A 288358-nucleotide genomic window follows, 5' to 3' on the forward strand; every position below is an offset into this window, starting at 1 on the left:
AAGGCTGTTTATATGAAATTAGCCAGCATACAAGATGAGACCCAAAGCTGTGAATATGAGGTATTGGATAAGAAGGGAGAGGTCAACAGAAGGTAATGTCCTTCATCTTTTCTTTCCTAGCATAAATTCAAAACAGATGCAGTACAAGGTTGTTTTTTCCTTAATGTGGTTGCGCCCCCAGGCCCCCAAGCCCTGTGAAGTAAATAACTTCACACTGACACATAATTTTGGTTTAAGGTAATGGGCAAAATTTAGGCCACAACTTTACTGATTACAGAAAAGTGAGTGGTATTGTCTTAGGCATTGGCAACAGACTATAACTGACTCCTGCCTCTCTGGCTGGTAAACACCAAACGAGAGAGCAACATTGATGGAAATCAACCGAAGCTCATCCTGTGGTCTTGGCATGGCCCTAGCCCAGGGGTAGGCAACGTCCGGGGGCCGGATGCAGCCCATTCGCCTTCTCAATCCGGCCCGCGGACGGTCAGGGAATCAGTGTGTTTTTACATGAGTAGAATGTGTCCTCTTATTTAAAATGCATCTCTGGGTTATTTGTGGGGCCTGCCTGGTGTTTTTACATGAGTAGAATGTGTGCTTTTATTTAAAATGCATCTCTGGGTTATTTGTGGGGCATAGGAATTTGTTCATTTTTTCTTCCAAAATATAGTCCAGCCCATCAGATGGTCTGAGGGACGGTGGACCAGCCCATGGCTGAAAAAGGTTGCTGGCCCCTGCCCTAGCCCCTCAAGTGGACTTTGGACGAGATCCAGGACCCCCAGATTCCTTTACCAGAATACACTTATAAATGGAGGGGCAGGTGACCTCCTCTCCCACACACTTCAATAAGCCAGTGCCTAACCAACACACCTTACAAAGTTGTGACGATTGCTAAGGGGGTAGGCGAAAACGAAGTAGCCACTGCCAATTTGCCAAATGGAAAAATTCCTACCTGGCCCCTGTTCCAAAACAGGTGACCAACCAATATCCAAAGCAAGGCCACAGCAGCAACACCTACAAATAGGGATGGGAGGGCGGGTATTCAGCAGCGCGAAGCAAGTGCCTCATTCACATCGCGCTGCCATTTTTATAGGCCCCCACCAATCACGCCACCTGTGTTGACTGGCTCAAACAGCCTGGCGTGATTGTGGGGCCGACCGACAAGGCCTGGGCCACACCCAGCACCTTCAACTTGGGGGGGGGGGTGTCTTAGAGGCCTGTGAACAACCAGGACCCTCATTAAAGAGGATCTCATTTATCCATTGGATCGTCCAGTGGCTCATCTGAAGTGACGCACTGGCCGCAACTCATTTGACCATAAGTAATATGGCCATAAAACAAGCACAAATGGAGTAGATAACCACGTTGTGCATATTCATTCTCATATTACTTTTGGCTACAGTAAAGTTTCAACAATGAACATTTCTTCTGAATATGCAAACCCCACCTCCATTACAACCAACACTGTGGATTGTGTTAGCTCCCTGTGAAAAAGAAGGCACCTTTCACCATATGTGGTGGACATGTAAGGCAGTAAAAGAATTTTGGGAAATGATATATAATGAATTGGGGGGGGGGAGTTAAAATAACGTTTTCTTTTAAAAACAAACAAACGAAGCTTTTCTTTTAGGAATTTTAGGTGCCGAAATCCCAATGGAGCAGAAAAGACTATTTATATATGCGACCACTGCTCCTCGGATGTTAATCACCCAGAGATGGAAAGAAGATAAAGTCTCTATACCAGATAAGAACAGCAGATTAAGTTGATGGATTATGCCAAATTGGCAAAAATGACCGGAAGAACCTAAATAAATAAATAAATTTGTATACCACGCTTCATCCATAGATCCCATTATGCTTCTGCAGAGCAGTTGATGGGAATTGCAAGTCTGGAGAGCACTGTTGTTCTCAGTCCTGCTATCAGTGGCAGACTGACCAATCTACATGGTTACTTCACCGCCATGGCTCTTGACTGGCTCCTCTCCACCCTGCTGCAGAACACCAGAGGTGTCGAGTCTGGGCGGAAAATACAGGAAGGTTAAGGTCTGTGGAAGGTCAGAAGAGAGCAGTCCTGCTATCACCATCATCTTAGCAATACCCTTGGTGCCTTACATATGGCAGAACATGGAGGCCAGTGGGGTTCAAGGATATGCATGTTTTAAGTCAATATATACAGTACTGTAATTTGGTGGTTCTGACCTGATCAAGCTTTTCCCCTATCAGCCCACCTCTTGCACTGAGAGCCCACTTATGTCTAAACTGCTTATGCGTTGCAGTTTTTTTAAATAAAAAATTATTATTATTATTATGTGTGTGTAAAATTTTGCATAGAATTTTGCATGCATAGAAGATTTACATGTATATAATGCATATGAAGGATTCAAGCTGCATGCATAACTTTAGAAGTATTAACATACGTATTATTGCCAATTATATGCATTGTTATATACATTTGTCTATGTGCTTCTACTTTGGGAAACGTCAAGTAAGTATGCTTATAACAATGTGTATTACCGTATTTTCGCCCTATAGGACGCACCGGCCCATAGGACGCACCTAGATTGGGGGGGGGATAAAGGAAAAAATAAATGAAAAAAAATTATTCTCCCCCCCAAGCTTTTGCAGAGAGCTGCGCAAAGCCCGCTCTGGGAGCATACGGGGCCTTAAACAATGTCAGGGGACAGCAGGAAGGCGCGCTGCGCCTCCCCGCTGTCCCCGAGCTTGCGGGGATGGCGGCGGGAAGAAGTGTGCTTCTCCCCGCTGCCAGCCTTGAAACAATGTCGGGGATACAGCGGAAAGGTGCACTGCGCCTCCCCGCTGTCCCCCGAGCTTGCGGGGCTGGCGGTGGGGCTCTCATGAAGCCTGGAGAGTGAGAGGGGTCGGTGCGCACCCTCTCCAGGCTTCAGCGAAAGCCTGCATTTGCCCCATAGGACACACACACATTTCCCCTTCATTTTTGGAGGGGAAAAAGTGTGTCCTATAGGGCGAAAAATACGGTATATACCTAATACATATTATAAACATATTAAAATGGTTTGGATTTTTGGTAGAAACGGTGGGCGGGAAACCTCATTTCTCTTCAAGTTCAAGGAGCAAGAAAAAATTGCATGGATAAGCTCAACATCAAGATTGTTCAGAAAATTCTATCTCTAATTATCAGCATGGGAAACAGTTCCCTGTATGTCAAGAGCCATGGATTGCAGTAGGAGACTTGTCTATGCATGCAGCTCTTAATCAAAACTCCAATGTAGTCATCATTTTCTGGTATGAGATCTAACCTTTTAGAGAAAAAGTTGTAATTCCATGATTATTACATGCAAAAAGTAGGCAACAAGATGTCACAGCATGGAACAAAGGAACATTGTGACATTGTTGGCAGGTTCTTGGGAGAAATGTATAATCTCCTGTTTTTGTTATTATTTTCAAATCCTCTATAAATCAGAAATCCTCTATAAATCAGGAAAAAAACTGGTGATCTATGAGTATTTCCACCTTAATAAACAGCTTCCTGTGTTCTGTGTACTTCCTGTTTCAACAGTTTTAGGCTGAATTGTCTATTATTATTTTTCTGTGTGGATTTAATTGGGTCATGCTGCTATCAAAAAGTGGGTCACTTTCTCCTATACAGAATCTGTTTTGTGCCTGCCCATTTATAGTTCAGTGGCTCTATTGTTTATTGGCCAAACTCTATTGTTTGTTGGCACTGTCCTCTAGCTTAGCCAAGAGGCACTGATGTCCCCAAAGAGCAGTATATATGGATTGTCACATATTGAGAAAAGGGTATGTTTCAAACAAGCCCAAGACTTGTGCATGTTATAGGACAACCATGAAACATGGACAAATCAGAATTTGCTTCAGGCTGACCCCACAATACCCGCTCTCTTTCAGTATAACACAATGCGTCATCTGAAACAATGCCTCCCTAGATTGCCAGGACCACTGGCAATGAGCTCAGTTTTAGGTATATCTTAATGTGACTTTGGCTTTGCTGTAACTCCCAGAACTTCCAGACATGCTCAGCCAAACCACAAAATTGGTAATAAGCAACTTAGTCCTTTCCATGGGGAACCAGTGTGCCTCTTCTTTCTGCAAAATACTTGCCTTTTTAGGTAATGAAGACAGAAGGACAGAGGAACAACTATTATTATTTGGAATACAACTAAATAATACAACAGCAGGTTCCAGCCATGCTCAGTCCTGCACCAAACTCCCATCCAGTTCTTGTTTATGTAACAAATCTGTATTTTTAGAGGGCTGCTGGAGGCTGGCTTAAAACCACAAATAACAATAAACCACAGAGACTCAGCTGCTGTTTGGTGCCCTTTAACTCAGGGCAAGGTACACCATCATCTTTGTCCCAGCTCCTGCCAACTTAGCAGTTTGAAAGCATAGTGGCGCTAGTAGATAAATAGGTACTGCTGCAGTGGGAAGGTAAATGGTGTAACCATGTCATCACGGTATTCTGAGCGCCAGAAGCAGTTTAGTTATGCTGGCTACAGGACCTAGAAAAGCTGTCTGCGGACAAATGCTGGCTCCCTTGGCCTGAAAGCAGAGATGATTACCACACCCAATACTCAAATTCAACTGGACCTTACCATCCAGGGGTCCATCCATCATCTACTATTTAACATCTGTACTCCATAACAAAGTATTTGTATCTAACTGAAAGGATATCTGGTAATCAAATGGATTCTTCCCACTGTGTCTGCTCTCTTCTGACCTTCCACAGACCTTAACTTTCCTGTATTTTCCACCCAGACTCAACACCTCTGGTGTTCTGTAGCTGAGTCGAGAGGAGCCAGTCAAGAGCCATGGCAGTGAAGTAACCATGTAGATTGGTCAGTCTGCCACAGAGTCTTAGGACAAATATTTATCACAAGGATGGGGAACTCCAGATGTTGCTGGGATACAGCATCCATTATCCCTCACCATTTGATATGCTGGCTGGAGCGGACAAGAGTTAGGGTACAACAACATCTGGAGGTTTATGGAAATGTCATGTTCCACAGAAGCTTTAGAAAAAGAGAAAGGTTTCCATATTGATAGAGGCTACCATTAACCCAAAATTCAGGTTATATATCTATTTGCTTAACATCTTACTATGGGAAATCATTTTAATAGTACTTTAAGTCAACAACGTTATCATGCTTTTATGGACTGTTTGATTGACATAAGCAGCAACTCTAGCTTGAAACTGAACCCACTTTTTCAAAAGCAGTATAAATCATCAGCTTTTACAACTTCTTGATTACCTCCTAATGTTCGCAGAAAACAAAGATAAAAACTAAACAAAAATCACCCTCTGATGAAAGCCTGCTGAGCACTCGAAAGAAACTTTTATTAAACAATATCTAGTTAGCAACACCCTATTGGGCCATCAGTGAAGAGTGGTGATTATGGAGTGCTTTTCTGCATAAACAGAATGCATTTCATAAACTGTTGATGAAGGCTCTCTGGTGTATCATATATCTACCAACTTGCTCCCAGTAACAGAGGGAAATTTGATGCAGTTTGTTGCACTTTTAGGACATGCAGTAGCATATAAGAAAAACCCTGCTGGATCAGACCAAAGGCCAGCAGCAGACTTTGGTAATAGGACAAAATTTGGTGCCCCCGCAACTTTGAGTAGGTACTCATATAAATAGTAGTAGTAGTATGATGCACCCCCTCGATTCGGCACCCTTTGTGGGGGAACCACCCACACCAACCTAAATTTGGCAATGCCAAAAACCCATCTAGTTTTTACAGCAGCCAAACAGATGCCTATGCAAGGAGGACCTGAGTGCAGAACTCTTCCCACTTGCTGTCCAGCAACTGATATTCAGAAGCCTTCATAATGGATATGCCACTCAGGGTAGAGAATTGCACAAGAGAGATCTTCCTTGGGCAAGTGTCTGAGCCACCAGCAGTCCTCTCTATAGAGGGCTATCAAAGGACATCCCTCTAGTTAAAGGCGTTCTCTTTTTGAAAGTTTGTCTGGTTTGAGGATAAAGAAGGAAGAGCAAAGGCATTGAAGTTGCCCATCCACAATTAGAACCTGGGCAGCAAACTCATCAGGCACACAGACCAACAGGTCACACCTTTCTTTCCTCAGTATGGCGAGATGTATTTTTATTTAAATTACAATAAATGTAGAAATTATCTCTAAACTTGCATCTCCTTACATAAAATAGCATGTCATATATTATGCAAATCACTGTCATCTTGCATTATGCATTTGCTCTTTGAGAGGGCAAGTGGCAACCCTACAGATAATTAAAGCACATATTACATTTGCCACGGGAATGCCACCTAAAACCACCTCCTTTTGGTGACTGATCCACACCTCCATAACTTACGAAAGTTGTCACCATGTGAAGCATGTCCAGTGTGTGCGTGCGTGTGCGCATCCGCATGTCTTCAACAATTGCCTGGAACATGGAACAGGTAAGTGGAGATTCACAATGTGAACTAGATGGTGAGAACTTCCATCTGGTACAGCAAGGAGAAGGTCAGTCATCCTAGAGAGGCTGTTTTCCTCACCATTAAATCACAAGGAAAGCCCTGGAGGATCAAACCATAGATCTATATCATCCTGCTTCCCACAGTGGTCAACCAGCCACCTTTGGAAAGCCCAGAAGCAGGTTGTGACAGCAATACCTGCTTTAGTTCCCATAAAATGATACAAGCTCCCTCTGATCCTAGAGGTAGCATAAAGCCATCATGAGTAATAGCCTCAATAATTTGGCTCACCCCCTTTTGTAGGTATGCACTGTATGAAGAAGTGCTTCCTTTTGCCTTTTAGTTCTGGATCTCCCACCATTCAATTTCACTGGATGACCCTCAGGTCTTACAATATGAGGGGCAGGGGACTTCTCTCTCTCCACTTTCTCTGCACCAGCCTTCCCCAATTTGGTGTGCTCCAAATGTTTTGAAATACAACCAGGAGTGACTCACCCAGTGGGGCAGATCCACAGGTTGCAATTTATAAAATTATTTAACCCATATCTGCTTCGTAATACCATTTTTTAAAAAGTCAGTTGCACAACTCACATGAAACACAAAATCCATACCATAGAAATCAACACTTGGTCCTTAGAATACTATCCAACGGGTCCTAGACATAGAATCATAGAATCATAGAGTTGGGAGAGACCACAAGGGCCATCGAGTCCAACATGTTTGCTCCAAATCATATCCTACTGAGTTCAGGAAGACTTATTCTAGTTCTTAGGACTGCAGCTTCAATTCTTACTAATATTCCTCCACTGACTTCTGTGCTACTTTGGCATGATTCATGACTCCGCACAACACCAGCCATATAATTTAGCAAAGAAATATGTTGGTGGATGAGATGAGAATGGACAGAGTCCAACTTGGGCCTGCAGTGGTAAGCAGAATGTAAAAGCCTGATGTCCTTGGCTGATGTGGGAAGGCACAGTACAGAATAAATGCTTGAAAAAGCAGATCTATCCAAGGAGAAGGTGTCATTGCCCCCAAAGCTATTGTTTCTGGGTTAGATATTGATTTAAAGGACAGCTGATAATCCAGCACCAGAATTTCGTGGTTACTGAAATTACAAATGATGCAATATCCCCATAAAAGCTGGAAGCTGCAGTGAATTCAGAAAGGTCACCTTATTTTTATAGAAATACAATATTTATTGTATGGTAATACCACCTGTCATTCTGAAGCCCATATTTCTTCATTCTCATGTGCTGGATCCATGCCTAGTTTTTGTTTCTATTGGAGTGGCAAAAATATCAGATTTCCATCAGAAGCATCTGAAGGGGGAAGGCAAGTTACTCTAGGCTTGAAGTTAGCAGGACACACAGGAACAGCAGGAGAATGTGAGTTTCGGCCTATTTGATCAGTCCCATAAATTGATTCTGTACCTTGTCACTGAACTGACCAGTGCCCTGCAGTATTTGCTTAAAGGAAATCACTCTACTTGAGATGGGAAGAAGAGGCAGGGAGTTATTTTTGTTGGAGAATTAACTGCATACCATGAGTGATCCAGGGTTCAGGAAGGACTCTGAACAAGCACTGGTCTGTTTGACAATGATAGCTCCCATGCTTCAGCCCTCCACTGTTTCTGAGGCATCGGTATTTTACAACAGAACTTTTGCATAACATAGTGCTATATTATTTAGCAATGCCACTGTCTTTATATAATATTTACTCTCAAGCACATCCTGCTCAACAAAGTCCCTTTCCGATGTGAATTAAACTTGCCTGTTTTCAGGTCCTGCCTACAGAAAAAAACTGGACTGCAACATTGTTTTCGAGAGGCGAGTGAGCAAAACAAACGTAATTCCAGAGCAAAGAGCTTGTGTGGAATCAATAAGAGCAGAGATTGGAACATGCTGTTTTGCTATTACTATTAATATTGATTGGATTTCCCACCCAACCTTCACCATAAGATTCCAGGGTGGTTTACACAACGGTAAAATTAATATGAGTCAAAACAGTTTACAACCAAAAGATTAGGGTGGGATAAATATACCAGGTGTCAAAGCCAGGGTAAAGAGGCGTGTCTTCAGCATATGGCAAAAGCTATATGATGAAGGTGCCATTGGCACTTATGTGAAGAGGGAATTTTATAGTTTAGCTGATGCCTTCTCTTGGACTTCCACCCCCACCCCCCAAATGTCTGAGAATGGCCAGAGATCCCGGAAGTTGCAGTCCAACAATGTATGGAAAGATACAAATTCTCCATGCCTGAACAAGAGAGGCCAACAAAGAGCTTCTACCACCACAATCCTTGGCAAAGTTGGCACAATGCACAGTGCCAAATTTGACCTCCCAATGCTGAAACAGTGCTATCGTCCTCCACAGTGCATCCCATGCCTATTTACATGTTTAGAAGAATGGAATCCTAACCCACTCATCTGGGAGTAAACCCCGCTGAATTCAATAGGACTGATTAAACATTCTATATCTATCTATCTATATCTATCTATCTATCTATCATCTGTCTGTCTGTCTATTTGCCACCCATTTGACATGGTTGCCCCATCCACTCTGGGCAGCTCCCAACAAAATATTCAAAACATCAAACATTAAAAACTTCCCTCTACAGGTCTGCCTTCAGATGTCTTCTTAGGATTGCTTTGATTATGTCCATTGGGTCTATCATCATAGTTAGGGTTTAGACTGCTGCCCTATATATTAGTTGTCCTCTGTGGCAGCTTAGAACTTTGAACAACTTGCTTGCCTTCCCTGTCAGTTGATCCTATTTGAAACCTGATAGTTTAGTCACTCCAATAGAAACAAAGGCTAGATACACCCATTTACTCCCATTTACTCTACCTCTCATGCGCTCCCACCACTGGTTTGGGAAGTTGTGCACATGCAACATGACCCGCAACCCATATCCATCCTGTATCCTTCCTTTTGTTTCTTATGGAACACTGTGTTTTGATGTGTTTCCCCCCCACACACACACACAAACCAGCTTCAATCCGAATTGAGTAAAAGAACATCCTAGTTGCGTTTTTAGACGGTAATGTGTACACATCCAAAGTCTAGGCACAGATGCAGTACGTGAGGTTGAAGAAATGGGGGCCTCAAAAATAACAGAAGACATCGCCACACAGCAGTTTCATGTGCTGACTTCCTCAGCAACCTGTTAGCAAGAGGCTTCTATATGTCTCAGCAAGACTCTGCAACTATGTATGGAGATTTTAGCAGGGGGTCAAAAAAACACCTCCCGTTCTTCTTGCTTGCTTGCTTGCAATAACAGGGGGCTTTCAAGAAACTGGTAGGCCATAATTTGATGGTGGTGGGATGTTTTCAGCTTGGTGGGTCACGAAGTGTGCAGGCCTTTGTCTGAGGGATTGTTATAAATGTGCCCAGCAAGCTAGCTTAGAGCGTAAGAACATAAGAAGAGTCTTACGGATCAAGCCATTGGGCCCATTGGTCCAGCAGCATCCTGTTTTCACAGTGGCCAATCAGATGTTCCAATGGGAAGCTTGCAAGAAGGAGCCAAACACAAAAGCAGTCTCCTCTCCTGCAGATTCCAGCAGCTGGTATGCAGAAGAATTACTGCCTCAAGCTTCTTCTCAATGGTCTCTTTCGCCTGAAATTTCCTGCTTTCCCCAGGTCAGCCTTTGATCCATCTCAAGTAACCGTTAGCTTTTACCATTTGTTAGACTAGCTGCTGCTATTAACTAAGAAGACATGCTTTACTGATTTGTATTGGGAGAATCTAATTAGACATTATTGTGTCTGCATTGATTTTAGCTAAAGTAGTGGAGCTCAGTCCCTCTCTCTTTTAATCAGAGCCTAATCTAAACAAATGAATGCATCATTACTTCAGGTGTCTTTGAGAAACAAACTAATTTTGTTTGTTTTATTTATTAAAAAAAACCAAACCACCACCGTTTAGCATTTAGCACTTGAACCTTAGTGCATAGCAGCACTTTTCAAAGGGTGTGCGTTTCTTATAGATTACTAGAAAGCAATTGCGTAATTCAGAATTATATAGGCTGTGATTCATATACCCACAAGCATATGAGTTCCAGCTGGAAAAAAGCCCTGCATTTAGGGCTTTAAACACTGATATGAGCACCTTGAATTCAGCCTGCAAACAACCAGGCAATCCATGCAGCTGTTTTAGAACAGAGACTACTATCATCATCATCATCATCATCATCATCTCTCTCTCTCTCTCTCTCTCTCTCTCTCTCTCTCTTTCTTTCTTTCTTTCTTCATATTGATTTTATATGCTGCCCTATACCCGCAGGTCTCAGGGTGGTTTACAGAATAAAATCAAAATATAAAACCACAAAATCCATAATCAAAATAAAAACAACAACAACCCAATACCCCCCCCCAATTTTTATTTTTTTTAAGGCATGTCAATCAAATCAATCAAAGCTTGGTTAAAAAGGAACATTTTTGCCTGGCACCTAAAGGTGTATAATGAAGGCACCAGGTGAACTTCCACAAATGGGGAGCCACTGCAGATAAGGCCCGTTCTCGTGTTGCCACCCTCTGGATCTGCACAGCTCTGGCTATGTGAAGTTTCCAAAAACTTTGCTTCACAATAGATGAAAAACCCTTCCGTTTTCGGAAGTGCCTTAGTAAAGTCCCTCAATTTCTCATCCAAGGCCTTGTCACTAAAAGGAAGTCTGCAAAAGCCCTCAAATATGACTGTCACAGAGAGTTGGGAAATTTAGGGTTAAGTTACAGAAAGCACCTAAATATTTAAATCCTATCGTAAGTAATCTGTGGATAAAGCTTACTGAGAATATATAAAGGAGTGTCACCTAAGCTTTAGCTCAGACAGGAGCTTTGTCAGACAAACTCAGGGATTTCACAGCTGCTTTATGCTCAAGCCTGAGGCACCGTCACTAAAATGTGCCCTGTAGGCTGACTCAAGGACTACATCATTTACTGGAGCCTTAAGAATCAGCCTTTAGGGGCTTTTGCACAGCTCTTCACTGTGATTATTACTTTCCAAGATGAAAGGTGCTCAAATCTGTCAATTTTGGTTTTTCTCGGTTTCTCATTTTTTTCAGTCATAAGTTCACTTTTGCACATTTCCACATTGGTGTGATTAAAACTTCCTCACGAGAATTCATTTGCAAATTTATCCCGATATGCACATTTTTGTGTGTGCAACTTGGCCTAATGTGCACATTTTAGCAAAGCATGCTTCTCTAACATAATATATAGGAATGTTGTTCTCGCTAACGTATGCTTTTTTGTTCACACTACATTCATTTTTGTACACATTACGTGGTAGAAGAACTGCATTGCAAAATTCAGAGAAGCTCACATTTGGTTCGCATGCTATTTGGAAAGTGTGGAGTAGCTGGGAATATCTTTAAATATGAACTGGGTCGAATTTCTCTCCCACCCCATCCGGAATTTGGATAAAAAGGAGGTGTACACTTTAGATTTGTGTGTGTGTGATTTGATTTGCTGTTCTCTCTCATGAATGTGTTGGCATACAGGAAGAGAGAGAAAAGTGAAGTGCACAAAATTTGGCTCACCTCTAGCACAAATCAAACTTCATTTATGAAGCCAGTGTAATTCCTTGGGCTCTTAAACAATGGCATGTGCTTGTTTGGTTTGCTTCCCTTTAGCCCTGGTGGGCCCTGTCTGAATGTTCATTTCAGTTGCCTTCATATTAAGCACTGGCATGATGGCAGCCTCTTTAAATAAATGCTGGCCCTGCTTTTCCACCTGACTGGAGCTTAAATATTCAATGACCTCTTGCGAGCACATCCAGCTCTTCAGACACACAAATCCTATTAAAATGAAACAGAATTTATGTATGTGCTTCACACAGACTTCTTTGCAAAATATTCACTCTGCATCTCTCTCTCTCTCTCTCTCTCTCTCTCTGTGTGTGTGTGTGTGTGTGTGTGTGTCAAAGCTTACAACTTGCAATCCTAAGCACACACACACAATCAGGAGAAAGTCCTACTGAATGTATTGGAACTCGCTTCCAAGTAAGCAGGTACAGTGGTACCTCAGGTTAAGTACTTAATTCGTTCCGGAGGTCCGTTCTTAACCTGAAACTGTTCTTAACCTGAAGCACCACTTTAACTAATGGGGCCTCCTGTTGCTGCCACGCTGCCGGAGCCTGATTTCTGTTCTTATCCTGAAGCAAAGTTATTAACCTGAAGCACTATTTCTGGGTTAGCAGAGTGTGTAACCTGAAGCATATGTCACCTGAAGCGTATGTAACCCGAGGTACCACTGTACAGAATTGTGCTGAGCTACTTCTAGCATCTTATTGTTCAGAAAGCTGAATGCAGCTGAGCTTTTTGCCAGGATTTGTAATAAATAGTGCTGAATTAGTAACTTCCAGAAAAGGGGGGGGAGAGAATCTCCTTTAAAGCACTCCATCCTTTCTGTGAACTCCTTGCTTAATAACACAGTCTCCGTCCCCTCTTATAAGCATTTTCATTTCTTGCTGTTCTTCTTTCTCCTGACACTCCCATTCCCTCCCATCTTCTATTCTCTCCCCATTGTTAAAATGTATGTTGGCTGTAAGGGCCAAACTGGCATGATATGGGAGGTGTGGTCGTCAAAATTCTTTGTGTTTGTAAAACAATAACAGCTGACCTCTCCCGCTTCCCACTCCAACAAAGCATACCTTCCAACATTTCTCTGAAGAAAATAGGGACATCCTATTCCATAATGGTGATGGTGGTGATGATGGTGATGATGATGATGATTTTATTTTATTTTATTTTTTATACCCCACCCATCTGTCTGGGTTGCCCCAGCTACTCTGGGCAGCTTCCAACATATATAAAAATATTTTTAAAAAACATAAAAAAAACTTTCCGCATACAGGGCTGCCTTCAGATATCTTCCAAAGGTTATATAGTTACTTATCTCCTTGGCTGATAATTCACATAACTCCATACTCCCCAGCATTTCTCAGATAAAAATCAGGATATCCTAAGAAAAAGTGGGACATTCCAGCATCAAATTAGAAACTCTTACAGCTTCTGTAAAAAAATATGCATTTTAAAAAGGGGGGGTTGTTTTAATTTTATTTCTTTAACAACATTTATATGCCACTTGATTTGTTGTAAACCTCTAAGTGGTTTACTAGAAATGTTTAAATTATCAGTAAAAAGCATCACTTGTTGTTTTTTTCCCCTGTGATAAACAGTGTGCAGATTGTGCAGATAGTGAGAAGAAGCTCTGACGAGGTTAAATGCTTTCTGGCATAATTATATTTATTGAAAAGAATGGCTAGCACAATTTCCTCGGTGCAGAATATGGACCATTTCACGTGAACTCCCAGAACATAACACCTGCGCAAGGTCCCTTCTTCGTCCTGCCATCAGTCACTTACAAGGCACAAAGGCTGCAACTTCAAAGGTCGATACTCCCACCTTGTGGCTGATGCAGGTAAAGTATATGTTAATAAAAGTCCTGAAATGAGCAATATCACTGCAAGCCACAGATTTCTATTGTTTACTATTAGGATTGCATGAAAAGCAAGAGCTGGGGTACTATAGCAGTCAAGAGCATCAGTTATGAGCTATAAAGTCTCTTTGTTCAAGAAAGCTCTCCTAATGTGTGATCTAGTCACCCATGGAATATTGTTTGCATATATGTAAATATGGCTTTATTGCTTTTAGAGCTTTTAAGAAGTGATTTTATTGGATTTTTTATTTTTTAGTGCTTTATACTATTTTTACTGTGACGTGGGTGGCGCTGTGGGTTAAACCACAGAGCCTAGGGCTTGCCGATCAGAAGGTCGGTGGTTCGAATCTCTGCGACAGGGTGAGCTCCAGGTAGCTTGGTCCCTGCACCTGCCAACCTAGCAGTTCAAAACCACGTCAAAGTGCGAGTAGATAAATAGGTACCGCTCCAGGGGAAAGGTAAACGGCGTTTCCGTGCGCTGCTCTGGTTCGCCACAAGCGGCTTAGTCATGCTAGCCACATGACCCGGAAGCTGTATGCTGGCTCCCTCGGCCAGTAAAGCGAAATGAGCACCGCAACCCCAGAGTTGTCCGCGACTGGACCTAATGGTCAGGGGTCCCTTTACCTTTTTATACTATTTTTATTTTGTACACCCCACTGATGGCCTAGGACTGTAAAGCAGTCTTTATATCTGTTAAATAAATGCAAATGTAAAGTATCTTCTTCTATCTCACCTTAGCCCTAAACTCACTTAGGCAAGACTCATTCAGTTTACCATGCCCTCCGACATTTCTCCAATGAAAATAGGGACATCCTAAGGAAAAGTGGGACATTCCAGGATCAAATCAGAAACCAGGGCAGCTTCTCTAAATCAGGGACGTCCCTGGAAAATGGGACACTTGGAGGGTCTGATAGCAGTGTAAGTCACAGCTTGGTTTGCTATGTTACTTAAGGGCATTTATAGGATTCTTTCTGAGTTCAGTTGTTGAAGAATTTCTGCATAAAATATCACTGGGAAGCAAACCCTTGATTTATCTCCAGAGCACTTTCAGAGCGCAGCGGTGTCTCGTCCTGCCAGTGTGGCCTAGCTATCTTAGAATATATGAATCTCTGTCAAACTAATGAATAAGTATCATGTAAGCACCTGAGTTGGAGAGCCTTTTTTCTACTTAAAGTGTTTTCATATTTTAAAATAAAAGGAAGCATTTGAAGACTTGAAAATGAAGACATACATATGACCGGATCCTCCTGCATGTCTGCAGGAACTGAATTCTTGAGGAACGTATAGAAGTCTACTTGCTATCTCAGCTGGCAGAATATTGTTAACCATAACTTACCGTATTTTTTGCTCTATAAGACTCACTTTTTCCCTCCTAAAAAGTAAGGGGGAATGTGTGCGCGTCTTATGGAGCGAATGCAGGCTGTGCAGCTATCCCAGGAGCCAGAACAGCAAGAGGGATTGCTGCTTTCGCTGCGCAGCGATCCTTCTTGTTGTTCTGGCTTCTGAGATTCAGAATATTTTTTTCTTGTTTTCCTCCTCCAAAAACGAGGTGCGTCTTGTGGTCTGGTGCGCCTTATAGAGCGAAAAATACGGTACATAGTGTATTGGCAAGGCAGCTAGAGCAATGGCTCACCTTTTCAAAAGGGGATGGGAGAATGCAATGCTCATGTTCAATACCACGATGAAGGTCAACCAGACTTGGGTGTTGAGCACGCTGCTTCATGGAAGTGAGTCGTGGGCAACTTACAACAGTCAGGAGTGACGCCTCAATGCCTTCAACATCAGGAGGATTTTGGGCAGTGCCGGATTTACGTATCAACTAAACAAGCTATAGCTTAAGGCCCCACTCTCTTGGGGGCCCCCAAAAATTTAAAGGGGAAAAAACTGGATGTGCATTTCCAAAATATAAGATAAAAAACAAATAAGATAAAACCTATATACAGTGACAGTGTTTTGTGTTGTGTAGGCTCCTATGATTTAAGTAACGGGCACTACCTGCTCCCTAAAATATCACTGGTTTGCTCATTTCTATTTATACGATGCCTATATTCTGCATGTGCAAATGGCTTTAGATACCTTTTAGGTCCATAAATTACCACATAGCATATATTCAACAACAAAAAAAGCGACAATTTGTTGTTGACAAAGGACAGCTGGACATAGAAAGGGCCCCATCAAACCTAAATCTGGCCCTGATTTGGGGTTTTACATGGCAGGACAGAATTTAAAACAAAGATGTGCTCTCCGAAGCCCACATTCCTAGCATGTTTGCACTGCTGCCTCAGCAACTTCTGTGCTGGCTTGGTCATGTCCAAACCTTGGTCGAAAAAGAGCTCTGCCTTGGGCCCAGGGAATATTTGCCACCTCCAATAAGACTGAGGTGATTAGCATCCTGCTGACCTCAGTCCTCCTCAAAGGCATCTGAACAGGGGCTCTCACTTTTGCAAGAGCCCCATAGCAAACGCTCGCAGCATCCCTAGGATAAAAAGCACCTAGAGGGCAGACTACAGGAATAAGGGCAGTGGGTCCAGCACCCAATTGGCCTGCAAAAGAACAACTCGCCCTGGTTTCACCTGCCTGAAGGGCCTGCTGTCTTCACATGCAGCTTAGGCCTATGGAAGGTTGAAGGCAAGAGAAAAAGAGCTCCACTTTGAGCTGCCAGTCTCTTGTCTGCTAAGAGAACACAGATGAAGGACCCGTTATTAGGATTAGTCCCAGAGCCCAGATAACATGCTGAGACATACACAATGACCCAATTACAACACCAAGACCGAATAATTTCAGTACACGTCATGCCTGGAGAATTACACTGTTACCATTTTACACTGAGAGTAGAATTGCACACTTGTTAATTAGCATTCCTACTCTTCTTTTTCACATATGCAATTATAACGTATTTTGTACTCGGGTTGAAAGATGCATGCATGGTGTGATATGGGAATGGCCCATGCCAGTCTAATTTTTGTCACAGTGTTTGCATAGCAGGCACAGGAAGGAGGGCCAGCTGCCTGAAGACACAACTGTGGAAAATGCTGAACTGGTTGAATTTTTTTTGCCTGCCATTCAGCTGTTAAAGACATCACCTCTCTAGAAGAAAATGAAAATGTGACCGCCCTTTTTTGTTACTGTCCTTCAACTACAGAAGGTCAATGGGTAATGCACACTATATACACCTTAGGCTTGCTTTCTTTTTTAAGGAAGGTTTAAAATCTAGCCTTGGTGGAATGTCTCTGTTTATACAGAATCATAGAACTGTAAAGTTGGAAGGGATCCTCTGAGCATCATCATTCTAGCCCAACTCCCTGCAATACAGGAATCTTTTGCTCAACATCAGGCTCAAACGCACAGACCCTGAGATTAAGAGTCTCATGCTCTACCGACTGAGCTAGGCAAATTGAACATGGAGAACAAAATGGTCATGGGAGAAGGAGGAAAAAGAAATCATGTTGTGGGGAGTACAGAAAGAACCTACAGACTTTGGACTAGCAACAGCAGCTCCTCCTCTCCCAACCTGGTGCTTTTCAGATGCTATGGACTAGAACTCGTGTCAGTCCCAGGCAGCATATCTGGAGGGAGAGCACCAGATTGCCAAATGTTGTTCTACAACATTGCCTTCTCAGGTGTGATTATAGTTCAGCAGATATTAATGCTAGAGTCTGTGTATCACATAGCAGGAACAGAAACCAGCTCTTCCACTGACTTAACCTTGCAGGTTAAGTGCCACCTAGTGGCTCATCTCTAACTGATGTCACATCTATTTAGGACCGTTGAACACAATCTTTATCTATATAAGGACATGGTTTCTAAATGTAAGGGATAAAACCATAGCTATTTTGAGGTAGGCAGGTATTCAAACCATCAACTTTATTTTAATCGCATATACCAAATATATGTGGATCCCTAGTTGTGACAGCAGATGTCACAGAACATGTGCTTTATTCATTCAGATAGGATAGTTCCTCCTGGCTCCTCCTTTATGTCTGTGTGCCACTTAAAATGCTGAGAAACTGAGATGGGACAATCTTTTGATGGAACTGTACCAGCTCCAGATTTTTTTTTTTTTTTGTTTAAGGTGTTGGAGATTAGGTGTTTCAAAGCATGATGCCACAAGAATCTTTTTTTCAAATCTGCAACCATTTCCCACACCAACATTTCCCACCTGATGCTCTCCTGATCCATGGTTGCATTAGCTGGAGCAGATGGGAGTTGTAGTCCAAAATATCTGGAGAACATCGGGTTGAGGAAGGTTGTCCCACACAGACACATGGAGCAGTAGCACTTACCGTACTTTACGTTATAGGTAAAATCATAACTTTGCGGTTTGTGCCCAGAGAGAAACCAACAATAAAATCAAAGATCCCCTACAAATAATAGTCATTCCAAATCAAACTGTTCTTAAAAGCACTCAGGTTAAATTTTCAGGGATTTGTTTGATTGTTTTATATCCCAATCCTTCATAAATTGCTCTGCACACATTTTCCTAAACGTGGATAAATGTCATCCAGGTTCACACTGAGGACTGGGAAAGAGGAAATTGTAGCTCTTTGAGGGGAATAGGGGTCTCCTAACAAAACCCGGAACCCTTAACAAACTACAGCTCCCAGAAATCTTTAAGGGAACCCATGACATCACATGTGCAGTGTGAATGTAGACAGTGGGCCTCTGAGATTTCCCAAATCAAACCGAGGACACATTTATTAAGGTGAAAAGGAAAACGACATTAGTTCCTAGAGATGGTTGGACCAATATTGTAATCACATGCAATATTAAGCACGGATCTTTCCCAAATGCTAAACTAGAGTGTGTGTGTGTGTGTGTGTGTGTGTGTGTGTGTGTGTGTTGGTGTATGTTGACAGATGTACAGAAAAATACAGAGCGATGATAAATATGCAGTCCACATTGCAAGCTCAGTGTAATTGCTATGGTGGCACTGCAAAGAAGCTCTTCCACCTGAGGACAGATCACTCAGTTCTTCCTTTACTGGCAAAGAAAAGATCAACATGGCTTATTTCAGTATTAGTGCAATAAACACTATATCCTAAGGAAACTGGCTGGGCTACCATTGGATAACAGGTGTGCTGCCATTTATACAGTCCCTTGGCAGGGGTACATATGCTATGCCTATCTCAACTTCCATTTCAGATAGCTTCTGCCCTGTGTCACCTTGAGCTCAAGAAGGTGGTACTTAGTTTCAACAGCTGGATCTTGTTTCCACTCCACCAAGAGCAACTTCTAGGAAGTACAGAATTTGCTTCCTAGTTTTAAAAAATAACCATTTATATCCTACTTGAGGAACAAACCTATTGACATGTTGTGTACATCATATATTTAACACACAGAGAGAGAGTTGTTCTTCAAAACAGTAGTAATATCCTGAAGAAGGAAGTGATAAATAATGGGGATTTCCTCGGCCTCTTTTAAACAAGAGCTTCCATGGCTGTCTTCTTAATAAGTTTCAGGTGCAGCTGATCCCTGGAATCTGCCAGAGGAAGTGAAAGCTTTTAAGATGCCTGCAGATAAAACACGCCAGGGCAGGAGAACAGATGTGCTTCTTTCTTGTGGTTGCATTGCGAGATGCCGTAAACATAAAGTGCAAGGAAAAGATGAAGCATCATTCATTGAATCCGTATGACCTCCCACGGTCACACCCTTCAAGTTTGGTTGAAACATTGCCATCCTATTTGGTGATCCAGTCAACATAGAATCAGAAGTATGCATTTGATTCATCAAACTTGGTTTGGTTTGCTTGATTATTAGTGCAACTGACAAAATCTGTAGGCTTGGGGTGGCATTCAACTACCGCATCCCAGAATAGGATGCTGGATTAGATTGGCCTGACAAGGGAAGTAATAGTGCCACTGTATTCTGCTCTGGTCAGACCTCACCTGGAGTACTGTGTCCAGTTCTGGGCACCACAGTTCAAGAAGGACACTGACAAACTGGAACGTGTCCAGAGGAGGGCAACCAAAATGGTCAAAGGCCTGGAAACGATGCCTTATGAGGAATGGCTAAGGGAGCTGGGCATGTTTAGCCTGGAGAAGAGGAGGTTAAGGGGTGATATGATAGCCATGTTCAAATATATAAAAGGATGTCACATAGAGGAGGGAGAAAGGTTGTTTTCTGCTGCTCCAGAGAAGCGGACACGGAGCAATGGATCCAAATTACAAGAAAGAAGATTCCACCTAAACATTAGGAAGAACTTCCTGACAGTAAGAGCTGTTCGACAGTGGAATTTGCTGCCAAGGAGTGTGGTGGAGTCTCCTTCTTTGGAGGTCTTTAAGCAGACGCTTGACAACCATATGTCAGGAGTGCTCTGATGGTGTTTCCTGCTTGGCAGGGGGTTGGACTCGATGGCCCTTGTGGTCTATTCCAACTCTATGATTCTATGATTCTATGACCCAGCAGAGCTCTTCTTATGTTCTTAATAATGCAATCTGTATTGATCTGTGGTCCCTGCAGCTGTTCCCAGTTACCAGTCTAGCTGCCGCATCCTGGATTAGTTGTAGTTCCTGAGTCACCTTCAAAGGTAACACCACGTAGAGTGCATTGCACTAGTCCAGGCATGGCCAAACTTGACCCTCCAGCTGTTTTGGAACTACAACTCCCATCATCCCTAACTAACAGGACCAGTGGTCAGGGATGATGGGAACTGTAGTCCCAAAACAACTGGAGGGCCAAATCTGGCCATGCCTGCAGGAGTCCAAGCGGGAGATAACCAGGGCATGTACCACTCTGGTGGGCCAAAACTAACAAAATGGATTTCAATACAGTCAAATGTAAGGTTCTACACACAGGCAGAAAGAATCAGCTGCACAAATATAGAATGGGGGGACCCCTGGATTATCAGTAGTATATGTGAAAATGATCTAGGGGTCTTAGTAGACCACAAGCTAAACATGAGTCAACAGCAGAAAAAAAAGTGCTAATGCTATTCTAGCCTGCATAAACAGAAGTACAGTGGTACCTCGGGTTACATACACTTCAGGTTACATACGCTTCAGGTTACAGACTCCGCTAATCCAGAAATAGTACCTCGGGTTAAGAACTTTGCTTCAGGATGAGAATAGAAATCGTGTAGCGGTGGCACAGTGGCAGCGGGAGGCCCCATTAGCTAAAGTGGTGCTTCGGGTTAAGATCAGTTTCAGGTTAAGAACAGACCTCCAGAATGAATTAAGTTCTTAACCCGAGGTACCACTGTATAGTGTCCCAATCAAGAAAAATAATGGTGCTGCTCTATTCTGCCTTGGTCAGAATACACCAGGAGTACTGTGCCCAGTTCTGGGCACCACAATTTAAGAAAGATATTGAGAAGCAACAACGTGTGTAGAGGAGGGCGACCAATATAATTAACGACCTGAGAACCAAGCCTTATGAGGAACGATTGAGGGAACTGGGTATGCTTGGCCTGGTAAAGAGGAGACTGACAGAAGATATGATCGCCATCTTCCAATATCTAAAAGGCTATCCTATGAAAGATGGAGCAAGCTTGTTTTCTCCTGCTCCAGAGGCTACGTCCCAAACCAATGAATTCAAGTTACAAGAAAGGAAATTTTGGCTAAACATCAGATGTTAAGAGCTGTTTGACAGTGGAACAAGAGGTGATGGACTCTCATTCCCTGAAGAGGTTGGATGGCCAACTGTCATGTATGATCTAGCTGAGATTTCTGCATTGCAGAGGATTGGACTATATGATCTTTGGGGTCCCTTCTAACTCTACAATTCTATGATTCATGATGTACAGGCTCCAGGATCAGACGTACCATGCCTCGGAATACCAGTTGCCGGAAACACAAGCGAGAGAGTGCAGTTGCATTCATGTCCAGCTTGTGGGCGACCCAGAGACATCTGGTTAGCTATTGTGAGAACAGGATGCTAGGCTATGTGGGCCTTTGGTCTGATCCATCAGGACTCTTCTTATGTTCATGCATCCATATGGTGAGCAGGAAGTTTGTGAGGGAAGCCAGAAATATATCCAGTTACAAAGGATGAACCCTAGGAAATGGATATAACAATAAACATATGTTCAAGGTACACCATCAGTATCTATGAGAAACTTCAACAGATATCAGACTGCTATACAAAAGACTTGGCCCCAGGAATACATTGTTTAATATCTGTTCTATTGTGCATTTCTTGTGGCACATTAAAGGCAAGAAACACAGGGACTTAGGTGGTCTCCCACTGGCCATATTCAGACCTTCAGCAAGGTTCCTGTATCATGGGCCTTCAGCCCATACCTTTAAAATACATAAAACAATTGTCAGAATGGTTTCTCCACTTCACCACTTGGTTTCTTTATGGATTTGAACAACTTCTGATTGCTCAGTTGGGTGCTGATCATTGTAAGCACCTTAAAATCATTGTAATCATGAGTTGGTAGATTAAATCAGGAGTTTATCTGAGGTGGCACTAAGCTTAATATGTCTTTCTCAAACATAATGGTAGAAGTCTGCTTAAGCCTATGAACTTGTCAACAATAGTTGCCTCTTCAAATATATAACGTTACAGAAAGCTTATTATGGAACCACTCAGATACGCCTTACAAGGTATAGGTGTATGCAACTGAAATAGAGTAGACCCATTAAATTCAATGCATCTACTCTGAGTAGGACTAACATTGGTTATAACCATTTGTATAATGAGGGAAGAAAAGTGAGTGTAATGGTTATTATAGACTTGGGCTGTTCTTGTTTTCTAAATAAGATATTGCATCCTTGGGTGTTGTTTTGTGCATCCTTGGAGTTCCCCCAAGCCTGCTGCCACCTCCCTCTTGTTTCTAAGTGTCCCCATTGTGGCCCCTACCCTATCAGCACTACAACTCACATTCACTACAAGAGGGAGCAATATTGCAGATGAAGGCTGAGGCTTAGAAAGTACGTCTTGCCTAAAAAAACTAGTAAACAAGTCTGTGGCTAGCGTAAGACTTTCTGCCTCACACTCTTAGCCACTATAGACTGTATAGCATAAGACATTCACTCTGGATAGCTTTAATTTAATGTTTATGCTGTTTTTACAATGTGGTATTACCAGCATGAGCCTTCAAGAAAGGGTTAAAAACCTGACTTTCATAGATTCTGATGCTGAAGGTTTGGCAAGGAGTCAAACGCAGAGATACATATTAGATGGAAGGGAAACTGTCTTCAGCAATTGGGCTTCTGAGTTTGACATTTCACTTTACAGCCACCAGATAGCAGAAGAACCGTTGACTTGATCTGAATTCTGGATGGAGCAGGAAAAGTTTGATTCTAATGCAAAGTGAAACAAAACATATCCCAGACATTCCTGAGTGACCTGCATGCCAATATTCTGCTGTGCTTGGAAATACAGTGGTGGGAACCTTGAACATGGTTTAGGTCACTGTGTTAATCATAGGAGCACTTCACTTTACTACTTCATAATCCCCACGTTGCTGTGTCATTGCCATGTAACACATCATATGTTTACAGTAGGGAAGGAATTCCATTCTCTTTGAATATGGATTGAAATGCAAGTTCAAAAGAACTCATCAATTATCCTTCTGCATCCATCCTGGAATGAGCTTTGTGTCCTGATGACTGATACATAAAATGACACATTTACTGGATCTTTCACCTGTGTTTGTTTTTAGTTCAGGGTTGGGGGAGGTTTTTTCAGCTCAACAGCCACATTTCCTTGTGATTGGCTTGCCTGCCTTTTCCACTAATTGGTTCTAGTCCTGCCCTCTAGAGCAGCAAAGAACAAGACTGTTCTCTCTTCTGTGTGTCACAGCCCTTCATATGTTTGGTCCTCATCCAGACTATCATTCAGACACTGTGTGCAGCTGAAGAGGCAGAGGGGAGTTCCTTACCAACCATTTGTCAAAGAGAAATAAGTGCTTTGCCTAATACAAGCACACCTGAGTTCTCTCCCTAAATCACACCCCACCTATGTGTGAACTGTCCTGCATCAGTTTTGTATTAGATAGTCCTATGTGGCAATGGCATTGTGATGGACCTACAGTATATTGGGGGGGGGGGGGTTGCTGAAGCTTGAACTGTTAGGGGAGGCCCTTCACAACCAGCAACGAGGTCTGGGTAACCACTCTTCACTTCTTCAATGGGGTTGTTCCATGACAGATATTGTTATGTACTGAAGTTCTCACCCTGGGCCAGCAGGGAGATACTGTAGATAGTTGTGTAAATCAGGGATCAAAAGTGACGTTCAGTGATTGGATAGTTTTAGAAAATTGTTACAGTTACGTTGTACTGGAGCTCTATATAAGCAGGCTGACTGAACCCTTCAGTTCAGTTCTGTCCTGGCCTGTGAATAAACAAGAGCTGTTGAAGAATCTCTGTGTCGTCTGATATGTTCACCCACAACTTAACAGATATCACCACAAATTTTCTGTGAATTTGTATTTTTGTGAACTCGTCGTCATTCCTCTAGGGTCTTGACCTCTGTTAAAAAGGGGAGGGATAAATTAGCCACAGCAGAGCAGCCAAATTACTGCAACACTCCACCTTTACAACATCAGTGCTACTGACAAATGCTACTGACAGTATTTTTGTTGTTGAAATAAATACATTATATGCTTTCGTAGATTTTCACGGGTATAGGAATGCAGGTTTTGGTGTCTTCGGGTGTCTTCCCGTGTAAGAGTCGGGGTGTCTGTGCGACGTTTCGACGAGGTCTCACTCGTCATCTTCAGGCTGGTGCTTTCGGCTTCTTGTTACTGGAACAGAGCAGAGTCTGGTGTTTGAGTTCCTATAAATACTGTTGAGGGGTGTGGTGTATAGCCTCCAACGTTCTGGGTAGAGAGGAAGTTCCTAGATTAGTGTGCCTTTTCTTCTTTTGTTCCTTAATTACTTGAGGGATATCTTGGGTGATTTCATGAGTGATATTCTGAATATCACTGGGTGGGTCATTAATTACTTGAGGGATATCTTGGGTGATTTCATGAGTGATATTCTGAATATCACTGGGTGGATCATTAAGTGTAGATTAGTTGCTAAAGCTCTCGTGTCTTGACCTCTTGAGCTTGTGAAGAGTTTTTCTGAGAAGATGGCTGTGCTGCATTTAGTTGTGCTCTGGCTTGGCTTCGTGTATAGGGGCGAGCTATGGTTTTGTGCCTTGTGCCAGCCAGATCTGTGTAGGGATTGCAGGGGGGTGCAGCATCCGGAGGTGCCACTATAGTTTGGTTGCTGGATGGAGTCTGTAATATGTCTGTGGAGAGGGTCTGGGTTTGGGTCTGGTGTGGTTGATTGGTGACGGCGTTCTGTGTGCCTCTGGTTCTGGTGTCGGTTTTTGTGGGGAGGGCTAATTTCCAGATGTCTGGCAGGCGGGACGTGTCGTCACGCTTGTTCATGTTGTGAGGGTGTTTCTCTATCTCGATGGCTTCCATGATTATTCTCTTGTGGTGATGTTCCATGTTAAAGAGCAATTTGGAATCTGCAAAATTAATTTCGTGTCCTGTTTCTTTCATGTGTTGGAAAAGAGAGGAAGTTTTTTCTTCTTTTTTGACGGCATTCTTGTGTTCTGCGATACGTGCATTTATTCGTCTGTTTGTTTGTCCAAACAAACAAACAAACAGACGAATAAATGCACGTATCGCAGAACACAAGAATGCCGTCAAAAAAGAAGAAAAAACTTCCTCTCTTTTCCAACACATGAAAGAAACAGGACACGAAATTAATTTTGCAGATTCCAAATTGCTCTTTAACATGGAACATCACCACAAGAGAATAATCATGGAAGCCATCGAGATAGAGAAACACCCTCACAACATGAACAAGCGTGACGACACGTCCCGCCTGCCAGACATCTGGAAATTAGCCCTCCCCACAAAAACCGACACCAGAACCAGAGGCACACAGAACGCCGTCACCAATCAACCACACCAGACCCAAACCCAGACCCTCTCCACAGACATATTACAGACTCCATCCAGCAACCAAACTATAGTGGCACCTCCGGATGCTGCACCCCCCTGCAATCCCTACACAGATCTGGCTGGCACAAGGCACAAAACCATAGCTCGCCCCTATACACGAAGCCAAGCCAGAGCACAACTAAATGCAGCACAGCCATCTTCTCAGAAAAACTCTTCACAAGCTCAAGAGGTCAAGACACGAGAGCTTTAGCAACTAATCTACACTTAATGATCCACCCAGTGATATTCAGAATATCACTCATGAAATCACCCAAGATATCCCTCAAGTAATTAATGACCCACCCAGTGATATTCAGAATATCACTCATGAAATCACCCAAGATATCCCTCAAGTAATTAAGGAACAAAAGAAGAAAAGGCACACTAATCTAGGAACTTCCTCTCTACCCAGAACGTTGGAGGCTATACACCACACCCCTCAACAGTATTTATAGGAACTCAAACACCAGACTCTGCTCTGTTCCAGTAACAAGAAGCCGAAAGCACCAGCCTGAAGATGACGAGTGAGACCTCGTCGAAACGTCGCACAGACACCCCGACTCTTACACGGGAAGACACCCGAAGACACCAAAACCAAATACATTATATATATATATATATATATATATATATATATATATATATATATGCAGGTTTTGGTGTCTTCGGGTGTCTTCCCGTGTAAGAGTCGGGGTGTCTGTGCGACGTTTCGACGAGGTCTCACTCGTCATCTTCAGGCTGGTGCTTTCGGCTTCTTGTTACTGGAACAGAGCAGAGTCTGGTGTTTGAGTTCCTATAAATACTGTTGAGGGGTGTGGTGTATAGCCTCCAACGTTCTGGGCAGAGAGGAAGTTCCTAGATTAGTGTGCCTTTTCTTCTTTTGTTCCTTAATTACTTGAGGGATATCTTGAGTGATTTCATGAGTGATATTCTGAATACCACTGGGTGGGTCATTAAGTGTAGATTAGATTGCTAAAGCTCTCGTGTCTTGACCTCTTGAGCTTGTGAAGAGTTTTTCTGAGAAGATGGCTGTGCTGCATTTAGTTGTGCTCTGGCTTGGCTTCGTGTATAGGGGCGAGCTATGGTTTTGTGCCTTGTGCCAGCCAGATCTGTGTAGGGATTGCAGGGGGGTGCAGCATCCGGAGGTGCCACTATAGTTTGGTTGCTGGATGGAGTCTGTAATATGTCTGTGGAGAGGGTCTGGGTTTGGGTCTGGTGTGGTTGATTGGTGACGGCGTTCTGTGTGCCTCTGGTTCTGGTGTCGGTTTTTGTGGGGAGGGCTAATTTCCAGATGTCTGGCAGGCGGGACGTGTCGTCACGCTTGTTCATGTTGTGAGGGTGTTTCTCTATCTCGATGGCTTCCATGATTATTCTCTTGTGGTGATGTTCCATGTTAAAGAGCAATTTGGAATCTGCAAAATTAATTTCGTGTCCTGTTTCTTTCATGTGTTGGAAAAGAGAGGAAGTTTTTTCTTCTTTTTTGACGGCATTCTTGTGTTCTGCGATACGTGCATTTATTCGTCTGTTTGTTTGTCCAATGTACGTGGCTGGGCAGACTTTGCAGGGTATTTCATAGACCCCTTGGTTTTCCAGCTGGATTTTGTCTTTTGGGTTTCTGAGGATATTGGCTATTTTTTGGTTGGTGCAGAAGGCTGTTTTGATATTGTGTTTATGGAGGATTTTGCTGATTTTGTCTGTAGTGCCCTTGATATAAGGAAGGAGGGCCATGCCATTGTTTTCTTCTGTGTCTTGGTTTTTGGGGGGTGTTTCTTTTTGGATTAGCTTCGTAACCCTGTTTTTCTGGTATCCATTGGCGATTAACACATTTGAGAGATTCTGTAACTCAGTTGTCAAGTGGTCCTCACAACATGAACAAGCGTGACGACACGTCCCGCCTGCCAGACATCTGGAAATTAGCCCTCCCCACAAAAACCGACACCAGAACCAGAGGCACACAGAACGCCGTCACCAATCAACCACACCAGACCCAAACCCAGACCCTCTCCACAGACATATTACAGACTCCATCCAGCAACCAAACTATAGTGGCACCTCCGGATGCTGCACCCCCCTGCAATCCCTACACAGATCTGGCTGGCACAAGGCACAAAACCATAGCTCGCCCCTATACACGAAGCCAAGCCAGAGCACAACTAAATGCAGCACAGCCATCTTCTCAGAAAAACTCTTCACAAGCTCAAGAGGTCAAGACACGAGAGCTTTAGCAATCTAATCTACACTTAATGACCCACCCAGTGATATTCAGAATATCACTCATGAAATCACCCAAGATATCCCTCAAGTAATTAATGACCCACCCAGTGATATTCAGAATATCACTCATGAAATCACCCAAGATATCCCTCAAGTAATTAAGGAACAAAAGAAGAAAAGGCACACTAATCTAGGAACTTCCTCTCTACCCAGAACGTTGGAGGCTATACACCACACCCCTCAACAGTATTTATAGGAACTCAAACACCAGACTCTGCTCTGTTCCAGTAACAAGAAGCCGAAAGCACCAGCCTGAAGATGACGAGTGAGACCTCGTCGAAACGTCGCACAGACACCCCGACTCTTACACGGGAAGACACCCGAAGACACCAAAACCTGCATATGTATATGTATATGTATATGTATATGTATATGTATATGTATATGTATATGTATAAAATCAATTTCAGTCAGACTAGACCCCCAAAATTTAAGCAATGTGGATTAAAGTCATCTCTGGAGCCCCTCCAGGATTAGGGACCCTGAAGCTTAAACTTCATTAGTTTCATAGTAGCTCTGGCCCTGATTGCAACTGATATGCCACATATTATGAAGGAAGCATCCCAGTGGCTTCAGATTGGATGCTTATGCAGTTCAGTGATGAAGCATGTTGCTGTTGGCACTGCAGCAGCTACAAAAAAACTCAGGGAGAACATTTGTTATATTTTCCCTTCCCGTTTAACACACAAATGTAGCTCTCCCTTACTTCAAAGACAAAAAGAACACTTCTAAGGCTTACCCAAGTGCAGCATGACACAGGGGCCATGAAACAGAAAGTCTGAAACCTTGTTATGGTGTGGGTGGGAGATTACAGCAGCAGTAGCTGAACAGTTACACTGTCCAGTCCCGGAAATGAGGAAATGACGTTTAATCAGATGCAGATGGCAAGCAAATGCACCGTTTCCAACTATAAAGCACACGATTCTTCTCTTCCCCTGGAAACATGTATGCTGGCGCTGCAGAACTTCTCTTGCAAAAGTTCCAGGGAGGGGGGAATTGCAATGTGGGTGACCGTTGCCAACAGCGTAGGTCCAAATTAAGAAGCAGTGAACTGTGTTCCCAGGATCGAAAGTATAGCACAGCTTATTCTACGTTGGGAGCGGGGAACCTCAACCTCCCCAAACAACTTTATGCTTACCATGGGAAGTCAGCTGTGTCCTTCTGATCCAGATTGTAGAGATCATTGTTTATTTATTCCACACAATTTATACACTGCTTGACTGAATGCTCAGTACAATGATGTACCGTATTTTTTGCTCTATAAGACTCACCTTTTCCCTCCTAAAAAGTAAGGGAAAATGTGTGTGCGTCTTATGGAGCGAATGCAGGCTGTGCAGCTATCCCAGAAGCCAGAACAGCAAGAGGGATTGCTGCTTTCACTGCGCAGCGATCCCTCTTGCTGTTCTGGGTTCTGAGATTCAGAATATTTTTTTTCTAGTTTTCCTCCTCCAAAAACTTGTGGTCTGGTGCGTCTTATAGAGCGAAAAATATGGTAATTGATAACATGCTATTTTATAGATTCTGCCCCAGCAAAGAACTCTGTGTAAAATGTATACTACAAGTCTCATTTTTCCACAAGCCTTGGAGAGAACCTGTAGCTTTGGGTCAAAATGTCTGGTGGTTTTTCTATTCTTGTGCACTTAAGAAAACACTCCAATAATCTGCCGCAAAAGGTTTGGGCCTTGAACCAGAAATGCTGGTATAACAGAAACACTCATAAGTATTCATACAATGAGACTCAGATGCTCCAGAAGGCAGGACTGGAACTAAATGGGTGGAAATGACAAGGAAGCAGATTTCAGCTGAACGGTAAGAGTTGTTTGCCAGTGGAACAGGCTACCTTTAGGTGAGGGTTTGCCTTCCTCTTAGCACATTTCTCCCTTTTCGTCCTGAGTTCAAGCATCTTCAAAGTCCATGACACCTTTGGTAAAGGCTGTTCTCCAATTGGAGCACTCGCAGGCCAGTGTTTCCCAATTGTTGGTGTTTATGCTACATTTTTTAAAGATTTTCCTTGAGAGAGTCTTTAAACCTCTTTTGCTGGCCACCAGCATTATGCTTTCCATTTTTAAGTTCAGAATAGAGTAGTTGCTTTGGAAGAAGAAAATCAGGCATCTGTACAACATGACCAGTCCAACGAAGTTGATGTTGGAGGATCATTGCTTCAACACTGGTGATCTTTGCTTCTTCCAGTACACTGGCATTAGTTCACCTGTCTTCCCAAGTGATATGTAAAATTTTCGGAGACACTATTGGTGGAATCTTTCAAGAAGTTGGAGATGGTGTTTATAAGTGGTCCATGTTTCACAAGCATGCAGTAAGGTTGGTAGTACAATAGCTTTGTAAACAAGCATTTTGGTTTCCCTGCGAATGTCCCGGTCCTCAAACACTCTGCAGAGTTCTGATGTGTTGACCTTGATATGACAGGTAGATTTTACTTCTAGCATTCATGTGTTGCATTTGTACTCTCAAAGCAACATGCAGAATATTAAATAAAAATAAAAATCACAAGGAAACAAATGATCAAAACAGGTAATAAAGGCAACGTGGAAGCATATAATTCATCAAAGTGATCAGTGGAACTGTCTCTCTCAGTGGCTGTGGACTCTCTGTAGTTGGAGGTTTTTAAAGCAGAGGTTGGATGGCTATCTGTCATGCTTTAGCTGAGATTTCTGCATTGCAGGGGGTTGGACTAGAAGACCCTTGGGTCCCTTCCAACTCTATAATTCTGATTCTGTGATAATTACATCATACAGATGACTTTAGAAAGAAAGTTTGCTTTGGATCAAAATCCCATGTGGAATGGTCAAACCGAAGGGAGATCCAAAGGGTAAATGTTACAACTGCAAAGCCCCCAGTGTTGACCCCCTCCTTACTATTGTAACCAGACTAGAAGGAAGGTACATCAAAAATCCCAAAAGGTAACTCAGATTAATGTCTGGTGAGATCCCCAAGTCTTCTTAATATACACTTAAATCAATAGGTTCTACTTCTAACTAGCCTCATGCATGTTTGTGTGTCTGTGTCCTCGATGTATGTGTGTTCTCTATATGCATATGTTGGAGCTCCTTGGGTGCTCAGTGTCTGAAAACAATCAATAAGTAGGAGAAAGTGTGTTAACACAGATGCTTTGTTAGGCAGATTTATGGGAGAAAACAACTTTCTCATAGATACTCAAGACACAAAGGGAAAGGAAGTGGAGGAAGCTGATGAAATCAGATCCATCGTAGCTTTGATATCTCATTCAAAAACAGAACTGGCTCAGTTTCAGAGGCAGGACCTTATGATTCCATGTTTCCTGCTTCACTGGAATCATTGACAAAGGACAATGACTATCTATTCCTTAGAAGCAGGGGGTGGAGCAGAGAGCCATACATGGGCCATCAAGCCAATAAGAAAACAGAAAAGAAGCAGAGCGACTAAGCCCAGTAATTTCAACAAACCATGCTGGATTCTAAATGCAGGCAGCTGCTTTTCATTCATCCACCCATTTTAATTGCTTCAAAATCTACCTATTTCTTAGCATGCCAGGGGCTGTGTCGATGCCATTAAAAAATACTTTCTAGATCATCACACACACTTAGTTGTGTTGAGTTCAGTAAATCTGCACTCCACAGGTGTCTAGAAAAGCTTTAACTCAACAAATGTGGTAATGCTGTATTGTCTTATTTATGCAAATTGATTCTCGCTGGAGTTAAAGATCTGACTGGGACAAACCTTGCTATGTTGAGCTCGTATTTTGCACAATTTGTATACGGTGTCTGTGTGACAATGTGTGGTTTGCTATGCCTAATAAAGGATTTTTAAAAAATGTCAAAAGGTTAATGCAGCTTCTCGACCCTCTGCTATCAAGGTGTTTTGAACTGTAACTTCTACCAATCCCAGATAACTGTAGTTGTAGCCTAAAATACCTACAGTAGAAGGAACTAGGTTGGGGCAAGGCTGGGTGAATGGTTTCTCCTCGAGGATTAAAAAAACAACAACTGACTTCATGCAAACTTTATGGTAAGAAGCATAAATGAGCACTTGCCTGCATAGGGTATATGTGCAGTGCTTTGAGATAAAGGACAGATTGGATTTGAGTCAACGGCTGGAATGCCAGTGGAGAAAAGGCAGAGGGGTTGGAGAGCAGTCTTCTGCCAGATGCCAATGAGAAGGTAGTGATGAAGGGGAAATCCCAGGGAGAACCAGGACCACAAGAATTGGTCATGGTAGAAGACAGTCTTCAGCAGCCTAAAACACAGGTGAAGGGAAGGTGCAGGAGCAAGACATAATAATATTTAATGCTGTATTGTTTTTCACTTGATTGGAAGCCGCCCAGAGTGGCTGGGGAAACTCAGCCAGATGGATGGGGTATAAATAAAATATTAATTATTATTATTATTATTATTATTATTATTATTATTATTATTATTATTATTATCAGACTGATTGGTAAGCAGCAGTGAGGAGTGTCTTTGTCACAGTCCGGGTTACAGGCAGTCAGAGTCCCGGCTTGGTATGTCGGGACCAGGGTAGAGGATAGGAAGCAGGAAGCAGCAGTCTAGGATCAGCAGTCCAGGAGTCAGGAAGCCAAGAGTCCAAGGGTCGGGAAAACAGTGGTCAGGAAGCCAAGTGTCCAAGAGTCAGGATACCAGGAATCAGGAAGCCGAAGCACAGCTAGATGGGTAGTGTGTTGCTGTGGCAAAGAGCCATCGGGAAATGCTGGCCTTATATACTCCTCCTGGCCCTTGTCAGCAGGTGCTATGAGTCTTCTGTCAAGCTTCACCTGTGCAGCCACCGCGCCTTGCCCTTCCAGGCCAAACTCAGGAAGGCCCCAGTCCTGTGAGGCCCTACCAATCACAAGGCCTAGCTCCTGCACATACTCCTGACAGTCTGCAGCATATTGCAAGATGTGATGAGCCTCAAATGAAGAGCAAAGGATATTCCAGCTCCAGGTCTCCAAAGAAGGGTTGGAGACCCTTCACTCTATTCATCTGATTAGGAACCACTGTCTCCTTTAAAGTACTCAAAGCCCACCATGCTACTCAGCATAAAAGAGGGCTATTTCACTCATGTCCTGCTTTAAATGTAAATTAAAAAGACCAAATATTAGGCACAAATGCCTAGACTTTCTGGAGAATTATTTAGCCTCATTTATGTCATCCCTCTCCTGCCAACCTAGCAGTTCGAAAGCACGTCAAAGTGCAAGTAGATAAATAGGTACCGCTCCGGCAGGAAGGTAAATGGTGTTTCCGTGCACTGCTCTGGTTCGCCAGAAGCGGCTGGCCACATGACCCAGAAGCTGTATGCCGGCTCCCTCGGCCAATAAAGCGAGATGAGCGCCACAACCCCAGCGTCAGTCACGACTTTACCTTTACCTTTATGTCATCCCTACTAGGTACGAATCTGAATGCTTGTTTGCATTGATTCACCAATTTACTCTATTTGTCCCATTCATTTGCCTTTTTCTTTTAGTTAGATGTTCATGAAAATGCCATGAACTTACCATAGACTGAAAAGCTTTCACAACTGCATTCATTTACTCAATACATATCTATTACAATATGCAAACTTCAACATGGAAATAATAATGTAAATGTAAATCTACTGCCAAAAATGGAACCAACACCACCAGGATCATTTGGGAGGATACAGAATAGTTCATAACATAAAGTGTTAAGCCCAAGTTCAGACCTTCCCCCAGAGCTGCCATTCAATTTGCATTGATGAGCAATGTGGGACTCTTCAATCCTCCAGACACTGAATATCAATGGTGAACTAGACTCTGCATAAACACCTGATTCTGTTGATGAACCAGTCCTTCAAGTGGAGTTTCTTATTCATGCTCAGTGTTAGGTGCATACTAAGAGGGAATGAACTTGCACTGTTACTCCATCACACAAATAGAACAGGTGAACAGGGGCAGGTGTAGCAAACATGGCACCCTCCAAATGACTGCAACTCCCATCAGCCCTTGTCATCATGGCCAATGGTCAGGGAGGGCAGAAGTTGTAGTCTACCACCATCTGGAAGGTGTTGCATTGGCTGGTCCAAAGGTACAAGCAAACTTGTGGGAATTAAGCAGGCCTAGGTCTGGTCAACGTCTGAATGGGAAACTACCTGAGAACAATATGTGTTCCATTATGACAGAAAAGAAATGCAATTAACAATGCGTAGCTTCCAACTTTTGATGGATAGAAGAAATTCATGGTCAATTTTTATTACCAGTTTCTTGGTGTATGCAGTCAAAGATCTTCTGAAACATTATCTTCTAAGTGTACACTTCCCGGTGGATTTTTGCATATATTCATTTCATTAAAGACAAAAATGCTTGTACATATTTAGTGTCCTTTAACACTCTAGTTTAAACATGCTGAGTTCTCAAGCAAAACAGAAAGTGGTGTGCCATCAAAACTAGCTTGGTGACTAAACTCCAGTATTAGCGACAGCTTCAGAACATATCACCAACTGATGAAGCCAAAGATAAAACATGACCTGAGCAGCTTAAATAAGTAAAGCATGACAACATGAGGATGGATCCTGAATTAGATTGTGTCACATCCACTGCAAGTAGCTTCACCTTCTTATGTGGTTAAGAGATTCACCAAGCATCCCAAAAGCAGAAACCAAACATCCAAATGAGCAAATCCTGCTTCTTCTTCTTCTTTTGACAGCTTTTTCTTCATATTGTATGTGGCTTAGAGCCATTTCTGTGAGGACATACAATGGCTTCTCTTTAAAAGAGAAGATCCTCGCAGAGAATTTCTTTCCCTTTTGGCCCTCCACAGGAGGGGCCAATCACACCCATGTTTAGCTTGTTTGTGTTATCAAACCATCTGTAAAAACAGCACAAAGTTCAGAAAAGGACTCTGGGGCTCGGTCACTTGGAGACATTTCCTGTGCAACACATTTCCTTTGGGTAACAGCAAGCATAACATGGGATACAGTTTGTTTACCTATTGTGACTCCCCGTGAGGTTATAGCAGCCTTCCCCACACTGATGCCCTCCAGATGTTGTTGGAGTACAATTCCCATCATCACTGGCCATTGCTTGTGCTGATGGGAGTTGTAGACCAACAATTGGAAGGCATCCCATAGCAAAAGGTTGAGTTTTAGTAACTGAAGCTGAACACCTCAGGAAAGGTACTGGGTATTCTTACTTGTTTGGTGCAGCAGTCAGTCACCATGGAGGGCAGGGACTATCCTAAGAACAACTTCATCAGCTCAAGCCTTGGGTCTCAGTGATAATACTGTAGATAGAAGCTCTCCACACATTCTGCTGATGTGTGAACTTGGAATCACCTTAGCAATACCAACTTTCTTGCTTTTTTTAAAGATTTCATGAAGGTATGCAAAATACTGCAACAAACAAGAAATAATGCCATGTTCTATCACTCAGATAGCATCAAAGCATATGGTTATGTCACTGGGGGAAGTCTTCAGATGTCCATACTTCATGCATTGGGAAATTGAGAGAGTTATGGAGATCCTTTGAAGTTGTGCAAGAAATAAAGTCCCACCGTGCAGCCTGGAAATGCTCTGGGCTTTGTAGTCCATTATAGACTCTCATATTGTGCATTGTTCTTTCGGCAGTTTTTAGATTCCAGATGTTCTCCTATCACAACGGTATTTGCAGACCTTACAGCACCAACAACTTTCTCAGAGAATTCTTGGGCAAAGCTCAGCTCTTTTCCAGGATTACGCTCCTCCCATCTCTGAGTGCCTCTCCCACTTCAGGGTTGATGGTGCTGTGCACATGTGGCTAATCATATCACACAGTGAGCAATTTACAATGATACACCAAAAGCCAACTGAGACTAAGGGTATGTTCACATCGCCACTTACTCAACATCCAGCACGCTCCTCTGCTCGTTTTTAAAGCAGGCATAGGCAACCTTGGCCCTCCAGATGTTTTGAGACTACAATTCCCATCATGTTAGCTAGGGATTCCCAGGTCCTGTTAGCTAGGGATGATGGGAGTTGTAGTCCCAAAACATCTGGAGGGCCGAGGTTGCCTACGTTTTAAAGCTACATTCAAACAACATTAACCACATTCCATATAGATCCTGTAGTTTATTGAAAATAGAAACATTTTCTTTTTCTTAAGCCAGCATCAATCCGACCAGAAAACTGAATGTGGCGTAAGTGGTAAAGTGAACATTTGAGACAGCCGTCACGTGTGTACATGAGTTTGAATGCCCAGATGACAACTTCATAAATAGAAATTCAGGGTGTGGTGTGTGCAGTGGAACCAAAAGGGTCATGCCGTTGGGTGAAGACATCCCCACCCCCTCTCTGGTGAACAACAGCATGTACATGCAGCTTGAAATGCAGTGGAGGGAAATGTGAACATACCCTAAATTTGAAGATATGACAGTGGCATAACATAAACACTAATCATGGTCTAGTTTTCTTCCTGTGGTTTCTAGAACCACCTGTAGTGTAGTTCAGCTTAGCTTAGTCATTGCCCACAGGCTTTCGGGTAAACTCTGTGTCCATGGATAGAGGCAGGGGGATATGTACATGCCCTTCCCCCAATGCGCTTGAACTTCTTGTAGATGCATTAAATAGAATATAGCAAAAAGTCTAGGCCAGGCATAGGCAAACTCAGCCCTCCATATGTTTTGAGACTACAATTCCCATCATCCCCGACCACTGGTCCTGTTAGCTAGGGATGATGGGAGTTGTAGTCCCAAAACATCTGGAGGGCCGAGTTTGCCTATTGCCATGGCAACTTTCAACCCTTCCATGGGCTAATTTCATTCAATCTAGATTGACTATTGGCAAAGAACTGCAAATGGTCAAAAGGGAATTTGTAGTGAAAGTCAATCCAAGCTGAGTTCCACATGGTGAGGGCACATACATAACCACTTCATTGTGAGGCGATGCAGTTGTGAGCCTGTATGGACCTGTATGTTTGCTGCAGCCATTATAGACTAAAGTGGCTGTAAAGATGAGGCCATAACTCACTCTGACTTAGAATGTACAAGGAGGGGCTTTCTTTGGTAAGACTGCCATTAAAGAAGTGCAAAATAAGACGGCCTGCCACTGTGCAACCCATATATAACCAGCTCAGCTTCTCCACTGTCTTCTTAAGGTGAGCTCTCTTAAATTGCTTAACAAAACAAAACCTTTCAGTACTGGCAAAAAAATAAATAAGGAAATAAAACTGCTCCTATTCCCTCCTCTGACACTCCCCCAAGGGTTTTTATTCATACCCAAAAAGCATGGGATTTATGGCTGACACAAAGGAGTTTTTTCTTCCAAATGAATTTCATTTTTATTATTCTGCCTCTGTTTTCTTCTCCCTGTCAGGCTATTGCTCAACTAAATCTTCATTTTATTACCTAGGGAAGTTGTGCTCTATGGGGGTCTATCTGCTCCAATATCGAAAGAGAATCTTTCCCACCCCCCTCTCTCTGTTTTGAAAACTCATTCATCACAATGGAGACGGCTCCATAACGAATCCTTCAAGCAGCTATCACCACAGTCATTAAATGTGCAACACAAGCCTTAAAAGGCAGGTTTGGATGCACTTTGATGCTTTGCTATAATCGTTTTATTGGGCCTGCAATGGGTGTCCAGATAGCTATCATGGGGATCTCTTCTGGTTGATGCACTGCTACCATAAAACTGGCATTTAGTTTCTATGAAATAAAAGCATTTGGGAAATTTAGGCAGCATGTCAGGCCATCAGGAATGCCGTACAGTAAGGAAGGATACACTATTGTATTTTTCAGCAGAAATATGTCTGGTGCTATTTAGGCACATGACAAAACAATGTCCCTAGAATCCTTCCCCAATGTAATTTCACATGTAGCATGAAGCATCATCTATAGTGTGAGAGACACCCGAGCTTGTCATATGCATGTCCTTACATTCTGAGGTCAGCCAAGAAGAAGTGTGAGAGATAGCATTCCTGGGTCTTTCAAAGAGTGGGAAATCTGGAGACTGGGTTTTCCCTACTTTCCCAGGAGAAAGCATAAATATTAAGCCAGCCTATTTGAGAGACAGAAACAGACATCTGGAGTTTAAGAAGAGCACCGCTGCTTCACATGTTGGCATGAAATAGAGCAGCCTTCCCCAACCGGGTGCAATCCAGATGTTTTGGAACCACAACTCCCATCAACCCCAGCTAGCGCAACCATGCTGGCTGAGGCGGATGGGAGCCGTAGTCCAAAACATATGGAGGGCACCAAGTTGGGGGAGGCTGCATCAGAGATTTAGATGCTTCTGTTTGTTGTCATAGTTGTCAACATCACCACCGGCATTGGCTTGGTATCAGCAAATGACAAGTGTCAACAGAACTGTGTCACCAGGGAATGGCGTCTACTGTTCTTTGGGAGTTCTTTGGGAGAAGACATGTGGTTTAAAGCTGTACTGGATGTGCTATAAATGTGTGGTGTGGACCCACCAAAAGGAGATGGTAGGAAGTTTGTTGTCCTAAGCAACTGGTTTCCAAAGGCAAACGGGCACAGTTTTATATTAAGAGAAGCATAATGTTGTTGCAGAGGGAGAAGCACCTTGAGAAGCTTCTATTTTCCTTTTCTTTTGAAGGGCAAAAAGGATGCATTGATGTTCCTTTCTGAAAACATTTCAAAAGTCTGCAATAAGGAAACAAAACTTCATTTCATTAAGTAAATTCCAGAAGTAACATTCACATCTATGGATCATAGTGATGTAATAAGTTAGTTAACCACACAAACTATTATGTTTAAAACAAGAAATCCACATCTTTTTTCATATGATCCTTGCTTTGTGATAGAAGCAAATGTTCAAACATAAAACTAAATACTCTTTTAGTAAGTAATTAAATCCAGCAAGCCAAATTAAATTATGTAGTAAATGCAATATTGCCAAATAACTGTTCTTCTAGTATCTTTAACATGGAGGGTTTAAAAAACAACAACTTGATTTCAAAACTTAAGATGAACATTAATTCAGTTTTCATTTTCTTAAGCTTTTAAGAAGAAAAAATGACTCAAAAAACTTGAGTGCTTTGAAACCACAAGCAGATACAACTTGTATACATGATTCACAAATACATTTTGGCTTTGAAGGTTTTCGGGCTGCAAATTCTGCAAACACTTTCCACATGCCTGCTAAATCAAACTCAGTTGCCTAAAAAGAAAAAAGAAAAACACATGGGGACTTAGAGGGGACTTAGAACTCAGAATGAATAATTTCCGCAAACACATTTCATGTTCCAAAATTTCATCTGGTTACACAAGCCTAACAGACTGTGGCTGGTATGCACATTTCATCGCAACCAAGTTACAAAAAGGACCAGCAACACTTTGCGTAATTTTGGGGGGCACTAATGTTTTGCATAAACATCAAAATGTTTCCATAAGTTCTGGAAATGTATCTTACGCGATGTTTAGGAAATCATTGATGAACAAGACATTATGGGAGCTAAGCTATTGCTTTCCATTGTATTTCTCCTTGGCAATAAGAAAACATGAATTCAGGTTCTCACCCATCTATGAACTCTGCAAGATATGAGCTTTAGGCTGCAACAGTCCCACTGAAATTATTTATTAATCACTATTATTTATATCCTGCCTATCAGGATCCAAATCCTTCCAAGGCAGCTTAGAAAAAAATTAAACTACATTAAACACACACCCCAATTTATTATCAGCATTAAAAAGTCATCAGCATGCTTTCCAGCAGGATACTTAATATGTGTCTTATTTTTATTTCTTTAAAAAATTGCCTACTCCCTCTTTGGAGGAGAGGAGTGATGATTTGGTCGCATCCTGTTTGGGAGGATATGAGCTGTTTACCTTTCCTTCTCACCTTTACTATTTTATAATAGATTGCTACTTATTTTAATAAGCTGACCAGTTTGATCACTAGGAGATTTAGTTTTGTCCTGCCATTACCTTCTATGTAATATTTTGTGTGTTCTCAGCTGCACGTCTGCTTTGTATCTCTTTTTGGCGGGTGAAACGTAGAAGAAACAGGAAAGGCCAGTCAAATTATGGATGTTTTAAGAGGTCAGCGTTATGCCTTTCAAGGCATGTGGAGGAATTTTAAGTATATAAACTCATTTCATGTTCTGTTATGGGTAACTAAAACAGAAAGGAACATGACATGACCTCTTAGTCTTGCAGTCAGTGACACTCTGGAATGAGAAAGAAGACAAAATTGTGGATAATATCACTGTGTCCATAATCCCAGTCTTGGCTGCTGGCTCAGTCTTAGTAGTTTTGCAGGAGCTAGCATATACCTAAGGAAGGGAGAGAAATTTGTTCACTCTTCCCAAAACCAACATGTTAATGAAAATTGGTTGGACTCGATGGCCCTTGTGGTCTCTTCCAACTCTATGATTCTATGAGTAAGACCCATTCAACTGTGTAAATAGCTAGGTTGGTTAGAACATCGTGCTTAGTGCTTTTTTTCAGGGGGTACTCAAGGATCTGCAATAGCAGCACTTTTGTTGTTGTTGTTCTTGAAAAGTGTGGCACTTACTGTAACAACTTCATGGTGAGTACCAGCACCTATTTTTCTAGGAGAGAAAGCACCAATCATGCTGAAAATGCCACGGTTGCAGGTTCAGTCTCCATAAGGGACAGCTGCATATTCCTGCACTGCAGGGGATTGGACTAGATGATCCTTGGTGTCTCTTCCAACTCTATAATTCTATGGTGTTAGCTTTCCTCTGAGTAGATTGCACTGTCAAAGACTGTGTTCTTTCATCAAGCCTTTTAGCTCTGCATGCTTTCTTAACACGAAAACCAGACATTTTTGCTGTTTACTCCCTCTTTGATCCACAGCAATGCTGATCTGTGGGGCTGAATAGCGACTTTAATTACGAACTATAAATAAATCTTTAGAAAGCCATACGAAAATGCAATATAATCTTAATTGCCACTGCAGATACTAATAACTGCCTTCCAGGAGAGAATATATATCATCTTCAGCAGAGCGCACTGTAACTGGTAGTTATGGAGCAAAATGAGATAGCCTGATGTATTGGAGAGCTAAATGAGCATTTCCTCTTACTGAGTGCTTGCCGCTGCTCTCTGAAATGAAGCATTTACTGAAAAAGAAGCAGACGAAGGAAGCTAGAGACCTAACATTATGCAGCAAGAGACTGGCAGTCTCATACTGATCAGGTGTTCCAGGTCACTTCTTATTGTACCTTCCTAACCTGAGTTCACAAAACATGTGTAGGAAAAACACAGTAAATGGCCTCCTTTCCCTCTACAAAAGTACATGTAACTGCATGTTAAACACAAGGAGAACCCTCTGTATGTTCAGGGAAGGCGTAGCTTCAATGCTGGGTGATAGGAGACAGTGACTGGAAAAGGAACCCTAAGTGGATGCAACAGCTCATGGTTTACATGCAGGCTTCCCAGGTGGGGTGGGCCTTGTATTCTCTTCATGGGGAAGTCCACAACCACATTTCTTAATTTGCTGAGGTTAATCTGGTGCATGTGAAAAGTTGCCAAGAGGCGGTACAGTGGTACCTCGGGTTAAGAACTTAATTCGTTATGGAGGTCAGTTCTTAACCTGAAACTGTTCTTAACCTGAGGTACCACTTTAGCTAATGGGGTCTCCCACTGCTGTCGCGCCACCGCTGCGCAATTTCTGTTCTCATCCTGAAGCAAAGTTCTTAACCCGAGGTACTACTTCCGGTTAACGGCGTCTGTAACCTGAAGCGTTTGTAACTTGAAGTGTCTGTAACCTGAGGTACCACTGTATCTGTGACATCAAGGTAGGCTTGCCACAGACTCAGGATCTCATTGCCCTGAAATCCCAGGCCAGTGGTCAATGTCTCCAGGCTGTCATTCAGACATATGGACTGATGGTTTCTTCTTGAGATGTAGCTTGTGAAGACATTGTTGGAGTCTTGCGGGGGGCAGGGAAAAAGCCAGCCCTGGAAAATGTGAGCTCAGGAGAGTGGGGTGGTCCATCATGCACCCACTACCAAGCAAGAGGCACCGTCACAGTTTGAGGACACATTGCAGCAGAGGAAAGCAGTGAAGAAGGGTGCAAAGTAGAGCTGGGGTGGGGTGTGTTCTAGGTTGAGAGCATGGCCAAGGAGAATCCCAAGAACCCTAGAAAGGCCTGAAGGGTTGCACTTGGCTGCTGTGCCTGACATTCCCCACCTCTGCCTTACCATAAAATATAAATTGCCAGTGTGGTATAGTGGTTAAGAGTGGTAGTCTTGTAATCTGGTGAACTGGGATCGATTCCCCACTCCTCCACATGCAGCTGCTGGGTGACCTTGGGCTAGTCACACTTCTCTGAAGTCTCTCAGCCTCACTCACCTCACAGAGTGTTTGTTGTGGGAGAGGAAGGGAAAGGAGAATGTTAGCCGCTTTGAGACTCCTTCGGATAGTGATAAAGTGGGATATCAAATCCAAACTCCTCCTCCTCCTCCTCCTCTTTATTCTTTATTCTAGGCGATAAATTGAATTTTTGTACACACACACACAATTGTTGTAGAATAGCGTCTTAGAGCACTTCCTTCCATGTTCTGGGTCATTTTTAACAAAAGGAGCATTTGCATCCTGCATTTCAGGAAAAGGAGTGGCTGGCTTTCGGCACTAACTTTCAGCAACTGCTAGGACTTGCTTCTTGGTCACAGTTGCCACAGAGAAATGTTGAATGCCTCCTCCACAGTTCTTCCAAGTGTATAGAATCCGTCTGTCTTATATTTCCTGCAGCCAAATAAGAAAGACGTGGATTCCCTGAAAGATATTGCTAGCATGTGAATCATTATATGAATCATGTGATAAATTCAAAGCCAGCCAAGGCACATCCTAAATGAAAACTGTAGTTTATTTAGTTTTCGTTAGCATGACTGTGCTGTGTCTGATGGGAGGGAACGAGATTAGAATTTCTTGTTCTTTATGTATTTGGAAATATTTATAAGCTGTTCTTCATGTAAATCAGGTGTGGGAAACCTTTGTCCCTCCAGAGTTGCTGAGCAACAACTCCCATCAACCACAGCTAGCAATGAATGCTGGGAGCTGTAGCTCAGCAACACCTGGAGGGGCAAAGGTTCCCCACGCCTGATCTGAATAATACCAGAGCTGTTGCGTGTCAAGGTCCCCAGGGCCACCCCAATAACTCACACATCACACAGAATTTTTTGTTTAAGGTTTTTGGCATAATTTTGGCCACAGCTTTATTAAAATACAAATTTGTGAGTGGTTGCTTAGGCATTGGTTGCGACTATCTGCCCCCACCATGGGGGACAGACTGACATTCCGCACGATGTGAAAGTCAGAATAGGGGAATACACTTGGGGGTAGAGACGGAGCAGGGAACCTGCCCTCACCCCAAATGCAACCAGGAGCTCATTGCTATGGCCCGAGCCCCCTTGACAGAGTGGACAAGCAATAGTTAGCCCCCAATTCCTTTAACGGAATTCCTTGCAGCAGCAGCAGCAGCATTAGAGGGGCAGGCACAGCCAATCCATGCCCCTCAACCAACCAAACCATAAACCAATGCCTAACTGCAACCTTACAAGTTGTGACGATTTGTTACGCAGTAGGCAAAAACCAAATGGCCCCAGTCAATCAGCCAGATGGACAAAATTCCTACCGGGCCCCTGCCCCAAGAGCAGACAACCCCATGACAGGCATAGCAAGGTCAAAGCGAACAACCCTAATTCTAGGGAGGGGGGATGGGCAATCCGATGCACGGTCAAAAAGAGGAAGCCCTAGCCTCATGCAATGAGTTTTAGCATTTCTGGCTGTCAATCAACAAATGGCAACATTAACTTCTTCCCAACAACAAGGGAAGCCCCAATCGCATCAGTGGCCAACGATCAATTAGCCCGCCCCCAACTTTGGAGTGTCCTGGCGGCCCCCACCGCAACACGTGCTCTCCATGAAGGAGAACACGCTTTCACAAAATGAAATAGGATGAAATACGCATTAAAGCCAATTTGATCAAATCATATTGCTTTTTATTATAAATAGCATAATAATGCCACATACTTAAACCAAAAGACCTGCTTTCAAAAACCATAGTAAGTTTGGCAGATTCCAGAAAACTGAAAATCTACCTGTAGATAGCTGACTCATTGCTATGCTTGTTTCTGTGCCCTTATTTTCTCTAACAATTATCTGTTTAAATCCTAACCGGTATTTTATTATATGTCTTTCTTATGCTGGTCTGTGACAGTAATAAAGTTAAGAGGAAGAAGACTCGTTGCTAGATTGAATGTGGGTGTACAAGCACCACCAATCATCATTGCTGTCAAAGGCAATTTTTTAAATATATCACTTTCTCCACAAGTAAATCTGTGCTCAAAGCAGTTCACACAAAAATCTAAGTCTAAATACAGGAACACGATAACAAAACACAAGACAATCTTAATGTTTAGGGAAGCTTTTAATATTTGATTAATTGTTGTATTTAATATTTTGTTGGAAGCCACCCAGAGTGGCTGAGGAAACCCAGCCAGATGGGCGGGGTATAAACAAATTCTTCTTCTTCTTCTTCTTCTTCTTCTTCTTCTTCTTCTTCTTCTTCTTCTTCTCTCTGCCACTAGAGAGGTCTGGGTGTCTGGCTGACTTATGAACAGCCATGTACAGGTTTGGCAGGAACACTGAGGTTTGGCAGGCCACCCATCCCATTTGGGCTTCCATTCATGGTTTCCATGGCAGCTGACCCATGTCTCCCTACATTCTGGTTTCCCTCTTGACTAACCTCAGTTCTGCCTTTGCTGACCAAGCAACTGGGACATGGTTGGATTGAATCCTTCTCCTATTGAACCATGAGGGTGGTCTTCTACATGACCACTGGTTGACCATCATTGGAATCGTGGCAGGAAACATCCTGCTGCATCCCTGCATGGCTCACTATTCTGGCTTTCTCTCTTTGCAATTGGGTTCAACAGATGGTGAGTAACTCTACCGTCTCTCTGCATCAGTTTTGAATGGAACATTTAAGCATGTCAGACTGGCTGTGCATCTCTCATCGTGTTTTGGACCATTGCTTTTCCAACCACGAGGCGTTTACGGAGCACTAACTCACACAGAATGCAAGGGGTGTACTTTTCTTAGGGAAAGGCTCTTACCAGTTCCACATGCTAAAGTCAACACTGGAGATGTTAGCAATGAAAAGTGCTGCCAGTTATCAAGGCTGATCCTGATACATTCTGGTGCCCTTCTCCCAAGCCAAGGTACCTTAGTACCTAAGGCTAGTCAAATTATTTTGGTACCTTAGTGGAAAATCCTCACAGGTGCTTCTCTTCAGCGGACAGTAAAAATATACAGATATTAAATTCCTAACAATTTCCTTCCCTTTCATGATACCCGAAATAGCTGCCTGCAGTGGCCACCTCATTCTGCAGAATGAAAAAGGAAAGGAAAGAGGAAGAATGCCTGCTTCAGTTAGCAGAAAACAGGGGAAACACTAGGTTATTGTCTGTGACAACATTAGTGGAGAACAGTGCAGTTTGCTTGCCTTTGTGAACTTCTTTTTTCTCATTTTCATGTCCTTGGTGGCTGTCCCAGCACTTGAGGAATTGAGTCTCTCCCACCACCACCAATGCTTACAAAGACCCTTAGTTCCTTCTTGTCATTCCTTATTTCATTTTTGTCCTTGGTGCCTTCTTGTACTACAATAACGGAGCAAAGTAGTGGTTCAACCTTACCTGCCTATTTTCTGATAACTAATATTAGCACACTTAACAACCACTCCAAAGAAACTTGAATGCAGCAATTCAAGTTTCTGCTAAGCCGCCTACATGCATGTATTTGGAAAATTGTAGGTGACCTCTCAAGTCAGCTCTCATCTCACCGCGAGTCATACGTATTGGCAAAGCCTGAATGTTGAAGGTTAGACTACCAGAGCGAGTGGAGGGACCTAATGCTTTTTCCTACAATGTGAAGAGCAGAAGTGTGCCGTGCTAATAAGCTTTGTAGATCACATTTTTCCCCATAATTTTATTTTCCAAAGGTACACAATATTCAGTTAGCAATAACAATACAAAATAATAACCAAACAAAAACAAATCCTACACTCATGTGGCTTCCCTCCCCCAATACTCGTCATCTCTTAATCTTTAGATTTATAACATTGCATCTTTTGGTCATCCTTAATATCCTTAATATATTACTTTTTCTAGTTCTGCTTTACAAATTTAGTCTATACATATCAACATATTATCCTTAGAACAGTGGTTTTTCATGTAATCCTCAAAGCATTGCCATTCTGACCTTAAATTCTGATTAGTCTGATGCCTTCCCTGACCCTCCATGGCTTTTTTCACAGTGAAAAGGCCTCAGATGTTGGAACCTTTAGGATGCTAAAGGAGTTCCTTTCTAGGACCTTCTTCATGCAGTGCAGATGCTCTGCCATTGAGTTACAGCCCTTCCCTAATGTCTGCCCTAAGTTCTCCCACCATTTGCCTTCATTGAATGGATAGCTACTTGGGAGCCAACTCCTAGGGTCTGAGCTCCCTTCACCCCCCCCAATAATATATTTGAGGGGGCCAGCAACCCCCCAAGTTGATAGGCACTGGTGCATGTGTGCCATGTCTTGTGATCAGTTATGTGTAGCGGGGCTTACCTGGGTCCCCCCCAATATTATGTTCAAGTTAGCACCCCTAGATAGCTCATTCTATGATTCCAGGCTCTGGTATTTCTAGAAGAGGGAGAGAAACCTCTCCCTGTCCACTATGCATATTTCTATAAGCCAAAAAATCTATTTTTATTGTGGTTTGTCAATTTGGGGTCAGGGGGAACACACACGATGTTTACTTTGGCTCTACAATTCTACGATACTTCATATCAATGTCATCAAGCCACAAATATTCACAAGCTGAATGCACAGTGTCAGGGAACTGACATCAGAGGGAAAGGAGGTGGTAGGGCTCCCAGAGACTGGGAGAGACTCAACAGCCAAAGCAGGGACCAGCAGGGGGAGCACGGGGTCTCTGGAGGGGAATCTCAGTAATACTGAGAGAGACGCAGCAACGCAGGCAGGAAGCAGGGGAGAGAAAGGGGTGAGAGACACTTCTAGCGAAAATAGTGGGGAGGTGTCAGAAGCAACTGCAGGGAGACCCATGCTTCGTCGGAAGCTGTCACGTCGTGAGTCCAGGAGACGTGTTTCCGTTAAGGAACTTCTTTGTTGGAGGCGTTTCCGCAAACAGCCACTGTCGGACTCCACCAGTGACTAGAGCAGACATGTCTGATGAGCTCTGTCACACACAGAGGCTTGTGGAGCCGCACAAACTCTGAAGGGGCACACTTTTAAGCACAAGCAGCTAATCAACCCCCTGATAGCAGTCCGACAGTCTTTGTACGCTGCCTGTGCAGGAGAAAGCATCATGAGCGACCCAGCAGGAGCCGGAGCCGGAGGAGCGGATCCAAGCTTGGAGGAAAGATACCGAGCATTGGAGGTCCAACTTGCGCTGCAGACGGCGAGGCTGGAGGAGAGGAGGGCGCAGGATGCTGACAAGAAGGGGAGAACCACTCAGTTCCCCAGAAAGGTACCAGGATTGGTGCAGAAGTTTGGGGGGGACCCCAAGGACTATCATGCCTTTAGGACAGAGATGCAATATGCCCTGAATGTGCAGTTTGATGAGTTCCCTGATGAGGAATCGCGAGTTGCTTTCGTAATTGGGCATCTTGAGAAGGGCGCGCGTGATTGGGTTCGGCCCCTGATGGCAACGCACAACGATATCCTAAAGGACACTATGAAATTCTTTCGTGCAATGGATATCATGTTTTCCAGCGATATTGAGGAAGGGTTGGTGCGCAGACAGCTGATGGCTTGCAAGCAGGGAAGCAGATCTGTCCGTGAGTACTGGACTGAATTTACCATGCTGATTCACAGATTGGGGTGGGATTTATCGGCAGCACCCATTCAGATGCTGTTTGAAGAAGGTCTTTCTTCGGCTGTGAAAGACGAGCTGTCCAGGAGCCCCAGGGCTGTGTCGATGGATCAGCTGACCAAGTCTGCGCTGACCATTGGAGCGCGCCAGGAGGCAAGAGCCTTGGAGAGGTGGGAAGGGAGAGGGGAACGTTGGAAGGAGTTACGCATTCCAGACATTCCTGAGCCAGCTTTCCCGCCGGCAGAGCCGATGGAAATCGGAACAGCCCGCGCGCGCGCAGTTTCAAAGCCCAGTGAGGGGGCGAAGAAGGAGGGAAAGGGAGCCCGGAAATGCTATCTCTGCCAACAGCCAGGCCACTTTGCCAGAGTCTGCCCCCAGAGGAAGGAATGGCAAGGGATGGTGGGCGCAGTGGAGGGAGGAGAGCAGGGAGAAACGGAGCAAGTAAAAGCCAACGCCTGGTTGCCGTCAGGGCACTGCAACCAGGCTCAAGAGCAGTGAAAGTGCCCGTACCAGAAGCTCCTCGACCTGCCCTAGTGATTGAAGTGTCGCTAGAGCTGCAAAATGGACACCCCCTACAAATAAAGGCGCTGTTGGATTCCGGCAGCTCTTGCAATTTTATGAGCAAGGAGTTTGCTGCTGAACATCAGATACAGACTATCCCTTTAAGCAACCCCCTGCAGGTGACCACAATCGATGGCAGGGAGCTGTTGGGAGGAGGAGTCAGCTTGCAGACCGTCCCAATGATAATGAAGGTGGCAAGGCACACAGAACTGATAGCGTTTAATGTGGCCACCTTGGGAGGCGCTCCCATTATTTTGGGAATGAGCTGGCTAGCCCTACATGATCCGCTGGTGGGCTGGCATCAAAGAGTGGTTTCCTTCGGTTCAGCACATTGCTTAGAACACTGCAGGGGGGAAAGGGGTTCAGCAGGGGCCCAAGCCACCCTGGCAGGGACTGAAGTAATGGAGAAAGGGAAGGTGCCACCACAGTATGCTGATTTCAACGATGTGTTCAGCGAGAAGGAAGCTGATCAACTACCCCCGCATAGGCCCTTTGATTGCCAGATTAATCTACTCCCTGGAGCCCAGCTTCCTGTAGGCAAGCTGTATGCCATGTCAGACAGGGAGATGCAGGAGTTGAGAGCGTTCATTGACAAGAACCTGAAGAGAGGCTTCATCAGGGAGTCTAAGGCAGCGGGGGGTAGCCCAGTGTTTTTTGTGGATAAAAAAAACACGGACAAGCCGAGGCTGGTATGTGACTTTCGACAGTTAAATGCAGTGACTGAGCCTGCGGCTTTTCCCATGCCCAGGATTGATGATATTTTGACCAGGGTGCGAAAAGGAAAGATTTTTACAAAGCTGGACCTGAGGGGGGCGTACAACCTGATACGTATAAGGAAAGGGGATGAATGGAAGACCACCATGTTCACCCCTTTGGGGGCATTTGAATATCTCGTGATGCCTTTTGGATTACAAACAGGCTCCGCGTGTTTTCAAAGTTTTATGAACCACGTGCTGGGGCCTTTGCTCTACAAGAATTGCGTGGCCTTCCTAGATGACGTGTTGGTGTATTCGGAGAACGAGGAGCAACATGTGAGAGACGTCAGGGAAGTGTTGAGCAGGCTGCAAGCCAACCGACTGTGGGTGAAACTGGAGAAGTGTCAGTTTCATACCAAGGAGGTGGAATTCCTGGGGTACCGCTTGTCCGATAAGGGGTTGGCTATGGACCCCAGCAAGGTTCAAGCGGTGCTGGAATGGAAAACACCCAAGACCAAGAAGGATGTGCAGAGGTTCCTAGGGTTTGGAAACTTTTATCGTAAGTTCATCCGGAACTTCGCCCACCTGACGGCGCCCATCACGGACTGTCTCAGCGGCAAAAAGAAGTTTGTTTGGACGGGGGAGGCGGAGAGAGCGTTTGATGAACTGAAAAAGGCCTTCGCCTCTGACGAACAACTTCTACATGTGGATTTACAAAAAAAGCTGAGGGTCGAAACAGACGCGTCGGACAGAGCCATAGGGGCGGTGCTTCTTCTGCAGCCGGGGAAGGAGGGGTCAGAGTGGCGACCGTGTGCCTTCTTTTCGCGAAAGCTGAACAAATCTGAGAGGAACTACACGGTGTACGACCGGGAACTTCTTGCCATTTATGAGGCCTTCCGGAGATGGAGGCATCTACTAATTGGTGCACAACAGAAGGTGCAAGTGTGCACGGACCATAAGAATCTAGAGTATTGGAGAACTGCGCGAGTGCTCAACCAACGGCAGTTGAGATGGGCCCAGGAGTTCTCCAAATTTAACTTTGAGATTTGTTACGTACCAGGCCCGGAGAACGTTAGGGCTGACGCTCTCTCACGCAAACCTGAATATTTGGAGGGAGAGGGTGCACCCGAGGAGACCCATTTCATTCCCGAGGACCGCTGGGTGTGTGGGGCGGCATTGGTGGGGCAAAGGGAGCTGGTAGAGGGAACGGTGCAGGATGAATACGCCCAGGACAAACTCAGGAGTCTCAGGAGGGAGGGAGACAAACCCGGGGGTTTTGAGGAGAGAAATGGGGCATTGTACTACAAGGGAGCGTTATACATACCTGAAGGGGAATTGAGGGAAAAGGTACTCAAGCAACTGCACGATAACCCCACAGCCGGGCATTTTGGGCAACACAAAACCATGTGGCTGGTCACCAGGGAATTCTGGTGGCCCAAGGTCAGGGAAGATGTGCGGGAATATGTGAGAGGGTGTGACAGATGCCAACGAGCCAAAGGGGAGAGGCGGGCACCGGCAGGTTTATTAGAACCACTACCCACGCCGGAGAGGCCATGGGAGGCAGTGGCAATAGATTTCATGACTGATCTGCCCAGGTCCAAAGGGAAAACAGCCATCATGGTGGTGGTAGACCTGTTAACCAAGATGGCCCACTTTATAGCCTGCTCACATGCGGTCACAGCAGAAGAAACCGCCAAATTGTTTGTGGAAAATGTGTTTAGGTTGCATGGCGCCCCCTTGAGGGTGGTTTCGGACCGAGGGAAACAATTTACTTCCAGGTTCTGGAGGAGACTCATGAGCTTATTGCATGTAGAGGTCAATTTCTCTACTGCCCGTCATCCCGAAACCAATGGGCAGGCGGAAAGAGCCAATGGTGTCCTCCAGCAATATTTGAGGTGTTATGTTAATGACAGAGAGAATGATTGGGTGGAGAAGCTGGCGTTGGCAGAATTTGCCTACAACAATGCAGAGAACGTGTCCACGGGGATGAGCCCCTTTTTGGCCAATCACGGGTGTCATCCCCGAGCCTTCCCAGGGGGGGAGGGGGAGAACTGGAGCGTTCCAGCCGCAGAACAGTTCGTTGAAGAAATGGAAGCTATCCACCGCCAACTTCAACTTAATTTAAACCGGGCGAAGGAGGAATATAAGAGGCAGGCAGACAAAACCAGAAGGGAAGGGGAAAGCATTAGGGTGGGGGACCAGGTGTGGCTGTCCACCCAAGGGTTACCGTTTAAAGGAGGTTGTAAGAAGTTAAGACCCAGAAGACTGGGTCCATTTGAAGTCACGCAACAGGTCAACCCAGTGGCTTTCAGACTCCGGTTACCGAACCACATGAAGTTGCACCCAGTGTTCCACAGATCGTTGCTGTCACCGTATATAGGGGACAGAGAGGGGAGGGTCAATAGGGGACCAGCGATGGAGGAAAAAGAACAAAGCTACCATGTAGCGGAGATTCTCGATTCCAGGTGGAAGGGAGAGCAAGTAGAGTACTTGGTAAGGTGGGAAGGGGAACCGGAGTCGGAAAACACCTGGGTCAGGGCAGAGGATGTAGATGACGAGGTTCTGATTGAAGCCTTTCATCAGAGATTCCCTCGTAAACCCCAGCCAGTGGCGAGGTTCCGGAGGGAATACTTCGCCACCACCGACGAAGAAGAAGAGTTGGAGGGGTTCGCTGATTCCGAGGTGGAGGAGGATTCAGCGAGTCGGAACGAAGACCGATGGAGGGAGATGTTCGAGACGTCTGAAGATGAAGAGGATTCGTTTCGGGGTTTCAGCTCCTCACCGCCCAGAGGAGAGGGAGGGGGCGGGGGGGAAGGGGGCCCTGGAGGGGAGGTGGATGTCAGGGAACTGACATCAGAGGGAAAGGAGGTGGTAGGGCTCCCAGAGACTGGGAGAGACTCAACAGCCAAAGCAGGGACCAGCAGGGGGAGCACGGGGTCTCTGGAGGGGAATCTCAGTAATACTGAGAGAGACGCAGCAACGCAGGCAGGAAGCAGGGGAGAGAAAGGGGTGAGAGACACTTCTAGCGAAAATAGTGGGGAGGTGTCAGAAGCAACTGCAGGGAGACCCATGCTTCGTCGGAAGCTGTCACGTCGTGAGTCCAGGAGACGTGTTTCCGTTAAGGAACTTCTTTGTTGGAGGCGTTTCCGCAAACAGCCACTGTCGGACTCCACCAGTGACTAGAGCAGACATGTCTGATGAGCTCTGTCACACACAGAGGCTTGTGGAGCCGCACAAACTCTGAAGGGGCACACTTTTAAGCACAAGCAGCTAATCAACCCCCTGATACACAGTCTAGGTTTAGGGTTAATGAATAGCTAACCATAATTCCTAAAACAGTTTTTTTTAAAAAAAATCCTTAAAAAAAAACAACATCAATGCTACGTACTGATTTTTAAACCAAATATTCCATGTATATTAACAATGGGCAATTTCCCCCAGTCTTGGAATGATCTGGCAGCCCTGAATGAATATGGATGGACGTAAGAGCATTCATTTCTCTGTACCTTCTGGCAGGGTATTGCAATTTAGTCTTAAATAGTTGCAGATTCCTGAAAATTGCCTCTTTTAGAGCACTGACATAGAGAAAGTAGGTTCAACATGTTCTCACAAAATCCAAGACCGAAATAGCAGCTACATTTTAACTAGTGCTTGCAGTCATTAGCAGCCGTTTTTTATTACCCTCAAAGGAGCAGAGGAAAATTCCATGAACTTCCGATTATTCGCCAAAATCCTGGCTCCAGCTCAGGAGGGTGTGGGTGAAGAGAGTCATTACTAATCCCAATATCTCCAAATATTTGAGATAAGTCTGGTTTGAGCTGCATGCTTTTGCAGCACTGCAAAAAGATGTGCTCTTAGCTCCTACTGTTTTGCAAACAATAATACAATGAGATCAAAAGCTGAACTGCAAAAGAGGCACTTTGAAAGGAAAGTGATTAGAGAAAGGACTGTATAGAGAAAGTTTGGGTGGGGGGGAGAGAATTGCAAACTAGATAGCTAACATTGTGAAGCAAACATTTAAAAATGGCCAGAACATGATAACAGCTTAGGAGTTTAATGCTAGCAGAATATATGGAGAATTTCCAAGAGGAAGGGTTTAAAGGACCCTGAAAAGGAATCTAAAATCTGTATACTGAGTTGAGTCAAGTTTTGGTTTTTGCTTTTGTCCACACTGCAAAACATGTCAGAATAAGAGCAACTATCTCTACTGACTTCAGGGTTTGGGGGGCCCTAAGCTGAGACACAGGTGGCGCTGTGGTCTAAACCACAGAGCCTAGGGCTTGCTGATCAGAAGGTTCAAATCCCCACAACAGGGTGAGCTCCCATTGTTCAGTCCCTGCTCCTGCCAACCTAGCAGTTCAAAAGCATGTCAAAGTGCAAGTAGATAAATAGGTACCGCTCCGGCAGGAAGGTAAACGGCGTTTCCATGCACTGCTCTGGTTTGCCAGAAATGGCTTAGTCATGCTGGCCAAATGACCCGGAAGCTGTATGCTGGCTCCCTCGGCCAGTAAAGCGAGATGAGCGCCGCAACCCCAGAGTCGTCCACGACTGGACCTAATGGTCAGGGGTACCTTTACTTTTACCTTTAAGGTGAAAGAAGTTGCAAACTGAGAACTCTCTGAAGCTGTATCTGATCTCCTTGAACAACCTGTGCAAAGTGGAAACAGCACTCTGAAGGCAGTGGGCCCACTGCGGGTTTTGGGGTCCTGGCACATGCCCAACCCTGTCATCCTCTAGAGCCAGCCCTGGCAACTGTGGGTAATGCTGGATAAGATCTGGGTTTCAAACACTATATTCTCAAGTTGGTTCTTCAAATGGCTCTGGGCAATGTATTGTTAAGCCCAAGGATAGCACTGCCCTGTTTAATTACTTTTAGATGAGAGAGATCTGGAGACTTAGGGTGTCTTTGTTATATTTAGGTTTCTTACATTCAAAGCTGGAGAAAGTTAATAAATCATATATCCTTAAATCTCCCAAAGCAGCAGGAGCTAAGGCAGCAGTTATGACTTGCCCTGCCTGTCCCCCTTCCCCAGACATGTAAGCAACCCCTTCCCCCAACCTGCTATAACTGATCAGGCATGGAAGCTGTAGAGAAGGGCTGCCTGAGACTTACTGCACTGCTTCGTTCCCTGCCCCTTTCTCTGTTCTAGGTCCATTATTTAATGTATTTTCTAACATCAATGAATTTACCAATGTGGTTACAGCAAAGTGTAGACATTCTCTCTTACCATCGAGAGCCCTAAATCTCTGTGCCAACCCCCCTTTTTTTCCTGCTGCCCCCAAAGGCAAAACATTTGGCAAGCTAAAGCTTGCAATTCCTAGGCATCCCAGTGCTGTATTGATGGGAGCATTGAGCACCACCATCCAAACACATTTCCCCATGCAGAGTAAATTACTCCACACTGGCACAAATATCTCGAAAGGGTGCCAGCAAAATCCTTTGTGGTCAGTTTTTGAGGCAAATGGATATTCCCCCTCCCAGGCTCTTGCTATCGCCAGTCCCCTGAAATGTATCTTTGTTCCAGTCGATAACTTCTCGTTTGTCTCAAATGTCAGTTTATCATGATTCTAACATACCCCATTTAAATCGGGTGGGGAAGGGTTGTGTTCACCCAGTCCTATTCCCTTGATGAGCTTTGGCTTCTCTTCACTTTTGTCCTTTGGCTGAATAGAATTGTTGTATGCTTGTGTGTGATTCCTGATGCTTGGCAAATGATCTCTGGCTACATTTCCATCATAATCATCTAAAAATTCCAATCACATTCTCAGTGAAGTGGTCTTTGCCAAGGTCTCCCATCATGCGTCGCAGCAGGCATCTCCATATGCACCAAAATCACAGGACTCCTCTCATCTACTCGGAAAAGGGTACCTCTTTCTTTCTCCTGCTGCTCCTGAACTGATTCCCAGGCCAATCTAACTCATACCCTAAAACCAACTGTAGATCTAAGGCAGCCTTCTCAAAAACTGGTGTGTCCCCCAGATGTTTCAGCTACAACTCCCATCAGCTCCTACCAGCATAGTCAGGAATGATGGAGGTTGTAGTTCCAAACCTCTGACATGTGGCAGGATGAGGAAGGCCAATCTAAAGCCTTGAACAATTCCTTGCCCCAGGGTATGCTGTGCCCGACTAGCAGGCCAGGTCCATTCTGTCCAAGCAACTGCAAGTAAACTCATTCTCTCTCCATTGTCCCAGTCCCTATAGGGGCAAGGGTCTCTGCTGAGGAAGATAGGCTTTGGGTCTCATTATTCTTGCAAAATTCATGATTACACGAAGGCGAGATACCAGCTCAGAACTGCGCCACTGAAATCAATTGACTTAGGTTATTTAAGTCCATTCATTTCAGAGGGTTTGCTCTGAGTATGACTGGCATTGAATATCACCCTAGGCACCTGCCAGTATACATGAGTTTTAGGGAACTGATCCCACCCACTAAAATACTCATAGGAAACAACTGGATTTAAAAAAAAACACAACTCTATATGGTCTCTTTCTTCAGCCAGGTCTGCAGTTTGTAGCTCAGAACTTGTGGCTCTCCAGATGTTGCTAGACTATAATCCCCATTGTCCCTGACCACTGGGCATCCTAGCCAGAGCTGTTGGGTGCGAATCCAACAACATATGGAGGGCCACAAGTCACCCATTTCTGCTCAGCTGGTCCCTTCTTCCATGCCATTCCCTTAACGAGTGGGCTGCTAATCATTTATCTCTTCCTGTAATTTGATTTCCTAGCAGCTTCCATTTCTTGGGATTCTTCCACCACCTTTGCATTCCCACCACTGTTGGCAGTCTCCTGATTAGATACTGGCTGTAATATTCCACAGCCCAAGCCTATCAGTTGCTGATCCGCCTCCCGGAATTCCTCGGCCAGGCACAACTGGAATCTCTCTAGCTAGATGTTCACCCTTCTCTTTAACCCCCCCCCCTGTTCTCCTTCACTTTTATTTTAGGTTCTTCCTCAAATGCCTTACTTGCTTGGTTTCTCAAGGATGCTCAGATTTATGTTGACTGCTGTGATTCACTCCATCCTGCTGCACACACCTGCTCAGTTACTTTCCAAGGTTCCAGAGCTATGTGATCCACAATCCCCAGTGGTAAGAAGGGCTACGCTGCTTGTTTTGAATTATTTACAGATACAGTATACAAGCAGTACATATTGGAAGTGCATAAACAGACTATCCATGTGCCAGATTTCCAGGCAAAGATTCTGAAAAAGGCAGCTGTGTTGATCCATAAGGGACTCCACCCCCACCCCCAAATCCACAGTTGGCCCATATATTTATTAGGTCCAACAAAATGTCACACAATAGTGAGCAAGTTTTTGAGTTCTCCAGACTTCTTCCTCACATCTAGCCTCAGGAGTAGATCTGGACAGTTCAGAAGCCTGCTTGCTGTTTTGGTTGGTTCCTTAATCCCAAGGCACTTCATCTGAAGGCAAATCACACCTCTCTGCCCATCTCTCTGCCAAGAGACCCCAGTGTGTTTTTCATTCTAGGCTGTGCAGGGACTCCCAGCTGTCAAAGAACACTGAAGCAATACTATGGCAAAATCAGAATGACAAACTGATACAGAAGTGGATCAAACATTGCTGGTCACTGAACAATTCAGAATATATGGGCTGTCATGGGGGGGGGGGAATAGTCACCCAACAGGAAACTAGAATTTTCATTAATGATATAGCACTTTACTTGGTCCTACTATAGCTCTCTGAGAACTGTCTCTGTTATTCCCAATTTACAGCTAGGGTAACTGAGGCTGAAAGATAGCAGCTTGACTGCAGATTTAAAACTGTACAGTATGTGACAAGGCCTGTAGAGCAATTTATGCTAACATGAATGATCCAAATAAGCAGTAGGTGTTAATCTTAAATACAAATTGCATGAGAGAATTTGCAGTCTCCACCACTGCCACCGCCTGTATATACAGAACAGAAACATTTTTAAAGAGTGATGTAAGTGGAGGAAAAATTAGACCCACAAAGGGCGGCTTCAGCGTGGAAGTGTCTTGAAATCTGAATTTGACACACACACTTCTTAATAGGGACCTCTGCAGTCTTGCAAAGAAGAGAGTATTATTTAGGACCGCGGATTGGGAAGAAAGGTGGGGGTGGAGGGAGAGAGAAGAGGTTGTTCCCAAAACCTGCCTTCTCACTGTCAGCATTTGGTAGAAGCTGGCTGGTAGCTAGAGACACCCATTAATTATAAGCATACAGATGTCCCTTTAAGGTTTGCTTCGCAGCCTGCCGACTTCAGCCTAAACACGAGCTGTTAAAGATCTGACTTTATTTGTACATGTCTCTGAGCTCCGGGATCCAGCCACGTGGGGGTTTCAAAGGCTCAGAGCCCACTTGGAAGAGGAGAGGGAGGGGGGCTGGAGAGAGGGGGGTGCAATTCATCTTGATGTGTAGGGGGAAAGAAACTTAAAGGGCTTGAACAACAAACAGGAAATGCCTAGCTGGGCTGCTGCTGCTGCTGCTAATGCAGAAGGGACCAGAAGCAAAAGCGGCAGCGGCAGCAGCAGCAACAGGACTGTGAAGTTAACAGCCGAACAAGAGAACCCCTGTTGCTAACAAGCTTGCCTCGTTTCTTTCTTATTTTTCCACTGCACGGGTTCCTTTTGCAATTGCAACCATGGGCTCCTGTCCCAGCGGCAGCATTCCAGGTGTCGCTGTCCCCTGCTTGGTACTGACAGGTGAGAACATCTTTCTCTTCTTTCCGAAGGCTTCGCATCTGCCAAACTCTCCTTCTGCTTTGGGATTTCCCCAGAATTGAGCAATTCGTCATTTCCACTTCTTCCAGTCTGTCTGCTTTTCAGCCAATTCCACACACACCCCATCCCGAGTTTTAAGTCAACTTTACAACCAGCGATTCAGTGATTTTGGATGACAGAAGCCTTAAAACTAAACAGAAAGGTGCAAAGAAAGAGGAAAGTGGGAAATAAGAAATCATAGAACTAGGCAAGCAAGGAAAGGGTGACCGGGTTGAAATGTACTGTTGTGCAAGCTTGGTTTTCACTTTTGCAAATCATTTTGGACAGTGAAGCAAATTGCGCCCCCTTAACTGCACAGGAGATAAGGGAGCTGATTTACTCTTACTTAGCATAACACTGCCAGTGAAACATGTGGTGTTTCCATTTCAGGATTCCCTGTTCTCGAGGATTTCTTAGAGCACCATAGACTCAGGGGAGTTCAGCTTTTCCTGACACAAACCATTTTCTGTTTTGGGGTGGTGGAATGGGAGGAAATGGAAATGGGGGTGGGAGAGGAAATGAACACAATTGCAATTGCTCGATGCTTTGTGGGTCTCGGAGGGATGGTTTTGCTGAAGTATGTGGGCGAAGCAAAAAAAAAAAATAGTGGGGAGGGGAACATCACATTGACAAAGGCTGAGAGTAGCCAGGAAATCTTATAGTAATCACCCCAAGGGGAAATGAAAATATTATTTTCTGTTGCTTGTGTCTTTTGTAATGTTTGGTTCTAGTTTGTAACTCACTTTCGACAGGCTGGTTTTATTTATTTTTAATGAGACAACTTTGGGATGAGTGGTTTAAATTTTCAACTTTTTGTCTTTGCTTTGGGGGTTGTTCTTCGGCAATGTGCACTGCAGTTGCAGCAATGCCTGATTATAGTGATCCCAGCTTACCAAGCAATGGCAGCACAAGTCATATGATTGTAACATCCAAAAATTATAGCATGGTACTATTCTCCTTCCTATACACAGTGGTGGCGATGTTTAAGGATGTTTTTCATACAGATAATGAACTGTTTTGTTACTCCGTTTCTGGATTTCTTTTTCAACAAGCTCTGCAAAACCTTCGAGCCACTAGTAGTTGAATAATTTACTGTTGAATTTACTCTGAGCTCTCTGAGCTGAACATCTAAATACAAAGGTAGGCCACTTGGTTGAAAGGAAGTATTGGACCTGTACAGCAGCATATAGTCAGTGCATAGATTGTTGGTCATTAGGTACCATCCAAGCTCCTGGAAGATAGCAGAGAGTAAACACAGGGTGGAATATTCCATTATTGCTTTAGGTGGTTGGTTATTTTCCTCTTCAGTATACAGTGGTACCTCGGATTAAGTACTTAATTCGTTCTGGAGGTCTGTTCTTAACCTGAAACTGTTCTTAACCTGAAGTAACACTTTAGCTAATGGGGCCTCCTGCTGCTGCCGCACAGCCGGAGCACGATTTCTGTTCTCATCCTGAAGCAAAGTTCTTAACCTGAGGTAATATTTCGGGGTTAGTGGAGTCTGTAACCTGAAGCGTATGTAACCTGAAGTGTATGTAACCCAAGGTACCACTGTAGTATCCATTTATGTCATTGTTGAAGACAGGATGGAAGTTAGAATTTCTAAGAATTGTGAACGTCTAAGAAGTGTGGGCTGCCACATGTCACGCCCTTCTCATCACTTGATTCGCCAGTTCTTGATAACTTGCAAGCTGGATGTCTAAACTGTTTACCAGATAATGTTTAACATAATGTGAATACAGAAATTTAGGCTGGTGTCGTGTCTCATTCATACACGCAAGAAGCCGCAGGCTTCAACTGATGAACAAAAGTATGAATTGACCTTCAGGTTAATTTTTTGCTTGTTTGTTTTCTCTCCCCCCCCCCCAACTGATGCTTTGCCTGGGTTCAGTTTTTACGTTCCTTACATGCAGAACCAAAACTGATGTAGCTTAAACATACTGAGTAAGAGATGGATATAGGGTAAAGGAAGTATAGAGCAAGATACCCTTGTTGATTATACTGAAAGACAAAATCTGATAAAAGCCAGCTCTTATCAGACCATCAGCTCAACAGCAACATCATAGCCATTGCCAACATCTAACTGAACAAGAGTTGAAGCTAAGATTACAGATCTAAGAATGCTTCATAGAAAGCTGGTCAAATATGTCTAAGGATTGAGCTATAGGCCTGATAGGGTCACTGACTTCCAATTTTCCTTCCCCTTTTTGAAAACCAAACAGAATACAAAAGTTAAGGATTTGCAGGATAATTCTGCACACTTGCCATGGTAGTTTCTGAACTGATGCTAAGCAAAATATAAACATGAACTTTAAAGATTTTCAAATGTGACTGAACAGGAAAGGGTACACAGCAGACATAAATGAAACTTTTTTCTTAAGGCCAAATTCTGATCCCAAATACAGAAGCCCCATTGTGTCTTTTATTAAGCCAAAATTATAGTCCAGTGGAAATCAGCTATTTGGCATTTTCGAGGATTTTATTTAAAGTTCTCCAAATCTTTCTTTTTAACGTAGGCTCATCGACTTGGTATCTTTCTCAGAATATTTATTTCCCTTTTCCCTGTGCATGTGAAGAACTGAGCTACAGGTGATGAAAATCTGTGTTTTTCTGTACTGAAATAGCATATTGTTGCAGAGGTTGCATGCCACCCCCAACCTTTGCTGAGCAGTAGCGAGATTCCAGGGGGTTCCAGACATTTACCCAGGGCCACGTTTCCATTGGGAATTCAGGCCTGTCAGAAATGGTAGTGTTTTAAGATGTATGATTTATTTTACACCTATATACACCTGGGTCTAGGTGGAGGAAGAGAATTCACAGCATTATCTCTCAAGAGGGGCTTGTTCCCCATAGCAGCATAGCATTGGGGTCCAAGGCATTTTTCACACCATTACTGTGCCTCTAACCCAGCCTGGTAAGATGGTTCTGCCCCACATGCCCTCTGCCTCCAGTTCTCCCTCCCAAGAACCTTTGCTAAGTGGGCCCTCCCATTCTCCAAACCTGTTTCAAAAGGGACACATTTTTCCTGTTTAGCACCACACACACCCGGTAATGGCAACCCCCATTTTGCACAGACTCAGACTCGGGGTTATTTCTTCAATGTGTTGATGACTCACCATTGTTTCATCACCATCATAATTTATTACTTGTACCCCACCCATCAGAATGGGTTGTCCTAACCACTTCCAACAGAATACAAAAAACACACGATACATCAGACATTAAAAGCTTCCCAATACAGGGCTGCCTTCAGATGTCTACGGAAGGTTGCATAAATGATTATCTCTTTTGACATCTGATAGGGCATTCCACAGGGCGGGCGCCACAACCGAGAAGGCCCTCTGCCTGGTTTCTTGTAACTTCACTTCTCGCAATGAGAGGCCTTCATAACTGGGTCTCTGAGCTGAACAATGGGGGTGGAGATGCTCCTTCAGGTATACAGGGCATAAACCTTTAAAGGTCAGCACCAACACTTTGAATTGTGCTCAGAAACATACTGGGAGCCAATGTAGGTCCTTTAGAACTGTTATTATATGGTCCCAGCAGCCTCTCCCAGTCACCTGTCTGGCAGCTTGCATTCATCTAGTCTGGCCAGGCTAGTTTGTAGGAGAATTGCTGAAGCCTGTATATTCCCTTCAATATCCCAAGTTTTAGCTAAATTCTGACATTCATTAATTTATAACATTCACTGACTTCCTAGAATTATGAGCGCCTTTGCACCCCCAGACTTGTTTTAAGAAGTATAGGTAGCTGAACTGCAGAAAATGTTACAAATTTCTACCGTAAGACCATCTGTTTCTCAACAATCTCCTTTCCTATCTTATTTGCTACTTATCAAGTATTTTCTATTCCTATACTGTATAACAAAAGAATAGTCTAATAATTTGTTGCTATTTCTCCCTCCAGCAATTGTTTCCAAGTTTGGGTTTCAATTGAGATAATATCATGATGTATCTACATAATAATGGCAATAGTATTTCATATTAAGCCTCAGTACTATTATTGTTTTGAAAACACGATCCTCTACTTCTGCCTTTAAAAGCTGTTTTTTTTATAAAAAAAAGTAAGCTAAATGACAAAAATGGCTTTTGAAATGGCTGACGTTACAGCTGTAAAATAATGCCATCAATTTAAATATTTGTCAGAGTAGGAGTTATAATAAAAAGTGGTGAACAAAGGGGCTGCCATATGCTGCAATGGAATAGCTTCACTGTTTATTACCTGTTTTTAAAAAGAAAAGATGTTAAGGCACATCATTTTCTATTCAAATGTTCTTAGAACTGAAAAAACAATGACTTGCAATGAAACCAATTACCAATATATTTTGAGACTGTTGTTTTCAACTGAGTCCTCTTTTGCATAGCTGGTTTTCCTAATAAATAAACCAAAGTTATTGCAAAAGTATTTCCTAATCATTTTCTGAACATTGCACAAGGGTCAACTGAACATCTTCAACTGAAGACTGCATAACCCACTTCTTATTAAAAAAACAACCACAATTTTCTGGGTTACAAAGTAGATCAGAAACCTAATCTATTACCTTGAACAGGAGGGCTAGTCCTGCAAAAAGTTTTACTTATTTAGTTAGTTTTTATCGCAGATTGTTGACTGCACCATTCTAAGAGTTAGAATGAAGTCACTTGCAGACTACCTGTTTACTGGGCACTGATCCTGATTTGTTTGCACAAAGTTTGTGGGGAGGTTATATGATGTCGCCTCAACTACCTGTCTTCCCACACTTTCCCATGCATTCATTGCTGCAAATGTCTGTTTTTAATTTTTTAAAACAGGGTCTGTTGTGCAAGAGCCCAAATCTATTTTAAATGCACAACCTGAATTTGTGGTTATGCGTGGAATCCCACTAGCAAAAAGCAAGCCAGGAAGCACACTGAGATTCACATAGAGCTACAGTTTTTGCTTTCAGAGTAATTTATATAGGCAATTTATAGCACAGGATGCTTAAGATTGGCTGTTTCTATTGCCTTTATATGGCAAGCAAGGCACTATGCAGAAACAGTGGCTCTGTCTCGGTGGTTCAGCAGGTTTCCTACTAATGTCATCTCTTCCCACAAGCAGGATCTGAGCACACTAGAAAGATGGTGCAAAGCATAGGGTTGCTGTGCATATAACATACATTTAAAGCACATGGCTTCTGCCCCCTACCAAATTGTAGTTTGTTAAGGGTGCTGCGAATTGTAGCTCTGTGGTGGGTAAACTACAATTCCCACAATTCTGTGGGGGAAGCAATGTGCTTTAAATGCATGGTATGTATGCAGCCAGTTTTTCCAGACCAGCGGTTAACAGATCATTTAAATATGGCAAACAGGATACTGGAAACCAGTTTTGAGTTTTTTATGGATTTTCCATAGAAAGGATGAGGGGGAATATGGTCTAACAGTCTGATGCTATCAAAGTAACGTGGACGCTGTGAAAAACGTGCATGCATGAGCAGCAGCAATCCCTTATTAAATACGTGTCTTTAAGCATCCAGCGGCACTTAAGCCAGAGTATTACCAGCTCCATTTAAATGTTTTGTTGTTCGGGGGCTGTTAAAGCAAGAGATCAGGAGCTGGGAATGTACAATAGTTCCAAAACATAACTGTCAACGTTTCCCTTTTTTTAAAGGAAATTCCCTTATTCCGAATAGGATTCCTCGCAAGAAAATGGAAAAGTTGACAGCTATGGTTTAAGAACCAGCTATGCCAGGAGAAGTGCCGAACAGCTGAAAAACACCTTATTTTAATCATATTTTTGGGAAGGGGGGGCACAGCCCGCTTCTCCTGTGCATATTTGCGCACAAGCAATTCTAACTGAATAGGACTTACTCCCAGGAATGTATGCACTGCAGAAACAAAGTATTTCTGGAAATTATGTGGCAAGAATAAACTCCACTGCATGTAACGGTATCTACTCGCCTTGTGGGCGAGCAAAAACTCGCAGTGTCACGCAGCTCGAGCGCATTTCCTAGAAGAGGCTATTCCCTCTTAAACTTTTTAAACCAGCAACTTGCGCGGCGGAGGGCAAACGACGCGCATGCACTGTATAGCACAAAGTCAGCGAGCCGCTCCCAACTCTGCTGCGACCGCGATTCCCGGGCAGAGCCGGCCGGCCGCTCCGCGCATGCGCCGCGGGGCGCGGCTGGCGGAACGTCCGGCCTCCTTGCCAGCCGGCGGCTTCCCTCTGCCGGATGACGCGACGCGAGGAGCACGGCGCAGGCGCTCCTAAGGCGGCGGGAGCGCAGTGACGCCAACGCGCGTACTCGGAGGGAGGGGAGGAGGAAAAGCCGCCGACTCTTGGCCTATCAGGACCCGGCGGGTGCGCAGGCGCAGGGGAGAAGCGGCCGGAGCGCGGCTGTTGGGCCACCGATGCTGAAGTGATGGGTCGCTGAGGGGAGTTTTCTCTCACACGCCGCATCGGGAGGCCTCGCCCTCGGCAGCCCAGTCATGAATAGCTGACCCCCCCCCCTCATCCTTTTCACTCACTGAGAGGAACCAGGCCTCTGAGGCGGCGGCCTGGCGTGTTCCGCTCTTCCCGGGGCTTGAGCGGCGGGTGCGGCAGGGCCGCCCGCCTGCCTGCCCCCTGAGGCGCCGGCAGGATGAAGCTGGTGCGGAAGGACATCGAGAAGGACAACGCCGGGCAGGTGACGCTCATCCCCGAGGAGGCCGAGGACATGTGGCACGCCTACAACCTGCTTCAGGTCGGGGACAGCCTGCGGGCCTCCACCATCCGCAAGGTGCAGACGGAGTCGGCCACGGGCAGCGTGGGCAGCAACCGGGTGCGCACCACCCTGACGCTGTGCGTGGAGACCATCGACTTCGACTCGCAGGCGTGCCAGCTGCGCGTCAAGGGCACCAACATCCAGGAGAACGAGTACGTCAAGATGGGCGCCTACCACACCATCGAGCTGGAGCCCAACCGCCAGTTCACGCTGGCCAAGAAGCAGTGGGACAGCGTGGTCCTCGACAGGATCGAGCAGGCCTGCGACCCGGCCTGGAGCGCCGACGTGGCGGCCGTGGTGATGCAGGAAGGGCTGGCGCACGTCTGCCTGGTGACGCCCAGCATGACCCTGACTCGGGCCAAGGTGGAGGTGAACATCCCTCGGAAGCGGAAGGGCAGCTGCGCGCAGCACGACCGGGCGCTGGAGAGGTTCTACGAGCAGGTGGCGCAGGCCATCCAGCGCCACATCAACTTCGACGTGGTCAAGTGCGTGCTGGTGGCCAGCCCGGGCTTCGTGAGGGAGCAGTTCTGCGATTACATGTTCCAGCAGGCTGTGAAGACGGACAACAAGCTGTTGCTGGAGAACCGCTCCAAGTTTTTGCAGGTAAAGCTCAAGACAGCGTGCTCCGTTTAAGTTCAAGGGAGGGGTGATCGTTATTCGATAGTGGAATGGATTATATATATATATGGGCGGGTGTGCAAACATGGTTTGCCAGAACATGCAAAATATCATCACGTGTCTACATAGAACTAGGTGAATGCATCTAAGACAGTCACACACAAAAATGTTCACAGTACATTAATGGCCATCCTATAATATTCACTTGTTTTAAGTAATGGTAATAATAATAATAATAATAATAATAATAATAATAATAATAATAATAATTTATTTATACCCCGCCCATCTGGCTGAGTTTCCCCACTCACTCTGGGCGGCTCCCAATCAAGTGTTAAAAACAGTACAGCATTAAATAGTAAAAACTTCCCTAAGCAGGGCTGCCTTCAGATGTCTTAAAGATAGGATCCAAATCCTTTCACAAATGCTTATTCAGCCAACTTGGGCATCCTTTCACAAATGCTTATTCAGCCAACTTGGGCATCCCAAGTTCAATGCTGTGGGTTGGATGTGGATGCAGGCTTATCTGGGAGTAAGTACCATTGATTTAATGGGGCTCACTTCTGAACAGACATGCATTGGATTGGGCAATTATTTAAAGTAGACCTGTCAAGATAAATGTGACTTAATGTCCTTTGAAGACTTTCTTCCCATCCACTTGGGATAAGTATCTGTAAGACTGATGCTTTGAATCCCTTCCTCTGAAGGCTTCAGCCCTAAGCATGGTTACTTTTAGGTAAGTTGACTGGCTTTTGTGGAACTTATTTATGAAAAAAGCATGTTTAATATGGCTGATATACATCAGTTTCAGATGCCAGTCTAATACAATCTCATCTTGTTACTTTGGTTGCAGTCCTGTGTCCCTTTACCTGGGGATAAACACCATTAACCTTACTGAGACTTACTTTCTCAGTTGACATGTGTAAGATTGCACTGATAATCACTTCTCCAGACCTTTTCCTTTTTTGATGCCAGTTCCCTTGGAACTTGTATTTAGTGTACATTGGTTGAAATAACCAGAAAACTAGTTTGTGCCTAAAGCCCTGTCATGAATGATGTAAGGAGACCCACTCTTCAACATTTATTTGATACATAAATCTGTAATATTTATGCATGCTAATATAAGTTGCATTGCATTATTAGATTGCTCAGATTTATTAATTTCTGCTATGCAGTATTGTAATTGGTAAACTTAATATCTTTCAAACTGTATGCATGATCCTCTGGAAATTAATGTACTTGTAGGCTTACATGACAGAGCTGAAACTTTTGGTATAAGAAGTAATAAGATTAAAACAGCTTTAAAGCATGGCTGAATAAATACTGCTCAACAAAAAGAACAAAATCTTGTGGGTTGTATGTAAATCCATCAGAAGTATTATTTAACTTTACATGTAGCTTTTGGAAAGGAGAGGTGCAAGCATGCTTATAATGCCAATGAAACCTTCCCAAAATTTAAGATTCTTTAACTATATATGTGAAAGGAGAGTGACAGTATTAAATACCAGTTTTTTATTCTATATTTTAAAAATGCCTGCATGAGCATGAAATGTTTGAGCTTTTTGAGGCAAATTCTCATTCTAATGAAACTGTGTCCTATTGTGCTACTTGCACTTAATATGGAGGATGTGATTAAGAACTCTTCCTAGCGGGCCATAAAGTTTGTGAAGTAGTGTATGATCCTACATATGTTTACACAAAAGTTATCCTAGTCAATTAGACTTAAAACTAGTATGCTTAACATGGCAATCCTTTTGATGGTTGTAAAAAGTGAAATGCTCTGCAACAGTGTTGGAGAACCTGCCACCTTCCAGATATTTTTGAACTACCAGCATTGCCAGTGGTTAGCTTGTGATGGGAGTTGTAGTCTGGCAACATCTGAAGGGCTATGCATTCTCAACCCTTACTCTATGTGGTATGTGCATCACTGAAATTTGTTCAAAAAACCTTATTTGTAGGAAGTCACCAGTAGCACTGTTGTTTTTAACGTATCTAGCAAAACGAAGCATAGGGCATAGTTACAAATGGTAGGATGTAATCTCACAACTTTCCAGTAACTGAACATAAAAACCTCTTTGAATGATGTAAATAGTTATCATTATCGTCAGTCATCATGTCTCACCACAACAGGCAATCCTGTAACTTCAGGGGCTTTTGCATTCGATAATCTTTACCTGACTTGAAAACAATTCAAATTTAAGGAATTCAGTTTTCAAGAGAAATAAAAGTCATTATCAAAGTTGTTTCTTTTCTTTCTTTTTTATTCTAGGTACACTCTTCCTCTGGACATAAATATGCATTAAAAGAAGCTCTGTGTGACCCAGCTGTGACTAGTCGACTTGCTGATACTAAAGCAGCTGGTGAAGTCAAAGCCTTAGATGATTTCTACAAGATGCTACAACATGAGCCTGACCGGGCTTTTTATGGTCTCAAGCATGTGGAAAAAGCCAATGAAGCCATGGCTATTGATACCTTATTGATCAGTGATGAACTTTTTAGGCATCAGGATGTGGCTGCACGCAGTCGTTATGTCCGGCTAGTTGATAGTGTGCGTGACAACATGGGCACTGTTCGCATCTTCTCCAGTCTTCATGTGTCTGGGGAACAGCTTGGACAACTAACAGGTGTGGCTGCAATTCTGCGTTTTCCTGTTGCTGAGCTCTCTGATCAGGAAGAAGATTCCAGTTCTGAAGAAGATTGATGGTGTACTCATTCACCCTTCTCATGTAATGACTGCTTCAGCAGGGAAGGGGATGTCTTTGTCCCAAATATTTTATGCTTCTGTACCATGCCTTACCAAAAGGAAAAAAACAATGGGAAAACTATTTTTTTAAGTGACTGGTAAGGTGAGCATTTAGTGTGCTGCTCTAGAAAATTGCATATTTATACATTTTCCTTGTGTGAGTGGTAATGATTATGATAGTTCTCTCTTAGCAAAACTGGACTGACATAACTAATTTGAAAACATTGCTGGTGCTTTGTGGAACATGTGGAAAACCAATAAACTGAAACCATGAAAGAAGATAATGTTTTGCTTAAGTATTTTCTGTGTTGCACAATCACAAAAGTTTCTCTCCCCTCCCCCCTGTTATCATGGGAAATTGTTTAAATGCTAGGATGTTATAAATGATTATTGTTGAAGTGTTTATTAAGTTGAGATTGTGTGACATACTGTAACTGTAATTGTGTTTTATTCGTAATTTGTGTGTCTGAAAGATTGTGGCTGATTTTGCACAATCCTTTCAACTTACCACTGAGACGGGCACAAGCTACAGGCACTCACATGTAGCTGTTTTATTCCTTTCTTCACATGAGTGGCAAAACAAAGGTTAATGGCTTCCAAACAAGCCAGTATACAAAGCCACAATTTAAAATTGTTTGGAAGCCATTGATTCAAGTAACAGGAAGGTATGGGTAACTGGATTCCAGTTTTGTTTCCTAACGTACATGAACAGAGAAGTGAAGTGGGAGCAAAGGGGCTGGATATGGGTGCATGATGCTTGAGTATATATTGCTTATTAAGTTGTGATTTGATCATGCCAACACGGCCATTGATTTACTCTGCTGTTGAATTGAGAATTTTAGTTGCAACAAATAACTATTTTAAAAAATGAAAAGCAAAAATAATACTTGATTTATTAAAAAAGGATTTTAAGCAGAACTCCCATGGACACTGTTAATACATAAGGTGGGTCATGTGTGGCCTACCCATATTTTATTAAATACTGTTATTGCTGGGTTAATCATAACAATGGCACATTTCTCATGGCCACCTAGATCATAAAAGGCCGTTTTCATAGAATAGCGTAATCACTAAAAAGCTAAAACCTATGTTTTAATAAAATGTTGGCAACAAACTTATTTTGTGAGGATTTTACTAGTCTTGCTCATGTGTCCTATTAGTTTATTTTATTAGGAAGTAAGCACGGATTCAATAAGTGAACAGCTAAACAAAATCAGTGAAAGAATGAGCTGGGAGGTGGTTGGGTTGGGGGAACCAAGTCTTTGTTCCCTGTGTGCAGTCTACTGATCTAAGGCCTCAGTTCTAGGCACCTTTCTCTAAAGTTCCATTGAACTCTGTGGGCTTACTTGCAAGTCAACATACATAAGATTGGGCTGTTATTCAGGAATATTTTCTCCTCCTTGTGGGATTGGATTCTGCAATCCCAAAACTTAACGTGTGTGTCTAATCTTCTGGATTTGGGATTATAGTCTCTTTACTTGAACTCTAGTCCTAAAACCACCAGAGGAATACTGATAGCCATTTCCCTCTCTAAACTGGGTTCATTTCAATATTCCTACAGTATTCAGTACTTTCAAGGACTAATTAGTGTTTTTTTATGAGAGATGAAAACTTTTACAACACACAGGTAGCCTCTTTGGACTAGAACAATGTTTACCTTGTGCTAGGTGAGTTTTCACCAACCTGGCAATTTCCAGATGTTTGGGATTACAACTTCCATTAGCCCCAACCACCCTCAGTTCGGTAAAGACTGGGCTAGATTATAAAGAAGGATGTTGCTGTGCCAAGTCCATGATATTTGTATTTAGCTATATTATTTATATCACTTAGCAATTGCTGAGGTCTTAAGTTAGTCATAAGTACTGATTTCAGTAGGCCTACTCTGAATTTGACATAGTTGATTCCTGTAACTCGTGAATGTTATTGCAGTTAATGATCAATTAACATACTAGTGTTTTAAATGAAATATCTAAATGCAAGACCACATGCAGGCTATGCTAGTTGCATTAACATGACAAGATGGTTGAGATACAGCTAGAAAGGATAAAAACAGTATGTAAAATCTCTCCCTAACATTTTGCACAAAACAGGTATTTTCTAAATATTCCCAAATCTTTTTTACTTTGATTTTGGGGGAAGGAGTTTTGGGTTAAGAAAAAGTCTAACTTAACAAGGCTGCTTTTTGTGGCCCTTTTAATAATTAATTTAATAACCTGTCATTGAGGAAATTCTTAATGAATTTACACTCTGGTACATTTATTCTTTGATGTATTCATGCTTTGATGTATTCTGTATTTATTAAAACGTATTTACTGCAAGTAGTTGGATATGTGGAAGGTGGTGTAGGCCACAATCCAATGCACACAGGAAGGAGAGTGGTCTCCATGGAAGAAACCCTTGCATGGATTAAATTTATGATTGATTTTTATTTATTTATTTTGCAAAAGCACTGTTAGATAACTGTCCTTAACCTCCGCTTTATCTCTTTGATAGTTATCCATTTATTGTTGAGGCGTATACTTGTATCAGTTTCTCACAACAGTTTTTCAGATAGTTCCTTCCCTTATTTATTGCACTTGACCACCTTGCTTTTAAGGAGCTCAAGACAATGTCTCATAATTTTTCTCTGCTCCTCCCAACCTTTATACAGTGGTACCTCAGGTTAAGTACTTACCGTATTTTTTGCACCATAACACTCACTTTTTTCCTCCTAAAAAGTAAGGGGAAATGTCTGTGCGTGTTATGGAGGGAAGGCCTACGGGTGGCATGCCTACGGATTTTCCTCCTCTAAAAACTACGTGCGTGTTATGGTCGGGTGCGTGTTATAGAGCAAAAAATACGGTAATTCATTCCGGAGGTCCGTACTTAACCTGAGACTGTTCTTAACCTGAGGTACCACTTTAGCTAATGGGGCCTCCTGCTGCCACTGCGCCGCCGGAGCACGATTTCTGTTCTCATCCTGAAGCAAAGTTCTTAACCCGAGGTACTATTTCTGGGTTAGCGGAGTCTGTAGCCTGAAGCATCTGTAACCCAAGGTACCACTGTATACGGTACCTTTAACAGCTCTGTCATACAGTGTCTACCACCTTCATGCCTTCCATCATCCTTGACTATTGACCATCCTGGTGGGACCTGATAGGAGTTTTGGTCCAAAACATTTGGAGGGCCACAGGTTGGGGAAGGCTGGTATAGGTCAATAGAGTGGTGAATATTCAGCTAACTTCATTGCAGAAAAGCTTTCTTCACTGGCTTATACTGTTATTTGCACTTCTCACTGCTCACCAGTGCTTTGTTAAACTGATAAATGTAATAAATCAAGGCTTTGTATCTTTTCCCAAGCTGAGAAAACTGGGAGACTTTTTTGTGGGGGGCAATAAAGCTCAAGAAAATGGAACTCAATTAACGGTATACCAAGGCAGTATGACCTAGTGCCTTTTACCAGTTGCTTGACACCACAGGAGGGGAGTGTGCTCTTGTGCTCTGTTTCTGCCTGCAGGTTTGCCCCAGGCATCCGTTCAGTAACTGTGAAGATAGGAGGCTGTACTACACAGGCTACTGGGTTTATGCAACAGACTCTTAGGTTGAGATGAATTAGAATTAAGGTGCCCTGGGTTTTGAATTCCCATTATTTGCTGAATTTGAACAAAGCCTAGTGTTGGATCTGAACAACTGTTAATTATAAAATCTGAGTCATCTGCAAGATCCTTAGCTCTGTTTTGCTCTAGTAGACAGTTGTCTACTTTTTTTACAAACAGCATTCTATTTCTTTTGTATAGTTTACTGGAAATTCTCCAGAATCTTAGTTTATTATTCTGCAAAGGTTAAAGATTAAGGCAGAGAAGCTCAAACAAAAGTTCTTTTATGGTCTGTAGGGGGGGGGGGGAATTGGCAGATTTGAATTCTGAGCTAGAAAACTGAAAGATTTGTATAAGGTTTTATGTGAAATACTGGTATTTAGTCACAAATGAAATTAATTGCCGTATGAATTTCAGTTGCAGCATTTTGAGAGAGTGGGTGTGGCGTTTGCCCTTCTAGGTGTGTGACATCATACTGGGTTCATAAGGAAAGGGTTAACTTATTGTAAAATGACTAACCAATGGGAACCCCAGGGGGCAGAGTTAACAGGTATAAATTTTAAGCACAGAGGGTTTTTGGAGGAGTTAGCGTTAGGGTGGTAGAGAAGACTCGATGGCCCTTGTGGTCTCTTCCAACTCTAGGATTCTATGATTCTATGATTCTAAGACAGTCTGGAGTTAGAAGAGACAGAGAAGATAAGTCTGTGGGTTGGGCTAGTCTGGTGTAAGTGAGTGAGAGAGTTTGTTAAGAGGAGTCAGTCAGACAGTTGAGATAATCAGTCACTAGGAATTAGGAAGGTATAGGCCAGCGCCTGCCAACCTAGCAGTTCGAAAGCACCCCCGGGTGCAAGTAGATAAATAGGTACCGCTTACCAGCGGGAAGGTAAACGGCGTTCCGTGTGCTGCGCTGGCTCGCCAGATGCAGCTTTGTCACGCTGGCCACGTGACCCGGAAGTGTCTCCGGACAGCGCTGGCCCCCGGCCTATAGATGTGAGATGGGCGCACAAACCCCAGAGTCTGTCAAGACTGGCCCGCTCGGGCAGGGGTACCTTTACCTTTACCTTTTTAGGCCAGTAAATTATTATTATTATTATTATTATTATTTATTTATTTATACCCCGCCCATCTGGCTGAGTTTCCCCAGCCACTCTGGGCGGCTTCCAATCAAATGTTAAAAACAATATAGCATTAAATATTAAAAACTTCCCTAAACAGGGCTGCCTTCAGATGTCTTTTAAAAAGAAGATAGCTGCTTATTTCCTTCACATCTGAAGGGAGGGCGTTCCACAGGGCGGGCGCCACCACTGAGAAGGCCCTCTGTCTGGTTCCCTGTAACCTCCCTTCTCCCAATGAGTGAACCGCCAGAAGGCCCTCGGCGCTGGATCTCAGTGTCCGGGCTGAACGATGGGGGTGGAGACGCTCCTTCAGGTCCTAAACTAAAGTTAAGATACTGACAGGAATATTACCTGAGAAACCATAAACTTGTTAATGTTTGTAAAATAAACTTGGTTTTTTGGTTCACTTTTAACAACTGACTGGACTCCGTGTTTTACCAGAGAGTAACTGGTTGGTGGCAGCGGGGAAGCGAGCACAGTGGTGGCACAGGGATCAATAGACCGTTAAGCGTCCGGGGACCCTGTGTGATCGCCACAGTGGGGGGTACAAGAGCTCTGAAAAATGCACATATTCTGTATGTGATGTACATTTTGCTGGAGGAAAGCTGGGGTTAGAGTAATATGTGACAACCCAGAAATGCTTGCTGTTGCATTATTCTTGCATGTTGAGCATCCCCCCGGGAACTGCAGTGTGCTGTGAAGTTGATTGTATCAGTGGTGCAGTTAAGGACTGGAAGAAGTCAATGAAAGAATTAATGGTTTCAGTGTTTAGGAGATGTCTGGATGCCAGGTGTAACAATGGAGGAGTAGATTTAGTGTACAAGAGAAGGCCAGAGCTCAGTAGTACAGTATCTGTTACACATGCACAAAGTCCCAGGTTCAATCCCTAGCATTTCCAGGTAGGGCTAGGAATGTCCTGTTTTCAACTGAGTACCGTCCGTATTTTTCACTCTATAGGACGCACCAGACCATAGGAGGGGGAGAACGGGGGAAAACATTCTCCCCCTGTCTGCTCAGCGCCCCTTCAGCGAAGCGGCAGGAGAAACAGAGCCCCTTCCATTTCTCCTCCCGCTTCACTGAAGGGGCGCTGCACAGCTCTCCCTCTCTGCTGAAGCCAGGAGAGTCTTGCTCTCCCGGCTTCAGCAAAAGGTACCTGAAGCCTTCGGAGCGCAGCGCGAGTTCCCGCTGCGCTCCAGAGGCTTCAGGCGGCCATCCCTGAAGCCTGGAGAGCAAGAGGGGTCGGTGCGCACCGACCCCTCTCGCTCTCCAGGCTTCAGCAAAAGCAACGCGAAGCCAAGGAGCGCGGAAGGAGCTCTCCCTCTGCGCTCCGGAGGCTTCGCGTTGCTATCGCTGAAGCCAAGGAGCCTGCATTCGCTCCATAGGACGCACACACATTTCCCCTTAATTTTTGGAGGGGGGAAAGTGTGTCCTATAGAGCGAAAAATACGGTAGTTGCATCGAGCTACTGCAAGCAACACTGGACCAATTCATTACTGTTGCTAAAAAATAAAAATCCTGCAAATGTCCCTGGGTGGACACACTGTTGCCCAACTGACAATTGCAGACGGCTCTATCTTTTATCCCTGGGAACAATAGTTTTTCAGTATGAAGCAGGAAATTCCCTATCCAGGCACGGAGATAGGGTCCTCCCCCTTTTTTATATCATTGTCTTTGCCCTTCAGGTTGCTCAAATCCATTGCCTCCTCTCACCCTTTTGACAGTTCCCCATGTGGTGTCTCAACATCTCATGCCATTAAGTTCTTATGCAGCTGTTTTGGGAGCTCTACCCCAAGGGGATTTCTTCCAATATATGTGTGTGTATTTCTCAACACCTTGAGAATACCCCGAATTTGCCGATGCTTCCCTCTTGTTTTGGCTGCATAAGCATTGGTGCTTGGGGAAAATTAATTGGCAATAATATATAAGTAACAAGAAGAGACTTCACTTTTTCAGTGGCTTTTTCTCTCTCATGACAATAGTTTTCTTTGCATTCAGGTTTTTACTTCTACAGCCTTCTAGCGGGCTGCCACCTCAAGGTATTTTGTTAGAGAATACAGTAAATAACACAGCAGTGTGATTCATTTTCCTTTTATTTATTGGTCAAAAGAGCAGAGCCAACAAAACGTCTCTTCCTCTCTCCTTTACTGACAATAACTTTTAAAACTACTTTTTTGCTATTTTCTGGGGATCATAAGAGCACTAATGGAAACAACGAGACTTTTACAAGCAATAATTCTGTTCTTTTTATCCACTTCAACTACTGTAAAAGGCACTGAAAAGCTTGATCATGGCCTCATAAAATGCATTGTGAATCCTAGCATCACTTAATTATCAACAACTTTTTATGAGATGCACTCTTCTTCTCCAGAGAACATAACCCACAAGAAACACCTTCATTACCAGGCCCATTAAAAGGAAAGGGAGGAGCAAAATAAACGTGATCATGCTCCTTTTGCATCTCTTCATTTTATTTTGGCTTACATAAGACGGGGCCCTTTGACTCTTAGCCTTTACTTGGAGATCCTGTAGTCCTCTAGAAGTTTTGCACTACAACCCCAGAGAGCCAGTGTGGTGTCGTGGTTAAGAGTGGTAGTCTTGTAATCTGGGGAACCGGGTTCGCTTCCCCGCTCCTCCACATGCAGCTGCTGGGTGACCTTGGGCTAGTCACACCTCACTGAAGTCTCTCAGCCTCATTCACCTCACAGAGTGTTTGTTGTGGGGGAGGAAGGGAAAGGAGAATGTTAGCCGCTTTGAGACTCCTTCGGGTAGTGATAAAGCGGGGTATCAAATCCAAACTCTTCGTCAGCAAGGCCATTGTTTGAAGATTGTAAGCGTTGCCGTCCGAAACATGTGGAGTGCACCCGGTTGAGGAAGGTAGCCACTGAAGAACAGAGTCTGTTGTTTAGATAAAACACCATGTTTGGCAGTGTGGTCTTACTTTGTTCCACTTGAATCAATCCTTGGAAACCTATGAAGCTGAGCTTCTCCCATCAAGCCCCTTCCCGCCCCAGCCTCATGCTGTTTTCCCACTGGGTAAATGAAGCGCTGGGCTTTTGGAAAGGCATATAAGGGCTCTGATGGTCCTTCATCGTCCTTTCCAAAGCCTAGTTAGTGCTTTCCCAGCTTTGAGGAGGAGGTAGAAAAGTTCAAGGACTCAGACATGAGCCTCACGCCTTCCCAAAACCCAGTGCCCTCACTTAGCCAGCTTTGGGAAGACAGCATGAAGGTTGGTGCGGACACCAAATTTTGGACTCACTTCCTCCCTTCCGACACGACAAGGCAGTGTGCAGCCCACAGGTTCCATGTTGAAATACTCTTGCGACCCACTTGGTATGCAATGTTGGACCGCCCTGGTCTAGCCACTCGATAAAACTGGCCATAGGTTGTCAGAAAGGCAGAGTAATCACATTTGCACATACACTGAACACACCATGTGTCATCTAGTTCCATATCTTTCTCTTATAGTGGCCAGCTGTGACTATGATGACTGTGGGAAGCCGCCAAGCAGGACATGAGCACAACAGCCCCCTCTCTACTTGTAATTCCCAGGAACTGGTGTTCAGGCATTGACCCCAACAGTGGAGTCACGGTGATTCATATTCTTTCCCCTACATTTTTCTTTTCTTTTACACAGTGCTGCTGCATCTTGTTCTGTCGTTCAATGTTGATGTGAAAGATACAATGACCTTCAGTGGCCCAGTGGAAGATATGTTTGGATACACTGTTCAGCAGTTTGAAAATGAAGAAGGAAAATGGTAAGTTTTGTTTTTTTGGGATTCTTCCCCTGCCAGAAAAACATACACACACATACATAAACACAAACCTTTCTCACCTATGTTTTACTCTGGGAACTTAGCTCTGCATATTATTTGTTCTGTGCAACTGATCACATTTATTTTATTTTATTTAACCTATTTATACACTGTTCTTCATCTGAGCAAAACCAGAGCTGTTAACAGTATGCAAACGTAAAACAATAGCCCCACACATATTAAAATATTTAAAGCCACATTAAAATTACTTCCATTGTGACACAATATATATATATAGGAAGCTAAGGAGTTGCAGTCCAGAAATATCTTCAAGACCACGGATGCCCTGTTCCTGCTTTATAGGGAACAACAGTAAAATTACCTGCTATATTGAAAAGATGACAGGCTCTTTTTTTGGTTTTTCAGGGTGCTTATTGGTTCTCCTTTAGCTGGCCAACCTCAGAAGAAAACAGGTGATGTTTATAAATGCCCTGTGGGACAGGGCCATGGTTTGCCATGTGTAAAACTAAACTTACCAGGTAAGAAAGTGGCTGGCAGAAATTTGGAGTAGATCCAACATAGGAATGTTTAAGACCTTGTCTGTATTTTCTTTGTAATTCTCTGCATCATCGTAGGGTTGCATCACATATGGCATTCTTCCTCAATCTATATTTATCTATGGAAAATATTCTCATGTGCATCACTACATGTAAAATATGATGTGAATGTTTCTTCTCTCATGCAGGCCCATGTTTGTTTTTAAGGCCGGTTTGCACCTTGTCATTTTCCCATACCCATGCAGATTACCTGACGTTGTGAAAAAGTACAAAGCAAGGCAGTATATGGGACGAACCAGAGCAATTTGTGGAATGGGGTAGCTTGGGGATAAATGCAGCTGATATCACAGAGGAACAGCTCCATGATGCTGCAGTGTTAAAACTAATGCGCCTCCTTACAGTCAAGCACCTGAATGCAATAGTGTGGAGAAAAATAAGCAGGCCTTGAACTAGTCTCTATGAGATACACACAATATAAACAAGACATTTTGTGGTTTATGCATTTTGCTCTCCCTTTGTTAGATCCCTCCTTTTGTTACTGTAAACAACATGCTAAACCTTGGCTTAATACTGCACACAACTGCTGAAACAAGCCTGAGCAAAGCTTTGGGCTTGTGTGTTCCCCTTACTTCTCACGGGCAGCTGGGAGAAGCACTTTGGCAAAGTTTAGTTTCAGTTTTTGCAGAATCCTGATGAAGTTCAGTGAAAACAGAACAGTGAAAGTTCTCGCTTAATACTAACGGGCAGGGAGTTTCAGAGTGACACCATACTAAAAGATTGATTCCCTGCAAGTGCAGAAAGAATATTACAGTGGTGCCTCGCAAGACGAAATTAATTCGTTCCGTGAGTTTTGTCATCTTGTGATTTTTTTCATCTTGCGAAGCACGGTGTCGGGAAAGTTTTGGAAAAGCTTCAAAAATCACCAAAGTCTTTAAAAACCTCAAAAAAGGCTACCACACCGCGTTCTATGAGTTGCTCCTCGAAGTCAAGTCGCAACTGTATTAACGGTGTTAAGAAAAAGGAAACAAACTTGCAAGACGTTTCCGTCTTGCGAAGCAAGCCCATAGGGAAAATCGTCTTGCGAAGCAGCTCAAAAAACAAAAAACCCTTTCGTCTGGCGAGTTTTTTGTCTTGCGAGGCATTCGTCTTGCGAGGTACCACTGTATATGGAAGTTGTAAAAGTGCCACTTCAACATATCAGATCAGTCCAGTGGGTACGTATGATGTAAGGTGATCTTTTAAGTAAACTAGTCCTAAACTGTTAAGGGATTTATATACAAATAGTAACACCTTGCTTTTGGCCTGGTAACAAATCAGCAGTCAATGCAGATCTTTGCATAGAAGTGTAATATGCTCTGTGTCCTGTTGACAGTCCTGCTGCACCATTCTGTACTAACTGCTTTGGCTGCTCTCTGCCTTTCTTCCAGAGTGTGAAAAACGTTTAGCTATCAGGCAGGCCTCTTAGTTTTAAAATCATGCATTAAATTCCTGCCTGTTTCTTTTCTGGAACATTTGCAAAGCTGTTGACAGTCCTGACTTCACAGGACTTTTATGACTGCACAGTTATACATAAAAGCAGGAACAAGTGATTTGGGGTTATTTTTTTAAAAAAAACTTTTTGACACCTTTATACATACCTGGCTCTAGAGTGAAATCTGAATCAACTCTTGAAGAGGCTCAAGAGGCAGAATGTTTACTATGCTTTCAGACTGCTCCTGCCAAAGTGCCTGGTATGGGGTGCCAATCAACTAATTCTTACTAAGTCCTACTCTTAATTTTAATGATCATGACTACGGTAAGTTTGGTTCATTTCAATGGGTCTACTTGAGTATAATGTCGTTGAGTCCAAGCCATATGACAGCCAGATAGTTGCATAATATATGTGGGCTCAGCACAGGCTGATCATCTTAGAAATACGAATTTATTCTATCCAGAGCTGAAATCAAAGCTCTGGCTCTCCATCCCAGATTCCATTAGCCTGGAGGCTGTTTTCTCCTGGAGATAATGTCATTAGCACACCACCCTCTTCCGTGGATTGAGAACAAAGACTCATACAAAATGGATCTCACAGATTAACATGTGCATAGGACTGAAATTCAGTCTTTTTCATGTGATTTAAGTTAAACACCTTGTGTCAGAGCAGCAGAGATACATTAAGTCAATAATTAACCTGTTAGGCGCTCTGAGAGATTTTGTTTAGCTCATTAGATGTTTCCATATTATCCCTCTAACAGTACACATACAGAGTTACAGTGGTACCTCTGGTTACAAACTTAATTCGTTCTGGAGGTCTGTTCTTAACCTGAAACGGTTCTTAACCTGAGGTATCACTTTAGCTAATGGGGCTTCCCACTGTCGCCACGCCGCTGCTACGCAATTTCTGTTCTCATCCTGAGGTAAAGTTCGAAGTACTACGTCCGGGTTAGCGGAGTCTGTAACCTGAAGTGTTTGTAACCCGAGGTACCACTGTATTTTCCATTTCAACGTACAATTAAACAATTTTACTTAAGTGTGTCCCTTCATGTGTCAACTTACTAATAGGGGGACTGGTGTAAATTCTAATACATTTCCTGTCCAATAACTATTTCACCTTTCTACCCATTGAACTGTCACAAATGCTGCTGATCTTTTAATATCCTATCAAATAATTTAGTAGTTTTACAAGAGAGGAGTTGGAAAGGTTTGATTTGTTCTCATTTGTAATTTATGTGAATGCTTGTCTCCTGCTGTCACTGCATTGCTGTTTTGACATCCTCTTTGAGGATCAAGAAAACTATGTGAAGCAGTGTCCCAGACAAAGTTTCTGGGATGAGAGCCAGGCCTTTGACTTGTTCATCAGAATCTGAATCAAGAGGGAGGAGGAAGGGAAACAGAAAAAGGCTGTGTTTTATATATAAAAGGTTGGGTGTTTTAGTTTAGAGAAACTGCTACATGATTTAACATCTTGCTTGCACGTTTCCACATATTTTACATTTCTGATCTATTTATAGATGACATCTCCATTCCTCACGTTGCGGAAGTAAAGGAGAACATGACCCTTGGAACAACTTTAGTGACTAACCCAAATGGAGGATTTCTGGTGAATGAATAAAGTATTTTAAGGAAACAAGTGACCAGCAGCCTTATTCCCACCATTGCTTGGCAATTCTGAGCGGGGGGAAATCAGGGCAGTTTTGAAATCAGTGCAGTTTTGAAATGTTCAGTCTGCCATATTGATTCAAAATGGTGTCCAACTGTATAGACGTATAGATGAAAATCTACTCCTTGAACCTACAGACAAAACCTTGTTACAGTATCTTAAGAAGTACCCAAATGCACCACAACCACAAAACTGCTTTCCAAAATATTTCGTAGATGTGTTTACATAATGGCTTGGACCAGCAGAATCCTTCTATTAATGGAGGGAGTCATTCAGCTTAAAGAAATGTCCCTTCTCTTTGCAGCATGGGCTTGGATCCAATAGAGTTTCTGCAAAAAAAGTATTGGAAAGAAGCAATACTCTCTTCCCCCTGACCCCTTTGTCGCCTCTGGGTGGTCCCCCAGCCCAGGGTTGATTGTGTGGTACAAATTTGTTTCCTTGTGCATATTAATGTTGGCACTAAGCTAGCCTAGCAGGTCTATTGACTTCAGTGGGTCAGTCTTGAGTATGAGTGAGGCAGATACAACTCAAAGCATGGAACATCTGTTTCTTACAAGTTGAGGTCCAAATTACAAGAGGGTTCCAAATTTTGTATATATTTTTTAAAAATTAATTTTATTTTCACAAATTGTTATGGGGAACAGATCTGGTTCATGGGTCGTCTATCAGCCAGTCCAGCTGTAGTTAAGGTCATCTCTGCCTGACAATTACCTTTATTTTATGTTTTCATATACCACTTTTCATCACCAAAAGAACTCAAAGTGGTTCACATAAGGATATATAAATCATAACACTGAAGCAACGACATGATCCTTAATGTGGCATCATGTGTTTTATGCTGCCATTTTGTGATATCCCCAGACCTTGAATTATTATGAAGTAAGCTGACTTGTTTAAACTGTAACCTTTTTCTCCTTTACTTAAGGCATGTGGGCCTCTTTATGCTTACAAATGTGGGCGCTTACATTACACCACTGGTATCTGCTCCAATGTCAGCTCCACTTTTGAGGTTGTAAACTCCATCGCCCCATCTGTACAAGGTATGTATATGAGAGCGCTGCTCTTCTACGTGCTGAAATTATTGAGCACCGAGTGAGACAAACGTATACACAGAAGCATACCAAAAGGCAGAAACTATTTTTCAAGGCCACCAGCATTACCAAGTTAAGTAAATGTTATCGTTGTCTGTATATTACCTAACTGCTTGCTGCTTCTGGCTGCTGCTTAGCATAAACAGAGTTTGGGATGCTATGTCATGAGCAAAGATCAGGCTAAAAATAATCTTTATGTAGTCACAGCGAACGGAGTGCCTCTTTAGATTAAGAAGACAAATGCCCTCATAAACTTGTTTTGTTGACTATTGTTTGATATCTGGAGTGCGAGAGGTCCTGCTCAAGTTTAGATCCCAGAAAAAAACTCCCTCGAAAACAAGGGGCAGTGTCTAACTCACTTGTTCCATCAGTTCAAAGATTTCTGCTTGCGAAATGGAACTTCCACTGCCTCTCCTACCCCCATGTGTCCCCTAAATCTTTTCTGGGGTTTCCCCCAGTCCCCTAGGGAAGATTTGGGGAGGGTGCAGGAGCAAAAGGAGACAGTAAGTTCTGTTGCAGAAGTAGCAATCCTTGTGCTTACAGAACAAATTGGTTCTGATGCAATTGTGTGCATTTGGGTGATCGGAAGGTCGGCGGTTCAAATCCCTGCAATGGAGTGAGCTCCCGTTGCTCTGTCCCAGCTCCTGCCAACCTAGCAGTTCGAAAGCACACCAGTGCAAGTAGATAAATAGGTACCACTGTGGCAGGAAGGTAAACGGTGTTTCTGTGTGCTCTGATTTCTGTTTTGGTGTTCCCTTGCACCAGAAGCAGCTTAGTTATGCTGGCCATATGACCCAGAAAGCTGTCTGTGGACAAACACTGGCTCCCTTGGCCTGAAAGTGAGATGAGTGCCGCAACCCCATAGCCGCTCTTGACTGGACTTAACTGTCCAGGGGTCTTTTACCTTTACATTAGCTACCAGTAGTAGTAGTAGTAGTAGTAGTACCCACCTTTTCCCTTGACAGTAGTCCATAGAAAGACATGTGATTCTATCTAGAAAGCTGGACTAGATGGCAAATACATATTTTCAGCTGCTAGAACTTACCCATCATGAAACATCATGGCTATTTTTCAAAGGAAGCTTTTATTTTATTTTTTGTTCCTAAGATTTATATCCCACACTTTTGCCACCAGGTAGCAGGGCAACTTATAAGAGAAAAAGTCCAGAATATATATAATAATGATACAATAATAATTTACAGCACAGCAACAATTTAAAACAGCAGTGGAATGCAGCACATAAAACCCAACAGAGCATAATAAACATGTTAGTTCTCAACAGCTTCAAATAATTCAAAGGCCTGGGAAAATGTCTGCGCCAGACACTGAAATGGCATCTTCACAAGGGGCCAGGCAAGCTTCCCTTGGGAAGGCATTCCACAAGCTGCAATATTTTTGCATAAAATGGCCTGGCGGCTGCTGCTGCACTCTCATTCTATCTATTTCTGATGGTCAGGCTGTGAACGTCATTGGTTATGCTGCCAAAAGGGCACCCCATGCACAAAATAAGATATCAAGCAGGCTTGGGGGTACCCCAAACTTTGCAGAGAGATGTGAAACGTCTGAAAGAAAATGCTAGGTGAGGATTTGGAATGGGGAAGAAATTTGGAGCCAAAACACAGCCATCCTTGGAAATTTGCGTTTGCCTGAATTTTGAGGTGCGGTTCTCAAGCCAAGCAGTGTGTACAAAAAGGCATATAATGGAGCAAAATGTCCATGAAAACAGATATTTTAGTAAAAAATACATAAATACAAAAATGCATTATTGTAGAGCAGGCATCCCCAAACCTGGCCCTCCAGACGTTTTGGAACTACAATTCCCATCATCCCTGACCACTGGGCCTGTTAGCTAGGGATGATGGGAGTTGTAATCCCAAAACATCTGGAGGGCTGAGTTTGGGGATGCCTGTTGTGGGGGAACTGCTTTGGAAAAATGTGCTGGGCAAAAGAGGATGCAGACATTTATATTTTAGGAGAAATTCCCAGTAAAATGCTGGTGAATTTTCTTGGGAACAAGAGAAGAAAATCAGGAACTGATGTGGAACACTGAACTTTAGATTGGAAAAAAATGAGAAAATGAGAGAAACAAAAATTGACAGTTCCATCCATCCCTAGCGAGGACCCAAAATAAGCTCTTTAGGAGTGGGCATATTCAGTGGCCATGGAACACTGACTGAATGTTGGAGGTGAAGGAATTCATAGGTGGCGCTAGATTGGAGTGGCTGGAATCCTAAACAATGGTACTTCATCCTGCAACAGTACATTTCAGATCCCACTCATATAAACCCTACACTACTAGAGAGGTTTTTAGGTTTCTCCTGGACCTTTCCAGTATGTGACTTGACTGGTCTGCAAGGCAAGATGTTCAACACATTACCAACCTGTGCTACTGTTATTTTGATGGCATTCCATTATTTATATTCATTCCCAGAGGTAGATCCCATTGAAGAAACGCACTGCCTTGCTTTCAGAATTACTTTATGATCCGTTTCCCAGAGAGCATGCTGTGGGAACATATGGTTTTGCTTCTCCTTTCTCCAAATTCTTCTTCTTGCTCCCTGGCTGAGGACAATTATAAATAATGCCAGACTAACCATATTTCTTTGGTTTTGTCTGAGTCATCACTGAGGAAGTCAGAACAGTTGTTTTCTTGACTTAGGGCCACTTTGAATGTTGCATACCTCGCACCCCCCTGACATATGTGACCCATCCCAGACATTTTTGCACATGTCAAAGTACGTGAGAGCCAGGAAATGCTGGATGTTATTAGTTGCTGCAATTCCTGTGATCTTGGAGGCATCCTTTCTATTGGAAATCACAGACATTTCAGCCAGCCAGTAACAGCAACCTGGATCACGTGTTTTATTAATGTGCATAATCACATGCTCTGGGATAGCCAGCAACTGAAAAACTTGTGGCAAGTGTAAAACATCTGAACTATCTATTGGGGATGATCACTAGTGTAAAATGCCCTTTCTGAAACAACTGGGAGCTAGAATCCTTGCTGATCTACTGCCAAAACAGGCAGATGCCAACATCACCTTTGCAGTTTTGTGTTCGTCTTGGTTCCCACCCCCCAAAAAATGTATGTGTTTTTATGCAAACATTCCCTAGCATACGCATTTGTGAGCACATTATTTGGCTGCAAAATAGCATCACAAAATTTGGGGAAGTGTGAATTTCAAAGGGTAGCTGTGCTTCAGTTCAAATATTGAACTGGGTAGTTTCTCATTTGGAATGCCAGTGAAATCCTGAGCTTATCCCTAGTGCATTAGGGATAAGGCCAGCTATTCCCTCTGCCTGCAACACGGTTCTAGTAGCACAAGGAAAAAGGCACTAGTGTGCTACTGCCAAAGTGTCTGGGTCCACACTTCCATTGCCTTAGATACATCCCAACAGAAGTATCCTCTTCTATGTACCACTACTCTAATAATTTTACTGTTCCTTCCTAAACACCACCCTCATCTGTATGTCCACTGTCTGGTTGGCAAGCATGCATGAGACGATTATTGCACACAGTGACATGCATCAGACTATAATCTATCAGGGAAACTGGATATTAACTTTTCTACTCACCTTTGTCATCCTAATGCTCTTGCCCAGCAACCAGGCTTCCCAGGCTGCTCTAGGCACTGACTTTAAAGGTCAACAGCTGAGGATCTTCTTCTTCATTAGCTCTAGGATGGGAAACCTGTGATCTTCCAGATCTTTTTGGATGCCAACTCCCATCAGCCCCAGTTAACACAGCCAGTACTCAGGGGTGATGGAAGTTGAAGCCCAATAAGACCTGGAAGGCCACAGGTTTCCTCCCTATACTCCTGCTTTCAGAGTTCCCATTTAGAGTCTCAGCAAGTCTCAGTTGTATAAATTGACTCTTGAGGAAGAAATGTCAATGGGATGCAGAAGAAGAGGTATAAGTAACGCCATCAAGACCGAACAATTAAATGTTGCAGCCTGTGATATCAACATATTTACCTAAAAGTAATTTCCACTGAAAGCAAAGGGGAGGTCCTTGCAGGTAAAGTATCAGAGTGCCAGCTAAGATTTAAAATAAAAAAATCCTTCTAGTAGCACCTTAGAGACCAACTAAGTTTGTTATTGGTATGAGCCTTCATGTACATGCACATGAAAGCTCATACCAATAACAAGCTTGGTTGGTCTCTAAGGTGCTACTGGAAGGATTTTTTTAATTTTGCTTCAACTACGGCAGACCAACACGGCTACCTACCTGTAATGAATATAGGGGTTGCTCGTGCGTAAGTTGCCGCCACTCCTGGCTATGTTGCCTTGTTAAGCCCTTTCTGTCTGGACAGCCCTTCATTTCGTGGCTGCCTCAGTCACTAGCAGAATCTGTCAGTGGGCGTTTCTTAAACCTTTTCCAGCATAAAAGCTGTTTGAAGCCAAGTCTCCTCCTACTCTCCCTGTGCGGAAGTCTTCTGCGCAGGGAGGGTGTGGGTAGCGGAGAACCCGTGTTCTCCCCGCTGGTGTCCAGTGAAGAGTCCTGGAGCCCTCTCGCCGATTCCCCCATCTGCCCCCCCTTTATTCCTGGTGTTGCGCTGATTTCCTTCCCCTGCTGAGCCACCTTTCTCCCTGCTGGGTCCCTCTCCAGCATCACTTGAGAGCCTTCCCTCCGCCTCTGGCTCCGGTCAGTTCCCTGACACTACCTGTAGCTAAGATTTAGTTTAGTTTTTTTAAAAGGCATTATTAATTTCCTCCTGATGCATTGGGGCACATCTTTAAGATCCAACAATTCACGTTGCAGAATGCAAGACCCAGCTGGACATTGTTATTGTTCTTGATGGCTCCAACAGTATTTACCCATGGGAGAGTGTCACTGCTTTCTTGGACAGCCTGCTGAAAAATATGGACATAGGCCCCAAAGAGACACAGGTATGGTGAAAAACACATTTTGTCTTCCGTTTTTGATTAGGGATGAAGGGAAAAGAGTAAGGCTGAAGTCCTGAATCTACTTAGCTGGAAGTAAGTCTCAATGAACTTTATGTAGCTTACTTCTGAGTATTTGTTTAATTTCAAGCTAAAAATGTGCAGCATTACACTGGAAGCTATATATCCAATGATATTTATGTTCCAGGCATATAGGGTTGTATCCAATGAAGTCGTGTCATTAGCGCAAGGACTTCTGCTTATGCAACAGAACTTCCCCTCCCTCTCCTTCCAGCCCCCTCAAATCTGTTTTGGGAGAGAAGAGGAGAGGGAGGGGAGTCCTTATGATAATGCTATTAAAAGTGTTGGTTATGGCTGAAAATATCCTTCATCGACCTGAAGGACACTTTTCTCCAATATTTGGCAGCCTATGTCCTACCTCAATCTAAGGTACGTGGTGAGGACTTAGAAGAGGGCCTTTTCAGCGGCTACATCCAGGGTCTGGATCTCTTTTCCTAGAGAGGTTCATCTAGCCCCTTTACTGAATTTTTGTTGTTATTTACATTTTTAGCCACCTTTCTTTTAAAAAACAAAACCCCAAAAAAGGTCTCAACACAAAATTTGAGTACATGGAAACAAAGATCTCAGTAAACACCAGAACAAAGGTTATGTGTTGTGGGTCTCAAATCTACTACTTTTTTGTTACTGGTTCACGCAATCCTGAATTCTATAACAGGTGGAGGAAGAATCTTTGTATCTAATTTCTTTTCTGTAGTAATAATGTGAACTTGCTCCTTCTCATCTCCTGCACCCCGGTCTTCAGCCTGCTTCCTTTTTCTTCTAGCTGTAACGCATTTGTAAAGGCATGTCACACCTGAAACAGAAACCTCATAGTGAAGGGTGGAGGTTGGAATGACTGCAACTTGCACAAGAAGTTTCAGATTTGTAATAAAATAACTATGAAGTGTCATACTAACATTTTATTTTCGTAACTGTAGTTTTCATGTTTCCTTCAGGTGAAACTCTATAATTGCAGTAATAACTGTCTTATCACTATTTTAATTTTTGCAACCGTAAAACATTTGTGCTTCCATTGACGTTATTCGGTTCAAATGGCACCAGTGAGTGCCAGTAAACAAAGATGTTTTTACTAAAAAGAGATGGGTTATAAAACTGATTGGGAAGCACATCTGCAAAGCCTAAACTAAAAATGCAAACTGGCCCGGCTATAAAAGAATACGATTAGATAAAACCTGTAGAGGCCTTATTGATATTCAATCTGTCAATGTTACAGGGCTTTTAATAATAGATGAGGAACAGATAAATATGCCAAATCAAGGTGCATTTTCACCCCACAACTGAGCAGCGTGTACTCAAAATATCAAAGGCAAACATAAACTTGAAATATGCTAATGGAACATTGCACAGATCACCTCTAGTCAAGAACCTCCCATAACATCAAAGCAAGTGGAGATGAAGAAAGAGGTTATTTTTCGCGGTGGGGAGAGAGTTGTTTATCTTTCTTTTCTGTTTCATGTTTCTTTTACAAGCGAAGTTGGGGAAATTAAGGGACTTCGCATACAGTGTGTGTTTGATGAGCACGCACACGTGCAACTGTAATGCCAAAAGCGCAAGGGGTCAGCTGCCACCAGCAGTGACTTCCTGCCATGTGTTCATGTGATGGATATGTAAGGATTTGTTACAAGTATGATCCATGCAAATGTCCTACCCAGAACAGGTTTTCCATTAGGAAGCTTTTGCCAAGTGTGAATCAGTTTTCACATTTTAGATAGCTTCTCTGTCTTGAGCAGAAAGCAAGAGGAACCCACTATAAGTGCATAGATGTGGGCTCTGCACAACCCCATTTGGGGCCCGATCTGGTGCTCTGGAGTGGCCTTGATTTGAAGGCCTTGCACTTCTTTAGTTGGGACCCTCCAAGTGTCCCTCTTTTCCAGGGACATCCCTGTGGCGTTTGCCTCCTAGGTGGGTCATAAGGAAAGGGTTAAAATGAGTGTGATGTGATTGGCCAGTGAGAATGCAAGGGGGGAGTAAAAGTTAGAGTGGGAGGTTTTGAAAGTCAGTTGAGGTTTGGGAGTTGAGAGTTGAGGTTTGGAAATTGGAGAAGGAAGAGGGAGGAATAGGCAGTGGGTTGGTCAAGTTGTATTGTGAGAGAGTGAGAGGAATTGTTAGGAGGAGTCAGTTAGATAGTTGGAATAATCAGTTTGGAGTTGTTAGGAACTAAGATTAAGAAACTGACAAGAGAAAAATAAACTGAAACCATACTCTTGTTCCTCTTGTTTAAAAATAAACTTGATTGTTTGTTAATGTTAACAACTGTCTGGACTCCATGTGTCCCCGTGAGAAGCGGGGTGGTGGCAGCGAAGAAAGCAATCACAGTGGTAGCACAGGGTCAATAGACCGTCAAACGTCTGGGGGCCCTGTGTGATCGCCACAATCCCTGATTTAGAGAAGCCATCCCGGTTTCTGATTTGATCCCAGAATGTCCCACTTTTCCTTAGGATGTCCCTATTTTCACTGGAGAAATGTTGGAGGCTATGGAGTTATCCGAACCCTGAGCCTCCTGAAGGCAATCCTGTATAGGGAAGGTTTTTTATGTTTAATGTTTTATTATGTTTTTATATAAGTTGGCTGGGCAAGCAGCCCAGTAAGATGTGTGGGGTATAAATATTAAAATTACCATTACGGATTCAAGATGTTTAAAGCTAAATTAGAAAGAATGAAAGATGTTAAGATTTAAACAGGATGTATGTATGTATGTATGTTTGTCTGTTTGTCTGTTTTGAATTTTTGGGAAATCAATAAAAAAAATGGAAAAAATTATCATTACGGAATGGGACGTCCCTATTTTCGTCAGAGAAATGTTGGAGGGTATTGGCATAAAGCATGCAGTTTGGGGGGCAGGAGAAGAAGATGCATGCAGACTGCCACTGTGTGCCTCCTTCTCTCCCCCCCCCCCCCATTTGTCAGAGCAGGTGCCAAGAGTGGTTCTATTGTGTTTTTGTATATTCTGTTGGGAGCCACCCAGAATGGCTGGAGCAACCCAGGCAGATGGGCGAGGTACCAAAAAAAAAAAAAACCAACCAACTTCTTCTCCTCCTCCTCCTCCTCCTCCTCCTCCTCCTCCTTCTTCTTCTTCTTCTTCTTCTTCTTCTTCTTCCATCATTGCAATGCTTACTTTAGCAGACATTATGTGTTATAGGTTGGGATTGTTCAATATGGAGAAAATGTCACCCATGAATTTAACCTCAACACATATACAACTACGGAAGAAGTGCTTGTTGCAGCAAAGAAAATTGGTCAGCGGGGAGGACGCCAGACCATGACAGCTCTTGGAATTGATACAGCAAGGTAAGTACTGCATACAGTGCAATATTTATCAAGGTTAAGATGCAATACGAGCCCCCATGAGCTACCATGCTGGTTTTTCATATGCTCGCCAATTGTCACCAATTTACAAGTTGGTTTTGTGCAAGTTGATATTTGTAATGCGGTCCTGTGATACTGGAATTAACTTGGTCTATCTGCCTTGAAGGTAGGGTTGCGGGATCTGGAGGAGTGTGGTGAAAGGAAGGGGGAGGGAAAATTCTGATCCACAAGTGGAAGTACTTGCACCAACTTTGTTGGATATAACTCCGTTTGTTTACTTATTTAGAACATTTGTTTACTGTTCTTCATAATACAAAGTGGGTAAGGAAGGGTGACTGACCCAGTGAGCTTCATGTTTCAGCAAGGATTTTAACCCAAATCAAACACCCCAACCTAATGATGGGGAGACTGTGACCTTCCAGAGGTTTCTAGACTACAACTCCCATGATCCCTGACAAGTGGTCATGCTGGCTGGGGCTGATGGAAGTTGGGAGTCCAGCTACACTAAAGGGTGACAGGTTAGTCATCCCGGTTGCAGAGACTCTGTTCAGCCAATATAATTCTCTTGGTTCTACAGATGTAGTATTAGGCTTTAATAAATGATTACTTATTGCATGTCATACTAGCTACTGTTGATCCTGCTTAGTTTGGTACTTGCTGCTTATAATTGGTTATGGCCCTTAGCTGGGAGAATGCCTGCTTTTCTCTTGTGCATCGCTCTCTTTCTCTGACTTTTTTTAGGAAAGAAGCTTTTACAGAATCTCGTGGAGCACGCCCAGGGGTCCAGAAAGTCATGGTAGTTGTGACAGATGGAGAATCTCACGACAACTATCGATTAAAGAAAGTGATTGAAGATTGCGAAAAAGAAAATATACAGAGATTTTCGATTGCTGTAAGTGGCACTTTTAGGAGCCTAAAGATCCATAGAATTTTCTCCTTCCATTCTCCCCAAGTTTATCTGGAAACATGCTCCCCGCTGCATGACCATCTTTTCAGAATAATGGTGTAGCACTTTGCCCACAGCATCTCAGTAATTCATACCACAAACAAGGTAGATCTATATTATTTTCTCCACTTTGCAGATGAAGAGCTAAGTGAGGGAGGACTTTATGTGCTTGTACAAACTGTGCACATAAGTTTGATTCTCTTTGTTTGGGTCTGAATAGAGATAATGGCCATGGAGATCTGTTTGGCAAAGCTTAACTCCTCTTTGGGAAATGGATATGTTTAGCTTTGGGCTTCTCCCAGTTCCCACCATAATAAATCCATGTAGCACATTTCTATAATATAGATCTTATGGATGATTTCCATAGGCATCTGGTTGGCCACAGTGAGACAAGGATGCTAGACTAGATGGGCTGTTGGCCTGATCCATCAGGTTCATCTTACGTTACATGGCCAGCTCCCCTTGTACAATCACATATTTGGCACCCACAAAGCTTTTCCTTGCTGGGGTATATTGTTTCTCAAAATTACAATGGCCAGTGAAGCAATAATGGTACAATACGGTTGGCTTTGCAACCTTGGACAGTGCTCTCTAGATCATGGTCAACATCAACAGATGACATAGCCAGGCATCTGCCAAGGACACACATCCCAGCAGAAGGTTCAGTAATGGGAGCCTCCCAGACTTTCTCCATCATGCAACCTGATTGCTGATCTCCACAGGCCAGGTCCAGACTTGAGCGTTGTTTCTGTCTGGTCACAGCAGGTCAATTTATATAGTTATATAACATCCATGGCTAACGGATCTCCCAAGGCAATGGTTCTTGTATTTGCTTCTTCAGTTTTCCATGTGGTACCACTTGTGAGCTACAGGAATGTCTTTTTGAAACCTTGCAACACTAGCATGTCTTTTTGGAAATGCCATAGATTCTTGGCCACTACAACAGAGGCAACCTAAGCACTGAAAAATTGGTTGAGGAAATAAAATCGATTGCAAGTGAGCCAACAGAAAAGCATTTCTTCAATGTCTCGGATGAATTGGCCCTGCTTACTATTGTTGAAGCTCTTGGAGAGAGAATATTTGCTCTAGAAGGTATGTTTGGTCGCCTCTTTTCTTTAATTTGAATGTTTTCCTGCATTATATTCATGAGGGAAAAATGGTTTCCTGCTGCTGGAGTTTTCCATTATGCAGTTGAATCAAGAAAGGGCAATTCTGGAATTCATATTCTTTTCACTCCAGGGTCAACAGTGAAATTCCCTTTTTTCATTTTTCAGGAATACAATAAAATAACAATTGCTGCATGAAGCCAGACTAATCAGAGCTGGTCCTACCATTAGGCGGTTTGAAGCATCTGCCTCGTGTTGCACAGTGTCTTGGCCAATCCTGTGACCAATGGTCCATTTGGTCCATTTGAACTTTCATGATGTGGCAGCAGGATTCAACATTGGCTAAAAACTATTTGTTTTGGACTACAAGTCCCATCAGCCCCAGCCAGACTTCAGCTAGTAGGGAAGATGACACAGGGGTTTTCTGTCACAGATTCAATGACTGTTCTTAGGCTAGTTGGTTAATATTATGCCTCAGTGTTCCTCAGCTGTTAAATGTCAACTTAAGTGACATAAATGCAGTTTAGTGTCTGTGCAGGATCTGCTTGCAGCTTGCTTCCCTGCTTTTCTCTTTTCTTGACATGGTGCTGGATTTGATACTAGCCCAACCTCTTTAGATAGATCGTCATCAATCTATTACATTCCAGAAGCCAGAAAAATAAAAGCATCCAGTATACATACCTTCATCTTAACAACAGAGCAAAAAAAAACAAAGCAAACCATATTGTAAACACCATCAGCTCAAATATTCACATAATGATTATTCCAGCTTCAGATGGTTAATAGGTTCTCACTACTATTGCTAGAAAGTTGGTCGCTGCTAACACCCATGGGATTTTATTTCCCAGCAAATATTTAACATAGCATTGAGCTGACCTTCCTGCTACTTGGGACAACAAGGGGAAATTATTTGATGACGAGCTTCAGCATTAAAAGGGCAAAACAATATAACATGTTGTGCAAATTCCATCTCCTGGTTATACAGGAGTGACCCTAATCTGTGAAAAGGTGGAGAGGGTATGTACGTTTTGTCATGCCACCCTTGCCCACAAGGCTACGTGGTGCCTGGCACTACTCAGACTCACCCCAATGCACCTGTTCACTCTTCGTAAGATGTACGGATCTGAGCTGGGTCTCTGATAGAAAACCTGTTACTGCTGCCACCACAGTATCTCGACATTTCCCACTTCTAACCATCATGTGCTATAATCCAACAATTTATTAAGACAAATTGTCAGGGAACTGCCATCGGCTCAGGGGCGAGAGGGGAAAAGCTGGATGGATTACAGAGAGCCCCCAAAGATCGTGGGAAGCAGCACTTCCTCAGTGGAGGAAGGAAGCCACACCTCTAGTGGAGAGGAGATGCAGGGCTCAGAGGAGGCAAGGCGGTGCCAGGACACATTGCCTGAGCAAAGCAGGGAGGAAGGAGGTCCTCCTTTACCCAAGCCGTCCATGTGCAGTAGGCTTCCGCGCAGAGAGGGGAGGTGCAGAATGGGGGTCAAGAAACTACTCTGCTGGGGAAGATTTAGGCACTGCCCACTCTCAGATTCTGCCAGTGAATGAGCAAGACACGGAATAGAGGCGCTCTGCATTCTAAAGGTTTTTACCACCAATAAGAAAGCTTTAGAACAGACTAGCTGGATCATAAAAAGGCTGATCGCCGAAGAATTGATGCTTTTGAATTATGGTGCTGGAGGAGACTCTTGAGAGTCCCATGGACTGCAAGAAGATCAAACCTCTCCATTCTTAAGAAAATCAGCCCTGAGTGCTCACTGGAAGGACAGATCCTGAAGCTGAGGCTCCAATATTTTGGCCACCTCATGAGAAGAGAAGACTCCCTGGAAAAGACCCTGATTTTGGGAAAGATGGAGGGAACAAGAAGAAGAGGATGACAGACAAGATGGTTGGATAGTGTTCTCGAAGCCACCAGCATGAGTTTGACCAAACTGCGGGAGGCAGTGGAAGACAGGAGTGCCTAGCGTGCTCTGGTCACAAAGAGTTGGACACGAATAAATGACTAAACAACAACAATTGAGGCATATTGCCTGATTGCTCTCGAGCAACCAACCGATACATCTAACACAAATAAATAAGAATTTTTAATCACTTAGTGTACAGAGACATATGGGGTCAATTCTGTATTATTTGATTTGTTATTTCTTATCACAAAAAAATGACTGATATAACAATGCTGAAGCTACTTATCAAACCAATCCTGCTGCCATCCAAATGGCAGCTTTCCACCTACAGCTTTCACTGCAGCTACCACCCATTCCCAAACTCAGCTGACTCTTAAACTGTCTCCCACCAGGATTCAAACTTTCTAACCCTTATCCAATCACTTCCAACTTTCCCAGATACCCTCTCGCACCCCTGCAACCTACATCTATATGTTTTACTTATTGATACTGTCACCCTAAAGTCGCTTGTATTGTTACATATTGTTGTCATCCATCTGTCTCAAGAGACAATGGAGTGTGCCTCCAGGGGTGAAGTCAAACCACTGCGTAGCAGCATCAAAGTGACCTCCCTGGACGCAAGCCTGGGCAGTGTGTATGGAGGCTCTGGGCTGCCCAGGTGACCTCTTAGCCTAGCTGATGTGGTCTAAAGTAAAGCAGAGCAATCACGTTTGCCACCAGCTTGGCTGCAGGAGTTGCCAGAAGGAGGCATAACAGGGGTCATCCAATCACCTTTGGGACAAATCCAGAGTAATTTGTTTAGGGTTTACTCCTTAGCCTTTTCTTCTCCTGAAAACATCCCACAAGGCAGCAGAAATATTATATATGCACACAGTATTATTTACAGAAACACCAGAAGATCACAGCGTTGCATAGGCTGGAATCTTTGGAACCAAGATTCAGGGCCTGCTGTGACCCAAAGCCCTGGCATGTTAAATATCAGTCAAACTTCTGTTCTTTTGCAGGCCTCTGTTCTAATCTGTTCGTTGCTTTCTAAGCCATCTTGGCATGAACAGTGTTGCTTCTGTGCTCTTTCTAGTGCTTAATGTGCTAGTGGTGCTCTAAAATGTTATGTAGCAGTACAAGTAATTTGTAAATGATTATATTTCCTAGCAGGGAAAACATCTGTGGATACTTCCCATTTAAAAATCTCAGTTTTTCCTGAATAATCATTATAGACTTGCTTGTGGGTGACATTTGCAGCAGTGTCAACAGAGAGCATAAATATAGGAATTCACTTATGAAAATACACAAATTAGCATTTCATTGCTAACAAATAATTAGTAACCTCATTAGAATGATTGGATTTGTACAGAAACAATGTTTGGGCGCAATGGCTTCTCAGCATTGCAGCTTGTTTCAATTAAGGGGGATATATATATATTCTTGGCTAGTGAAAAGTATTCATTTCCTCACTTATAAATTGGTTGTATTCCAACCGAGCTCTGTGTATCTGTATGTGCAAATGGAAAACAATCTATACAGCCAGATATTTCATTGCCATTTCCACAGCAGCAGTTCATGCTGCTGAAGAGGACAGCTGCATTTTCTGCAGAACCATGGCTAGCCTCTTCAGTGGTGTGACGTGGGGATTAAGTAGAGGCTGGATGGCCAACTCTGAGGGATTCTGCTGAAGTAGTAGAATTCCTATAGCAGGTGATGTCCTTTGAAGTCCCTGTCAAGTCTATGAATAGCTGGCATAGAAATTGAAAACTGTAACATTTTAGTGTTGCATTTTATTTTGTAAATGATTTTCAGCTTCTTGACTGGAAAGAAGACTATTAATGATTTTAACAAATAGCTAGATCCAATATTATATTCTTCCTCTCAACTTAATGAGACTGCCCTTAGTTCAATATACCAATGCCTATGAGTGAATCTTCCAGTTGGATTTCTTTTGATGTCATAACTTCCAGCCCACAACTGGTTAAGTTGCCTGGTAGTGCAATCCATAGATAATAATTCTGGTAATACATGTGGTGTTCACTCTCAGCATTTATAGTCTGCTGTTTAAAAAAACAAAATTGCAAAATAATCCAGCTGCATGATATTCCTATCCTCTCGTCCTACATGTAACTGGAGATGTTAGTCAACTTAATGACCTGATAAAAATAACTTTCAAACCGCAAGATAATGAAACAGAGAACACATCTGTTACTTATTATCCCTGATTGTACTTTTGAAAATTAATAGCTTTGGCACTTTTAAAGAAGGGAGACAGTTTGTGAGCTGCCAAAAACAGTGCACCCTCCCCAAAGGGGAGACAGGGCACAGATTTGCATAAAATGTTTGAGTTGTATTCAATTAAGTTTAACTTTGAGTAGACCCTACTCAATGGTTCTGAGTTAATCATCATGCTCTCCCTTAAATGACTATGTTTAAACCAGACTTGGACAAGACACCTTCAAACATTTTATTTTCACAGCAATCCTGTGAGGTAAGTTAGTCTGAGAAGTAATGACTAGCTCAAAGTCACCTAGTGAGCTGGGTAGGGATTTGAAGACATCTGATGGATGACAAGGCAACTGATGGGAAGAATTCAGGATTTTGCTACTTGAGAGAACTGGATAGATTTTTGACATTTCTTCTAATAAAATATATCTGTTTGAAATATTTCTCTCAGTGTCCAAGTTAAGGTGCTGGTAACTCTTAATAAACGGTCTAGTCTTTCCTCTAGTTTGGAATTACAGTGGTGCCTCGCAAGACGAAATTAGTTCGTTCCGCAAGTTTTTTCTTCTTGCGAGTTTTTCGTCTTGCGAAGCACGGTTTCCCATAGGAATGCATTGAAAATCAATCAATGCGTTCCTATGGAGACCATCCAGGGACAGAGGGGAAGCGCCGCTCTGTCCCCTCTTTTGAAGCTAGGGGCTGCGGGGAGAAGATCGCTTCTCCCCACCGCCACTTGCTTCAAAAGAGGTCCGGGGACAGCGGGGAAGACGTGCTGCGTTTCCCGCTGTCCCCGGAGCTTGCGGGGCAAGTTTCGTTTTGGGCTATAGGGAAATTCATCTTGCGAGGCAACTCAAAAACGAAAAAACCTTTCGTTTTGCGAGTTTTTCATCTCGCGAGGCGGTCGTCTTGCGGGGCACCACTGTATTTATAGTCAGCATTTTGATCCATTTGTGTTGAAACAATAAGCATTTCCTGTTTTATAGCTACGAAAGACCAGCTGGCATCCTCTTTTGAAATGGAAATGTCTCAAGCTGGAATCAGTGCTCATTATTCCCAGGTAAACTAACCAGTCATCTATGGCTATAGCTATTCTTTAAAATAAATTGTTCTTCAGAAGGAAGCTCTTGAATATCCTCAAACAGAAAGATCACTGTAATGCTTTGGCCAGGTTTGTGTTATTTAAAAAAATTGCCATTAACCCACAATACTGATACCTCCCTCCTTTCAAACTCCATACTGTACAGTTTCTAAACACTTCCAAACAGTATCATTGCGCCATTCAGACACGTCTCATTGCATTGCTGCACGGTACAACTTGATGACCTTTCCCCTTGTGTTCCCGCATATAAACATGGCAAAACATTGGGTGTGTGCACAGACTGCATTTCTGATGATCTGGGGCCAGAACCCCATTCAAAACTAATGCTCAAGCAAAAAGAAGAGAAGCACTGATGGGTCCAACCCTCAATGGCTTAGCATGACAATATGCAGTGGGGTAGATTTCCTGTATACATCTGTGCATGCAAAGTCATCCATGCAACCTGGAATCCTGTGCAAATGGGGTTGCAGATCACATGGACAATTTTGCACATACAGTTGCACATGTCGCTCCCTGCAGGCGTTTGTGCTGAATGTGCAGGTGCCAGGCATGGGGCAAGCTGGCATGTGCAAGGTTAGGGCTGGAGCTAGTTGGCATTTTGATTTACCACATGAGTGCTAATTGGGGGAAAAGTGTGGAATGAGAGATTATTAGCTACCTTGAAAACAGTGGCAACATATCGTAGTTGAAAATGAATAAATAAATAAATGAAATTTATATCTCATCTTTCTACCATCATGGAACTCAAGGTGGCATGTGCAGTGCTTTTTTGGGGGGGGACGCAGACCCCTAAACATTTTGTGAAGCTAACAGGAGAAGAATCTTAAAATTTTTAGTTTCTTCTCTAGCACAGTGAATTGTCAGTTCCGTTGCTACCCCTGACAGTAGCCTCATTTCCTGTCACGGTGTTTCCTCAGACGGAATGAGAATACCCCTAAACATTTTTAATTTTTTTTTAAGAAAAAAAGCACTGGGCATATGTACGTATAATTCCTATGAAGTCACCCGCATAGGGTTCCTATATATCCTCTTTTTCCAGGACACGTCCTCTTTTTCATGGATATGTAAAATGAGAATTGTCGTAGAGATACATAGTTAAAAGTAGATGGTTTATGTAACTAATTGATTTCTCCTGCTATGTAAGGATTGGATTATGCTTGGAGCAGTCGGAGCATATGACTGGAATGGAACTGTCGTCATGCTAAAGGACAATGCCTTTCAAATCCCGAGAAATGACACATTTTATAACAAGTCTTCAGAAAGAAATGAGCCTCTTGCAGCATACTTAGGTGACTCCAATATTCCAGTTCATTCTTTTCTCTCAGCTAGCCAACCTTAGTTAGGACTGCACTGCATTGGCCTATTGGAAATATATTTATGCATGCTTTTCCTTTTTTTAAAGAGGCACAAGTAGCTATTATCAAAGTATCCTGAGAATGAACGTTGTCTCTCCCATTCTTTATTTTAGGTTATACAGTAAATTCAGCTTCAGTGCCTGGAGATGTGCTGTACATTGCTGGCCAGCCACGATATAATCACACTGGTCAAGTTATCATATATCGAATGAGAGGAGCAGATATAGAAATACTTCAAAGATTAAATGGGGAGCAAGTAAGTAAGTGGGGTTATTGCAATTCACATACTTCAGAATGAGATATATTTGTCCCATACTGAATATTGCCATAAAAAAAAGTTTAGAGAAAAACCAACAGAGCATGAATCATTGCTGCAGTTCTGAACAATTCTACCCTGTGTCTGAAGCCGCTTATAAATCAGTAATGCTGAATGTGTGACTACACAATGTTCATTTCAAGTATTAGACGCAGTCATGTATTCAGATAGTAAATTCAACAACAGATAATTGAAGGAGGTGGTGCCCTAGTGGTGACTCTCTTTGGGATCATACCTCCAGAGTTCCTACAAATTGTAGGAATTGAGCCTCCAGGGTTAGGCCAGCAACAACCTACCACACTGCAGCAACCCTCTTATCTTTTTTGTGGGTGGCACTATGGGTTAAACCACTGAGCCTCTTGGGCTTGCCGATCAGAAGGTCAGCGGTTTGAATCCCCGCTACGGAGTGAGCTCCCGTTGCTCTGTCCCAGCTCCTGCCAACCTAGCAGTCAAAAAGCACGTCAAAGTGCAAGTAGATAAATAGGTACCGCTCCAGCGGGAAGGTAAACGGCATTCCTGTGCACTGCTCTGTTTCGCCAGAAGCGGCTTAGTCAAACTGGCCACATGACCTGGAAGCTGTACGCCGGCTCCCTCAGCCAATAAAGCGAGATGAGTGCCGCAACTGGACCTAATGGTCAGGGGTTCCTTTTTCCTTTACCTAGACAAGTCAGTAGCTGCCGCTGTTTCCACTCTCCACTTCTAGAACCAGCAACAGCATCCTCCTTCTTTTACTTGTACTGAGTATCTCTTCCTTTTTGAACACACTGCTTTGGCATCTTTAATGATACGTGGTTTATACGTTAAATAATAATAAAATGCATATTGATTACATGAGGGGATCCTATTTTGTACAATTACAGATTGGCTCCTATTTTGGAAGTGTTATCACAACCATTGACATTGACAAAGATACATTCACTGATCTTCTTCTCGTGGGAGCACCTATGTACATGGGGACCGAAAAAGAAGAACAAGGCAAGGTGTATGTTTATTCATTGAACCAGGTAAGGAAGAAATGAACTGTGTTGGGATTTAAACAGCAAGAGCATAAGAAGAATCCAGCTAGATCAGGCCAAAGACCTGTCATGTTAGGAATCTTAGGTGAGATACCCATGAGTGGAAGTTGCTCCCAGTACCAGTCAGAAGCAGAGGAAGGTTCAGATAGTTTACTATTGCAAAAGATAAGGCTCAGTAAAACAGTTCTGAATGTAGATATATATAGCTTGCAGGCTTTTGCAGATACAGATATATATAGATACATGCAAGGACAAAATATCTCCGTTGCACTAATCAGCAATTCAAGACATATCACTGGAAAAGTAGTACCAACGAAAGACAGACTAGCTTCAGTCTCACAGACTGACTCACCATTGAGCTGACATGCATTAATCACAGATATAGTTGGGGCCCTGTTCCATTACCATAACAAGTGGCTTAGCTGAACTTGCACCTGCAATTAGCTTATCCATGGTGTGATTTACGCCCATTAAGCCTTTCTCATGTCTGATTACTCCAACATGTCCAGCATCCTTTTCTCACATTGGCAACCAGATGCCTGTGGGAAGCCTGAACTGTAAGCCAAATTTGGGTACAATGATGCGCTCTCCAATTGTAATTTCTAGCAAGTGGTTTGAAGGTAGAACATTACTATTGTGGCTAGTAGCCATTGATAGCTTTATCCTGCATGAATTCATCTAGCCCTCATTTACACCCATCCAACCCTGGTGGCCAATCTTGTAGGGAACAGATTCCATAGTTGCATTGTGGAAAGAAGATCTTCCTCTGGTCTGTTCTGAATCTTCTAAATTAGATGACTCCGAGTTGTAGTATTATGAGAAGGACTTCTAGTATTATGGGTGAGATGCACTAGAAGAGCATCAACCAGGAAAAGTTAGCAGAGTAGACAGAAATCCATTGTTATTTTCTCCACAGAAGACATTTGAACATCAGATGACCCTTGAGCCTATAAAGCAAACATGCTGCTCGCTACTGAAGCACAATGACTGCACAAATCACAACAAGAATGAACCTTGTGGGGCCCGTTTTGGAACTTCAATTGCTTCAGTAAAGGACCTCAACCTTGATGGGTTTAATGATATAGTCATAGGTGCCCCCCTTGAAGATGATCATCGAGGAGCTGTGTATGTTTACCATGGCAATGGAAACACTATAAGGAAAGAATATGCCCAGGTATGGAAGAAAATTAAGAGTATGTCTAGATACAAGAATGGGGTGGGGGTTGATGGTAGGTGAAATGGGGGGCTGTTAGAAATTTGGGAGTACTCAATTTTGCAAGATTCACAGATTTGTTTATAAAGTCACTCTAGACTGACTTTTTATGTTTAGATTAATTTAATATGTTAGCAAATGACACATTTTGATGAATATCAATCTGAACTTGGCTTAGATTCCTCTCTGAATGTCAGCATTAACCAGATTTTAGATACTTCCTGTAATGTGAATATTTGGGTATTTATAAGGCTCTAAAATTCAATTTAAATAGTATTTTTGGGACTTGGTGCCTGTCTGGTGTCATTCATTTTTAAATACAGGAAAGGATTTAATTCTCCAAGAGTGTTGAACAAAAAAGTAAAGAAATAAGTAGTATCCCTATCCACACTGCCATCTTGAAGTGTTAAACGTTCTGTATTTCCCTGTTGACTATAATAAAGTCATTGTGCTTTCCACAGCGCATTGCATCAGGTGGTGATGGGGAAAAGATGAAATTTTTTGGCCAATCGATACATGGTGAAATGGATTTGAATGGAGATGGACTGACAGATGTCACTATTGGAGGCCTTGGAGGGGCAGCCCTCTTCTGGTATTTATGATAAAGCTTTCACTTTAAAGAATGCTCAGTTTTTCAGTAATTGTTACCTGGGACTTTTAGTTAACTCGTTCTTTAAGTGTGTGGATCCTTGTCTCGCCAAAACAAGCACAAACTTCATTCATATTGGCTAGGACAGAGGCAAAATTATATACACTATTTCTGGGTGGCAAAACTGCAGCAAGAGGCCAAATATTATGAAAGGAGAGGTGAAATTCTCCAGCTGTTTTGCTCCAGAGACTCTCTTGTCTGATAAATTTCAGCTTGTTTAATTTTGTATTAACAAATTATTGTTAGTTCATACTGGTAGATGAAGGAAGGACTGGGGGATAACTGCAGAAATATAGGACAAGCCCATTGTATTACATTCAGTGTTAATCCTACTCAGAGTAACATGACTAAGGGAGCAATTCTAGGGCAAAGATCCACTGAGATGAGCAGAATAGGAGGCAGCAGATTGCTGGCTCAGTCAGCTGATTCCCAGCTCAGCCAGTCTCAGCCAACATCTGCAGTTCTGGCTCAGCCAAAGATGCAACAGTGTAATTTGCTCATCCCAGCTCAGCCAGGACTCAGCTACCTAAATTGAAGCTGGCTGATCCAAGACTTGTGAAAGTCCCCCAAAAGGGGCATTCTGGGGGTGTGGCAGGGCAGGACCAGAGAGGGAGGTACTTAGGTTGGATCCTAAGCCCATATTGCTTAGTCATATGACCTGGTGTAGAACACTATTCTAAAGCAGGCATAGGCAAACTCGGCCCTCCAGATGTTTTGGGACTACAAATCCCATCATCCCTAGCTAACAGGACCAGTGGTCAGGGATGATGGGAATTGTAGTCCCCAAACATCTGGAGGGCCAAGTTTGCCAATACCTGTTCTAAAGCCTTGTTTTCCCTCTGCTGAATGGGGTTTGGATCTAGTATAACTTTATGTCAGCTAATTTACACTAACTTGCTTTATGCTAGCTTCTTAGGCATAAGATTGCTCTCTACCTTAGGTCCATTAATTTCAATGGGTCAACTCTATAACTTAGATGGATGCAACCTATTATTTCTTTCAACAATATTAAATTCACCAATAGGAGGGGCTCTAAGAAGAAAGAGCATTTTTAAATTTAAAAAGTTAGAAAATGCTTTTCTGAGGAATCTCATGTTTGTGTTTCATGGACGGCATCTGTCTTAGGTCTCGAGATGTTGCTGAAGTCAATGCTTCCATGGAATTCACACCCAGCAAAATTAATATCCAGAAGATAAACAATGACATGCAAAAGCAACGGGTGTTCATCAACGCCACAATTTGTTTTAAAGTCAAATTAAAATCAGAGGAGGCCACAATGAATGAAACAAGTAAGTAGATTGCACTGAATTTTGCTATATAGATTGTCTACCAACTTTTTTTTTTTTTTAATAAAAAAACCCTCTCACTTTAGAACAGTTCCTCGAGAATTTGCTGGAGAACCTACAGGTAAATGACTGTAGGCCAAAGGCTTTACTGCATTTTCATTTGCTGCCTGCAAAGATACAATAGAATTACTGTTTTATAAACTGATCTTTCCGTTACACTATTGTATTTCATATTAGACTAAAGCAGTAATCAGGAGATTCCATCATCTAAAGCATGGTAAACATTAATAAAGAGAAGGTCAGTTCCCATGTCCTAAAGAAGCAGAAATAAGGGAAACATTATGGATTTGTGTTTCCTTTTCCATGCTTGATTGAACCAGGACTGTGGGGTTTAAGCTTCACGCAGGCATTCATAATTTAAGTTATTTTTTTACAATGTTATATAGAGCTCCCAGGCCTGGGTAGAGATTCTCTTAAGATGGGACACAGAGAAAGGCCTCTCCGCTAGATTCTAGGGAGCAGGCAGGTCAGCATGGAAGATGACAGCCTTTTAGATGGTAGTGTTTGTTACTCATGCATCTTCTGTCACTCCTTCAGACTATCTGAAGTGGCCGAGAAAAGCAAGAAAGCAAAGGACAGAGAAAGAGACAATGGATTGTACCCAATGTTGTCATTCCACTCTTGCAAGAGGCTTCTGCTTCTCCAATGACACTTCACCCTCGTCTCCTCTCCTCTCGCCTGCAACTTTCACACACCTTAATTTCTTGTCCAGGGAGTTGGGGAACCATTTGGAGCAGATTTGGGGGGCTTTCAGGGAGGAAAACTATTCTGGGGTCAGGCTCTACAAATGCAATTAATTGTACCTGTTCACCACCCCCCCTTAGGTATCCAGTATTGGATTACACTTGACGCCCAAAGAAAGTTGTCACGAAGCCTTTTCACAGAAACTCTTGAACGGAAGATGCAAAAAAATATCACAGTCAAAGGGTCAGAATGTGTTAACCATAACTTCTACATGTTGGCAAGTAAATCATATCAAGTGGCAACCCTCCCCTCACTGCCTTCTCTCTCCCCTTTTTTTGCATTAGTGGAAAGGATGCATACAATTAAAAAATAATGGTGGTTTTTATGTAAGGGATTAGTTAGAGAGAATTTATACTGTTTTTGTATGCGGACAATATTCTCTTTACTCTCTCGTTTCATTTCTCTTTATCAGTGCTTGCAAACACCCCAACAAGTTTTCCATATATTTCTGTATATTAGACTGATGATTTTTTGACAATTCCTGATGTCTGCTTAGTTCCTTTTTAGTATGAAATGAAGCTGCGTATAATTCTAAGCACCCTATCTTATGCACACCTTTATAATATAAGCATTTTTGTACAAATGATTTGATTGGAGGACTTAACGGTGTTATTTTTATGGTGTTCAAGTTCCCCAACTCACTGAGGAGTCTGTTTTGCATCCCTGTGTGGGACAGGCAGAGGGTTACATGCTCTTTTCATATGCAGCTTCTTGTGGGATGGAATGGCTCACTTTGGGAGGGGAGAGCCAATCCGCTACAGTTCTTGGACTTCCCAAGGCAGGGAGTGGACCAGAATGAAGACTCCGTTTGGTCTGGTCCAGTTCCAGATTATAAAAGGGATTCCCCCCCCCCCAATTATGATACATACTAAATTGTGGTACACAAGTAAATTGTATAAATAGATAAATGCAAACCGAACCAGATTTCTCTCCATCACTTTTATATCCCAGACTAGCTATATCTGAAGACATTGGGCCCCTCAAGAGTATCATTTTATTTGATGATAAGGGTTGTTACCAAAACAAAACAAAATCATTACACAGGCACTTTGTACATGCTTGAACTTCTTAGGACCCCAGCCTTAAAAAATTCTGTTGGTCTCTTACTGAGACCCAGCCATCTTCTTTGGGATGCAGAAAAAAAGACCTGTGCTCCTGGGGATTATTTTCCATTGTTGTCATAGCTGGCACACCAGACTGCATCTTAAATTCTCTCCATTTTTTAAAAGTGTTTGTGGTCTGAGGCCTGCTACAATGAGCCTAGCTGAAAAACCCTGAAGGTTGCTTTTTATTCAGTGAAACCTGGGCTCTGACTCATAGTCTGCAATTTCAAGATAAGAAAAAGGGTCAGTTGGAGTCCATAAGGGAAAATCCTTTGGCTATGTTGTCTAGTATGGTCCTTAAGCTCCCTGTTTTGTCTTGAATTTGCTGTTTGGCATGCTTCCTTTTAGGTGAATAATGCAAAGTATAGACCACCCACCAATAGTCATTTTAAAAGCATGCCTCTTTTTTTTTAGTATTCTGATGATTGGAAGAAGGGGAAAGGTTGCAATGATTGTTTTCTTTGCCTTCACTTTGTCTCTAGGACCAGCCTGACTTTCGTGATTCTGTAAAGGTTTTGTTGGACTTCAACTTCTCTGATCCAGAGAGTGGACCGATCCTGGACAGTGCAATGCCCAACTCAATATATGAATATGTGAGTCGCTACAATGTGGAAAGTGGTCTGGTTTCTTGATCTGATGTGTGAATTAGTGCATCAATATATTTCTGTATTTATTTAATTTATAAACTCACATAAAAAATATCAAGGAGATAGAGAGCATAAGATACCATAAAACAATACAAAATGATGCAATAAGATACCACAAAACAATGCAAAATAATCACAAAACTGACTGGCTCAACTAAAAAAGAAAAGAAAAAGAACTGAAGAGCCTTGTCAACATTAAAACATTAAACATTTTAAAAAATATATACAAGAAATATCTAAGGGTTAACATTGAGCTAAGCTGGAGCAGTAATGTCCCAAATTATTAGTACAGTGGTACCTCGGGTTAAGAATTTAATTCGTTCTGGAGGTCTGTTCTTAACCTGAAACTGTTCTTAACCTGAGGTACCACTTTAGCTAATGGGGCCTCCTGCTGCTGCCACGCCGCCGCCATGCGATTTCTGTTCTCATCCTGAAGCAAAGTTCTTAACCCGAGGTACTATTTCTGGTTTAGTGGAGTCTGTGACCTGAAGCGTCTATAACCTGAGGTACCACTGTATGCTCTTCAGCAAGAACTTCTGAGGCATAGAGGAACTTATTGCAAAGTCCATAAACTGCTTTGTAAACCACTTTGAGGTTTTATTACAGTCAAGCAACATATAAAGGTTGTGGAATAAATGAATGAATGAATGACTAAACTTCTTGCAGATCCCTTTCACAAAGGATTGTGGAACCAAAGAGAAATGTATTACCGATCTTCAGCTGACTGCCAATGCAGCCATAGAAGGAAGCAGGTAACATGGACAACGCTACCTTTCTATATACACACGTAAAATTATGCTTGTATAGATATCTTATACAACATTCAGCATGGTTGGGTCAATGAAACTATTGTTACAGAAATCATAAGCCAGAACTGTTTTAAAATTGTTTATTTCTTAAGAATGTTTTGATTTCGACTGATTAAATTGATGGATTATGCTGAAATGGAAAAATTAACAGGTGTGCTAGGAAACCAAGAAGGGGGCAAATTATTAAGGAGTGGGGAATATTTGTGGAATATTTTAAAAAAATCATGGTATAAAACTAAGTGCATTGGTAGGGTTGACTTAATTGTCAGATAATTCAGAAATGGAATAAAGTGGAAAATGCAGTGTTAAAAATTTAGGTAAGAGATGGAACCACAAAAGGGGGCGAGGGAAGTCTGATATGTATTTGTATTGGAAGTATGTGACTGTAAGATGAGTATTTGTAAACTCTTGAAAACCGAAAATTCATAAAAAATAAAAAATAAAAATGTTTTGTTTATTTTTCAGTTCATCACCATTCATTATTAGGGCGAGCAATCTGAAGTTCTGGGTCCGGATGCTTGTTAAGAATAAAAAAGACAGTGCTTATAATACCAGAGTCATTGTTCAGTATTCTCCAAATATTATTTTTGCTGGGATTGAGGTACATGCTTTAATTTTAATAATAATAATAATAATAATAATAATAATAATAATAATAATAATAATCCTCTTGTCTTGTTGTGATGGAGAACTAGTAGAGCCAGCTTGTCTGTTTGATGGAATTTATATGTATAATAATTCAGGTTAGAGAGCCAGGGATTCCTATGCAATTGTTGATTTTTCCTATAGGTAGATATTGGTACTTTACTCTGCAAACAGTACTAAAGAAAAATATGTGTGATGTAAGAAAGACACATATAGCTGTATATTATTGTGTTAGAGCCAACATGATGAAGTTCAGGGGCAGGGAACTCATGCCCCTCCAGATGTTGGCCTCCAACACCCATCAGTCCCCAGCCAGCATAGTCAGTGTTCAGGGATTATGGGAGTTGTAGTCCAACAACTTCTGAAGGGACCTAAGTTTCCCAGCTCTGTTGTAGTGGCTTGAGTGTTGGACTTGGACATCGGGCTGGGTTCAAATACCTGTTCATGTATGAAGTTGACTTAAGTCAGTGTCTCTCAGCCCAGTTCACCATGAGCTCCTGAGAAGAAGAAAAAGGTGGCATGCAAATATGGCTGTTACAGTCTTCTTTGGGGATATATTACTGAATTTATGGGATGCGGGTAGCGCTGTGGTCTAAACTACTGGGCCTAGGGCTTGCTGATCGGAAGGTCAGCGGTTCGAATCCCCACGACGGGGTGAGCTCCCGTTGTTCAGTCCCTGCTCCTGCCAACCTAGCAGTTCAAAAGCACGTCAAAGTGCAAGTAGATAAATAGGTACCGCTCTGTCGGGAAGGTAAATGCTGTTTCCATGCGCTGCTCTAGTTTCGGCAGAAGTGGCTTAGTCATGCTGGCCACATGACCTGGAAAAACTGTCTGCAGACAAACGCCGGCTCCCTCGGCCAGTAAAGAAAGATGAGCCCATGACTGGACTTAACTGTCAGGGGTCCTTTACCTTTTTTTTTTTTAACTGAGTTTATATCTTCAGATTTTGCAGGTTTTCACTTCAAAAATAAATCAGAAATAACTCACATTACATCAAGATGAAATAATTTCTATCATTTTATGTGCAGAAAATATCAAAAGATAGCTGTGAATCTGGGCCTAATATCACTTGCAAAGTGGGCTACCCTTTCCTAACACCTGGAGAGGAGGTAAGTTGTTGTGAATGAGCTGTTTTGGTTAATTATGTTTTTCTAATGCCAGGCTCTTTTTGGGCCAAAGCTTGCTAATGTGTTATTAATGAAAAATGTGTATGTCCCAGTCTCCATGCCCCACCATTGGCAGCTAATGACATTGAAAACACCATAATGTGAAAACAAATACCATAGATCAAACATTCAATAACAGTACAGAACCTGAATTCTGACCCACCTAAAGACTTGAGTAAATAGAGATGCTTCCTATATTACTTTTTATTCATACAGGCAGCTAAAAAAGCCAATGCAATTCTGGGCTGCATCAATAGGAGTATAGCATCTAGATCAAAGTAATAGTGCCACTGTATTCTGCTCTGGTCAGACCTCACCTGGAGTACTGTGTCCAGTTCTGGACACCACAGTTCAAGAAGGACACTGACAAACTGGAAGGTGTCCAGAGGAGGGCAACCAAAATGGTCAAAGGCCTGGAAACGATGCCTTATGAGGAACGGCTAAGGGAGCTGGGCATGTTTAGCCTAGAGAAGAGGAGGTTAAAGGGTGATATGATAGCCATGCTCAAATATATAAAAGGATGTCATATAGAGGAGGGAGAAAGGTTGTTTTCTGCTGCTCCAGAGAAGTGGACACGGAGCAATGGATCCAAACTACAAGAAAGAAGATTCCACCTAAACATTAGGAAGAACTTCCTGACAGTAAGAGCTGTTCGACAGTGGAATTTGCTGCCAAGGAGTGTGGTGGAGTCTCCTACTTTGGAGGTCTTTAAGCAGAGGCTTGACAACCATATGTCAGGAGTGCTCTGATGGTGTTTCCTGCTTGGCAGGGGGTTGGACTCGATGGCCCTTGTGGTCTATTCCAACTCTATGATTCTATGATTCTAGGTAATAAATACAGGAAAATGACACTTTTCAGTGGTGAAAAGGGCTGTAGATCTGTGGTAGAGCATATGTGTTACAAGCAAAAGGACCTTCACTGCCACGCCGTGGGCAGAATCCTGCTCTCTAGTGCATGTTTAAGAGTATCTGTGGTGATTCTTGAGCCACTTTCCCTATCCTATTTATCACCTGTTTTCATACCATCAGAACACTGGAATGGAATTCCCACTCTACTTTTAATTGTATACTGGGAGATTGATTGAATTTGTGTGCCTTTAGTATTGCTGCTTGCTAACCACCACAATTTTTCTCTCCCGGTTACTTTGAGTGTCACCCATAAACTGTGAAGCATACATTTGGGACACAGAAAGTGTTTCAACAACAGGGCTAAAGAAATAGCGTGTGATGTTTGCCTTGGACATTGCTTTGAAGCTCTGACTGTGCCAGAATTTGAATCCTAGGAGCATGGTGTACATGGGAATATATAAACAGTAGCTTCTAGAGTGGTCCTAGTATCTGACGGCACCATCCTGCAGCCAGCATATTTATTTATTGTTTAATCCCTAAGTCAGAAAGGGTCCTGTTGCAGAAGTCAGAGGACCTTGCAGTCTTTGCCTTGGGATCTTCTTAGTCTCAGCAGCTGCCCTTGCAACCTTTGTACAACGGAAGAGTCTCGTTTCTGCAGATGGACAAAGTTTATGCAAAAGATCCCTTCATTCAGCGCTTCCGCTGAAGACCAGAGATCTTATTTCAGTGTATGTAGGAGGAAAAATGCACTTTGGCCTACATGCGCACACTACAAACTTTCCTTGCATAAGCTACTTCTCGGGAGAGAATGTTAGCAAGGCTTAGGTCACATCATTTATCCTGTGCAGAGGACATAAACCAAGCCCATTCGTCCAACCAGTGGAAATCATATACAGTGATTTCTCTTCATTAGTCCTTGCTGACATACTTCGAAGCTTATCTTCACTGAGTAATGGCTAGAAAACAACCAGTATGGATTTGAAAATGAATCCCTATGGCAGGAATGGGAAGTCACAGGCCTGTGAGCTGCATCCAGATCTTTAGACTCTCCCCACAGCAGACACTCGCCAAAGCCACACTCTTCACAAATTGCCAGCATGGGGGCCCAAGCAGTTCCAGGATCCTAGCATGGGGTGGGTAGAGGCTCCAAGCCTACAATGTGGGTTGGGGAGCTGCATTCATTTCAAATCAGATGACTCAGATATCAGGTCTGATAAACGCTGAGACCTTGTGTTTCTGTATTCCGCCTGAGGGTCTAACAGATGACCAATTAGAATCCTTCAGCATGTCATCTTTTTTTGCTTTGGGGGCACACAAAAAACTGAATTAAAAGATTATAGCACACTGTATTGGCCATATGCAATAACAGGGGTATGTTCTTAAGGTGTGAAAATACAGCCTGAAAAGGAGATTTGTGTAGGAGGTGAAACTACCTATTACTGTTGCTAATAGGATTTCTCACCTGCCCTCAGGTCCCAGGGTGAGTTACAGCAATATTAAAATGCAGTATTTAAATCAGTAGGGTAGTTCGCAAAATATATATCCCTCTGGTGTCAAAGATAAAGAGGCGCATCTTCAGGATATGACAAAAACTAAGCAATGAAGGTGTCGGGTGAACCTATGTGAGGAGGGGATCCCACAGAGTTTCCACAGAGAAAGTTATTTCCAGAGCACAATGAGGGCCCCCTCTACTAATCTGAACAGCTTGGTAGGTTTCTGGATGAAACATCGGCTCTGGATCCATTCCAGTCCGGCTTCCGCGCTGGTCATGGGACCGAGACGGCTCTGGTTGCCCTAACAGATGATCTTCGTAGACAGCTGGATCGAGGCGGGTCGGGGCTGCTGATTCTTCTAGATCTGTCAGCAGCTTTCGACATGGTCGATCACGAACTTCTGGACCACCGCCTCGCCGACGTGGGGATCCAGGGCACAGTCCTTCAATGGCTGCGCTCGTTTCTCTCTGGTCGGGGACAGAGGGTGGCGCTTGGGGGGGAACTGTCATCCCGCCACTCCTTGGTGTGTGGAGTGCCTCAGGGTGCGATTCTCTCCCCGATGCTTTTTAACATCTTTATGCGCCCCCTCGCCCAGCTTGTCCGGAGTTTTGGGCTGGGCTGCCATCAGTATGCTGATGACACCCAACTCTATCTGTTGATGGATGGCCATCCTGACTCGGCCCCAGACACACTGATCAGATGCTTGGAAGCTGTGGCTGGATGGTTACGTGGGAGCCGGTTGAAGTTAAATCCTTCGAAGACAGAGGTCCTCTGGCTGGGGCGGGACGATATGGGATTGAGGGGGCAACTCCCATCTCTTGCGGGGGTGCAATTAGTGCCAGCTCCGTCCGTCAAGAGTTTGGGTGTAATCTTCGATACCTCCCTCTCTATGGAGGCGCAGATTACAGCTATAACAAAGGCGGCATTTTTTCATCTCCGCCAAGCTAAGCAGTTGGCCCCTTACCTCTCTCGCCCTGACCTAGCCACTGTGATCCATGCGACGGTCACCTCCAGACTGGATTATTGTAACTCGCTCTATGTGGGGCTGCCCTTGAGACTGACCCAGAAACTCCAGCGGGTGCAGAATGCCGCAGCGAGACTCCTTACGGGGTCCTCGCTGTGAGATCACATTCATCCGGTGCTATACCAGCTGCACTGGCTCCCGGTGGAGTACAGGATCAGGTTTAAGGTGCTGGTTTTAACCTTCAAAGCCCTATACGGCCTAGGACCCTGGTACCTACGGGACCGCCTCTCCTGGTATGCCCCACAGAGGAACTTACGGTCCTCAAATAAAAACACCTTGAAGGTCCCAGGCCTCAGAGAGGTTAGGCTGGCCTCAACTAGAGCCAGGGCTTTTTCGGCTGCGGCTCCAACCTGGTGGAACGCTCTGTCACAAGAGACAAGGGCCCTGCAGGACTTGACATTTTTCCGCAGGGCCTGCAAGACAGAGCTGTTCCACCAGGCCTTTGGTTAGGGCACAGCCTGACTCCCTCCTTTGGCAATCCTTACAATACTTTAGTTTATGGTTGCCATCAATTCTGATTTTAATTAATTCTTATGATGTTTTTATAATGTTGCACTATTTTAGTGTTGTTAGCCGCCCTGAGCCCGGCTTCGGCTGGGGAGGGCGGGATATAAATAAAATTTATTATTATTATTATTATTAACACCCCAGAGGGTCTGCAGGGAAGGAGTCCGTCTTTTGGGTATTTGGGGCCTCAGTCATGTAGGGCTTTAAAAAGCAATGTGAACACAGGTGAACAATGCAGCTAGATCATGGAAGTTCTGGAACCCCAGCCAGCAATCTGGCTGCTGTGTTTTGGACCAGACAAAAATTCCAAGTTGTCTTCAAGGGCCATCCCACATAGGGCGTAATGCAGTCTAGAAGTTACCAGAGCATGGAATAATACAGTGGCCAAGTCACCTCTGTCCAAAACAGGCCATGGCTAGAAGCACACACTCCTGAGCCTCCAGTGACAATGGTGGAGCCAGGATCAAAATCACAATCTAGGAAAGCCCCTGACCAGTCCACCAAAGCCTCTGCTGGAAGTCTAAAAGCACTAGGAATTAAAGTGCTCAATGTGTTAAAACGTTAAGTTTATCTGATTTTCTTCACCCTGGTTATCTGGAAAGGCTCTGAGGCTGAGCCTGACAGCAGCTCTACTCTGGTGACCTCAAATATTCAGCTTTTATATTAGCCATGGAACTCATTGCTCTGTTTTTAAAAGTGAAATTCTACACTTTGCTGAGGCTTTTAATAACCTTACAAAAACAACTTGTGTGGAATTTCAATTTAGTCCCAGTTCCTCATTCTGTGACCTGGCTCTGTTCTCTTGACACTAAATTGGCTGACGGCAAACTTTCCCACAGCTTCTTCTCCAGGGATTTAAAGGCAACACGATGAAACAATTGCAGTGTCTCTATGCATTGTTTGCGAAATACTTTTTAACGGCCCGATTATGCTGTGGTAATTCAGAGTCAATGCGAGGGAGATAATAGCTTGTATCCATGCTGCAATAATGGAAAATACGCTGCCAATTGCCACTGGCCTCTGTATGGATCCAAAAGTCTCTCCAGGCGGTTGCAGGAGAACTACCAAATGTTGTGGACCGTTAACTTATGGAGTAGCAGTGCGAGAGGGGAATTGTCGAAATTGGGCACCTGTGTGGTATCAGGCAGTTCCTTGCAAGACACAGACTTTGATGTTTGGAGGGTTCCCCCCACCAGCCCTCTGGATATGCTTTCCAACTGATAAAGGGGGCTCCGGGGGAAGAAGGGAAAGAGCCATTGTGAGCTGCCTTCCAGGACAGATAAAAGAAATCACGACTTCATGGGTTACATGGGTAAGCTATGCTACCCACGCCCACAGGAGCCAGGGATGACCACCAACTTGAATGGCGTTAAAAGAGAATTCAACAAATTCATAGAGGATAAGGCTATCAGTGGCTGCTACACATGATGGCTATGCTCTGTCTCCACCATTGAAAACAATGTGCTTCTGAATACTAGTAAACTGGAAACTGCAGGCGAGGAGAGAAGAGGGCTCTGGTGTTTAGGTCCTGCTTGTGGGTTTGCCATGGCATCTGGGTGGCCACTGGAAGGACAGGATGCCAGGCCATTGACTTGGTCCAGCAGGCTCTTTTTATGTTCTTAGGTTCGCCCCTGCAATCTTCGGTACAACTCGCTATACAGTGGTACCTCTGGATGCGAACGGGATCCGTTCCTGAGCCCTGTTCGCATCCTGAAGCGAACATAACCTGCGTCTGCGCATCTGCGCGTGCGTGGGTCATGATTTGCTGCTTCTGCACATGTGCGTGACATCATTTTGACCGTCTGCGCATGCGCGAGCGGCAAAACCCGGAAGTAACGCATTCCGTTACTTCCGGGTCGCCAGGGAGCGCAACTCGAAAGCGCTCAACCTGAAGCATATTTAACCCGAGGTATGACTGTATAAAATTGGAACCAATGTTTCGAGTTAAGATGTTGTACTGACTGAAAATACAGCACATTATGCTAGAGTAATTTTCTTCCCCTCCCTCCCTCCTTCCCTCCCTCTCTCTCTCTCTCTCTGTAGGTGGGAAGGTGGTAGAGTAAAGTCACCAGATTTTTTTCAATGATTCCGGGGACACTTTTCAACTTCAATGGATTTTGTATGGGGACTGATTTGTAAATCCAGGGACTGTCCCCGGGAAACAGGGATGTCTGGTAACCTTATGGTAGAGGGGAGGGAGGGAGGGAGGGAGAGAGAGAGAGGCCACTCCAGTTAGGAACAAATGAAATAGATATTTCCCCCCTTGAGATCTTTAATGGAATACAACATTGCCCCTTCCATGTACAGATTTTAAAATACTACTGGAAAGGTCTAGACATGCATCTGTAGTTGAGAGTCACATTTTCTTTGGAGTTTGTGTCCCTCCTTTCAGACCAGCACCCAATTCTAAATGATCAGAATTTGCGGCTGTATTTCCCGACAAGGTTCAGTGGCAGCATGATGGCAAACTTGGTGTGCAGCCCTCATTCTTAATGGGGTGGGTCTCCAGTCTTGTCATTTACAGTCATACCTCGAGTTACGTTTGCTTCATGTTGAGTTTTTTCAGGTTACGAATGCGGCAAACCCAGAAGTGTTTACTTCCAGATTTGCCATTTCGTGCATGTGCAGGAGCACTCTATCATGTCACGTGCACACGCAGAAGTGGTGCTCTACTTACAGACTTTTTGGGGTAAGAACGGCACCCCGGAACAGATCATGTCCGTAAGTAGAGGTACCACTCTAGTTCCACTAATTTACTGTTCTGTGTGTCTGCACATAGGACACCTGATTTATTAATATTTATTAATTTTTTATTTCTTACCGTAAATTTCTATACCGCTTTATATTTTTAATAAAAATCTCAAAGCAGTTTGCAGCATATTAAATCAATAAAACAATAGCCAGGCAATGTTCCTCTGGCCTCATGAGGAGCCTCTTTAGTAGAGCTGGTGAGTCTGTGCCCTGCCCCTTAGGCCAGGTGGAAAGGTCCTTGCGGAGAGCAAACTTCACACTCACAGCCGGGCGATGTTCCTCCGGCCTCATGAGGAGCCTTTTTTTTTTAGAACTGATGAGTCTGGGCCCCGCCCCCTAGGCCAGGTGGGGCCATTTTTAGGTGCTATTTTCATCCTGTCTTCCGTCATGGAACCCAAGGCATTGTGCATGGGGTTACAAGGCAGTCATCCAACCACATAATCACCGAACCCAGATCTGCTTAGCTTTAGCAAGGTGGTAGTCTCATGTGCTTTCAGCCCATACTCTGCATCTGGGGAGTGACTATAAACTGCTTTCTATTTCTATGAACATTATTTTACAATTTAGACATTTTGTTTCAAATAATTGTGAACACCATTAATTTGATGCACTTTTCCTTTAGATCTTCTTCGACATAGCATTCCAATTCAATGTGTCTTCGCTTCTGGAAAATACTGTGATTCAGTTTTCTGTCACCAGGTTAGTTCTGACCCTTATTTGTAGTGCATTGTTAATCTCCCCACCAATGCCCAATTTTGCTTCCTAGGCTACTAAGTGAGATACCATTTCCATAAGAACGTTTATGAAGGCCCCGTTTATAAACTGACAGTAGCTGTTTATTACATGGATGGTAACAAATCAAGTAGGTTAAAGAAATAGATTCCAGCTAAATATTAGGAAGAACTTTCTGACAGAAAGAGCTGTTTAATGATTGAAGGGACTACCTTAGAAGGTGATGGACTCCTCTTCAGAGGTTGGGTGGCCTTCTGAAAGGACTCTTTAGTTGTGATTCCTGCATTGCAGTGAATTGGACCAGATGATCCCTGATATTCCTTCCAACTCTAAAATTTGATGTGTCTGTATTCTTGAGGTACAAGTGCATCTGGTTTCATAGCTGCCCCTTGGCAAAGTGTTCAGAAAACTTATTTTTGGACACATATCTCATTTTATGCTGAAAACTGCTGTAGCTTAAAGCAACGGACCAATAGATGTGTTAATCCACAACAGCAAGCATTTCAGTCTAGCAAAACCTGACCTACCTGTAGTGCATGAATTTCATATTCGATCATAACAATTTTTCGTTTCAGTGACAGTGAAGAACACGAAGAGACCCTCGCGGATAACAGAGGAAGTATTGCAATACCAGTCAAATATGAAAGTGGATTAATATTTAAAAGGTACCTCTATATATTTTGCCAGAGCAAAATTGTCCTACAGCACAATTCTACACATATTTACTCAGAAGTATCATCAAATGGGGTTTGCTCTCATGTGGGTATAGGATTGCAGTCTGGTGGTATAATTTTATGCAATTTTACTTAGACATAACTTCCACAAGACTTACTAGGGATGTAAGAAGCATTGTTTTCTGTCCTGCCCTGTATTGGTCACATGCAGCACTGTTTCCATTCTGCTGCAGTTCATCTGACAAAAAATTCATTATTCTACTTTGTGTCTGTAAGTTACATCATTTATGTAATTAATTACATACGTTGCTACATCATTACATTATTCCACCACATACTGTAAGTTTCAGTGCAAAGGAAACACAATGCAAATACTGTACACATCAAACTGAAAGCAAATACAGCAAATGCCAAACATATTTGGTGATCTGATTTCTGTTCTAGACATGGGACACACAAGGGAACATTTCTGTTTTCAGCTGAATTCTCGGACAACCTTACTTCCTAATAACCATGTTTAGGATTTCAGCCTTAGAAATAGCTTCACCTGAAGCAAAAAGGCACATATTCTATCACGCATAAGATGTAAGAAAAGCCCTGCTGGATCAGACCAAAGGTCTATCTAGTCCAGAAATCTGATCCCACAGTAGCCAACCAGATGCTTATGGGAAGCCCTCTCAATATTTTAATTATTTATTACCTCTCTTTCACCCTAGGGTCCCAGGGCAGGTTACAACATTAAAACAAAATATTAAAAACAGTTTAAAACAATTTACAGTTGCAGAAATAAGGTGAGGCCAAAAAATATACATCTCAAGGATCAAAAGCCAGGATTAAGAGGTGCATCTATTCTCCATGTTCATTAGAAGCTGTATTTGACATCTATGGCCGTTAGTGAAAGAGCATGTTTTTTGTTTAATTACCATACTGCATGGTTTTCTCAGCACCAGCATCAACACTAGTCCTTATCTAAAAACATGGGTATATTGAACACTGATCTACCTTTTGATTATTTTAGGTTACTGTATTGATGTATGTGGGATATTTTGAAAACTCTAAATAGCTATATACATTTTTGTTTTGTTTTGTTTCTTTTTCAGAGAACCCAGTTCATTTCACATCATTATTGCTGCAAATGATACTTTCCCTAAATATATTAATTCCACTGAGAACATCGGAGATGAAATTAACATAAACTACATGGTAAGAAAAAGCCTGCAAACATTTACTGGCTGCTGTTCTTTTCCGTGTGTGTGTGTGTGTGTGTGTGTGTGTGTGTGTGTGTGTGTAAAAGCAAAATTTTACCTATGTAAATCTACCCTAGCCTCTGACGGTTGAAAAACAGGTTGTGATCAACTTTATAATTGTCAAAATGGGGGGTTTGTTTCATACACTGTTTTTATTTGGTTTCGAACTGTATCACTTGTGTTTTGTAACCCACTCCTAGGCACCTTAGACTGAAGGGCTATTTTCAGTTTCAGTCAGAGTGTTGGCATGGGGTGAAAGAGATTCAGTGGGAGACTGATAGAGTGATAGCAAAGTCAAAATCCCCACTCGTGAATATATTCAAAATTTAATTGCAAACAGAGCCAAAAGTAAGATGATTAGTCCCCACTTACATTTTAAATGGATACTGTGGTACCTCAGGTTAAGTACTTAATTCATTCCGGAGGTCCGTTCTTAACCTGAAACTGTTCTTAACCTGAAGCACCACTTTAGCTAATGGGGCCTCCCGCTGCCGCCTCGCCGCCACCATGTGATTTCTGTTCTCATCCTGAAGCAAAGTTCTTAACCCGAGGTACTATTTCTGGGTTAGCGGAGTCTGTACCCTGAAGCGTATGTAACCCATGGTACCACTGTACATCCATACATTTCAAGACCATTTGTCCTGGTTACATATTTGTACCTCTGTGTATTAATCCAGGAGTAGCATATTCAGCCAGAAAAAAGAGCTGAGATACTTCTTGGCACATGTTTCTTAGCCATTTATTTATCAAAAAGTATGACAGCTGTTCTTCTTTATAATTTAGCCTTTTATGCCATTTAATTTACCATTTATGGAATTATATAATGTATACAGAGTATACAGTGGTACCTCGGGTTACATATGCTTCAGGTTACAGACTCCGCTAACCCAGAAATAGTACCTTGGGTTAAGAACTTTGCTTCAGGATGAGAAGAGAAATCGTGCTTCAGCGGCGCGGCAGCAGCAGGAGGCCCCATTAGCTAAAGTGGTGCTTCAGGTTAAGAACAGTTTCAGGTTAAGAACAGACCTCCGGAATGAATTAAGTACTTAACCTAAGGTACCACTGAACTATGATCTGATGTTGTAAGGCTTTGGGATTGCAAGAACTAATAATATCCTATGGGCAGGTGCCAAACCACAGCTAGTATTCTGTATTCTGCGCATTCAATAGGCATTGCCCCCCAGGCTTATAGTCCAAAGAGGTCTGGAGGAGGATGGTGCTGGATATTGATGAGGTCCTTAGCACAGAATGAATGGACTAATCAAAGTGAAACTTCCATCCTTTTGACCATAGATTGAAAAAGGTGACCATTTCCCAATGCCGCCGCTTACACTGCAAATCGTATATCCTAACCTGACTTCAGTCGAAAACTATATCCTCTACCTGACCGCAATATCTTTCTCAGAGGTAAGTTAGTTATATGCAAACAGCATTGGCCAGTAATTGGAAGTTAAGCTTCTTATCTGAATTGTGTGGATTTAATATTGTGAATGACAAGAAGTTCCATGTCTCTTTCCTTTCACTTTTCTAAATGGAAAATGTAAAACCATCATCTTTAGTAAAACACTTAGAAGTTTTTGCTACAATCAAGTGGCATATAAATTTTGGTAAATGAAATTAAATAAAAACCTTCTAGAAAGTTTAAGGGATAAGAATAGAACAGTCTGCTCTGTTCGGGTTAGAAACCAGAAAATCCATGATGTCGTATCCAGCTTTGGACCAAATACTGTATTGTGGTCTGGGCAAGAAATTTCTTTGTACATGTCCAAGCTCACTTGGGCATGTAGAACTATTTGTGCTCTGCTTTAGTTATAACAAAATGCGGAATAGTGATTAAAAATAATCTACCCTGTTCGGTGTACCCTTTTCTGTTTATTATGGTATATTTTTCTTAGCACAGGGCTATGTTGGACTTTTCTGTTTAAAATTATTTTGCTTTTTAAATTACTATTTTCTGATCCTTTATACAGCTTATAACAACTGCAGAGACATAAGCCAACTTATTTGTGAAATTAACATTGTTAAAACTGTCTTGGACTGCCAGTAATATTTGTTTCGTGGTTGCTTTCTCCGCTAACAGAATGTAAACTGCAATTCCAGCCACTCCACAAATCCTTTGAGAATTGGTGGTGACCCTCCCTTCGAGACATCAGGAATAAGACACCCTCTAAAGGATCCAAAAATAGTACGTTTTTCTGAATGTCTGTCTGCTTGGGGAGGCTGAATATTATCACAGACATGACTAGTTTCAGTTTGGGTTATGTTAGGAAACATTTCCCTGTCATGGTCACCTGTAATCATAATCATATTTTTCTTAGCCTTTGCTGGGAATATTATGCACAGGAGTAAGAAATGCATAATAAGGAGAAGCAGGTTAGTGGGAGGGGCAGGAAGGGGCAGTGAGATGATAGGGAGGTATGTACAGTGCAAATGTACATAGAGCCAATCTAGCTCTCCTGCTGGTGCATTTGCACCATGCTGACCTCACCGTTGCCTTGCCTCTTCCAATAACTCTTACCTATGGGACCGCCTCTCCCTGTATGCCCCACGGAGGACCTTAAGGTCCATAAATAGCAACACCCTAGAGGTCCCAGGCCCTAAGGAAGTTAGATTAGCCTCAACCAGGGCCAGGGCCTTTTCAACACTGGCTTTGGCCTGGTGGAACGCTCTGCCTCATGAGACCAGGGCCCTGCAGGATCTGATTTCTTTCCGCAGGGCCTGTAAGACAGAGTTGTTCCTCCTGGCCTTTGACTTGGAATCAGCCTGATCCCCTCCCCCTCTTTCCTTTTCCTTCTGTGTTGGAACCCCTATTTGGGGACTTCCCTGGCTTTTTTCTGGCCCACGTAGGACCAGTCTGGATAGTTGGCCTTGGTGAAGATTTGACATTTTCTCCCCCAAAACAGTTTTTGATCTGGGCTTCCACTGAAATGAACTTCCACTGGGCTTCCACTGAAATTTTAAGTTGTATTTTAATCCTGTTTTTAAGTTGTATTTTAATCAGTTGTTTTTATACTTGATGTTAGCCATCTTGGCCGGGGAGGGCTGGGTATAAATAAATAAATAAGCAAAAGCAACTCAAATAAATAAATAAATAAATAAGCAAAAGCAACTCACCTGCCTGGAAACAAGCACTGTGGCTTTGCTCCACCCAGTAAGCCACTTCTGATAACCAGCACATGCAATTACAATAGCCCCATTGACAGACGTTTTCACCTTATTTAGATATGGTGAGCATATACTCTTAGGAGTATAATTTTGAGTTTTGAGGGCCTTTATAGCCTTTTGGATCTGAGTTTCCTCCATCTTTCCATTGCAGTGAACAGAAATGCGCACTGATTCTTTTTTCCATTATTTTATGAGTCAGAAATATGCGTACTGGTTTAAGTTGTTCTCTGTCTCAGAGTCTGTGGGACCCTTTTTCACCACATACCCTATACGATTGCCACTCTATGCATTTCATAATAATAATAATATATAATAATAGATGTTGAATAACATTTATTTCAGTGGGGTGAAGAAAATGGCTGTCAGGATATCTGAAGTCAGGCTCTTTGGGGCAGTCATGTTTGGCAGAGGTTTAATTAATAATGTCTGTCTATTATCCTTCAAACAGAACTGTGATTTTTATCGCTGTGAATCTATTAACTGTACGGTGGCCCCATCGAATATAACTCATGTGAACATTTCATTCCGAATCTGGAAACGTACCTTTAAAAAGGTAAGTGAACTGCCAACTTTGTTACAGTCGTGAGTCCAAAACCATGTTATGCCACTGCCACAGTTCTATATGTAGGTATGATATCCAATGTATCTATTAGGGTTGCGCACTGGATTTGACCAAGGCCTGAGTCCACAGCCGAAACAGCTCTACCTAATTTGAGTGTCAGCTGCAGTGCCAGATTTATGTATAAGCTAAACAAGCTATAGCTTAGGGCCCCACTTTCTTGGAGCCCCCCCCCCCCCAAATTGTGGTTTTTATGTTGATCTTTTCTGTGAACTACCCTGAGGCCTCCTGGTATAGGGGGTATAGGGCAGTTTATAAATTCAGTAAATAATAATAATAATAGATACTGTTAGCTTTTAATAAATGAAGAAGAGGTTAATGACAGACAATCAGCCTGTTATAAAGCAGGACAAAGTAGCAGAGAATGTTCTGTTTGCTTGTTAAACACACACACACACACATGCAAATGACACACCCTATTATACATCACTCATGCTGCAGTTAGCTTTATGGGAGAAAGGTATCATTGGAGCATACAGGGATGTTCATTGGGATCACAGCTGCGGGAGAAAGAGTTAAACATCAGTACAGTCCCAGTGGAAATTTCCCACTCCACCCTCTATTCTGGAGCCTATGATCGAATCAAATAAATACAATGGTGTAGTTTGGGTGGCAGTGGAGGGGAACAGCTGGGGGCAAGTGTTACAAAAAAGCACGCAACCGAAGGAACCACTAACTTGCTCCTTTATTTCCCACATTTTACCAGTAAGGAAGAGGAGCTGGACAAGAATCAAGTGCCAAGGCAATCTCAGCGAGACAGCAGACAGTGGCAATGAATGTCATAAGTCAAGGGAGGGGGCAACTTTTATCAGACAGAGGGTTGCACTGGTACATGCTCAGCACATGGCAAAGTTCTGTGCCAGAGTGCCAGAGACCAGACAGTGGGTGGGATAAGAACTGTAGTTCTCAGACCACCTCTCAGGCAGGTTTTCCACCTGCTGTTTTCCACCTGCAGTTTTAAACAATTTCCTCTTAGAAGCAGAAATCATACTCTGTTCTGATTCATCTCTGGAAACTAATGCTTCATCAAACTGCTTTTCTTCTGCTTTATTCTAGGCAAATCTTCATAGTGCAGAGGTCAATGTAAGAGCATTACTTAGGAGTGGAAACTCATTACTAATATTGAAAAAAGAAAATGAAAGAATAGAGGTAAGTCCCACCAGACTCTTGCAAACATTGGAAGCTCAATCCGCAAACCAGTTAAGGCAGGAAAAAAGGCTGCCATCCTAACCTTATGAATTATGCCATAAGGCTCACTGAATTTACTTCTAAGTAAACATGCAGACTGGCTGCTCATTTGTCCAGAAATATTTGTCCAGATTCACAACCACAATCAAATGGAAAGGTAGTAAAAACATTCTGTTCATTGATTTTCATGATGTGGAAAAGTAGCCACCTAATTTCTTCTCTGCCACTGCACTCTTAGTTAAATTAGTGCATAATAAGGGTGCTTATTTTTAACATTCGCGGCTTTGCAGCATAATTCTCTGGATATTTATCCAGAAGTAAGTCCAATGGGGCTTTCTCCCAAGTAAACACTTACTTCTGAGTAAACATGCCTGTGGTTGCATCACACAACAGCTGCTCAGATCTCTTGGGATGCAGTTCTTTACAAAGTTTATCGGGAGGAAGTCTCATTAAACGTATTTGGATTCACTTCTGAGTTAGCATGTATAGGATTGTGCTGCTAGTATGCCTTGTTTGTGAATTCAGCCTAAAGTGATTGGTAATTACATTTCATTGACTTCAGCAGTACTTGTATACACAAAACCTTGAGATCATTTGCAGCCGTTTCTATTTCAAAACACTTTTTGGGACGGCACTAATTTGCACAGGTAACTAGTAGAAGCAAAACTCTCACACAGCTTTCCCCTGGATATTATCCCACATAATAGGCTATGAAAAGCCTCTCCCCCCCCCCACTTGCTTTTGTGTATTTGCATGAAAATTTAAAAATTAAGTACAACTAAAAGTTTGTGTGTGTTAAGACACAATTAAATACAGATTAGACCTAGAACCTTGTTCCATCATTACTGAAATACTGATTTATTTGTGTGTGTATTTTCAATTTTCAGACCATTATTAAAATTTCCAAAGAGCTTCTTCCTGGTCATGTACCACTATGGGTTATTCTGCTGAGCGTTTTTGCTGGACTTTTGATTCTTACGCTGCTTATATTTGCATTATGGAAGGTATGGTATATACATTGTTCGTTCCATATTTGAGTTTAGTGTTTCAGAATTATTCCCCCCTCAGTGAAAAATCAGTGAAATTCATAACAGGGTGATCAGTAGTAAAGCAAAATCTGATTGCTCCCTACATATTATCTTACTGATAAAGACAGCCTTGTGCCTCTATTGTTGCAGCAGGAATATCATATAAAGGAATAATGATCTCAGTTCCCCAAATGTCGGTTCTTATACAGCCAAAATGGCACCATCCATGCATAAGGAGGGAGGTGTTAGTGGACTTCAACAAACCTGAAGTTTTGCAGAAGTTAAAAAACATATTTTAAGGGAGGGGGGACCCTAAAGGGTGAGGGCTCCTGAAACAGAATGCTGACAACAGCTACAGCTACAGAATGCTGACTAAATGTTACTCATACTCATCCACTGATTTCTAGCATTGAATATCACCCATAGTACATAGTATCTGATTACTTCAATTGCAGGAAGCATCTGGGTGGCATTAAGCATTTGACCACAAGTGGGAGCCCTTGTCAAAGCTAAAGAAAGAAAGAAAGAAAGAAAGGGAAATAACACAAAGCAGATTTAATATGTATACAGTGGTACCTCGGTTTAAGAACAGTCCTGTTTACGAACGATTCAGTTTACGAAGTCCGCAAAACCAGAAGTAGTGTCCCGGATTGCGAACTTTACCTCGGTCTAAGAACGGGATCTGAAAGTTGGAAGGGCACCGGTGATGGGAGGCCTCATTAGGGAAAATGTGTCTCGGTTTAAGAACGGTTTCGGTTTAAGAACGGACTTCCAGAACGGATTAAGTTCGTAAACTGAGGTACCACTGTACACAATTTGAATCTAGGATCGTCTTAGGAGTTACACAATGATCGTCTTAATTCAAGTGTTTCTGTTCTTTGCATGACTGAGTGTCCTATTTCTGATGTTTTATAACAACTAATCGGTTATTCCAAACTGAATTTTGATGGCAAAACCTCTCTTGACAGAGAAGTGTATGTTAGGTAGATTGGCCTTAAATACAAATGGAAATGAATTTCTTCCCCCATCCCTGTACATCCCTGCAAGTTTTCAAAGCTGGATTAAAATGTTGTTGCCACTTTCCTTTCAGGCTGGGTTTTTCAACAGGCCTTTAAGGAAGAAAATGGAGAAATGAGAAGGGGAAACCCTCCAGAAGAAAACTAGGAATACTACAAGGACTTGTCCTCAGGTCTTCCTCAGAAATGTGACTGTAAAACACTGACTTGGAGCAATCTAGGTGGTCACAAAAGTTTTCTTGAACACTAACAGAAAGTGCCTAACACTAAACACACACACAAACAAACACACATACAAACACATGAAGCCAACAAATCAATGATAGAAAAGGGCACACAGCACATTTTGTGTGTCTAAGGAGACTTTGGGCTTCTGCATCTCAAGCAACCCATTTCCATGGGGCATGCAGACTCCTTTTAAAACCGAGGAGAGCTTTAAAAGCAATTTGGGATATGGCCAGAATGGAGAGTGGTCTACAGAGAAAAGGAAACAACAGTGGAATTGTGGGTTGGGACCAACTGGCTGAAGGTAGCTTAGCTTAGCTTAGCTCTGCAGCTCTGTAGATCCCAGTCATTCCCTCCCCCCCCAAAAAAAATGGTGTTTGCTTTCAGAGCAGCACTCCTCTAAGGCTGTCACATTTACAGGGCAGTGTGTTCTATTGAACTAAATGGGTTGCACTTCCTAATAAGACAGGTTTCCTATATCTCCTGATATTTTGGAATACAGCCACGTTAGCCCCAGACAGCACAACCATCCGTCCCCAGGCTGAGAGAGAGTATTGGATTTGGGATCAGTCTCTGATACATACAGCAAACGTTTTGTAAAGTTGCTATTCTGTTGTTCCAAAAGAGGGGCGAAGGTGCAGAATCATTTCCCATAAGTAAAAGAATTCAAAGCTTGGTACTTCACTGTAAGCCTCAATTTCAAATCCTGAACACAGCTGTTGGTTTGAGCGGTAAACATTTGCTTCAAAGAATAGCACTCAGAATGCATCGTTTTGAAAGGGAAAGATTTCCCTGCTCTATTTATGATGAGACACGCAGATGTGTTTCGATCAATTTATTGCATGACCATCAAAATATATATATATACAAGTGCAGTGCTGGTGCTGTCCATTCCTGACGCCACCCAAATTTTTCATTCATTCACTATTGTACACAAGGAGGTTTTGTGCCTAGACAAACTTAGTTTCTGTGGTTTCACTAAGATTTTTGAAAGGATAGTCAAATCTGCACACACCTTTTTTGAACATTTAAGAGATGGGGAAATATATATGGGTGGTTGTGAGCTCTATGGTGCTGGTGGGCATTTAACCGTGGTTGTCATATATTTCCTCCATTAATCTGGCAATTATATTGGGGGGTGGGTAGGATTGTAGACAATGCTGTTGCTTAAAAATAAAAAAGCAGTGCCGGTCAGAAAAGAGCCTCTCATACATGTGGCTTGTAATGTAATATTTGCTTAAATATTTGTTTCCAATTTAACTGGCACATTGGAATTTTGGAAATGTGAGCAAGTATTTCATGGAATGACCAAATATAATTATGTCTATTGGAGAGAGTGGGGTCCAAACCCAAAACTTATCTATGTTGCCCTATTGCTATAAGGTTACAAATCAGCTGTATTAACATATAACTACATGAAGATTGCAAGTGGCCATAATTGTGACGTGTGAGGAATTCACAGCATGAATAATCACACATATTTGTTTGGTACGGCATACATTTCACACTGGAGATTCTGTTGCTTGCCATTTAAGACACTGTCAGAAAAACTCGCCAAGAATCCTGTTATTTGCACATAAATTAAAAGGAATGGAAACTCAGATTTGGGATTATACACTGATTCCTACAGGGAAATGCATCACAGTATCAAGCAGTTAAAAAGAAGCAACAGTCTAGCACTACAATGAAGCAAGGTGATCTCCCTTGGTTTTCAATTTTTGCTACTTATGTGTCGAGGAATTATTTAAACAGTAGCTATGTTAAGTGTCTGTCTGAAACACTATTATGTACACTGTATCTATAGAAATACACTGAAATAGATAGAATGTTTAAAATCCTAATAGAGCACAAAACACAGTGGCCCAAATCCCACTAAATTTAGCCACAGGTGACTGAAAGCACAAGAAGGTTATTTAGATACAACTAACTTGTTCCAATTAGCCGTTTTAAAAAAAGGGAAATCCATTCATTTTAATGGAACTCAATTTAAAAGTAAACTTGCTTAGGATCATGGCCTGAAGATTGCACTCAATGGCCCATTTAGTCTAATTTAAGACAGTGAAGCTCTACTGGAGAAAGTTGCCTGCATATTTTTATCTAATACTGTTTAATGCAAGTCTAATTATCTTTGCCCAAATATATCACCTTTCTTCTGCACTATGAAAATGTTTTGCTATACATTCACAATTTGAGTAGCTTGGTGTGTATATAAATGTGGATATTTTAAATGTAAGCTTGGTACATATTGTTTAACTTCAAAAGTTTTATCTCTTTTATGTTACCCTATCTGAATTTTTCACTATTCATGGTTGGTAGGTTATTCCTATCCCCAAGAATGAACACGTACATGAGAGCTAGTTCACACATGACAGCAAACCACAGGAACCAGCCTTGTCCCATCGTGTTTTCAATTAGTTACTTACTGTTTGGCAATAAATAAATAAAAGCTTGCCATTACATCTGATCTGGGAAATAACAGTTTGCACTAATCCTTCAACCTAGGATTGTAGAGCCAACTTCAAACTGGCTTACAATCCTAGTTCAGAAGGAAAGCACAAACCATGGTTTACCGATCTGGGTGCAGCAGCAAGCTATGGTTTGCACTGAAGTGAGAATTAACTAATTGAAATAGAGAGCACAAGGAGACAGGAAGAAGGGCAAAACAATGTGCTAGCTCAAGGTTTATTCCAGTAGTATCAAACCATTAGTTTTAAATATATTTGAGTATACACAGAGTTAAATAAATTTTCATTTATTGTTTTAAGTGATTATATCAAATTGATGTAATGAGTCTGATTCATGCTTTATAGTATCCGTAGCATTCATAAGTCTGAAGCAAACCATGAGTTCATTCCTGAATGCATACTGTTTGTTTGTGTATGCTTGTTCCTAATACAATTTCACAATCCTGTCTGAAGATGAACAGAGCCCTTTGTTTAGTGAATATAACTTAGCAGAAACCACAGACAGACCCACAACTTGAGACTTCTGAATAATTATGACTCTGTGGGTTGCCAGTTCTTGAGCAATTCCTCAAGATCAGTCAGCTGTGCACCTGGAAAGATGAGGTAGTGAATCTTGCCCTCATTCTATTTCACCCTCCTTATGTGTAATTTCTAGTATCGTAATGAACTGGATCCAACCTCACAACACTATCATTCAGTTTCTGTTCCGAAGCAAGTTCCACTGAATTCAATTGGGATTACATTTCTAGGAAGGAAGTATATAGCACTGCAATCCAAATCAGTTGTACCTGTGACCCAATGAAATCAGTGGGACGAAGTCGTGACTTAATTTTACTGTTTGGATTGCTTCACGTGAATTATTTCATGCAACAACCCTGTCAGGTGTAGGTATTGTTGATGGGGCAGAGAAAGTAATCACCAGGTGGCCTTAGGCAAGCCAGAGGTGAGAGATCTGAACCACAGGAAAGGATATTGCTGTTGCACCCAAGCATAGGCATTTGGTTGGCCACTGTGAGAACAGGACGTTGGACTAGATGGGCCTTGGCCCTGATCCAGCAGGGCTCTTATGTTCTTATCTTCAACTCTGCTTCTTCACCATAATGCTAGAAGGGACATGGCTCAGTGATTGAGAACCTGGCTTGCATGCAAAATATCCTGGGTTCAGTCCCTGGCATCCACACACCCCTGTCGGAAACCCTGGAGAGCTGCTTCCAGTCAGCGCTGATGATACTGTGGAGGTTGGATCTGTTTAAAGTGACATGATGATGCTTTAAATGTTGAGTGCAGATAGGGCCTCATGCTAGAGTTGAAGAAGAGGAACAGGTACGAATGAGCATTATGGCATTGGTGTTGTGCAGCTTATCTGAGAAAGCTTATACCCAGAGCAAACTTAGTTGGTCTCTAAGGTGCTACTGGACAATGTTTTGATTTTTTTTATTTATTTGAGAGACACATTTTTAAAGCTAGAGAACAGTAGAAAAGAAGAGCTTGCTTCTGCACAGTTTTTTTTGTTTTTATTTTTGGTCTTTCTACATTCTTCTTGGAATTGCTCTATTAAAAAGAAGGAAAGCACACTCCGGGTATTTGTGTGTCATTATATGTATATGTATATGTATATGTATATGTATATGTATAAATCCCCTCTTTCATGGAAAATGTGTTTTTCCAGGAACAAAACGTTGGTGTTGGAGATTTTCCCACAACAGAAGCAGCTTTCTTGATATTTGAAAGTGTAGAAATTTGAAAGTGCAACACTAAAAACCTTTTGATCACAGGTGCAGAATATGAAAAGGTTGGCATAATTAAAAGGACAAATGATTGTTGTTGCATGCCAGCGTCCAAATTCAAGATTATCTTTTGCATGAATTTCTGAGAGTTTCCTTACTAGCACAGATCTAAATGACTCACTGACTTCTCCCACACTGCTTAACAATGTTCCTCAGAAGAAGTTGCAACATTCTGTGTTGATACAGGGTGAGCACGCATGGAGGGGGTGGCTTTATCAGATGAGACGCGTATCTTGAATCACCGCATCTCCAGGAAAACATCCTGCCCATTCATGGTGTGCATTTCCTCAAGTTCTCGCTGCATGAACCCGGTTTTTAGAGGGCAGAGCCATTATAAAAAAAGTAAATAAAATAAGTGGCTTGTTTCTAAAAAATAAATGTCAGAAATGAAGTCCATTTGGAAAAAAATATTCTCTTAGCAAAAAGATGTAGCAAAAGTCCACAAAAGTGTAAGAATGTGTATTTCAAAAAGTGATAGCCAACATTAGATATACCCAGAGGAGACCTGTTAAAATCAATGAATTTAAGTAACTTTATTTCAATGGATCATCATCCATTATGATAACATGGTAAAACTGTACCTTTTTTTCTATGGAAATTGTCACTTGAATAAACACTTTTCTCCTTGTTGTTGGTTTCCACTCCTTTTTTGTTCATTCATGAGCTGGCAACATTAAGCCACCAGTGTTATCTTTCAAAATATTAACAAGTTCCTTCAACATTTGTTTAAAGATAAGCCAGAAATTATTTTGGCTTTATGTCTTGAAATAATCTGTAGAGTTTTTCAAACAGAAATTCCATCCTAAGACGAAAAATGCAAACACAAAACATTTGGTAAGACATAAATGACACTCGCTTCATGGTGTGCTAAGAGAGTCCCCACCCCAACCCAGCTATTTACTATGAGATTTTTATGGCAAGTGTTTCTGAGTAGTCTATTGGCTACTGGAATTGTATCAAGGTTAACATTCAGCTAAATGTCTCCAATATGGGCAGAAAAATTTGTTGTTGCTGTTCTTTCTGTTCATCTATTTACAGTATACAATATGGGTTGCATATGCACCATACATTTAAATAACTATTAAAGGTAAAGGGACCCCTGACCATTAGGTCCAGTCGTGACCAACTCTGGGGTTGCAGCGCTCGTCTCGCTTTATTGGCCAAGGGAGCCAGCATACAGCTTCCAGGTCATGTGGCCAGCATGACTAAGCCACTTCTGACAAACCAGAGCAGCGCACGGAAACGCCGTTTACCTTCCCGCCGGAGCGGTACCTATTTATCTACTTGCACTTTGACGTGCTTTTGAACTGCTAGGTTGGCAGGAGCAGGGACCGAGCAACAGGAGCTCACCCCGGCGCAGGGATTTGAACTGCCGACCTTCTGATTGGCAAGTCCTAGGCACTGTGGTTTAACACACAGTGCCACCCACGTCCCTGTTCATCTATTTATACAATATGGGTTGCATATGCACCATACATTTAAATAACTATTACACCACTTTAATAGTCGTGGCTCCCCCAAAAGAATTATGGGAGCTGTGGTTTGTTAAGGGTGCTCCGAGTTGTCAAGAAATGCCATTTCCGCTCACAGAACCACAATTCTCAAAGTTCCCTGGGAAGAGAGGATCGTTAAATCACTCTGGAAATTGCAGCTCTACAAAGGGTACTAGTACTGGTGTGCATATTTCAGGGAACTCTTATTATGGTCTCTAGGGTGCACCTGTCAGAAAAACCTGAGCCATAGACACAGGTGGTGCTGTGGTCTAAACCACTGAGCCTCTTGGGCTTCCTGATCGGAAGGTCAGCAGTTCAAATCCCCGTGACGGGGTGAGCTCCCTTGCTCTGTCCCAGCTCCTGCCAACCTAGCAGTTCGAAAGCACACCAATGCAAGAAGATAAATACAGTGGTACCTCGGGTTACACACACTTCAGGTTACAGATGCTTCAGGTTACAGACTCCGCTAACCCAGAAATAGTACCTCGGGTTAAGAACTTTGTTTCAGGATAAGAACAGAAATTGTGCTCCGGCAGTGCGGTGGCAACAGGAAACCCCATTAGCTAAAGTGTGCTTCAGGTTAAGAACAGTTTCAGGTTAAGAACAGACCTCTGGAACGAATTAAGTACTTAACCCAAGGTACCACTGTACTGGTAGGTACTGCTGCAGTGGGAAGGTAAATGGCATTTTCGTGCACTCTGGTTTCCGTTATGGTGCTCCGTTGTGCCAGAAGCGGTTTAGTCATGCTGTCCACATGACCTGGCCTGTGGACAAACGCCGGCTCCCTCGGCCTGAAAGCAAGATGAGCGCCACAACCCCATAGTCGCCTTTGACTGGACTTAACCATCCAAAGCTCCTTGACTTTTTTTTTTTTTTGGTAGCATGTGAGAGCACCTCTTGTCCTCATTACTCTTGTGTCCCTCTAGGGCAACACTTTCCATCTTCCCAACTGCAGCCCCTTTCGGAAAGAGATGATTTGGCCACGGTACTCCACACTCAGTTTACTTCCAGACTGGATTATTGCAAATAGCTGTGTGTGGGACTTCCATTGAAGACAACTTGGAAAACTGCAACTGGTTCAAAATGCAATAGCCAGATTATTAGCTAGGGGTCCGTTTAGAACTGACATAATAACCCTTGTTTTAAAATGGCTGCCAGTGCCTATATGAACTTAATGTAATCCTCACAGCACCCCTGAAAATTATAGGCTAGTATAATTATGCCTATAGTGCAGGTGGAAAAGGCGACACTGAAAAAGTTATGGCTTGGAAGGCCAGCCAGCTTTGTGATGAAGGCAAAATTTCAGCCTTGGGACTTCCAGACTCACATCATAGATCCCGACACTAAGCCAGTTCTCAGACAGAGGAAGGAGCTTCCTTACATCTGTTTATGGAAGCTTAGGTGACGGATATCTCAAAGGAAACTATGGTGCAAAAATGGTCCTCTGCTGGGCGTCTCTTTTGCATGCAGTGGCAAAAGTGGGCATGAACAGGCAGGTACAGCATACTAGGAAAATTCTGTGGAGAAGCGGTAACAAAAAGCCCACACATTCTTAGTCATCCTCAAGAAGGCACTAATGGGCGCATTAAGGGATTTCACACGAGTCTTTGCCCACCTGGTGCAGCCCTCTAGGTTGTTGGACTAGTACACATCCCACCATCCTTGACCATTGGCATAGGCGCCGACTCCATGGGGCTTGAGGGGGCCCGAGCCCCCTCAAAAATTCGTTTGGGGGGGCTCAGCCCCCCCAATAATCTCGGGCGGCGGTGGGCGCGTCCGCGGCTTTTATAGGGCGCCCGGCGCGCACCAGCTCGATAACGGGCACCGGCGCGGCGGGGGGCGCCGGGCCGGGGGAGGAGGGCGGCCGGCCTGTCTCCTTGGCAACCCCATTGAGCAGCGCCGGCTCCCCCGGGAGGGCCATCCCCCCGCGCCGCCGATCGCCAACACCGCCGACGCTGTGGCTGCCCGAGCCCGAGCCTGAGCCTGAGCCCGACCCGGAGCCCGAGCCCGAGCCTGAGCCCGAGCCCGACCCGGAGCCTGAGCCCGAGCCCAAGCCCGTCAGTCAGTCAGTCAGTCAGGAAGGAGAAATGGGGAGGGAGACGAGGGAGGAAAATTGCGCGCAGGGTGAAGAAAGGAGAAGGGCGAACGAGACGAGCTTCCAACCCAAAAAAGGGCTGGAAGACTCGGAGGATGAAGGATCGGGAAAGAAAGCGACGCCTTCCCCGCCCGCGACGTCGCCCGCTTGTCATTGGCACCGCAGCGGCCCCCAGAGGGGCTGGGCACCGGCGCAGGGCCGCTCCGCAGCCGCGGAGGACAGCTGCGCGGCTAGCAAGGTGTGCCGCGTAGAGCGCGGCCCTTGTGTGGCCCGGTGGCCAGGCAAGCTTGGGCGGGGACCCCCATGTGAATCTAAGACGGGAGAAGAGGGCAGAGCAAAGGGGGTCCCTTCCCCAACCTCCGGCTCTGAGACTTCCCTGAGCCCCAGAAAAGCGAAAGGATTTTCTCTTCTTCTTTTTTTATAAATATTTTATTAAGGTTTCAAATACAAAGTTAGAAACATACACTGAAGAAAAAAGTAAAAGAACAAGAAAAAGAAAAAAAGAAAAAGAAGAAAAGAAAACCAACCATTCAACACATTTTTTATATAACTAACTGGACTTCCTCGCATCTCCCTTACCCTGCATTCTTTATAATAAAGATATCAGCAAATTATTACCTTGTTTCGTACCTTATTTTGTACTTTTCAAATACTATACCTCTAAATTTAACATACTTTTCATCAGTTACTTATATCTTAAATTAAACATAGTATTACCTTAGATTTTGACCTTTTCTTACTTAAAATATAATTTCCTGTTTCCCAAATCTAATTGCTGAAGCTATAGTTTCCGAATCGTGTAAATTTTTAACATTCATACAACTTATATTGTTTTTGTAAATAGTCCTTAAATTTTTCCCAGTCCTCTTCCGTTGTTTCTTCTCCCAAATCTCGGATTCTGCCAGTCATTTCAGCCAGTTCCATGTAGTCCATCAATTGCGTCTGCCACTCTTCCAGTGTGGGCAAATCTTGTGTCTTCCAATATTTTGCGATAAGTATTCTTGCTGCTGTAGTTGCATACATAAAGAAAGTTCTATCCTTCTTTAACACTTTCTGGCCAACAATGCCCAAGAGGAAGGCCTCTGGTTTCTTGGGAAAGGTATACTTAAATACCTTTTTTAACTCATTATAGATCATTTCCCAGAAGGCCTTCACTTTTGGACAAGTCCACCAGAGGTGAAAGAATGTCCCTTCAGCCTCCTTACATTTCCAACATTTATTATCAGACAGGTGATATATTTTTGCAAGCTTGACTGGGGTCATGTACCACCTATAAATCATTTTCATAATATTTTCCTTCAAGGCATTACATGCCGTGAATTTCATTCCGGTGGTCCATAACCTTTCCCAGTCCTCAAACATGATGTTATACCCAATATCCTGAGCCCATTTTATCATGGCTGATTTGACTGTCTCATCCTGAGTGATTTTCTCTTCAACCTGCCCTCCATCCTCTTGCAGAAAACTCTTTGCCTGCCCTGCCCGTATCTCGTTTTTGCTTTTTAATTCCACACACGCACCCTTCGGACTTCGTGGCAATCGGGCGCGCGGGTGCATTTCCTAAGAGAGTGAGGACCCCCGCCTCCTCCCCACCTGCTCCCTCGCCAGCCAGCCAGCCGCGCGCCCTAGCCGGAGAGCCCCGGCAGTCCCCGTCGCGCAATCGGCTGGATCTCCCTTCAGCAGGCCGTGCTCACAACTCGGCCCAGGGACCCCCCAGCAGCGGATCTCCGGCCCAGCTGAAGAATCCGGCAACAAGCCCCCTCCTCCCCAATCGCTCCGCCGAAATACGCTCCAAAACCCCCCAAATAGGCCGCCGGCCGCCAAGTCTAGTGGCGCCCTGAGCGAGGGTCTCTCCCCAACACCGCCACCTCGAACTGCGTTCTCCCGGCTACCCAAGCGAACCAGCGGCAGGACCCCGGTATGGGCCCCCCCAATATTTTTTATAAGTCGGCGCCCCTGACCATTGGCCCTGCTGGCAGGAGCTGTAGTTCGAAAAGAATCAGGCTGGCACCTCAGGGTTGTTTTAGACACAGAACCTCCTTTTTCTGATGTTCACTTCTCTTTAGATGTTACTTCACTGGCTTTAAAATAGAGTTGCGCCGAATAGGGTCCTGGCCATCCGCCCTAAAGTCCTGCCCTGGCAGCACCACGGGCGCCAACCGAAACAGCCGCCCGTTTTCGTCACTCCTGGCCGGCCTGCGAGGCGAAAAAGTTGAGCTTTCAGAGGGGGGCGTGCTCGGAGTTCGAGTTACGAGGCAGGTGAATGAAGGAAGCTCGCGCGCTTGTGGCGGGAAAACGCGGGCCCTGAGAGACTTTTTGTCTCTGGGCGGCGACGTCGGTCCGCAGGAGGTGTTTGTTGGCGAGGGAAACGGGGAGGGGCTGCCGCCTTCTCTCCCTGGGGGCTCCTTCCACCAGCAGGAGCGTGGCGGGGGTGGCCGGCGGTGGGCGGAGCTGCCCTGCCCTCTCACGACTTCTGGTGGCTCGCGCAGCTCGTTTCACTCGCCTGCCGCGGCCGAGCTGCACCTTGCGCCCTCGCCTCGACCCTCCTCCCCTCTCTCTTTCTTCGGCTTGGTACAGTCGCCAGCGCGGTCCCCTCTCCGCTGGGAACTATGGGCGCGAGAGGACGCTATGAGAGCTGCCTGGCTGTGAAGCGCCTGCTGCTGCTGCTGCTGCTCAGCTCAGGTAAGTCGGCGGCTTTCTTGTCGGGCAGGTGGGAGCTCGCCCGCTGCAGCAGGGCAGGAGCTTCTGCTGTCGCCTCCGGACGCGCTTCTTCTGCCAAGTCCTGAACTGCAGCGGGATGCGCGGCGCTTGCAAAGCAAGGGCGCCTCTTTGCTCACCCCCCCCCCCAAAAACCCCCCAGCATCGGAAAGAAAAGTCTCATATTGGGCTCCGTTTGTAAATCTTTCCGGGAGAAAAACACAAACAAACCTCTTCTCTGCTGGTGAAAACGCAGGATGCCATTCAGCTAAGTTTTACTTAGAGCAGGCCTATTGAAATTAATGGGCTTGACTTTTGGTGGATCTGGAAAACTTAGTCGCACTGCTGTCAATCATGGTGTGTGTGAATGGCACTTTTAACTGTCTTCTGTTGAAACCTGTGAGACTTGACAGTCTTTTTGGATTTGGGCTGGATCTTCATAGACTATCATAGAATTAGTTACAGGTAGGTAGCCGTGTTGGTCTGCCATAGTCAAAACAAAATTTTAAAAAATCCCTTCCAGTAGCACCTTAGAGACCAACTAAGTTTGTTATTGGTATCATAGAATTCTATTATCATAGAATTGTAAGTGTTGGAAAGAAACACGAGGGTCATCTAGTCCAACCCCCTGAAATGTAGGGATCTTTTGCTCACTGTGGGGCTTGAACCCACAACCCTGAGATTAAGAACTTCATGGTCTACTGACTGAGTTGTCTTTATAACCACAACAATAAATTGTTGTGGATTATATATAGACCAAGGGTGTAGATGAAGAGGAAGAGATTATAAATCTAGGCAGCCGATGTGGGTGCAGGGTTTCTTCTTGGGCTGGGGAGACTGATCCCCATTCAGACATGACACTTGCTTGGGGACCTTATCCCAGACACTCTCAGCCTAGGCTACCCTGCAGGGCAGGTGTGAAGATAAAATGGGAAGAGAATTTGGGTATGCTCCCTTGGACTCCTTGGGCGGAATAATTATTACTAATTTGCTTTTTGTTTTTAAAACAACCCCTCTAGCATTTCTGTACTAGCTCTCAACTGTTGGAACCATTTTAGCTCAGTAATTATTACAGCATTCTTGCAAGGTAGTCCGGTATGTTTATATTGCCATGTGATCCTTAACGTGTTACCTCAGGAGTAAGCCACCCATGAGACTTACACCCAGATAAGCATGTAGGATTGAGGTCCTAGTGAATTAATGGCTAAAGTGAAATAATTTTAAACAGGGACTTGATGGCTCATACTCTTAGCCACTACAGCAAACCAACTCTTATCTCCAGTTGATGGCCAAAAGTTTGGAATCAACCCTACAAGGGGATGACAGGGATTGAATCTGGGCAATGCAGATGCTCCACCACTGAGCTACAGCTCTTCCCTAAGAAACAATAAAGCAACACTTTGGTTATACTACTGAGAGCTAGATGAAGTGGTGGTGTTGCTTTTGACTTTGACATGTATGACTAGGCTTGCTTGCACCACTTGTCTAGACAGCAGACTCTGGGGTGTTCCTTCAGCTTGTGTTCCTCACCTCCTCGCACAGCAGCATTCAGCAGGGCAGTGATGCTTGCCTGACCTCCTGTCACCAGTGCTGCTGCAGCACACCAGGAGGCAGAAGAGTAGGGCTGAGACAATGGTGAGGGCAGCACAGTGTGAATGCACTGGCAGAGGCAATACAGCACCCCCAGCAGTACATTTGCACCACACTGACCTCACTGCCGACTCACTTCTCACCCTTTTGCTTCAGATACACCACAGTGTTGGGAGGTCATGTAAACATTTCCACCATGCTAACTGCTGCTGGTTTAACACCTAGAAGTCTCGCAATACCCTGTAGCCAATCATGGTGGGGGAGAGGCATTCTGCACAGGCTCAGAAAGATTCCTGTCCTTACTCTTATTTCATACCGTATTTTCTGGCCTGGAATAGGAGATCATGTTGTAAAATGTCAACAACAACAAAGCTGGGACTGATGGAGTCCAACAAGATCTGGAATGCCCACCCCTAGTTTAAGCAAACCACTGTATTCTTTCAGGTCCTAGTTCTGAAATATGGAGATATTGGTGTAGTAATGATCATGTAATTATAGGTTTAAGAACCTTAAGGTGGTTTTTAAAAAATCCTTTATAGTTGAATAACTTTAAATAATAATCTAAACTTGAGGTTATCTTACATGCCATGTTCATCCTTGGGCCAAGATGAATGTAAAGTTTGGAAATCTAAACTGCCTTGTGTTTTTGGATAAGTTTACACATATTTTTATGGGAACAGCAGCTGCGATATTCTCATGTCATAGCATTTTCCTTCAACGTTTCCAGATTGTAAAAATCAGGTTTTTTTTAAATCCTTCTGAGCTAATGGTGGAGTTGGATGGCATGCAAAAACATTTACCTGTAAGAAGTTACAACATGTTATTTCAGTAACTATGGGAAACATTGTGGAATGCAGTGCCAGAGGGAATGAAATCAGATACAAAAGGCATTAACCTTTTGGAAGAATTGTGGCATGAAAACCACCCTGTGATTCCCCCCCCCCCCCAAGAAAGGATGAAGTCTCAGTTCATGAAATGTTCTATCTGCATTTTTGTCTAATCTGGCTTTTATTCTCATGGTGAGAGTATTTGGACTATAAACAAAAGCACCAATTCACATTGTAAAAGCACCCAGCCTAGAGTGACAGTGTGTACCAATACTGTCAAAACAGTGTAGATCAGCAGTTCTCAAACTTTGTGTGTGCGTGGACCACATGGAAATTGCTGGGGGACTTGGTGGACCACTGTAGAACCAAAGCAAACCACAAACCACAAATTTTAACAACCATAGTCTTGCTTTGCTAATATGATGGATGTGCCAGTTTTTGTTGTGAGAAAGTACTGTGAAGTCTTGTCAGCTTTCACCTCAGGTCAGGTTCAGCATTCACCCTGATTTTGCATTTAGACTTGAGGCAACTGATGAAAACCCAATCTTTCACCGTTATGAGAAAAAGAAAATGTTTTTTAACCTTCAGAGTCAAGCGTTATAATTAAACCCATCATAGGAGCCAACTCCTAGAGGCTAAGGTCCCTTCAGCCCCCCAATAAAATATTTGAAGGGCCTGGGGGCCCCAAAGTTAATGGGCATTGTCATTCAAATGGTGTGTGTGCCGCGTCATGTGATTATGTGGGGTGGGGCTTATCTGCCCCCCCCCAATATTTTATTTAACTTGGCACCCCTGAAACACATCACCATATTATGGACCCTAGGCCATGTCACTGAGGAAGGCCCCTGCCCCTTTCACTGATAAATGTTGAGGGACAAGGCCTGCTTAGCCTGTCAAAACAGCCATGATTTTCATTGTCAGTAAAAGCAAATACAGTGCAAATACAGAAGTTCTGGGTTACTTGAATTAAGTGGTTCACAGACCATAATGGTTAACCAGATGGCTGTGGGAAGCCCACAATCAAGACCTGAGTCCCCACAGCAGCATTCAACAACATTTTGCAAATGAAATCAGATAATATGTAAAGGACAAGAAGTACAGTGGTACCTTGGATTACAGACGCTTCAGGTTACAGACGCTTCAGGTTACAGTCTTCGCTAGCCCAGAAATAGTACCTCGGGTTAAGAACTTTGCTTCAGGACGAGAACAGAAATCGTGCTCTGGCGGTGCGGCAGCAGCGGGAGGCCCCATTAGCTAAAGTGGTGCTTCAGGTTAAGAACAGTTTCAGGTTAAGAACGGACCTCCGGAACGAATTAAGTTCTTAACCCGAGGTACCACTGTATGTACTTTTAAAATGTATCTAGACAACCCCTTTTCAGATAATTTCTAAGCTGAATTGCAACTTTATTAGCAGGCAGATGTAAATACAGTGGTACCTCAGGTTAAGTACTTAATTTGTTCCGGAGGTCCGTTCTTAACCTGAAACTGTTCTTAACCTGAAGCACCACTTTAGCTAATGGGGCCTCCTGCTGCCGCTGCGTTGCCGGAGCACGATTTCTGTTCTCATCCTGAAGCAAAATTCTTAACCTGAGGTAATATTTCTGGGTTAGTGGAGTCTGTAACCTGAAGTGTACGTAACCCGAGGTACCACTGTATTAAAAAGGTTTCAAAACAAATTGAATGTAATTAAATTTGTGCGCAGAGGGGATATATATATATATATATATATATATATATATATATGGGTTTCTAAGTTGTTTTTACTTCAGAAGGCTAGACCAAGCCATTAGCACTCTGAAAAGTCTTGAACATTCACAATTCCCTGTTGTCATTTTCACTTACTCATTTCAAGGTTTCCATTGTTTGGCTTTGTGCAGGCTTGTCCCCATTTCCATGGTTACCGTGTTGAAATGCAGACAGGACACAAGCTGCATTCCGATCAGAGTTCTACATGCTGCTCCATGCCAGCAGCATATGCTTCGCTTGTTTTGGGGCATATTGTTTAAGGGCCCATGTATGCAGAGCAGTCAATATTTCTGTGTTTAATCCTTTAATCATTGTTAGCCACTGAAAGAGAGAGGGTTGTAGCCAGTGTTTCGCTGGCAGAAAGCCCACGTAACTGATCTTCCCCTTCCCATCCTCCCCACTGCAGCCTCCTTCACCTTTCCCCCCAAGCAAGTCTCACAAGAGAGCTAGGGGAACCTGCCCAAACATTGTGGGCCAGGTCTTCTGCAGCTGCACTGGGAGAAGAGACTTGCTCTAAATCAGGCATGTCCAACTTAGTTTGCAGGTGGGCCATTGCAAATGAGCTGCTGGCAACAGTTTTACTTTTTACATACAAGATTTCCCCTGGAAGGCAGGAATGGGGGAATGTAGACAGGCATTTTCATGCCAGTGATGTTGTGTAGATGCTGAACAAAACACGTATGCATAGAAAGTGTCAATGTGTTACTATTAGTATAAAGGTAAAGGTAAAGGGACCCCTGACCATTAGGTTCACTCGTGGCCGACTCTGGGGTTGCGGCGCTCATCTCGCTTTACTGGCTGAGGGAGCCAGCATACAGCTGTGTACAGCGTACAGGTCATGTGGCCAGCATGACTAAGCCGCTTCTGGTGAACCAGAGCAGCACACAGAAATGCCTTTTACCTTCCCTCCAGAGCGGTACCTATTTATCTACTTGCACTTTGATGTGCTTTCGAATTGCTAGGTGGGCAGGAGCAGGGACCGAGCAACGGGAGCTCACCCCGTTGCAGGGATTTGAACCGCCGACCTTCTGATCGGCAAGTCCTAGGCTCTGTGGTTTAACACACAGCACCACCCGTGTCCCACTATTAGGATACAAAGCCCTTAACAACCCTAGAACTAGTTTACCTGTGAGATGTAGGCCTACTCAACTGCTTCAATCTGAGGAACTGGCACTGTTACAGGTGTAACATAATACCCATTCTGCATTTCAAAGAAATTGATATTTTAGTGTCACTTTAGAACTCCCTGCTTATTGATATCAGACAGGTGCCTTCATTGTACTATTTTTGGTGCTTGTCAAAACCATATTTGTTTAGATAAGCCTATGCAGATATCTAAAAAGTGGATGCATTTTTAGTTTATTGCTGGTTTTATTTTATATTCTAAATAGTTTTTTTTAATCGTTCTTGCTTTTTGTAAACTGCTTTGAGGGTTGTTGCTTTTTTTTTTTACAATCAAGTTATATATAAATTTAATGGAATAAATAAAAGCACCAATCTCACAATAAGCACCCATTTAGATGCACTAGGAAGTTGATCAGAAGGTAACATCATTTTAGTCTCTGCACTGTTGCAGATTGTGTGAGATGGTTTGGAGGGAAGCAAGAGCAGGCATGTAAAAAAGCCACTTTGCTGGTTTCTTGTGATGACTAAGATCAGGCAAGGGAACATAGGTGTAGTGGGGGGTGAGGAAGTGTGGTTACTTCTTTTCATTGTACTGTTATCTGTGGTCTTTTGGCTTTTGTAGACATGCACGCAAGGTTATGCATGGTTATCTCAGTACCCCCTCCCTTTAATTCATTCTCCAAATGAGAAAAATCTTTTTGATAAATACGTTTATCTATCCTGTAGAAGAAGCATTCTAGATAAAACATTGCACATGGATGTATTTCTTCTGGTTTGGGGATGAGGAAACACATTCTGATGCATTTGGTAAGAGCTTCAAGAAGCATCACCATTTAAAGGAGATAGCCTGAAGGAAGCAAGTTTGTGATGGGTACGACTATGAGTACTCATATTATTATTATTTATCTACAAGAAACACATTGCATTTTTGTGTGGTTGCACTACTATTTTTGGAGCTGGCAGCAAAGTCAGCCTTATCAGGATATTTTATGTGTTTTGTTTTGTTACCTGTAATACCTGTATTTTCTTCCTCGTTTTCTGAAGGCTGGCTTGAGGTTTAAGGCTGGATTAGAGGCAATACAATACTTCAAAATCCTTAAAGGTTTACCTAAAAGTATTTTAGGCAAACAATGTACAGAAATGTTTTTTTCTGCTGGTTTCAGTATGATGAAACACATTTCCTTTACTTCCTTTTGAGGGCAATGCTTCATAATTCCATGAGGTGCAGCATGAGGTTGCAACACAAAGGGAACATCAGCAAATTATTATTATTATTATTATTATTATTATTATTATTATTATTATTATTATTATTATTATTTCTACCCTGCCCATCTGGCTGGGTTTTCCCAGCCACTCTGGGCGGCTTTCAACAGAACGTTAAACTTCAAACATTCAGAATAAAACTTCAAACATTAAAAATCACTCCTCTCTCCTTCCCCTGCCCGCTTCCAAGTGGACACTTGGAAATGCTTTGCTTACATGTTCAGTTTTCTTTGGACCCAACCATTTGTATGGCTGTGACCATTTTGCCAATTGATGCGTGGCCACTGACACATGGGTATTTTGGGACCTGGAAGGGAGTAGAACTGGGGCAGAATGGGGGAAGAGCATGGGCTCCACCAATGCATGCGGGAGCCAGGAACGAACCACCCCCGCAAAATGGTTGCTGCCTATACTATGACCATAGCTGTCAACTTACAGATTTGAAAATAAGGGACCAGCAGCCTTGAAAATAAGGGACCAGCAGCCAAAATAAGGGACCTGCAGCCTCACGTGTTCCAGGCCTTCCAGTCTTCCTGTCCTCCTGCAGTCTGGTCAAACTCATGCTGGTAGCTTCAAGAACACTACTTTGTAACCAGAGGTTCAACTGAATAGAATCTGAATCACATGCACCACAAGGCCTATGCAGCCTCAACTTAAGATGGCTCCCCGGCCTGGCTTTGCACTGCAAAGTTTGCAGCAGCACGTGCAACAAAATGGCGTCCAGCATTCGAAAAACCCCTCAGCTTGCATTAACTAGCCACACACAAGGCATGCAAGCTCCACCCCCCAGTCGTTCTTAGACTTCTTATTGGGTGAGCAACACAGCCAAGCAACACAGTTGGAGCCTTCCTCCTTCCTGGCCAGCAGAGAGGGAGGGAGAGGAGCTGCTTCCTTTGAAATTTAAGAAACATCATTTGAGGGACATTTAAGGGACATCCATCAATAAGGGACAGCAGCGGGACATGGCGCTGGAATAAGGGACTGTCCCTTCAAATAAGGGACACTTGACAGCTATGACTATGACTTTATTGAATAGTGTTAATCATTTTGATTAATGATTTCTGACATTTTCTGACATTTTGAATTACTACGACTTTATTGAATTGTATCATTTTGCTGAATTTGTTGTTGTTTTCTTTATTTATGTTATTGTGTTTGATAGTATGGTAGTTGCAATGTTTGTTTTTAATGGTATTGTGACTATTGTGAGCTTCTTTGTTGGAAAATTGGAATGTAAATATAAATATTAAATCATATTTATATGCTTACTATTTTTAAATAAAGGCATTGGGCTCTCCTTTGCTGGAACTGCTATTTATTCATCTATAACATTTATATCCTACCTTTTCACAACGACTCAGTAAACCTTATGCCAGGTGGGAATTTGAACCCTGGTCTTCCAGTCCAACTCTTAATAGCTATGCAGGAGGAGGGTACGTGGTCATGGATGCTGTAGTTGTGAGATTCCTGCACCGAGCTGCCTTATCATTCTGTGATTCTAAGTTATTTTTCTGTCACAATATTAGAAAGTTGCACATAAAGTCAATTGACTTTTGCTGTTATCCAGCAAAACAATGCCTTACTGTACTCTGACAACTGCCATTCAACAGGAAATTGGAAATAAGCAGCTTGTGTTACTAACAGGTGTGTACAGGGTACAAAGTACAGGAAGGTGAGATGGGAAGGTTGAGGAGAGAAGGATATGTAAATTCTATTGAGAGAAATGTAAGTGTCACAGTACTAGCAAAAAATCCTGGCTTGTAAATCTGTATAGTATTATTCCTTGCTTGAAATTCAGATGCTCAGTGACTTGGCACTCTATAAATGTAAATTAAAAAAGAAGAAGGCCTTATTTGTTTAGAGGCTAAAAATAAGTATGAAGCAAACTTAGCTCGCTCTTTTTTTTTTTTTTTAGGACAGATATTAAATATGATTTCCTGTGCATTGCAATTTAATTCAAAGTACAAACCAGTAAAAAAATCCTAGAACAAATATACCCACATTCCGTTTGCATCACATTTTGTGTACATTCAGCAAACCTACAGAGTTATAAATAATTTCTAGCAAATAGTTCACTTCTGCACCAGTACTGTTATTGATCTGTTTAGTTAGGAAGGCAAATGCTGTCACGATGTTTCACTTCATTTGTTTGGGTTCACTGGATCAGGTCATAAACAAAATCTTGCCAAATTGATTAAGAATGGGGGCAGCTTTTCACCTCCAGTTGGTTTTTTATAAAGACTAGTTTTCAAGTTGTGATTTAGGAGCACTCTCTCAAACCATTTGCAGCATGATGAATTGCAGGCAGACTCTCATAATAATACAAAGCTCTAATTCAGAGGAGACCTCATCTAACTTCAATGATTTTAATTTTTTAATTTAATAATTTTTATTGCACTAGCCAAAGGCCATGGCAACATCCAAAGAATGAAAAAGCAGTCACTACATATGCAGTAGAACCATGATCAAATCCACCAAAAATTTCTTGTTATGCAGAATAAAAAACAATTTTCAAACAAAATTTGCAAATTAGATCTCAGAGTCCCCTTTGCAATTGACCGCTAACCCATTCAGTTCTTTCTTCCTAAACTTCCTAGCTGCCAAGGCATAGAGAGCCACCTTATAAGTCACAGAGTCATCAGTATCACTCAGCTGTCATTTCACCCTCTCTGCCCTGGTTAGATTTGAAGGATCAGGTGCGCAGCCTGGGAGTCATTTTGGACTCACAGCTGTCCATGGAGGTGCAGGTCAATTCTGTGTCCAGGGCAGCTGTCTACCAACTCAATCTGGTACGCAGGCTGAAACCCCTACCTGCCCGCAGACTGTCTTGCCACAGTGGTGCATGCTCTAGTTATCTCCCGCTTGGACTACTGCAATGTGTTCTATGCGGGGCTACCTTTGAAGGTGACCTGGAAACTGCAATTAATCCAGAGCGCGGCAGCTAGACTGATGACTAGGAGTGGCCACCGGGACCACATAACACCTGTCCTCAGAGATCTGCATTGGCTCCCAGTACGTTTCCGAGCACAATTCAAAGAATTGGGGCTGACCTTTAAAGCCCTAAACGGCCTCAGTCCTGTATACCTGAAGGAGCGTCTCCACCAGCATCATTCAGCCCGGACATTGAGATCCAGTGCCGAGGGCCTTCTGGTGGTTCCCTCATTGCAAGAAGTAAGGTTACAGGGAACCAGACAGAGGGCCTTCTCGGTAGTGGCGCCCACCCTCCCAGATGTCAAGGAAATAAGCAACTATCCTATTTTTTAAAAAAAAAACATCTGAAGGCAGCCCTGTTTAGGCAAGTTTTTAATATTTAATGCTGTATTGTTTTTAATACTCGATTGGGAGCCTCCCAGAGTGGCTGGGGAAACTTAGCCAGATGGGCGGGGTATAAATAATAAATTGATATTATTATATTATTATTATGATTTATGGAGGTAAGGAAGGTAGAAAAAGTCAGGGGCTGACAAGTGGTGGGGATGGAACAGGGTTAAGTCAGGAAATCATTAACAAGGTGGCAGGTGGCTCAGGAAAGCTGTTTACTTGCTTAGTTTCATTTATGAATTGCTTCCAATAAAACATCCCAAAGCAATTTAACCATAATAACAATCACAGTAAAAACAATTTCAGGTCTGGTACAGATACAGACTGGCATTAAAATCTTCATTCTAAAGTCTTGTTGGAAATAGAAGGCCCTAAATAGGCACCAAAAAGATAATTGAGACGGTGACTGTTAGATGTGTGAACTTTTCAAGTGTTTAAAGTGATGGGTGATATGAATGTTCTTTCTTTGATCTCTAATGGATGCTTCACACATAAAAGACATAGCTGTTGTATGTAGTCAGATGCACTTATGAACTTGACCTTAGCTCGTTGTCGCTAAAGATGGCTATAAATTCAGCTTTTAAATTCAGCATTTGCTAAGCAAGGGTCCATGCTCATTGAATGCTGGAAACATAGTGGGCTTGAAAGGGGGGAAAGGCATTACTAATTGATAAATATAAAGGACATGAATATATTTTTGACTGTGTTCTGATGGGAAACAGGTCTATAATTTTATAAAAAATATGCTAAGATGTAGTCCCAAAGCCTCACTTACAAACAAGAATACATCTTAAAAATCAGCTGAAAGTATACCATTTGTTGGTGATAGCAAGCAAACATTGGAGCTTCACAGAGCACTACCAACCCAAGACTTTAAAAAACAGTTTACATCTTCAGTCCAGACTGTCAACACAGCATAGCCTTGACTTGCCTGGGAATGCCAAACACCGTTGTGTTGTCCAGGAAGCTCTTATATCTAAGCAGTTTGTGTCCTCATTTTAAAAAGTCCCCAATTCCCACAACAAATCTGAGTGTTTCGTTCTTAGAAACACTAGTTGCTTCATCAGATCTCCCTGTTTTCATTTTATTTTCATGAGGTCTTCCTTGGCCACTGGGCGCAGCTTGAACCAATCAACATATAAACTGTGGGTGCCATGTGCATATACTATGCATCTTAATAAGGGTCACCACTTTTAAAAGAAACAAACAATTCTTCTCTGATCAGCTGCCCTTGTGTTATATTGAGTAAGGAAAACAGTGCCTGGCCTTCAGGGCTTTCAGTCTGAGCTGTACAATTCCCCACAGGAGCCCAGTGGTTATTTTCCAAGAGCTGCTCATTGACCAACCCCTTGTATCTGAAACGTCAGTAAAAGATTTGTAAGTGGTTGTGACTATTTCAAGGAGGAGTGTTTGGAAAATGACGGCATTATTATGTCTCTTGCTGTCCTCCTACACAATTCCAGTCCAGCAGTTAATGAGACAGGAAGTGGGGTTGTGGGGGGGGGGGGTTTGGTGGTTTATCTTTAGATGACAAATTATTTCACTCAGTAGCAATTTTGCATGAGCCCATATATAGATATGCTTAGTGTTATTACTGTATTACTTCCTGTGGGCAATAAAAGTTTACATGCTCCAGCTTTGTTGAATTTGCTGCCCGTGGGCTGGGTTCAACGTCACTCTGTGAAGAAAGGTCTGTCTGCACAAGCATTGGCAGCTTGCTGGAAGGAATTGCCTGTCTTCCCCTTCCCCTTCCCTTTCCCCCTACAAGCTGTTCTGGGAGTTCTCCTGATCCCCTCCCCTCGAGAGAATTCTGGAAGAAAGACCCATTGCATGAGCACAAGCCCCTGTGGCTTTGTTTGGTGAATCCCACCCTATATCAGGAGCTCGATAGAATAGATGGTATTTGATGCTAGTCCCACTCAAAGTAAGCCCATTGAAGTTAATGAATATGGCTAAGAGGTTCCGTAATTTCAATGGGTCTACTTTGAGTAGGACTTGGTTGACTACAGCCTCATAATTATGGGCTGAACTCAACTGACTGTTACTCAAAGTAGATCCATTAAGATTGCTGGCCATGTCCAACTTTAGACCCAATGATTTCAGTGGGACTACTCTGAGTAAAAGCTAGTGGACTATAACCCTGTTAAATAGTCTCAGAGACTTCCTTAAGCAGAGAAAATGATAGCCTGGAGGGTGCAGCATTTATTGTTAGCCTGTGTTTTCATTGTGATCCTTAAAAAGCATACTGTGTGCAAAGTGCATTCTGCTGTTATAACTAAGGTGGAATCTACACACATATTAAAAGAACACTCTGAAAATGCTTTAAAAAAAACATTTTGAAAAATATGTTGAATTGGGCATAGCTGATTATCGCCATCTAGTGTCACATTTGTGTATTGGCACTGTGGGTTAAACCAGAGAGCCTTGAACTTGCTGATCAGAAGGTCGGCGGTTCGGATCCCCGCGACGGGGTGAGCACCCATCAAAGTGCAAGTAGATAAATAGGTATCGCTCCGGCAGGAAGGTAAACGGCGTTTCCGTGTCCTGCTGTGGTTCGCCAAAAGTGGCTTAGTCATGCTGGCCACATGACCTGGAATCTGTACGCCGGCTCCCTCAGCCAGTAAAGCGAGATGAGCGCCGCAATCCCAGAGTTGGTCACGACTGGACCTAATGGTCAGGGGTCCCTTTACCTTTAACTGAGTCCTAATTCTGCATGCTGTTGAAGACACCTCTTCCCTTGCTTTGTTGCTTGCTGTTTCTCATTTATGTAATACCTTCTTAATACCTTTTACATATTGCTAGTTCTGGGCACCACATTTTAAGAAGGACATTGACAAACTGGAGCTTGCCCAGAGGAGGCAACTAGGATGCTGAGTGGTCCATTCTAGTCCCCATAGGGTCTGAGGAACAGTTGAAACTGCTGTATTGACAGGACAATACAAACCCAAGACCTATCGGGATAAAGAAGTTAGGATCTGGTCAATCTTAAGCCAGCCAATCCCCAGTGCAGCTGAGCTATGCCAGCATAAGCCCAACATCTTGGCTCAGCTGGAGCTACACAGATGTGAAACCCTTGTCCCTGAAGAGCAGGGACTCAGCCAACTGAGCTGTGATTGGATGACTTTATGCTGGTGTAAAATGGGTAGTGGAGGCAGGACCATGCAAGGGGGATGGAGTTAACTCTATTTAGCTTGATCACACGAGAAGAGGAAATTACTGTAATGTCCTCATATATCTGGAGGGCACACAGAAGGCGGAACAGACTTCTTCTATGTTTCTCCAGAGGTCAGGACTAGAACCAGTGGGAGGAAATGGAAAGGAAGCCACTTTCAGATAAACATTAGGACAGACTTCCTAACAGGAAGAGCAGTTTGACTGCCTTGGGAGGCAAGCTCATCTTTGTTGGAGATACTTAAGCAGTGGCTAGACAATTGTATTTCAAGGATGCTATACACCCATCCTTCACTTACAGAGTCATCATTGAGCAGGGGTCAGCTCTAACATTTTAAGATCCTATGTATGCAAAACCATACAGAGTGCTGTCATTTATGTTTTTTCACATGAGGAATTGAAGCCAGTGTCTTTGACCCTAGAGGTCCTGGGCCCTAAAGAAGTCAGATTAGCCTCAACCTGAGCCAGGGCCTTTTCAACACTGGCTCCGGCCTGGTGGAACGCTCTGTCTCATGAGACGAGGGCCCTGCAGGACCTGATTTCTTTCCGCAGGGCCTGTAAGACAGAGTTGTTCCGCCTGGCCTTTGGCTTGGAATCAACTTGATCCCCTTCCCCTTTATCCTTTTTTCTTTCTCCTTCTGTGATGGAACTCCTACTTGGGGACTTCCCTGGCTTTTTTTCTGGCCCACATAGGACCAGTCTGGATAGTTAGCCTTGGTGAAGAATTGACGTTTTCATCCCCCAAAAAGTTTTTGATTTGAGTTTCTACTGAAATGAGGCTGCATTTTAATGTTGTATTTTAATCTTGTATTTTAAGTTGTATTTCAATCAATTGTTTTTATACCTGGTGTTAGCCGCCCTGAGCCTGGTCTTGGCTGGGGAGGGTGGGGTATAAATAAAATTTATTATTATTATTTTCAGGGCTAGGGTTTTTATTTTTTAGAACAATAAAAAAATCTGCTCCAGCTGCTTTATTCAGCCCCAGTACCATTTGTGGGAATACACTAATGTGCCATGCCCTGCTTATGTGTTTCCCATGGGTTGGCCGTCTGATATGAACAGAATGTTGGACTAGATAAGCCTTTGGTCTGATCCAACGAGGCCCTTCCTGTGTTCTTATGCTGGTGCCTTTCCCAGTGCAGTTGTGGAAATGAGATATATACCCGCAGTGCTGTTTTTCTAGGAAAAAGAGGTGCCGGAACTCACCATGACTGAGGCTTTGTTCTCTTGTAATGGCAATGGCACTCACCTGAGTGGTGCCAGAACTGAGTTCCGGTGAGTTCTGGCTCAAAAAAAAGCCCTGTATACCCACATGCTGAGCAGAACCGACATGAAGAACCAGGAGTACGTTGGCTTATTTTCTTAATTGTTCTATTATGGTCATATAAATCACTCTTCCTCTCAATAGGCATATTTGAAAACCGCTGTGAAGCATACAACGTTGGGCTCCAAGGAGCAAGAGTATTTTCTGGCCCCTCGAGTGAACAATTCGGATATACAGTCCAACAGCTTTTAAATCCAGAAGGCAAATGGTAAGCATTTCCTGTTATTCATTCATAGTGCAGGGAGAAAAGCAGAGGGCAACTATATTAGGAACACAGGAAGGTGCCTTATACTGAATCAGACCCAGCAGCCCAACTAGTTCACTATTGTCTACACTGACAATTTCTGATGGGTGTCTGGGGATCAAACTTGGGAACTTCTGCAAATCAGTTGGTTATGTAGGGGATGAGGTAATCTTCCAGGATACCTGAAAGATACCTGCCCCAGTGAGCAGTTGAGCTCAGGCCCAGGGGTTAAGTATGGCTTTTCTCTCTGACCCATAGGGCTCTCCCCAGGCCACACATCTTGCTAGCTCATCTTGCCTTCCTGGAATGTGTCCTTGATGCCTCTTGCTTGCCTGAATAGAGGGAAGTGTGTGGGCATAGGCGTAGAAATTCTACTTCTGCATGGTGGAAATAAGACATGCTGGACAAAGGCATGTAATGCTCCATCTGCTTTTGCCTCTGGCCATGCCAGGACTGGCTTGCAGGCCCTGGAGCATTGTCCATGAGGGACAGTCCCTTGGGCTGTAAAATAATGTTTCCCACCCTTGTGCTAAGGCAAACGACCATTGGATGCAACCCCTAGTAATGCTAATCTGACCTTTTCGTGCTAATATTTTACCACATAAGAACAATTTGTCAACTTTCTTCTTTTAAACAATGCAAGGAAAAGAGAAAGGAGTGCCAACAACTGCAGATTGCAAAGGATTCAAAGTCAACTTTGTGTTTGCAAAGGATTTAAAGTTGACTTTGTGCTGCACCCATTTCTGATTCGGAGCTACGTCACAATTTGGCTCCTACAAGTAACTCATTGTACTTTCATCTTCTCCCTCCCACGGTCTGCTGCATGTTTGCAGTTGTTTCTGTTTAGTTGTGGACTTCCTAAAATCCAGACCCATTAAAAGAATATTTAGTGGAATGATGCTTAGAAAGGTGACTAACAGTACTCCACAGTAGTATTGTACATTGAGTCATAGCATTGTTTAAGGTAGGACAGGAAGTTCATAGAACAGCAGAATCAGAGTATAAAGTAAACAACAAGCAAGCCAAATTATATGAGAATGGGGAACCGGTGACCCTCCAGGTATTGCTGAAATGCAGCTCCCTACATCTCAGACCATTGGCTATGCTGTCTGTCAGTGATGGGCATTGAAAAGAAGAAGAAGAAGAGTTTGGATTTGATATCCCGCTTTATCACTACCCAAAGGAGTCTCAAAGCGGCTAACATTCTCCTTTCCCTTCCTCCCCCACAACAAACACTCTGTGAGGTGAGTGGGGCTGAGAGACTTCAGAGAAGTGTGACTAGCCCAAGGTCACCCAGCAGCTGCATGTGGAGGAGCAGGGACGTGAACCCGGTTTACCAGATTACGAGTCTACCGCTCTTAACCACTACGCTACACTGGCTCTCTGTTTGGCTCTACTGTTTTTGGAAAAGCCAACAACATCTGAAGGCCATAAGTTTCCCACCCTGAAATTAACAAATAAGTAAATTTAGCTTCTGAGATTAACTGCACTTAATCATCTGTATAGATATGGAAACTAAGATAGATGTTTCCATATTCTTTTGAGATATCTCTCTCTCTCTCTCTGCTTTTTAAAAATGTCATGTTGTTTTTAAAAATCAAGTTGACTTTCAAGCTGACTTCACGAAGAGGCGACGACGGGGAAATGAGGCCGGGGAAAGGCTGGCGCTGCAGCAAAAGGCTGCTGAACACGCCCCCTAAGCGGCACCTGGTTGGGTGCCCACCGAGGGGGCGTGAGCGCCAGCCAGGTGAGCTGGAGGCAGGGGGCTACGCCCCCTGCTAGGCGGAGCTCGGGCTCCCGACCACAACCCCTCCCCTCTCTTTCAGGGAGGAGAGTCTTTGTTTTTAAAAATCAAGTTGACTTTCAAGCTATTTTATGTTCTTCTGTTCTGGATTTTTAAAAAGCTTCACAAACTGGAAATCATTTTAATCAACAGGGTCATGATTTGGTGTACTGCTATATAAAAATACCCTTTCAAAGCTCACTCTTCTGAGTGACCATGTGGTGTAGGGAGAGAACTTTTTTGGGTGGTGGAGGGGGGGGGGAGTTTTCTGGGTGTTAACTTGGAAATAGTCACAGTGATAGATTTTCCAAGTTTCCACAACTGGAATAGTAAGTAACCTTTACTTACTACTGACATAGCAAAGATTTAACCCTTCTTTGCAGAGAGGGAGGTGTGCCTCATGTAATAATTATATTGTCACTAATGCTTACTCACTAGGGTCTCAAACCCTTGGTGAATTAGGGACTTTCCCTGCATGTGAAGAGAGGCTCTAGTGCATTGAGTGGACAAGATCAATAGTGGGTCCAATGGTCAAGAAGGCGGTTTCTGCCTGTGCTGTAGAAGGAAGTAAGGGCCAGATGGGGCTCATCAACCTGGAAAGGTAGCACATCTAGGAGAAAGAAAACTCCGATCCTAAACCTCCAGAGCCTTGTGGGATATCTTCAGGAGAAGAAAAAGCTAAGGAGTAAGCTACGCAATTTGGGAGTAGAGTCCCTAAGACTGTTGAATGGTGCCTTGTACACCCCCTTCCTGCAACTCTTGCAGCCCAACGGGTGCCAAATGCATTGCTCTACGTTCCTTTGGACCATATCAGTGAGGCTGAGAGGCGGGTCTTGCCATCTAGGCATCCCAGGACCTCCATAAACACTGCCCAGGCTTCTGCCCCAGAGAGATCACTCTGGTGCTGTTAACACGGCAGTTTGACTTCACCCATGGAGGCACACTCCATTGTCTCTTGAGGTGGATGGATGCCAGCAATAATGCCTACTCCCTAGTTGAGGCAAGTCACTCCCACAAGTGAAAATGAGGTAGTAAAATTGGCTAGATGATACCATGTAAAAAATGAATTGGCCAGAAGGAACGCAAAATTATAAATACATTTCTGCCATATGATGAATACTCAGTATGTTGCATGACAGATGTTATGGACTACAGTTCCCATGATTCCTGACCATTGGCTGTGCTGTTGGGAATTGTGGCCAACAGCATCTGGCGTGCAGCATGTTGACTACCCTTGTTTTACAGAGACCAAAGAAATAATCATAAAGATAATTATTGTAGTAACCTTGAGCTCATACTTTCAATTACTGTTTTCAGAGTGGAGTCTTTCAACTGAAATGACCATACAGTTTGTAAAGATATGTCTGTTTTCCAGGTTGCTTGTTGGTTCACCCTGGAGTGGATATCCAGGAAACAGAATGGGCGATGTGTATAAGTGTGATGTTAATCAACCGGGAACCCAATGTTCAAAGATGAACCTGCAGAGTAAGTTCTAAATTCAGCAAATAAATTAAAGAATAAATTGTATAGCCTGCCTTTCTTCTATGGACCTGAGCGTACATCGTCATCATTGATTATTGTACTTCTTCTTATTATTTCTTATCCACCCAAAGTTGGTTATAGCATATAAAAACAATTGCTAAACAGGGATGACTCTGCTGTCATCTCTACATATATGTAGGCTCAGTTCTATTTAGAGACTGAAAACCTACATTTTGTTTTGTGAAAGATCTGTACATAGCATGTATGGTCATATATTTTGTTCTGCTGAGTGCAGGAATAAACTTTGAGCACATCATCGCAACTGCTTGCGGGGGGGGGGGGGTGCCAACTCGAATTTCTGCACATGGCAGAAATCTATGACAATTTGCCACAAGTTTGGAAGAAATGCACATGGGTTGTGTGATAGAATAAGAGTCCCTAGATAAGAAGTGAGGAACATTTATTTGAGCTTGTGTTGTGCTCAGTAGCTCAATGTGTTTAACGCAAACCAGGGCATGGTTTGAGGGCACATGATGCAGCTAATCAGGATTGAGTCTGGTTGGGAGATTCCCTGGGAACCTCATATTTGCTATCCCGAGTCCTATGATGGAGGAATTGCCGGATCTAATGACTGTACTAAATAAATAAAATATGTAACATTCTGTTACTAAAAATAAAACTTTTTACATGATTTATCCCGGCCTCAAATGGTAGTCAGAACAGTAAGGTCCTAAGCTGCTGCCTGTGCTGAGTTTCTGGGGGAAAGCAGCTTCATGAATAGAGGATACTTGCCACAAACAATTTTTGAGAGCCAGTGTGGTGCAGTGGTTAAGAGTGGTAGACTCGTAATCTGGTGAACCGGGTTTGATTCCCTGCTCTTCCATATGCAGTTGCTGGGTGACCTTGGGCTAGTTACACTTCTCTGAAGTCTCTCAGCCCCACTCACCTCAGAGTGTTTGTTGTGGGGGAGGAAGAGGAAAAAGATTGTTAGCCGCTTTGAGACTCCTTTGGGTAGTGATAAAGCGGGATATCAAATCTTCTTCTTCTTTTTCTAATAGTTCACAGATGATGCTTATTAAGAGAGCACACGTATTGTTTTAGGGGATTATATGGGACATAGGTAAGAGATATACAGGGTTCTGGCTGCTTACATTGAAAATAGTAGCTTGAATTTCTCTTGATTGTGCGTATTGTTGTATTATGTCTTTTTAGCTTTTGCAAGTGTCCCAAATGCTACTGAGATAAAGAAGTACATGAATCTAGGATTAACCCTAGTAAGAAACTCAATAAGCGGAGGATTTTTGGTAAGTGCTGCAGATGCAATATAAAATATAGCCTTTTTGGCAGTCAGTGGTGAAACTATAACCTTTTTTAGCTTTTCTTGGGTCCCTTCTTCAGTGTAGTTCATCCAAATGAGTTAAGTTATAAATTGCAGTGATAAATGGGCTTGCTTATACGTACATAAAACGTCCGACTACTCTGGCTGTTAATTAGTTTCTGGGCTCAGTTCAAAGTGCTGGTTTTTACCTATAAAGCCTTAAATGGCTCAGGACTGCCTCTCCGCTTGTAAACTGACCCAGAGCCTGCAATCATCATCTGAAGCCCTTCTCTGTGTGCCTCCTCCGTGAGAGGCCCAGAGGGTGGCAACATGAGAACGGGCCTTTTCTTCGGTGGCCCCCCACTTTTGAAATGCTCTCCCCAGGGAGGCTCGCCTGGCGCCCTCGCTACATACCTTCAGGCACCAGGCAAAAACATTCCTCTTCTCCCAGGCCTTTGCCTAATTATGGCCTTTTAAACTGTAGGGGAGGGTATTGTTTTTGTATGCTACTATGTTGTGCATTTCTGTGTTTTTATATTGTTTCCTTTGGAGGAAGGACGGTATAGAAATTCAATAAAATAAATAAATAAATAAATAAATAATAACATTTCCCTCTAATTTAATGTTTTTTATTGTCTTCTAGTCAGTTCCAGACAAAGGCTGGAATTTGATTGTTGTTGTTTTCCTGCTGCTGTAGGTGTTGTTTCATTAGCTCATTGTTTTCATATTGTAGCATTGCAAGCGGCTGGTATTTTATTTTACATAATTTTGTATGTTTCATTGCATTCATGTAAGTTGCCTTGAGATCCTTGGAGTGTAAAGCAATAAATAAAGAAATAAATAATAATCATTGACCTAGTCTAAAATTCCATATATCTTGTAGTGGAGGAAGTGATTAATAATAATTGCTCCTCTTAGTGCTTTGCTGCTTGTCAGAAGGATCATCAAATTGCAAGGTACTTATCTAACATTTCCTACCCACAGTTGAGAAAAGCTTTCATGGAATTAAGATTTCAACAGATGCTGTCTGCTTATTTGGATGGCAGATATAATCATGAAGAATGCAGCTGTTTAGGCTCATAACTGGGACAACCTGATGGGACCATTTGCCACCAGTCCTGAAAACGCATTGGCTACCAATGAGCTACTGGACTCAATTCAATTCAATTTCTTCTTGGAATTTCAGTTTATTGTTTCTGGTGGTTTTCTGACTGGGATCAAGCCTTGCAAAGCCAATTGCCCTTAGATAAGAGAAAATAATTGCAGCTAAATACTTGGAGTTATTGTTGGCAGGGAAGAATTTGAGTGAAACTTCTTTTTCCATCATCTAGAGTCTAGACCAGGGGTCTGCAACCCGCGGCTCCGGAGCCGCATGTGGCTCTTTTACATCTTTGCTGCGGCTCCGGGGCAGATACCAGCGAGGGGAGGAGGCGCATTGTGCGCCCCGACACTCCTCACTGTGGCGGGCGCTGTACTGGCTGTGATGTCGCATGGGGGTGGTGCGTGCGTTAGTCATGCACTGTCCTGACGTCACCTTCCCGCCCGCTGTCAGATCGTGGCTCCGGAGATATATTTGTTTTAAATGTCGCAATGGTTTTGCGGCTCCCAGTTGTTGTTTTTTCTTCGGAAACGGGTCCAAGTGGCTCTTTTTGTCTTAAAGGTTGCAGACCCCTGGTCTAGACTTTAAAATGGGATTTGTTCTTTGTTGTGCATATTGCACTATATAATGCTGACGCACAAAATTTACAAACATTCAAAGTTGTGATCACTTTCAGAAGCATTCCCTGTGCTTGTTGATAATGAAGTCTGAAATTATATTCCGAGAAACCTTTTAGTGCATGTTATTTGCATAGTCTTGAGAAGCATATTCAGTATGTTGAGCTTGCATGCTGCAGATGCAACAAAAACAAGTCCCCTATGACTTGTTTGCATTATGCACAATGTTTCTTATGCTATAGAGACCAGTCTAAAGCTGCTCTAACATTTGTGGGAATTGTTTTTTTTAAAAGCAGATGTACCAAAGAGTTATGCATATTGCAATACAAATACTTAAAATTTCGAACATGAATACACAATGGGAAAGGGCTAATGTGCTGATGATATAGGAAATCAAGACAAGGCTGTAATTTTATCTGTGGCATGGATGAAAAATAGCCATTTAAATAAAAGTTTTGCAGGAGGCATACTATGAAGGCTCTGTGTTCCAAAATTCCTATCACTGCTATGTGCCAACTCCTCCATGTGCCAATTCAGCAGAAATCATCCGGAAGGCAAGGCACTCCAACACACCATTGCTGTGCACATATCTGAACCAACAGACCTTTACATTGCAATCCAATACCCATTTATTCAGAAGGAAGGCCCATTAAATCCAATGGGACTTCCTGCCACGTAAACAAGTATAGGATTTCAGCTATAAGCGTAATTACAGTATACTGCCTACCCTTTCCATACTGTTGTTGCCTCTGCTTTTTAATTATCATTATTTTAAAAAACAAGTTATTTGATCTATAACATTGCAACTGAAATACTTTAATAGAACTGCAGTCCAGAATCTGAAGCAGCTTTCATCGCCATGGCTCATGGAAGGGTTGCCTCTATTTCATCTCGCAGCCAATGCAATAAATAACTACTACATTATTGTGCTATTTCTTGTGCTCCAGATATTTTAAAAGAGGCCTGGGGAACCTGCGTCCCTCCAGGTGTTGCTAGACTACAGCTCCCATCATCCCTGACCATTGGCCATGCTGGCTGGGGTGGACGGGAGTTGGGGTCCAGTAAGTTCTGGAAGGACACAGCTTCCCCATCCCTCTGTTAAAACAACAAAAGAGCTTAAGGACATGGTCCTAAATATGCTTAACAAGGGAGTGACCCCCACGGAACTCAGTGGAACTTACTTTGAGGAACAATACCATAGGATTACACTGTTGCAATGCAGTCCTATACAGTGGTACCTTGGGTTACAAACACCTCAGGTTACAAACTCCGCTAGCCTGGAAGTTAGTATCTCGGGTTACAAACTTTGCCCCAGGATGAGAATGGAAATCGCGCGGCGGCAGCGGGAGGCCCCGTTAGTGAAGCACACCTCGGGTTAAGAACGGTTTCGGGTTAAGAACGGACCTCCGGAACAAATTGAGTTTGTAACCCGAGGTACCACTGTAAATCAACATACCCTCAGATTATTGAGGATTCTTCTCACGTTCTGCCTCCATCATCTGTTCCCTTCCATTATGGTCCTAGTGCTCTTCAATGCTCAGCCCACCATGATGCATGATGCACCAAAGCCCACTTCCACAGGCATTCACCTTTGCTTTATAAGTCCAATTACAAGATAGAGTTGGACAGGAAGGCAGTGGAACCTTTCCATGGGATCTCTCTACCACTAACTCTATACTGTACACTCAGAAGTGAGTTCCTTGGGCTACAGTGGGGTTCACTCCTTTGCAAGTGTGCTTAGGATTGTAACCTAAGTGATCTGTGAATAAGAAAAAAGATATATTAACTTCCTTTCTAAGGAAAGAAGCAGGACATTTTCCTGAAAGTATTGCTGCACAGAAAGAAGTAAATGTAACCCATTCTCCAGCAGAGCAACCTTCCCCGACCTGTTGCCAGTCATCTGTTTTAAACTACAACTTCTATCAGCCCTAGCCAGCATGATGGAAGCTGTGGTCCAAAATATATTGAGGGCACCAAGTCAGGGAAGGCTGCAGGATTGCTATAGAAGAATGTCAGACTTGCAGAATACTTTCGCCTAATAATTAATTACACCCCTGATTGTAGATTTGATTCAGGGGGGGGGCGGAATGTGGCTACACCTGCACCTGTTCCTGGGCTTTTACAAAGCATGGCATGATCTGAAAGGTTAGGGCTGAACTTCTTTATTGCTGGTCCTCATAAAAGAATGCAGTGAATTGGAAGTTATGGAGAACTTACTAGTATAAGCTCACTAGAATGATGCCATCTTCTGGCCAGTTCCAGTTAATGTGAAAGAAATGCTGGGGGGGGGGGACTATCTATGGCTGAGACAAACAATTTCAGGTGACCTTTACTGATCTGAAATGGATTTGGGGTTTGTGGGCATGAAAGATTTAATGGAAGGGCCCTTGTTGGTTTTTTTTCTGCTGCCTGCTTGGGGTTCTGGTGGTGGCAACAATCCTAGTCTCCACCGCTGATGGGCATTTCCCCCCTTTGCCTACAAGATGCCAGAATTAGGGCAGGAACTGTTGGCCTCACTCTGATTTGGCTTCATGCCAATGCTATCTGGACCCAATTTGAATGAGGGCAATGCTTTCTGGCCTCACTCTGTGACTTGTGAGTATGATACAAAATTGTGCCCAGCAGCTGAAGGAATGTCAGGGCTGCTGGTGCTGGTAAGCAGAGCAAACATAATGCCCACTTGCAGAGTCTACTAGAAATCATTAAAATGGGGCATCACCTTTCACAGGTCTTGAGCAGGGTGCTGAAGTTTTGTGGCAACAGTACAGCTTAACCTAATACCTACTTTGAGATGCATAGCTTTTTACTGCTCTGCAAGTGCATTAGACTTGGTATGTAGTACAGAGATTGTAGCTATTTTAGATTCCTAACATGTGTGAGCAAGACCCAAGGGCTGTGTTATTTGCCACTAATATACTGTATTTTAGGTTTGAAAGGATAAGGCTTCTGATTATCAGGGATAAAAAAAATTCTGAAATTACTCTCCCGGGAACTGCTGTGATAAGAAGGAACCAAATGGTTTTCAACACAGGCTTGGATTGATTTCCAAAGTATTTTAGCTCTATCGTGATTTGTGAACACAGCCAATATTCTAAGTGGCAAGGATCTCCTTTATCAATGTCTTGAAATATGCAATGTTTATAGTGTTGAACTGAGAAATGTGTAGTGTCATGCCATAGAGGCAAGGACTAGTGTACCAAGCTACGCATGGTTCAGAGCCATTTATCATGCAAATTGGTCCACTAGATGATCATTGTCAAGGTGCAGAAAATACTAGCTTAAAGGCCTCTGTCAGCCATACAATCCTGCCTATATCCTAATATCTGTTTCAGGGGGTCCTTCTCAAAAGCCCACCATTACATTAGGCTAAGCTGTTGGTGTGACCTCCTTGGTGGTGGCCCCAGAGCTATGGAATCCCTTCCCATTGACTTGTGCACATCTGTACAGGCATTTAGGCTTTCCTCTTCAGTGTTGCCTTTAACTGAGATTCTTATTAACAGGGTTTTACAAAGCAGCTACTTAAAAGTATACCGTATGCTTGGTAATTGAGACTCCTGCATACTGCCCTGCTCTTGCATGCTGAAGCCTGAAAAAAGTGATAAAACATATTTTAAATAAACAAACAGCAGGCATCCAATGCTTAACTGAACCTGGAACCACTAACTGATTCAAACCTACACTCTGGCTTAGGGCTCAGATTTTGCCCTCACAGGAACTGCAAAACCAGGTGCAGATTCCTCAGTAAATTGCACTTTGTTTACATTTGAATCATTTGTTGCTTTGAATTGCAGAATGCACAAAAGGTATGCATTTCTTACAAAAGAGACACAAAACTTTTGATTCCTGAGTATGCCAAATATTAGAAACTATCCAATATACATGTCAAGAGTACATGTGGAGATGCAGGTGATGCTGTGGTCTAAACTACTGAGCTTCTTGGGCTTCCTGATCAGAAGGTTGGCGGCTCGATCCCCATGACAGGGTGAGCTCCCGTTTCTCTGTCCCAGCTCCTGCCAACCTAGCAGTTCGAAAGCACACCAGTGCGAGTAGATAAATAGGTACCGCTGCGGCGGGAAGGTAAATGGTGTTTCCGTGCACTCTGGTTTCTGTCACAGTGTTCCATTGCATCAGAAGCGGTTTAGTCATGCTGGCCACATGACCCAGAAAGCTGTCTGTGAACAAATGCTGGCTCCCTCTGTCTGAAAGCGAGATGGGCACCGCAACCCCATATTCGCCTTTGACTGGACTTAACCGCCCAGGGGTCCTTTACCTTTACCTAACATGTGCATGGGTGGTCCAGCCTTGTATTGAGAGAGAGTCTGTACAATGCACCTTCTAGCACAATATTTCTGTCCCACATTGTAAGAGGGAGATTAAATGCTTTGTTGTAATAGGTACTTCTAAAGGCTTATTCTTATTCTTCTTCCTCTTCTTTTTAAAGACTTGCGGCCCTTTGTGGGCACAACAGTGTGGGAGCCAGTACTATGCAACAGGGATCTGCTCTGAGTTCGGCCCAAGTTTCCAGATCATGAGAAGTTTCTCCCCTGCTGTACAAAGTAAGTACTTAAGTATGATTCAGTAAGCAATTTCATTGCTTTAAATACGAGACAAGAGACTATGCTGCTAAAATAACTAGCTCAGACTTTTTCTATCCCCTTCTTTTGCAGAATGTTCTTCTGCCATAGATGTGGTGGTGGTGTGTGATGAGTCAAACAGCATTCATCCCTGGCATGCTGTATCGGATTTCTTGAAAAAGTTTGTTCAAGGTTTAGATATAGGTCCCACAAAAACTCAGGTGCGTAGAATTGGGGCACAGGGGGTAGGGTCAGCAGAACTGAAGCACCATGCCTTATTGGGGGGGGTGTCTTTCCTGTTACTGCAAAGCCACCATTGGATACAGCCCATTATATATGAGTTGGCAGTGTAAAGCTTCATTTTTTAATGTTAGGCGTGGGGGACATGTGTCCCGCTCCCACCCCCCAGATTCTGCTGAATTTAGAACTTCCATCTTCCCTGGCCATTGGCAATGCTGGCTGGAGCTGATGGGAACTGGAGCTTATAGATGTATTGCACTGGTTTATTTAGTTAGTACTATAACACTTTTCCCTCTTAATTTTATCTGAAATTTTAGGTAGGCTTGATTCAGTATGGTGTTGACCCAAGAGTAGTGTTCAACCTGGGTACTTACCAAGATAAAGGAGATGTTGTACGAGCAATGTCAGAAACCTTTCAGAATGGAGGGGTCCAAACTAATACATTCCGCGCAATTGAATATGCCAGGTAAAGCACACCGAATAACAGCTGATGCTCAGCTAAACAGAGATCTTCTTTTTAATTTAAGACAGAACAACTCTATCACTGACAAAAAAATATATCTGTATGTGAGGGTAAATTAATACAATGTTTGAATACTACTTTGAATGGTCATGTACTTGATATCAGCTAAGGATTTTGTAGTGATGCTGTTTTTCTGCATCTTCACTCTGTTGGTGGTAAAAGTACTACGTGAAAGCATGCGTAAAAAGCAGTATTTGTATATAGTAAATCACACATGCTGTTCATTACAGACGTAACGCTTTCTCAAAAGAAGCTGGTGGGCGGCCAACAGCCTCCAAAGTCATGGTTGTTGTGACAGATGGTGAATCACATGATGGCTCGAGTATGCAAGAAGTGATAACTAAATGTAATGAGGACAACATCACTAGGTTTGGCATAGCAGTAAGTTAGGCTTTCATTATTGCGACTGTAACTTTAGCCCTTGCTATCTTTAATGCATGGATTACAAGGGGACAAATATAATTGTGACAATGAGTCTAGAATGTAGCTCTTCTGTGAGGAATATTCATAAGGGATGGGGGCGGGGGGGCGGAATTGTTTGAGTCACATTTTCATGCAAACCTGCCTGGTTCACACTTCCCAAACCTATAAACAAGATGGACCACAGCTATCCATCAGATTTTGAACTTCTCCAAATTTTGGGATGCAGTTCTCCAACCCAAAACCGTGCAGAAAGATGCATGTATCAGTGAAACTATTGTACAAAACTGCATTATATTAGAAGAACTTGCTTGTAAATGTGTATATATTTGAGGGAGTTGCATCCATATATGTACATATTAGGAGAAATGTGCCTGAAAATGCTTTTGAATTTTCAGGCAGACTTTTAAACCAAAACTTTGGAAATTGGTGCGGAAATGGAGTGAACTGTACTTAAGCTTGGAAAAATGGGAAGCACAGAGAAACTGAAACTGAAATATATGTTCATCCCCAATATGCAATTTTCAAGTTCATAGCTGTATAGATGCTGCATTCTTCATACAGAAGTCTTCAGTGTGGTCTTCTAGATCCATTTCAGAGATGCTTTGCGTATTCATCTTCACACAGTTATCTGCTTCTGTGACCCACCTAATTGTAACCTCGCCAGCTGATGGGAACAACGTAAAGTCTAACCACATCAGGAAAATGTCACATTTTTAAAAGTTTCCCTGATTGTGGTTTACACAAGGAAATAATTTATAGTGAGGCACACATGAAGCAATGTCTGAAGCGGGCATCAGTGAGAACTGCTGAAATGCCCTCAAAGTGCTATTCCCCCCCCCCCAGTATGACCCTAGCAGAGAAATACATGGTGCCAAGACAGAAGGAGTAACAGGAGACAGAGGTAGTAAGAAAAGTGTGATTTCCTTTAGCAAGTCACTTGCCCTCCAAATGCATGTACCCTCCACCCAACATGCTCACCACTGGGTTAGCATGTGGTGACTGGGTAGACAGCCCTTTTCACTTGATCTGCTATGCCCAGTAGAGGTTGTGTGAAGGGACAAAATGGAGACAAAAATGTTCTGTAACAAGTACGTAATACAGATGTATCTGAATGCTTCTTATTAAAATTCACATGATCATTCTTCCCCCACCCCTTCAAGGTATTAGGATACTTAATTAGACAAGACATGGATACTAGAAATTTAATCAAAGAAATCAAAGGAATTGCCAGCATTCCCACATCAAGATATTTCTTTAATGTGTCATCTGAGGCGGCACTTTTAGAAGAAGCAGGAACGTTGGGAGAGCGAATTTTCAGCATAGAAGGTACTAAAATAGTTTCCCTTTCTACTAATCAATCCTATCCAGCGCTAGCTAACCTGTTACTTACCTGTTTCCCACCTACTGAAATCAGTGTGTCACAAAATTTATTTGTAACTGTGGCGATAGACATATGAGTAAACATCATTCCCCCCACCACCAGGTACTGATCAAGGTGATTTATTCCAGATGGAAATGTCACAAGTGGGATTCAGTGCTTCATACCTGCAGCAAAAGGTAATGAACAGCTTGTAAACCAACACTGCATTTAACTTACATTGCCAACAATACTACCTTTTTTTACTTGAAGAAGAAACTGTTAGAATGGTAGAGAATCACAAAACGATAGACATGTATAAGTAGAAAAGTATATTGAAAACTACTTGTGATGGGGATGTGTCACTGCCTCTTGTGTCATTGAAAATCATTCACTGAAAATACCTGAGTATATTTTAATTCCCGTTTGCCTTTGTTTTGCTTTCTCTTAAGGAAGTTCTGATGCTGGGTGCTGTGGGGGCCTATGAGTGGACTGGAACGGTGGTGCAGGAGACAGCAAAACAAGCTGCTATATTTCCCAAGGAAGCATTTGAAAAAGTTTTGCAAGACAGAAATCATACCTCCTATTTAGGTGAGGGTGGTGGTTCAAAGGGCAGAGTGAAATATTTCTCAAATGTTCTTGGGTACTCTTTATCACATTCCTGATTTAGAACTGTGGAAAGCCAATTAAAGATTTATCATTCCAGAGCATTTTCTTTTCTTTTAGATACTTGAACTTGAGAACTGTTGCCAGAAGTTTCAAGCGTTTGCTCTCTTTAAATGAACAGTAATTTGTCTTTTATCTAATTTATTGGTTAATAAAATACAGTTTTCTAAAAACCAATATGGGTGTTAGGAACTTGTTTTGACTCTTATCTACATGCCTTTTGAAGGGGAGAGCCTGCAGACTCATGGGGGTCCTTGAATATTCATGTGGTTTACAAGTACAAAATGAGTCTCATAAGGCAGTCACTTCAGAATTATATTGGCAAGTGATGGAGAATTCTTTCTCATGATTTCTATGATTAAATATTCTAATGGGGAAAACATTATGGACTTCAGAGCTATTTTCTTGAGATGTTACCAAGCCCTATATGCATCCATAAGCTTGCTAAAACTCTAAAGAGTTCTCAGACCAAGACTCTGGACAAGAAATAATCAAAATAGAAATAGCTGAGGCAAAAGCTATAAAATGGATTATGTGGCAGCTAAGTAAGGGCTGTGTCTGGTGGATAACTTTGCGCTAGCAGAAAGCACTTCCACTCACAAAAAGCAGGACACCGAATTCTTGCCAATCCCTCTTACTGAATGCAACCCCCCTCCCCAAGCCAAGTCCTGTACTGTTCCAGAGGATTTCAAACAGCCAGAAACAGCTTTTCAGTGGGTACAATGGGCTGCAGGGAGTAGGAAATATTGTCAAAATTGGGTACTTAAGGTTCCTAAAGCCCAGAATCTGGGAAAGAAAAAGACCCATAAAATCATGGGGTAGTAAATTGTCTATTTGTCAAACTAGAAATAAAGTGGCACTCCACTTCCTGGTCCATTCAGGACAAGAACGGAGGTCTCCCAGTGTCTCACCTGAGGGCTATGGAGTCTTCACATGTGTGTTAATAGTGCCGCTGTGCATGTGTGTCTTGACATGGGTCTTTCTGAATGCAGTTGCGTTCCACATGACAGAGAACATGAAGCTGTATGTAGGGGGAACATAACACCCCCTGCTCCATTGTTGCATCTGTTTCAGAGCCTGGCATTTAATGTGAATGGTCCCAGATCATCACTTGTCCTAAAATATATGTATCAGAGTGGTTAGGTCACAGGGAGCAATGCTCCCTGTGAAGTTTTTTTCAGCAAAGGTTGCAGCTAATCAGAACCTCCTTTCTGTAGCTGGACCAGAAGTCATAAGGACCTTGCCATGCAGCAACCGAAATAGAATCTACATTTCACTTTTAGAATACTTTTCATGCTCGGTTGCCTTTTTGAACAACTGCACCACTGTTACTTGATAACGATAACTATGACTTTGCTTTTCAGGTTATTCTGTTGCTGTTCTTTCAGCAGAAGACACTGTCTATTTTGTTGCTGGTGCTCCACGGTCCAACTACACAGGCAGAGTGGTGGTTTATGAGATTGATGTCCACGGCAATGTAACTATTGTTCATTCTCAAAGAGGAGAGCAGGCAAGTGCAGAAGTTGGCACTGAATTTTCTTGTTTGTGTTATATATGTATAAATGTCACAGGCACCAGCTGTCGCAAGTAGGGTTTAAAACTGATATTTACTTGCATTGTGAGTTTGCCTTTCCAAAGTTGTGTATCTTGTCTGCACAAATCCAACTACAATGTATGGCTGTAACTGGCACTGACATGCGCCGTCTGATAAGAAATGTTCTATCATTTCAGATTGGTTCCTACTTTGGTAGTGTACTATGTTCCGTGGACGTTAATGGCGATTCAGTAACAGATGTGCTCTTGGTTGGCGCACCAATGTTCATGAATGAGTTAAAAAAAGAAGAAGGGAGAGTCTATATGTTTTCAGTCAGAAAGGTACATAAAATATATTGGGTTGCCAAGAGAGCAGCTCAAAGCTCTGATGTTTTCCTAAATACTTGGTCTATGGAGAATCCAGAAATTCCATTTGGCTCTCATCCATCCAAAGCATGTATATGGGGTAACTACATGCATGGATATCTTTCAAAATGTTTGAAATTCTACTAATTGGTTATTTGATGCGCAAAGGAGAATGGGGAGATGAAATCCACTCCTTGTTACCCCTTGCAAATAGCTGATAAGTGGTGTTGGGTTTTTTTTAAATAAATAAAAAAATTTCAAGCCGTCTGCATATCTTGGTGAGCTCTTGGAATGAATGGAATGGCAAGAGACCCATTTGAACACAGTATCCTTCAACCCACTGAGGATGACTTTCATTTAAACAGTCCCCTTAGATGGATCAATTAGCCTGATAGAAGGACTGTGCTATTTTACGCAGACAGCAATAATTACTGATAATATTGGGAAGTATGCAGAAGCTACTTACCTTAGCAATAATTCCTGAGATGCTTAATGGAAAGTTTTTATTACTTGTGTCTGTTTTTAGGACTTCCTATATAGTTGGCACAACAAAAATAGACAAGGGAATAAGATTTTCCACATCTGATTTTTCTATTTTGTAAGAACTAGGAAATTCCATTTCTTTTTCAAAGAATTGCATTCAGGTTCAAGAATATTTGTCTAGTGTGTTTCATAAAACTCTAATGCAAGAACCCCCCCTCTCTTTCTCTGGCCTTTTCTCTCTCTTCTTTTATTTTTTATTAAATTTTCCAACGTACATTTATAGTATCCAATCTAAATTTATCACATATTTTCTCTTTTAGACTTCCTTCAACCTCTCTGACAATCATCCATTATTCAAATTTTTAAATACGCAATTCCTAATTTTATATTGCATTTTATAAACCTTCACACACTTAGTTTTCATCAATACAATAGTCCTCTATCATTTACAGAACTTCTTGAAATCCCACTAGCATTATTTGCTCATCACATACACATTTCAGATAGTCTGAAAATTTTCCCCAGTCTTCAATGAACTTTTGATCTCGTATATATCTGATCTTTCCTGTTAGTTTGTCCAATTTAGCATACTCCATCAGTTTCATTCTCCATTCTTCGAGCGTCGGCAGTTGTTCCTGTTTCCATTTTTGGGCCAATAATATTCTCGCTGCTGTTACTGCATATTGGAAAAGTTTACAGTCCATTCTATTTATTTCATTTCCTACTATTCCTAGAAGAAAAGCCTCTGGTTTCTTAACAAACGTATATTTCAACATCTTTTTCATCTCATTATATATCATTTCCCAGAAGCCCTTCACCTTCTTACAATCCCACCACATATGATAAAATGTTCCTTCTTTTTCTTTACATTTCCAACACTTATTACATATTTCTGGCCTTTTCTCAAAGGGCATTTTGGGCAAACAAGAACTCCTAGAAGGGCCTCAAGGGACTGAAAATGCTCGGTATGGATCTGCTATCGCTGTTGCTTCAGATATCGATTTGGATGGTTTCAATGATGTGATAGTTGGAGCGCTACTAGAAAACCAGAATGCTGGTGCTATCTACATTTACAATGGTAAACAGAGGACAATACACACAAAATATTCCCAGGTAAATTACTTTTTATTTTATTTTACAGAATGCTATAAATTAGGTCTGAACCTAATTACCCTGGTCTTAACCGTTCTCTGGTCTGAATAGTCATACCCAGTCATTGGCTGTGTTGGCTGGGATTGAGGGGAGCTAGAGTCTAGCAATATTTGGTGGGCCTTAGATTCCCCAACCCTGATTTAGAGTTTTGTTCAGGCTCTGAGCATGGTTATTTGTCCTCTCTTTTTGTTGGTATCTTGCATGTTTTATGGGGCCTTTTCTGTCATTACAGTGGTACCTCGAGTTAAGTACTTAATTCTTTCCAGAGGTCCGTTCTTAACCTGAAACTGTTCTTAACCTGAAGCACCACTTTAGCTAATGGGGCCTCCCGCTGCTGCTTTGCCACCGGAGCACGATTTCTGTTCTCATCCTGAAGCAAAGTTCTTAACCTGAGGCACTATTTATGGGTTAGCAGAGTCTGTAACCTGAAGCGTATGTAACCCAAGGTACCACTGTACACTGTATGACTCTGAGGAACAAAATCTTTCATTGCAAATCCTAGTTCCTGTTCCCATGTGAACCTCCCTGTAGTTTAAGATCAGATGAGGAGGCCCATCCAATAGGACCTCAGATCTGGTGGCGCTCAAATGATCTAATAATTCCCAGCCTCTCATTAGCATTGCTTGATAGGGTTGGTTATGAAGTTCATTGTGTGACTTGGCTCAGTTTCTGTCTTTTAGCTTAATGTACTTCACAGAACTGTTGCAAAGATAAAATGGGGTAGGAGAACAATGTACATCAATTTGAGCTCCTTAGAGGAAAATGGAATATAAATGTAGTTTAGTAATTAAAAAAACTATAATAATTTACCATATAGCTACTGATTCTGATTCTTCTTCTCCTTCTCCTTCTTTTACTGTTAAGGTCTTGTGGCACTTTAAAGATGAACACATTGATTGTGGAATTATGTTTGCAAGGCTAGATACTACTTTGTCAGACGCATGTGCTTTTCAAACTAACTCAAAAGCCAATGATGAAAATCAATAACTTCATTGCTAATATGAAACATTTGAGCAAGGGAGAATCTTCAAAATAACCCACATGTGAATGAAAACATGAACATGCCTGATACAAATATTTCTCTTCTCAGAAAATTTTGGGATCAGACCCTGCGTTTGGACAGCAGCTCCAGTATTTTGGAAGATCAATAGATGGCCATAGTGATTTAAATGGTGATGGGATCACTGATGTATCTGTGGGCTCTGATGGAAATGTGATTCAACTCTGGTAAGACATGGATTTTTTTTTAAAAAAAGCAACAAATATCTTTAATCGGCTCTGGATCCATTCCAGTCCGGCTTCCGCGCTGGTCATGGGGCCGAGACGGCTCTGGTTGCCCTAACAAATGATCTTCGTAGACAGCTGGATCAAGGTGGGTTGGGGCTGCTGATTCTTTAGATCTGTCAGCAGCTTTCGACATGGTCGATCACGAACTTCTGGACCACCGCCTTGCCGACATGGGGATCCAGGGCACAGTCCTTCAATGGCTGCGCTCGTTTCTCTCTGGTCGGGGACAGAGAGTGGCACTTGGGGGGAATTGTCATCGCGTCACTCCTTGGTGTGTGGAGTACCTCAGGGTGCGATACTCTCCCCGATGCTTTTCAACATCTTTATGTGCCCCCTCGCCCAGCTTGTCCGGAGTTTTGGGCTGGGTTGCCATCAGTATGCTGATGACACCCAACTCTATCTGTTGATGGATGGCCATCCTGACTCGGCCCCAGACACACTGACCAGATGTTTGGAAGCTGTGGCTGGATGGTTACATGGGAGCCGGTTGAAGCTAAATCCTTCGAAGACAGAGGTCCTGTGGCTGGGACGGGACGATATGGGATTGGGGGGGCAACTCCCATCTCTTGCGGGGGCGCAATTAGTGCCAGCACCATCCGTTAAGAGTTTGGGTGTAATCTTCGACACCTCCCTTTCCATGGAGGCGCAGATTGCAGCTATAACAAAGGCGGCATTTTTTCATCTCCGCCAAGCTAAGCAGTTGGCTCCTTACCTCTCTCGCCCTGACCTAGCCACTGTGATCCACGTGACGGTCACCTCCAGACTGGATTATTGTAGCTCGCTCTACGTGGGGCTGCCCTTGAGACTGACCCAGAAACTCCAGCGGGTGCAGAATGCTGCAGCGAGACTCCTTACGGGGTCTTCGCTGCAAGATCACAGTCACCCGGTGCTATACCAGCTGCACTGGCTCCTGGTGGAGTACAGGATCAGGTTTAAGGTGCTGGTTTTAACCTTTAAAGCCCTATACGGCCTAGGACCCTCGTACCTACGGGACCGCCTCTCCTGGTATGCCCCACAGAGAAACTTGCGGTCTTCAAATAAAAACATCTTGAAGGTCCCAGGCCACAGAGAAGTTAGGCTGGCCTCAACTAGAGCCAGGGCTTTTTCGGCCGTGGCTCCGATCTGGTGGAACACTCTGTCACAAGAGACCAGGGCCCTGCGGGACTTGACATCTTTCCGCAGGACCTGCAAGACCAGGCCTTTGGCCAGGGCACAGCCTGACTCCCTCCCTCGGCAATCTTCGCGGAGCTCTGGCCCAATGGTTGCCAGTGGCTTGAATTAATTAATTTTATAATGAATGATGTTAGAGTGTTGTTTGTGCTGTACTTTTGTACTGTTTTATTGTTGTTGGCCGCCCTGAGCCCAGCTTCGGCTGGGGAGGGCGGGATATAAATAAATTTATTATTATTATTATTATTATTATTATTATTATTATTATTATTATTAATGGCCCTTCTCCCACTGCTTCTCTTCCAGTCCCTAACTTAATTCTGAATGAGAGAAAGAAATTTAGGGTGGTATTTAACTCAGTGCTGAATATATGTTTAGCCTGAGGTCCCACTATATTCTATGGGACTAGCTCCCTATTGTGTATACGAATGCAGCCTAATTGACTGTTGATTTTGTAAGTATAAATTCTAGATAGATGCCTCCTCAGAACAAATCTCCCTTTTTTGCAATTAAGTTTACAGGCAAATCTGCCTGTTTGTATTTCAGGTCTCAGAGTATTGCTGCTGTGTCCATCCATGTATCAGCTACACCGAAGAAGATAAGCTTGCTAAACAGGAATACAGAGGTAGTTCTCCACATATGTTTCAGTGCAACCTTTAGACCTGCTCACGGGACAAATCAAGTGGGTAAGTATTTCTACAGTCTTGTTTTACATGATTATTATTTTTTTAAAAAAGAATATTACTTGTTGGGGCAAGATGACCTACTACTGTAAGGCTGCAATTGCAAGATCCCCTTATGGGCATAAGCTTCACTACACTCGGTGGGATATACTCCCGAGTAGACATGTATAGGGTTGCATTGTTGATTTAAGTAAAATTCTTACTTCTGATTAAGGCTGGGATGAAAATATTTTCAATAATTGCAAATAAAAGAATAAAGGAGATATGTGTGATTGTGCCACTGAAAAGCTGTATCAAAAATGCAAAATTTCTTGTCCTTCTGTGGACAGCACCAGTGCATCACCAGGGTAGGTTTAGTACTGAATATTCCAGTTATTTGTGTATGAACAAATATATGTGAACTTAGGCTCCCCCCCCCCTCACAGTAGGGTAACCAGATGTTCCTTGAATAATTGTGTAGGAGAGATAATTTCATCTGGTGTTATTGACAATTCATAATAGCTGAAATTCCCTTTCCTTCACAACTTTTTCTCTTGTCTTCTTTTTCACTGGGCTGCCGAAGAGCAGTTATAAAGGATCATGAAGATATGAAGTGTTTTTCAACTGATGTTTGAAGTTGTGGTTTTTTTTATTGTTGTAAGCTGCCCCGAGTAATACATTTGCATTAGAAGGGTGCGATGGAAATTTCTCAATGAACAAACAGATTCCTTTAAAATATGCACCTTTTTTTTTCCTTTTTAGATATCAGATACAACCTGACATTGGATGCTGATCTCTTGTCTTCTCGAGTGACTTCCCGAGGATTGTTTAAAGAAAATAAGGAGAGGTATCTACAGAATAATATCCTAGTCCGCTCCACGGAGAACTGCAAGGAGCATGTTTTTAATGTTCAGGTACATATTAGCTAACTGATCTATATGTTCTGCATATTTGTAGAAATGAATGGTTGTGGCCTGGCCCTTGCAAACAGCAGGTAACAGTTGCAGCTTGCAGCTAGTCTGCCTCTACAACTTCAGACAGCCATTGAGAGATCATATGATGGAATGTTCCATTGGCATCTGTATATAAACTCCATCACCTATCAATAACAACCATCGCAGACCTTAGGATTGGCAGAGGAGGTGCTGCTGCCACTGGGGGTTGCCCAGTTGGTGTTGACAGGGCCTTTTCAGTGGACGTTGTGGGGTGCTGTTCCTGGTGTGGTGTGCCTGTCTCCCAAATTGTTGACTCAGGAGGAATATAAAGACATCCCTGTCTAGGCATTTGGTGGCTTAAAAACACTGCTCCTGGTAACCCTGAGGTAGCTAGCTGAGATAATGTTTTTAACTGCAACAGCTTTTATTTTTTATTTTTTATTGTGGAGGTGTTAGCCACCTTGGGCAGGGCCGTCTTTAGCATATGCGGCGCTGGGAATTGTAGTCCGGAGTGTCATCTCTTTACTAAAACTGCCGTGTGTTCAATCACTCAGCCACTCCCCACCCATGGTTTGGGTAAATGTAATTAGGAAGGGGTAGTACTGTGATAAGTTAGTCTTGTACAAAAACAAGATGTTCGGCAGAATGCAGTGTATTTAAAAAAAATATTCAATATTATTTATCAGAGCCAGAAACTCCTGTCTTCCACTGCCTCTCGCAGCTTGGTCAAACTCATGCTTGAAGCTACCAGCATGAGTTTGACCAAGCTGCGGGAGGCAGTGGAAGACAGGAGTGCCTGGCATGCTCTGGTCCATGGGGTTACGAAGAGTCAGACACAACTAAACGACTAAGCAACAACATCAGATCATTTGGACCACTGAATTACAGATATTCTCAGCCAGCAGTTGTGTATATGAGAAATATTAACTGAACAGATTTCAGTTGGTGGTTTGTATTTCTATGTTTGTGTTTATAGGAGCCCTCTGATGCTGTCAACTCTCTTAGTGTGCGTGTTGATATTGGCCTCAATAATCCTGGTTCAAGTCCTGCTCTTGACAAAACTTCCCCTGCATCTGTTACTTACAGTGTAAGTATATTAACACACATTACTCTTGCTGCATAATCAATAAGTTGACACGTGATCAATATGAGTCCCACTATAGTAACAGAAAACTAGGTTGTTTTAGTGGCACTGATCGGCTAAATCTATCAGTGCCATGACTAGACTAAAAATATAGAATTTGTTAACAAGCACAGGAGTCAGCATTCTTTGGACCCATATACAAGGTTCAGGGACTAGCAATGCCTTAGTTGAGAACAACTTTACAAGCCCCCAAATCCTGACTCATATTGAAAATTTCATCAGAGAATACTTCCTGACTTACCATCCATTTGCAAAATGTCTCGTGGGAGCAAATAGCAACCTGCTGCTGTCAGAAAAAGATGGCCTTCAATGGTGAGTTTCTGTCTGCTCAGCAGCAGCAGCATGTCAACAAAGAGAGCTGTTAGTCTCCTTAAATCGGCGCTGTGGTCTAAACCACTGAGCCTCTTGGGCTTGCCAATCAGAAGGTCGGCGGTTTGAATCCCTGCGACGGAGTGAGCTCCTGTTGCTCTGTCTCAGCTCCTGCCAACCTAGCAGTTTGAAAGCACACCAGTGCAAGTAGATAAATAAGTACCGCTGTGGCGGGAAGGTAAACGCTGTTTCCGTGTGCTCTGGTTTCCGTCACGGTGTTCTGTTGTGCCAGTATCGATTTAGTGATGCTGGCCACGAGACCTGGAAAGCTATTTGTTGGCAAATGCCGGCTCCCTCGGCTTGAAAGCGAGATGAGTGCCACAACCCCATAGTTGCCTTTGACTGGACATAACCGTCCAGGGGACCTTTACCTTTTTACCTATTGAAATGTATAGAGAGATTGATTTTTCCTTTGATTTCAGATTGACTCAGGAAAAGGCTGGGCCAGTTCCTGCCTCACCCACCCACCCAAGGAGGAGTTGGGAAGCTCAGTTTATTTCTGAGTGTGAATTGAGATCTAAGTGTGAATTGAGATCGAAGTGGAGCTTTCCCATCACTAATCCCAAAAGTCTCAACTTCCATTTAAAGTTGAGGTTTATTTATTTATTTAATTAAAGTACTTTTTAAGATTTTAATAGTTATATTTTCAGAAAACAAAAAAAACCCAACCTCATGATACACTTGAAAGCAGACCAGGTGAGGTCTTGGAAAGATACTGGGAGACAGGGAAAGGATTTGGAGAGGGTGGTGTGAGGCTTAAGTACATTCAACATCTCTTTGTCAGCCTCATTACAATAAAAGCAGAATAAATGATACAAAGAAAGGCGAAGCGAGCATATTTTCTTGAACTTACATAGTTCAAAAAATTTGAGTAGTCTTCGGGCAAGAGTTGGGTTACAGAATTATAAATGCGTTAATTTATTAGCATAGAATAGACAGAGAACCATAGAGACCCTTATTATGACACTTAGGAACTAGTAATAACAGCTGTTTGGATTTTTATTTCATTTTTACTCAGTAAATTTATTTCCCATTCTTGCTCCCAAAGACGACCAAAAAGAAATATAGATTCCCCCTACCTTGAACAAAGAAGATGGGAGTAATTTTTAATTTTATTTTAATGTTATTTTGTAGATACCATTTGTTAAAGATTGCGGTGAGGATGAAGTATGCAATACAGACCTTGTGCTTGATGTTCAACAGAAAGGAAATAATGGGTAAGACCCAATTTTGCATCTTGGTTCAACATTTCAGGTTGGGTTTTGTATTACACACACACACACACACACATACATACACACACACACACACACACAGTGGCAGAGCTTCATGCTCCGGCACCGGGGGGGGGCGGAGACCAGGCGGAGGTGGGGCTGGCACGCGTCCCGGGGGCACCCGCAGGGGCACGGGGCACATCCTGGGGGTGGGGGGCGCCCAGCATGGGCAAGGGGGCACCCACGATGGCACCCTACCAGGATCGTGCTGCGGGGGGAGGTGCGCTCCCCCGCACTCCTCTTCCTCTGCCAGTGTGTGTGTGTGTGTGTGTGGTATATATATATGTATATATATATATATATATATATATACACACACACACACACACACACACACACCTTGTAAACTCGAGTTCAACCACATTAACTGTGTGTTTCTGTTCTATCTTTTTCCTCCCTGGCAACAGCAAACAACACTTTGTTATCAGCAGTAAGAACAAAAGATTGATATTCAGCGTGAAACTGAGAAACCGGAAGGAAAATGCATACAACACCAGAATTCAAATTGCTTTTTCCGAAAACTTGTTCTTTGCTTCATCTTCTTCACCCGTACGTGTAATGTTTATTTCAGTTTCTACCGCTGTCATTGGTGGTAGTGATACAACTTTTAATTTTTAGAAGAGTATTTACCGTACTTTTCCGTGTATGAGATGAGGTTTTTTTTACTCTAAAATAATCTTTAAAAATGGGGGTCGTCTTATACACGGATAGTGCATGGGGGGGTAATTGGTTGCAGCCGCGAGCAAGAGCTTGTCAGCTGCGATTTGGTGGTTGATTGGTAGCTGCTGCAAGGGCTGCTTTGGATTGGCTGGTGCTGTGGTAATTGGGTGGGTGATTGGTTGCTACAGAAAGGGCTGTTGTGGATTGGCCGAGATTGCGGGTTGCTGTTTGCGAGCGGGCAAATGCTTGCTTGATTTGGCAACACGAGGGATTGTAAGCATTTTGATTCTGGTTAGTGATTTTCATCATTCCCCACCCCCACCCCTCAAAAAGCTCAACAGCTCTGGGCCATCTCTCCCCCACCCCCATTTTCTTAAATTTGAGTCCCCAAAAATAGGGGACGTCTTATACAGGGGGCATGTTATACACGAAAAAGTACGGTACTTTAAATTTGTGCCCTTTTGTTAGAGTGTGAATCCCACCCAATCTCTTCACCATTGAAAATATATGCCCTGAAATATCAAAACTGCATAATGTTCTATTTTGTCACAAATCAGACCTGTGCAGTGTAGTCCTAAACATGTTTACTCAGAAGTCCCACTGAGTTTAGTGGGACTTTCTCCCTAGTAATCATGTTTTAGAATTGCAGCCTAATTCTAGTAGTTCAGTTTGCCAAGCTTAAGAAAGAAACGAGCCAGCCATCTTAACGCTTAGTGGAAAAATCAACTGTCTTGTGCACTTTTTCTCCCACGCCAGTATCTGAGCCTTTCAGTATTATAACCACTTACTTCAGAGTAAGCACTACATAATGCAAGCATCCTCTGTTTCTGAAAAATGTCTGCTTGTTACTTTTAGGTAGACGGAACTGAAGTTTCATGTCAGATGACCACTATCCAACAGCTTGTCGTCTGCCAAATCAGCTACCCTGTGTTTAAAACAGGACAACAGGTATGTCTTAGAGTTCCTGTGTATTTCTAGGTTTTGCAGAAACAACCAGCTTTGACTTCATGCACGTGTATTGTAGCTCTGCTGATGTAAATAAGCATCCCAGAACTCTCTATGCCTGATTCTAACCAATTGAATTTCCTTTGTGGAAAAATTGGCTCCATAAGATTCCCAGTGAAAGAACCATAGTCTCCTTATGGTGTGCATGTCACAGGTGAGGGGGGATAGTTGCCCTTATTCACCTTAGGATAAAATTCAGAGGTATAATGCACCTCTTGGCCTACCAGTTACAGCCAACAGGGTAAGTATTAGGAATCAGTGTGGTTTTCATTGCATCAGTGTCAATGCTTCTGATTTGGTGGTGGTGGGAAAGCAATGCATATTTACAGCTGACTCATCAATATTTCTTTAAGGCAGGCCCCTTGGTGTTTAGCTTCAGCACATAGTAACTTGCTGAAATATTTGATGGCTAAAAGCTGTACACAAACTATTGCAATACTTTTACTATTAATATTTATAGATGAAAATTAAATTCTAATTTAATAGCTGTGGTACTTATTTCCATGGATAGCCCCTGCTTTATAACTAAACTAACAAGTTGATACTAGTATAATATATCAACCTCAGATCAGCTGAAGCACAGAAACCAACTGTAGTATGTACAGGTATATGTGCTTGGAGTGAGACAGACAGTGAACCTGGGTTCAGGTGTAATGCTAAGCCAAACAATGGCTTAGCCCCAGGAGGCCTGGCAAATGTGGGACTGGGGAAGGTGCTCTGAGAACTCATGTTTGCTCATTAATTCCAAGCCATGATTTGGCTTAGTGCTATGTGCAAACTGGGTCACTGTTGTAAATGATAATTGAAAGTAGCTTTGCTTATTTTAATTTCATCTTTTATCTCTGTTTTCCGTAGGTATCTTTTGATGTTCATTTTGACTTTAATTTGAAAAATCTTCAGAATCTGGCAGTTCTGCGTTTTCAAGCTCTGAGGTATGGTATAATATTTCGTATAACATTTTTAGCGCATTACTTGCAGCTTATAGCAACAGTTAAGGTATTATTATCAGCCTGTGTTTATAAATGCATTGGGCGTTTAAAATATGCAGTTCTTTTTGTTACTGATAGTGCAAGCAATGAAGAGGATGATACCAACAATCAGGTCAACCTAACTGTTCCACTTCGCTATGATGCAGAAGTTCACTTAACAAGGTAACTATAAACGACCAACGTTTTTTGCATTAACAAGACTAGTCAAAATTCTGGGCAACTGTAAAAACTAGTGATCCCACTTGTGATTCTAAGCAACTGGCATATAGAGGCATAGGTAAAGGTAAAGGGACCCCTGACCATTAGGTCCAGTCGTGGCTGACTCTGGGGTTGCAGCGCTCATCTCGCTTTATAGGCTGAGGGAGCCGGCGTACAGCTTCTGGGTCATGTGGCCAACATGACTAAGCAGCTTCTGGCAAACCAGAGCAGCACACGGAAACACTGTTTACCTTCCCGCCGGAGCAGTACCTATTTATCTACTTGCACTTTGATGTGCTTTCGAACTGCTAGGTTGGCAGGAGCTGGGACCGAACAACGGGAGCTCACCCCATCATGGAGATTCAAAACGCCAACCTTCTGATCGGCAAGCCCTAGGTGCTGTGGTTTAGACCACAGCGACACCCGCATCCCCATATATAGGCATACTGCTGCCAATACTGGACACAGTACACTGCCATCATGACTAATAGCCACTGATAGGCTTATCCCCCGTGATGGCGTAATAAAAAGAAACCAATATATAAATAAATCTCTTCCAGATATGCTTCTGAACTCAGTGACTCTGATCTAATACAAAAAACATTAAGATTTCCAAAAGAATGCTTATTGATACTCTTATTTCTGCTCAGGTTTACCCAAATGAACTTTTATGAGGTTTATTCGGATAACCACATACCTTCAACGGTGAACACTTTCAATGAAATTGGACCCGCGTTCAATTTTTCTGTTAAGGTTGGTAAATATTTCTGCTAGCTTTTAAATGCCTAAGAAATATTTGCCATATTTTTCGCTCTATAAGACGCACCAGACCACAAGACGCACCTAGTTTTTGGAGGAGGAAAACAAGAAAAAAATATATTCTGAATCTCAGAAGCCAGAACAGCAAGAGGGATCGCTGCACAGTGAAAGCAGCAATCCCTCTTGCTGTTCTGGTTTCTGGGATAGCTGTGCAGCCTGCATTCACTCCATAAGACGCACACACATTTCCCCTTACTTTTTAGGAGGGAAAAAGTGAGTCTTATAGAGCAGAAAATACGGTAGTTTTTGCATTTCCTCCTAAAGCATATTGAACTAAGCACTAAGCCAAGGGCAGCTTATTGGGCTGGAGCGAGAATAAGCTGGGCATGCCAGTCCCAAGGGCAACGGGGCCATGGGTAGGTTGCCACATATCTGCTTCTGCACAGCCCTGGGCAAAGGTCGGAGGGAGAAAACTTGAAAGTCAAACTTACCCCATCTGCTCAACATGGTCTACTTTTGCTCTAGACTTAAGGTCTTCCACCAGTAGCACTGCTATTTTATATTTAAAAAGGTAAAGGGACCCCTGACCTATTTTATGTTTAGGTTCTTAATTTATCTACATTTATTAATATGCTGCCTTTGCTGCAAGTATCTGAAGACCACATACATGGCCTCACCCTGTTATAACCTCACGACAATTCAGTGAGGTGTGTTGCACTAAGAGAGAAATGACCAGGGATCCTTATCATCTGACACAATGATGATGGGTGTGTCTGACAAGACTGTGCTGAAAGGACTCATTGAGTTTCACTAGTGAACATCTGGGATCCTTTCCACGTTGCAGCTGTGCATACAAAGCCCTGTGCCTATGCTTTGCCTGAAGGCATAATGTTTTGGAAACTTTGCCAGTTTTAAGCCAAATGCACACATGTCATCACACCCTGACTTGACACCCAGAAAACCCAAACATTCTATGCTTAGAATTTTTTGTTTGGATCCAAGGGTTTCTGAATTTTGTTTTTGAGAATCCAATGTCTTTAAAAAATGACATGTTAAATAATGAGGAATGGGAGGGTATATGGGCCAAGAAAAGCATTATAGAGAATGAGAAGAGGAGCTAGGAAAACTGTATGGAGCACTGAAATCATATCCCTTGGCTGCTGGAAGCTTTCTACAATCCTCGTTCTGAATTCAGTGTCTTGAGAAAATACTCCCTGCACATCTTCGTAGAATTGTTTTGACACTGAGAATTAGAATGCTGTTTTTCTTTTCTTTTTTTAAGGTTAAGTGAAAGCTTTTAGGAAGGCAAATTCTGCCCTAGAGTCTAAATTCTGCACTGTGCTTTGATTGTGGTTCTGCAAGTCCAGTTCATAAGCACATGTATTTTCTAGTAGTAACCATTTTTAAAACTTGCACTTTCCCACTGTTAGTAATAACAGAAAACAAGCCTTACAATATAAACCAACATCTGCAGGAGGTTATCCAGATAATTATTTGTTTTTCAGGTCACAACAGGAAGTATTCCAGTAAGCATGGCATATTTAAAGATCCGCATTCCAGAGCACACTGAAGGGAACAGTCCATTGATGTATGTGACAGCTCTGCACACCAGTCAGGTGAAAAGATAGTCTAGATATTTTAATTACAGTTTACAGTTCGGTCATCTACCTACTATCCCTTGCTTTTTCCTGTAGGACTAATTGCAGTCGTCAACAGGTTTACCATACCCATTGAGTCAATCACCCATCTCCTACTACCCTTCTGAGAAAAACCCCACCCCACCCTCCCACTATATATAAGGGTCTGGTGACTTCTGTTTGAGTGTATCTGAAGAAGTGTGCATGCACACGAAAGCTTATACCCAGAACAAACTTAGTTGGTCTCTAAGGTGCTACTGGACAATTTTTAATTTTTTTTTAATTTATTTTGACTGCGTCAGACCAAAACTGCTACCTACCTGAATCTAGTTTACAACACGGTAATAAAGGTGACATGAATGCAATGAAGTATGGAAAGATTAACAATGCTAGGACATCCTGCACCACCATTCCATTGTTTTGCCACTGATTAAGGCTGCAATCCTATACATACTTACATGGGAGTAAGTTCCCTTAAACTGGTGAGCCTTAATTCTGAGTAGGCATGGATGCCTGTAGTACAAGGCTGCCATCAAGTATGGGAGTAAAGCTATCTGTGTTCAGTTGGACTTTATTCTTAAGAGATTTGAAAAGGATTGAACTTAATGCAGCTGTGGCTGCAAAACAGAAATGCTGCCTTCTGCTTGTGTGAAGGTTCTAGTTCAATAATACATTTTTTATTTGACACATGCAGTAAGGCCATTGCATAGATAAAAGCAGTGGGCATGAGCTAATCAGCTAGATAAAATCTCCATGTCGTCCTTCACATCTATTATTATTATTATTATTATTATTATTATTATTATTATTATTATTATTATTATTATTACTCTTTCTAGGGTACTGATATCAGCTGTGATGCACGGATCAATCCATATAAAATAGGACAACAAAGCTATACTGTGTCATTTAAGAAGGAGAACTTCAAAGCTATGAAAGAACTGGTGAGTTGAATTTATGATAGCAGGAGCTGAGACCCTAGTTATTTCATTGTTATTTATAGAAAGTGAATACCTAGACACTTCATAGTTCAGTTTAGGGGCTTCTTACACCTCACATGTCAATCTAGCACCTATGACTAAAATCATCATGTGGTTCAGGTTAACTAGCTCTGTCTTAACTAGAAATTGTCTTGTCTGAAAGGAAATGGAAAATTCAGGTTGACTATATGTCAGAATTTACAGGTTGCTTGTAGTAACCCATGGAAAAATTCTTGCAGCTGGAAGAGTTGGTGCTTTGGGTAGCAGACTAGAGATGAAATTATATGTTTTCCTCCTTTGCTATCTCAGGTTGTTTACCTGACATAAAAATATGATTGTAAAACTATACTTTGATATATTCATTTGCCATTGATTTTAAGGTGTTGCTATAAGTGCACAGTTAGATTTAAATGCACACTTGGAATTGTAAAGTGTGAATGAAACAAACATAAGTTTGAAACACCTGTGTCATACAGGCACACTTATGAAGAGCCCAGGATATTGATAGTATGTTCCGTAGCAACCCAGATCTGTTAATGTATAATGTGTGGAGCTCTTCAAATCAGCAACATAGCTTTATGTTCTACAACGCTGCAGGTTTCTGCTGAACTATGGAATAACTTTTAATGAGAAACGATGAATTCCTAAAATAGAAGAAAATTAGTGAATTGCTATACTGATGCATTTTAATGTTATATTATCATCATCTCCCCCCTTTTTTTGCAAAAGAACTGCAAGAATGTCCGATGTGCTACAATTACTTGCACACTAAAAGACATTGCACTGAAAGCAGAGTATTATGTTAATGTTTCTACCAGAATCTGGAATGGGACGTTTGCAGCCGTAAGTAACATCTATGTTTTAATGAGTTACTGGATATTTTCTGTTGTTTGATATTTATGGAGCTAAAAAAAAAAAAAGAAGGCAAAGGACCCCTGGATGGTTAAGTCCAGTCAAAGGCAATTAAGGGGTTGCGGCGCTCATCTTGCTTTCAGGCCGAGGGAGCCGGCATTTGTCCACAGACAGATTTCCGGGTCATGTGGCCAGCATGACTAAACCACTTCTGGTGCAACAGAACACTGTGACGGAAACCAGAATGCACGGAAATGCCGTTTACCTTCCCACCACAGCGGTACCTATTTATCTACTTGCACTGGCGTGCTTTCGAACTACTAGGTAGGCAGGAGCTGGGACAGAGCAACAGGAGCTCACTCTGTTGTGCAGATTCGAACTGCCGACCTTCTGATCGGCAAGCAGTGGTTTAGACCACAGCACCACCCGCATCCCTTTAGAGCTAAGCACTAAAACACAAAGTTTTGTCTTCTGTTACTTTGCATAACATTGTAAAAAGAAAACATAAATGTAAATGGAGGCTAAATTAGGTGCAATTAGGGGGGAAACTTTGTTGCTACTTTAAAACGGGAAGAGATGCTTTGAACTGCTAACTTGGAGACATGAGCTACACAAGCCGTCAAATGGGATGTTGAAGTGCAGAAAGCTAGAATGGGTTTTGCCACTTTAGTCTGCGATTGAGAGACATCACTTTTAGATTCAGTCTCATCTTAAAAGCTTCCTGCATGTTGGAAGCTTGCATATCAGGGAGAAAGGTTCTAGCCTAGCCCTTTACTAATTATGCTGGCTTTCTCATTTACAGGGAGAGTTTTGTTTTTTTTTAATGTATCCGGTGTGATTTCCTGCACATGCAGTCTGAAGTGGTGCTGCCAGTTTTATTTATTTACTACATTTGTATACTACCCATCCAACCAAATTCTCTGGGTAGTTCACACACACACAAAATAAAACAAAATGCACATTACAAATACAATATAAATTGCAACAGCCGAAAGTCCAACCCAAAAAAATCCGACAACTGATATTAATTAAGCACAGAAGCTAAAACAATGTGAAACAATGTAAATTAGGCATAAAATTCAGCAAGGAGAAACTTAGTGTAATAACATAAGCATTGAATAGATTCTGCTTTAAAGGAAGAGCAAGAAGGCCATTACCTAGTACATGAAATACCACCTGCAAGTGTAAACCAGGCCAAGATGTTCAAATGTTCTTCCACAGACAAAGCTGCCCAATTTGCAATTGCTCGGAATGGGAAAGATGTCTCGAATGTCACAGTGGGACAGTTAGCTTAAGAAAGTACTATATGCATCGCTATCCTGGAACGAAAGCATTAAGTGGAAACACAGATCCTAAAGACTTTGCAGCTGTTTGGTGGACTTTTATGACATATATGAGCAATTGTCCCCATATGAATGTTGCAGCTGCCAAATATGACTGTATATGGAATTATTCACGATATGCCTTGATGTGCAAACAGCCTTTAAAGCCTGCTGTGTCTTTGGTCTTCTCTTGGATCATATGGTGACCTCTTGCCACCCATGTCTAGATGTTCTCTTTTCTTCCAGAACAAGGGAGAGGGGCAGTTTTAATATCTCACAGCACATAGCTTTAAAAGAAGTTTAGATCAGTGTTTCCAAAACTTGGGTCTCTAGCTGTTTTTGGAGTACAACTCCCATCATCCCTAGCTAGCAGAAACAGTGGTCAGAGATGATGGGAACTGTAGTTCATAAATAGCTGGAGACCTACAGAGGACAGGGCAATCCATAGCAGCATGCCTCTGAATGGCAGCTTGGAAACCACAGGAAGGAAGAGTTGCACTCAGGCTGTGCTTGCAAGCTTCCCATAGGTATTTTGTTGGCTGCTGTGAGAACAGGATGCTGGACTAGAAGGGTCACAAGCCTGATCATAGCTGTCAACGTTTCCCCTTTTTAAAGGGAAATTCCTTATTCCAAATAGGATTCCACGCAAGAAAAGGGAAATGTTGACAGCTATGGGCCTGATTCAGCAAGATCTTCTCATGTTCTTATCGGATTTACAGTGCAATCATATAAATGGCTACGCAGAATACCGCTGAAGTCCCATTACTCCCAGATAAGTGTGTATAGGATCGCAGTCTTAAATCCTTGACAGACTCAGCATGGAGCTTAAACGAGAAGCCAAGTTACAGGGAACCAGGCAGGGGGCCTTCTCGGTAGTGGCACCCGCCCTGTGGAAGGCCCTCCCACCAGATGTCAAAGAGAAAAATAACTACCAAACTTTTAGAAAACATCTGAAGGCAGCCCTGTTTAGGGAAGCTTTTAATGTTTAATAGTTATTGTATTTTAGTGTTCTGTTGGAAGCCGCCCAGAGTGGCTGGGGAAACCCAGCCAGATGAGTGGCATATAAATAAATTATTATTATTATTATTATTATTATTATTATTATTATTATTATTATGCCTCCTAAGATGGAACAATTAGCACTATGACCCCTTTATATAAAAGTTGAAAGTCGGGAGGTAGCTGTGCATGCCGTTTCTCTAATACCATTGTGTTCCTTTTTAAAAAGGCTCTGTGCCTTAAATAATTGCCTACAATTTATGAAAACCATATATACTTTAATTGCGATATGCTACATTTTTCTGTTGCAGTCAGCGTTCCAGACAGTAGAGTTATCGGCAAGTGCAGAAGTGGATACAAACGATCCAGATCTATTTGTGATTGGAGAAAATGCTTTATCAGTGAGTCTGACTGTTTTATGCTCCAGTCTTGCCACGCTAAAAGCTATTATGTCATTTTCACGCTCATTTAAAAACACATGGCGCGCTGTATCTTCCTCTTATAAAAAGGCTACACTGCTGTTACTGACATGTATAAATTGTTGTGTGAGTTTTAAAGTTACTGGAAACTTAACAGTTTTATGGCATTTCATCTGGCCAAGTTTTGGCTCAAAGGAAACCTAAAGCTATCTATAAAACTTTAAAACTTTGTTATTCAAGACAGTTTTATTCAAAATGGATGTTTGCATGGATCTGATAAAAGTTGGTACAAAAGCATATATTTTTTATATTAAATTAGGAACTTGCAAACCTTCAGAAAAGAAGGTGGCTTTAGATGAATAGATAGAAGGGAAGCAGCAATGGGATATGGAAGTTTGATTCCCAATGCTGAGACGATGTATGGTAAGGTCTACTTATGGAAAAGGGCTAACTTGTATTGATGCCTCTCCATTCTGCCAGATCTTAAGGAGAGACTGTAGTCTGTCAGGTGTCTCTCTCTATGTATTATTGGGATATATTATATAATATACTGTATAATATCCTGCCACATTGAGCCTGCTGTCCAATGGTGTGATGGAAAATGAAAATGAATAAATGATGGGTGTGTTGATTTCAGAGCAGGGCTTAAAGGTTTTATCCAGTTGTTTCTCTCCACTCAAGGAAGACACTTCATTCTAATGATGGTTCCTTGAATGGAAGGAAAAAGCACGGGTGGGCCATGGTAATATGGTAATTGGAGGGGTGAGGCCATCTACATGCCCTCTGCTCTCCATTGTGTCCCGAGACCCCAAATTTCCCTCGCCCTCTTGAATCTTCAGGCCATCGTAAACTCCCTTGGGTTACTGCTCTCCTCCTTCCTCCTTCTTTGCCTTTATATCCCACCTTGTCTACAAGACACCTTGTCAAGACTCAGGAAAGCTAGTTGGATGGGAGTGGCAGGATGGGCTGGTGTATCATTACACAAAGAGGCATCATCCTGAAGCAGGGAGTAGTGTCCCCACTCCTCAGAGTCCTCCCAGGACCTGGAAGAGCTGAATAACTACCACTCGGTCTTGAATGCCCCTATTTCTTGTGTAGGTGATTGAAACTGCTACTGTGGGAAACAGCCCACCCCCTCTGGCAGATCCCTTTGCCCTAAGGGTCTGCCACAGGAGGTAGGCTTTTGCCTCCAAGTCCCAGTTTCCCTAGGAGCAGCCCTTTGTAGCAGCAGCAGCTATCAAGAGCAATGGAGGCATTTGAAATGCTGCAGGAGGGCAAAATGTCCTGCATGGACGCCATTGCCACACGGGTCTCCTGTTCCCCAGTGGGCAGTCATTGAAAGCAAGCCTAGGCAAAGCAACAAATGTTGATTTTGTTTTGCATTTGGTGCTGTGTTGAAGGGCTGTCTTCCCCAGCATCCCAGTGAAACTGGGACTGCTGGATAACTGACTTTCTCTTCCCTTTGGCCTTAATGCCTTTTCCTTGCCTGGATGGAGGATATAGAGAGGCAAGAGACTGTGTATAGTAACTAGCCTAAAATTTACATTAATTGCTGTGCCCACTTTTGCCTCTGAACCCCTCCTTACTGGCATGTCACACACACACACATGCAGAAGGGGTTGAAAAATGTTTCCAGCCTCTGCTCTATATAAACCAGGCATAAGCAAACTTGGCCCTTCAGATGTTTTGGGACTACAATTCCCATCATCCCTGACCACTGGTCCTGTTAGCTAGGGATGATGGGAGTTGTAGTCCCAAAACATCTGGCAGGCCGAGTTTGTCTATGCCTGATATAAACCTTCCCATTTTTAGATCTGCATCAAGGCCTCACTCCCAGTGTCTTCAGAGCCGAGCAGGGACTTTTTCTTGGTGGCACCCCGGGTGTAAAATGATTTCACCAGAGATGCTCAGCTGGTGCCTATTTTCCTGTCTTTTCAGCAGTATGTGAATACAATTACATCCCTCGCCCAGTATTTCAATAGATAATTGATTACGTTAATGCTGTTAAAGCTGCTTTTACTGTGGCTTTATAATTATATGGTTTGTAATATTAAATGCTTGATTTTATTTTTATTAGCCACTTGGGAAGATTCCCCCACCCCCAAAGATGGAACAGAAATCTCTTTAGCTAACTTTAAAAACAAATAATTTTCAATTTATTGTGATTTAATTGAATGTAATTGCTGTGAGAGAAGTCTTGATGCATGAATCAAATTAAGGAAATTGTTGTGGTTTCCCACACAGAGAGAGCGAGAGTTAAAATGGGCTATTTGCAGACTGCAATAATGAATGATTCTGCCTCTGCAAAAATCATTATCATGGTCATTTTGTTGCAAAGTACTGTATGTAGAAGACAGACACAATGAAATGTATCAGTGTGTCCACACCCAAAACAGCAGAATAATCATAACAATAAAGCTCTACTGGCAATACATCTGAAATATCTAAGTGGTTTACAGGGTGGAATTGGCCATAAGTTATGAGATTATATTTCATCAAGCAATTTAATTGTAACTTTGCCTTTGGAAGTGAAAAATACATTAAAATGTCCTTCCAGATTTTCAGAGCTAAACCTGAATTCCCATAGATCTTTGAAAACCCTAAATATATTTTGAAGCCAACAAGATCATCTGTATTTATAATTATATTCACTTTATGGAAAGGCTGCCAGCTCCTTGGTTAATGTCAGGATATATTGGATGATGAAGAAGAAAACAGCAAATCCTTAAAGTTATATTCTTCCAATTATCCAACCTGTGGGTACAATGGCTGTTTAGGAAGGATTTATTCCATATATTTGATTTCATTTATTAGGTGCATCCTAAAATATTCTCTAGGTGGAATACATTGAAACAAAATGCAGTGACTATATCAATTTGGAAATTAAATGATTCACCACCCAGCAACAATTCAACAACAACAAAATCCAAGCAGAGCAAATCCTGCAGTCTCCCATTTTCCGTTTCCCCCCTCAAAGGGAAATACTGACCCCAGAATTTCTGAGTTCAAGGAAGCCTGTTATGTAGGGATGCTGCTGGAATCTGCCTTCACTGAAATTCCATCATGGAGTCTGGAGTATTTTAATGGGATAAATTTGCATAGGTGAAATGTAAAAAGTTGGAGTATCTTATTCCTCCAAAGGTGCATTTCTAATACTTTGCAAGATATTTGAAAGCAAATAAAAATGGTAAATGGCATACTTTTAAGTAATTTTCAGCACCCAACATAGTTCCTTCTTTTGTTCTTGGCAGAATAATAATAATAATAATAATAATAATAATAATAATAATAATGTGTGCTTTTTTTGTTAAAAGTTGTGAGTGTATGTGTCAGTTTCTGCTTTCTTCCTTTTTAACACACAGAGACCTGGTTCACACTACATAAGCCAAGCTATCTGGAGATGAGCTTGCAGTAACTTTGCTGTTCCTTTTTACTGCCACAGAGTTAAGACACACTAAGTTTAGCTTAGCAGGTCATCTAAACCCAGTCTCGTAGTTGACCTTTCTCCTCACTAACTACAAACTGTACCCAAGAACAACCCCCCCGATACATTTTGTGGTTAGTGAAAAGAGAGCTTCTTAACCGGGTTTGAACAACATGATAAGCCAAACCTTGGTTTAGCTCAGTTCAGTGTGGTGGTCAAAAGAACCAGTAAAGAGGGATGCTATTGCAAACATCTCTCCTGCAGCCTGCATATTCCCAGTACGCTGAACTTCGGTTTACTGTATCGTGTGAACCAGGGCACAGTGAAATATTTTTGTATCTTAATTATTATTAAAGTGCAAGTGCAAAATTTATTACCAATGTTCTGAAACCCAGAATTTCTGCTGGAATTCAAACGAAGCAGAACAAAAGGCGAGAGCACAATTACACTTGCCGCTCTCCAATGACTGGCCAAAGAATGCATGCAGAATGCATTGATCACTTTTGTTTGAGAATTGCTGCTGCCTTACCTTGTCTAACTACAACCATTCTTTCTTTTAAGATTCCGCTCACAATAACAAAGCCCGATGAGAAAGCAGACGTGCCGATTGGAGTTGTGATAGCAAGTGTCCTGGTTGGTCTCCTCTTGCTGCTAGCTCTAGTTGCTGCCTTATGGAAAGTAAGTTAACGATTAGGAAGCAATTGTAGGGGAGAAGGCAAATTGCCACAGAACTCCCACTCGTGAGGTGAGAGGCATAGATCCACCACTAGAGGCAGAAAGCTCCTGCACAATCCACTCCGCTCTAGTGGTAAACAATTGAGCTGTGCTGCTCTTATGTCTTGTAGTCATTTTCTCAAATATATTTCATTTTGTGGTTCCTGCTCAATAGTAACCCAGTCATTCCTGGCATAGCAGAACTTAAGAACTGCTTTCCAAAACTTTCCAGAAACCACTGAGAAATCAGCCGTGCCTATCTTGAATTCACATACTATAGCTTTATCTGTGGCTGGATTTGAGCATAATGCTAAACTAAGGTTTAGGATTATGTGCATGGAACACCCATTTTCATGGTTTGCCATTATGTCTGAACCCAGAATTGTGATTAATCTTAACCTTGATTTAGAGAAAGAAGCAAAGGTCAGAAACCAGAGTCTGATGTTGGCTTGTTTCTGTAAGCCATAGTTTTCTGTGACAAACCAAGGTTAGTTGAAAACGAAAGCAAAATCTTCCATTCTCATAGCATGCTGTAGGGAAACAGGTGCCCTTGTCTGAGGCTCATGCACATAGCACTAAGCCTTTAATTAAATGTATGAGCTAGCCTTAAGTATCATATACCATACATTATTTTAAATAAATGTATTTCAGTGGTGTTTGCTAACCTCCTTAAAAACTTCTCAAAACATTTTCTACAGCTCGGTTTCTTCAAGCGAAAATATGAGAAGATGGCAAAGGATGTGGAAGATGTGGATGAAATTGCAGAACTCACTAAGGACAGAGAATGAATATAGCAGGAATAGCACTGTGTACACCAACCTTCTGATTCACAAACATTGCTTGCATTCACACTGGTTCAACAACTTGGGAGTGCCTTACGGATTATTTTAATTTCTTAATTTTTTTCAATGAAAATGTCCTTTTTTATAGTTGGGGAAAAATTTTTTACAGGTACTATTTTATTTTAGCAATAACTGCTGGTCAGTTTGGGGTTTTGTTTACAAGGGTTTAAAATATGTTTATTTTTCTTGTTTGTATTTTTTGTATTTTATTAATAGCTGTTCTGAATCAGCAGGACCAGAAGCACACACACACACACACACACACCCCATTGACTGTCAGGATAATCTTTGTTAAAACATTAACACAGCTGCAGTCTAGAGCTGCTGGATGTGTACAAAAGGCCTACAGCAGCGTACTCTCCAACCTATTCACACCTAACACTAAGCCAAACTTAATATGAATAAGCAAGAATAGTGTCATACTCAGATCCTGCTGATGGACTTCTTGTAAGCCTCTGATTGGCTACTATGAGAACAAGATGCTGGATGAGATGGGCTACTGGAGTGATCATGCAGGGCTCTCTTTATGAAAGCTGTGGCTGGAAGCTCTAAGGCAGCAGGAAGTATCCACTCCTTCTGCTGCGGCTATTCTCTCTTGCATTTGTGGGTGACCATTTTTATTATCACCCACAAATGCAAGAGAGACCATTTTTATTATCTAGACAGCATCTTAAAAAGCAGAGACATCACCTTGCCAACAAAGGTCCGTATAGTTAAAGCTATGGTTTTCCCAGTAGTGATGTATGGAAGTGAGAGCTGGACCATAAAGAAGGCTGATTGCCGAAGAATTGATGCCTTTGAATTATGTTGCTGGAGGAGACTCTTGAGAGTCCCATGGGCTGCAAGAAGATCAAACCTATCCATTCTGAAGGAAATCAGCCCTGAGTGCTCACTGTAAGGACAGGTCCTGAAGCCGAGGCTCCAATACTTTGGCCACCTCATGAGAAGAGAGGACTCCCTGGAAAAGACCCTGATGTTGGGAAAGATGGAGGGCACAAGGAGAAGGGGACGACAGAGGACGAGATGGTTGGACAGTGTTCTCGAAGCTACCAGCATGAGTTTGGCTAAACTGCGGGAGGCAGTGGAAGACAGGAGTGCCTGGCGTGCTCTGGTCCATGGGGTCACGAAGAGTAGGACACAACTAAACAACAACAACATTTTTATTATGTATTTATTAAATGCTTCCTGGGACAGAGTTCCATGGCCAAAAGACTGTGTTTCACCAAAAAAATGCATGGGAGCCCATAGTTATATCTACATCTGGGGCCATATTCTAGAAGTATTTAGGCTATTATTGGGCTATTGTTATTGCAAAAAAATATCTGCCTGATAAACTGTTGAGCCCTTCCAAAGGAATACAGCCGTCCAGCCTCCAAATTTGTGTCTTTAAGATCAGGGAAATAACTTTTGTTGAAGATTTGAAATGATAAGTTTTCCAGCCCTTGAAGCTGGAAGTTTGCAATCCTGCAGCTTTCATTCATTTCCATTAAGCCACATGTTGCAATTTACACACTCCATAGTTTCTACTGCCGATACTATTTTATTGCACTTTTCAAACTGGCACGAATCTGCAGTCCTGCTGTAAATCTAATGTAAATATATAGGTTTATAAACATGCACACCTTTTAAAAAAAGGTATTTTAAAATGTGTTTTTGTACTAAAGAATTCAGTAAGGCATTATTTTAGTGGAATTTGAAGCAATGTTAAGTGTCACAACAGAATCAGATGTTCCAGAGGCAAAGGTCACTCAACTGCACAATTGACTTTCCCTACATATAGCTCCTCTTTTGTTTGTTTCTCAGGTGCAAATTCATCTTCCTTCCTTTACAATGGCTTGTTAAGGATAATCCTATCTGTCCAACTTTACCCACCCAGAGAAAGCAGGGCACATTCCTTAACCCTATTTAATGGCAAAGCTAGGATTTCAACTGCACCAGCACTGTTCATTTCAAACTAGTGTACTGAATACAGCATTTATTGGAAATTGTAACTCCAAGGAGCCTGGCTCTGCTAATATACATTCTGCTGTGTCAACACCAATTGAAATTACCAGGAAGCTGTGAGCAATTCTCATAAAGGCTTTATTTGTACAGGGCAAAACTTACCTCTGTGAAACTACTCTAGGGTCTTCTGCAAGTAACCTGAAAGATGGTGCTGGCACAAGCTGAACTCTCTGCATTTGGGGTTTGTGCAGAAGTTCAAAGTAAACCTTGTCCTCCCCACATTGTTATGTACATTTGCACTACCTTTTAAATCCATTGTATATAGCGTGTTCTCATTTTTTATATGATGCATCCAGGTGTAATGGTTTGCCTTTGTGTCTGTATATTTTGCACTTTTATTTCAGAATGGAAATAAAAATGGATCTGCCTTGAGTAAAATTGAAACAAACCTGGTGTAGACTACACTGAACTCTTATTTTCTATGCCTGCAGTTAGTTAGTTTCTATTCACTGTGCTGGGCATGTAGCTTAGGAAGACTTAGCCCAGCTCTGCCTGCAGATACCGTATTTTTTGCTCCATAGGGCGCACCTGACCATAGGGCGCACCTAGTTTTTAGAGGAGGAAAATATGGAAAAAAATATTCTGAATCAAATGTTGCACTAAACTATTTAAAGGAGCAAAGCGGGCGGCTCCTGTCCGCTTTGCTGCTTTAAACTGAGCCTCAGAGGAGGGTAGGAAGGGGACCCATGGCTTATCTAAGTCCAGTTAATAATGCTGAGCCTGACTTATGGCCACCGAGATTAGCCTGGCCGTCTCAGTGGAAATCTGGGGAGGCTGGGGTGGACTTTCCAGTGGGCAAAGTGTGGTTGTGTCTTCCTGCCCGGCATCTATTTCCTGCCCTCCTTCCCTCCTGCACCCCCGCACCCTGCTTCAAGGGAAGAAAGCGGAGCCATGGATCCTCTGCTCGCAACTGCAGTGGATTCCCTCCACTTTGAAGCAGGAAGGTGGGAGAAGAGCTGCTTACATGAGTGTAAGCTGCTCCCCTCCCACATTGCCGCTTCAAAGGGAGCCCAGGAGGAGGGAATCTGCTGCAGCCGCAAGCAGTGGAGGATCCATGGTCCCTTTCCTTCCCTCCTCCATGATTGCTTTGAAGCAGGAAAGTAGGAGAGGAGTTGCTTACACAAGTGTAAGCTGCTCCCCTCCCACTTTGCTGCTTCAAAGGGAGCCCAGGAGGAGGGAATCTGCTGCATTTGCCAGCGGAGGATCCATGGTCCCCTCCCTTCCCTCCTCCGTAGTTGCTTTGAAAGAGGAAAGTGGGAGAGGAGCTGCTTACACGAGTGTAAGCTGCTCCCCTCCCACTTTCCTGCTTCAAAGCAATCACGGAGGAGGGAATCTGCTGCAGCCTCTAGCAGCGGAGGATCCATGGTCCCCTTCCTTCCCTCCTCCGTAGTTGCTTTGAAGGAGGAAAGTGGGAGAGGAGCTGCTTACACGAATGTAAGCTGCTCCCCTCCCACATTGCTGCTTCAAAGGGAGCCTGGGAGGAGGGAATCCGCTGCAGCTTCCCCCACCTCCCGCAGAAGCCGCGCGCTCTTTAAAGGGGCTGTGCGGCTTCTCCTGGCTTTTCTGGGAGGTGGGGGGATTCCCCCACCTCGTAGAAAAGCCTGTAGGAGCCGCACAGCCTTTAAAGAGGGTGCCGCTCTTGGGGGCTTTTCCCCCAGGAGGGAGAAGGGACTGATGCGGCCAGTCAGTCCCTTCTCCCTCCTGGAGAAAAGCCCGCAAGAGCGCACGAAGCTTGTGTGCGGCTCTTGAGGGCTTTTCCCGCCTGCCTCCCCCCTGCATTCGCTCCATAGGACGCACACACATTTTCCCTTGCTTTTTAGGAGGGAAAAAGTGTGTCCTATGGTGCGAAAAATACGGTAAATATGCGTTCCAAGTGACGAGATTAAGTTATACAAGTCAAAACTTAACTGTAAATTGATAAGATGTCCTTAAACATACAATTTTCTTTTGTTATCATGGAAACAAGCATCGTTTTACACCTTACAGTGGAAACAAAAAAAATCTGCTTTTCTTTTCCTTTGGTAAACATAGAAAGTATGTACTGTATTGTCACAGGCTTGTTGGCACAGCAGTTTCTCCACTGACCCCTACTGGTTGTTCCCAGTACAGGACCAAGTACTGCTCTTCCAGATGTGTATTGCAAATTCTCTTAGAAATGTTGCAGGGAAATTCAGAGTGTGTCTCTTTACAGCACTGTACAGAGTGGTGCTCTGTTGTATCAAAAATTCACATGTCTGGATATGCAAAGCCTGGCAATTCTTCCTCCCTTACTATCGTTTTAATGTAATTCAATGTATGTATAATTTAAATATAAATATTTACCATTCAGATCTTAAATAAGATATATATTTTCACCCTCCTTTTTAAATTTAGGATTCTTAAACTTCAATAAAACATGGTGATCACCCAACCAGGGGAAAACTGTAAGCCTGTGGCCAGCATTCGCATCTGATTTTATCCCACTGAGTGCAGTAGCTCTTTTAAAGTGCATACCCATTTACCTGGGAGTAAGACCCACTGAACGGGACGCGGGTGGCGCTGTGGGTAAAACCTCAGAGCCTAGGACTTGCCAATCACATGGTCAGTGGTTCGAATCCCCACGACGGGGTGAGCTCCCGTCGTTCAGTCCCAGCTCCTGCCCACCTAGCAGTTCGAAAGCACCCTTAAGTGCAAGTAGATAAATAGGTACCGCTTTATAGCGGGAAGGTAAACGGCGTTTCCGTGTGCTGCACTGGTGCTGGCTCGCCAGAGCAACTTCGTCACGCTGGCCACGTGACCCAGAAGTGTCTCCGGACAGCGCTGGCTCCCGGCCTCTAGAGTGAGATGAGCGCACAACCCTAGAGTCTGTCAAGACTGGCCCGTACGGGCAGGGGTACCTTTACCTTTACTAAGACCCACTGAATTAAATAGGACTTATTTCTGAGTGGACATGCATATGACGGTGGTTGCCTGCATTACTGCAGGTCCACAACACATTTACACATGGCTTCACAAAATGTATTGGTGCATCAAATAAATAAACAAACATAAAATCTGTTGCAGGCTTTGGGGCACAACTGAGTTTAATCTGCTTCTAAAGAAGAGTCCATATTTTCAGAAATAAAGGAATGGGCCAGACATAAATAATGGTTGAACAAAAAAATTTAAATTAATTCAGTGCTTTAACATCACATTTTTAACCATCTAAATCTGTCCACAACTGCCGGCAGTCTTATGTTTGAAACCAATAATCAAAACATGAATGCATGATGACAGAAGTATTATCTTCAGACACTACCAAAAGGCACTTAAGTTTATTCTGTTATGAGGCAGCACTTTTAAAAAACAACAACACACTTTTTACTCCTTAACTGTTCCCATTGATTGTTATCAGCCTAACCCTTTTGACCTACACTACTTCTAGGGTTACAAACGGCTTACGCTTCTGTAGCTGCAAATTATCCTACACATAGTCAAAGGAGCCAAAGTCACCTTCCCATGGCCACTGGTATGTACTAAACCCATCTGAGAGTTATGACAGCATTCAGACTCTAATTAGCCCCAAAAGCTCCACCCAGTGCTGGAAAAAGTCCATATGCTGCTAGCAGCATGGCAGAAGTAGTTGCCCTAATAACTTTACAGGGAGCGATGGCTCAGGAGTGCCTGTGGCTTGTGTTCAGCAAATGCGATTCAGTCGAACTGCAACTATGAACTATGATGAGCCCCGGTAACCCAGCAGAATGCTGGGCTGATGCTTTGAACTAGCAGCATTGCAGACATCCCATTGTTACTCAGAACGAATCCGCTTTAATGAGCAGCTTTGAAATAAGAATTTGCTAAGTGTGAACAACTCCACAGGGATAGTAACTTTTATGTTTACATACCTTTGACCCCTAGAAGAAATCACTAGAATAAAAATATATATATTCCACTACCATTAGTATATTTCCAATTAAATATTTGACAATCTTTTTTTAAAAAAAAATTGACTGTGTAGGCTATGAAGCTGCCTTAATCAAATGACAGAAAGTGGCTTAGGGTCCAGTTGCCATGTGAAAGAGTTGTTAATCTGAAACAGAAGTTTCTGTATTATTTAAGCACAGTTAGGTAGTCTTGTCGGCAGAGCTTTATTTCAGTGTCTTGGCCCAAAAGCACTCCTTGTTTTCTTTCCAAGAGGATTCCTCTTCATAGACCTCCTGCAACCAGAGAGCATCATGGATGATAACTGTTGCAAAGCTGATCACACAGATCAGCAAACACAGAGGAGGAGAGAGAAAAATGTTCCTGTGACTGCAACCAACCTGAAGCATCTAGATTTTTAAACTTCCTGTTGATGATGGGTTCTATTAAAACCTTAAAAACAACAACCCCACAGCACAATTCAGGAGAACAGCTAAATGATCGATTTACAAAGGAGCCCTGGAGAGCAGGGAAACTGACTGCATATATGGATGAATGCATAGACTCCCAAAAGCAAAGGTCAGTGTCCTTCCGTGAACAAGCCTAAAAGGCAGCTCTAGTGGAGCCCAGAATCTCTGCCCCATTACATATCCTCATTCACAAAAGATCTCTTTTATATGTTAAGATTAATCAAATACCTGGATCAAACTGATGGGAGCTTTGGTGTGTGTGTAGCACATGTTTTTAGAAGTCGCAGCAAAATTTGGCGGACACATGTAGATTGACACTTTTGTTTGTTTGTTAAATAACCCTTGGAGAAACTCCACCCTTCTTGCCAAACTCTCCCTTCCAGGCACACATGGAATACATGTAGTTTATTGTATTGAAAAAGGAAAGATGGGAGAAATGACACATACCTTTTTCCATATAGGGACGGTTGCTTTCAAAGCGTTGATGCCATATTGCACAGCCTCAAGAGACTCTGCTCTGTGAGGCGAAGAGATTGCGACCATCACACTCGCTTCACTAATGGGAACCGAACTACAGAGAAAAGCGAAAGGAAATATTAGTTGTTTTTATCCGTATTCGCTTAATCTTTAGAGGGCTAAATAAAATCCACTGTCTTCCTGCTAATTATTGCACACTCTCACACACTGCAGGCAAGCTATATCCTAGGAATCTCAAGTCAGAACTGTCATGTCCCTCTCTTATACTTTCTGAGGCAGGATTCAACAGGAAAATTAAGAAAACAAGAGACAGAAATTACAAGAGCAACTTGACGTGACAATAATCAGATCATTGGTCATACATACCCAAGTCTATGGTGTATAGCTATATGTTTCACCGAAGGCCATTTTAATCTAATATCTGTGCATATTTTCTTGATTTCCGCTTCTGCCATCGGTTCATATGCTTCATATTCTAAGTGTATGACCTTTCTCCCCTCAAAGTTATTTCTGGTAGTGCCTGAAATGAAAGGACGTGTTCAACTGGCTGGTTGGAAAAGGTCAACAGGACAAAAACATTCACTTCAACAGTTTTGTTAAAGTTGGTTAACAAGGTTATCAATGATTTCCCAGACAGTGGTTCCAGGTCCAAATGAGACCAGTCACCTGAGGAGGGTCCACAGCACACTAACAGAACAAAAGCTCTGTACATGCAAGCCTAGTCCCCAGCCCCGGAGACGTTGCAGCACTTCTGCTTGTGGCTGCAGACATGAAACTGGCACAGTGTTGGAAACCAATAGGGTTCACCATGAAAGGTTGTTTTGACAGGGTTTGGTATATACAGTGGTACCTCAGGTTACATACGCTTCAGGTTACAGACTTTGCTAACCCAGAAATAGTACCTCGGGTTAAGAACTTTGCTTCAGGATGAGAACAAAAATTGTGCTCCGTTAGCGCGGCAGCAGCGGGAGGCCCCATTAGATAAGTGGTGGTTCAGATTAAGAACAGTTTCAGGTTAAGAACGGATCTCCGGAATGAATTAAGTTCTTAACCCGAGGTACCACTATAACTGTCTCTGGATGTTCACATGCTTAGAGGGGTAACTAAAAAGGACAATTCTGACAGAATATGGATGATTCTTTCTTTCTGGGAACCAGCTGCAACCACCTATGTAAGTTCTGTAAGGGTGATTTTAACAGGGGATTTTTTTAAAAAAAATACTGGGTTTCTCTCTTATTCCAAAATCCATACTACGTGCATCAAACCTACCTATAAATAAAGACACAGCTCCACAGCAGGGGGAAACCACCAGTGCCGATATTTCGTCTGCCGAGAGCTTCTCGTGGTTCAATTTTATCAAGTCCTTGGGCTCATCCTCACTCACGCTCATGGCTTCTCTAGGAATAAGCGGTGGTGAAATGAAAGTTATTACCATATTTTCCCGTGTATATGTTTTCCTTAGATATCATATGCAAAAAATGCAGGCCGTCTTACACACGGATATCAGGCAATTGGTGGCAGCAGCCAGCAAGAGATTGGCAGCGGCGATTGGGCATGTGATTGGTTGCTGCGGCAAGGCCTGCTGACGAATGGCTGTGGCTGCAGCAATTGGGCATGCTATTTATGACAGAGGTGAGGCATGCATGCACTCGGCTGTGGTTGTGTCGAGTGGGCAGGTGGGCTTTTGGCGGTGAGCGTGCAGACGATTGGTGGCCGCGGCGACGTGCGCTATTTGCATTTGCGGGCAGGTTGTAGAGTGATTGGGGGTGGTGCCCCTCCCCCCAAAAGCTGAACAACTCTGGGCAATCCCCCCCTTTTTGTGGTCCAAAAAAATAGGGGTCATCTTATACATGGGGGTGTTATACACGGAAAAATACGGTACTCCAGTTAATGGGATCATTTGCAAAAATGCTTCTTAACCTGCTACTAGAATAATAGAAATTCCAGGTCAAAGCCTTAAATGAGTGTATTTAGAGTGTGGATGCTGGAAAGAGAGAGAAACTAGCATCACAGTGTATCTGGCATGTGCAACTTGGGCCTCATCTGCATTGCACATTTAAAGCTGTGCCATGCCACTTTGAATAGTCATGCAACCAGTTCAACCAGTGTGCTGTGACAGCCTGGGGTGCCTTATAATAATAATAATAATAATTTATTATTTATACCCCGCCCATCTGGCTGGGTCTCCCCAGCCACTCTGGGCGGCTTCCACAGAAACCAAAAAACACTAAAATATCATACATTAAAAGCTTCCCTGAATAGGGCCGCCTTAAGATGTTTTCTGAATGTCAGGTAGTTTTCCATCACCTTGACATCCGATGGGAGGGCATTCCACAGGGCGGGCGCCACCACCGAAAAGGCCCTCTGCCTGGTTCCCTGTAGCTTCGCTTCTCGCAATGAGGGAACCGCCAGAAGGCCCTCGGCGCTGGACCTCAGTGTCCGGGCAGAACGATGGGGGTGGAGACGCTCCTTCAGGTATACTGGGCCGAAGCCGTTTAGGGCTTTAAAGGTCAACACCAACACTTTGAATTGTGCTCGGAAACGTACTGGGAGCCAATGTAGGTCTTTCAAGACCGGTGTTATGTGGTCTCGGCCTTGAATGATGGTCAGGGGTGCTGCGGACAACACTGGCCCTCTTTCCTCCCCTCCCTTCTCTGATGCTCTCTTGTGTCTCTGCCTGCCAAAAGCGTGCATAGTTGTTTGTTGCAGCAGCCCTGGCTAGAAGCTTGAGGGATGAATGGTGCCTCTGGGGCTGGCCAGGGGGCGCTGGTTGCCAGGAGCTGAGGTGGCCTCAGAGTAAGCAAGCAAGCAGCCAGCCAGCCAGTCCTATAGCCCTTGCTGTTGGGATTGGACAGACAAGTCCCAGGCCCCTGTTGGGCAGTGGGAGGAGGCACCTCTCTTTGGGGCAGGGGCAGCTCAGAGTCCAGGGGCAGCGGCAGCGGCTGCCCAGAGGACTTCCAAGGAGAGAGGAGAGGAGGCTGAGGGAACCCTCCACAAGGGAGTGTGTTTGAAAAAGGATGAGAGGCTGCCAGCTCTGCAGGCAAGGGGTGACATAACTGGGCTCCTGAGCCCCGCAGGGGTGCCGCAGAAAGAATGTAGTTGGTCAAGGGAGCCATGGACTCAAAAAGGTTGAAAACTTCTGTTTTAGATTTAGAAATTCAGGGATTTCTCCTCCTGTGAAATTGTGCGGGGAGCTCCATAATTAGAGCTAGCTTCCTACTCAGAAATTCATCCCCAAAATGTGGAAAGTAGAAGGAGCATGGTTGAAGAGGGCAAGTCTGCCGAGTGGGACTTTGTTTCCCTGCTTCTAAATCACACAATTGGAAACATATGAAGAAGATCTGAACAGGGATTAGGTTATTCTTAATTACTTCCACAGGACACAACTCCTGTTTGTATAGAGAATCGTAATTTTGGCACCTGTACCCATATCACGCGTGCAGACACACCATGTTCATACCTCATCGAGTGCCGAGAGGCTCGTTCACATGTTACACTGAACACAAGAAAAAGCAGTCTCGACACATGCACAAGCACTGGTTTCCAAGGGTGTACACTTGTTGATTTGCACAGCTCAACTACTATGTATACACGGGACACAGAATGCATATCCACTGAATGTTACCTGTGAATAACTGAACCAGTGTACAGCACAACTCTTTCTGTGCACTCATTTAACGTAACATGTGCACTCCCCTAATTGAATCGCCCTTTAGGAAGACAAGAGCACACACCTGATGCCGTCTTTCCAGAGCTAACCTCCACTAATAGGGGGGATAACGGCAACCTCGTCCCCTGGGTTGAGGACCACCAGCTGATCCCCAAGAAGCACGTACTCCTGGCGGACAGCAAAGACGACTTGATCCTGTATAGCAGCGAGCCTAAAGAACGACATCAGGAGAAAGAGTAATGTTTCCTAGGACACCACGGGCCTGAGGCTAAACAACTCAAACCAGCTGAAGCGGAATCAGGTATCCCAAATGTGAAACCAGTTCCTGAAAAGAGCTAGTGGCAGAAGAGACTCACAAGGTGGGAAAGAGCTGCTATGCTAGCTTTCTAGCAGGTAAGCAGGTGTGGCTTACCAGTAGGGAGAAGGTTAACGCAGTCAGGAAGTCCTGGCTACCTTGCCCATCCTGGTAAGCAACAGGGAACCACCTGCCAGGAAGCTAGCATAGCAAATCCGCTCCCTCTGGTACGCCCCACAGGCTCTGTGACACTCACTTATCAAGACCAGTTCCTAAACTCTGATTTCCCAAGCAACCAAGAATTCAAATGGACAGTAACAATGCTGTTTGCCACTTGTTACTTTGAGGAGACCATCTGCCTAAATGGAAATAGAAGGACCACCACTACAAGTGGTGGGAAATGGAATCTCAGTGTGATGGTCACAGTAGCCTTTTCTAACCTGGTGAATGGGTGTAGCCAAGGGGGGGCAGCTGCCCACGAAAATCTATAAAAATACGTAAATAACTGAGGTTCTGCCCCCTCCCCAACATGAAGCCTGCCCCCCCCCAATAAATCATGACCTGGTGCCCTCTGAAAACTACAAGTCCCATCAGCCTCTGCACTACTTAGGCCGGGTTATTATTATTATTATTATTATTATTATTATTATTCAACTTAACACCTCCCTATGCCTGGAGGTCTCAGGGCGGTTCACAACAAGACCACAACATATAACATCAAACCAAAAGCAGTAACCCAATAATGCCCCCCCACACACACACACATGACATGCTAACTCTAGAACATATGGGTAGCACCAGGTTGGCAAAGGATAAGTTAAGAGGGTCAAACAAGGACCAACAGACCCAAGTTTGGCTACGATGTTTTCTGGGTGATCTTGGGCCAGTTACACACTCAAGAGGCAGCATCTTTTACCAGTCGGAAGTCATCATACCTTGAATGCCTCTTGACAATTTCTTCCCACAGCTGCAGGGATGTTATCTGTTGGGGCACGGAAATGGTCTCAGTGCGGACACCGGCTAATTCGGCACTTTTTGCAAAGTACAGCACTACCACCTGTTTTAGAAATGCAAACCAGATGGATAATGATAGTTACTCACCTATGCCTATACAAGCTACTATGAGTTCTTCAGAGGAACAAGAGCAGGGTTGTGAGTGAATAAACCTACCCTTTTCTTAGTTGCCCACAACATACGTTATCTCAAATTCGTACAACAGCCCGGCACGATCGACTGGCATTATTATTCCCATACCGGCTGAAGATCAGGATAAAAATACATTCTTAAAATTGTGAGACTACACATTGTAGCAATGGCTCACCTAAGGCCATAGGGGACTGCGCTTGACCATCAAGAAGTAATTTTTTTCCACCTTCCTTGGTCAGCAAACCTGCTTGGAAGCAAGTTCCACAAAGGCCAAGGCAGTCAAGTCAGGCTTTTTAAACACAAGCACAACAGCAGTGCTGGTCTCCAGTGTAAACAGACCAAATGCACTCAAGGAAAATAAAATGAAAAAAGATTCCCTGCAGCTCGGTTCACATCAGTGAAGAGCATGGAACCAATGTATATATGGATAACTTCCAATAAAGGGATAGTGGGTAAATGTGCAGAATTGCAAGCTTTTATTAATAAAATAGGAAGTGCAGAAGTCCTTCTGTGCACACCTGTGGGATGGAATTGCACAGCACAATGCCAGGACCAAAACAGCATGTTTACACCCACTTCTGACTGATCTGGGTTTTTGAGCTGTAATTTAACTCCTACTGCTGCTGTTTCTCCATGACTTTATTCTGAGGCTTTTTCCGAGGAAGAAATTGTTGCTGTTGGTGTGGAACTTCTACTTTATTCTCTTAGTTCGTTTCACGCTACGAACCACCACCTTGGGCAGCTCCCTGACGATCCCGAAAGGCCAGACGCGGAGCTTGCATTTCAAGCAGCGCTCCCTAAAGCCCAAACCCCGGGCACCAACCTGGAGAAGCTCGTGCCTCTGAGCGCATGCAGAGGGCTTACCGCCCAAGCAAACCGACGCTCCCCTCTCTCCCCAAGGCTTCCGATCAGAGGCCAAGGCTAACGGGGAACCAGGTGCCTCCCCACCCCGACCCCTGCTCAGAAATGCCCTCTCCGGGTGGCGGGGAAGGGGGCGGCGTCTCATGGCGCCTAGAAGCCGAAGGCCCAGGGGCGGATCGTGATCCAAGGGACCGAGGGGGATCGCAAGCCAGCGATCGCGGAGGGAGGCCGGGAGGCTTGCAGGGGAGCTCCTCCTTCTGCGTACCTCGCAGCTCATGGGCGCGCCGTCCCGGGCAGGCAGCTGCCCCGCTCTCCTTTCTCAGCGATCGGCTTGCGGGTTTCTCCTTTTTTGCGCCTGCGTCGGCTCCGGGAAAGGCCGCGGAGGCGACTAAGCCGAGCCGGCCTCTTTCGGCGCCGCCTCCCAGCGGCTCCACCTCCCCGTGGGCTGGCTTCTCGGAGCGGAAAACCGGGGGAAAGCTCGGAGCGGGAGGGAAGCCGGTCGCTTTGCTGCGTCTGCAGTCCAGGGAAAAGGACGGAAGGCTGCGATCCTGCACCCACTTACCTAGGAGAAAGCCCGGTTGAACTCCGCGAGGCTTGCTTCCGAGTAGGCAGGCGCGGGATTGTGCTGTAGGGCTGCAGCCTTGTAGAGGTCGTGGGGAAGCACTTGCGAGTATAGATGCGTAGGATCAGGCTGCACAACCCCGGGCTTGGCTAGGATATGAGCACACGCGTGCAACTAAACCCCAGCTTGCTCCTTTCTTGCGGGATATTTGTACAAGGCCCGGAAGGCGTGTGTCCTTGTCATTTCATACGCACGTGATGTAAGAGATGTGCTGTAATCAGGGCCGGATTAAGAGGTCCTAACACTTAAAAGATTTTGGTGCCCCCATATTTATCTGAATCAAAATATAAACAATAATGAACCGTGAAATATATATATATATATATACACACTGTATATGTGTATATATAAATTTTTCAAAATAAAAAAGCCTACAATAAGATGGGAAATCATGTTTATTTCTGTATACTTCCACTTTAGCAGTTAGAAAAAGTAGGAGAACATTTTTCAGATATAAAGTCTTTGATCAGAGCCTCAAAACTAATCTTACACAATACACCTGCTTCTATATTTAGTTGAGATATTGTATCCAGCCAATCTTGTCACATAGTTGTTCTGTTGATATTTTTAAAATACTTCAACTGAGAAAATGAACACTCATCTGAGCAATTTGTGACCATTAATATTAAAAATCTGGCAATGGAGCATTTCCGTGGTGCCGCCCCTTGCCTTAATGTCCTAAACACGTGATTGTTATGCTTAATGGTTAATCCATCCCTGGTTATAATCCACACAGCATATTTATATAGATTGCAGCAACTAATAACAATTTGTAGAATGCTTCTGCTCTCTATGCCTACCTCACCTGAGGGAGGTGGAACTGCCAAGATCTTACTGATCTTAGCATCCAGGATTGTTGGTGGGGAAGGAGGTGGTCGCTCAGATATTTGGAACCGAAGTCATTTAGGGTTGTAGAGCACCTTGAATTGGGCCTGGGAAAGGCCAGGCAACCAATGCAGCTGTATCCAAGTCATCTTCAAGGGCAGCCCTGTGTAGAGCACATTGCAGTAATCTAATCTAGAAGTTACCAGAGCATGGAGTACAGTGGCCACTTCTGCCCAAAGAAAGCCAGAGCTGGAGATTTTAACAAGAGAACATTTTCTTTAAATAGGGAAGGAAGAAGTGCAGAGTGGACCTCTCCTCCAGGGCTTCTCCAACCTGGTCCCTCCAGAGGTTTTTGGCTACAATTCTCATCAGCTCCAGCTAGCATGGCAAAGCACTGGTGCTTATGCTTTGTTTGTTTGTTTTAGCAATCTTTTTTGTAATTTTTATTAAGTTGTTCTGTTTTACAATTTGGAATATTCATTTAAACAACCTTAAAATATCAGTGACTTCCCTTCTTCTTTCCATGGTTCATTTTACATATCATAAATCCCTGCATATTTTACATAAACTAAACAATTCCATTATTACATCCATCAAAACTTATTTACACTGATGAATTTATATTAATGCTGCCAACATTTTCAAATGTACACAATTTTCACCCATATATTCAACAAACATTTTCCAATCTTTAAACATATGTTCTCCTTGTTCCCTTATTCTCTATGTTAAGTCCGCAAGCTGCACATATTCCATCAGCTTAAGTTGTTTTAGCAAGCCTTAAATGTTTTTTTGTGGGGGGGATAGCATATATTTAGCTGAAGTTTTTAAACTCCACCAGTTTTAATTTGTTTTAATTTGCAAGCCCTATGAGAGACAAGAATAATTCTGCACGCAGACACAATGCGCAGACACTGTGATTCTCTTAAACTTCACCCCATTTTTGTTCCCTGTTTGCAATTTTATTTAGCTGTGACATGTTTTATTGCCCATTTCATTGCTATGAATGACAAAATTGAAAATGGGAGGTAGAAGGTGCTGAAAGTGGGTGCGCTGGATGGGGATGGGGAGAATAAACCCATTTTATTGACTAGTGTCCTGTCTAGATCATTAAAATAGTGTGTGTTGCTGCCAGAATATAGTTGTGTCTCTTTCCTTGATATGTTTGCCCCTTTGCCCTGGTTCTGCCAGTTCCCATCGCTTTAACAATGGAGGTACTATAGAGCTTATTTATCCATTTTGACATTTACTGTAATATTGATTTCTTGCTAAAGTTCCAACTACGGTGCACATTTTATGCACTGCCCACATTTTGACTTGTTTATATACAGGTCTCCAGTAAAGGGATAAAATAAAATAAAAAAGCTGGTGGGGGGTGGGGAGCTGAGTGCATCAAAGTGTTCAGGTGAAAGAGAGAAAATGCTGCATTTTTTGAAAGCTTGGATTAATGGTATCTGACAGCATTTGCTGGGAAAGGAAGTTGCCCATCCCATTTCTTGCAAATGCCATGAAACCTCTCTTAATATCTCTTTGCTGACTGGAAAACTAGACTTTGCTGAGCAGTTTTGCATGTGCACCGAATCTTCATATACAGTAGTACCTCTGGTTACGTACTTAATTCGTTCCGGAGGTCTGTTCTTAACCTGAAACTGTTCTTAACCTGAAGACCACTTTAGCTAATGGGGCCTCCTGCTGCTGCTGTACCACCAGAGCACGATCTCTGTTCTCATCCTGAAGCAAAGTCCTTAACCCGAGGTAATATTTCTGGGTTAGCGGAGTCTGTAACCTGAAGCGTATGTAACCTGAAGCGTATGTAACCCGGGGTACCACTGTATATGGAAATATTGGTGTATGGTTTGTCATATACAGTATTACCCAGTGGCGTGTGGTCCAGTTGGGTGAATGGGGCATGTGTGATCAAGCTTCATTCACATCTCGCAGTGAGGGAACCACCAGGAGGCCCTTGGAGCTGGATCTCAGTGTCCCAGCTGAACAATGGAGGTGAAAATGCTCCTTCAGGTATACAGGGCTGAAGCCATTTAGGGCTTTAGAGATCAGCACCAATGCTTTGAATTGTGCTCAGAAACGTACTGGGTGCCAGTGCTGATCCTTTAGGACCTGTGTTATATGGTCCCAGCAGCCACTCCCAATCACCAGTCTAGCTACTGCATTCTGGATTAGTTGTAGTTTCCAAGTCACCTTTGAAGGTAGCCCCACGTAGAGCGCATTGCAGTAGTCCAAGTGCAAGATAACCAGAGCATGCACCACTCTGGCGAGACAGTCTGCGGGCAGGTAGGGTCTCAACCGGCGTACCAGATGGAGCTGGTAGACAGCTGCCCTGGACACAGAATTGACCTGCACCTCCATGGACACTGAGTCCAAAATGACCCCCAGGCTGCACATGTGGGGCACAGTTACCCAATTCAGGACCAGGGAATCCCCCACACCTGCCCGCTCCCTGTCCCCCCAAAACAGTACTTCTGTCTTGTCAGGATTCCACCTCAATTGGTTGCATTAAACAAGAAGAACAAAGTACACATGAAAATCCATTAGCGTTTTAGTGTCTACTTTTCTAAATATGCACATTCTGGCAGGCAATTTTCTCTAATGTAATGCATTTTTTAATGTTATTTTCACTCATACACGCATTGTTGAGCATACCTTCCACTCCTATATGGACTTTTGTACATTTTGGAGGCATAGAGAACTGCACTGCGACATTAATAAAAGTGAGACTTTTGAAGGATACCTGTGTTTCTGTTTTGTGTTTTGTTTTGGGAGGTTAGAATGGTTAGGATTCTACTGAAATACATTTTTTTTCACCAATCTGTGCTCAGAGGTAAGCCCCACTGAATTCAGTAAGGCATACCCTCATGTATGTAACACAGACAATCCCAAGCACACCTACCTGTGATTAAGCTCTATTGAACAGAATGGTACATTCTTCTGAGTAAATGTGTATATCGGATTCCCCTGTGGGGTTGCAATCCTGTACACGGTTTACGTAGGGGAAAGCCCTGTTGAGCTCAGTTGGACGTCTCCGTAAACATACTCAGGATTGTGCTCTAATTCTATTAAATGAGGAGACATTTTGGCAGAAACAGGATCGGCTTTTAGTTTGACATGAAGCGAGTTTTTTAAAACACACACACACACAATCCAGGAAGGTTTGTCAGCATCAAGCTAGTCATGCTCTGTTAAACCAGTGTGATCTCTGTCCAACTCCCTCAGGTTAGATTAACTCTGAAGGCCCTAGATTTAGAATGTTACCCTTTTGTGTTTTGATCTCCTGTACGGAGAATCTGAAGAGGTTAATTTTGTTGCAGTGAAGCATGATCTCCCATTTGTAAAAGACATGGATGATTAACTGCTGTTACAAATTGAGCTCTGCTCAAGACATCATGTGCCGGGTAAAAAAAAAAACTTGACCACTTGTAACCATGAATAACCGTTTCCTTTTATTCTTTGCCGGGCTGCATAATCTTGGATCTAAACATCTGACATTAAATCCATCACTTTCTTGGGAGACATGGAAACCATCCACCAGCTAGGGTCGCCAGCTGACCAGGAATAAAGAAGCAGAAGCTGGTTTGGTCTGCTCTCGGGCCTTTACCAAGTGGCCTCCTTTGCAGAAATCTGCTTTCCGTGGCCGCATGACATGGGGAGAATGACTGCCTGCCAATGTCTGTAACTCAAGCTGCCATTATAGGCAGAGGAGCAAAGCCCATTAAAAAGCTGGCAACTGTGCAAGAATTCTATAGAGATGGGAAGGAGAGGGCAGTGCCAGTTAAACTGAAAAACAGGAGGCAGGTTCATTACTCAAATGTCCAAATTGCATAGATTCTCATGAATAAGCATTTCACGAAAGCCTTGCAAAATCCCACCCGTCTCTCTTCTTCAGGGAAAGACAGTAACTTTAAAAGATTTGCAGTCTTTGATGGATGAGAGCCAGGTGTCTCTGAAACATCGCTCCATACCACCCTCACAGTTGATGCACTGGCTGGAGGTTTTCTTGGAGGGGGCAGTGCTAAAAAAAAAAAATGTTGCGGTTTGAAGTGCTGGGAAAATGTTCCACTCCTAGTCTTCCAAATATTTTGGACACTGTGTCTAAGCTACTTAGATTAAAGCAGGGATGGATCAGATTTTGGTTTAAGATAGAAATCGCACTCGTGGAAGAGATGATGCTGCTAAAAAAAAAGAGAGAGGAAAATGATCATTTTCTGCAGTGTAACCATTTGGGGAAATTAATGAGATAAAGCTTTCTGCATCACCACCCTGCTGGCAAGGTTTTGGTTCAAAAAGTACTAGAGCAGGGACAACTGTGGCTGTTATCTGGGTCTTCAAACAGCAGTTTGAACTGCAGGCATTTTCAGATAAAATCCCCTTTCAGAAATGCTATTCTGCATGCAGAAGGGAGAGCAGATCAGCTACGCACGAGCATGCCTGTCAGCTGCAGCTATTTGACCAACCGTCTAAACAGAGAGCTTATGCAGGGGTAAGCAACCTTTTTACATTCAAAGGTTATTTAACCTTTAGGAATAGGTGTCTCCTAATAACTCTCAGGGGACATGGGTGGCACTGTGGTCTAAACCACGGAGCCTAGGACTTGCCGATCAGAAGGTCGGCGGTTCGAATCCCTGTGACGGGATGAGCTCCTGTTGCTTGGTCCCTGCTCCTGCCAACCTAGCAGTTCGAAAGCACATCAGTGCAAGTAGATAAATAGGTACCGCTCCAGCGGGAAGGTAAACAGCGTTTCTGTGCGCTGCTCTGGTTCGCCAGGCTTAGTCATGCTGGCCACATGACCTGGAAGCTGTACACCAGCTCCCACGGCCAATAAAGCGAGCTGAGCGCCGCAACCCCAGAGTCGGCCACGACTGGACCTAATGGTCAGGGGTCCCTTTACCCTTTACCTTTAACAACTCTCAACACCCTTAACAGACAAGAGGCCTAGTGCTATTTTCAGATCTCTCGCTGCTAAAATGCCACTTGAAAATGAACAAATGGCAATAGCCACATCAACATGCAGATCAATGTAAATCCTGATGACTTTCCTTAAGGACCCATCGCATTGGCTTCAATATTAAAATGAGCACAACTTTTTTCTTTCGGGCAACCTGGTCCTTTGATCCTGCTGCAAAAGGGTGTCATTGATGTACAAGAACCGTTAGCTCAACACAGGATCAAGTCCTAAAAGCAAGCATGATATAAGATTTGCTGGGAAGCCCTACCTAACTAGATATTGGAGCATTTATTATTATTATTATGGCCTGGCTTTTATTTTTGCCAGTGATTCACTTCCTATGAGCAATATATTGGATAGGTGTCTTTAAGACTATAGACTGCCTTGTCAATTATCCCACTGGAATTGTTGTCTCACAAATCACCCTGCTAGCTGGTTTTGTTTTTGCTTTGTGTTCCTCTTGGTTTTAACAATCTCTGACCTTTGACAAAAGAAAATGGAAATGCTTCTTCATAGTAAAAGGAACACAGTGGTACCTCGGGTTACATACGCTTCAGGTTACATACGCTTCAGGTTACAGACTCCACTAACCCAGAAATATTACCTTGGGTTAAGAACTTTGCTTCAGGATGAGAACAGAAATCGTGCAGCGGCAGCAGGAGGCCCCCTTAGCTAAAGTGGTGCTTCAAGTTAAGAACAGTTTCAGGTTAAGAACAGACCTCCAGAACGAATTAAGTTCTTAGCCCGAGGTACCACTGTAAAGGGTTAAAGTGTGGTAATAAGAACATTATTACCATACCTTGTAGAGCTGTGAATGGCCACTGAATGTAGAAAATGTGTGTTTTGAGATTCCCAGTCTCCTCTGGCTGGTGCACCAATGAAGTGATCTGAGGCAGCTGGCTCGAGGCAGCATGCACCTCCAACTCCACTGGGGCATGTGCCCAGATCTTGGAAGGCTGTGTGTCAATGGCATGTCTTTCCTCAGGTACCAAGAGATCTCAGGATCAGGTGCGAGAATGCACATCTCCAGTGCTTACGGTATATTCAACTCCCCATGTTGAATTTGCCACCTTACTGTATTGAGAGGCAATAACAACCTAGAACATGTGCTCTCTCTCTCTCTTTAAATCCTTATTGAAAACTAAGAATTCTTCCCAGAGTTTCAATGGCAGCTGAATGAACAGCAACTTTAAAAATATGAATCATACCAAGGTTCTGTGACCGCAGTATTTTTTATGTTTAAAAGAGACATCCATAGTCCGTTGACCCATGTTATTAACATTGCCTTGGCACCCTTTGATTTTGTCCATTACCAAACAGATGGTACAATAGTTACTTTTTGAAGGACTAAGCTAGTATAATAACCACATCTGGAACTAATTTGTAGCTCCCTAAACCAATAGATCACCCAGGTTTAAGAGGGCCCTTTGGTCTAAAAGTCTCAAACAAGCACAGTCAAATAATCCAAAAGCCTTATGGCTGGTTTCAAGTTGTATCTTGCAGTCCAAACATGGGTGCTTCCCTTCGCCCTCATGTGGACGATGTTTTGACTAAAAATGGAACATGGATGGTTCTGTTTTCTTGGAGCTTGAATTTGTGGCCAGTTGGAGTGAATTGGGTGGGAGCAGGGAGAGCCAAGGAAATCATCAGTCATTTTTTCTTCACAGGGTATTCTGAGAATTGTAGCTCTGTGAGGAGAGTAGGGGTCTCTCAGCACCCTTAACAAACCACACTTCCCAAGATTCTTTGAGGGAAGCCATGACGACTTTAAATCTATTGTGTAGATGGGACCTCAGCCACTTGGAGTAGACTAACTTAACTGAAACATTATTCATCCATTGAACAATAACTTGTCAAATCACAGAGTTGTAGAGCTACCCGGCGTCCAGTCACCATGCTAACCTTGCTGCCCTTTGACTGTCTCCCAGCAATTTGCAGTGAAGTTGGTGGCAAGATGTCAGCTAAGCCCAGTTGCCCTACGAACCTCTATTGTGGGACACCCATAAGTTGACAAACTACTCAAGATGCAGCCTAACCAGTGCAGAACAGAATGGAAATAGTGACATTTCATTTTCAAACCTCAGGCATGTTGACTTTTAAAAATCAGAAATATAGTAATTCCCCATGCCCTGCAGATGATATACAGGAGGTTTGGCCTTTGTATTTGTGATTGGGGGATGTGGGTGTTCTTGTAATCTGTGGCTTACTTATTATCATTTTCTCAAGTTCCATTTTGAACTAAAGACTCCATCTTGGAGTGCCTTAAGCAGCTGGCTCCAGAAAGCTGTTTCTGCTACACGTTCTCCTCGATTGGCCTTAATGTTGAGAAATTTTCTATGCTTATTAATGATTTTTTTTAAAAAAAATCCCCTTACAGTGTTCTTATTTTTAACAAATCCTGGAGCCACCACTATTTTTTCATCTTAGCATAATGAAATCTATCACAGCAAGCACTCAAGTACATCCATATTGCCATCGCCACGTGTGTCATCCAGGTTCACAGTAGCATCAGCAATAGGTTGGCCGGGGGCAGGGGGGGAGGCAGGACCCAGTAGACCTTGGACTGGCTCAACCTCACCTCTTCCCCATCCTCAGAAACCCCACTTTGGGGCTTTCAGCCCACAAGTTTGGTGGCTGGCAGGAGGCTGGCAGAACCAGCAAAAGTGAATGGAGGGATGCCTCTGCCTTGTCCAATCCTCTCACATCCCAGAGTAAGGGGGGGTGGATGGATTTCAGCCTACGATAAGTGACCTACAATAAATTAAGAGTCAAAAAACAGCACAAAAACAAAAAGAATACATTAAAACAAAACCAGCACAATGGTGCATAAACAGACACAGGAAAACACGAGCAGGAGAAAACAGCACCTTTATTTCTGGTATTTAGACACCCCCTAGAGGTGTTCCCTGGACCATAAAGAAGGCTGATCATCAAAGAATCGATGCTTTTGAATTATGGTGCTGGAGGAGACTCTTGAGAGTCCCATGGACTGCAAGAAGATCAAACCTATCCATTCTGAAGGAAATCAGCCCTGAGTGCTCACTGGAAGGACAGATCCTGAAGCTGAGGCTCCAATACTTTGGCCACCTCATGAGAAGAGAAGACTTCCTGGAAAAGACCCTGATGTTGGGAAAGATGGAGGGCACAAGGAGAAGGGGACGACAGAGGACGAGATGGTTGGACAGTGTTCTCGAAGCTACCAGCATGAGTTTGACCAAACTGCGGGAGGCAGTGGAAGACAGAAGTGCCTGGCGTGCTCTGGTCCATGGGTCACGAAGAGTCGGACATGACTAAATGACTAAACAACCAACAACAACAACAACAGAGATGTTCCGCTTCCCATCAAAGAAGAGGTGTTAATGATGGCTCCAGGTGGCCCTCATTGTAACTACATCAAGATTATTATGTGCAAAGGGGGGGGGGGTTAAGTTGGGCCTTTGCTCCTGAATATTTGGCATTTCTTTGTGCACTGCAGAATCTGGACATTCTAGCCTCGTTGGTCAGGACACCCATCCTGCTCAGATAAGCACAGATAATAACGAATCCTGAGCCAAAATTGCTACCCAGCTCCCTGCTTCATCTTTTCGGGATCCCAATTCCTAGTCAACCCAGTTCGTGTTCCTGCAGGCTGTTTCCTGTCACCAAGATCTAATGAGGGATTCTCAAGGTCTAATGAGGCAGCCCAGAACTGCAGATAGTCTTACAGTGGGCAGGGAAGACTGGTTTTATTGGTTACATCTGCCCTGCAGATTGCCCATGAGTCATTGCTTGCTCTATCCATTACTTGTTCTGTGGTTTCTCTTTAATAGAAGAAAAGAAGACTTGTGCAAAGCCTTTCCTCTTGCTTCTGTAGGCATTTCCATGTGCAAAAAAAATGGTATTGGCTGCATCCAGATGCAACAATAAAAGCAGGGTCATCAGCATGGTTCTCTCTAGATGTTTATGGATCTCAACTCCCATCCACCCATGCCCATTAGCCATGGTAATCTGGCCCCAGATCTGGAGCAGATAAGGTCTGCATGCTCAGAGGTACTATTCCAGTGAATAGGACATGCTGGAAGAATCTTCATGTCTTGATTGTGGGCTTCTTAGAGGACTCTGGTTGGCCATTGTAGAAAGCAAGATACTGGACTAGTTGAGAATGTCATCTAATCCAACTAGGATCTTCTAGTGATGTTGAGGTTCACACATAAATACAATTTTCTAGAATATCATCTTCATCATCATCATCATCATCATCATCATCACAACACTAAAATCCTAACAAGTGGGAATGTGGTAAAGAGCCAGCTGGGATAGCTTGTCAGAATAAAACTTTCTGGAAAGTGCAGATAGTGGACCCCTGTAGAATGTCAGCAGGACTGTTGTTCCACAGAATGGGGCAGCCACACAAAAAGCCCTGTTCTTAGTTATTGGGGTGTCAGCTTCTGAGAGCTTTGGAAATTGCAGGAGAGACTCTCCCACAAACACTGCCAGGTGTATAAGGAATAAAGCAGTCTCTCAAGTAAGCTGGTTTTGAGTGTTATAGGGCTGTATATGTTAGGACCGACAGCTTGAACTTGGTGCAGTAGCAAATTGGCAGCCACTGCGAATTGTGCAAGAAAGGTGTTCTATGCTATGGTCATCCACACAAAATGGGACACAAGTTCTACTACAGTGGTACCTCAGGTTACAGACGCTTCAGGTTACAGACTCCGCTAACCCAGAAATAGTACCTCAGGTTAAGAACTTTGCTTCAGGATGAGAACAGAAATTGTGCTCCGGCGGCGCAGCGGCAGCGGGACGACCTATTAGCTAAAGTGGTACCTCAGGTTAAGAGCAGTTTCAGGTGAAGAACAGACCTCCGGAACGAATTAAGTTCTTAACCCGAGGTACCACTGTATTTAACCCAATTTGTTGGTGTAACTTGCTGGCATCTGCTTAGGTCTATGAATAGATAATTGTTTGTGAGGCGGGGGATGCAACTCACAATTACACGGCACTTGAAATGGGATTGCGTCTCCAATATTGATCATCACTTTGTCTTTTAAAAACATATTTTTAGTTTGATTTCAAAGAAATAAAATTGGCCGTAATAGCTTTTATTCAGTTCACAGGAAACTGCTTTGTGGAACAATTTCACTGTTCTCATTCATGTGATCAATGAATAGCTTCCACTTTCCTGAATGTAAGAATAATCATCTCCACTTGAGGGCACCAATTCACATCCTATTACCAGAGTTAATGGCCTCAAGTTGCCTCTGAAATGAACACACTTAGTGGCTATTCATATTCTTTTGCCACTTTCCCACAAAATTGTGGCTGAAGTGACTCACAACGTATCAAATGGATGACAATGAATACAGTGGTACTTCGGTTTTCGAATGTCTCGGAAATCGAACGTTTCAGTTTTCGAACGCTTTCCGGAAGTTGAACATTGCACGTGTCTTCCGTATTGAGTTTTCTGTAAATAAATGCTTTCGGGAGTAATTGCTTCGGTTTTTGAACATTTCGGAAGTTGAACGGTCTTCCGGAACGGATTACATTTGAAAACCAAGGTACCATTGTATAACAATTTAAGAACACCTCACACACTAGGAACAATTAGATACAATCGCATTGTCAGTTATGAGAGCCAGTGCAGTGTACTTATCAGAGTGGCATATTAGGACCTGGGAGACTTAGCTTCAGCCAACACACCTCACAGGGCTGTTGTGAGGATGAAATGGAAATGACAAGAATCAGCAAGACCCCACCTTGAGCTCCTTAGAGGAAAGATCTTTGAGGTCCTTGGAGAAAAGGTCTTTTAGCTCCCAACAACAGTCTCTAGCAGGTGTAGGACCAGTTCCAAAGGCAACCCCATACGGAGCTCATTACAGCAATCCAGTCTTAAGGTTACCACTTCATAGGCTACAAGGGGCAATTTACCATGAACCAGATACAGCCAGATGAAGCTGGTAAAAGGCTCTCCTAGCCAGTGAGGTCATTTGGGCCTTGAATGCCAGAGATGTACTGAGGAGGACCCCCAAGCTATGTACCTGCTCCTTTAGAGGGAATGCAACTGGCCTTAACTTCTGGAACAACCTTACATTTATTAAATGTAACTATCATTTTTGCTTTGCATTTAATACTAGATTGCTCTGTTTGTATGTAACACTAAATTTATCTCATGCATTATTTTGAATTTTATGGTGTGTCCTGTATTCTGTATATCTGCATTTCCAGCGTTCTCTGTTTTGATGTTTTGAATGTTTACCATAAGCCAGTTTGGATGCAGCTCTTTGTGGGAAAGCAGCATACAAGTAAAATTGATTGACCTATCAAATATATAGCCCACCCTTTTCCTCAAAATAGCCCAGAGCAGCAAACCTTTCTGTGATTTAAAAAAAAATGATTAAAAATAAAATCATATTTAAAATGTTTTGATTTGTTAGTCACCCATTGTTTTTAAATTGTGGATTAAAATACAGGGCAATATTCAACAAAGGTGTCCCATCAGTGCAAGGATTTCAGCTTGCACAATGGAACTCCCACTCCCCAAATACAGACCCCCCAAGTGTCCCTGCTTTTTCTTAGGTCATCCCTATTTTCAATGGAGAGATGTTGGAGGGTATGGAGTTATTCGACCCCTGGGTCTGAAGGCAGCCCTGGATGGGGAAGGTTTTTTTAAAATGTTTAATGTTTTGATATTTTTTTATATATATGTTGGAACCTGCCCAGAGTGGCTGGGGCAACCCAATCAGATGGGTGGGGTATAAATAGCAATATTATTATTATTATTATTATTATTATTATTATTATTATTATTATTATTAAATAGGGAAACCCTATTGTCAGGGAACTGACATCAGAGGAAAGGGAGGTGGAAGGGCTCCCAGAGGCTGGGAGGGAGTCAGCAGCTAAAGCTGGGACCAGCAGGGGGAGAGAGTGTACTCGGGAGGAGGATCTCAGGAATGCTGAGAGAGACGCAGCAGCCAAGGCAGGAACTAGCAGGGAAGAGGGAGGGGTGAGAGACACGTCCAGCGAGAACAGCGGGGAGGTGTCAGAAGCTACCATAGGGAGACCCATGCTTCGTCGGAAGCTGCCACGTCGTGAGTCCAGGAGACGCGTTTCCGTTAAGGAGCTTCTTTGCTGGAAGCGCTTCCGCAGACAGCCACTGTCAGACTCTACGAGTGACTAGAGCAGACATGTTTGAGGAGCTCTGTCACACACAGAGGTTTGTGGAGCCGCACAAACTCTGAGGGAGCACGATTTTACGCACAAGCAGCTAATCATCCCATCATAGCAGTCTGACAGTCTCTGTACGCTGCCTGTGCAGGAGAAAGCATCATGAGCGACCCAGCCGGAACCGGAGGAGCAGGGGTTGGAGCTGGTCCAAGCTTGGAAGAAAGGTACCGAGCGTTGGAAGTCCAACTTGCGCTGCAGACGGCGAGGCTCGAGGAGAGAAGGGCTCAGGATGCAGACAAGAAGGGGAGAACCACTCAGTTCCCCAGAAAGGTACCAGGATTGGTGCAAAAGTTTGGGGGGGACCCCAAGGACTACCATGCCTTTAGGACAGAGATGCAATATGCCCTTAATGTGCAGTTTGATGAGTTCCCTGATGAGGAATCGCGAGTTGCTTTCGTAATTGGGCATCTTGAGAAGGGGGCGCGGGACTGGGTTCGACCCCTGATGGCAACGCACAATGACATCCTAAAGGACACTATGAAGTTCTTTCGTGCAATGGATTATCATGTTTTCCAGCGAGATTGAGGAAGGGGTGGTGCGCAGACAGCTAATGGCTTGCAAGCAGGGAAGCCGATCTGTCCGTGAGTACTGGACTGAATTTACCATGCTGGTTCACCGATTGGGGTGGGATTTATCGGCGGCACCCATTCAGATGCTATTTGAAGAAGGTCTTTCTTCGGCTGTGAAAGACGAACTGTCCCGGAGTCCCAGGGCGGTGTCTATGGATCAGCTGACCAAATCTGCGCTGACCATAGGAGCGCGCCAGGAGGCAAGAGCCTTGGAGAGGCGGGAAGGGAGAGGGGAACGTTGGAAGGAGTTCCGCATTCCAGACATTCCTGAGCCAGCTTTCCCGCCGGCAGAGCCGATGGAAATCGGAACAGCGCGCGCGCGCGCAGTTTCAAAGCCCAGTGAGGGGGCTAAGGAGGAGGGAAAGGGCGCCCGGAAATGCTATCTCTGCCAACAGCCAGGCCACTTTGCCAGAGTCTGCCCCCAGAGGAAGGAATGGCAAGGGATGGTGGGAGCTGTTGAGGGAGGAGAGCAGGGAGAAACGGAGCAGGTAAAAGCCAACGCCTGGTTGCCACAGTCGGGGCACTGCAGCCAGGCCAAAGAGCAGTGAAAGTGCCCGTGCCAGAAGCTCCTCAACCTGCTCTAGTGATTGAAGTGTCGCTAGAGCTGCAAAATGGACACCCCCTAAAAATAAAGGCGCTGTTGGACTCAGGCAGCTCCTGCAATTTTATGAGCAAGGAGTTTGCTGCAGAACACCAGATACAGACGATCCCTTTAAGCAACCCCCTGCAGGTGACCACGATCGATGGCAGGGAGCTGTTGGGAGGAGGAGTCAGCTTGCAGACCGTCCCAATGATAATGAGGGTGGCAAGGCACACAGAACTGATAGCGTTTAATGTGGCCACCTTGGGAGGCGCTCCCATTATTTTGGGAATGAGCTGGCTAGCGCTACATGATCCGCTGGTGGGCTGGCATCAAAGAGTGGTTTCCTTTGGTTCAGCACATTGCTTAGAACACTGCAGGGGGGAAAAGGGTTCAGCAGGGGCCCAAGCCACCCTAGCAGGGACTGAAGTAATGGAGAAGGTGAAGGTACCACCACAGTATGCAGATCTCAGCGACGTGTTCAGCGAGAAGGAAGCTGACCAACTACCCCCGCATAGGCCCTTTGATTGCCAGATCAATTTACTCCCTGGAGCACAGCTTCCTGTAGGCAAGTTGTATGCCATGTCAGACAGAGAAATGCAGGAGTTGCGAGAGTTCATTGACAAGAACCTGAAGAGAGGCTTCATCAGAGAGTCCAAAGCAGCGGGGGGTAGCCCAGTGTTTTTTGTGGATAAAAAGCACACGGACAAGCCGAGACTTGTATGTGATTTCAGGCGGTTAAATGCAGTGACAGAACCAGTGGCTTTCCCTATGCCCAGGATTGATGATATTTTGACCAGGGTGCGGAAGGGAAAGATTTTTACAAAGCTGGACCTAAGGGGGGCGTACAACCTGATACGTATAAGGAAAGGGGATGAATGGAAAACCACCATGTTCACCCCTTTGGGGGCATTTGAATATCTCGTGATGCCTTTTGGATTACAAGCGGGCTCCGCGTGCTTTCAATCGTTTATGAACCACGTACTGGGGCCTTTGCTCTACAAGAATTGCGTGGCCTTCCTAGATGATGTGCTGGTGTATTCGGAGAATGAGGAGCAACATGTGAGAGACGTCAGAGAAGTGTTGAGCAGGCTGCAAGCCAACAGGCTGTGGGTGAAACTGGAGAAGTGTCAGTTTCATACCAAGGAGGTGGAATTCCTGGGGTACCGCCTGTCAGACAAGGGATTGGCCATGGATCCCAGCAAGGTTCAAGCAGTGCTGGAATGGAAAACACCCAAAACCAAGAAGGATGTGCAGAGGTTCCTAGGGTTTGGAAACTTTTATCGTAAGTTCATCCGAAACTTCGCCCACCTGACGGCGCCCATTACGGACTGTCTCAGCAGTAAAAAGAAGTTTGTTTGGACGGCGGAGGCGGAGCGAGCGTTTGAGGAACTGAAAAGGGCCTTCGCCTCTGAAGGACAACTTCTGCATGTGGATTTACAAAAAAAGCTGAGGGTCGAAACAGACGCATCTGACAGAGCCATAGGGGCGGTGCTTCTTCTTCTGCAGCCGGGGAAGGAGGAGTCAGAGTGGCGACCGTGTGCCTTCTTTTCGCGAAAGCTGAACAAATCCGAGAGGAACTACACGGTGTACGACCGGGAACTTCTTGCTATTCATGAGGCTTTCCGGAGATGGAGGCACCTGCTAATTGGTGCACAACATAAGGTGCAAGTGTGCACGGACCATAAGAATCTAGAGTATTGGAGAACTGCGCGAGTGCTCAACCAACGGCAGTTGAGATGGGCCCAGGAGTTCTCCAAATTTAACTTTGAGATTTGTTACGTGCCAGGCCCAGAGAACGTTAGGGCGGACGCTCTCTCACGCAAACCTGAATATTTGGAGGGGGAGGGAGCACCCGAAGAGACCCATGTCATTCCAGAGGACCGCTGGGTGTGTGGGGCGGCATTGGTGGGGCAAAGGGAACTGGTAGAGGGAACGGTGCATGATGAATACGCCCAGGACAAACTCAGGGGTCTCAGGAGGGAGGGAGACAAACCCGGGGGTTTTGAGGAGAGAAACGGGGCGTTGTACTACAAGGGAGCGTTATATATACCTGAAGGGGAATTGAGGGAAAAGGTACTCAAGCAACTGCACGATAGCCCCACAGCAGGGCATTTTGGGCAACACAAAACCATGTGGCTGGTTACCAGGGAATTCTGGTGGCCCAAGGTCAGGGAAGATGTGCGGGAGTATGTGAGAGGGTGTGACCAATGCCAACGAGCCAAGGGGGAGAGGCGGGCACCGGCAGGTTTATTAGAACCACTACCCACACCTGAAAGACCATGGGAAACAGTGGCAATAGATTTCATGACTGATCTGCCAAGGTCTAGAGGGAAAACAGCCATCATGGTTGTGGTAGACCTGTTAACCAAGATGGCCCACTTTATAGCCTGCTCACATGCGGTCACAGCAGAAGAAACCGCTAAATTGTTTGTAGAAAATGTGTTTAGGTTGCATGGCGCCCCCTTGAGGGTGGTTTCAGACCGAGGGAAACAATTTACTTCCAGGTTCTGGAGGAAGCTCATGAGCTTACTGCATGTAGAGGTTAATTTCTCAACTGCCCGTCATCCAGAAACCAACGGGCAGGCGGAAAGAGCTAATGGTGTCCTCCAGCAATATTTGAGGTGTTATGTGAATGACAGAGAGAATGATTGGGTGGAGAAGCTGGCGTTGGCAGAATTTGCCTACAACAATGCAGAGAACGTGTCCATGGGGATGAGCCCCTTTTTGGCTAATCACGGGTGCCATCCCCGAGCCTTCCCAGGGGGGGAAGGGCAGAACTGGAGCGTTCCAGCTGCAGAACAGTTCGTTGAAGAAATGGAAGCGATCCATCGCCAGCTCCAACTTAACTTAAACAGGGCGAAGGAGGAATATAAGAGGCAGGCAGACAAAAACAGAAGGGAAGGTGAAAGCATTAGGGTGGGGGACCAGGTGTGGCTGTCTACCCAAGGGTTACCATTCAAAGGGGGTTGTAAGAAGTTAAGACCCAAAAGGCTGGGCCCATTTGAAGTCACGCAGCAAGTCAACCCAGTGGCTTTCAGACTCCGGTTACCGAACCACATGAAGCTGCACCCAGTTTTCCACAGGTCGTTGCTGTCACCGTATAAAGGGGACAGAGAAGGGAGGGTCAATAGGGGACCAGCAATGGAGGAAAAGGAACACAGCTACCATGTAGCGGAGATTCTCGATTCCAGGTGGAAGGGAGATCAAGTAGAGTATTTGGTAATGTGGGAAGGGGAGCCGGAGTCGGAAAACACCTGGGTCATGGCAGAGGATGTAGATGACGAGGTTTTAATAGAAACTTTTCATCAGAGATTCCCTCGTAAACCTCAGCCAGTGGCGAGGTTCCGGAGGGAATACTTAGCCACCACCGACGAAGAAGAAGAGTGGGAGGGGTTCTCTGATTCCGAGGAGGAGGAGGATTCAGCGAGCCGGAACGAAGACCGATGGAGGGAAATGTTCGAGACGTCTGAAGATGAAGAGGATTCTTTTCGGGGTTTTATCTCCTCACCGCCCAGAGGAGAGAGTATGGGCGGGGGGGAAGGGGGCCCTGGAGGGGAGGTGGATGTCAGGGAACTGACATCGGAGGAAAGGGAGGTGGAAGGGCTCCCAGAGGCTGGGAGGGAGTCAGCAGCTAAAGCTGGGACCAGCAGGGGGAGAGAGTGTACTCGGGAGGAGGATCTCAGGAATGCTGAGAGAGACGCAGCAGCCAAGGCAGGAACTAGCAGGGAAGAGGGAGGGGTGAGAGACACGTCCAGCGAGAACAGCGGGGAGGTGTCAGAAGCTACCATAGGGAGACCCATGCTTCGTCGGAAGCTGCCACGTCGTGAGTCCAGGAGACGCGTTTCCGTTAAGGAGCTTCTTTGCTGGAAGCGCTTCCGCAGACAGCCACTGTCAGACTCTACGAGTGACTAGAGCAGACATGTTTGAGGAGCTCTGTCACACACAGAGGTTTGTGGAGCCGCACAAACTCTGAGGGAGCACGATTTTACGCACAAGCAGCTAATCATCCCATCATACCTATTTTCATCAGAGAAATACTGGAGGGTATGCAAATATGCTCCATAGTGGTGGAACCCTTAGAACAAGTTTGGGGGGGGTGCACAGGGGTAAGGAGAGGGTGGAAGTTCTGTTGCACAAGGAGCAATCATTCTGCTAATGGAACATGTTAGTTGCATACCTTCCAATGCTTTTCAATGCATTCATCTGTAAAACACACATTCTATACACATGCACATTTTTTGCGAACCCTTAGGGCATTGCAAAGTCTAGAGAGGTGAATAATCTGACTGGAAGCATCAGGCACCTGAGGGATAGCTCAGTCGGTAGATCAGTCTAATGTGAAAAGCAGGCCAAATTCACCCCTCTCCCCATCCCTAGAAATAAGCATATGTGTGAGAGGGATGTGTGTGTTTGTGTTTCATGCCACAACCACTGATGTATCCTCAGGCCAAAGGAACTGAAACTGATCCCATAAAATGAAACCAGACAGTGCTCTGGAAATCGCCAGTGGTACAGTACCAACAATTTCCAAATGTTTCCACACCAATTTCCCATTGCCCACATCATGGCTCCTACTGAACAAATGCCTTTGACTCAGCTCTGATTTTAATTAACAGGGAATTGAAGATGTCATTTCCCAAACATTTGTGAGAATGTTCTGGCTCGCTGGGCTTTGGGAGAGTAGTAGCCATCCTTCTTTTCCGCATGGTTCATGAGAGCAAATCAACAGACAGTTGAATATGTAGCCTTTCTATTAGTGACTTATATGTTCTACATCTGAAATTTGTTCAAAAGATGAAGGAGCGATGATGGTGTGTTTGTTTTGGTTTATTATATTGTTTTCTGTATTTATTACAGCCTTTTTTAAATTCCTCCTTTCTTGACAAGCTGTTTAACACCAAGGAAAGAGATTCCTTCTACTCCCTAAGCAGATTGTTTCACAAGCAGAACTGTTCCTTCATTTAGGGCATTTTCTCTAAAACTGAAAAGAAATCTATGGGTTGGTTCAGATGAAGCATTCTTTTGCCAGCGACTTGTGGTTCTTCCCATGGTTTTCTTTTGGAAATGACATCAGCCCCACACCTTTGTAAAGGCTTCTGGGGCACTCTAGATTCCCATGCCTTCTCCAGAGAATTGCGACCATGTAATCCAACTTGATCAAACCTATCCATTCTTAAAGAAATCAGCCCTGAGTGCTCACTGGAAGGACAGATCCTGAAGGATGAGATGGTTGGACAGTGTTCTTGAAGCTACCAGCATGAGTTTGACCAAACTGCGGGAGGCAGTGGAAGACAGGAGTGCCTGGCATGCTCTGGTCCATGGAGTCACGAAGAGTTGGACACGATTAAAGACTAAACAACAACAACAATCCAACTTGTGTCACTGGATGTAAAGGTGGGATGGGGACAGAAGTAAAAAAAATTAAAAAGGAAAAATTTGGGACTGGGTTCAGCTAGCTAGTCCTGCTAAGGGAAGCCCTTGAAGGACTTCTGCTGCCACTATGGGGCTTCCCTCATCTCTGTCCTCCAAATTGGCTTGGGGTGAGTGGGAGAACCCCCAAAACAGCACACAGGGGAAGAGAGTAGGGGAGATAGTTCCATCAGGCAAGTAGAAACGCTTGCACTGAAGGAGCGAATGCCTTAGCACTGTGTTGAATCCCTCCCATGGTCCTCAAAAGAATAATAAAATTAAGACGGAAAGGACTCCAAATGTCTCAAAAGCTATAAAATACATTTCTGTAAGTACTGGGAATGTAATATGTCTCAAATAGATGAAAAAATCCACACAAACACACACAAAAATGATACTTTGTTTTGTGACATGTCCAGTGTGGTCGGTTTTATTCACAGAACATGGAGAAATATTATTTTGCTGTGTTCCCATTAAGGGATGAAGTTGCCTCCAACAACAATGAAAATCCAAGAACAAATGGGCTGTTCAGTTCTTTGTCAGAAATTCAAACCTTCACAGATAATCACCTTTGCCTTACCACTGCTCTGCGGGGTGAGATTTTTGTAAGCTGTTGCGATGATCTGCTGTATGCATTGCTGATTCCAGCGGCGCAAGCGGCGCTGGGAGAATTGCTCAAAGCATTTTTCTGCCTGAAAAGGAAGGCTGATATTTAGTGCAGGTCCATAGGTAGCACAACCTGGCCATATTGTGAAGCAGGCTTAAACACGTGGAGAGACCTGCTGGATCAGGCCCATTTAGTCCAGTGGCCAACCATGGGAACCCTACAATGCAACAAGAGGAATAGGGCAAGATTAAATGAATGAGCCCTGCGAGGGGAGACCTGAGCAAGGACTTCTGGTTGTGAAACATGGCTTTCACCCCCTCTTCTCCTCCAAATTGGCTCTGGGGGAGTAGGGAGAACCCCTGGAAGAGAAGGGAGATTGTAAAAATGCTGAATTCTTCCTCCTATTAATGGTGATGCTGGAGTATATTGTCATTGTGGAGCAGAGGTCTGCTGTTCATTAAAAATGGGGCAGGGGGAGTCCCTACGCCTACTGGGTGTACACAGTCCATACTTCAAGTGGTTTTTGAAACTAAGGGGATGGGAGGTCTGTGGCTCCTAGAAAAACAGGTGATACACACATGTTCTCAGAGCACCTCGTATGGTGCTTTAGTTTTGGATTAGTAGTAAATAATAGCAGCAATTATAATCACGCCTCACAGTAGTGCTGTAGGGTTGGCATAGAGTAAGTGCAAGATGCTTCGTGGATCTAGGGATTAGGACAGCACTCATCAATGCCGGGATCAATTTAAACTGCCCTTGAAAACCAGACGGTTTCATTTCAAGTAATGCCAGAGGTTATTAGCTTAGTCAAGCTTCCACGAGGCCCTGCTTCTTCTTCTTGTTTTTTTTTGAGATGAAACACTTTTAACCTTGTAATAGAATGACTCGCATCCCAAATGGCGTGTTTTGTGAATCAAAGTTCCCAGAATTTCAACATATCTCTGGAGGGAATGACGTCTCTGCTGGCGTTTGTTTTCCTCTTCCCACCTCAGAATACCTTGTTTAGTAGTACGTTGCTAAAGAGCGATTGATCTCTGTTATCTGGAAGGGAAGGGGAGCCAAGCAAAATAGCAATATTTTTCAATGTCCTGTTAGATTTGTCCTGTGTTTCTGCCCAATCCCGCTCCACAGATACATCTGTAGATTACCCATGTCAGTGAATACACACACACCCCGTATTTTTCCGTCTATAGGACACCTCCTTGTTTAAGATCCCCCCTATTTTGGGGGACTCAATTTTAGGAAAATGAGGGGAGATGGCCCAAAGTTGTTGAGCCTCTCCCCTCCCCCCGCACAGCTGTGCGTGGGAAACACTCCCTAGATCATTTCCCATGCGCAGCGGCATCGGGGGAAGTTGCGCTCCCAGGAGCACAACCTCCTCTGATGCCGCCGCGCATGGGAAACGACCCAGTATTGGACAACCCCAGTTTTTGACGTGCTTTTTGAGTAAAAAATCTTCATCCAATACACTGAATATATATATATATATATGCACCTTTACTAAACAATGTGTCACAAAAAGTAGCACTGGGGTTCAGTTGATGTCTCCATCCAAAGCCGAACTTCTGCAGGACGTCATTCAGAGATATGCACGCTGGCATGGCTGCTGCTTACGTGGTGAAGCTGGGGTGGCAGTGAGGTCAGAGTTGTGCAGTTCCACTGGTTGGACCGCCAGATCGATGCAGCTGGTGGCATCATATGAGCCTGACCTGGCCGCCATCCCAGCATCAGGAGGGTGGCTCTGTAGTGGTGTCCCAGCACCTGTGCCCCTATATCATTTATGTACATGTCCCTTGACAAATAACGAATATAAGAGGTTTCTACTGCAACAATGGAGAATGGATTGGGAAGAAGGATCAGGATGAGAGGTAGACTGTGTGCAACATGCTCAGGATACCACTATCCCCTTAAAAAAAAACCCTTCTAGTGTAGCGAATGTGCATGCAGAGAACAATTCCCTAGAATTACAAAACCTTTGAAATACAATAATGCAACACTCTTCTTGAAAATGCAATAATTGCATACTTTCCCTCCATTTGATACAGTGGTTATTGCTCCTCAAGGGGTTTCTTGTCCAAGGCGTTACTGAAACCAAAATCCTAAACCGGAATCCACCACAACCTTCTTGAATGGACCTAACTTTCTAATGAACCAGACCCAAATGCAATAAGACACTATTTCCCAGAGTATGAAGATTGCAAACTCTTGAAGAGATCCAGATTTTGTGGCTCAGACTCTTCTCTCGCCAATTAACCCTCCTGATAAAATTGTGAGGGTGAAAGAAAAGCAAAATGTTGGACATTAATTGTTCTATCTTGCCTACTTCAAAGCTCTCAAGATGGTAAAAAAAAAAGCCTGTGACCATTAATAAACAAAACAATACCCCACCCAGACAATGAATGTGACTTCTTCGTTTAAAAGGAAAGAATGAAAGAACACCAAGGACAAGTTCCAGATAAAGCATTGTTTATGACTGTATTATGCTAAGAGTAAATGACTTTGGACCACAGTAGATTAAAAGCCATGAGCATTTATTTATATTAGTAGTCTGGTTTTTCTCCTTCAGAAAGGTTGGTTTTTTTGTTTTGTTTTGTTTTTTAAAAACCTATTGTCTTTTCGAAGCACACTAACATTGAAAACCACACTGACTCAATTCAAAGATATTTACGTATAACAAAGCATTGTGTGCAACTACTGCCATGTATTAAAATCCCACATGCAAGCAACTACATGGTCATCAGATGTGGGTACATATTTGAATCCTCAGAGATCAAAGACTCAGAAGGGGATGACTTCATCTAGCCAGTGCAGGAGTACCAAATTGGAAAGTCACACAAGGGCTCAGTCACCAATTATACATTAGATAGATAAATGATATAGATGATAGATAGATGATAGATAGATAGATAGATAGATAGATAGATAGATAGATAGATAGATAGATGATAGATAGATAGATGATAGATAGATAGATAGATGATAGATAGATAGATAGATAGATAGATAGATAGATAGATAGATAGATGATAGATAGATAGATAGATAGATAGATAGATAGATAGATGATAGATAGATGATAGATAGATATAGACAGATAGATAGTGTCAGGGAACTGACATCGGAGCCAGAGGCGGAGGCAAGGCTCCCAAGTGATGCTGGAGAAGGGCCCAGCAGAGAGAGAGGCAGCTCATCAGCTGGGGAAGGAAATCAGCATAACACCAGGGATAAAGGGGGGCAGATGGGGGAATCGGCGAGGGGGCTCCAGGACTCCCCGCCGGAGACCAGCGGGGAGAGCACGGGTCCTCCGCTACCCACACCCTCCCTGCGCAGAAGACTTCCGCGCAGGGAGAGTAGGAGGAGATTTGGCGTCAAACAGCTTTTATGCTGGAAAAGGTTTAAGAAACGCCCACTGACGGATTCTGCTAGCGACTGAAACAGCCACAAAGTGAAGGGCTGTCCAGACAGAAAAGGTTTAACCAGGCAACCTTGCCAGGAGTGGCAGCAACTTACGCACGAGCAACCCCTATTATTATTACTGATAGATAGATGATATATAGATAGATGGATGATAGATAGATGATAGATGATAGATAGATAGATAGATAGATAGATAGATAGATGATAGATAGATAGATAGATAGATGATAGATAGATTGATAGATAGATGATAGATAGATAGATAGATAGATGATAGATAGATAGATAGATAGATAGATAGATAGATAGATAGATAGATGATAGATAGATGAGAGAGAGAGAGAGAGAGAGAGAGAGAGAGAGAGAGAGAGAGAGAGATCCCATTATAAGAACAGGGTGAAGAAAACAAAAAAAAAATCAAAAGATATACATAAAAATGTGTATCAAGCAATGATGGCGGCAGACATGCCTCCTCTTGCTCTAACATCAGGCCTGAAGCTGTTTTTGCTGTAATTACAAGTATTTTGCCTGCGTTTATTTTAATACTGTTGCTGATAAACAAATGCTTGACTGTGAGTAAACAGTATGCTTTGGACTTACTTTCCAGTCTGTAACCTGCTTCACTGACGAGCAGGGGAAACAAAGGGGGAGATCAGCCTAATGGCTAATTCCTATGCTTTCAGTTAAACTGCCTAATAAAATGGGGTTTAAACTCTGTCAGTCCTGTGCTTTTAAGTGCAAGTGATAAGCTGATTCTTTTGGCATTTAGCTCACACATGTGGGTCACGGAGGATAAAATATACCGTAGTTAATATAGCTCCTCGTCTACCTAATAAAAACCTATCACTCATTAGCTCCAGCCAGCCTGGCCAGTCAGGGATGATGGGAACTGCAGTCTGGCCTGCTGGTTTCCCACCCATGATCTAAAATAAGAAACAACAGACAGTGCAAACTTATTTTTTAATATGCTTTTTTAAATTAAATTTCCTGTTTTACAAATTCAGATAAACATTTTACGTACTTAAGATGTCAGTGACTTCCCTTCTTCTCTTTCCATGGTTCATTTTACATATCTTATATCCCTGCATATTTTACAAAAACAATGCCAGTCGGTTTTCCATTATTGCATCCATCAAAACTTATTTACACTGTTGAATTTATCTTAATGCTGCCAGCGTTTTCAGCTGTACACAATTATTTTCCACATATTCAATAAACGTTATCCAATCTTCTTTAAATGTATGTTCTTCTTCTTCTATTATTCTATATGTTAAATCTGCAAGTTATGCATAGTCTGTCAACTTAAGTTGCCAATCTTCTTTGGTTGGGACAATTTTTGTCTTTCTGAAGCTTGTGGTCTCAACTTGCAATGGTCTTCTTTTTCTAATTTCAACTGGTGTACTTGTTGGAAGGTGAGGTGCAACTCATTTCACTTAGAAGCATCTGTGTGGGGTTAAGGCAGATAGAATGGAAGACCTCCAGATTCCTAAACTGTCTATGTTTCTTTCAGCTCTGTGCTGACCTGTCCTTTGAAGTCAAAGTGATGTGTGGTGAGTTGCATCTTCTATGATTTTGGCTCCTCTCTCACACACTTTTATTAATGGATGGAAACAATATAAATTTAATTCAGCTGCAATTTGGTCTCGACTGAAACAACCCCAAAGATTCCCTTTGCTAGATGGCTACAACATCATTTCCATAATAGTGTTTACTATATCATTACTGTTATTCTTCCGTACACATACAAAATGTACCTTTTCAAAAATCCAAGAAATTAGACAAATGTGGTTATCAAAGTTAATAAGACTTGCATCCCCAGTTTTTAAAAAGGTGGAAATAAACTGGTTCAAATTCATTTCTTAGCTGTTGTCTTAAAGAAAAGAAATATATTTCTGTTTGAAAAGAAACAGACTGGTAAAAAGCTTAACAAACTGTTTCATAATTTGCCAAATAGATTCCATCTGTGTAAGCTAATATAACATAAACGATGGTTTGTTTTATTCTGCTGAATAGCATCAATTCCAAGTCTGGCATATTAACATGTGTCATAATGTAGCTGTTCTTCAGATCCTCCACCGCACAGTCCATTGGTTAATGTATCGATTTACATGCATTGTGGTGGGTTTATTAACATATGTCTGTATTGTGCATTAATATCCCCCTTGTAGCCACATGTCTTAACTGCAAGGTCTGCGTGTTAATAGTAAACTTACTCTTAAAAACAAAAGGCAATATCTGTTCTCTCAATTAATGCTTTGACATTGCTATTAATTTTGGAGCGTTTCCCTGTTAAGACACAAAAGAACAGGATCATATGGTGTTATGTAATATAGTCAATTCTAGGATCAAAAACCCCTTGGATTTAATGGGAGAGAGGGCATTTACAAATTCACATGCACTGTTAAGTTATGAAACTAAAGGCGCTTCCTTCAGTCATGCTAGAAGCAGGCATGTTCTACAGCAGTCTTCCCTGACCTGGTGCCTCCACGTGTTTTGGGCTCAAGGACGGTGCAAAAGGATGTACTATGCTTTGCTGCTGCTACCCCAACTCCTGATCTTCCCCGCCCCCTGGGCTTTTTATCTTGTTCTTTTACCAGTGGCGTAGCGTGGGGGTGCAGGGGGGGCCCGACCACACCAGGCGCAACATCTGGGGGTTAGGGTTAGGGGGCGCAAATCCACGGGTTAGGGGGCGCAAATGACTTGCCTTGCCCCGGGTGCTGACAACCCACGCTACGCCACTGTCTTTTACCACTGGTTAGTGGTCTCTCTGCTGGTGAACCACCCATTCAATGAGGGTCTCTGCCACTCAGGTGACTTTCAACTTTTTTGTAAGTCTAAAGAACATTGCAAACCACAGCAGCAGCACAGGCCCTTGCCTGGTCACCTTGCGCTGTAGAAGGACCCTCTTGACCTTTCCTATAGTGAGGCATGGAAGAGGAGGTGGTAACTGAGGACCAGCTCCAAATAAAGATATCAAATCCAAATGTCAGCAGAAAACAATCAGTAATTTTTGTTGCCATCTAGAAATTTACATGCTGGCTTACATATTGCCTTTTAGTTCCTTCTGCAGGTTCCCCACCACCACCACCACCTTGGAAGGACATCTTTGCCACATGCCTCTCTTAGGGGTGTGCAGATTTCAGTGAGGGTAAGAGGCTATTTATTTATTTAGGGATGCGGGTTGCGCAGTGGGTTAAACCACAGAGCCTAGGACTTGCTGATCAGAAGGTCGGCGGTTCGAATCCCCGCAGCGAGGTGAGCTCCCGTTGCTCGGTCCCTGCTCCTGCCAACCTAGCAGTTTGAAAGCACGTCAAAGTGCAAGTAGATAAATAGGTACTGCTGGGGCGGGAAGGTAAACGGCATTTCCGTGCGCTGCTGTGGTTCGCCAGAAGTGGCTTAGTCATGCTGGCCACATGACCCTGAAGCTGTACGCCGGCTCCCTCGGCCAGTAAAGCAAGATGAGCACCGCAACCCCAGAGTCGGTCATGACTGGACCTAATGGTTACCTTTTAAGAGGTTATTTGCATGTTGTCTCCAAATTTGTTTCATGTGTGTGTTCAATTGTGATGTTCATTTGGACTTTTCTAAAAAGAGGGAAAATAACCAATTTGGAGGGGAAGATATGGTCCTTTCCTCACCCTGTCTCCTGCCTCTAAGTCCTCCCACATCAGTATATACTCTTCCACAATGATTTTTAAATGTGTGCCTGTCCTTGTAGATGGGGAAAGGGGAAAGGGTTAAGCCCTCCAGCCATTTCGCTCATAAGTGCCCCGTCCAAAGTTGATTTTATTCTTTTTCCATTGGCATTGGTCATGCATGCCTTTAATATTTGGCCAGTGCCTTCATGACCACTAAATAACATCTGCTTAGGGACCTTTGGGCTCTGTGATGAACAAAACAGTTGGCGTGAGACTACAGCCTTCTCCAACCTTCTCCAGATGTTTGGGACTACAGCTGCCATTATTCATGGCCATTGGCCATTTCATTTGAGGCCGATGGGAGCTGGAGTCCAAACTGGCCAGTCCAGTCATTAGGCAAATTGGGACAATCGTCTCAAGCAGTGGGTTCAGGGATGGAGGAGACTGATGCTCCCTGTGTCCCTGCCTCATTATTTGCATCACTGCCCACCAGGCCCTGCTCCCATCATCAAGGTAATCTACTGTGGGTATTAACATTGCCATATTACAGTAAAACAAAAAAAAAGTTTGTTGGAAAAGGGAGACTCCAGTTAGTACAAAGTCACTTACAGTGGTGCCTCGCAAGACAAAAATAATCTGTTCCGTGAGTCTCTTCGTCTAGCGGTTTTTTCGTCTTGCGAAGCAACCCTATTAGCGGCCTAGTGGATTAGCGCTATTAGCTGCTTAGCGGATTAGCGGCTATTAAAGGCTTAGCGGCTTAGCGGCTAAAAGGCTATTAGCAGCTTAGCAGCTTAGAAAAAGGGGGGAGCAAAAAAAAATTGGAACACTCGCAAGACGTTTTCGTCTTGCGAAGCAAGCCCATAGGGAAATTCGTCTTGCGAAGCAGCTCAAAAACGGAAAACCCTTTCGTCTAGCGGGTTTTCCGTCTTGCGAGGCATTCGTCTTGCGGGGCACCACTGTAGTTGGAATTCGTTGGCAAATTGTACAGTGTTTATATTGGTCTCAAAAACTTGGGAGCTGATCTCTCACTACCAAAAGTACAGCTTCCAGAAAATGGGAACAACTGGAAGGGTTTCCCTGTGGGCTCTAAAATCAGGCCTACTCAGGCTGGAAGAGGCCAGTGGGAGGCCATGATTGACTCTAGCTTGAGCTATGCTGTCCATAGCACTGTGACATAAGAACAATATGAAGAACCTGCTGGATTAGGCCAATGGGCATCTCAAAGGGACACCCTGATGCCCATGGGAAACCATCAAGGAGGAACAAGCAGGAACCTTCCTGCAGTTTCCAGCAACTGGTATTCAGATGCATATGTCCTCCAAGCATGAAGACAGAGCAGAGCCATTGTTTACTAGTAACCATTGACAGCCTTCTCTCCTCCCCCCCCCCCCGAATTTGCCAAATCTTCTTTTAGAATAAGGTTACCAGATGTCCCTGTTTCCCGGCGACAGTCCCCAGATTTACAAATCAGTCCCCTGACAAAATCCATCCATTTAGCAAGAAGTTGAAAATTGTCCCCGGATTCTTTGAGAAAAATCTGGTAACCTTATTTCAGAATCACCCAAGTCAATGGCCATCACTGCCTCCTCTGGGAGCAGGCACCGTTTGTGCCGTGCAAAGAAGCACTTTTAAAAAAATCTGTCCTAAAAGAAAATTAATGATGTATGTATCTACTAACTTTTGCATTGGTTGAGCTGTTGGCATAAAAAAACACACCCCCAAACATGTTCTTCTTATGTTATCCATATGTATCTAACACATGGCTCCTCCAGACGGATGGAGGCTTGTTTGTTTGTTTGCAAGTGTATATTCTGCAATACGTCATTGGAGCAACAATAGTGTATTAGTGGTGTATTCATGCTGGACCATCCACACAACATTTTGCTTTCCTAGTTGTTCTGCCTCCTCAACATTATTGCATTGTTCCCATCTTGAGGGGCAATATTGCACGAGAGTGCAGCAAAAGTCGAACAACCATAATGAGTGCAAATCATCACAAAGCTCATGAAATCTTATGCAACAATAACAGTGCATGGGTCTACTCAGTAGTATGCCCCACTGTGTTCCCTGGGACTTGCTCCCAAGTAAGGGCACAAAGGGATGCAGCTTGACTGTGTTAGTCTTTAAGGAGCTAGAATACTCTGTTCTTTAGGCTATGGCCATTTGGCTACCCTTCTGGAACAGCCAAACATGTGCAACATCCATCATAAAAACAAAAAGAAGACCTGCGTGCCTTGACCTGTCTTTGGCTACCAACATGGTGGGGGGGGGGTTTCATAAATATGAATGGTTAATGGCAATGGATAAGGTTACTTGTAGAGTGTCATAGGACTAAGTGCTAATCCCCACTCTTAAATTCCACATACGATTAGTAAATTTGCAGATGATACAAAATTAGAAGGTGCTGCAGGCACGGGCAATGACTGCCAAATTGCATCATATTTCGAGGGGGGCAGGAAAGGAGCTGGAAGTCACAAACTGTGATTCAACACCAAAAATATGTAAGAGTACAACTGTAAAATAATGATCTACATAATAATGATATTCTTTGCGGAGCAGCGAAAAAATTAGAAAGCCGGTGTGAAAAAGAAAGGCAGTGTGTGATGATAGCTGGCAGCAACCTACGGCTCTGACAATCTGATCCAGCCACTATCCAGTCTGGGGTGGTGGTGGGGTGTTGCATCTGGCCCTGGATGGGAGTGAGAAATGTGGGCACGTGTTATATACTGAGTTGAATAGGATCCAAAATGCAGCAGTCTGATTGGTCCTAGAACAATAGGATCCAGAATGCAGCAGTCGGATTGGTCCTAGTGCAATAGGATACAGAATGCAGCAGTCTGATTGGTCCACAGGAGCCACCCAATCCAACTCCAGGTGGAAATGAATCCGCAACCTGATTGGCCTACAGGAGAATCCCAGAATTAGCCAATCATGTGGGGCCCATTGTGTAAATAATGTATATAAAGCAGACATTTTGGGGGAACTTCCATTCCTCACTACTATGAGCTGAATAAAGAGCATGAAATCCACACTCGACTCAGAGTATATTTCAGCATGCATGCAGGAGATGGAGCCAGGAGGGCTATATAAGCCCAGCCCATTGCACACAGCTGTTTTGGTGCTAGCGAGATCAGCCATGATGATGAAGAAAAAACAGTGGTGGCCCAAGTGAGCCATGGCCGGCAGTAGGAGTCTGATTCCCCCCTATCTGCAGTGGAAAAAGCACCAGCAGGATTTAGAATGGCAGGAACAAGCAGGTAGGGAGGGGGGAGAAGGTCTGAGGTTATTAGCCAAGGGATTTTGGGCACAGGTACTGCCATTGCCAAGTGCTCTTCCCCAAACCCCATTAAACTGTCACAAAAGAGAGGTGGCAGCAGCTCAGAGATGACAGCAAGGGGAAGAATGGAATGATAGGGTGAGTTGAAGTGCCCAGAGAAGCAAACCTGAGCTGAGAGCCCACGGAAAGCAGATGCTGCTGCTGGGAGGCTATTGCAGTGGCTTCCCGTTACCCACACAAGGCTGGACAAGCAAGGCCTATGTACCCTTTGAAATCTCCTCCATCTCTTTTGCCAGCAATGTATAATCTACATTGCCATCCACTAGAGTCTAAAAACTAGCTAGTACTACGAAGAGCATGCTAGTGCTGGAGTTAGTTGCTCTTTCATAACAGACTCTTTCCTGTTACACCAGTAACCTAGAATGACCTAGAGTGCATTTTTTTTGAAAAAGAAAGACCTGATCAAACTCTGGTTTTTGTTTTGTTTTGCTGGATGAACCATCTGTAATCAGTAAAATGACATTACAACACTCCCGTTTGTTCTATTCGCTGAGTTCATCTAAGTGGGAGTTCAAGAGTGTTTGGCTTCTCTCTCTACGACTTTGGGCCAAGAGGTAAGTCCACAAGCCACTGTTGATTCTGAGACACGAAGCCCTTTGATGCATCATCATACAAACGCACAGTTAAGTCACAGAACTGCAGGGGCTTGTCCTGGCTTTGGTACATGAACTGAGCCAAAACTACTCGCAGTTCCAGAAGTGTTGACAGACACTTCGACTTCTTGACAATTTTTCAGCACTCTCTGCGCACACAAACAGCAGTTCACCTGTATGTTTCAGTTGCCTCACCATTGTACTGTTGTCCCCAAGACCTTATTCTGAGATGCTTCTTTGTGTTACCTTGCAGTATAGAATTGGGCACACGACATAGGCATTCTCCAGTTGGGGTTCTCAGCACATGAAAGAATCTCACCAAAAAGGTCCCCTGGTTCCTTTGCTGCTCACTTTTAGATGGCGAGTGAAAATGGCTGGCAGACGTTTTCTGATCCCTGAGTGGATTCAGTCATATGACTAATCTAGTTAGAAGAAAGCAGCACCTAGACAAGGATAACTGTGATTTTAAAGATGAATGGGAACCTTTTACAAAATATTTGAAGAAGCAACAAAATGAACTGGACTCTTTGGCAGGTTTTGAATAAACATTCACAAACCCTTTATTGTAATATATAGATAGATAATTTGAGGATTTTTACAATTTTACAACATGTAGACAGAAAGATGTTGAGAAACCAGAGAAAGGAGCTGAGGGAAGTCTGGGGTGGGGGTGGGAGATTGGGTTCTTTGTTTAGGGGGGAGGGGGAAAATGGAGGGGGGAACAATGTGGATTATGTATTTTTGTTAAAATCATTGTGTTGAAATTTCTAATAAAATAAATATTTTAAAAAGAAGAAGCAGCAGCACCTAGAAGGGAGGAAATGGGTGGAGGGAATGAAAATCTGGGGGAATGTCTTCCCACTTAAATTGCTAGCTTCTACCTGAAAAGCAGAGTGTATTGAATACAACACAATTCCCTTTGCTCAAGTCAAGAGCTGTCACGGTGTCTCATGTGCAAGAATCTGACAATAAACAACAAAGTGGGGGTAATTGGCTGTATGTGATTCAGGCCACGGGGCCACCATAAACTATTTTCCTTTTTTAATCATATACTGTAGGAACTGCGAGCTGAATCTTACATTACCTGCAGAATTTCCGAACAGCAAGAAAAAAAATCTTTATTGGGCTTTCAATGGCTGCAACAATGTTATACAAGTGATGTAGGAACTGTGCTTGCATTAAATTTTAACTGTGTGTGTGTATATATAGTCATGGGCTTAAGTCGTTTTAACAATAGCCTCCTGAAACACATTGCCAGATGCAGATAAGAAAAATGAGTTATGAACTGTAGCAATTAGCTCCTAAAAGGGGAAACAATAGGAGAGTGAAGATGACAAATTTAGGAACTTCCAAATTCGCCCTGTAGTGGGATGATTTTTTTCTTTCTCTCTCTCTCCTTCCCTTAATTCTTTTAAAATTAGGGTTGAACCAAAAGTGCCTGCTCCTTATGCAAACACTTTTGGCAGTGTCAACACACCTCTTTTTGAGTCCTTTTTGGCACTCTTAAAGAAAATGTTAGACATGTAAAGTATCTTCAGTACTGTTTTAAAATAAAAACCTTTTTCTTTCTAGTAAATCACATTTACATAGAATCATAGAATCATAGAGTTGGAAGAGACCACAAGGGCCATTGAGTCCAACCCCCTGCCAAGCAGGAAACACCATCAGAGCACTCCTGACATATGGTTGTCAAGCCTCTGCTTAAAGACCTCCAAAGTAGGAGACTCCACCACACTCCTTGGCAGCAAATTCCACTGTCGAACAGCTCTTACTGTCAGGAAGTTCTTCCTAATGTTTAGGTGGAATCTTCTTTCTTGTAGTTTGGATCCATTGCTCCGTGTCCGCTTCTCTGGAGCAGCAGAAAACAACCTTTCTCCCTCCTCTATGTGACATCCTTTTATATATTTGAACATGGCTATCATATCACCCCTTAACCTCCTCTTCTCCAGGCTAAACATGCCCAGCTCCCATAGCCGTTCCTCATAAGGCATCGTTTCCAGGCCTTTGACCATTTTGGTTGCCCTTCTCTGGACACGTTCCAGTTTGTCAGTGTCCTTCTTGAATTGTGGTGCCCAGAACTGGACACAGTACTCCAGGTGAGGTCTGACCAGAGCAGAATACAGTGGCACTATTACTTCCCTTGATCTAGATGTTATACTCCTATTGATGCAGCCCAGAATTGCATTGGCTTTTTTAGCTGCCGCGTCACACTGTTGGCTCATGTCAAGTTTGTGGTCAACCAAGACTCCTAGATCCTTTTCACATGTACTGCTCTCAAGCCAGGTGTCACCCATCTTGTATTTGTGCCTCTCATTTTTTTTGCCCAAGTGCAATACTTTACATTTCTCCCTGTTAAAATTCATCTTGTTTATTTTTGCCCAGTTCTCTAATCTGTCAAGGTCGTTTTGAAGTGTGATCCTGTCCTCTGGGGTGTTAGCCACCCCTCCCAGTTTGGTGTCATCTGCAAATTTGATCAGGATGCCCTTGAGTCCATCATCCAAGTCGTTGATAAAGATGTTGAATAAGACCGGGCCCAAGACAGAACCCTGTGGCACCCCACTAGTCACTCTTCTCCAGGATGAAGAGGAACCATTGATGAGCACCCTTTGGGTTCGGTCAGTCAGCCAGTTACAAATCCACTGAGTGGTAGCAGAGTCAAGACCGCATTTTACCAGCTTCTTTACAAGAATATCATGGGGCACCTTGTCAAATGCCTTGCTGAAATCAAGGTAGGCTACATCCACTGCGTTCCCTTCATCTACCAGGCTTGTAATTCTGTCAAAAAACGAGATCAGGTTAGTCTGACATGACTTATTTTTCAGAAATCCATGCTGACTATTGGTGATCACAGCATTCCTTTCTAGGTGCTCACAGACTGTTTGCTTAATGATCTGCTCCAGAATCTTCCCTGGTATTGATGTCAGACTGACTGGGCGGTAATTATTTGGGTCCTCTCTTTTCCCCTTTTTGAACTTGCAGCCATTCAAGTCTGGGTATGTTCCTGTGTCATTGATGGCAAACAAAGCTCATTCAGAGTAAGGATAGTCATGCCTGGGTAGGCATTAGGTAAAGGTAAAGGGACCCCTGGCCATTAGGTCCAGTCGTGGCCAAGTCTGGGGTTGCAGTGCTCATGTTGCTTTTTTGGCCGAGGGAGCCGGCGTACAGCTTCCGGGTCATGTGGCCAGCATGACTAAGCCGCTTCTGGTGAACCAGAGCAACGCACAGAAATGCCGTTTACCTTCCTGCCGGAGCGGTACCTATTTATCTACTTGCACATGCTTTCAAACTGCTAGGTTGGCAGGAGCTGGGACCGAGCAATGGGAGCTCACCCCGTCATGGGGATTTGAACCGCCAACCTTCTTATCGGCAAGTCCTAGGCTCTGTGGTTTAACCCACAGCACCACCCCTGCCTGGGTAGGCATTACTATCACTCTGAACTACTTTCATTTACCCTCACATGACAGGGGATGCAGTTTGCCTGAATGTTTCTCAGGGATGGCACACAACTTTCTGCACCACCACCAATTAAAAGCTGGTAGATTCATGAACAAGAGGGAACTACCTGCGGGCTAGGAGAGCCCAAGGTTTTCAGTACCGAAAAAAGATAGGAAACCTATGAAAGAAGGAGGGAAACCCAGAAACAGCTTATTGGGGACTGAGTGTGCCCAGAGGCCATAGATTGCCGACTGATCGTTGGGGAAAATAAACTGAGCACAAGTGGGAATGGAGTAGCGTATACCAGGGAATGGCTAGCTGGCAGGCATTCTGAACAGGAGCACTTGGCACTGCAAAATTTATTGCGGAAGCCACTTGTTCAACAGAATTCTAGTTCTATTTGTCCATCTGGTTGATGCTATTCTGCCATATTCCATTTGGTGGCAGTACTTGTTAAGAACAACCTTCTGTTGCTGATGGTTCTTTGCTTAATTTTAAGCCAAACTCTCTTCATTCCAAAAACGTCTGTCATTTCCAAACTGCCATAAAGCTGTTCAAGATTGTGCAAGGAGAGTAGGGTAGACCTTTTCTAAAATCCAGTTGGACATCATAAAACAAACTTCATCCAAACTAAGGGAGAGAGAGAGAGAGAGAGAGAGAGAGAGAGAGAGAGAGAGAGAGAGAGAGAGAGATTTATATTACATTCAGTAGCACATGTTATCATTCTTTGCTTTACTATATATATATATAGTAAGGTATATCTATATGCATCTATAGGTTTTCTTTCTATCTATCCTTGTGACTTTCCTCCACCTGTGCTTAGCTTCATTTAATTATTTTTGTTTCATTTAATATTGTGTTAAAGAATGATATTTTACATATTAAGTCATTGTATCTTTTCGATCTACTCACCTTAACTTTGCGAACTTCAGTCCATGCATATCAATAAATTTGTTTTGGAACAATGTTTTGTCATGTATTCTTCCACACATTCCCACTCTTTCCTTCGTTTCTGGTTTGACTGGAATCTTAGCGCTGCCGTCATTTTGGCCAGATTGATAAACTCACAAAGCTTATTCTGCCATTCCACCACCGAGGGGACATTGCCTCCCTTCCTGTTTTCCGCTACTAGTATTCTGGCAGCAGCTGTCGCGTATAAAAATATTTCTTTCTTGTCATTGGGGATGTCCTTTGTGTCTGTACCTAGAAGGAATGCTGCTGGCCTTTTCTCAAATGATGTCTTAAACATCTTTTTTAGTTCTTCATGAATACTCCAACAGAACTTTTGCATTTTCCCACATCCCCACCATACATGATACATTGTTCCTTCTACCTTATTACATTTCCAACATACATTTGATTTTAATTTATATATATTGGCTAATCTGACAGGGGTCATGTACATCATCTTCATCAGATTTTTCCTTATTGTATAACAGGCAGTAAATCTGATGTCTTGTTTCCACAGCTTTTCCCATTGCTCCCTCTGAATTACATACCTAAAATCCACATTAATTTTTTTTGAAAAAATTCTACCTTTGTCTTATGTCTCTGTACCTGACTTTATAAACCACTGACGCTATTTAGTCCCTGTGTTTCCTTCTGGGAACATTTTAAAGATGCACCTAAAAACATTACTGGGTGCACAGTTGCATTTAATTAATTGATGTGATTAAATAAATTTCTTTAATTAAAAGAGTTTGAAGCCCTTTTCAAGGCACATTGGATAATACAACAATTGCACAGCACAATATTGCTGTACGTGCTCTCCTAATTTTTATTACCTGAAAATTACAAATATGCTAAGGGCAAAAAAGCATAACTAGATAAGATTCTATGTCAGGATGTGCTGCAAAGTTACTCTGAAGTCACACTTGTGCATGATCGCTGGTTTGCACTATGCATCAACAACAATGCTTCCCAGCACTTGCCTCCATGCAGCCGTTCTTAATAATGGGCTATAAAAGCACACACTATGCAAAGCAGATAAATCAGCCAAATAAATAACTCTAACAAACAAACAGCGCTGATATGCTTTCGGGGGCATATTGGTCATGTTTAAGCCATAAAAATGTCTGTTTTTAATTCCAGTGTGTGCTTTATTTTATTAAAAATACAACATTTCACGGCCTACGTTCAAGGCACAATTCCGAAAGCAAGGAAAACCAGCTAGCTGACATCTCAGGGCACTCAGCACTGCCCCCTGTCCACCATCATAGGCAAATGCATTCTTCCTCAACGGAAGTACTGTACACTCTGCATAATTGTATGACCATTTCTACTACGTTCAGTATAGTTTGGTTAGAGAGAAACAATATCCTGTTTTTAATGCAGCGCAGGTGGTCACACAGATCATGTTTCCAAGCCCCATTAAATCATATATGCAATCTATTTTTCTATTGCTTTCCCCCCCCAAAAAAACCCATTTATAAACTAGATGAAATTGTTAAAACCAAATCTAGAAGAGAGAAAGGAAGCTGGTTATAAAGCTCGGGGATTCCCGCCCCCCAGCCCCCCTTATCCTTGTTAATCTTTGTTTTGATCCAAGTAATATTTCATTTGACTGTTTGTTTTCATTAAGATGCTTTTTGAACTCGTTTATTGAGCTGTGGTACGTTTTGGAAAGTGTTTCTGGCTATGGACAAATACCATCTGCATTAAAGTAAACTTGGAATTGTGTGTGTGTGTGAATAAAAGAGAGTACAAAGTAAGGAGGAGGAATCATAAAATGGAAGACAGTAAGTAGTCCTAATTCTGCAGCAAAAGGAAAGGAAGTCGTGAGGCTTTATTTCGAGACAAAAAAGAAGGCTTTTAATAAAATAATGGATTGTGTTAAACCGAGAGATTAAGCTGAATGCAAGCACAACACCTGTGGAATGGTCTCTAGAGAAAGGTGCCAGGAATTGTAGTTTAGCACGATTCCAGATTGCCACTACGACACTGCAAATTTTGCTCACTGTGGTGTCAGAGTCAGAAGAACCAGTCATTTCCCATGTTTTCAATTTACGTTCTTGGAATGTGTGTGCTGGGGGAAAAAATCCATTAGAAAAGCAGCAGACCTGAATAATGAGATTTTCAACATACACATGTTGCAACATGCACATGTTCCTACATATGATTATTTAGCTGTGATTCCTGCATTGCATGGGGCCTGGGTGACTTCAGGTCCCTTTCAACTCTGCAATTCTGTGCGCCTATAATTGTGCGCACACTTGTTGTTGTTTAGTCGTTTAGTCGTGTCCGACTCTTCATGACCCCATGGACCAGAGCACGCCAGGCACTTCTGTCCTCCACTGCCTCCTGCAGTTTGGTCAAACTCATGCTGGTAGCTTCGAGAACACTGTCCAACCATCTCATCCTCTGTTGTCCCCTTCTCCTTGTGCCCTCCATCTTTCCCAACATCAGGGTCTGTTCCATGGAGTCTTCTCTTCTCATGAGGTGCACACACTGCTAAATAGATATTTGGGATGGAGGTCACAACTGAATCAAGCCACCACATCTTTCCAATTCGCCCCAACAGAATAAGTAAGGTCGGCACCGGTGGTTCAAGAGGGATACTGCTGTAGACACATGCAATGTCTGCTCCTGGATTTCTGGGGCTCACCGAAGTGTCTGCACACTTTCTAATACTCCTCCATGGCCATGTCTATTAAAATCTACAATTTCACTTGAATGCAGACAAAGCACATGATATATAAAATCTGAGTGCAATTCTTTTAAAATCTTATTAAAACACAGCTTTTTATATTAAAAAAAGCATAGAATTTGTTATTCAGTGCAGAATTTCAACATTCCATGAATCTCAGCTTTCATTTAAAAACTGCCCTTGTGATTGTGAAGATAGGTTTGGATTCTGAGAAGCCAGAAAGATGTGGTTGAACCAGATTCAGTTGGCTGGGTATGGGGGTTCCAATGGGCAGGGCTTTCCTTTCCAAATGAATGGTTGAAATGGAACAAATTTGCAAGGTAAGCACATTTGCTTATTTGTATAATTTGTATATGTTGGGGTCCAATTTTATTTATCATTATTTTGGGCAATTTTAAACCCCTTTTAACATGTTCTCAGTGACTAAACTATTCTTCATGACTTTCGCTAACAGTTCGCTGGGATTAGGGCTTTGTTTTTTTCTTGAAACGCCAGCACTCTTCGAGGTTATGCCGCAAACCAATTTTGAAATGTTTCCTTTGTTTCCCAGGGTTGCCCTGCAATGTGGGGTTGTGGGGCTGGTGTTCAAGGAACATGCGCTGCCAAGAAGGAAAGGATTGTCCTCCCGCTTTGCTCAGCCCCCAACCTGTAAATTCTGGTGAATCACCACATGAGTTAATCATATTTTGTCTCTTCTAAGTTGATTTGAGATGTACGTGTTGAAAAAATTCAGCAGGAGGCACCAGACATTAAAATTAAAAAAGCCCAAGAAGTGCTTCGCAGGACTGGATAGTTCTTTGGATCCTGGCCATGGATTGCAGCTTTCCTTTTCTTGGAATTTGAGATTCATTGGCATGTCATTTTTAAGTTTTAGCTGGGAGTACAAAGAGCCCTCCATACATCCACAGCCATGATGACCTGCTGTCTCGTGCTGCTCATCTACCTCTTGTGAACAGGCACACACATGAAATGAATTAGAGCACTTGGGATGACATACCCTCCAGTATTTCGTAGTTGAAAACAGAGACGTGCTTGTGACAGTTCTATTCTCACAACCTCCCTCCACTACTGTTACACATTACTGAAGGCCCTCTTCCAGGGATGGGGACCTGCAGGGCGTACAGATGTTGCTGGCCTCCAACTCCCATCAGCCCCAGCCGGCATGGCCAGTGGTTAGGGATGATGGGAGTCCATCAACAAACACCTGGATGACCACAGGTTCTCCATCCTTGCCCTATACCGAAAGCAGGGATAGTGTGTGATATAGGCCGAATGACACATGGTGCACTGGAATCTTCTCATCTGTACATTTGTGTTTTATCCCTACCAACATAAAGAATTAACTGTTTAAGATGAGTATGAGCTGGGGGGGGCGGAATAACTCTAAAAGTTGGTAACTCTAGCAAGTCATTCTACAAAACAAAAACAAAAAAAACAACAGTTGTGTGTTTCTCAAAAGCAGAAATAAGAATAAAAAGGGGGACAGTGGTTTCTCCTGGACAGAAAACGAAGATAGTCAGAAGATCCAGGGTGATGTTTCCATGGGCTGCTTCCACAATGGAAATTTACTGGGAATAACCATGTTTCATTTACTCACTTTTCATGGGACATGTGCATGACCTTGTGATCAAAACATGCTCATCCCATGTTTTCTGTGTTCAGTTTCCAGGTTTGTTTTTTTCAGAAGATGCATTAAAAAAACAACAACACATTTGAACACTTGCAGAATTTCCCCTGGTGCACATGGCTCACCCCACAGCTGCTCAGTAGGTTGTTTGGCTGGTTATGGCTTATATAGATGGATTTACCCACTCGACTCCTCTTTGAGAATTAGCTCTATCACTTTAGCCCTTTCCTTCCCAAACAGCATTGTACATTTATCAATTTCTGCTCCTTCCTGCAGCTGGGGAGGCAATCAAGATTCTCTAAGGCCCAGTGTCCCTCTCTAGGAATGAATTATCTTTGACCCTCTCCTTTCCAAATATCTATCTTCCTAACCCCCACCCTGAAAAAAAATGCAGAAGGATCAATTATGCTTGGGAGTCCCGATGCAAATTCCCCCCTCCCAACTTATAGGGGTGGGGAAAGGGCAAACTACCCTTTACCTTCAGGCTGTTAGAAGTCTGGAATCAGAATTGCTATTCCACTTTCAGTTTAAAGTAGTATGGTAATGAATTGGCTCTGCTATGTGTGGAATCACCTTTAGACATGTCTGTTTCACTGTAATATTGTGTCAATGACTACAGTTCTAAGAGCCATGCAATTGCATTAGAAACTGCCTAACATTTCATCTCAAGTCTCCAGATCCTATGAGTGTGAGAATATGCTGGAGAAGGCCTTTTCACAAGTAGTGTAGTTGATCCTGGCCAAGAAATTATCCCATTCCGACACTGATTAGGCATGAAATGCTGGAGCATTTGGGAATTCTAATGCTATTTACAAACAGGCGGACACAAGAATCACTTTCCACCTAAATATGAGTAACATATATCAACAAGAGGAAGAGAAATCCTTGGAGAGGAAGGTTGGCTTGTAGAACTCACAGTCTGACCAGCTGAGCATAACTCATCTATCATGCATGAACACACAAGGACAGTGATATTTGCTCTTCCATCAGGCAGAGAGACAAGGAGGCTCACTCGCAACCCATTCTATGTGACGCATGCCTTGGACTCGGTTTGGTGGGGCCCCAAAGTTGTGCAGAAGATTGGCCAACCTGGTGCCCTCTAACTGTTTTGGACTACAACTCTCACCAATGCCAGCCAGTTCCTGGGCATTTGGAGGGCATTGGTCTGGCAATAGCTGCTCCACAGACTTGCTGTGTTTGTTTTACAGGCCCAGTTCAGGACAGAAACAGAGCGAGAAAAGGGGGGTAGAGAGGGAAGGAAGAAAAGAGGGGGGAAGTTGGCAAGACTAACTTGAAAAGAAGAGAGGTTGTTTATCTTCCGGCAACCTGGTTCTACTATTTAACCCCCGTGTCACAACTGGAGCTGTGCACAATATTTACCTCAAAACTGAAAACCCGCCTGAACTGAGGCTCTGTTCCAAGGTTCACTGAGTTCATGAACGTCAGCCAACGCTCATGAAAGTTTTGGCAAACATCAGCTGAGGTTATTCACTTAGCCTTGAATCAGGCAAGCCTACTGCCCTAGATAGCCTTGGAAAAAACCCCGCAAACCTGACTTCCTCCGCCACTCCCCTCCCCATAGTAAATCTCAGCTCATCCACCACCACCCCATTGCCAGCCAATCAAAACGGAAGGCGAGGGAGCCTAGCTAGAGAAGCCTGAACATGGAGGCAGAGTGACTTCAGTCCAGTGTGTGTCAGTGAGGAAAGAGCTCACTCGCTCACCTCCCTGTCCCTGAGCGAAAGCTGAACGAACGCATACATGCACGCTATGCACACCCTGCGCCTGCCAGCTCCGAAATTAATGTTGCTGGGGAGGGGAAATGAGAAGTACTTAAGGGAGGGCTTGAAATGAGGTCACACACGTTGGGCCTGAATGGCTAGAGGCAGCATTACGAGCCGTTCAGAGTGTGGTTTTAGAGATAAGAGTTCAGAACTGTCCCGGTTTATGCAGGAAGGTGTAGCCATTATACTATTGCACATAAGAAACCATTACTGGCTCCAGAATCTGCCAGTTTGGTTTCTCTCAGTTTCACTTCTCCATATTTCCATTTTTAAAAGCCCTAATTAAGATTCATCAGCATTTCAGCAAGAATTTCTCCTAAAATAACACATCTTTGTATGTCATTTCCCCATAATACACACATTTTTACAAAGCATGTGTTCCCTGATCTATATATTTTCCCTAACATAATGCACTTCCCTATGTTATTCTTCACTATAATATGCATTTTTATGCACAATTTACCCTAGCAGATGAATTTTACACCCTACTTGGCTGGAGAGCTGGAATGCAAAATTCAGAGAAGTGAGAGTTTTGAAAGATGTCTGTGTTTTGGTTCACATTTTGTTTCAGAAAGCATGAATTGGGTAGGTTTGCCTTAATCAAGTGTCTTCCCCATCCCTACTCCAGAGCAATACTCTGCACTGAACAACATAGGCAGCAATGTCTGTGGTAATATCAGCAATGACTTATTGTGCCCTACCACTGAACACAGGGACAGCTCTCTGCGCAAGCTGATATGAGCCTATTATGAGCTACGCTGCTGCTTTGCTTTAATGTGCATCACTTGCAGAATTTCTGCCTGTCATACAGAAGCTCTCCTAAAAAACCCCACAACCCTTTGGACCCTCTCCTGGCCAGCGCAGACAGTCTTGAGCTAGGTGGACCAATGGTGTGGCTCAAAATAAAGCAGCTTCCTTTGTTCCTAACTTGACACATGGTAAATTTCAGCTGTGAAGACACACACTCTCAGTAGGCTAGATCCCAGGCTGGGAGAAGCTAGCAGCAGCTAGACTTAAATGCTAGACTACCTGAGCGCATGCCAGATTCATGCTCATATTACAGAGCTCAACTAGATCCTTACAGAGCAGCCGTGTAAAATATGCAGGGGAACGAAGAGGAGGCATAGCTGGAGAAAGTAAAGTGAGCTTCTCGTAGTCCACAGATTTCGCTAGTGCAGTACAGATTTATTGAGTGAAAATGTTATGTACTGAAAGGTGGGCTGCAGGTTTTAAAATATACGCACGCAATATTTCATTGCTCACTCTGCGAGTGGATGGTAAAGAAGCAAAAACACCACACAGCTAAGTTTATGCCCAAGGCTTCTTTAAGCTGCAGTCCTGAACCCACTAACCAGGTAATAAACCCCAATGAAGTCAGTGAGGATTATTTCTGAATAGACACATATAGGATTGTGCTGCAAATCAACATGTGCACAAAGCAACGAGGCAGGCATGAGGAACCTGTTGCTCTCCAGATGTTGTTGGAGCTTGATTTCCAATGGTCAGGAGTGCTGGAATTTGAAATTCAGTGACATTTGGAAGGCCACAGTCTCCCCATTGTTGCAATAAGAGGCATCACTTCCTCATATGATATCAGCATCCACATGGTAGCTCAGGGTGCCTAGAGGCTTAATGAAAAGGGAAGAGGCATCTAAAAATGCTGCAAAAAAAAACTGGAATGAGAATCTAAAGTTATTGAGTTAGAAATTATTCCAGAGCCAGCATGATGCTGATTTAAGCTGAAAAGCCTTGGAAACATTCACTGATTTCCCCTAGAAAAATAGGTGCCGGTACACACCATGAAGTTGTTACAGTAAGTGCCACACTTTTTAACACAAAAGGGGGGCGGTACTGCGTATCCTTGAGTACCCCCTGGAAAAAGCACCCTGGAAACATTCATTTATGAGGATTTTTTTTACAGCAAATGCTCATAAAAATTAGGGTACTCCTAAAGCATTTAGTTTACGTTACTTGCAACCTGATAAAGAAGCAAAAGGGGGAAATATTTGTACAAATAAAGTAATATTTGTACTTGGAAGTACAAATGAAGATCAAGTTAATCACACTTATTCTCATTGAAATCAATGTGAAAAGTTAGTCATGGCATACTTAAGTCACCATGATTTCAGGTTTGACTCAGGCTGCATACACATCTTACATTTTAAGTACATTCTCCCCCAAAAGGATCCTTGGAAGTGTAGTTTCTGAAGGGTGCTAGGATCTATAGCTCTCTGAGGGATCAATGACAGCTCTTAGGATTTGTTTTTGTTGTTGTTGTTGTTGTTGTTTAGAGGGGGTTGCTTTAAATGTATGGTGTGTATGCAGCCTCAGAAATGCAATATGATGTAATGTGCCTTAGCATTCAGCTCTTAGCATTTTGGTACGGCTGGCTGAGGCTCCAAAATATCAGGAAGGCTTCAAGTGTTCTGACCTTGGCAAGAACTCATTGCAATTCGATACATGCAGGATGACAGGGAGACCCAAGGGTGGTCCGTGAGGACTAAGCTTGTATGCACCCTTGAATGTGCAAAGAAAAGAACATTTCACGAAAGGTCCTCTGCATTGCATGATGGGGGTTTTGCAAATATTATTTCAACACACTGTTGCGACAATGCCTCAATATTGGCAAACCCTACAACTGCCAAAATGCCACAATGCCAGAAGTCTGACGAAGGGTGTAATCCCAGACTGGGACAAGCTGGGAGTCAACTCCAATAGGTTGCATTCAATGGCCCTCTTCCACGAATGGCAGAAATCCTTCCATAGGTGATACCTTTAACCTGGCGGAGGCCTCCATTAATGGAAAGTGGGGGAGGAATTTCCTCCCATGCCCCCTCAGCAGGAGCTTTCTCTCCCTCCGATGCCACCCTCCGCTTTTCGATCTGGGTGGGGCTGGTGTGGGGTGAGGATAATAATAATAATAATAATAATAATAATAATAATAATAATAATAATAATATTTATTATTTATACCCTGCCCATCTGGTTGGGTTTCCCCAGTCACTCAGGGTGGCTCCCAACATAATAATAATAATAATAATAATAATAATAATAATAATAATAATAATATAAAACTAGTTGGACAATGGGGGTGGAGACACATCCCCTCCTCTTCTGCTAGCAGACACATCCATTGGGTCCAACGCCCTTCCACAAATGAAAGGACACAACTGGATTGAGCTCAATGGGACGTGCAACATGCAATCCTGTTTTATCTCCACCTCTCTGATGTTAAAGAGTGAATTAATTCCACTCATCTTTTACTGCTATTCCTCGCTGGTTCGATAAGCCTACCTTCGGGAAAGCTGGAACTTCCAGTGCGACTCTTCTGTTTTTCCTGATGAAGAAATTAAAACTAATTTGAAAAATATGGCAAACAACGCCACAGTGCTCCATTTGCATCTGGTATACTTTTGCGTGTAATTGCTTCACAGTTCTCCTCCCCCCTGCCCCCCACGCCATATTAAGTGAAAACAGAATGTTTTTAGAAGATGTGCAGTTGAAAGAATAAACATCCCCCAAAGAAATGAGGTTAATTTCTGTTTTATCCTCATTTTGTTTTGTTTCTTTTGGAATAAATAACAGCTCCCCCCCTTCCCCCCTTAAGAAATGCACAAAGGCTTCACAACTATTTTCCAGGTCACTTGGACCCTTTGAGCAAGAAGACCTTCTCTTGCACGCTTACAATGGGTATGTGGGACCAGCTTATGCTTTCATTACATGTTACTCAACTCCCACATCCCTACCATTAGGCAGAATGAGCCGCCTGCCTCAGGCAGCAGGTGCTGAGTGGGGCATGTGTATCAGACAGAACTGTGTATGCCAGCACCCTGCAAGCTAGCCTGTTGCCCCAAGGGCTGTGGAGGACACTATCCCATTCCCTGTATTGGAAAAAAGATTCAACAGTCAATCTGGTTGGCTTTTGTACATGGAATCTGGCATAGATGAATCTGCCAAGTATACCTGAAGGCAGCCTGGACACTGAGGTCCTCCTCCGAGGGTCTTCTGGCGGTTCCCTCCCTGCAAGAAGTGAAGCTACAGGGAACCAGGCAGAGGGCCTTCTCAGCAGTGGCGCCTGCCCTGTGGAACGCCCTCCCATCAGATGTCAAGGAAATAAACAACTACCAGACTTCAGAAGACATCTGAAGGCAGCCCTGTTTAGGGAAGTTTTTAATGTTTGATGTTTTATCGTGTTTTTAATATTCCGTTGGGAGTTGCCCAGAGTGCCTGGGGAAACCCAGCCAGATGGGCAGGGTATAAATAATTCATCATCATCATCATCATCATCATCATCATTATTATTATTATTACAATTTGGTTTTCTCTCAGTTTTATCAATCTTCCAATCCACGTTTCCAATCAGTTCCTGATTAGTTTCATCTTTTAAAAAGTGCTCATTAAAATTCATTGACACGCAGAATAGCATTTCAGTGCAAATCTCTCCTAGTATACACATTTTTGTCTGCAATTTTTCCCAATACATAGATTTTTGCAAGGCAACCTCCCCTAAAACAATGTGTTTTTTCTGTGTTTTCTGTGTTATGTTCTCTAACACATGAAGTTTGATGTACACTCTACCCTGGTAAATGCATCTTTGCTAGGCAGGAGAGCCACACCACAAAATCTGGAGACATGCGTATTTTGAATTATGGCTGATTCTGTTTGCATGCTGTTCTAAAAAGTGCAAATTTTGGAGGCTTGTCTTTAAATGTGAACAGAATCAAGTTTCTCCCCCATCCTTTAGAGGGAGCAATAACACGGCTGCAAATGTAGCTTGGAGGTTGTCAATATGCTCTTGTTATGAAAGACTATAAACTCTTATGCATGAAGGGGTGGATACAAAAGGGGGGAGAGGGTTGTCCACCTGTAGGTATGCTCCCAAGGGCCCCCCAAAACCTGGAAACAGCCACCACACACTTAAGGCTGAGGGAGACTGCTTTTAAACCATTTCCTCTTCCTTTGGCTCAGTGCATTTTTAATATGGGTCACCTGGCCTCTCTAATTAGCTGGTGATTTATTTTCCAGCAACTCCAACAGATTATGTCAAGGTGTGCAAGGTTGGCGGCTCCCTAAAAGGTTGTCCTTGTCGCAGATGGAGCATGTTACACGGAATGAGACCAGATCACAACAGACTTATTTATTTTATTAGAAACAGCATGCACCCAAAAATGAGGCTATGAGTGGAATAGTAGCTGTATAGCAGCCCAAGGAGAGTTATGTGCTCATAGAACAATAGAAAATGAGACAATGGAAGAAAAGTATTCCAAGCCTTCTGAAATCTTGGTTGTAATGGAGCCATGACAAACCTCCTAGGGAAACACGAATGGCTGCTAGACTTTGCTTAGAGATTATTGTGATTCAGCAGTGTACAAATTTTTGAAATAAGTAAACAAAGTGCATGCTGTTAGCACCAGGATTCCTGCTTATGCGACGGAATTTCCTCCTCCTCTCCTTACTTACATATGTCCTCCACCCTCCTCCAATCTCCTCCAGAAGGTTGCAGGGAAACCCAGAACACATTTAGAGGGCATGTGTTGGGAGGAGAGGGAGAGGAAGTTGTATTGCAGAAGCAGAAATCCCTCTGCGGATGGAACCAGTTAGTTGGATACCTCCCCATAGTTCTATTAATGCAGCCTATAATTACATTAGCATTTTTTTGCAGCTACATGACATTTCTGGCTCATGCTCAGTTTGTGATCAACTGCAACCCTCTTTTCCCCATTCTTCTAAACTGTTTAAATAGGCCTTCTAATAGGCCACCCCTAACCAATTATTCAAAATGCAAGTTCCGATTATTTTCATGGAACCAAAGTGCAAATGTTCTTCCTGTTAGGACAAACCTACCTGGTTTTTAAAAGTTTTTTTCTGGTGTGATTACCTTCTTTGGCACCTTTTCAGCCTTTACAGCTCTCCGCCCCCAATTTGATCACATTTGTTAACAGGTTTCCTGAATTATTGGACCCAGGACAGAGCAGACTACTGACAAAGAGTTCTCACTGCATCCTGAAAATTCTTAGGCAAACCACTGATATGTCTCGGAGGAACAAAAAGAGAAAAGAGTGGAAGGAACGGGCCTCCCTTCAAAGTGAAACATATGTGAGTGGGCCTTTGGAACTCTCTGCCTTGTCTCCAGTAAACAAAACCTACTTTTGACAGGCCCCACATGGCTTTTATCCATTGACCTGCACACATAAGGGGTTGAAGATGGTATGCTGGTAGTGGTAGGTGCTCCTCTGACCTCCCAACAGCTGAATCCCCACTGCTTTCTGGGAAGAAGAGGCAGAGGGGAATGCGGGGAGGTCAGTGAATTTCAAATGCACCAGCCGGACTGCTGAATTGGCTTTGCTGGTGTATTTGCACCTTGCTAACTTCTCTGCTATCTGCTACCTTGGCCCTCCCCCTTTCCTCCTAGTAAGTAAGCAACTCAGCTGTCAGGGCATCAGGTGAGCACTGCAGCCCACCACACATTCTGCTGCCGTGCTCATAAATCCCTTTCAAACCTCTGCCATGTATACTGTTACCCGAGGAATGGCCGCTGAGAGTGGTGGTGTGACGGTGTGTGTCTGTGATAAGTGAAACTATAGGCATGGTTGGCTTCATCTACCTAGTTTATCCAATGAAAACCCTGCTATTGATTGATTGATTGATTGATTGATTGATTGATTGATAAAGTGCAAATGGTACTTTATTTTCCCTCAAAGTGTAGCTTGTGTAGCAAATGCCACCCTACCAGAAATTATAATGTGTATGTGTGTGTGTGTGTGTGTGTTTAAATACATCTGGCGGCCATTTGTAGTGAGCATAATAAAGACTTGTTCCAATTAGGCATGTGAATTTCCTCTTTGAAGAGTAAAAAAAATAGGTGTTACTTCATGCTCATATAAATTCTGACTTTACGCCTGCATAAAATCAGTAGTAAAAAGAGGCTAAATCCTAGACATCTCCTACGCGCTGATACTTGTAGAGGCATATCACATACTTCAGAGATGTTTCTATTCTGAAGTATACATTAGACAGACATTGCTTTATGGGGAAAGAAAAATGGTGTTAGACTATGTTATAAGGTCACAGCATATATTTTTTGTGCTGTTATCCAATCACACAGGAACTGGTTTCCAAAGAGCAAGACAGAGAATATGTATTGTTGCATGCCACTCCCAAACTCTGAGCAGTGTGAGATTCCAGGGGTTCCAGGCACTTATCCAGTGTTCTTGTTCCCTTTTGGAATTAGACACAGTGGAGATTGCAATGTCTTTATGATATATGGTTTATTTGCACATATATACAACCTGAGCATATGAGGGAGGGGTTCACACTGACATCCCAAGTAGGCATTCTGTTCCTACAGTGGCCAACTAGAGCTCCATAAGAAGTAGGACGCGGGTGGTGCTGTGGTCTAAACCACTGAGACTCTTGGGCTTGCCAATTGGAAGGTTTCCAGTTTGAATCCCCATGACAGGGTGAGCTCCCGTTGATCTGTTTTCAAAGCCTCAATATATACAGGTGACAATCCAAAGTATTAGCTCTTTTCCTTCTGCTTGTTTTTAATCTGACATAAAGATCTTGGCCTTCCACCAACCGGCCAGGATGATCACATTGTGAGGTTCTCTTTGCATTTAAGCAAATGGGCAATCAGTTAAACACTCATTTCTTTGTTTTGCCTTTATAGAGCCCTGATAATATCAGATGTTCAAAAGGGGAAGCAGAGAAAGGTTATTCTTGAGAAACTCTCGTGAAGAAGATCGGCATAGGGTGAAGCGTGTTATGAGAGAGACCTCACTCCAAAAGGAAACATCTGGCATCCATCAGCCAGAGTTATCATGCTAGAAGGTTTCTGATGCAGGCACACTTTTGAAGGTTAGTGGGAATTTTAGCACTAAGAGATGGATTGAGAAATATCAAGCCTGTGTGGTGTAATAGTTATTGTCAGAGCACGACAGGGGAGATCCAATTTCAAATTCCAACTCATCCATGGGGCTCCCTGAGAGACTTTGAGCTAGCCTCTGTTTCTCAGTTTAACCTACCTCAGAGGGGGGTTCTAAGGATAAATTGGGGGGTATATCATCTTGAGGCCCTTGGGGGGATGGGGTATAAACAAAGTAATCAACTCAGAAGCAATCAAAATTTTAAGGATATAAACTACAAACTGAGATTTGTTGTTCAGTACTATGCAATTCCATCTTTGCTTATAAGGTGGTGCCACAGTAATTAGCAGTGCCACTTGTGTATTTCTGGCAATTTTGATAAAATCAAGGGATATGCTGGGTCCAAACCCCTTCGAACCTCAGTGCATGCCACCTCAGCAAGAGTTTTCATGACCAAAACCAAGTGAAAGAATAGCTTCAAAGCAGAAGGAAGTCTTGATAGGTATAGGAACAGTCAAGATGTGACTCAGTAGTTGAGTTTCAAGAGAATTCAAACCAATTTCAATTTCAATTCCGATGAAAGATGCCAATCTTAAACAGCTACAGTTCGCTTCCTGGATCTTAAGCCTACCTGCCAGACTGCCACTCAATCATCTGTTTTTCTTCAGGGGAACAGCAGCATCATTTCTAGAGGAAGAGTAAACTTGAAATATTGTAATACACTTCCAATGAAGTTTACAGTGGTACCTCAGGTTACATACGCTTCAGGTTACATACACTTCGGGTTACAGACTCCGCTAACCCAAAAATAGTACCTCGGGTTAAGAACTTTGCTTCAGGATGAGAACAGAAATCGGGCTCCGGTGGCACGGCAGCAGTGGGAAGCCCCATTAGCTAAAGGGGTGCTTCAAGTTAAGAACAGTTTCAGGTTAAGAACGGACCTCTGGAACAAATTAAGTACTTAACCCGAGGTATCAGTCTACTGAAACTTTGGCTATTAAGGTTAGGAGTAGTCAGAAGATTGGGGTCTACTGGTTGGTCTCTGGATGATCTACAAGGAGATCAACAAGGGTTTCTGACTCCCGGATGCAAGAGAGGTGTGTGTGTGTGTGTGTGTGTGTGTGTGTGTGTGTGTGTGTGTGTTTCAGTATGTAGAAGGACACAAAATGAAGAACTGGAAGAAATGTGCTCTTGGAAAGCTGATAATGTTAAATTTGAAAAAATGGGGAAATTAGACACATTGGACGTACATGTTTATTAAGCATTTAAATGACAAGCAATGGCAGGGACAGTATGTACACAAATCATATAACAGGACTGCAGACCAGATTCAGCTGAGACTGCAGGCCTGAACCAAAGTGGGTTGAGACAGGTGGAAAGAGCCCCAGATCACCAACCTCGCCTTCTTTTTGCCAGGTCTTTCAAGCACCACTCGGTAGGACTGGATTCTCCCGCTTATCAGCACCAATCCTATGCAATGCTAGTTGCTCTTCTTTCACAAGGAGCTTCCCTTGTGCGCAAATCAAAGCAAATCCTACAAGCCTGAAGTTTGCTCAGCTCTGATCTTGGTCATGCTGCTTCCATTACAGTATCAGCCAAAGCTGTTGAGATGAGGATAGACAGGGATTTGAAAGAATAGCGATGGTGGCTTGAGCACCGAATCACTGCATTCCAATGCATTTGTTTTCAGAGAAGATCACTTCCATCAACCCTAGAATGTCTGTCTGTCTTCGCCCCTAGGAAACATTAAGATGACGTTATATGCTATGCAATGGTTTTACATAAATATAAGGGGGGGAAACCAACCAAATAGACTTGCCACTTTTGCATCATTATTGAGGCTCACCGGCGGAGCATGGTTGGAAAAGTAAATTTAATCCTACTGCTGGAGGTATGTCGAATTCTCCACACCCAAATCATCCTTAACAAATTAATCCCTGAAACAGAAGAATATGACTTGTGACAATGTCAAATTGCAACTTGCCAAAAGCAGAACATTGGGATTGTATCAGCACACGCAAGGCAGATGGATCACTCTTCAACAATTAACTTCTTTGGATGAGGGCATCCAAGCAATTTTGGCATTCCTCCTTGGACAGGCCTGCCTGCTTGCTTACTTCTCGAAGGCTGCAATCTTAGACACACTTAACCGAGAGAAAATCCCATCAAACGCAGTGGGACTTGCTTCTTCTGAGCATGTTAGATAGTCAACATAATGTTAGATAGAGCTTCTTTTCACATTGGTAACAAAAGCAGGTAATTTGGGAGTCTAAAATTGGGGCAGAAATTAAGGCTGAAAAAATTGGGAAGCAACCCTAGTTTCCCCCTTCAAACTATTTATTTGTTTGCTTGTTTGTTTGTAAAGTACAATCATGTGTGCAATTTTCTCCATGTAAATCCCATAGATATAATATAATTTTAATTTAATTTTAATGTACCGACCTTTCAGCCCCTTATCTGGAATCCAAGAGCTACACCCTCCAGAATCTCTGTGAGAAGGATTGTACCTTGAATGGGGATCAGTGCTATTTTTCTAGAAAAAGAGGTGCCAAAATTCACCTCCTTTGTTCTCTTAGAATGGCAATGGCAGCAACCAGAGAGGTGCTGGAACTGAGTCCCCCTGTGAAAAAAAGGCCCTGAATGGGACTAAACCTGTTCCGGTCTCAGTAAACCTTCTAAAAGTAGTTTGCTGTCTTGCTGGGATTAAATGTATTTTTTTCTCCAATTCACTTTGCTGGCAACTGCGCCACTAGTGATGGGCTTCAGCAATCAAAACAAATTTCGAAGGATTTGAACAATTGCAAGGTTAGTTGAGTCAAAGAAGATGCTGTGCAGAACATTTCAAACAAAATGTGCGTGGTGGCAAGCATCTGTGTGTTTAGAAATCTCTGAGTTTCTGCTTGAGGAAGAAATTGAAGTTTATATAAACAAGAGCCTGTGATCTAATGTTTGAGCTTTTACGGACAAATGCAGTCAAACCTTTACAGGAGGTTAGCGAGAGAAAGAGAGGTATAGAAAGGGATGAGACATTTTAGATGTCAAATTAATGTTTTTCACCCATGTAATCCAGTCTGGCAAAGCTCGTTTCCATCTTTCCACTCAGCCAGACCTGTAAAAGCAATTGTCTTTCATCATAACGTGAATCAAGCTTGAAAACTTCTGTGTTTCTGTAAAAGCTTGACAAAGTTAATTGAAATCTGGGCAACGAAGTCTGAACTTCCTGAGATAAGGTGTGTTTACAGAGGAAGTTTGTTGCTAAGTTGGCCCAGGCTAACAATCCTAAAGTCTCTTGTTAAAGGATTTGTGTTATTTCTGTGGGCGGATCATAGGCTCATCCAATTATGATTGCAGTAAAAGCCAGATATTGTGTCATATGCTTTACTAGTTCATACTGGTTTGCAAATTCCATTCACTCTGCAATGCATATGCAAAAAAAGAAAGAAAGAAAAAGAATGCCACACATTCAAACAGAAAAGGAAATGGGGGAAAATCCTACAAAATCCTATCAAGAGATTAAAGAACACTTCAGAAGTATATAATTTTATTAGTGCAGAAAAAGAAACAGCGTTTCAGATGTTGACAGTACTCCATCTAATAACAGAAGGATTTTTAAAAATATATATAGAAATTGCATTTCCCTCCCCCCCTTTGTGATACTCTACTATCAAATTAATAGACAAAATAGGCACATTCCTCACCAATGCTCATTATCGGCTGCTCTCTTCCTCTTCATCACCACACTTCTTAATTTTCTCACAGGAAAAACTTGTACCTCTTTAAGGAGATTGTCCCTAAACTGGTCTGGAGAGTAGTAGTAGTAGTAGTAGTAGTAGTAGTAGTAGTAGTAATAATATTTTTTATTTATACCCCGCCCTCCCCAGCCAAGGCCAGGCTCAGGGCGGCTAACAAGCAATAATAAAAACAAGTTGAATGAATACAACTTAAAAACAAGATTAAAATACAACATTAAAATATTGAAACATTAAAATATTAAAATGCAGCTTCATCACAGGAGGAGAAAGGGAAAAGAAAAAAGAAAGAGGGGGAGGGAATAAAATTGGTTTGCCTTCCCTGGCATTGCCTTTTGTCTTAATTTCCTTCCTTGCTTCGTGCTGGATTTATGACACGGCACACATTCAGCTGAGTCACTTGGGGTTCAGTTCAGGCATACTCAAGCTTCAACGAGATCCACTGAAATCAGGGGACAGGTTAGTCACAACTAACCTCATTTCTATTGATTTGACTCCAAGCATGAGTAAGTCTGAACTGGATTCATCTTTTCATTAACTTCTCCAGTGGATTTCTGCTTAAGCAGAAGCTAAAACTTCACAGTCTCATTCTGAAGAACCAAACAAACTTCACGTAATTCTGTCTTGGGCTGTGTACACACCCCAATTTACTCTGAATGCATTGTGTTCCCACCACCTGACATTAACCATAATTCATACTTCTCCTGTAGAAATCCTGTTGTTTCTTTTGTAATAATGAATATTTGACCAGCTTTGACCCAAATGGCGAAAAAGAACGACCTAGCTACATTTTAGGCCAGTGATGTGTCTATAGCTTCAGATAACCAAGTCTGGTGATGGTAGAATCATAGAATTATAGTGTCATCTAGTCCAAACCCCTGCAATGCAGGAGTCTCAACTAAAGCATCCATGACAGACAGCCATCTGACCTCTGCTTAAAAACCTCCAATGACATATGAGCCTCTTTATTAGGGCCGCCCTCTTCAAGACATAGAATCATAGAATCATAGAGTTGGAAGAGACCACAAGGGCCATCGAGTCCAACCCCCTGCCAAGCAGGAAACACCATCAGAGCACTCCTGACATATGGTTGTCAAGCCTCTGCTTAAAGACTTCCAAAGAAGGAGACTCCACCACACTCCTTGGCAGCAAATTCCACTGTTGAACAGCTCTTACTGTCAGGAAGTTCTTCGTAATGTTTAGGTGGAATCTTCTTTCTTGTAGTTTGGATCCATTGCTCTGTGTCCGCTTCTCTAGAGCAGCAGAAAACAACCTTTCTCCCTCCTCTATGTGACATCCTTTTATATATTTGAACATGGCTATCATATCACCCCTTAACCTCCTCTTCTCCAGGCTAAACATGCCCAGCTCCCTTAGCCGTTCCTCATAAGGCATCGTTTCCAGGCCTTTGACCATTTTGGTTGCCCTCCTCTGGACACGTTCCAGTTTGTCAGTGTCCTTCTTGAACTGTGGTGCCCAGAACTGGACACAGTACTCCAGGTGAGGTCTGACCAGAGCAGAATACAGTGGCACTATTACTTCCCTTGATCTAGATGCTATACTCCTATTGATACATATCGTTTGTTGACAGAGTACATGAGTACTACAGTGGTACCTCAGGTTACAGAAGCTTCAGGTTACAGACTCCGCTAACCCAGAAATATTACCTCAGGTTAAGAACTTTGCTTCAGGATGAGAACAGAAATCGTGCTCCAGCAGTGCAGCGGCAGCAGGAGGCCCCATTAGCTAAAGTGGTGCTTCAGTTTAAGAACAGTTTCAGGTTAAGAACGGACCACCTGAACGAATTAAGTTATTAACCCGAGGTACCACTGTATAGTATGATGGCATGATTCATTTTTGCAAATAAATATCAACACAGCCCACAATTCCAGCAGGAAGAAGCATGTGTGAACAGGGAATGCCTAGTGGGACAGTGGGGTGAAGTTGGAATAAAAAGCACTGCAGCAAGAGTGCAAGTCTGGAGTGAGATAAGTGATTGAAATGCAGCATCTTGAATAATATTATTAGCACCAAAAATATATATAATTCATCCACAGTTCTCTCTTTTTTGTACTCTTGCGTCCTGCTAAGAAGTTACCCTAAAATAGTTACTTCATTGTTCTATATAAGTAAGCATTGATCTATTTAGTCAGGCTAAATAGTATTGATCTGTTTGGTCATTTAGTCATGGAATAGACCTAGATCTAGTCTAGCATTTTCTTTCCCTCAGCAGCCAATCAGCTGCTTCTGTGGAAGCCCACAAGCTGAGCCTCCTGATGAAGTTAGTTCTTGCCACATGCATTCATGCCCTAGTTGCCTCCAGATCAGATCAGTCCAAGGGGCTGCCTTTGAAAACTACTCAGAATCTGCAAGTGGTACAAAATGTCATCTGGCCAGGAACCAAGCCTATCTTGTTTGATCTACACCTGGATTTTCATTTGGGGTCAGTCCAAGGCCTTGGTGTCAACCATGAAAGGCCTGAAAGGCTTGGGACCTGGTACCTTAAGGACCACCACATGCTCATCTGCATGCTCCAGACATCATCAGAAGAAAGGGAGATATCAGTGGCCCAGCTAACTCAGTATTATCTACACCGACTTGCAGCTGCTGTCCAGGATTTAAGAGCCATATAGTGGTACCTCGGGTTACAGACACTTCAGGTTACAGACGCTTCAAGTTACAGACTCCACTAACCCAGAAATAGTGCCTTGGGTTAAGAACTTTGCTTCAGGATGAGAACAGAAATTGCGCGGCGGCGGCACAGCAGCAGCAGGAGGCCCCATTAGCTAAAGTGGTGCTTCAGGTTAAGAACAGTTTCAGGTTAAGAACGGACCTCGAGAACGAATTAAGTTCTTAACCCAAGGTACCACTGTACTTAGAAATGCCAGGGATTAAACCTGTGATCTTCTACATTCAAAGCATGCGGCCAGCCCAATTATGGGTGAACCTGTCAATTTCAGCTTCTGATCCCCCCAATCTTAAATTCAGCCCCCCACATTTCCACATTGCAGCACCTGTGCGAATTTCTCCTAATATGCACATTTTTGTATGCAATATCCCCTACTATAACACATTTTGGTATGTTAATATTGCTAATATATGCATTTCTCTACACACTTTAATATATGTGTTTTTCTACACATTACATGACTGAGAATGGCATTGCAAAATCTGGGGTAATGTGAATTTTGAAAGATGGTTGTGTTTCGATTTACGTGCTATTTCAGAAAGATCAAGAGAGGTAAGCTGACCTTTAAATACAAACTGAATCAATTTCCCCCACCCCATCCCCTGTCCCTTAGTGGAAAAAGAATGTGTCACCCAGCAAAGGAACAAATAAGGTATTTTCCTAACTGCCTTGGATGGTGCAAAATAATTTCTTCTGAAGCCGCTGTAGCTGCCACAATTCAAACCACTGTTGGCAGTGCCTGGGCTTAAGAGGCTAAAAAGGATTTCCTGGGCTACTTTACAAAGGTGTCACCTTTGCTGTGAAGCAGAAGCCGTACGTGTATGTTCAAAAAATAATCTATTAACATCATTTCCTACTATGAAAATTTAATCCCTCCAAGTGCTTCATCTTTAAGTGAATCAATGTCAGAGAGAGGAAGAATGCTCTGGGAAAGAAGACAGAATAGTGTCATGGTTTGTGAATATTTAGAATACGATTCCTTAACAGGAAGATCCATTATTTTTGTGGAGCAGTTCCCATGGGGAAGCAACTTTGCAGGATTGTTAAAACCAGACAGGAAAAATGTAGGAAGCCAGACAAGATACTGTAGGAAATAATCATCCACTGGCAAAGGAAAAGATTGTATGATCTAATATGTTTTTCCATCTCTTAATTCCTATTATTCTATAATTGGTGGCCCTGGAATACGGTCAAAAGTGGTGTGGTTCAGTTCCTATTGGAAGAAGAAGAAGAAGAAGAAGAAGAAGAAGAAGAAGAAGAAGAAGAAGAAGAAGGAGAAGAAATAATATTGTCTGTATTTTTCTAGAACTATCCAGGGTTTGCATCTAAACACTTAATGTCATGGAAATCATGCAGGATTTCTAGAATATTCTAGCTTGGAATATCCAAAGAGAAAAGGGTGGTATATGTGTGTGATTATTTCCTTGGGTTATGATCCATGAGTAGTTCTATGGAGGACATGGCAACTTTATTTCTAGAGCAGCAGTTCATGCGTCCCCTCCCCCTAAAAAACACCCCCCTTGCCAGTGGTGTAATGAAGAGGGAACACAAGGGAGCACAACTTTGGCACTTTTTTTCAGAGCAAGAATGTTGGTATCATTTGCCAAAGCACCATGGTAACTAATGGTCTCCTTGTTCTGGCACATGAATGAAGTGGTGGTGATGATTTTGTTATTTATACCCCACCTATCCGGCTAGATTGCCCCAGCCACTCTGAGCTGCTTCCAACACGTACAAAAACACAGTGCTTTCTTTTCTTCAAAAAAAAAATTAGGGGTACTCTCATTTTGACTCAAAAAATCACCATTTTATAGTTCAAATTGGGAAAAATAAATACAGTAAATGGACAAAAGTACAAAGAATCTGCATTACCTCATAAAACACGACACATCCACATTCCACACTACTTCACACATTAAACGCCCGCTTCCATCTGAGACTCAGGAAACACCATGACAGGAAATGAGGCCACCATCAGGGGTAGCAACGGAGCTGATGATTCACCATGATAAAGAAGAAACTAATTTTAAGAAAAATAAAACCGTTTTTCTCCTGTCAGATTCACAAAATGCTTAGGGATATGTGTGCCCCTGTTTACCCCCCGAAAAAAGCACTGCAAAAACATAATAAAATGTCAAACGTTTAAAAACTTTCCCAATACAAGTCTGCCTTCAGATGTCTTTGAAAAGTTGTGTAGTTCTTTATCAACTTGACATCTGATTGGAGGGCCTTCCACAGGGAGGGTACCACTGCCAAGAAGGCCCTCTGCCCGGTTCCCTGTATCTTCCCTTCTTGCAGTGAAGGAAAGCAGCAAGCGGAACGTGAGCACAAGAGTCTTTTCCTTCCTGCAGTTTCCAGCAGCTGGTATTAGGAAACATTGTTGCCTCCAGCTGTGGAGGCTTAGCATAGCCATCGTGGCTAGGAGCCATTGAAGAAGAAGAGTTTGGATTTTATATCCTGCTTTATCACTACCCTAAGGAGTCTCAAAGCGGCTCACAATCTCCTTTCCCTTCCTCCCCCACAACAAACACTCTGTGAGGTGAGTGAGGCTGAGAGACTTCAGAGAAGTGTGACTAGCCCAAGGCCACCCAGCAGCTGCATGTGGAGGAGCGGGGCCGCGAACACAGTTCACCAGATTACGAGTCCACCGCTCTTAACCACTACACCACGCTGGCTCTCTCCACTGATTGCTCTCTCCTCCATGAATCTGTCTAAAACCATCCAAACTCAATGCCTCTTACTCAACAGTATTTCATCCCAAATGCCTCTCATCCCACTGATTCTGTGGCCACAACATAAAATGATTAGAATGATCTGTTCACCTGTTAGCAAGACGCCCACTTTATCAACATCATGGGTTGAGGGGACAGTAGGGCCTTGACTGCCAGCTCCACCTCTATAGCTGCTCACAACCCTTGTGTATTAAGGCTGTAAGCATGTAGACACAAACACACACAGACGCCAGCTTTGTTGACATCCCACTTAATGTGAAGACATTGAGCACTGGAACAGGTTGCACAGCCTTGAGGTCATTTTGGATTTTCAACTGTCCATGGTGGCGTAGGTCAATTCTGTGACCAAGCAGCTGGCTACCAGCTCCATTTGGTACACTGGCTGAGACCCTACCTGCCTACACATTGTCCCGCCAGAGGGTTATGTGCTCTGGTTATGTCTGGTTTGGACTACTGCAATGTGCTCTACAAGGTGCTACCTTTGAAGGTGTCTCGGAAACTACAATTAATCCAGAATGCGGTGATCAGACTGGTGACTGACACTGGTCCTAAAATATCTACATTGGCTCCCAGTGCTTTTCCGAACACAGTTCAAAGTGTTGGTGCTGACTCTTGAAAGTCCCAAACATCTTTGCCCCTGTATACCTGAAGGAATAGCTCCACCCCCATCATCTTGTCCAGAGGTTCAGCTCTGAGGGCCTTCTGGTGGTTCCCTCACTGCAAGAAGTGAGGCTACAAGGAACCAGGCAGAGGGCCTTCTCTCCCTTCAGATCTCTAAGAAATAAACAACTATCTGACTTTTAGAAGACATCTGAAGGCAGCCCTGTATAAGGAAGCTTTTAATGCCTGAAGTCCGGTTGTGTTTTTCTTATATTCTTTCAGAAGTAGTCCAGAGTGGCTGGGGTAACCTAGTCAGATGAGTGGGGTACAAATAAATTAATAATAATAATAAAATAATAATAATAATAATAATAATAATAATAATAATAATACTGTAGATGGTGAGCACCATCCTGCTAAACCTTCCCTGGGCCCTTTTGTGACTACTATGAAGGGAATATTTCATAGCTATTATTAAGGGATTCTGGGGAAATATATATATATATATATATATATATATATATATATATATATATATGCAGGTTTTGGTGTCTTCGGGTGTCTTCCCGTGTAAGAGTCGGGGTGTCTGTGCGACGTTTCGACGAGGTCTCACTCGTCATCTTCAGGCTGGTGCTTTCGGCTTCTTGTTACTGGAACAGAGCAGAGTCTGGTGTTTGAGTTCCTATAAATACTGTTGAGGGGTGTGGTGTGTAGCCTCCAACGTTCTGGGCAGAGAGGAAGTTCCTGGATTAGTGTGCCTTTTCTTCTTTTGTTCCTTAATTACTTGAGGGATATCTTGGGTGATTTCATGAGTGATATTCTGAATATCACTGGGTGGGTCATTAAGTGTAGATTAGTTTCTAAAGCTCTCGTGTCTTGACCTCTTGAAACTAATCTACACTTAATGACCCACCCAGTGATATTCAGAATATCACTCATGAAATCACCCAAGATATCCCTCAAGTAATTAAGGAACAAAAGAAGAAAAGGCACACTAATCCAGGAACTTCCTCTCTGCCCAGAACGTTGGAGGCTACACACCACACCCCTCAACAGTATTTATAGGAACTCAAACACCAGACTCTGCTCTGTTCCAGTAACAAGAAGCCGAAAGCACCAGCCTGAAGATGACGAGTGAGACCTCGTCGAAACGTCGCACAGACACCCCGACTCTTACACGGGAAGACACCCGAAGACACCAAAACCTGCATTCCTGTACCCGTGAAAATCTACGAAAGCATCTGGAAATTAGCCCTCCCCACAAAAACCGACACCAGAACCAGAGGCACACAGAACGCCGTCACCAATCAACCACACCAGACCCAAACCCAGACCCTCTCCACAGACATATTACAGACTCCATCCAGTAGCCAAACTATAGTGGCACCTCCGGATGCTGCACCCCCCTGCAATCCCTACACAGATCTGGCTGGCACAAGGCACAAAACCACAGCTCGCCCCTATACACGAAGCCAAGCCAGAGCACAACTAAATGCAGCACAGCCATCTTCTCAGAAAAAACTCTTCACAAGCTCAAGAGGTCAAGACACGAAAGCTTTAGCAACTAATCTACACTTAATGACCCACCCAGTGGTATTCAGAATATCACTCATGAAATCACTCAAGATATCCCTCAAGTAATTAAGGAACAAAAGAAGAAAAGGCACACTAATCTAGGAACTTCCTCTCTGCCCAGAACGTTGGAGGCTATACACCACACCCCTCAACAGTATTTATAGGAACTCAAACACCAGATTCTGCTCTGTTCCAGTAACAAGAAGCCGAAAGCACCAGCCTGAAGATGACGAGTGAGACCTCGTCGAAACGTCGCCCAGACACCCCGACTCTTACACGGGAAGACACCCGAAGACACCAAAACCTGCATATATATATATATATATATATATATATATATATATATATATATATATATATATATATATTATAAAATGTTTATTGAGATTTTACACATCTGGGGAAATATATAGACAAAACCCAGGTGTGTGTGTGTGTGTGTGTGTGTGTGGTTCCGGGGAAAATCAATCGAAGTGAAATTTGGGAACATAGGCATCATTTTGCTCTATATACCCAAACATATGGCTAAACCTGAAACCAAATGCACCTTTACAGGTTTTAAGCTAACTTTACCAACTCTAAATTATTAAGGTGTTTTTTTTTAAAGAACCATTTAATTGCATGCCATAATTAAGCATTACACATCTTTGTATCTGGCCTGCAGCCATGAGATCAGACAATGATCTCATCAGACATCATAAACTACGCAGGGTGAGGCCAGGTTGCTGCTTGGATGGGAGATGTCCAAGGGAAAGCTTAGGTGTTGGAGAGAATACTCACTCTGATTCAGTAGGTGGTGCTCTTTCCTTCTAAAGCTAGTATTACCAAACTAACCTCCTGCATAATACTGATGTGGCAAAAGGTCTGTTGAATAAAGATTTTAATTTGTGAGCCAGGTGTAAAACTGGCCTCACCATGCATTGTGACCATTAATAATCTTCCACAGTCCTGTGACTTACTTAGAGTAATGGGGTTTACAAAAGGAATAGAACAATAGCAATGCTTCTAAATGCCAGTTGCTGGAAACCATGAAAGAGGAGAAGGCTCTTGTGGTCATGTTCTGCTCACTGGTTTCTCACAGGCATCTGGTTGGCCATTGTGAGAACAGAATGCCGGACTAGATGGGCCCACAGGCCAGATTCAGCAGGCTATCTTTATGGTCTTAATAATGGGGTGCCACCACACTTAAAGGATCCACTTCTTACAGATACAAGTGTTATGTGGCACCTGTCGCAGTTAATCAGTTAGAAACTTTGTAAATAGAAGAGTTAGAATCAATAAATAAATATTCTGCAATATTGACCAGGCACACAATATCAGGGATAGGCATCACGGTGCCTTCCAAATGTGGCTGGACTGCAACTCCCATCAGCCCCAGCCAGCATGGGCAATGCTCAGGGATGATGGGAAACTGAGTCCAAAAAAACCTGGAGAGCACCAAGTCAGTAGTAAACCATCTGACACAGTGGCAGTAAATACAGGACGCGAGTGACGCTGTGGTGTAAACCACTGAGCCTCTTGGGCTTGTTGATCAGTAGCCTGTCGGTTCAATCTACGCAATGGGGTGAGCTTCCATTGCTCTGCCCCAGCTTCTGCCAGCCTCACAATTTGAAAGCACGCCAATGCAAGTACATAAATAGGTACTGCTGTGGCAGGAAGGTAAACGGCGTTTCCGTGTGCTCTGGCTTCTGTCACGGTGTTGCGCCAGAAGTGGTTTAGTCATGCTGGCCACATGACCTGGAAAGCTGTCTGTGGACAAACGCTGGCTCCCTCAGCCTGAAAAGTGAGATGAGCGCCACACCCTATGGTCCCCTTTGACTGGACTTAACCATCCAGGGGTCCTTAACTTTACCAAATAATACCCAAGATGATCTGTTCCTAAATCAAGTGACCAGCTGCAAACCCAGTAGAGGAGTAGTTCTCAAAGAGTGTGGCAGGAGAGGATGGCAAGTATGTTGGAAAGATTCAAGGACAACCACAGAAACATTTAAACATTTCATTGTAGTATAGAATAATATAGTACAGTGGTACCTCGGGTTAAGTACTTAATTCATTCCAGAGGTCCATATTTAACCTGAATCTGTTCTTAACCTGAAGCACCACTTTAGCTAATAGGACCTCCTGCTGTTGCCGCGCCGCTGGAGCATGATTTCTGTTCTCATCCTGAAGCAAAGTTCTTAACCTGAAGCACTATTTCTGGGTTAGCGGAGTCTGTAACCTGAAGTGTATGTAACCTGAAGCGTATGTAACCCGAGGTACCACTGTATCAATATATTTGGATATTCAGCCAGAAACAGTATCCATGCCTTTCTTTGAGAACATGGGCTATTCTTCTACATTCTCCGCAACATACTGTTGTGAACAGGGATTTTCAACTCTGACAAATATGAAAGATCAGAAAAGAGAAAGGCTTCTTTGTGTTGATGAGAAGATGAGAGTTTGTCTCAAATTAGACCTAATATCAATGTGATTACCCAGGAAAAGCAAATGAGTTTGTATACATGCTTAAGGTGCATATGTAAGAGGCTCATTTATAACTATTTTTGGGAATTCTTATGTAGCTGCATTGTTTTACATTTCCAGGGTGTCCCATGATCGTATTATAAAGTAGTTGTGTTCTATGTTATAAATCAAGCACTGATGGTTGTTTCTTTTTGTTTTCCAATGTATTTCTTATCAATAAAAAGATTGGCAAGCAAATTATTATTCTGAAAATGTGGCCCAGATAAAAAACTTTGAGAAACACTTCAGTAGAGTCTCGTTGCTGTTCTTCCTAAATCGCCTTAATTGCTTTTTTTTCCCCTTCCTCCTTCAGGCCCAGGTTGAGAATCCCTTTCCTAGATCAGCCTTGAGGCCCTTTTTGATTCCCCTAAAATCTATGGCAGACAAAATGAGTACAGTGCCATCCCTGTAAGAATCACAGAATGATGACCCCAACCATTATTGCTGCCACTGCTGCTCAAAAGAGGGTCCCAGGGGGCAATCATTTTGTAAAATATTGGCTGGATCCCTGTTTTTAAAGGAAAGTTGCATTTAAAGGACCCACAAGGGAGTACAAGTTGCACAGAACAAATGCTCAACTTGGAATAAGTAAGCAGCACAAAAACAATTTATTAATCCCTCACCTAATGTGTGTGTGGGGGGGAGTATATTGGAATCCAGTTCCTCTTACACATGTGAATGGTATTAGATTCTCCACAATCTATCTCTGATTTTAGCAGACATGTCTGTTCCAGCTGTGTGAGTATGATTGATAAGGCACCCCGTGTTACCGGCAGGATTCAAGAATGGGAGCGTGTCCAAAAGCAAGCAGACCATAATGTTCCTTTGGAGAACTGATGTCACCAGCTGCTTGTCCTAATCTATCCAACTCCATCAAGAGATATTACTATCCAATTATCTCAGGCTGCCCTTTCTGTTAGTCAAGATGGCTATGGAGCCAACCATCAGACCAGGATTATGACTATTGTCCCTGGCTATTGGGAAAACAGGCACTTGTAGCACTGGGATTTATTTATTTATTTTATTATTATTTTTTGAGCAGGCATAACCTTTCCACCAATAACAATCAACATGAATATTGCCAGAAACTTGGGGAGCTAGATGCTTCTTGGCACCATTGGACAGCATATCTTTCCCACTTGCAGTGCATCAGGACATGAGCAAAGGACCAGGTACTTAGGTTGGATACCTATAGTGAAATGGGGGGAGCACTTGGATCACATCACGTGTTTCCAGGCACACAATATAAAGTACCATTTTGTGTAAGAATTGACAAATATCATATTGGCACTCTATAAAGCTCCAAAGTGGCCAACAACAAATATGCCTTAGCTAGTGCTGGAGCACCCAATCCATTCGGAGGAGTTTTTTCAGTGTCTGGGCTAGGGGAGCCACAGCAAGAGCAATGACCAGTGTTCCCAGGTTCTCCAGTAGGTGGCAGTAGGCATAGATGGGAGGAGCAAGCAACCTTTCTCAGTCCCTCTCACATAATGGTAACCATGTGCGAATTCCTCAGCCTCTCCTCATCATAGAATCCATTGCTCTGTGAGTTCTTTGGGTGTTACTGTGGCGCTTCAGCTTCCCTTTCCCACAACAGAGGTCAAGGCATAAAGGACAGGCAGATTTCAGAGGAGAAACCACCTTCATCTGTTGCAGATCAGTCAGCATAGCTATGTAGCCAATTGCACATGCCATGGCCTCTCTCCTCCTCCTCCCCAATCTCTCTCTGATCTTTCACAGCAAAACGATCACAACTCTAATCTGTTCTGTCACATTTGATATTTCCATAAGTTACTGGATCAAATAGACAATGGGGCCCGGGAGAGAGAGAGAGAGAGAGAGAGAGAGAGAGAGAGAGAATGTGCAAGTCTAGCTCAGGAGAGCCCCACCCTCAACCACAGGAGATATCCCAAGCACACAGGGGAAAATAGGATCACACCTCCTGGTGTTGCCACCGACATCTGCAAGTCTCCTGGCCCCATCTCCAGCATCCATGTGTTCAGCCTCATGGCTGAAAGCTGCATGTGTGTAGTCTCTCACATTTTCAGAATCTAATTACAGGTAGGTAACCGTGTTGGTCTGCCGTAGTTGAAACAAAATTTTAAAAAATCCTTCCCGTAGCACCTTAGAGACCAACTAATTTTGTTATTGGTATGAGCTTTCGTGTGCATGTATCTGCATGTATCTGAAGAAGTGTGCAAACTTAGTTAGTCTCTAAGGTGCTATGGAAGGAATTTTTTATTATTATTATTTTCAGAATCCTAACACTAGAACTTGGGGGTTTTGGTTTGGGTATGAAAGAAAAAGGAAAGGAAGGAGATGCAGGCTGCACAGTGTACAACCCAAATATGCTTTCAATTTTAATTGTTTTGTATTTCAATTTGGCTTTTCTTAATCAGAAGCAATGTAACCCTTACGACTTCCTTTTTCTTTCAATGCACTGTCGTTATTTGACATCTGCTTTGCCTGAGATTTAGCCTGCTTTGCTATTTCAAAGATGGCCTGAAATTTCAAGCTTTCCTTGCCTCTCGATACTTGTTACTCAGCTATGTGAAAGTCTTTGAGGCAGTTCCTTTCAGACTGTGCTTGAAATAATTGTATACCTCTCCATCCCCACCTTTGGCTGAATCTTATCACATAAATAGAGGTATGTACCTAGAGGGACAAAGTGGATGCATATCTGTAGCTTTGACTTCTAAGGTAAGTATATGTTGTTGCTCTTTTCCCCAAAATTAAGAACAGGAGGGCTCTTAATAGCCACCCCTTTGTTTTTCTTCAAACCAGAGTGTTTCAAAGAAAGTTTCCCAATAAAAGCACTTGAAGTGGTTTTAAAAGAATGTGGGCACTCTCTTATCGCAAGATGCATAGCCATAGGACTATGTGCATATAAGACACAGATACAGATATATAAAAGGTAAAGGTAAAGGTACCCCTGCCCGAACGGGCCAGTCTTGACAGACTCTGGGGTTTGTGCGCCCATCTCACTCAAGAGGCCGGGGGCCAGCGCTGTCCGCAGACACTTCCGGGTCACGTGGCCAGCGTGACAAAGCTGCATCTGGCGAGCCAGCGCAGCACACGGAACGCCGTTTACCTTCCCGCTGGTAAGCGGTACCTATTTATCTACTTGCACCCGGGGGTGCTTTCGAACTGCTAGGTTGGCAGGCGCTGGGACCGAGCAGCGGGAGCGCACCCCACCGCGGGGATTCGAACCGCCGACCTTTCGATCGGCAAGCCCTAGGCATATACAGATATATAACACCACTTAATTTCTTATCGTCACTCAGACTAGATATTGCAGATCTCTGTGCTTATTCACTGTCTATCACTGCATGGACCAGACAGAGCTGAATTCTGGCGAGATTGAGAAGATGGCGATTGGTAGGTCTTACGATCTGAATGAAGATAGAGACACATGGCACTGCCATTTCTATTACCACCAGGGTTGGAAAGCTCCCAGAGCCATCAGTGTGCCTCAAACTTTGGGTTCAAACCATGTGCAAACACTGGACAACACTGCACAAGTGGACAGGGGCAAATGTTCTCCAGCCCACCTAGACCTACAAACTTCATGTTTCTTTGTTGATCAAATACAGTAGGGGTTGCTTAAAAGTGGTCTGCAGGGCACGAAAGAGTTTTTTTGTGTGCACATGCCAAAGTTGTCATTAATAATAATAATAAAGTTTTTAAATACAGGGTTGTAACCAACTAAACAGTTACTAAACAGTGTTGGGCTAGGACCCGGGAGAGCAGAGTTTGAATCCCCACTCAGCCATGAAGCTCCCTGGGTGACCTGGGGCCAGTCACCATCTCTTAGCCTAACCTACCTCACAGGGCTGTTGTGAGGATGAAATGTGGAGAAGGAGAACCATGCACACCACCTTGAGACCCTTGGAAGATAAAGGTGGTATAGAAATGTAAATAATAATAATAGTAATTTAGTGCAACTACTCTTAGCTGCACACACTTCCTTGCCCTACTCCCTCACTGTGTGCCCACAATGCTCCTTCTAAATCTGCTTCTGGGGTGTTCCTTCCACCCTCTGGAGCAGATTTAAAGGGGTTTCATGTGGCATACGAGGACAGGAAAGGGAGGAGAAGTTTCATTGTGCAGCTAAAAGTCATTGCACTAACCTAGCTGGTTAGCTGGACACCACCCAAAGTTTTGGACTTTTCCTAGGGTCTCCAGCTGCAATGGCAAGATATGAAAGGGCGCTTTTTGGCTCCCTAAGACCCCCGCCCAAAAATTCCTTTTTAAAAAAGTACTGGCCATGAATTAGATGGAGACTAGATGAAGCAATGGTTTGACTCATGGAAGGCAGGTTCATGTGGAGTATAGCTTGAAGTGGAAAGGAAGTTGGAAAAGTAACCATTTGCTCATGCCCCAGCCTCTGTTTTGGCACATAAAAGTGGTGCAATTCAAAGACAAGTATTTGTAACAATGGTGATGACCTGGATTATTGTGGTTTGGTAGATGGACCACTCTTCTAGAAGAAAGAGAAGGCATCTGTTTTCTGTGGTCCAGCAGACAGTGAATGGAACCAGAACATGAAAACCTTGGGGGCTTATCCCACCTGCCTCATATGGTAGCTTCAAACAAATTTAACCCTTGTTCTTGATCTGCCAAATGGGAAAATAAGGGACTTACCACACAAGCTTAATGCAAAAGCTATTTTATTTTTACTTAACATAAATTGCAGGACTTGGTTGTAGTAAAATTTCTAAGCAGTTTGTGAGAAATATTAAAACAGTTAACATATTTGAAACATGTAAATAAATTTAAAATTAACAGTAAAAAATATTAAAATACATCAACATATATGTGTCTAGAGAGGCTTGCTTAAACAAAAATGTTGTAAGTAGGAGCCAAAAGAAAATACAGTGAAGAACCTGCCTGATCTGACTTGGCAGTGAGTTCCAAAGTCTAAGAGCCGCTGCATGTCAAAAGACAGGCATATAAAAAGCATTATGTGGCACCCATAGCAGTGCCAATTCTGCAGATCAAAGAAGTTGAGTGGGCATATGGGCAATGAGCTTTTTGCAAAGCACTTTCTGTATTCACAAATGCTATTATATGATTCATTAATTTTTTTAAGTTTTGGTCTTTTTGATGAATATTTCTGTTACTTAATTGCCCCCATGCATCCAACTATTCTACTAGCATGGATCATTTGCATACGCTCTCAGGTGTGACTAATTTCCCCCATTTGCGTTATGTACACAGCATTTTATCCTTCAGAGGAGCACCAAGAACAGGCTGTCTCCCTATGTTCAGCACTATCATCTTATCATGATTCACTTTAAGCCTGCTGGCCCTCAACCATCCCACCATTGTCTCCAGACACCAGTCCACCACCTGAACAGGCTCTCCTGATTCAGACGGGATGGAAAGACAGAGGTGAGCACCATCAGTATATTGAAGCTGTGGTCAACAACTTTGGAATTCTACAGGTCATGTTACTTTCATAGGATCGTAGAGTTGGAAGGTATCCTGAGGGTCATCTAGTCCAACTGCTCTCAACTAAAGCATCTGTGACAGGTGGCCATCCAACCTCTGCTTAAAGACCTCCAAGTAAGAAGGGTCCACCAACCTGTGAGGGAGTCCGTTCCACCATCTAACAGCTCTTATTGTCAGAAGTTCTTCCTGATGACTTTAGAAACACACTTCCTTGTGTGTGAGGGTCCTTATTTTTCTTTTTGACCTGGTCAAATTAGCTACTTCTTTTAGTGTCAGAGAGCAGAGAAGTTTGAAAGACACTGTGATTAACCATTAGGTTTTCCATTTCTAAAGGCAGTAGATGGCTTATTGAACCTCAGGTTGCTTTTATGTCTGTTCTGTTGTGGAATGTAAAGGAAGATCTTCCAACTTATGTGTGTTTTCTGTCCTGTGACCTTTGAAACTGAGCTGATCTTTAAGATCAGCCTGAACATCTTTAAGGAGCAGGACGTAAAGAAGGGGATCCAATATATTAGCCAAGGTGGCCAAACACCAAGTAAAGTACATGGAATTGAAAATGCTCCTCTTAAAATCACAGATCTTGTCCTTTTCCAGCTCCAGTGTCCAGTAGAATCTATAAAATGAAACCAGTTGGAAGGGAGTATAGAGCAAGAAGTAGGAGGCCAAGATAACGGAGATAAAGCCACAGATCCTCCGTTTTACTCTTTGATGCATAGATGTCATCTTCCTGACCTCAAGCAGCACCCTAAGGTAGAAGAATCCCATGAGAATGCAAGGAATGAATAAAGTGAGGCTCATGGTAGATATCTTGAAGTGTGCATAGTCCTTGCCTAATTGGATGCTGTCTAAACAATTCCCTTGCCATGTCCCCAAGTCCTTCATCTCTAGCCAGATGCCAGCAGCACACAAAATGGCCACCAGGAGCCAAGCCACAACGCTCACCTTTGTGGCACTGCTCATTGCCTGCAATCTGTGGAACTTCATTGGGTGAATTAACCCTATGTAACGGTCCATGGCAATGAGGCACAGGAAGCTGTTCTTGGCATAGAAGTTTGTGGAGTGGACCACACCAACCACCACACAGGCCACTTGCCCTAGGATCCAGTGGTGGTTACGGGAACTGTAAGCAATCCAGAAGGGTAGCAGCAGACTCTGCAAGAGGTTTGCCAGCACCACGTTCAGCACATAGACCGAGAGAACAATGGACTTTTTAATGTGGGTTATCACGGCCCAAAGGGCCAAACAATTCAGAGGCAGCCCAGCTGTCAGTGCCACAGAGTACATAGGAATTGTGAAGTATTTGGTGGTGTTTAAAGCCACAGGGCAGGTTGAGTGGGTGGCATTCATGGCACCAAAAGGAACTTAGAAGCTTTCTCACAATGGCACTGTCTTCAGACCTTTGTCATCTCATAGTCACTGTGGAGCGGGGTTCTCCCAACTGCTGAACTCCCCTTACATCTGTCGAAAGTGAAGAAGGAAATGAAACCTGCTCAGGTGGAGATAGAGAAATCCTCCTTTCCACATCCTTTGCTTTGCAGAGGTGGGCCACAAGTTCTAGGATTTACCTAACACCTAAGGAAGAAATACACCAAAAGAGATCAGGTCCAAATATCTGAATGTGTGATATAATTTGTCTGCCATTTTAAATTTATTTTTATTCTTGAAGATTAAACAACAAAATATTGTGAGCTGCCAGTTTCCCCTCACTCAAGAGGACTGTAGAGAGTCCTGCAAGGACCGGGACCCTAGGAAGACAGGCAGGCAGCATTGGAAATATCTGCTGCCCCAGCTAGGCATACATCAGCAGATTGGGCAGCTCTATAAAGCCTGCCTGCCCTGGGACAGGGCCACACTTGAAGGGATGACACTTGGGGGGGTGGCACGTCGAGGGTGTGTTAAAATTATTATTTTAGCAGGGATGAGGTTTTAACTTGGGTGGGTGCTGGTTTATTTGGAGGGTGGGATTGTTTAAAATTGTTGTGAAATGGTATACATTAATGCTTAGTCTTGTAATGTTGAGCTACAGGCAACCAGGCAGAGGGCTTTCTTGGTAGTGGTGCCCACCCTGTGGAACACCCTCCCACCAGATGTCAAAGAGAGAAACAACTACCTGACATTCAGAAGACATCTGAAGGCAGCCCTGCTCAGGGAAGTTTTTAATGTGTGACATTTTAATGTATTTTTAATCTTTGTTGGAAGCCACCCAGAGTGGCTGGAGAAACCCAGCCAGATGGGCGGGGTACAAATAAATTATTATTATTATTATTATTATTATTATTATTATTATTAGGTTGGAGTACTGGTTAGGGGTTTTCGTTGGGGAGTGTATTGTTTAGTAGTGTGTATTGTTGATTGTTTTTATTATGTATTTTGTGCTTTGTATATTGTAACTTTGTGTTGTGAAGCAACCTGAGACCTACAAGTATAAGGCAGTATACAAATTTGATAAACAACAGCAACCTGGGACCTTTGCATGCAAAGCAGATGCTCTCCCACTGACCTGTGACCCCTTCCTAAACACATTCTTCGATGCATGTTCTTCCCTGACCCTGAGAAATGGTCTAAGGTTAGTACCTTAGACCATTTCTCAGCTAGAGATGGGAGATAATTTTGCTTGGTTCACATTGTGCTCCCTGGACCAATACACGAGCTATAATGTGTAGCTTCATGGCTGACTGGGGATTTGAACCCTGGCCTCCCAGGTCCTAGTCTGACATTCTAACTACTATACCACACTGACTCTCAGACAAAATTTTGGAGGATACAGCTGTCAATGGCTACCAGTCATGACTATTGTGATCTACCTCCATTGTAGGAGACATCATGCATTTTGATACCATTTGCTGGGGGTCGCAAGGAGGGAGAGGGCTCAAGCGCTGCTTTTGGGGGGGCTTCCCTGAGGGATTTGTCTGGCCACCATCAGAATGATGGGACTTTGCTCTAATACAGAATGACTCTTCTTCTGCCCCTCTTTTTTTGTTCTAAAGATATCTGTGTAACTTTGAAAGCCCTGCATACCTTTTTAACTACTCCATACTGACCAAAGAACAGCACGTCTCTGCACACGAAGCAAATAAAACTTTGCAGGAAATTTCAGTGTGGTTGGAACTCTTTTTTTATGTGGTGATGCTGTTTTGCATGCACCATACTTTCTCATAGGCACTGTCCTCCCGGATGCAAAAGAAACCAGTGGTTCCTGTAATAGAAGGGTCAGATTTTAGGGCTCTAGAGCAGCATCAGATATTAGCGAGCTGCAGTTAAAGTAGACTTAATATTCTGGAGCTTACATTTGAACCAACAGAACCCAACAGCAGTGGAGTTTTTAGACTTCGGACTGCATGGCTTTACACTGCCACCCCTGCCTTTACTTCACAGATTTCAAATGGGGGGTCCCCACTTTAGATGATAATGGGCAGGATTCAGCAAATGAGCCCTGTCAGCAGGAGCTCTGCACAAGCATTTCCACTTGTGCAGTTGGGTTACCACTTTTCTCCTCCCTTTAAGCACCCCCAAATTTGTGTCAGGGAAACCCCAGAACAGTGTTCAGGAGGAGGAGGGATTCTTCTATCTGGCAAGCTGCAATGCTTCTGCAGACTCAATGTTTTGTGTGTTCAGACCCAGAAACCTCCCCCCCCCAATAAATTCATACTTTAAATTCATAGTTTTGGTTTTTGGCAGAATTTAGGCCACAACTTTATTGATTACAGCAAGTGAGTGGTTGCACAGGCTCTGGTTCAACTAGCTCCCTGCCATGCAGATAGCGCTGACCAGGGTTCTAGCATAGGTCAGCCAAGGGTGAATATGTGGATAAGCGGAAAGCTGGGAACAGGCTATCTCTGCCACCCAAATGTCCCCCTGGACTCAGGCACGGGCACAACCCCCTCTCAGAGGTTGACCAAACCATCGAGTCCCTGGATTCCTTTAATGGATTCCTTCACATAGGGATGGCGAGAGCGTTCTCCCATCCCTATCACCTGAACCAGAGCCTATCCGCAACCTTACAAGTTGTGACAATTTGCTACATGGCAGGCGAAACCCAAACGGCAACAGCCAATCAGCCAAGTGAGGAAAATTCCTGCCATGCCCCTGTCCCAACAACAGACGGCACACAACAGCATAGCAAGGTCAAGCGCAAAGCCCTAAAAATAGGGAGAGGTGGGCAGGTGTTCCAAATGCACGCACCGAAAGATGATGCTCTGGGTCACGTGCATCGGCATAAATAGGTCCCTAAAACTGTTTGGACTGCGTCCCATTGGCCAGATTGCACCCAGCTATGAGGGACCTACAAATCGGGTGTTGTGGCTGACCAATCGTACCCACCCACAACACAGGGTGTCAGTTGTCCAGGTCTCACCAGGTCTTAAGGGAGGACCCGATTTGTCATAGCGTGACGCTGAGTTCCATGCAATGTGTATTGTTTCAATATGTGGTTAAGTCGACCCTCCTAATTCTTGCATTGAGAGAAATAAGGAGCACCGACAGTAGCAAGTGGTTTATGGTGCCTTACCACTGTGAACTTGCAGTTTACAAGTGTTCATACCAAGTTAAATTATTGGTGGGAGATCTAACAGAAGATTCCTGCTGCTCCTCTCTGGGATGATTGAAAAGGACTTTATAAATGGCTCCAAACTCATGGTGTCACTACTTCTGTACTCCCAGGATAGAGTCTACCGTTGGATAGAGTTTCTTTTTCAAAGATAGGATTGGCCAAACCTATCACAGATAGTTAGGAATATAATGTGTTATAATGTGTTATGTTAAAGGAGTTATATATAACCCTCTGTTGCTCCCTACTCAGTATACAGGGGGATATTATATCCCCCTGTATACTGAGTAGGGCAATACCAGATTTCCCTTGTCTTGTGTGCTCTACCAGGGAACCATTCATAAATCAAAGTATACCCTCTTGTTAGTATCAAGGCCAGGTTTCTTACAAATAGAGAGCCAAACACTTTGTAGTTAGCAGTTGCTACACTTTCTAGACTTCATACGACATCTTCTGCTATGATGGTAAAGAGAGACCTTGATTTCTGACTTCCTTTTGTTATGGATCTTCTATAGCCATGTAAGGTACATATTACTGCCCATTGCAACATTTGGGACAATTACATGAAGCAATATTGATTATTATTCTTGTTCACAATGTTTGTACCACTTAATTACAGTCATCTGTAAGTGGTGTACAGGAGACTCAAAACAATGAAAGTAAAAATGAGTTAAATGTATAAAATCAGAATTCCGATAAAAAGCCTGATGGAATAACAAAAAAAGTCTTCGGTAAGCTCTGGAATTTCAGTAGGGGGGCCCTATCTGACTTTAACTGGAAGGGAGTTTCACAAAATTGATCCACAACACTGAATGGTCAGCTCCTAGTGGATACAAGCCACGCATTTGAGCCATGGAGGACCAGTAACTGTGATTCCCCCAAATACTTTGGTGATCGGGCAGGGGCATAAGGGATCAGGTAGACCCCAAAGTACCCTGGATTCAAGTTGCTAAGGGCCTTGAAAATTAATACAAGAGCTTTGAACCTTGCCCAATAATGTATGGGCAGCCAGTGCAAGCTTTTAAACACCAAAGTTATGTGCTAGTGATAGTCTGTCTTCTTCAAGAGTCTAGCTACAGTGTTTTGCACCAGCTGGAGCTTTCAGGCCATGCCCAAGGTTAGATCACATAGGGTACATTGCAGTAATCAAGTCTTGAGTTTACCAGTGCATGATGTTGTCCCTGTCCAAGAACAACAATAGTTGGTGTACCAAAGGTAGCCCTAGTCATTGAAGCCACCTTGGTCTCTGGCAGCAAAAATGGATCCATGACCACCTGTTCTTTCAGAGGGAGTGCAACCCCATCCAGAACAGGCGATGGGCCAAGTTCCCGGACACAGGAACCACCAACCACAGTCCCTCTCTCTTTTCCCTTTTTGGTTCCTTGACTGCAGTTTTATGTTCTTTGTGTTGGTTTGCAAATCTAATTTCTTGGCTAAGTCACCTCCTGTGTGTTGATTGGAGGGATTCTGACTAATAGTCCTACATCAGTGCCCTCATCTTTTGACCAAATTCCTAGGTACACTAACCCATTAGGGGAGCTGAGTAGGCTGGGAAAGGACACTGGCTGAGTTTCACTCAGTATCTCAGATGGCTCTCAGAGCTGAAGGAGCCAGCCATATGACGCATTAAAACCCTGCTGATCCTAAACCCATAGCTGGTAGTAGCTAACCATTTTGTGTGTGTGTGTTGTATGCATTTAGCATCAATATATTAACTAAGCAGACATTCCTCTAATCTTATTTAACAAATAACCTCACAAGACACCACTTACCCTTACTCACTGCAAATTGTGGCCATGTGTGTGCATTAGGATAAGGTAGGTGCAAATTTAACTGGTATACCATATCCCTCTGTACACAAAATGTCCTTACTTGGAGCATATTATAGTCTATAACAGTAGCAGTAATATAAAAGGATTGTTATGTGAGAAAAAGATGCTAATAGATTATTATTATTTCTTCTTCCTTATACTTAGAAATTTCATAGGTGAGGTGCCTTTGATATTCCATATGTTCAGCAATGGATTCGGGATTTATTTGGCAATTGCATCAGCCGATGCTATAGGAGAAAATAATATGATCTACTTGGAACTAAGGCACTCACCATATGCAGGAACTTATTTAACAGAGAGCAACTGAGAGGGAGAACTACTTAATCAATCAGTCAGTCAGTCAGTCAGTCAAGGTCCGTTTCAACTTTATCATAAAAACATGAGCAAATTAAGCACTTACCCCATCATACTGTCCCAAGAGATCTGTTTCCTATCTACTTGTCTATGCATATTACTTTTAACCTAGCATCTTACTCGTGATATTAGTCAGCAGTGGTTTAATGGCCTAGTGTTTGGATGAAATAGCTCCATTGTGGTTAATAAGATGCAAGTGCCAAACTGAAAGTGACCTGGGGAAGCAGGCTGAGAATTTGAAAAAGAAACTATTTGGGTTTATATATATTTTTAGATATCGTCTTTCCTCCATCTTTATTTATCAGTTTGGCTTACATAGGTTATCTTATTTTATTCTCATGGCCACCTTATGGTGTAAGTTAGCCAAGGATGGGTGACTCACACAAGGATAAGTTTCATGGCTATAATAAAATGGAGAACCATTCCTTTGTCTTGGCCAAGATTTTCACAATGTTCTGGACTAAGGTCAGGCTGGTCCATCCCAGGACATATACTTGACTGGCATGGTAATTGGAATTCTGAAAGGGAAAATACTAGCCTGCTTGTATGCAAGAAAGATGCTATAAAAAATAATAATGGGTGCATCATCTAAGCTTACTCTGAATCCAGGCTCTTATTTTTTCAGAGTCCCAGGCCGATGAACACAATATTAGCCAAATACTTGTTATTTAGACAGAATCTTGGCTTGTATGTTGCTTAGTTCTGTGGATTCTCTACTTTTATTGGTTTTTTTAATTATCTGCCACTCATTTGTTAGGTCTTTAGTGTGTGAGAGAGAGAGAGAGAGAGAGAGAGAAAGAAAGAGAGAGAGAGAGAGTCCTTGAGTGGTTCAGTCTTGAAATAGAAAGAGGGTATATAAATATTCTTTATAAATAATAATAAATACTTGTGCATCTGAAGTGAGCTGAATTTGGACTAACCTAAGATACTGATTAGCATGTATGAGTAGCTGGATTGGACCAGCTGTCAGAAATGGTTCTGTAAAAGCCATAAATATAATTCTTACCATTTTTTGAGTAAAACTCAGTGTGAAATGTGTAATGGAGCAACATGCCAAATTTTCACCTGCAAAAAGCTTTGGGTTCCAAGTTTCCGTTTCTCTAGCATGATAACAAGATTTCGGGACATTCTGGTCATCCATGTAATTATTAATTTTATTTTACAAAAGTATTTCTAGAACAAAGTATTTCTATACCACCACACCATGAAATATCAGGGTGGTGTACAATGTTAAAACATAAAATGCAATTTAAAAATAAATAAAAACACAGACAAACTTTAAGGTGACTTCCTGCCTAGTCAACTGAATAAAAGGGAGGAAGAAAGTAGATCAAAATCAGGTAGATTGGTCAATCTCTGATTTTCAATAGATCAGCAAGAATTTCTGATTCTCAATAGTATAACAATAGCAAGTACAATAGCAAGTACACTTGATTTTTAAAAATAAAGCCTCTGCCATGTATGGCCTAATCTCTTATCCCAATACAGTGGTACCTCAGGTTAAGTACTTAATTCGTTCCGGAGGTCCGTACTTAACCTGAAACTGTTCTTAACCTGAAGACCACTTTAGCTAATGGGGCCTCCTGCTGCCGCCGCGCCGCCTTAGCACGATTTCTGTTCTCATCTTGAAGCAAAGTTCTTAACCTGAAGCACTGTTTCTGGGTTAGCGGAATCTGTAACATGAAGCATATGTAACCCGAGGTACCACTGTATTCCTTTTTCCATCAAATATGAATATTTAATACAGGGGTTGCTGCTGTAGCACCTGCAAGTACCATGGTGTGTTTAATGTCTTCCCTTGGTCTCACAAAGCTTCAGAGTCCCTCCTCAATCCATTCCCTTTCCCACTTCCCAAATACCCAGGATGGCCAATTTGGCTATTCTGAGAGGTCACTCTTTTCTATCTATGCTAACAGAAAAGCCAGAAGCGGTTGCCCAAATTCAGATGGCTGCCTCTACAATAAACTTGGCACTGTTTAGTGCTGAGAGTATTACATGCATCCGGATGTTATGAGGTCATTGATTGGGGGAGCCCTGAGGAATGAATGTGCTTCCTGAAAGATCCCCACAAGAGACAGGTTGGCAGTGGTCCTTTGCCTTTCCAGAAAGTGCATGAGATAGCAGCACAATAAAATGTATATGAAATGCACACGGAGATTCATCGATTCTTTTTCTTACAAGGGAGCAGTGTAGATATATATTTTACAACACCTCAATTAAAACTTGCTCGAGTCACCAGAGCCAGATGAGCGTGCTGGGATAAAAAAGATCTGGCCTGCAGGCGGTCTGAAGGCCACCCTTGTCCTATACCAGTGGAAACAGCAGCCCATACGTATTGTGCCAGATGTGTCTTAGTGGATAGACATGGATGGTCTGTGCGAAATTGTGTTGCGTATGCATGCCGGACTCTCAGCCATCTACGTACTGTGGAAATCAGACTCAAATCAACAGGAAGCACCCTGAGCCACGTGTTGTCAGATGGCAACAAAATAATTGGTCCCAATGAGTTCATACGCAATCTCTTCCGTTCATCCATAATGTGCGTAAAATTGTACTGGTTCCTCCTTGGCCAGGTACACGTGTCCAAGACACACGTGCTCCGTAAGTTGTGTGTCACGTTGCAGATGCCTCATGCTTGCCTTCTTTTCTCTGACCTCTTTGCTGTCCTATTTTCATCTGGCCTTCGCTGTTTGGAGATATGTAGGCCAGAGTCAGATGGCACAATGTCGTCCTGCATTTACGTCCATGCAAAATGAAACCCTTAGGAATTAATGATCAGGTATTGAGCTGGTGATCAGCTGGTGATCTGTATCCCACGCAACAATGCTGCTGGCTTCATTGAACTAGAATGTCCTGTCCTCTAACCACAAAATAGACTGAAATCCTTGTTGTAGGGCAGGCAGGTTACTACGTTCTTTGGAGGACCTGGTGACTACGAAAGGAGTCGAGAACGAGGTTCTATTTGTCCTCAGGGCAGTCTTCAGGCTTTTTGGCTCAGCTGGGTGAGTTTACACCACAAATTAAGGAACAGGGCATCTTTCAGCACATAGTTCAGGAATTTGTGATCAGAACCACCACAAGCCCTTTCATGTCACACTCCACTCCTGGTTTTCCCCAAGCATTCTTTTCAGCAATCTAATTTGGGGGTAGGAGAAGCTTCTTAGTCATTGCTATTATTGGACAACTGGGAGTCAGAAGCCCTCCAACTCAAAATCACCCAGAGATCTACCAGCAAAACCTGATCTACCAGCTGCCCACCACTGTCTTGGGACATACCCACCCAGAAGCTTTCTATTCTCCTAGTTGGACACTGTCTTTCTCAGCTGGGCATATAGGAGGGAAGAGGAAATGCATCATAAATTCACCATGAGGAACCTACAGGGTAGACTGCAAATCCTCAGCTGATCCTATAATAACCCCTGTTAAGGACTAGTGGGATACCAGCATAGTATATTTCACTGTGCATCAGGACTGCTAAATTGGAGAAGCTGTCTTACAGAAGAGCCTACAAAAGAAAAGAGACATGCTCAGACCTAACAGACAGTGGGGCATGTGTGCTGAACATATGACTGAGATTTGGACATTATTTCATGAGCTGCTGAGGTGTGAAGGCGAATTGAGAGACCTATAGGCCAATCCCAATTTCACATGTGCTTACTTAATTCCAGTTGCATTGCATCATGAGCAATGAATCTTTATTTGCGTCAGCCATCGGCCATAGCAACCAAAGAACAATGCAATACACAAAAAACACAAAAAGTCAATTATATAAAACACACTTTAGGGTTCTGAATCAACAGTCAAATAGTGGACCTTACTCTGATTGCCCCAGCTAAAAACCTTGCAACCTTTGCTGCCATCTGCTCATCTTGATCTGCCAAGAGAAAAGACACTGTGGCAATGGTTGGGCAACCTGGATGGACAATAAGAGAGAGGTAATAATCTCATTCCTCAAGTCTTTATAAAGACTGCAAGCCAAAAGGGCATGTGCCACTGATTCAGTACTGCCATCTCCACAGGGACATAGGACTTTTTCGTGTGGAATCTGTTGGAATCGTCCCTCAAGTACAGCCAAGGGCAGTACATTCAATCTTGCGAGGGTAAAAGCGTGTCTATATTATGAAATTGCTAGGTTATGCAGATAGGGTGCCTGAGAGTCAGAATGGGAAGGTGGAAAATAATCATACCATGGGCAAAATTTCCTTACTGTGGCCAAGTTATTCTGACACTCGATATCATTTAGGCGCTGACAAATTAGACTACATCATGAGCGATGTAGTCTTAAGAATAATATGTGATTAGAATGGGATATAAATCCTACTAATAAACAACAGATAACGTTTTGTTAATGCTTATCAGAGTTCAGAAAAGCAACCCCAGCTTCAAAACTCCTTCTGGAACACATCTCCATGGTGGGGATGACATATGCAGTGCCATTTCCCAGCTAGGAATTTGAGGACTGGTTGTCCCAGTCCCTGGTGTGAAAAGATGCAGAGGTGGAGAGAATAATGCTTTACTCTGCCTTTTTGTTGTTGTTGTTGTCCAGATTGTAAGAACAAGGTGTTTTTGAATACTAAGAACCTGCAAGCTTGTCAGGCTGCTGGAGCTTCTTTTACTCTGAAACATGTCAAACTATAATAAAATGTTTTGCATCAATGCACATCAGAACATCATCTACTTTTTGTTTCATTCATCTGACATGCTTTCTTACCCTTTTTTCTTGTGTAAAGAGAAGCACTGCCAGAGGCTAGCAGTGCTCACAGAGCTTCTACCTCTGCCTTCCTCTTCACCTGCAGCCTGCAAGCAGGGCTTGATATGCCCTGATTCTGCTCACAAACCCTCAATGGGCATTGCCCCCTATGCAAGCACTTCTTGTCAAATGCTTAAGACATCCCCAGATCAGTTGCCAAGTAAAAAACAAAACAAAACCCCATGTTGTTCCAGCATGCCTCTGGTATTGAGAACCATTAAATTCTACCCTTCCTGTTTTGTTTTTTATTGGCTTTTTTAAGGTTTCTCTCTCTCTCTCTCTTTTTGCTGTGTTCTGTATTTTTTATTGGACTTTGATGGCATTTTATTGTTTGGTTTTCAATCTGTTTTATGAGCCACTTTGGAAGTCCCATGGATAGAACAGGAAGGCAGAGTAAAGAAAGACAGACAGACAGATAAGCAAATAAATACGTGCATTTTGAGAAGAGAGCCATTTATTGCCTTACTAAATGGATCGGGCCCCAATGTTTCCCATTCAGTACGCCATAAACTGGGAAAGTAGAAACTCTTATTCCCATATTTGTCCTTCCCATTTTATACGAAGACACATTGTTCATTCTGTTCCTTCTCATTCACCTTTAATATGCTTGGCTTTCGGCAGTATCTCCTGCAAGAATCTTTGATATGGTAGTGACAAATGCAACTCCTTCTGTGATTCACGTTCTGATAGTTATATGATTTGTTTGTGCTCAGCTAGGTCACCTGTCAATGAGGCATCATTGGTAAATGGAATGGATTCTCTTCCCTCTTCCTATATCAATCAGCAAGCTAATGAGATTTGTGTCTATGAGAGAACCCTGGAGGCACTATGCAAAATCAATGGGAAGCAAACACAATTTTAAAGGCTAAATGAAATAAACAAACTTTCAGTTTAGCATTTAAAGGTGATGATGGGCCAAATTCAATTATCTGCTTCCTAGTTTCTTGCCAAGTGTGTGTGTGTGTGTGTGTGTGTGGCCTTGTGTAGCACTGTAGCTAATGCATAAAGTTATTAACACACAAATCAGCAATGAGATACAGTAAGTTTATTCATGTAATATGATGCAAGATCAACACACAACCTTTCTCCATTTTACAGCCATTTGATGCAGCATTGCTCAGGAGTAGAGCACATGCTTTGCAAGCAAAAGGTATATGGTTCAACTTCAGACATTTTTAAGTAGGGCTGGTAAAGACTCTGCAAATTTGGGGAGTCACTCTAAGTCAGTGTGGGCAATATCAGTGGTCCTGTGTTTCTAAATTAGAAAGCCAACGGTTCATGTTAGCTTACAGTTCACTATATGCTGACTCAGGGATGTAGTTAGATACTGTAATTTTGGAATGGCCTTCAGGATAGGACCCTTGAGATGATAACCTGTTTTGCTTCACTTACTTCAAAAATGTGGTAAGACTGCATTTTGCTGCTTTTTGAGGTCCTCCTCATTCTGCTGGATGAGGCCCTGGCCTTCTGCCCCAGAATTCTGCCCTGAGGGCACCGCTGTGTTAACCTGACATGCACATAGCTGTCAAGCGTCCCTTATTTGAAGGGACAGTCCCTTATTCCAGCGCCATGTCCCGCTGCTGTCCCTTATTGATGGATGTCCCTTAAATGATGTCCCTTAAATTTCAAAGGAAGCAGCTCCTCTCCCTCCCTCCCTGCCGGCCAGGGAAGAGGGAGGCTCCAACTGTGTTGCTTGGCTGTGTTGCTCACCCAATAAGAAGTCTAAGAACGACTGGGGGGTGGAGCTTGCATGCCTTGTATGTGGCTAGTTAATGCAAGCTGGGGGGGGGTGTTGAATGCTGGACACCATTTTGTTGCACGTGCTGCTGCAAACTTTGCAGTGCAAAGCCAGGCCGGGGAGCCATCTTACGTTGAGGCTGCATAGGCCTTGTGGTGCATGTGATTCAGATTCTATTCAGTTGAACCTCTGGTTACAAAGTTGGTTGGACAGTGTTCTCGAAGCTACCAGCATGAGTTTGACCAGGCTGCAGGAGGACAGGAAAACTGGAGTGCCTGGAACAGGTGAGGCCGCAGGCCCCTTATTTTGGCTGCTGGTCCCTTATTTTCAAGGCTGCTGGTCCCTTATTTTCAAATCTGCAAGTTGACAGCTATGGACATGCATCACAGTGAACAACAGGAGCTGTAAATGAAGGTGCCAGAATAGCTAGGTTGCTGTAGCATCCCACTAGCAAGAGCAAGGAAAAGACTCCCAACTTCCATCAGCCCCAGCCAACATGGTCAATAGGCCAAGAACACCTGCAGGGTCACAGGTTTTCCATTCCTGAGTTTTTGCCTTCCCTCTCTTTCTGCAGCAGCTGTCAGTCCCCCTGCAGTTGCAAAAGTGAGGGGAATGATATACTGCTCCCAGTAGATCCTGGAACTGGGATGAGGAACCTCTGTCCTTCCAGATGTTGCTGGACTCCAACTTCCATCAACCACAGACAGTAGCTTCAATGCTCATGAAACATGAGAGCTATACTCCAACAACCTCTGGAGGGTCACAGCTTTCCCATCCCTAACTCAAATAGCTGCTTGCAAGACAACTGATTTTCCATTTGACAGCTGCAGTGTCATGTGAAAATCCTTAGCTAGAAAAGACTGTGGTTCCTTCTCTTGGCCCTTTATTCTTCATATTCTGGGCATGTTGTGGATCTCATACTTTTACTCTTCAGCGCTGAAAACCTGGAGATTTTAATATGATGCTGGCAGCATGGAAGGTGCCAGAAAGCAATTATATATGTAGGCATTCCATGCAGCCACTTCCCCAAGTTGGAAAGTTTTCCACCATGTGTTTGTCTGCAGACACTGATCTGGCAGCCTTTGCACGATCATCATCATGTTTAAACCATCCATCAGTCTACAAAGAGGAAGAGATGATGCTCATAACTCTTTAATGACTTGTTGAGCTGATAAAACTCACAGCATATGAGAGCTTTTTCTCCATTGATAACTACTTCCTGCATATTATGCTCTAGTGGCTATATGACTGAGCTGTGTGATCCAAGCCCCATTCGCACTATACTTTTAAACCAGCATCACACCACTTTAAATAGCCATGACACCCCGCCCCCCAAGAATCCTGTAGTTTGTAGTTTGTTAAGGACACTAAGAGTTGTTCAGAGACTCTGGTTCCCTTCACAGAGCTAAAATCTGCAGAGTTCTCTAGGAAGAGGGATTAATTGTTAAACCACTCAGGAAATTGTAGTTCAGTGAGGGGGTTTCCCAACAACTCTCAAGACCCTTAACAAACTGAAGCTCCCAGAATTCTTTGATAGAAGCCATAAAGTGGTATCAAACTGCCTTAAATATATAGTGCAAATGGAGCCCCTGTTTAAATCTCACCTCCACCACTAAATGCTGTTCTCTCAGCTTTCCCTCTCTACCCGACCTGTAATTTAAGTTTGATAATAGTACTCCTCCACAACTTACAGGCTTGGTGTAAGGATTGCTCCGATAACCTTTGTACTGTAAAGTATTTTGGGTACTTATAAAATGTTACACAGTGTGAAATAGAAAGAAACAATACAATGGAGATTTCAAACAATCATGTTATCATGTGAAAATAACTCCAGGCTTGGAAAAAATTATATGATGGTGTAAGACTGGCCAAAAGTCTACTCTTCCTCTAGCTTAAATAACACAGTTTTCCTGAGGGCATCTAGTGTACCAGGTGCTTATTAACATTTCAGCAGTATTTCTCAATCCAATGTGATTAAGGAAGAATGATGCCAGAACCACCTTATCTGAATTCTGTTGTTAAAGCATGGCTTTTAAGGAAACTTTAGCGATTAAAAGTCTGCGTCAGGGATGGGCTACCTATGACCCTCAATATATTGTTAGACTACAGATCCTGTTATTCCTGAGCATGCTGGCTGGGGCTGATGGGAGTTGGAGACCAACAACATTGGGTGGGTAGGGAGCATAAGTTCTGCATTTCCTGATGGAGGAAGCCATAGAAGTTACTTCGGGAAAGCTTCTCACAGTTAAAAGCTAAAAGTGGCTCCATGGATCAACATATCTATCAGATATACCTATGAGATATCATCTTTCTGCTTTATCATTTTAGTCCCCAAAATTGTTTATCATGGTACTTTTATGAATGAGATTTTCAAAATGCGGATTGTACAAAACAAAAAACACAAAAGCAACATTCAATAAATTACAATTTAACATTTTAAAATGACACAAGCAAAGAGCAGCCAAAGGAAACCCTAATATAATCTCAAAGGAGGAAATATGAAACCTTAAAACCAACATATTAAGAATCTCATACTAAAAGCCCTTTGATACAGAAATGTCTTTAGAAGATGTCTGAAGAAGATGAAAAGTGAGGGAACCTTAATGAACTCTGAATGAAGGATTTTCCATAACTTTGGCATCACCACCAAAAAGGCCCTGTCTCTTAACCTCATCCATCTAACTTCATGTATCAAGAGGACTTCTGGGTTTCTGAACTTAAGCAAGTTCCAACAGGGACAAGTAGTCCTAAAGGAACTTACACCCTAAACCACCACCTGATTAAAAATGTATTATGGAGTTGTATAATAAAACTATCAAAGCATCATAAAACTACAAAATCATAAAATACAAAACTAAAATGACAAAAACAGGATGTAATTACTTGTCTGAGAATGCTTGACAGAGTCAAACATGTTTTCAGCAGGCAATGAAATATCAACATTGTTGGTGCCTGTCTAATTTCAATAGCGACAGTGTCCCATATTAGTGGTGCCACTATGCTAAAAGCCTTGATTTACCCAGAAACTAAACAAACTATGTGATAACTGTAGGACACTCAGGAAGGTATCTCCAGATGATGGCAGTGGCGTGGCCAGGGTATAAGGGGCAATGAGGTAACCTGCTCCCAGAGCTTTATACATTAACAGCAATCCTTTGATTTTAGCTCAGTGGTATACTGGCAGTCAGTGCAGAGCTTTCAGCACTTGTGTAATTTGCTGATGCAGAGCTGTTTGGGCCAAAAGCTGGCCTGCAGAATTCTATATTAGCTGCAATTTCTGAACAAATCTCAAGGGTCGCCTTCACCAACTTCTCTGTACTAGAGCCAACCGCCATGTTCTTATCCTGGAATCATCACTTAACGCCAGATGAATTGCTGGTAAGTAAAAGGCCTTCATTAACCCAAGAATCCTGTCTTCACTTTAAATTTATTTCTGCTTCTAGTTATCACTTTACATATGTAAACAATCAAGGCTCGAGGAGGCAGGGAGTTGTTATGGGAGAACCAGTGAGGTAAACATGCCTTATTGGTGTATGAGAACAACAGCCAAAAATACATCCCGAGACATTCCTGTGATTAACCAGGAATTTATTTATTTCAGAGATCTCAAAGGATCCAGAACAAAACTTTGGCACTTATACTATCAAACAAATAAAAGCATGCCTGTGGGTGTCTGCTTGGTTCCAACTAGACCTTGGACCTTTCCTGGTCCTGATTGGATTCTTGTGCCTGTGAGACAACGATGCAACCCAAGAAGGTTTTATAGGAGGGAGACTATGAGACTTGCTTCTGAGTTAGCATGCATACGATTGGCATGTAAGACACAACATATCCCTGGTTAGTTGCCTTATCCCATGATCTCTAGGTGTGAACAAATAGCAAACCTATTAATCATGTCTCAGCACCCTTAACAAACCATAGTTTCCAGAACCTTGGGCAAGGTGATTGAGCGCGTGGTTGCTGAACAACTCCAGGCATGCCTGGAGGATGCGGACCATTTGGATCCCTTCCAGTCGGGATTCAGGCCTCATCATGGGACTGAAACTGCCTTGGCCGCGCTGGTTGATGACCTCCGGCGAGCTAGGGACAAAGATGAGAGTTGTTTCCTAGTTCTGCTGGATCTCTCAGCGGCCTTTGATACAATCGACCATAGCATCCTTCTGGACCGTCTAGAGGGGCTGGGAGCTGGGGGCACTGTTATACAGTGGTTTCACTCCTTCCTCCTGGGCCGTGTTCAGAAAGTGGTGGGGGGGGATGAGTGTTCAGACCCCTGGGCCCTCACTTGTGGGTCC

General features: G+C 43.2%; 5 protein-coding genes and 2 long non-coding RNA genes across 12 annotated transcripts in view; 4 read left to right on the plus strand and 3 right to left on the minus strand.

The window, feature by feature from the left end:
• Positions 1-3483, plus strand: part of LOC309514548 — a 12972-nt gene extending 9489 nt beyond the window's left edge. Inside the window, exon 5 of the long non-coding RNA XR_014212055.1 lies at positions 3048-3483. This is a non-coding gene — a long non-coding RNA (uncharacterized lncRNA). The remainder of the gene's footprint in view (positions 1-3047) is intronic.
• A 54006-nt stretch (positions 3484-57489) lies between these two features.
• Positions 57490-129093, plus strand: ITGA1 (integrin subunit alpha 1). Its single transcript, XM_082241808.1, has 30 exons — positions 57490-57772; positions 76233-76353; positions 76777-76889; positions 79898-79986; positions 80972-81086; positions 85900-86027; positions 89242-89390; positions 90150-90300; positions 91281-91446; positions 96571-96644; positions 97831-97975; positions 98155-98297; positions 99218-99361; positions 100290-100547; positions 101048-101178; positions 102361-102524; positions 103406-103542; positions 104911-105021; positions 105742-105827; positions 106350-106485; positions 107558-107638; positions 114941-115017; positions 115626-115715; positions 116825-116927; positions 118265-118378; positions 119052-119156; positions 120585-120689; positions 121812-121904; positions 122831-122947; positions 124062-129093. The coding sequence occupies exons 1-30, from the start codon at positions 57712-57714 to the stop codon at positions 124104-124106; spliced, it is 3552 nt and encodes a 1183-aa protein (XP_082097934.1). The 5' UTR covers positions 57490-57711; the 3' UTR covers positions 124107-129093.
• PELO (pelota mRNA surveillance and ribosome rescue factor) lies at positions 64102-69022 on the plus strand. The gene is made up of 2 exons (XM_082242156.1): positions 64102-65150; positions 67435-69022. Exons 1-2 carry the CDS (start codon positions 64425-64427, stop codon positions 67864-67866), a joined length of 1158 nt encoding a protein of 385 aa, XP_082098282.1. The 5' UTR covers positions 64102-64424; the 3' UTR covers positions 67867-69022.
• On the minus strand, positions 68370-72087 carry LOC309514297. Its single transcript, XR_014211898.1, has 2 exons — positions 70749-72087; positions 68370-70577 (listed from the first exon to the last, which is right to left on the minus strand). It is a non-coding gene; the product is annotated as an uncharacterized lncRNA (long non-coding RNA).
• Positions 129094-134049: 4956 nt separating the features above from the next.
• Positions 134050-188858, plus strand: ITGA2 (integrin subunit alpha 2). 2 transcript variants are annotated; one of them, XM_082241806.1, is made up of 30 exons: positions 134050-134734; positions 149204-149327; positions 152522-152631; positions 153841-153932; positions 160104-160218; positions 160330-160457; positions 160794-160942; positions 161230-161380; positions 162583-162748; positions 162906-162979; positions 163232-163370; positions 164810-164955; positions 165177-165320; positions 166737-166940; positions 168070-168206; positions 169983-170122; positions 170861-171012; positions 172010-172120; positions 173681-173763; positions 174228-174369; positions 175336-175428; positions 176341-176417; positions 176553-176636; positions 177323-177425; positions 178937-179047; positions 179908-180012; positions 180778-180891; positions 183533-183622; positions 187626-187742; positions 188477-188858. In XM_082241806.1, the coding sequence occupies exons 1-30, from the start codon at positions 134662-134664 to the stop codon at positions 188564-188566; spliced, it is 3564 nt and encodes a 1187-aa protein (XP_082097932.1). In that variant the 5' UTR covers positions 134050-134661; the 3' UTR covers positions 188567-188858. The 2 variants fall into 2 exon arrangements, with proteins under 2 accessions (XP_082097932.1, XP_082097933.1); XM_082241807.1 differs by lacking the exon at positions 149204-149327 and having other exon boundaries at positions 134052-134734.
• A 4798-nt stretch (positions 188859-193656) lies between these two features.
• MOCS2 (molybdenum cofactor synthesis 2) lies at positions 193657-201850 on the minus strand. 5 transcript variants are annotated; one of them, XM_082242310.1, is made up of 7 exons: positions 201688-201839; positions 200351-200397; positions 199185-199331; positions 196720-196842; positions 195817-195970; positions 195421-195544; positions 193657-194799 (listed from the first exon to the last, which is right to left on the minus strand). In XM_082242310.1, the coding sequence occupies exons 4-7, from the start codon at positions 196838-196840 to the stop codon at positions 194731-194733; spliced, it is 468 nt and encodes a 155-aa protein (XP_082098436.1). In that variant the 5' UTR covers positions 196841-196842; positions 199185-199331; positions 200351-200397; positions 201688-201839; the 3' UTR covers positions 193657-194730. The 5 variants fall into 5 exon arrangements, with proteins under 5 accessions (XP_082098436.1, XP_082098435.1, XP_082098439.1 ...); XM_082242309.1 differs by having other exon boundaries at positions 196720-196847; positions 201688-201837; XM_082242313.1 differs by lacking the exons at positions 193657-194799; positions 195421-195544; positions 196720-196842 and having other exon boundaries at positions 195846-195970; positions 200351-200472; positions 201688-201850.
• Positions 201851-271135: 69285 nt separating this feature from the next.
• Positions 271136-272193, minus strand: LOC309542640 (G-protein coupled receptor 4-like; the record flags this gene model as incomplete). The annotated part of the gene is made up of 1 exon (XM_082241453.1): positions 271136-272193. The coding sequence occupies one exon, from the start codon at positions 272191-272193 to the stop codon at positions 271213-271215; it is 981 nt and encodes a 326-aa protein (XP_082097579.1). The 3' UTR covers positions 271136-271212.
• Positions 272194-288358: the final 16165 nt, after the last annotated feature.

This window comes from Podarcis vaucheri (genome assembly GCF_965113315.1).
Source record: "Podarcis vaucheri genome assembly, chromosome: 11".
NCBI lineage: Eukaryota > Metazoa > Chordata > Lepidosauria > Squamata > Lacertidae > Podarcis > Podarcis vaucheri.

Coding starts and splice junctions, on each gene's coding strand:
- ITGA1 (XM_082241808.1), top strand. CDS start 57,712: ATGGGCTCCTGTCCCAGCGGCAGCATTCCAGGTGTCGCTGTCCCCTGC. Junction 90,301..91,280: donor TACAGAGATTTTCGATTGCT/GTAAGTGGCACT, acceptor GAAATGCCATAG/ATTCTTGGCCACTACAACAG. Junction 122,948..124,061: donor TTATATTTGCATTATGGAAG/GTATGGTATATA, acceptor CTTTCCTTTCAG/GCTGGGTTTTTCAACAGGCC.
- PELO (XM_082242156.1), top strand. CDS start 64,425: ATGAAGCTGGTGCGGAAGGACATCGAGAAGGACAACGCCGGGCAGGTG. Junction 65,151..67,434: donor ACCGCTCCAAGTTTTTGCAG/GTAAAGCTCAAG, acceptor TTTTTATTCTAG/GTACACTCTTCCTCTGGACA.
- MOCS2 (XM_082242310.1), bottom strand. CDS start 196,840: ATGAGCGTGAGTGAGGATGAGCCCAAGGACTTGATAAAATTGAACCAC. Junction 195,545..195,816: donor GCTATACACCATAGACTTGG/GTATGTATGACC, acceptor TTTTCTCTGTAG/TTCGGTTCCCATTAGTGAAG. Junction 194,800..195,420: donor CCGTCCCTATATGGAAAAAG/GTATGTGTCATT, acceptor CTCTGGTTGCAG/GAGGTCTATGAAGAGGAATC.
- ITGA2 (XM_082241806.1), top strand. CDS start 134,662: ATGGGCGCGAGAGGACGCTATGAGAGCTGCCTGGCTGTGAAGCGCCTG. Junction 168,207..169,982: donor GGAAATGTGATTCAACTCTG/GTAAGACATGGA, acceptor TTTGTATTTCAG/GTCTCAGAGTATTGCTGCTG. Junction 179,048..179,907: donor CAGCTCTGCACACCAGTCAG/GTGAAAAGATAG, acceptor TACTCTTTCTAG/GGTACTGATATCAGCTGTGA.